Source organism: Bacillus rossius, chromosome 7 (genome assembly GCF_032445375.1).
Source record: "Bacillus rossius redtenbacheri isolate Brsri chromosome 7, Brsri_v3, whole genome shotgun sequence".
NCBI lineage: Eukaryota > Metazoa > Arthropoda > Insecta > Phasmatodea > Bacillidae > Bacillus > Bacillus rossius.
This window is the reverse complement of record NC_086335.1, coordinates 60,169,657-60,410,893: the sequence shown is the minus strand read 5'-3', so window position 1 is coordinate 60,410,893 and position 241,237 is coordinate 60,169,657. Positions and strand designations below refer to the sequence as shown.

The 241,237-nt window shown below is 39.8% G+C and overlaps 4 protein-coding genes and 1 pseudogene across 7 annotated transcripts; 2 read left to right on the top strand and 3 right to left on the bottom strand.

Annotated features, from left to right (window-relative positions):
* The first annotated feature begins 9,671 nt into the window (after positions 1–9,671).
* On the top strand, positions 9,672–168,808 carry LOC134534147 (death-associated protein kinase related-like). The gene is made up of 8 exons (XM_063372261.1): positions 9,672–9,762; positions 30,006–30,212; positions 144,481–144,693; positions 148,953–149,091; positions 162,612–162,738; positions 163,182–163,230; positions 164,040–164,219; positions 165,559–168,808. The coding sequence occupies exons 2-8, from the start codon at positions 30,007–30,009 to the stop codon at positions 167,750–167,752; spliced, it is 3,108 nt and encodes a 1,035-aa protein (XP_063228331.1). The 5' UTR covers positions 9,672–9,762; position 30,006; the 3' UTR covers positions 167,753–168,808.
* Positions 135,145–135,308, bottom strand: LOC134534636 (U2 spliceosomal RNA; annotated as a pseudogene).
* A 1,058-nt stretch (positions 168,809–169,866) lies between the features above and the next one.
* On the bottom strand, positions 169,867–201,117 carry LOC134534142 (RISC-loading complex subunit tarbp2). 4 transcript variants are annotated; one of them, XM_063372252.1, is made up of 8 exons: positions 200,881–201,115; positions 196,491–196,641; positions 190,601–190,718; positions 183,100–183,281; positions 182,596–182,717; positions 180,484–180,633; positions 175,561–175,672; positions 169,867–174,052 (listed from the first exon to the last, which is right to left on the bottom strand). In XM_063372252.1, exons 2-8 carry the CDS (start codon positions 196,633–196,635, stop codon positions 173,916–173,918), a joined length of 966 nt encoding a protein of 321 aa, XP_063228322.1. In that variant the 5' UTR covers positions 196,636–196,641; positions 200,881–201,115; the 3' UTR covers positions 169,867–173,915. The 4 variants fall into 4 exon arrangements, with proteins under 4 accessions (XP_063228322.1, XP_063228323.1, XP_063228324.1 ...); XM_063372253.1 differs by having other exon boundaries at positions 200,967–201,115; XM_063372254.1 differs by having other exon boundaries at positions 200,621–200,889.
* Positions 184,427–188,848, bottom strand: LOC134534141 (uncharacterized). The gene is made up of 2 exons (XM_063372250.1): positions 188,139–188,848; positions 184,427–187,248 (listed from the first exon to the last, which is right to left on the bottom strand). The coding sequence occupies exon 2, from the start codon at positions 187,219–187,221 to the stop codon at positions 184,888–184,890; it is 2,334 nt and encodes a 777-aa protein (XP_063228320.1). The 5' UTR covers positions 187,222–187,248; positions 188,139–188,848; the 3' UTR covers positions 184,427–184,887.
* Positions 201,118–206,455: 5,338 nt separating the features above from the next.
* On the top strand, positions 206,456–212,506 carry LOC134534140 (uncharacterized). The gene is made up of 2 exons (XM_063372249.1): positions 206,456–206,517; positions 211,689–212,506. The coding sequence occupies exon 2, from the start codon at positions 211,724–211,726 to the stop codon at positions 212,066–212,068; it is 345 nt and encodes a 114-aa protein (XP_063228319.1). The 5' UTR covers positions 206,456–206,517; positions 211,689–211,723; the 3' UTR covers positions 212,069–212,506.
* The last annotated feature ends 28,731 nt before the right edge of the window (positions 212,507–241,237 follow it).

The window sequence follows — 241,237 nt, the reverse complement described above, 5'->3', positions numbered from 1 at the left end:
GATCATTGTCCCGTTGCGATCATTGTCCCGTTACGCTCATTGTACGCTTGCGCCGCATCTATCTCTCTTCCACTCGATTGGAAACAACCATCGATTTGACTTTTTCGAGGCACATTAAACTTGAAACACTCCCATTCGTTTCCTATTTTTCCTATCATCATCCTATCCTTAACAGAATAACACAGATTGGAAGAAGTTAAATAGCAAACATGTACAAAAGTTATAGTTAAAATAATCTCTTCGTTAAAGTAATAAACATATTTGAATTAATGAGTGCAAATAAAAGTAAATGTATCAATTAAATTGTAGATTTCATTTCACTTCTTCTTTGTATCCATACAAAATAGTGATAATTCAATAAAAATGATTAAATTTTATTCATAAAAGTATGCAATCATTTCATCAATGTTTTGTTATGACATTGTCACGTTAAACTATCGTCCGTAAACTGACTTTACAGACAACCAATATTTTTTTTTTTTACATTGTGACATGTTGTGATGCGGGTATTTTCGTCGGCCGATGCAACCGTACGGTTTGTTCCTTTCCTGAAACTGTTTATAGACGCTGTTGAACAAACGCGAGGTGACTTGAGGCGCGGCAGCTATGGTCTGCAAGGACAACTGGAGCGTTCCGAACACAGGCGACGCGCGTTCCAGAACTTCTGTCTTTACGTCTTCGAGTCTCGAGCCGAGGGTTTCCGGCATGTGCACGCGCCCGGCAGCTGTCCCTACAAGGCGCAGGCACTTCCACGCCGTGCACCGGGGCTCTTGTTTGTTCGCCGCTTCGTTTGAACGAGGCCGCCGACAATATTTTATTTATACCTCGCGGCAGACCTTCCACTAGCCGCGCGCCTAGCGCGTCAGAGGCGTTGTGACCCTCGGTCCGACGGAATGAACCGCGGGCATGGTCCCCACATTCGATTACGGGCGCTGGACCCACGATCGGAGACGCGCCCCCCTCCCCCCCCCCCCCCCATTTTACAGTCGCGGGCTACATTATAATTTGCATGACTTGATGTAAGCTTTCGGACATACGCCATTGCTAAGCCCCTTTTTCTGTAGAAGAAAACCAAAAAAATACCCAAAAGACAAAAAACACAAATTAAGCAAAAAAATTTGCTGTTGTCAACCGGATATAAACACCGCATAATATTCCATAACAGGAATATGGTCAACAAACAAAAAAGAAAAACATCAAACATCAAGTCATGCACTCCCATTGCACGAATATTTCAAAGATAATATAATTGCATGGTTATTTCTTACCACGGTCTAAGAAGGGGAGGTCTGGACACTCGCCAGATAAAAGTGACCACTTACTGTCTCCATAGTTCGTTCGACGTCCGCTATTCAACTCTAGCGCTAGGTGTCTTGCGGTGGAAATATATCATTAGGCGTTATGATGATTTTGTCAATTCTCGTGAAAAACAAACAAGAGGTAAATAATATACGATACAACGATAGTTTAAAATCATCGCCGGAGGACGCACAGTAACGTGATAATCGGGCATAGGGCCACATTTCCGCAACCTAATTTGTTAATGTCTATAAAACTTTAAAAAATACACTCGTTAAAAAAGGTAATTTTTATGCAAATTACTGGAAATATCGCAATGCCGTTTTGCAGAATGATCAGGAATCATGTAAGGAAGTAAAATAAGTTTTGTTTTTACTTTTTTTATTTCCATGGTGGCCCTATACTCCATAATTACAAACGTAGAGAGTTACGACAGTATTTGATGCACTGCAATGAATTTTAATATAATTACACTATATTTTAACATTTAAAATTAAAGGCTGAATCAAATTACATAACTTGGCTGATTTACGTATTTGAATAACAATACCAAACCTGCATTTACAATACATTATTTGCTACACAAATAAGTGCCATCGTCAATGTTTCGTGTCTCATGTCAAGTGTTGACGCTTCAGCTTGGGTGCATAGTAGGGACGTATTTTTTTAATTTTTTTTATTTACATTGCTTTACAATATCCAAATAAAAAATATATATACGTTTTTATAAGTTGTCGAAAACAAACAAGACGCACAAACACAGCAAGCAAAAATAATTTTGATAGCCGCATGAATGCACAGGTATTGTAATGTAAATTACAAACTGCTATTACTCCTAAACGAGTTTGAATTCCGTATCTGCGCCTTTTAAGATAACAAAGGAAAGTTTAAAGCACTGAATAAAAGTATTTTGGGATTTTTATAATTTTTTTAAGGAAGAGATCGCACTCGTTTTGCAAATTTTGTATTTTAATAAAAAATGGTGTATTGTCAAACTACTTACAAACAGGTATTATCAGGGTTGTGCTGGTCATTAATAAAATTCGACATCATACATTCCATTTTTAAAAAAGTTGGGCCTATACAAAAATAAGTAATCTTTAGACTACATTCATACAAATAATAAAAATTAACTTACTATTCCAATGACGTTTCCGAACTGATCTTTGTGTTCCTTTTTTTGTGAGAATGTCGTCTTCCACAAAATGTTTTTCGCATACATAATGGGATCTTTTAAGTACAAACTTGTCTCATGGAATTGCTTTCTGCCACAATTGCCTAACATTGTCATCATTGGGAACTCGGAATATTGCAACTTTCTCGTCCGACTTTGCCTGATAATTTGTTTTGCACCCAGGTGCAACACAAAGGTTAGGCATTTTCACAATTAAAATAATATACGCTTATTCTCTTTACTAACAATCAATGCTCCTTGCTCACAATGAAGTTCCCGCCAATGCCAATGTGGAAACTATACTTCGTAACCTAATTGACCTAATTTATGAAATAATTCCCAAACTTATAAAAAATAAACACATCCAATTTAATACTGTATCGATATCTGGAGATTAATGCATTTTTAACATTTAAATGAAAATTTAAATGATTATTATGTTGAGTTGTTCATAACAACAAAGCTTAAAATACCACCGCAGAACAACCAGCGCTACACGTCAGATGGTGGAGCGGAGCGGAACTACGGAGACATTAGGTGTGCCACTTTTGCATGCTGGCCAGGTTGGGGAGTGTCCAGACCTCCCCTTCTTAGACCGTGTTTCTTACATACACTCTTTATTGAATGTTATTTAACCTGAAAATACAGGATATAATTATGGTCACTATTTTATAAATCCAAACTAAGATTTTTTTATAAAATTATTTTACTTTAAAATAACCACAGCGAGTATGTATATTTATTTCACACACTGAGATAAAAAAAATGAAAATAGTTACAGAAAAAATAAAATTAGGAATTATGTAAATCATAAACACTGGCTACAAAATGAGACTGGCTACATTACTTAATAACAGTTTTTCGAGCTTTCTTCTGACTAAAATAATCAATTACGTCGGTAAATTCAAGATTCTTGGCACACAACACACGCAATGACAATAACTACCAGAACCAATTTTATTAAACGTTTATCATTAATATCTATTTTTAATTTTAACATATAATTATCTGTAGGTGTGGAATCTTCTAAAATTTCATTGGAAAAAAATAAAATTCATTATGTTTTATTTTTTTAGTTTGTAAAAAATTATAATAGTTAAACATTTAAAAATAAACAGGGGTTGGCCCGGGGGTCCACCCAGCCACCCTTGTGGGGGCCATGGCCGCGGGTCTCTCACGGCTGAAGCGACGGCCGATGCGAGAGTTCTCGTTGTTTGGTGCTATCCTGTCCAAGACTTAATTCGCGCGTCACGTCATATCGTGAGATCCACGCCCAAAGACATAGACTAAAAATTTAAAGAACGCAACAAAAAAAGTGTAATAATTGGTTAATACTTTCATTTCTGTTTCATAGTGTCATTAATTGCCTCTTTTTTATTTATTAAAATATGTGCGTTACTTATTGATAAGCTCTCATATTTATCATGAAAACAGAAGAAATTGTAAATAATTTGTTTTAAAAGTGCCAATTCCTTTCACTGAGCGGAAATATAATAAATTAAACTTGGTCTATACAACAAAGAGAACAAAATGTCCTTATATGCAAATAACATATACTTTTAAAAAAATAATTTTAAAAAAGTCTTCAAATATGGACGTCGAAAACTCAAACCAAAACCGCAAATTAGTTGAAAGTTGGCCAATGCTTACGTTGCGGTTTTTTTTTTTTTTGCGTCCTGCGTAATTTAGAAATCAGTATTGGATCGCGAGTTTTCGAACTTTTTTGCGTCCTGTGTTTCTTGCGCAGTTTATAAACCCGGCCTTAGACAAGTTACGTCGTGTACAGTGAAACACAGTTAAATACTATACCGACTATTGGAATGCGCTGCTTCGGTACTTCGCCGAAACAAGTCCGTATTAAGCTTGAGCTACGTTCCTAGGAAAGAGAATCTCCGCGCCCCTCTATAAAATGGTCGAGATCATGTCACACTGTCAAATATTTGTCTCCAGCTATGTTTGACTGTAGAGTTGGAGGGATATCATTGGATGGAAAATGGCTTCCAATTTTCTTCATCAAACGAATTTGGACAGATAAATTCAAATTTGTTTTAAATTATGTCACACTGTCAAAAATTACTTTTGTTCCAAGCTATCTCAGACTTTTCAAATTTAATCTTATTAAATTAAATAATGCACCACAGTAATGGATGGAAGTTTTAAACTTGTTGAGCTATCTGTGCTTTTTTTTAAAATTTTTAAACATGCATTATAGCTCACGATAATATTAGTTTCATAATAAAATAAAGGTTTTGTGATTTTTTTGCGTTAAAGAAACATAAATTCCATCTTACACTTAAATTATTATTTCCCATACAACATTCATATCAAAATTATTTTAGTTATTTCTCAAATTATAACATCTTTAATCGCCCATTTCAAATATTCGTTGTGACAAAACGGTTGTAATTTCCGTTTTTGCTAGGCACGATTTTGTTTGGCTGATTACATTCAACATAAAACATATTTTGGAACCATTCCTAAATGCAAAATATTCGATGGACACTCAAGTCTTCCAACTAGTCTGATTTATTTAAATGATTCATGCGTTGGGAAATTCTAATTTAATGCAATTTCTTGTACGTACGACATTGAAATTTTACACTGTTCGTTATGGGAAAAATTCATAAATGAAATCAGTCTGTTTGCGACTGATGACGGTTACAGATTCCAGTTCCCGAAACGTCGCAACTGTTTTGTCACAGGGAACCTACTTTGTTCGTCGGTATTGTCATCGTTGTGTTGTCCATAATATCTGTTTATCTTCATCGTTGTGTTCTTATATCTGCTGCGTTGTCCAGGTTTTGTCGTCTGTCCGCATTTACTGTTATCGTTGGAACTGTCTCGTCGTTTATTATATTTTTTTTCATGACTAAATTCCTACCACGGAGTTCTTGTGCTGTATAATATTTAAGTTTGAATGTGTTAGTCTGTGCTGTCGTCGTTGTGTTGTCTATAATACCTGTTTAGGTGCATTGTGGGGGGTTTATCTGTTTGACATAGGCTAATTTAAACTTGTTTTATGTGGTTACGTAATTTTTTTTCCAATATTTATTTATTATTTTGCATTAATGAATTTTTCCCGTGACAGACAGTGCAAAACTACAATGGCGTATGTCCAAAAAAATGGTATTAAAACATGGCTTCGCTGGTGACGCTTCCGGCGACTTTACAAACCTCCCACTGCAATTGACACAAAGTACTGGAAAGCTTTAAGAGCAAGTTTGACAGCGTGACAGGGCCTTTATTCAACGGAAGGAAATACAGTCGAGTAAATTGAAAAACTCCGCACATTCCGAAGACAGGGGATCGTTCAACACATTTCCCGGAACTCTCGCAGCGGCCAAACGGACCGTCGGTCGCATCTCGGCTGATCAGGTCCGGGTAGGGATGGGTCGGTGGGGGAGGGGGGTGGATCTTTATGTAGTGAAGAGTTGAACACGTGCATTGAAGCTTTCTTCAACTACAGCAATTACATGCGTGAGGTTTGCGTGTGGAGAATGCAAAAGGAAGAAACTCAAATCTGAGAAAATGGCATCTAGGTCGAAACGGTTGAAACCTTGTATTAAAATGATAATAATAATAATAATAATAATTATTATTATAATAACGCCGGTAGAGTTTTATCTGAACAGTTGATCTATGACGGAATTTTCCGGGTGACTAATGACTTTTTTTTTTTTTTTTTTTTTTAACGCTTGTTCCAAACAAGTCATATGCCACTTACTTGTTAAAAAAAAAAGGACCTGGAAGGACGGTTCACTCTCACCCTTCACATAGTTGAAATTAGGATTTTGCAAATAAAGATAAAGTTTACTGAAATACTTTACGTACATTCAGAGGCAGGATTTTATGGTTTCATATTTTAATAAATTTCTTTTAAAAAATTTAATATTATTTTTTTAAATCTCAATATGAATTTTATGAACGTTGTACATCATGTCACTTATATCGTGCATAAATATGTAAAAATACTTAAATTTGGCACGTACCACATTTTATGTATCAAAACATCATTACTCCATGCAATCGCTCTACTAACAAACCTTACATAACTTTTTTTTTAGCAGTGGCCCAATGAGGGAAAAATAATATAGAATAATCGCGTGGCTTTGATTTCCTCTGGTGCTGAACTAGTTTTAAATTTTAATGTTACAATATATTTTTTCAATGTTTCATAATTACAATAATATAAGAATAAATAAACATTCGCAGCGTTTAAAGCAGTTGTTCTGTCACCAATTTCTTCAACGGACGTTCACTAAGTGTAATTATAATGGGCGAAAAAAAAGTCACGCAAGTGATGATAATAATAATGAACACTTATGCGACTAGCGCGTTATATGACACCTAGTGAATATATTTTGAAAATATTGGTGACAAAACAAGTGCAAGAGAGAGCTAGTGTTAAAATTAGGTTAATATCCCCTAACAAATATAAATGACGATAAAATGAAAAAAAAAGGGGGGGATGGCAGGTCTCGCCTAGTACGTGTGTCAGTGAGGCAGGGTGATAAGGGCGACGCTCAATGGTGCTTCTATCGCGGTGTCGACTCTGGAACTGTTGCGCAGTCTTCTCGTGCGCAGGCCAACTGTTCAGATCTGTGTCATAAAAGCTGGAGTGGTTTGCAACCTTGTAAACGTTGCCACTGCATCGCCAGCCGGACAAGGACAATGAGCGCACTTGTGCTCTGCCGTCGCGGTGAGGGGGCACATCCCCCCCCCCCCTGTGTCCCCCCTCCACGACCACCCTCCATTTTGACCTTGTCGCTCTCGCTCTGACAGCTCGAACAGCGCCTGCCCGCCTGCAACCTACACAGACAACAATTTCATGCACTTCTACAAAAGATTCCTCTGGAAACCATCTGCCAAGAAAGATATTTTAACCCTGTACAACACATGGCTATGGTTATTATTTTTGACGTGACGTCTAATAAATCGATGAACGCCGGCTGCACAAACGAAAAAGTGTCCCGTAACGCACATTGTTCCGTTACGCTGTGTCCCGTTACGCTCATTGTACGCTTGCGCCGCATCTATCTCTCTTCTACTCGATTGGAACAACCATCGATTTGACTTTTTCGAGGCACATTAAACTTGAAACATTCCCATTCGTTTCCTACTTTTCCTATCATCGTCCTATCCTTTACAGAATAACACAGATTGGAAGAAGTTAAATAGCAAAAATGTATAAAAGTTATAGTTAAAATAATCTCTTCGTTAAAGTATAAACATATTTGAATTAATGAGTGCAAATAAAAGTAAATTTATCAATTAAATTGTAGATTTCATTTCACTCCTTCTTTGTATCCATACAAAATAGTGATAATTCAATAAAAATGATTCAATTTTATTCATAAAAGTATGCAATCATTTCATCAATGTTTTGTTATGACGTTGTCACGTTAAACTATCGTCCGTAAACCGACTTTACAGACAACCAATTTTTTTTAACGCTTGTTCCAAACAGATCTGAAAACATTCATATGCCACTTGTAAAAAAAAAAAGGACCTGGCTCTATAAAAGTGAGTTACTGTTGTAGTGCAAAGACATGAAACACACAGGAAACAAGACAAAATCAGTCGATGTAATAGGTGTGTCGCTGTGTTAATCGTCGTTTTTGTCTGTACGACTGTACACATGGTCCTTGGAACTGTCACTGTCGTCGTTAGCCAACTGCTGATTATGTCTAGTTTTCTGTTCGCCTGTGTATTCATCTCTTTGTCGATTCTTCAAGTTTCTCTCTACCACGCACAGTGTAAAGCATAAAAAAATGGCGCATGCAAAAAAAATCTATACATATACCCCGTTTCCTTCCTGACCCGAGATAGAATAAACCTTAACCTCGTCGAGGCGGCGACATTCATCTGTTTGTTTCCGCGGCGCGCAGCACTCACTTGTCACGTGCCGCTTCAACGGCCGAGGGCCTAATGCGGCGGACAGCCCCTCTTATCGCCGGGATCTATGCCCAGTCGTAAACAAAGCCCGCAAGGACAGCTGCCGGCTGGCAACATGGCGGCTGTGGGAGTGGCGAGGAGAGAGACGTTGTTGACACTGAACCTGCCGGCTGGATCGGAAGGGAATATGTTTTAAGTTGTGTTCACTATATATTTAGTTCTTAAAGTATTTTCCCGTTTACACATTTATTTTTACCAATTCTGAGGGCCATAATCTATAGGCAAAAAACCTAAAAACCAATAGGAAAACCAAAAATTATGATGACTCACTACACTCGTAGTTTATAATGCGTAGTTGCTGTAAACACAAGCGATGCTTATTCTTTGAGAACACTAAAAAAAAATTACGTTTATTTTCGTATTTGACTACCAATGTTAATTTTATAATAAATAATATATATATTTTTGTAAAAGGCAGATTTAATGGCGTATAAGTCGCTATAAGTGCCAACATGGAAAAAAATATATGTATATATATAACATGTTAGCAAGTCTTCCATCACTCACCAGAGATGTGTTTAAACATCTAACCTCGGTCACTAGCAAATTCCCGTGTTCACGTGTTGGTGTTGCAAACACACGTCTTACGAAACTCGGACACTAAATTTAACGCGGAATTCTTTAAAAAATGATGCGACCGGCGGCTCCAGGAAGACTTCTCGGGAGGGGCTGTCGCATAAAAGAAAGGCTCAGTTGCAAAAAACCGACATTTACGGCCCCTCTTCTAAATATGTCAAAAAATATAGGCTTGGAATATTTACAAATGTGTGGTCTCGAACAACTTTTGGAGATAAAAATAAAATGTTTTTAACACATTAATTAAAGTTATTAAGTGAAAATGTATGTAACCTATAAAATTCAATTTAAAAAAAAAGAAAAGAAATTTGGGCTCGGGAGGGGAGTGTCTCGCCCCTTGAAGATTTCTCTCTCTCCCCCCCCCCCCCCCCCCCAAGTTTCCACCTGATGATGCCCCGGGTCCGTGAGGGATCAATTCAATTCAATTCAATAGGTTTTTATTGACACACATTTTTACACTTTACAGATCTTGTTATTGCAACATGGCATTCCAGCACTCAGTGCTCTTACGTTGAATTACGTTCGTTAGCCGACTTACGCTGCGGACCGCGAGTGAGTGTTAGGGGGGGAAGGAGGGGCGGGCGATGCCGGGTGGAGGGGATGGGAGGGGAAGGCGCGCGGCCTGGTCCAGCCGGGCTCGAGAGCTTCCAGCCAGTCGCCGCTGGAGAAGCGCCGTGTGAGGTCGCTCGTGGACCAGTCGCAGGCGTGCCGGAGACTTGGGGATCCCGCTCATCGGCACTTCCCCTCTAGCTTGACAGGTGAGCCGCGTGCGTCTCTCTTGTTTGTCGATGCGCTCCCGCCTCACGGGGGGCGAAACGACAGTTTATGATTCCTGCAGATTCACAAGAAGTACTTGCTATTTACTGTAAAGCGTTTTAAGAGACCATTACTTGCTTGATGATTTTTACTATCCATTTAATAAAAAAATTATGAATGCGTACACTTTCAAAAACAATTGGTATAAATCTATGATTGTTCATTAAAATTGCATACTTAGGTTATGCACTGTTTTTTCAGCTTTCTCTTTTAAAATTCGGCCATTTGTGGGTATTCCATTACCTCAAATATTTGTTGTTGGTTAAAACCCTCGCATTAATTTTAAATTTTTATTATTGAATTAAGTAATTAATCAAAATATTGAATTAACTTTTAAGTTGCCACGAAAACCATACAGAGGCCCTGGTGCAACCTATACAGTGTTTGCCTCTCTAATTTTATTTTTTTATTGGTAGTAGATACCTGTACGAAGGTCCATAGGTTTCATGGGCATACGCCATGCCTTGTTCCCCGTGCGTTTGTGTGTTCGTCAGAGTTGTCTGTTCTGGAGGGTTTTTCTAAGACAGACCAGTGTAAACAAGCAACAACGGCTTATGTCAATGAAATATTTTAATCAAAAATCATTATTTAATTAATACTTTTTGTCGTCTCTATTGGTTCCGCAGTTAAGATTATGCATATTTTCTTACTATTTGCCACTATGAATAATAATAATAATAAAAAGACAATACGTTTGAGAAAAATCTAAAAGCTAACTAAATTTTCAAAGATTAAGAGTTAGCATTTACAAAGGAAAAATCCACGCGATTTGAAAACTGCCTTAGATATTCCAAGTGGGGTCTGTTTAAGAAAAGTATTAAGAACACGCAGGGTGTTTCCGTATTTCGCTTTTAAACTCTGGTTTTAGAATAGCGAAAATGGCTAAAACGCGTGTTTTTCAGAATTATATTTTTATTTTTTAATGTGTACCGATTCTTGAAAACACTCAAGGGACTTGCTATACACCTTTATATTAATTTCTACGCCATCTAATGTTATAGTTACCGCTCAAATCTCATTGTGGCCCTATGCACGACGAGAAGACTGCGCGCCAGTTCAGATCCATCGCGCTTAGGGGCGATATCGCGCTAGAAGCGCCAGCTAATGTCGCATTTACATCCCGCCTCACTAAAGCTACGGCCACACAGGGCGCTATGCTCGCTATGTTCGTTATTTTCGCTACGTTGGCGACTCCGCCCGGTGTTTGGTTCTCTTCTTTTTTTTTTTTTTTTTTTTTCTAAAACGTCACTGACTTCGCGCATGCGCAGATAAAAAAAACATCGGTTTTCACGCGGAATTGTGCTGTACTTTTGCGTTTGCTTTTAATGAAATTTAATTTCTCTCAGTATTGTGCTTTAAATCGTAAAGTCAACGGAAAAATTAATTCAAAGATTACGAAAATATCCATGTTTATGGAATGAATCGATGGAAGAATATAGAAGGCAGGATATGCAGGACAATCAAGGTAATGCTATCAAACCGAGTTAAAATTATCTTGAAATAATCCAAAAAAAGTTGGTTTCGTCTTCACAAGCAACTGCTTCATCAGATGATGAAATTCTTCAAACTCTTTGTTTTTATATTAAATTCATGAACCCATTTCTCTTTACGTTTACAAACTGTAAGAGCCAGCAGAATATTATCATCGTAAAAATCATCACTCGAGTCTCACGGCATGCGTCTCACAGTACTGTTCGTCTCCCAAACACTACAGTCGATAGCACTAAGTCAGTGCGCGTGGTCGAATTGGTGATATACTTGGGAACAAAAAAGGTTTGGGAGAAAACATTTTTGTAGCACTTAGATACGGGTTGGAAAGGTGTAAGTAAGTAAGTGTATGTTTAAGTCTCTGGTATAACTTTAATTTTTTAGTGGCGTCATCATGAAAAGAATACCCTGAATATCTAAAAAAAAAAAAATTCCCTGACATTTCCCTGACTTACCTGTTTCTATCCACTCTGTAATTTGTATAAGTATAAAAATAAACCCGGGGAACGCTCAAGTCAGAAGCTAAAATCACCAATAAAAACTGTTCTAGATACCTAGGTATTCATTGAGCGCGGTGACTTAGTAATGAATTGTGCTCGTATACAAGAGGACCCGTATTTGGATCCCGTTGCGTTATTTCAATTTTTATGTTATCCGAGGTTTCTTCCAAGACATTCCAGGTTTATTCCCACGAGCCATCGCTGCGTCATTTTCCAATCCCTATTCCACCAGTTGTGTTGTGGTTGTTGTCGTGGTGGTGGTTGTTGTGGTTGATGTTTGTATCAATGTCGAATAACCTTACTAACGGAACGTACATCTAAAATAAATAAATAATGTAAGGGCCGCTCCCCATTGCTTAATGCAAAACTTAACAAACCCTTCCTCTACTAAACAAAAAAATAAAATAAATAACCTCAAGACTGCAATTTCTACCGTAAATAAAACGTCATCTGCACTTATTGCATAACTTGGTAGGTTTGTAATTAACTCTATTACAGTTGATTAGTGATTTTTAGGGTTTTCAGGGTAAACTCACGTATTATAAAAATAAAAAACACCTGAACGAGTATTTCAGTACTCGCCAGTGATGTGTACCATATAACCTCAGGAACGAGCAAATTAATGTGTTCTCATGTTGCAATAAACTTAAAATACGCAACTCAAACATAAAATTTAATGTAGAATTACTTAAAATGCCGAGCGTGATAAATATATACGCAAATTGTGTTTTCAACTATGAACATTTTTAATGGCCAAAATACCTTTATCACACATGCACTAACGGCGTAAGATCAGGTCCTGTCGCTAGAATACGCTGCATAAAGCGTCTCTCGTTTTTTTACTACCTTGCTTTATTGTTCTACTATGTGCAATATTTTCTAACAGTCCAGCTATTCTCCTTCCGGATTTCTACCAACAAAACGAAAGAACTTGAATACAAACGGTGAGTAAAGTGGTTAATTCCCCACTTTTTTTTTCTGAAATGAAATCTACTTACGCTCATGTTTCTAGGAATAGCGGCAGGAAATACCTGTGGTTCATTGACGACCTCGTTCTCAACTATACGAAAAAAAACTAAATAAATTAGAAACAAATTTTAAATTACAGGGAGCTATCTCTAACAACATTCACGTGGCACAGTGTACCGTTGATTGCTTTGATTGGTCCTCACTTGAAGAAAGGTTATACAGTCCCTTCTTGAGATAAAATCTTGTGATTTTATCTCGTAATTAGAGAACTGAAAAATTCGTGGATTCATTTCTTGTTATGCTAAAATTCAAATAATTATACCTTAGTGTTGCTTCTGTCATTGGTTCACTGTTAATCTGGAGGACTGAGGGCCAATTAGAGACCCTCACTCATAGAAGTGTCGAATCACAGGCCACCCAGTCGAGACGACTCGCAAGTCAGCAGCCAATGAACAGTTGGCATTTGCCCGAGTGTGTAGAGGATATTGGAGTCTATCCTGGAGGTCATTGAACCCGCGAATTTTTCCGGTCTCTACTCGTAATTCATTGAGTACTACTGAAGAAACGGATACAATACTTTTTTCCCCCGTTGAAGATTAAATATGGTATTTCTTAACTACCTTTATAATATTACACTATAATTTTTTTTACTAAAACGATGCTAATATTTTTAATTTACGAAAACGCTCAACTTTGCGCATGATTTACAAACAGCTACTTCAAAAGAAAACTAAATATCAGGCCATAGTTTTCTGAACTAAAACATAAAATCACAAAATCACCAATAGTACAGCGGGGTCTTAATTATTTTTCTAAATAATCACCAAAACAATTGAGGCATTTTTCATATCGTAACACAAGCATCTCGGGGCCTTTTTCAAAGTAGTTAGCCGTCAGTGAGGACAGATACAGGGCCAGCGCCTGGATCTCCCTCTCCCTCACGACACCGCTGTGAGGCGGGTGGACTAACAGTGCGGCGCACTCTGCCAAACAATAACTCAATGATAAGGTGATATTTGCAGAACTATAAAATCAGTCTATGAAAAATGCTCGATCACATCTAACCTATACATAATGAAAATTGATTCAAATTAATTTTTTTTTAATTTTGATCATAGCTTTTATATTTACTGGAAAATTTACTTTATGGTTTGAGTGTATTTCAACAGCGAGTAATATTTATTAATCATTATTGATTGATTAATAATTGATATCCTGAGCAATCATTTTGAAATGAGTAATAATTTTGTTAAATCATGTTTGTTTAGAAATATTGTCTTTTTATCGCTGCCGTTTTACCCCTTACGATATACTTAAAAGAGTCGGGGTTTGAATTGGAAAAGGAGTTTCACTTCTACCGCATGTACCGAGTTACTCGCGCTGTTTACTCGTAGGTTTTAGCGGACCCAGATCCCTCTCCTGGTCCAACACAATCCGGGCGCATGCGTGGGGAGACCCGCCGATGAATGTTTCCCTTACCGTGACCAAGTAGGGCGCTGCCACTTCCACGCGCCTGTTAGCAGTGGGTGGGCGTGAGGAATTGTTTAGATTTATGTCTTTACATTCATTTTGCGCGATTTATTATTATTATTATTATTGCTAAATCAACCAGCTGCAAACCACACTCGGGAGATTTTAAATCATTTTAATGTATGAGTCCACACTGTTCTGGTCCGGCGGTTCTGCAAAATTCAATGGTTAGTTTCGCGCATGACTCCATATAATTTAAACCGTTATTTATTGTCAGTCTGAAGAAATTCTCGTGTTTGTGATGCAATGAACTGTTTCATAATTTTGTGGTTCTCAAAGTTGGTTTTTCCCAGCAGCTTTATTTTGATTTTACTTAGCTGCCTATTAGAGGCTTACGTAAGTTATTCGTGAAAGTAGCCATTATGTTAATTAAATTAATTTTGCATAGCTGAAAATTGTATTGTAGCCAAAGTGTTGGTTGTTTTATTTCTCGTGGATGCCCAAAACAGTTAAAAATAATTCAAAATCATGAATAAAGTTAGGCAATCACATTTTTTTGAACTCCTATTCTCTTAATACCATTAGATAAAAAGAACTAAACAGCAAGAACATGTTGGTGATGTTCCTTTAACAATTGCAAATGCAGTACATTTTATTTGTTCGTATTCTATGCGTGCACGCATCGTTCATCCGATTGAGTTGCAAATTTGCACACTTGACCTTCGAAACGAGGGGAAAATCACTGTCTAGGTGAGATTTCAAATAAAACAAAACCTTAAAGCATAATTTAATCATTCTTGGTGAAATCTAGCCATTCCATCGTCGTAACCAAGAAAGAATGCGGGCTATTAGGTGTAGTCCACTCAGCACGAGACAGCGTGCGCGTTGCATGTAATCGGCGAGCTATTTATATCGATATTTTACTCTATACAGTAATCAACTTCACCAAATATAAATGCGTTACAGATAAAGATTAATAAGTTTGAAAACGTCTTTGAAAGAAACTTTACGCATCAGCAACTTCCTATTTCTGATAATAAATTAAGTAACCGGTAATATCCTAACAAAAAATAGTTTTAAACTTTAAAATACGTATGTTTTATATGGGAAAGGAATTTTATGGGCAACATCTTAAACTGAAAAAATAAATAAAAATTAAAATAACGTATAGCCTATCTTATTATTGGCGGGAGCGAAACATTTCATCGTATTGAACGGGAAATCGCTGTAATGGTAATTACTGTTTGTCTAGGTGAGATTCTGATAAAACCAATCCTTAAAGCAGAATTGATTTATTATTGATAAAATTTCGTCATTACATTGATAACTGATCGTTCATCCGAATTCTATGAAATTTTGCTGATACGTTATAAATTTGTTTAATAGCTTGAAAATAACTCGCTAGGAAGAATCGTAAATGCCATCATGTAGTGAATATTGCTAACGAAACATTATACCAAGAAATTTGGGTTGAACTTCATTATAACAAAAAATTGTTTTGCTATGCAGAAGCAAAAAAAGAGGGTTAGAGGTCGTTCTCATTTTGACTTCAAGTATTAAAATGGCGAAGACTGTATACACCAACTCCCTTACTTCTTACCTCCATGTTTAAAACACGGGGAATGTCACTGTTCAGATGAGATTTCGATAATACCAACCCCAGAAGCAAAAAATTAAGGTGGCGCTCGAGTAGTATCAGATAATTACCAGTAAGTACTTTATGGCAGTTCCTCTTTTCTATGGTCCGAATAATAATGGTGGCGTACGAGTCAAGAGAGAGATAGCGAGAGATAAATATAGAGAAAGCGAGAGAGAGGAAGAGAGTGATAGAGTGAGATAGAGAGGGATAGAAATAGAGATTGTGTGTTAGAGAAATACAGAGTGATGAAGAGATATATAGATATACATCTAGGTATAGAGCTAGAGAGATATATCGATATATAGACTAAGAGAATTATAAATATATACAAAGAGGAGATAGATATATAAAGAGATAAAAATAAAGGGTTAGATATATATAGATTTATACAGCTATATTTATAAAGATACAGATATATAGAGGTATAGGAAGATAATATAGAGATAGACAGATATGGATATGCGTGTTGAGATATAGAGATACATATTGATAGAGATAGAAAGATCGAGAGATATGGAGTGATATGGAGATATTAAGATATTAAGAGATATATAGAGTTACAGAGGGATCGAGAGAGATGCTTTGTATGTGTGTACAAACTTTTAAAAAAAATTACAAAGAGACGCTGCAACGCATGCCGGTTATTGGCTAGTTATTAAATATTTGCCAGATACTTGAGTTGATGAATAGTTTTTTAATGTTGTCACACATTTGTATTTTGGCACTTAGTTCATTTTGCACCGGTACGCTTCAATTTTATATGTAAGTAACTTCCATTACACGTGCAGGAACGCCGCAAAAGAATTCTTGGAGCGTAGATAGGGCTGTGGCTTTTGTGAGTTATGCTTACTTAGGCTAACATTATATTTAATCACGCTCTTTCCCGTCACATTTAACATTCATACTTGGTGATTGGAAGATAAATGAGTTGCTATAACTTAAGTATTGTAAAACACGTCTATAATTTACCTCGAAACAGACCTTTGCTACACCGAAATTATAAATTCTTGGCAAATGTTTCATCGCCCGATTTGTTTGATTCTTCCAGATCGTTTTAAAAAAAAGTGTCTTTTAAGGCACGGGTGTACGAAATTAACGATTAAAGGATTAATATATTGTGTAAACATTTACAAAGGTGACGCTTTTCCTATGTTAGGTTGTATTATTTAAATTAAGTTTAATTATTTTTGTAGGCTACATCATCGAGTACGCTAATAGCTAATAGCTGTTAAAAAGTATAGAAAACATTTTCCCCCCTGTAAAGCAGGTATTGGAAGAGGTTTTAGGCAACTCTGGCAGGCGTACTTAAATTTTACTTACACAGTTCCATTACATTAATCTCCCAGTGTTTTAGCAGCAGAGACTGGAAAGCAAACATTAGGACGACATTTTTTGCATATTTCATGAGCCTATAATAATTTATAAGTTTGCACGAGTCCTTATTTACATTCGTCCGTTTATGGAAACGTGGTGGATTTAATCGTCCGCGTCGAGCTGTTTTCGCGTTTGCCGCTCGAGAGAGTTTGATCTTGCTTCTCGGCTGACGACGAGAAATAGTTCAAATGAACCCCGGAAAATCGAAGATTTTTCAAAACCTCCCTCAAATATTAAGTTTTTTTTCTTATTGTTTTGGGGAGAACTCCCATCAGTAATAATGCAGTAACAGTAGATTACTTAGTCGGTCAAGTCAGAGGTCCTTTAAGGGCTCGGTCTCGTACGAAAAGTTGATATTTTAATTAGTTTTAATTTAGTTTTAATTAATCTTAATATTAATGGCTAATTCTCACAGTATTAACACTTAACTCTCTTGCATTATTTTCCCTATTTTCAACGGATGTAATGTAGATGTGGTGATGCGTAAAAATTGCATTCATATTATCACTCTCGCGACTTTTTACATTTATTATAGGTACAGCCCTGAAAAATTCGCGGATTCATTTCGTGTTATGCTAAAATTCAAATAATTATACCTTAGTGCTGCTTCTGCCATTGGTTCACTGTTAATCTGGAGGACTGAGGGCCAATTAGTGACCCTCACTCATAGAAGTGCCGAATCACAGGCCACCCAGTCGAGACGACTCACAAGTCAGCAGCCAATGTACAGGTGGCATTTGCCCGAGTGTGCAGAGGATATTGGAGTCTATCCTGAAGGTCACTGAACCCGCAAATTTTTCCGGTATCTAATTATAGGTTATTATGTGTAGTAAACCGAAACTTCCAATTAAACTTTTTTTTCACGAGTTTATTATTTTTAGTGACCAAACGTTACTCATTTTCCGGACAGGCCTCGTAGTTGGCAATTTTTTTTGGGGAAATAATTTAGAGGATACAAATTCACACCCGTGCCTTACGCTGAACACGCACACACATCCATTTGCGCCGCGTAGGTAGGCATCCCACATGTCGAGATCTCAATATTGTTTGATCGCATCTTTGGGTCATCTCTAACGATCTAACGGTTCTCGATAAGATTGCTGACAAAAAAAAACACATACGTAAGTACAAAGAGAAAAGTTAATTAATAGGCGCTGAAGTATTTTAATGTAAATGTACAAATGTTAGTAAAGTTAAAATGTTTTTTTGTAAATCTAGTGTTAAATTTCCGTAATAGAAATTAACTATTACCAAAAAAAAAAAAGTTTCAAACCCGAATTTCTTAGTTCTACGTTGACTTAAAAAAATTTATTCTTGGCAAATGGTTTCAAACAGTTTTTTTGTAACGTTTTATTTTTATTTTTCTGTGTAGTGTACAAACATGAAAAAAAAAAAAATTGAAAAGCCGTGTATGGTAGGCGTCGTGTTAGTGGAAATTTGTGCCCAACATCCAGAATGTACAAAGGCACTGAAACATTTGGTTTGGTGGCCACTGTAATCTTGGCGAGGTCACGTGATCTCATGTCTTGCTCTGTTATCTAACCGCGTGCCGCACAAACGTGATGCCAACACATCGCCGGCAAACGTTAGTAGGTCCGCGTAAAAACGTGAAATGTTTTTTTTTTTTTTCGTTTAATATGCAATTTTTTTGCTCTACAAAATTACACTTCGCAATCAAGACTTGGTGGAAGGCTGTAGTTAATTTAAAAAAAAATTCGTCTAGTGTATTTTTTTTCCAGCACGTGCGAACGAAGTGGAGCGGCAATGTAAGGGGAAAGAAACAACATTGCCCCTCTCACGCGGTGTTTCCGTGTGGGAGGCGAAGCGCTCGGCTCGTCGCTGACCCGAAAGGTCAAGGCGTGGCCTTCGCAGGTCGGGGAGTGGCCTTAATGGCCGCGCTTCCCGCTCGCAGGGCCTACGACAAGCCCGCCATCTTTAGGGAACCCGCCCCGCCGGCCGCACGAGAGCGCTGCATGTATGTCCTCGGCCGGGTCACGGGCTCACTCTGGGTTTCCAAAGGACGCGTGGCGCTTACAGTGCTCACTGTAGTGCTGGACAGTGGGGATGCACCACAACGCCGAAATACCACAACGCCGAAATGCCAAATTGACAACAACGCCAACAGTAGACAACTGCTGTGTACCACAACGCCGAATTACCACAACGCCGAAATACACTAACGCCGAAAAATGTCATTGCAGGACTGCCACAAAGGTTAGGTTAGGTTAGACTAGGTTAGGTTAGACTAGGTTAGGTTAGACTAGGTTAGGTTGGACTAGGTTAGGCTAGGATAGGCTAGGTTAAGTTAGGTTAGGTTATATTACGCTAGGTTAGGTTATGTTAGGTAAGGTTAGGTTTGATTGTGGTATTTCGGCGTTAAGGTACATTTAAGAAACACACACAAATTCATTCAGTTATTTCGGCGTTGTGGTACACGTCAGTTTTCTAGCTGTCGGAGTTGTGGTCAATTTTGACATTCGGCGTTATGGTATTTCGGCGTTGTGGTAACGACCCCTAGACAGTGAGTTGCTGTTGGTTGCCGGTCGGGCTAGGGGTGTAGCAGCGGTGTCGATGCTGTGATGGGTTCCCTCAGCCTCCCGCCAAAAAAACCTCTGAACCACGCTGAATTAGGCTCATCCACCACGCCAAAACCAGTAGGCCTACTGGGCAGGCCACGACTGACCATTAAAATAAAACATGTAATATGTATCTGGTTTCCGGGCTACCGGGTCATCCCGCCGTCGAATACACAAGCGAGTACGCGTGCTACGGCGCCGCACGTATGTACGCCTGGTTCTAGCTGACATTCTCTTGAACCCTGCCCGACGCGACGTCTGCTTCGGTATCCTTCCGCGCCGCAGTGGGCCTAGTGACCAGTCTGCGCGCGCCGAGATAGGCGTAACGGCCACTTTGTTGGAACCATTAAAATAAAATAAAAGTTTCCATCACGCTATATCTTGTTCTGAACGAATATAAAAATAAGTTTAGTTAAAAATAATTTCATGGACATACGCCATTTCTGATTAACGATGGTAGTGGAAAAAAAAACAACCTTGAGAATGAACACGCATAGGAGAGCCAATAGCTAGAGACCGGAAAAATTCGCGGGTTCAATGACCTCCAGGATAGACTCCAATATCCTCTACACACTCGGGCAAATGCCAACTGTTCATTGGCTGCTGACTTGTGAGTCGTCTCGACTGGTTGGCCTGTGATTCGACACTTCTATGAGTGAGGGTCTCTAATTGGCCCTCAGTCCTCCAGATTAACAGTGAACCAATGACAGAAGCAGCACTAAGGTATAATTATTTGAATTTTAGCATAACACGAAATGAACCCGCGAATTTTTCAGGTCTCTACCAATAGGCAATAGCGGATGATGTCATATGTTACTTGCCTAGACAGCACAGATTATTCCCGTGGAATGAATGAAGCCAGAAAAATTACATCATAAGACAATTACAGTGGGCTGAAAAAAACAAGAGACCGTTGCAACAAGAACAGGGCGTATATGCTGGTCATGCGAGGGATTTTCTTTTAGTGCGTAATAAATTTATGCATAGATAAGTGATAACATGTACGCGTTTTTCACACAGCCTGATACACGAAGTGTTATCGCCACTCAACAGGGATTGATCCTCGCATCTTCTGGACCGATATATGTCGCACAAATGTGGGTTCTGTAGAAGACGTAATGGCTCCTTAAACAAATAAGTAGTTAAAATGTTTTAGCTTTACTCTTTCTACGTCATAATGTCTGCAATACTCAAATGCTACACAAATGTCACAAAAAAATTAAAGTGTTTTCATTTATGCAGACGATACATTTGATCTTACTGTGAAAGATTTGTGCTGATAAAATTTTTAAAATTTTCAGCTACTTGCATTAGCCTTAAAGAAGAATATTGCCAATCTGTCTTGCATTTCATACGTTACATGCGATTTTAAATTCTATTTACTATAACCGGTTTGTCGGTGAGGCGATAAATTTTCCGAACAACCAACTGCAGAATGTTCCAGGACCGAGCGCAATTCGTATTTAGGTGTTTAACGATTTCTTATCTCAACCATAACTTTGGTAACGATGCGGTTCAATTTTTTGCAATTCCTTATAAGGAAAACATGCTTCTCTCGTCCTCTTAGTAAACAGATGAGGCAAAAATTCGCTATAAATTTTCCTGCACCACTTTTGAAATTCTTCAGCTCTACACTGCTTTTAACTGCACCTTAACGTGGTCAAATGTATACTCATTAATAAAGCGGTTTCCGAATTGTAAGGATGTTTCCTTAACCGATACAGCATTCACCAAATAATCCATTAATTTCAAGGCTGGATTCAATGGAAAAAACTAGTCATGAGGATATCCAATTTTTTTGCCATGCAAATACAACCTGGAGTATCAACAACGAAATAATTTCCTGCAATAATAATTTATTGTTACGTTTAAAAATTTTTCACACACTAATATTATTTTTTGACGTGACAACGTCTAATAAATCGATGAACGCCGGCTGCACGCACGAAAAAGCATGACTCATTGTCCCGTTACGCACATTGTCCCGTTAAGCTGTGTCCCGTTACGCTCATTGTACGCTTACGCCACATCTATCTCTCTTCCACTCGATTGGAACAACCATCGATTTGACTTTTTCGAGGCACATTGAACTTGAAACACTCCCATTCGTTTCCTACTTTTCCTATCATCGTCCTATCCTTAACAGAATAACACAGATTGGAAGAAGTTAAATAGCAAACATGTATAAAAGTTATAGTTAAAATAATCTGTTCGTTAAAGTAATAAACATATTTGAATTAATGAGTGCAAATAAAAGTAAATGTATCAATTAAATTGTAGATTTCATTTCACTCCTTCTTTGTATCCATACAAAATAGTGATAATTCAATAAAAATGATTAAATTTTATTCATAAAAGTATGCAATCATTTCATCAATTTTTTTATGACGTTGTCACGTTAAACTGTCGTCCGTAAACCCACTTTACAGACAACTTTTTTTTTTTGTATTTTGACTTCAGTTTGGCGCTGTTAACACGTGTGGGCATTCCCTTGCCTTGAACTATGAGACATAAGCAACGTATGATAGGTTATATATGGAAATTAAACATACTAACAAATTACAGCAAATACTGATGAATCGTCCACCAATTTTGTATCTAAGTTTAGTACTAATATAAACCATATTACATGATGTATTAAATATAAAAAAATTACAATGTAATCTAATACAAAAATTATATTATATAAATTATGTTTTTAGTAAAAAATATTTTAAAAAACCCTAAAACATATTATGGTTATAAGTCGAAAAAAAAATTTAAAAAAAAAATTAAAATTCGCGGCACCTCCTGCGAACTGGCGCGCAGTCTTCTCGTCGTAAGTCAGATATGAGATTAGATCAGTAATCATAATAATATACTGAGGAGAAATGAAGATAAAAGTTATTTTTTTTCAAAGACCATTTTTCATGCCTAAAGATTATTCTGAAAACACCCGTTTTAGCCATTTCTCACACTTATAGAAATATAGTTTAACAACTAAATCCGGAAATAGTACAACTCATCTAAATACTTTTCTTAAATACTTTTCGTGATAATCTGAAGCTCCACACACCGTATGTCTGCCCGAGTAGGGAATTAAGCCGTTCGACGCTACACTAATTTTTTTTTGTAAATTGCACAAATACCCATGTAAAGTTACAGATATTTGTACATACATAGTTTTCGCAGTATTACTGGGTGTTGTCCTTGTATCTCCAATAAGTGAAGTTATTTGTAAACCGTTTACCTGAAAAGCTTTCCAGTATTAACTGAGAAAATAATAAGCACGGTAAAAAAAAGCCTAATTGCTGAATACTATGCTTGAATGAAACATAAATTAAAATATAATATAATGCGCCAATTATCGTAAAAATACTAAAAATATCATCTCGAAAAAACTATTTCATATATATAAAAATAATCATAGCAGGGCCGTAACCAGGATTTTGAGGAGGGGACCCAGTACATCCATTATATAATTTCTTGTGATTAGAGTTTCTTTATTATTGTGTTATAAAATAACATTTCGCACTAAAACCTGGAGGGAACAGTAGACTGCTAGAAGTCCAGCGTTACATAGAAATGTATGTAATTCATTTGTTTTGAGAAATGAAAACCAAACATTTTATATTTTGGTATTTTATTTAATTGTTTTTAATACTTTTTTTCTTAAGTTCATTTTTTGCGTTTTCATTTAAACCAGTCAGATTTATATATATATATATATATATATATATATATATATATATATATATATAAATCTGACTGGTTTAAATGAAAACGCAAAAAATGAATATATATATATATACGCAAAAAAAATATATGTTTCGTGTATTGAATAACTTTTTTATTATACATATATTGTTTATAAAAGTTATTCGTTAGCGAGGTTAGATGTTACTGCACGTACTGCACGTGGAATAACATCATGTCAGTGTTAAGAAGACTGCAAGTATCCGCTCTACCACTCTGGTTCTGGGGTAGAGCGCCTGCCTTGTGACTTGTAGGACCCGGGTTCGCGCCCCGGCTCCTCCAAGGCGGATTGCCCAGACGAAATGGTGGCATTTTTCTGGTAGGAATACAATCCCTTGTAACAAGTCAGGCTACCAAAGAAACGGTGGGTGGAACAGAAAAAAACCTACCAGGTGGCTTCCAAATGGGGAGCCCGTTTCTTTTCTTGGGCTCCCCATGCGGTGGCCATTCCGGGGGTTTCTCCGGGGGAACGGAGTTTTGCAGAAATATTTTTGTTTTGTTTTTTAGCGTTTTAGTTTTTAGTAACTGTAGCATTATCATTCCAACATGTTATAAATAAAGTTCAAACATTTATAAACATTTTGCTTTTGTACATGAAATATTTGAATTAAGTGTGTATCAGTCAGTGAGTGGTTGTATACCGATTTTGTGTTTTCAACCATTTATCGGTATACTTATATTTTCTTGAAGTTTTTTCAACAGTTGAATTTTAGTCACAAACCTTTGTTATGTAGTATTTTAGAAGTTCTTTATGAAAAAAGTATTTATAGGTACATGAATTTTATTCCTAAAAATATTATTACTGAAAAGCCACATAGCTTTCAATCAGGAAGATCATTTTTAACACACAATTATTATATATATGTGAGTGTGTGTACCAGTATAAAACCCGATTTAAATAAAATATTCTATTTATTTCAACATGTGCCTTTGAAACTTTGCCACAAAATCTTATGATTAAAAAATTATCAATTTTAGGCCTCGTCAAGCAATGCGTGGTATATATACGTATTAATTATCCTACAAATAAACGCTTTTCAGTCAAATTTGCAAATGAAATTTCATGTTATTAGGTGTTCCGCAAAGTAGTAGTTTATCTCAACTACTCTTTAATATTTAATAAATGATATTCCAATTGTAATCAGAATTGATCAAGAAGAGATGCTGATGGAAAAAAAAAATTGGGAAATATGTTTGTGAAACTATTCAGCAAGATATTTCAGCTATCCAGATCTGATTTTCAAGTTAAAAAAGTCTCTAAAATACGATAGCATTTATTGTATAGCCTCTAGTAAAAAAAATAATTCAATTAATAAGAATTATAACATAGTAAGTAATGACATTAAACGCGGTTTCAATTTTTAAGACCTTCGAGTTAATATTGACAGCCAAGCTTTTTTTCCACTAACATGTAAATAATAAATACTATTAGCAACACATGGAGATCTTTAAGTCTTATTAAATTTATAACTTTTTCTGCATCAACTAATTTTAATTAGAATATAATTGAAGGTATGCAGAAAAAGGTTCTTAAATTAATATTTCAGGCATTTAAATTATTTTGAATATGCTATATTTCTATATAAACTATTCACATTTTCTATAGTTTTTTAAATATACATTTTATTACATTTTTTGTTGGTTCAGACATAATATCTCGGTTTTGATTAGGAATTAGTGACACTTTTAAAATCATTAGTAACTATAAACCGTGTAAAAAATTATAACTCTTGTTGAATAATGTAAAAACATCCATTGGCAAAGCCTGTCATTATGGTAAATTTCCAGTACGGCAGTCATCCGCGCCCCCCTTTGTACGAGGCATGTTGGGCTGGATGTGGGAGGAAATATATTGATTGTTGGACACTCTTAAGGATTACAATAATCCTTCCAAATAAAGCTCTCTGTAGCTAAGTCGCTGTTATTTTCTTATAATGTCTTCTTTAAATTTTGGTTTTCCATTTAAATCCCGGAACAGAAGGGACTCCACGGAACCCCCCCCCCCCCCTCCCTCCCTCATTCTCATTGTGTATGTGCCTGAACGTAGCCACGTGTTTATCTTTCTTGTAGTCTGGTTTCCGAAGGAATCTTTTGTAACCGCACAGAAAATGTAATTTTTTTTTTTTCGTAAGTGTGTGTAACCGGCCGCCGCCTCGATGCCCTCCGTGCAGCAGGAGTTGTGTTCCTCGCGGTATAATAACGGCCGTGTAAGGAAGTGGAAGGTCGCGGCGGCGCCAGCTTGATGTATGTGAAGGTTGCTGGGGCGCGTTCAGGAAACAAAACAAGCCCCGGTCTGGCCAGGGCTCGTGGCGCGGGGCAGACACTCCATACAAGGTTGAAATGTGCACTTGGGTCGCCGGCGAGGGACAGGTGCCAGAGAGAGCCGGGTAGTTTACGAACCCGGACACCCTTCGACGAAATAAAAAAAAAAAAAACATACTTCAATAATCCACTTCAACGATACAACTGAACGTCGAAGTACACAATGGGTGGTTCACAGTCGTAGCAAGCACGGCGACGGAAAACCATATCAAAGAATCGTACTTTATCCGTTATTTCACCTCCTCCTTTCCCTCCACAATCAACGGGTCTCCGTTCCTTGAGTGTTCTCCTTTTCGTTAAGCCCAGATGAGTCATCAATCTCTTTGACACAGTTTGCGTTTTCTATAATTCCCAGCACATTTACGAGTCATATGAGAGGACATATATAATTAGTTTGTAACAATCACACACGCTTGCGCCTACACGCAGGTAAAACAAATACTGCGCGACAAACACGTACATACATGATGTATCCGCTGTGGGCTCAACCACTGTCAACGCGTTGTTAGTAGGGACCGGAAAAATTCGCGGTTTCAATGACCTCTATTATAGACTCTACAGTCCTCTACATGCTTGAGCAAATTTCCCCTGCTCATTGGCTGCTGACTCGAGAGTTGTCTAGACTGGGTTACCCGTGATTAGACACTTCTTTGGCTTAGAGCCTCTCCCATTGGCCCAGAGTCCTCCAGGTGAACCGTGCGCCAACAGTAGGAGGATCGCAAACGTATAAGTGTTTGAATTTTAACCTGACGCGAAATGAACTTGCGAATTTTTCCGGTCTCTAGTTATTAGTCTCGTCTTTATTGGCGATTCGAATCCGACGGTGTTTCGTCGCACAAAGTTCGACCGACTATCGCTTTAACGAGAGGATAAACGTTTTCAACTCAAAATGTTTCACTGAAAAAAAAAAGAAGCAAAAATCAACTGTCGTTCGTGCGACCAGGTCTGTTTCTCGCATCGGCCGGTGTAACCATCCTTGCAGCCGTTGTTCTCGGCCGAGGTAATGACGCGGACGTTTAATACGTGTTTTGAAACCTCGCATCGTTTTATTGCTTGTCGACCTTTTTTTTTTCCCCCTGCACGGAGGCTCGCGAGCGAAGGTCACGCTGATTATTTACGACGTCTGGCGAACGGAATGACTTGCCGGCGTCTGCAGGTCGTTTCGTCTGGTGATTGCTTCGCGCCGTCTGCAGATTGTTCTAACTTCCTAGTTCACGTCGTGAGAATCTGGGGAAAAAAGAAACAACATCCCGCCATAACTTCAACGTCTTAAATAAGTTTATGGTAATCTAGGAAAACTAATATTTTGACGAAATTCTTTAAAACAATGAACAACAAGGGCCTCCAATTCTGTAATTTATGTCGCTTTCGTCGTCTTTCACCAATCCTTCCGTTACCATCATTCGCATGGCTATGTGTGGATGGAATACCTAGTATGTATCGTGCGACTAGTATCTACTAGTAATAACCATATTTTTAAAATGTGACTCGTAAAGCAACACACGATGTTAATTTAATTTCATTGTCAGCCATCAACAAACATCGTGTGTTGCAGAATCACCCTTTCACGGAAACCTTAACTGTGTAGCAGTTTCAACATGACTTCACAAGGTTAAAAATGTAATAAAAACCTGTCATAATAATGATCATTGGTTGCAGTCGGATTATTGTACAGCATAGATTGTCCATTATCTTTGATCTAATTGGTGGAATAAAGTTAACTAAAAATCATAAATCAATGAGTTTATGACCGTCTTCAAAAAGCATACAATAAAAATATAAATTAAGTACAGGTTAGCTTTTTATAATGGGCTGAGAACAGTGTTACAGAATGCTGCGCCTGTTGTTTTCAGGATGATTTCAGCCGGGTATGTGTATGTGTGTCAGCGCTACAGAACGCCTGTTTTTCACAGGAAGATCTCGGCCGGGTAGGTGTAGGTGTATCAGTAGGGGCAGGCATTTATCGCGAAAAGAACCGAACGCCTATTAGACTGCAACAATGTATACCCACACCTGTGGTTTCTTCCTCGTGATTGGCGGCCGTCTGCGAGAGACGTCGTTGCCTTATTCGACCGAGCCACTCAGGGCACGTATACTTCCGCACTGAATCACTGCGATTGGTGTTGTTACAGTCGATTTGTACCTCGGAGAAACTCACCCAATTGCGAGACACAGACTGTGCTACAGTGTTTTAACTTCCATCTAGTCTCGAAATCTTTTCGCGAAATCTGATGCCCCTATGTGCCAGCGCTACAGAACGCCGCGTGGTTGTTGGCAGGATGATCTCGGCTGGGTAGATAGGTGCTGGTGTGTCAGCGCTACAGAACGCCGCGTGGTTGTTGGCAGGATGATCTCGGCCGGGTAGATAGGTGCTGGTGTGTCAGCGCTACAGAACGACGCGTGGTTGTTGGCAGGATGATCTCGGCCGGGTAGATAGGTGCTGGTGTGTCAGCGCTACAGAACGCCGCGTGGTTGTTTGCAGGATGATCTCGGCCGGGTAGATAGGTGCGGGTGTGTCAGCGCTACGGAACGCCGCGTGGTTGTTGGAAGGATGATCTCGGCCGGGTAGATAGGTGCTGGTGTGTCAGCGCTACAGAACGCCACATGGTTGTTGGCAGGATGATCTCGGCCGGGTTGATAGGTGCTGGTGTGTCAGCGCTACAGAACGCCGCGTGGTTGTTGGCAGGATGATCTCGGCCGGGTAGATAGGTGCGGGTGTGTCAGCGCTACGGAACGCCGCGTGGTTGTTGGAAGGATGATCTCGGCCGGGTAGATAGGTGCTGGTGTGTCAGCGCTACAGAACGCCGCATGGTTGTTGGCAGGATGATCTCGGCCGGGTAGATAGGTGCTGGTGTACCAGCGCTACAGAACGCCGCGTGGTGTTGGCAGGATGATCTCGGCCGGGTAGATAGGTGCTGGTGTGTCAGCGCTACAGAACGCCGCGTGGTTGTTGGAAGGATGATCTCGGCCGGGTAGATAGATGCTGGTGTGTCAGCGCTACAGAACGCCGCATGGTTGTTGGCAGGATGATCTCGGCCGGGTAGATAGGTGCTGGTGTACCAGCGCTACAGAACGCCGCGTGGTGTTGGCAGGATGATCTCGGCCGGGTAGATAGGTGCTGGTGTGTCAGCGCTACAGAACGCCGCGTGGTTGTTGGCAGGATGATCTCGGCCGGGTAGATAGGTGCGGGTGTGTCAGCGCTACGGAATGCCGCGTGGTTGTTGGCAGGATGATCTCGGCCGGGTAGGTAGGTGCTGGTGTACCAGCGCTACAGAACGCCGCATGGTTGTTGGCAGGATGATCTCGGCCGGGTAGATAGGTGCGGGTGTGACAGCGCTACAGAACGCCGCATGGTTGTTGGCAGGATGATCTCGGCCGGGTAGATAGGCGCGGGTGTACCAGCTCTACAGAACGCCGCGTGGTTGTTGGCAGGATGATCTCGGCCGGGTAGATAGGCGCGGGTGTACCAGCTCTACAGAATGCCGCGAGGTTGTTGGCAGGATGATCTCGGCCGGGTAGATAGGCGCGGGTGTACCAGCTCTACAGAACGCCGCGTGGTTGTTGGAAGGATGATCTCGGCCGGGTAGATAGGCGCGGGTGTACCAGCTCTACAGAACGCCGCGTGGTTGTTGGCAGGATGATCTCGGCCGGGTAGATAGGTGCTGGTGTGTCAGCGCTACAGAACGCCACGTGGTTGTTGGCAGGATGATCTCGGCCGGGTAGGTAGGTGCTGGTGTACCAGCGCTACAGAACGCCGCATTGTTGTTGGCAGGATGATCTCGGCCGGGTAGATAGGCGCGGGTGTGACAGCGCTACAGAACGCCGCGTGGTTGTTGGCAGGATGATCTCGGCCGGGTAGATAGGTGCGGGTGTGTCAGCGCTACAGAACGCCGCGTGGTTGTTGGCAGGATGATCTCGGCCGGGTAGATAGGCGCGGGTGTACCAGCTCTACAGAACGCCGCGTGGTTGTTGGCAGGATGATCTCGGCCGGGTAGATAGGCGCGGGTGTGACAGCGCTACAGAACGCCGCGTGGTTGTTGGCAGGATGATCTCGGCCGGGTAGATAGGTGCGGGTGTACCAGCTCTACAGAACGCCGCGTGGTTGTTGGCAGGATGATCTACCCGGGCGGCGCGCGGCCCAGGGGCGCAGGCGGGCCCCGGGCGCGCGGCAAGCGCAGGCCGCAGCAGCCCGTGGTGCAGTGGAAGCAGCGCAACGTGCAGCAAGGCCTGGTGCTGGTCGACGAGGCGCAGCTGCGCAAGCTCATCAAGCGAGAGCCCTTGCAGCGCTTCTACGACCTGGACCCGGAGCCCTTCGCCACGTGAGTAGCCGCCCTGCGCCGCTCTCCGGCATAATCCCGAGAATAAAAAGTGGCCATTCAAAAACTATACCACTTTCTAAACCCAAAACAAAAATTTGCAAAAATGACTTAGCTTTCATAATACGACGGGAACATGAAATCTTTGTTCAAAATAAAAAGAAACAAACATGGTCATTTCTTTTTATCATGATTATCACCACCCACATCAAAGCTAATACTTTAATAAATGTGGTTTCTCCCTATAAAAATTTTCTTCCCACACAAGCATACATACACTCACACACATAAGTAAATTACAATCAAATGATATTTTGCAAAATTTTTTTAATTAGGCATGATCTGCAAAAGACTCTTTCCCGTACACTTTTTTTTTTAAATCTTCACCTTCAATACAAGATTTTTGGTTTTTTAAAATTCAGAGATTGTTAATGTACGTTTACTTGAGCTTACTTTTATTGAACACTAATTCTCAAGCATCACTAAGAATAATAACAGAAACTTAACGGACATTTAAGTATACAGAAGAAAAAAGCCTCTTCTTGAAAGGCCTTTAAATTATAGTTACTAATAAAAAAAAGCAAATCGAAAAGTGAGGTAGATTTCGAGTTGTAAGTTTTTTTAATTTTTATTTATAACTTCACTCTGCCTCAAATTATGAGATACTGTAACTAAAATGGTTTGCTGCGCATACTATTGACAGCAATTATAAATAAAACAAAAATGCTATTCTTTTGGCAGAAAAAATGCTACCTCAACTTATGCAGCAACAATTTTTAATAGAGTAAATGTGACTATTCACACTGTAAAAAAATTATTCAAGTCCCGAAGGAAAATACTCTAATAAAAAATATTTTGATCAAGAGTTATATATAATTATTATGCATGCTATCTTTGAAATCGCAGTTTTATGGCTAGTATACTAATAGATATATATTAGCTTGAATATAAAGAAGTTTAACATGTCCATTTGTTTCTAAGTTGCAGTCTTATGTTTATAAGCACTCGGGCAGTGTGCGGTGTGGCAACCTCCCCCATTTCGCAGATCTGGACTGGAAGACGCACAGTCTAATCCGCGTCACCGCGGTGAATTGAGACTAACTGGCGCGCTAGACACAAGACACGTAGTTTCTTACCTGTAAAAACGACAAGTTTTAAAATATTCATTAATTCATATCGATGAAACGACCGAAGTATTAAGCCATTTATAATTCACATTCCACGTTGATGTAAATATTAGGCTATCCAAAATTCATAATCTTTCTTTTATAACATTTCCCTCAAAAAAAAAAAGGTGACAGCAATTTACTAGAAACTCAAATATCGTGGCCTATAACAGTCTAGGGTTGAATCAGGCTGCTCGTAGGAAATATATATTGATTAGACCTTACCTTGATCTGCTGGAAAGGAATTCTTATCGTACATATTCGATGTAATATATTCATGACATTGTTTTTCTCGAAACAAGTTTTCTTCAGAGTGGCATCGAGTCACACCCAAAGCGCTCCTCAAACGGGTGGCAAGTTTTGGTAGACGATTATCCAATAATGTTTTACAGACTCGATACAAACATTAACGTTTTGGTTGAGTAAATGAAAATTTTCTAAATTGAGTTACATTGCCGCATGTAGATGGACTTCATTATCCGCACACACAATGTGGTTCCTGCTTTGCCAGTCGCACATTGAAGTTTTAATGTATTTTTTACAGCATGTTAAGTGGTGTAAAACTGGAACAAAGTAAGATGGATTGACTAGCTATTATACGTGCCCTGTCATGCCAAACAGTTTTAGGTTCCAGTGCTCAATGTGACCCAGCCAACACATCGCCCTGGTTGTTAATGTGTCACGTTGATAGCCGGACCATATTTGGTGTTGTAACCTTACATAAATAATTCGAAGCATAAATTACAGCAAAAATTGATGTATGATTTAAAAAAAAATGACAAGTGACAAAGGGGAGCCGAGATATTTGGGTTGCGACACCGAAGGGGAAAATACATTTTATACTTAGCATTGGATATCCTCCCTCCCCCTACTCATTTTTTTTTACTACTTGAAAATATCTGGTCAAGAACTGGATATGTATCTATCAAACAATTTTCGGATGAACCCAAACTTGTGGTTCTGTTAATTTGGCTTTGAAAAACCTTTAAATAACTATGCGTATTAGTTTTCACCCTTAATTGCAAGGATATTAGAAAAAATATATTATTTGTACCTGGTCAGTTCTTGCTCTATGTCATAGGTATTTTTTTTTTCATTTGGTTCAGGTTTTCTTCAAAACTAATAGTTTGTGTGTTGTATAATAATAACATTCCATACTAAAAAAAACTTTTGGTACAAATATTACAAAAAAATATTACAAAATTAGTAAAATTTAATAAAAATATTTTATGTGTGATTTTATTTTATGCCTACCAACCTCATTAGAAGAAAAGCCCAGTTCTTGGCTTGAGGTTGATTTTATTTCACACTTAAAACCAGTCAAAAATTTTTTGTACTTTGGTTACTTTGGCCTTCACTACGTCCATCCAATTGGTTGTGAAAACAGTACAGGTGGTCTTAACTGGACTTAACGCAGTTCATTACTGGCAAAAGGGGGTGGGGGGTAGGGGGTAAGAGTCGGGGCTCACAGATTCGGCTTGGAACTATGTGAGTGGAAGCAGGCAAGTGCTCCTTTCAACGTCTCAACATATCTCGGCTGTTGGCCCTAGAAAGAAAGATAAAGCTCGTTTAAAGATTTTAAAGTGGTGTTTGAGAAATTATTATTGACGTGACAACGTCTAATAAATCGGAGAAAGCCGGCTGCACGTACGAAAAAGTGTCCCGTTACTCACATTGTCCCATTAAGCGGTGTCCCGTTACGCTCAATATACGCTTGCGCCGCATCTATCTCTCTTCCACTCAATTGGAACAACCATCGATTTGACTTTTTCGAGGCACATTAAACTTGAAACACTCCCATTCGTTTCCTACTTTTCCTATCATCGTCCTATCCTTAACAGAATAACACAGATTGGAAGAAGTTAAATAGCAAACATGTATAAAAGTTATAGTTAAAATAATCTCTTCGTTAAAATAATAAACATATTTGAATTAATGAGTGCAAATAAAAGTAAATTTATCAATTAAATTGTAGATTTCATTTCACTCCTTTGTATCCATACAAAATAGTGATAATTCAATAAAAATGATTCAATTTTATTCATAAAAGTATGCAATCATTTCATCAATGTTTTGTTATGACGTTGTCACGTTAAACTATCGTCCGTAAACCGACTTTACAGACAACCAATTTTTTTCCCTTCAAGTGTCAAGTAAGTGTGTGGCGCAGTTCTGGCAGTCCGCGGGCTCGGGGTTCGGTACACACTCACAATATAAATCACACGTAGTTTCCGCACCCGCCGCCAGAATTCACTGCCGGAGCAGCTTCGCAAACTACCGAATAATTTTTTCAGCAGACCGATATTTCAAACTATTTAATTTAGACCTGATTTTCGACAAGTAATTCTATTAAAAGTACTGCCCATCTTTGTTAAACAAAAAAAAAATATATCACCTAACAGTAAAATAGTATAGTGTTATCCTTTTGGCTTTGCGAACCTTAGGTTCACGTAATCCGCCACAGATGGCAGCACCGTGGTTACACATTTCCGTTCCTCGCGTCTTCCGTTCCATTCACGAAATTACTCCTACCAAATACGGCATACCGAGAGCTAAGATGATACACGATACACATTAAAAAAAAAATTCAACTGCGCTACACCTTTGATTTAAAATCACTGGAAAAAAAAAATATATATATATATTTTTTTATATCCGTCACACACTACTTGAAAATCTTTAAAGAGCTTTATACATTCTTAGGGCGTTGAAAAGGGGGCAAACCTAACCTGCTTCTGCTGAACGCAGTTCCAAGCCAAATCGGTCGATCCCCGCGACTCTGGATATACGCTCCCCTCGTCAGTCCTGCTGGCATGGATCTGGACGACGTTAATAATCGCCATCAGCGAGTAAAGAACTTGCTAGACGTGCCCTCCCCCCCCCTCCCCTCTCTTCCAGGAACGACTCCAGGGCCCGCAGAAAGCAATCCATCTCTCTCTGTGTCGAGGCCGGGGCTAAGTCGGCTAATAGCGGCGCGGCCGGTCTCTCCGTCAGTCGGGCGCCTCTGTCCGGCGCCAGGCGACCTCTACAGTCCGTCTCAGCTTTGAATATATATACTGTATAGAAGTCGCCAGCCCAGGTTAAAATTTCTAATACGGTTTTGAGGTAGTTGGTTAATTCACCGCCGCAATCGCCACCATCTCTAGGGCATCGACTTGTGGTGGTCCCTAGCGGACAAGTGTCGAACTCTTCAAACACCCCTTCCCCCTCCTGTTGAACGACATTGAGCTGCAGTAAATGACAGCGGGTGACAGTGCTGCGCTCTACCGTTGAAATAACAACTAAGACGATACAGGGCGTTACGGCAGCGCACTGCAGCGGTGAAGTTCCCAAGCTGCTCATCATACGCTTCTGAAAAACGTAGAGTAAATCCTATCCACTCGCGACTTCTATACAGTATATATATTCAAAGGTCTCAGCGCGACAAGTCTTATCTTTAGAGACCACCACAATTCGCGGATTCATTCGGTGATAAGCTAGAATTCAAAAACACATATACCTCTTAGATAATTTTGCAATATTGGCTTACTGTTCATCTGGAAAGAATCTCAACCAGTTATAAACCCTCAACTAAAAGAAGGATCGAATCACAGACAAACCAGCTGAGACGACTTACAAGTCGGCAGCCAATGAACTTGCGTTATTTGCCCGAGTGTACAGGGGTATGTGCAGTCTATCCTGAAGGCCATCGAAACCGCGAATTTTGCAGGTCTCTACGTTATCATACAACACACGCAAAAAATTTGATCAAAAAACATTAACGTAAAAGAAAAAAATACCCATGTCATACGACAACAAATGATCATAGTACACACACACACATATATAATCAGACAATACTATGTTTTAGGCTTTGCACAAATAAGATTGTTTGAAAGCTTAATTAAAAAAAAAATTCTTGATCATACTCTAGGGCATCGGCCAAACCTTTGAATTAAATTTCGGTACTCCAGGTCTCCTTTTTGACGTGATAACGTCTTATAAATCGATGAACGCAGGCTGCATGCACGAAAAAAATTACTCATTGTCACGTTCCGCTTGAGCCGAGCGTGCAAGAACTGGCCAACCACCGTGCGAGAAAATCTTCTATAATATCAAACAGGTTAAGGCGGGCTTTTTAACTAATTGTTCGTGATTGTATTTAATCAAATTATTTAAGTTAAAATTGCAAAAACTGCAAATCCCTAATATTTGAAAAATTAAAAAGTATGCAATTTTTCATCAATGTTTTCTTATGACGTTATCACATAAAATTATCGTCCATAAACCGACTTTACAGATAACCTCCCCCCCCTTTTTTTAATTTTGAGATTTATTTATCGGTCAGTGAGTAGTATTTGTGTAGGCCTACCTATGTACAACCAGGAGGCAGCTAATATTGATCTCAAGTTGACAATCAGAACGGCCCAGTCCGGGAGCCGAAGGCAGCACCCCATTGGCTCTCGAGCTGCAACAGGTATGCTTCGAGGCCGATAGGCAAGCAAAAGGAGTCGCGAGGAAACTGTTGTAAGTGGTGTGTTCTGTGTAACCTTTCCCAGCGCGTGCTGGGCGATTGTGCCATGGCAAGAGAGAGAGAGTGACTCAGCTCTAGCCTAAATGGCGCGAGAACAGAAAAAGGTTGTGTTTGATCAGCAGCTTTGCGCCACCCTGCATTAAGGAAGGGGGGGGAGAGAGAGAGAGAGAGAGAGAGAGAGAGAGAGAGAGAGAGAGAGAGAGAGAGAGAGAGGTTGGGTGTAACGTTCGAGATGAAGTCGCACCAATGAGTCTGGTCAGTTTCGTGGGTCTCACGAAGCCAATTACTAGAGACCCGGAAAAATTCGCGAGTTCATTTCGCGATAGGCTAAAATATAAATAGTTATACCTCAGTGTTGCCTCTGCTATTGGCTCACAACTCACCTGGATGACGCTGGGCCAATGAGAAACACCCAACCAAAGCTTTATCGAATCACAGGCTGCTACGCTGGAACGTCTCACAAGACAGCAGCAGCCAATGAGTGGGTGGCATTTGACCAAGTGTACGTAGAACTATGGAGTTCATCCTACAGGTCATTGAACCCGCGAATTTTTCCAGTCCCTACCAATTACCAATTAATTATAGTACTGTATGTCCATAAAATAATGTCCCAGTTATTAATTTTGATAGTTTCAACTGTAACTGTTGTAGAGTTTTGGTTCAAGGTCACAACTAATGCGTAACTCAAAACAATTTTTTAGATGAGCGCATGCGGGAGTACTGCTTTGTTTTTTTCCCTCGCTTGCAGCGCCACCTTCGCAAAATGGCGACTCCTGAGTGTAAAGCAGTTTTGTGTTCTGCAATTTGCTAAGAGTGAATATGTCATTTCAGGATGGAGCCCCCCTCCCCATTGGAATCACTTTGTACGAGAGTGGTTGAACGTCGAAGTCCCTGGCCGTTGGATTGGTCGTGATGGTCGAGACGACAGAGCTCTTATTCTCTAGCCTCCACGTTCACCTGACATAACGCCATGCGATTTTTTTTTTTTTTTTTTTTCCTTTGGGGCTTCATAAGAGATCGTGTTTTCGTTCGGCCGCTACCTAATGTTTTGTCAGAGTTGAGACACAGAATCGAAGAAACTATTATTGCTTCCATTCTCCAGACATTTTTAACCAAAGTTTGGGTAGAATCGGACTTGGATGTGTGCCGTATAAGGTGAACATATTGAACATTTGTAAGAAAAACTAGACTAGTTTACGCTCAATTTGACTCGGCAGTGGATTTTTTTTTTTTTTAGTTTCAAATAGATGGATTTTACAAATGGTGATTTAAGCAAATATATATTAATGCATTTTATTTGTTTATCGAATTGCTATAGTATTATTTTATACGTGTTTATGTTAACATTGATAACTGAGTACTCATTTAATTAATTTATTGTTACAATAACTTCCGTAATAGTCCAGTGTCTTAAATAAAAAGAAGTTTAACTTCTTACGCGCGTACGTAAGTACACGGACTTTTTTTTTAACCTTGGCGGTTGGAATAGGTGTTTGTCCAGACAGGCGGTCGAGACAGCGAGTGCGTCTTTATTGAATTGCTATTGTATTATTTTATACACGTTTATATTAACATTGATTATTATTACTGAGTACTTATTTAATTAATTTTTGTTACATTAACTTTCGTAATAGTTTAGTGTCTTAAATAAAAAAAAAAGAAGTTTAACTTCTTACGCACGGACATTTTTTTTAAACCTTGGCGGTCGAGAGAGCTGGTGCGTCGGGGCGCGATGACGGACTTTCACGGACGAGTTACGGCTGCGTGGGCCGTCGTTCCACGAGGCGCGGTGTTGCGAAGTGTTTCGTAAGACCCCTGGCCCCGTCTGCGTCTGCGGCGTTTAACGCCTGCGCATTAACGATTGAGCTTATTGGAAAACTTAACACCTCCCCCTCCCCCCCCCCCCCCCCACCCGAGTCCATAATCACATAGCACTTCGGAGGGAGTGATTGCTAGAGATCAGAAAAATTCGCGGATTCATTTCGTGATATGCTGAAATTCAAACATGTGTACAATTCTGATGGTTCTGCTATATTGGCTCGCAGTTTAACTGGAGCTCTCTGGGCCAATGAGAGACTATCGACCAAAGAAGCGTCGAATCACAAGCTACCCAGTGGAGACGCCTCACAATTTAGTACCCAATGAACACGCGTGTTTACTTGAGAAATGCAGAGGATAATGGAGGCTAACCTAGAGGTCATTTAATCCGCGAATTTTTCCGGTCCCTAGTGATTGCCAAGAAGAAGAGATTTTTTCGTGGGTTACATTTGGCAGCAATGTAGATTTGAATCACATGTATATCTGCTTCACGTCTGTGATTGGACCACAGAGCTCTTGACGCACACTAGACGATCCTGGGGCAATTATAAACAAGGGGAAGTTCTTAGCCAATCCACTGAGGACTGGGGAAAAAAATGTCACTGATTCATTTACCTCCAGGATAGACTGCACAGTCCTTGACACGTTAAGGAAACAGCACTGGCTGCTGACTTGTGTGGAATCTCAACTGGTTTTCCCGTGATTCGCTGCATCTTTGATTGAGAGTTTCCTTTTGTTCCAGAATCCTCTAGGTGAACTGCGAGCCAATAGCAGAAGCGAAATGTAGGTCTAAGTCTTTGTATCCTATACCTTTCATTGGACTACAGAGCTCTAGACTTGCCCTTTGCGACCAGGATCCAGTTATAAACAAGAATATGCCACCGAATCACTAGTGACCGGAAATATTCCTGAATTCATTTCGCGATAGTTTGGAATTCAAATATTGTAATGCTTCTGCTATTGGCATATAGTTGGTCTGGAGAATTCTGTGCCAATTAGAAACGCTCAGCCAAAAGAAGTTCTAAATCACAAGCTACCCGGTTAAGACATCGTACAAGTCAACAGCCAATCAGCAGCCAATGAGCATGCAGAGGACTGTGGAGTAAACGAGACACTTGTATTTTTTTTAACTTAAAATTTGTAAACAATAAATAACTAATGTGACGTGATTCTGTCCTGATCTTTTTGTTTACATACGTCAGCAGATTGCCTTTCGATTATTTTTTAAATTATATGTATATATATATATGTACACACACACACACAAAATGAGTATTATTACGGTCAATAATAACGAGAAAATAAGAATCAATGCGGTTGATTCAACGAAACATAAAATACCTTAAAGAGGCGAGACAAGTAGCTTCGAGATTTGTGCAGAGACCAGAATAACCGATTTTAGATACATCATAAGATCGCGCCTATATAATTTCTGAGTTTATAAGATTGACTCAATCCTAAATTTGAAATGTGTGCATTATTGGACACGTTTGTAAGAATTATTTCCAGTGCTAAAAGAAAGTAAGACACATTCATAGTCTGCGTGTCTAGTTAAGGTGTATGTGTGTTAGTCAGGGCGGGATGATAAGCGCGACGCTCGCTGATATTTCAAGCGCGGTATAGCCTCTAAGCGCAAGGCTCTAAAATGGCGCAGAGTCTTCTCATCGTCCATAGAACAACTACTGTGAAATTTGAGCGGTGACCGTAGCATTTATTATAGAAGAGGAGAAATAAAGATTGAAGGTGTAATGCAAGTTCCTTAAGTGCTTTCAAGATTCTATACCGGTTGTGTTTTATGCCAAAAAAAAAAAAATTATTACTCTGAAGAAAAAAACGCCTTTTAGCCATTTTTAAATCTTCTGAAAATACAGTTTAAAATTTGGTTGTCTGTAAAGTCGGTTTACGGACGATAGTTTAACGTGACAACGTCATAACAAAACATTGATTAAATGATTGCATACTTTTATGAATACAATTTAATCATTTTTATTGAATTATCACTAATTTTTATGGATACAAAGAAGGAGTGAAATGAAATCTACAATTTATTGATCAATATACTTTTATTTGCACTCATTAATTCAAATATGTTTATTACTTTAACGAAGAGATTATTTTAACTATAACTTTTATACATGTTTGCTATTTAACTTCTTCCAATCTGTGTTATTCTGTTAAGGATAGGACGATGATAGGAAAAGTAGGAAACGAATGGGAGTGTTTCAAGTTTAATGTGCCTCGAAAAAGTCAAATAGATGGTTGTTCCAATCGAGTGGAAGAGAAATAGATGCGGCGCAAGCGTGTAATAAGCGTAACGGGACACAGCGTAACGGGACAATGAGTCATCCTTTTTCGTGCGTGCAGCCGGCGTTCATCGATTTATTAGACGTTGTCACGTCAAAAACTTAATCCGAAATCTAAAGTCCTTTTGGTCCCCTCAGCGAATTCTTAAGTGCTTTTCGTAAGCAGACCGCCACTCGGATAGGATCTCGAGTGGTTTTGAAATCGCGTTGTTTATCCCGGAGCTCTGAGCGCCGTGTTGCGTGCCAAGGTGGGCGCGGGGGGGGCCTTAAAAGAACGTAATGCGTATACGACGGGCGTGTCATTCCGACGGCTTCCAATCCGTGCTCGCTTTTTAGTGGCGCGTCGTGGCCTGTGTGACGGGCGGCGGGGAAAAAAGAAAAGAGAACCAACCATGCCTTGGCCCAGCGGTTGGGCGGACCTTGTGTGCCTAGCCGCCCGTCGTGTGCGGCTCGACAACGATAATGCGCTCCTTCCGTGTTCGGCTATCATCTGGGCGATCGGCGGGCGCTGCTTTTGTTCTCCACCCTCCCTCCTCCCTCCGCTCTAAACCCCTCACTATTTACACGCTGCTCGCTAACTAGTTTCGCGCGCGTATACGCTTAGCGGTGTTGTGTGACAGGCATCAGAGCAGTATTGGCTGGTTCGAGCCACAATGGTCTAAACCACGATTAAAAAAAAAAAAAAAACAATACAACAGATCCCAACAGAGTGACTTGCAGCAAAAATCCAACATAGACCAATTAAAAACACTGAAATACAACATACCTCAAAACAGTTCCTTGTCATTGAAACCAACAGAATACTATGAAAAACACTACAAAACAACACAATTTACAACAGAAAACAACAATAGCCAAGAAAATGCAATAAAAAAAAAAGACTGTAAAGAAATGGTTCTAATAAAATTTTTTTTTTAAAATAATGTATTTAAATATAATACGTACCTTAACTTTTTTAAAATTAAATGTCTGATTCCACTCAGCCGCAAAAGTTAGCTCTTTTTTTTTTGTGATTTACAGGAACAAATATTTATATAGTAGTTAAGAATTTATTATTTAAATTATCTTAATACGTTGTAAATTATACCCAGCTAAATACTCCAGTAAAATGTTAATTAATTAGTGTTTTTTAGACAGTGTAAAAGAGGAAATAAATAAATATATTAATAAAAAAGTATCCTATTCTGTGGAGAAAGTGTGGAAATACCCTTCCTGTAGTGAAGTCCCAGACTGATGTTTGCTGGTTCTTTGATGTTAACTTTTCTGGTTCAACATGAGTGGCAGAAAGTGGGATGTTGTATAGCTTTCATTTGAAAATTCTGAGAACCAAAATAACTGACGTAATAAAAATCCAGGCTGTTTGTTTTTTTAACTCGTTTTTTTCCCTAACCCTGCATCAAAGAGATATCTAACTATTCACTAACCCCTAGTCAGACACCCGAATAATTTGCCTTGTGTTAGTTAGGTCAGGTCTGTTACATAAACCAGTGTGTGGCCACGTCTGCATAATTAACGTGGTAACTGGGTGCAGTCTATTTTTTTTATTCAGGCGAGTTAAAAGAATCTTTAAGTGTCTGACATTTGTCAAGTTATCATTTACGTGTCCGGAATTACAATAGTCCGCCGCCGTCTGGCCGGCATGCGTTCGCCAGTCAACCGCCAAGCGATTTTCAACATTCCGCTCATTGGTCACAATAATTTTTATTTCCATTCAAAAGCTGCCAACTGTTGAGAAAAAAAATATTTTTTTTGACGTGACTACGTCTAATTAATCGATGAACGCCGGCTGCACGCACGAAAAAGTGTCTCGTTACGCACATTGTTCCGTTACGCTGTGTCCCGTTACTCACATTGTTCCGTTACGCTGTGTCCCGTTACGCTCATTGTACGCTTGCGCCGCATCTATCTCTCTTCCACTCGACTGTTTATAAAGTGAAGTGAAAATTTAATGAGGTTTTTATTGCTTATTACAACAAAAATTTTGGCAATAAAGGTTAATTATTCTTGCATTTTAAAAATCTGATTACTAGTATAATTTCAAGTATTTATTCTTTTATTATTAAAATAAAAATGATTAAATTTTATTCATAAAGTATGCAATCATTTCATCAATGTTTTGTTATGACGTCACGTTAAATTATCGTCCGTAAACGGACGTTTTTGGAAAAAAAAAGTTTTTCGTATACTTACATTAGTTATATAATCATATACTTAAGCTAAGCACATATATTTTTAAACAATGTTTTTTTTATCCTGTCTATATTTAAACATGTTCATAGTTACCATACGATTTTTGTTAGAAAAAAATCTTTAACGTGTATTCAAATGTAAGTAAAAAAAATTATCGAAGGGAGCAGCTAAACAATTAAACACATTTCAAAACCTTCTAATATAATAAGATTTGACACGTAAAAACCGTGCAGATGTTTGGCGGTTATAATTTCATCCGTCCGTTAAAGTTATGAAGTTACCAAACTTTGGACGGATGGATGGCGGATAAAATATTTCGGGCCATCGTATTGGCCGCAGGTCACGTGATTGAAAGGATGACGGATGGAAGGAGGCGACGGACTATTATAATTCCGGCTTAAAGTTATTACTTGTAGTCGTTAAATAAACAACTCTCTCCGTCACATGTTTTTTGCATAATTAGTAGGGGCAGGCATTTTTCGCGAATAAATCTGAACGCTTATTAGACTGCAACAAGTTATACTCACACCAGCGGTTTCTTCCTCGTGATCGACGGACGTCTACGAGAGAAGTCGTTGCCTTATTTGACCGAGCCGCTCAGGACGTGTTTGCTTCCGCACTGACTCACTGTGACTGGTTGTTGTAATAATCGGTATTGACCTGAAAGAAACTCACCCAATCACGAGACACACACGATGCTACAGTGTTTCAACTTTCAACTAGTCTCGGAATCTTTTCGCGAAATATGCATGCCCCTAATAATTAGCTATCGAGGGGACCCACTGGTTTCACCTGACGCGATCTCGGGCAAGAATTGAAAAAAACAGGAATTACACTGTTGGGAATTCCAGTAACGGTACGAACTTTTCAACAAATGATTTAACTCAAATAAACGAAGACTTCTTCGTAGTTTCAAAATAACTGAATATTCTTAGAAACTACACCGTATTTCGACTTCCTAGTTGTATGTTTCGTTCTAAACAAAGTTACACACACACTCACGTGGACAAAATAAGTGTGTTCTTGTGTTGACTTTGTTAGTTTTTGATGGTTTTACTAATACCTATACCAAGTATATTATTTTGGATTCATATTAAAAGTAATTGAACTCAAGTGTACGTAAATTTACGAAGATAACCACAAATTTACTTACATCCCTGCATAATTTATAACTAGCTTTCTTCGTAAATAATTGAATGTGAAAATTTTTAACTTAAGGACCGGGATTCGCAGCCGTGTCTACCGAAGAGCGAGCTCAGTGCGTTACCACTGCGTCGCCACACTTGGTAATACAGACGTCGAGGAAGACGAGAGATAAAAGAAAAGGTGCCGATAGTAACTTATTCCTTGTTTCTTATTCACTTTACGTCGCTGCTGACATCATTCAAAATAAACAGCGTGTTTTTTTTCCAATATTTTTTTTTTCAAGGAACAAATAAATCAAGAGTTGTATAGCTGGCGAAGGTTACCTTGCCGACGGCCACTTTATCACTTTCAGTTCGTGACCAGAACAGGGGACTTCAATAACGAGTATAATTTGTCATTATTATAATGTCCCCTCTGGAGCGAGCTTTCGCACTAGAGCGCCTCGCCAGAAACACGTACGAGGAAGCTACGCTGTTGGAAATTTCAGTGGCACCAACGTCAAGGACTTGACTAAAGTCACGATGATCCGTTGCATCAGTCCGTAAAATCACGTGACCTGCAGCGAATCGCATGGCCCGGAAAATCCCATCCGTCGGTGAGTCAAAATCTTATCAAGCTCTAGCTTTCGACGGGACGGGAGGTTGGAATTATAACCTCAAAATTGTCTGAAAGTAACTGCCTTTATTAAAAAAAAAAAGTTAGTTTGAACACGTTTAAGTTGGGTATTTGAAATAAAAATTTTAATTATACTCATAAATGTAATTAATAACGAACAGTGCTCAAAAATATATTTAAACAGTTATTTTAGAGCTAGTTTAATGATTTATAAGTGCTTAGCGTACATGATCGTTAAACTAGTAAAGCATTAAAAGATAGATTTTTCTTTCTAAATTTTAAGCCTTAAAGTAAATTGGCAGCAACCAAGTAGAAGAATATAAAGACGGACTGTGGATTATGTAAATCGCTGGGTTTGTTGATAGACGGGTGGATGGCCGACAGACAGGTGATAGACGGACACTGACGGACACTCCTTTAGATCGTACTTCCAATAAACTAAGTGTTCTTCGTATAGCTTCAGATAGCTTAGTCTTTGTGGATCCCGACTTACGTCCAGTGTTCCACTTTGGTCTTTGCCCTATATTTGACGAATTTTCAAAGATTTTGTTAAGATTCTGATATTCTTGATAATGTTCAGAGGAAATAAATTCAGTTTCCGTAAATTTAGGACGAAATCCGTAAATGTTCACGAATATCCTTGGATAATATGCACCCAGTCACCCAAGTAAATTCAGGGAGGATTTTTTTTACAGTGTAACAGTTTTTGCGCAGAAAGTTAATCCAAGGGAGTTCAGCTAATGCTCCTGCCCAATTATCCTTTCCGGCAAAAAAAAAAACATTGGAAAAACGCGACTGGCATCAGATGCAAGATGAAATATGTTATCACGAGTTTAACCAATTATGTTTCCAAGAATTTAATACCGTGTTGTATCGTAGTGATCAGAATTAATGATTGTTAGTTAAAATGTGAAAGATTGAAACATCTCACATGTGAAATTTATTTTACGTTACTATAGCTGATTGTGGGCTCAAACTCTGAGAAAAACTAGCAGATAAATGACAGCAGGACATTTTCGAATTTTTTTTACAATAAAACAGTTTCCAAGCGTCAGTATCTAGCAGAAAACTGAATACAAGCGTACAAGCGGAACCCATTTTCCAACTGTCATCCGCAAAGTAAGACGCGATGTTTGTTTAGACGAACACTGATGACCAAATGTAGTTTTTTACAATCACTACTGATAGAACTACGAAGGCAGGAACGTAGACCGTTGATAGATAGTACTTTTGAGAGGTCTCGTATGTAACGAGATAACTCGATAAAGTGATCTGTGACGATACTTTTGGCGCGCATCTTCCCAGCAACTGAGTAAAAAAAAGTTAAAAATTTTTCAGATAATATTTTTAATTATTTATTTTTCGTACCCGACACATTGAACGGTAAATTAGATATAATATGTATACAGGTAATGTAAATGAGAGTTTTCAAAGAGTAGGGTATGAAAAATGAAGAATTAAAAACAATATAAACTATATATTACCGTTATATAATATTATATAACCGTTTTCAAAGTTTCAGATTTGAAAAATCAAGAATTAAATATATAATCTGAAAAAAATTATAACTTATTTTGTACTAATTTGCTGGTAAGATGAGAGCTTAAAGTCTCGTTTTCAAAGATCACTTTTTTCCCAGTTATCTTGTTACATGCATAGGCTATGTCATGTAATTTGTCTAAAATTTGACAGTTCTCACATTAGTACCAACGGCATACGTCATATATATTTATATAGGCAATTTTCCGAAATAGTTTAAATAACACTAAAAAAACTGATCACTCAAGTCAGGTGTTTATATATTCCCCATGAAATAGGAAGAAGCAAACCCAATGGACGTATGCAGTTTTGAGTTAACTTTTGGAAGCCCTCCAGATAGTAGTATTAAGTACTCAACTTTGAAATCTATTTTCTCAACCGCGCGACATGAAACCTTTTGTCACTCCTGTGACTCAGGTCTGTCGAGCCGGGAAACAACTGAGTGAGGAGGATGTGTTTTAGCTCAGTATTTACAGTCTCTTTTTTTTAGTGAGAAAGCGAGCATTAATACACGATCAAGCTCGAAGCAGTCAGCTGCCCGGGTGGTGACGATGATTACACCAACAAACACCAAGGCCTTGCTAGCGCTGTACTCAAACCGGTTTCAAAGACCCGAGGAGAAAAATAAAAAGGAAGGGTGTTATGAAGTATTGACTACTTCTTGAACACGGCAAAGTAGGCCATCATTCTTCTAGTTGTTTCTTGCTGGTTAACAATCCTCTCCATTCCTCGTGTAACCAGCTTCAATAGATAGGCTGTCAAGGTCAATAAGCAGCAGTTATTTACAAAAGTGAGAAATCACACCAGTGGATTACTCAACATTCTGATTAACTATACCTAATTGAAATCTGTGGGGTAGGTGGCTGATGTATTGCAAAATATCTGTTTCTTTTTTTCTTAAAGGTCGATACTTGTTCGGAAAAAGTAAGAACAGGATTCTACGTCAATCACGCTGTTAGAAATTACAGTAACTTCACGGACATCCAAACGAAGCATTAACTTTGAATAAACGAAGATGTTCTTCGTAATATCAACTGTATCTTCGTAGGATCTACGCTGGGATCAACTTCAGGGTTATATTTTCCGTTTTTAAACAAGGGCAACACACGCTGTGGAACAAAAAAGGGTTTTGAGGTAGACCCAAAGAGTTTTTAAATATTTGGTTAGTATAGTAAAATTATTATTATTTATTCATGTTCAAAGTTTATCAACTCAACAGTTAACTTACGAAGATAACCGCAAATTAACGAAGACCCCCTGGATTTCTTCGTGACTATGAAGGTGAAAATTTCTAACACTGCAGCGCACCAATCAACAGCCATCCAGTGCAGAAGAAAACGCGTCCTGGATGACTCGTCCAAACAGGGTAGTGGCTTCTCTTGCCGCCAATCACAAGGGAACAATCGCTAGCGCGGGCAAAGTTTGTTGCAGTCTATTGAGCGGTCAGAGTATTGCGTGAAAAATGTATGCCCCTATCTCCTTACCTGTAATTCAAAACTAGAACCTAGTCAGGATGCTTATTTGTTGCTAGGATCCTGTCCATATTAGTTTTTATTACATCGTGTACGTAATTTGTTTTTAATTATATGAATTATACTTGCAATGGAGAGGTTTGATTAAAATTTATTTTTTACATAGGCCTACGCCATTGTCAGTTACACTTTTTGTCATAGATAAGCCTCTATAACGGTTGTCAGACCACTTATAAAATATTAGGTAAATTAAATTCTTAAAGAAATAATCTTATAACGGCGATATACATGTTGAATATAACCAAATTAAAAAAAGGGTAAAGTAGGACTATTGATTATTATGGGACAAATTCCTCTAAATAGACTAAAAAAAGTTCACTGTGTAAGTCTGTACTTTAAATAATGTTGTCTACGGAATTCAGCGTGCAGGCTATGCACATAATTTTTAACAAAGGCAGATATTTTTCTGGTTTTTGTGTGTACATATTTTTTTGGGGGTTCGTTATGAGGTTTGTCTGTGGCATACAGTTGGCAGCAGTTGCGTATGTCAAAAATGTTTTAGTAATTTTACGCACGCATTAATTAGTATATTTAATTGTAGGGTTATATTAAAAATATATACTTAATCTACGAATGAATAAACTGGCTTCGACATGTTTAGAGTGGATTGAATAAATTAATTGTTTCCTAAGTACAACATTCCCGCTAATTAAACACTTTATAAGCTCTCTTCTTGTACCGCGGAACCGCGTTTGAAAATAAAACAAAAAAAAAATGTCTACGGCCACAGCCGACAGCTGAAACACCAGCTATTCCATTCTGCGTAATGAACAATTACTCAGCCACGCCCGTCCGCTAAGTAAGCGCTCGAAACCGAAAGTGAAAAATAAAAGAAAAGGAAAAAAAGGGGGGGTTGGGTGTGGTGGGGGGAACACCTTTCCCGCACGATTGCGCAAATGAGTATCGCTGATGACCTCGTCAGCTGGGAGCGGCTCGGAAGGCAGGGTAATTGTATGTTCCTGATATCGTCGCGTGATGGGGGGTTACCCCTGATTGCAGGGGCCGGCCGGATAAGGTACCTGCATCACGGCGTCCGGACTCAAGTGAGCCGGCGTCTAACAGCGGCCGCTGTTCTTGGCTGGCGGTCACGCGGACGATTATTAAAAAAAAAAAATAATTAAATTATTATTCCAGAAGGATATTAACGTCCCAGCGGCCTTATTCCTAGGGAGCGACTCGGCCGAGAAACCTCAAAATAACCCCCGCGAGCACACCCATGCCCGCAATGGAGTCCCTGGTTCGAGAGATCTTCGAGATCAGAAGTCAAGGCGAGCTTTATCGTTGCCCGACCGAGGCCACCTGCTTTTGGAACTCCCTGTGTCGTCGTTTCTTTTCTTTCTCCCGTTCGCGAGTGTTTCTGCCGTTACGAGTCCACTTCCATCGCGTTACTTTCAATCATTGTCTCAGTGCCACTGGACCATTTAGGGAACATTTTCGCGCTTCAGTGATTGGGCAACAGTTTGCCTGAAGGACTTTAAGCTAATGGAAAACCCTAGCAAAATAAGCGTCTAATCACAAGTATGTATATACTAGAGGTCATTGAAACCGCGAAATTTCCCAGTACGTATTCGTGCTTGAAAGACTACAAGCACATTACAAATAAACAAAAGATCGTAATATATCTGACCGTAGTTGGCGTTGAAAGTTTTTCTTGATCATTTACACCATTAACACTCCAGATAAGAATACAATCAAAGTGTTTGTAGTTTCGTAGCTGTCGCGCAGACAAGGCTCAGCTGTGCTTGTTTGAAAACAGATTGAACCTGTGACATGCTTGTCAGATACACTACGCCCAAATTAATAGGGGGAAAAAATATTTTTTTTTTTAAATATTTGTTGCCGAAATATTTTATTGTACTGTAACAAGTAAAATTTTATTTGTTAACGTTTCCTTATCTATATTTCTGTGTGTATAGCCATTTTTTTTATATAATATTCATGACTGTAGTATTTGATTAACCAAACCAATAATTTGTTTTAAATGCTTCCGTGGTAATGTACTGTAAAGTTTACACTAATATGGATTTACAATGAAATATTATGGGTAGCGGGTTCCGGTGCAGCATAAAATGCCCCGATGGAAAAGTTAAGGCCCTCTCACACGATCTGTCCAACTGACATTTATCAGTCGGAACTGAAAAGTCTGAACTGATGGAACTGACGAACTGATGGGTTTCCATCAAGCTCTCATTCCGAACTGTCACGCGTCTCGCCAGTCCAAACTGTCAGTCCATCAGCTGAGAGACATGGCAGACATATTTGTTTACTTTATATATATATTTTCCTTTTTTTCTAATTAAAAGCGCAACTGTATTTGCAACATCCAAAGTTTCTTTCAAATGCTACATCCAAGAGCAACAGCAACCACAAGACTGATGTGTGTGTTTGGGGGGGGGGGGGGGGGGCGGGAGGGAGTTTCAGTCAAGTCCAAACTCAAACCATCTGTTCGGACATTTCGTTCCGAACTTAGCACCAGGGACTGATCGTGTGAGTGTACTGAGGGCCTCAGTTCAGTCCAAGCTGTCAGTCCGGGCTGAGCAGAGACCGAAATGGGAGCTGGACTGATCGTGAGGGAGGGGGGTTCATGGTTCATGGTTCATGGTTCCAGGACGCCAGACCATGACCCCCGCGAGCAGGACGCGTGACCATCGCCGGCGCCCACAGGCACGAACACAAGGCCCCCCCCCCTCTACCTGCTCCTTGAAAACAACTTCTTATCGCGCCCTGACAGGACAGAGCGGGGGTCACGCCCCTCCCCCTCCACGCGGCTGACTCGACATCTCAGTGTTCGCAACTTGCATTCCGTTACTTGAGGCTCGTGTGTCACAACCTCCCTTCCCCCCTCCCCCGTGGCGATGAATTAACTCATTATCATAACATCATTTATTTTTTTTTATCCGAAACAGTTTCTTCAGAAGTTCCATTATATTGACATTACATTTTGACGAGACAACGTCTAATTAATCGATGAACGCCGGCTGCACGCACGAAAAAGTGTCCCGTTACGCTGTGTCCCGTTACGTACATTGTACGCTTGCGTCACATCTATCTCTCTTCCACTCGATTGGAACAACCATTGGTTTGACTTTTTCGAGGCACATTAAACTTGAAACACTCCCATTCGCTTCCTACTTTTCCTATCATCGTCCCATCCTTAACAGAATAACACAGATTGGAAAAAGTTAAATAGCAAACATGTATACAAGTTATAGTTAAAATAATCTCTTCGTTAAAGTAATAAACGTATTTGAATTAATGAGTGCAAATAAAAGTAAATTTATCAATTAAATTGTAGATTTCATTTCACTCTTTCTTTGTATCCATACAAAATAGTGATAATTCAATAAAAATGATTCAATTTTATTCATAAAAGTATGCAATCATTTCATCAATGTTTTGTTATGACGTTGTCACGTTAAACTATCGTCCGTAAGCCGACTTTACAGACAACCAATTTTTTTTTAATGTGTAAACATCTCAGCTCTCGTTATACAGCAATGGGTAGGAGTAATTTCGTGAATGGAACGGAAACGTGTAACCACGGTGCTGCCATTTGTGGCGGATGACGTGAACCAGAGTTCATAAAGGCAATACTATAGTATTAACTGTTTTAAAAAAAATTGTAATAGGATAGCCCTGTAAATCAGAAAATCAGGTCCAAAGCCAGTATATATTTTTTTCCAAGTATTTTTTTGCTTATCTGAGCTAATTCATTGTATAGTTTAAAAATTCGCTCTGCAAATCAAATAATTCGATAGTCGACGTAGCTGCTATGGCAGCGAATTCTAGTGGCGAGTGCGGAAACTACTTGAAACGAAGTGCGAATAAATGTAGTTGAAAACACAATTTGCCTCTGTTAATCACGCTCCGCATTATTTGAAGGATTTTTAAGTTAATTTTCGTGCCAGAGTTTATTACTATAAGATAATTCGCAACGGGGGAACACATTAATTTGCTCGTTACTGAGGCTAGATGTTTATACAACACTGGCGAGTACTGAAATACTTGCTCACATAATTTTTTTTATCGAGTGTTATCGCCAGATACATGCTACTTGCTGTCTGCCATTTGTAAAACTCAATAAAATGCTTATAATTATAATTTTTGTTTAACTGTATCTTAATTACACATGAGAAGTTCATTTTCTGAGTTCCCACAACTTGTTTACAGATAATAGATTATTTATATAATCTAATTTTCGATACATTTCTTTATGGATCTCTAAACTGAGCGAAAAACCAACCATATTCAATATGGAGGGTAATGCTTAGCCTTAAGGCGCGGCCACCATGTTGCATTCGTGCTTTTTTTTTAATTTGCAGGTAACTGTGAAAAAAAAAATTTACGAAATGAAAATTCTTTCCAGCCGATAAGGAGAGAAGAGGGGATGACTTATCAGATCGTTTCGAAAAAAAGTGCAATGCCCAAAAGCGCGCTAAATTTCATAGGGGCGGGCATTTTTCACGAATAAATCTGAACGTCTGCTAGACTGCAACAAGGTATACCCACACCAGCGGTTTCTTCCTTGTGGTTGGCGGCCGTCTGCGAGAGAAGTCGTTGCCTTGTTTGACCGAGTCGCTCAGGACGCGTTTGCTTGCGCACGGAATTAATGATATTGGCGTTGTTTTACTTTCAGATGGTCTCGGAATCTTTTCGTGAAATCTGCATGCCCCTATCGACGTAGGAGAGGAGGGGAGTACTATCGAGTGCCCCAATCCTCTCTTTCTAGGAAAGCATTAGTGAAGCGACACTACGGAACTGCATTTTTGGTCGTTGCGCTGGAAACGAAAAAAAAAAAAATCTCGAGATTTTGAATGAAAACACGTTTACCCTTTTGATGCTTCTGTGATTGGACAAAAGTTTATCTGTATAACTCTTAGCCAATCAAAAACATAAAAAAATGTATCGAATCGCAGGCTCCCCATTTGACAGGTCTCACAAGTCAGTAGCCAATGAGCAGGTGGCATTTGCCCTTGTATGTAGAGGATAGGTTTGTGGAGTCTATCCTACAGGTCGTCAATATCGCGAATTTCTCCAGTCCCTGCTATTACTTAATATAAACTCAATTATAATTGTCTAAATATGTGTAGACACTTTCAATAGTGTTAGCGTACTTCTTAGCGTGTTTTTGTATGCTTAATAGTTAACGTGAAGAACTGAACTGTTAATTTTCAATTCCAATGTTAAGTGGTGGTCACGAACCCATTTTTTTTTTTATTAAATGTGAAAAAATAAAATCCGACCGCATACCTCATTTTTGTGGCCCTTTGCAGTAGGATTTTGGTTGTATCGAAAAATTATTTCAGACAAAATACATTTTCTGTGTTGTAATGGCTTTTAATAGTGTTCTCTCTTGGAAAAACGTATCCTTGGCATGTATGGTTATTCGTCCGCGGCCTCTCTCACACACACACACACACACACTCTCTCTCTCTCTCTCTCTCTCTCTCTCTCTCTCTCACGCCTACTCGCGTCGAGGCAGGAGTTACGGAACACTTCTAATTGGTGGGAGAGCTTGGCCTCAAAATCTTCTTCCGCGTCTAGAAAATAACACCATCATTTGTCAGCAAGCGATACGCGTTTCGATACACAAATAGAACGTCACACTTCCTATTTTTCATCGAATGCTGTACTGTATATACTTAAGACTGTTTAATATCACATCAGTTCGATGTTATTCTTACGCCATTACTGCTTCGAAAAAAGCGAGGAAATAATTCCTAGACATCTTTTGAAACGAAAACTATGATATGCGCCTGCAAAAGGATACTGCGATTTGGAAAAAAAGAAAAAAAATGTTCAAGGTTCTCATGGCCAAAAAAAAACAAAAACAAAAAACAAACATGATCACACAAAACCAGAAAAAAATCTTCCTATGTTAAAAATTATGTGATTAGCCTGCACGCTGAATTCCGTAGACAACTTTATTTAAAGTACAAACTTACACAGTGACAGTTTTTTAGTCTATTTAGAGGAATTTGTCCCATAATAATCAATAGTCCTCGTTTACTTTTTTTTTAAATTTGGTTATATTCAACATGTATATCGCCGTTATAAGATTATTTTTTTAAGAATTTAATTTATCTAATATTTTATAAGTGGTCTGACAACCGTTATAGAGGCCTTTGTAGTTAGGACCACATAATTGTTGCGAAAAGGTTTCCAGGCCAGCTGCGTGTTAAAACTCTGTAGCATTGTCTGTGTTTCTTGGTTGGCTAGGTTTATAGGTTTATTATTCCAGGTACACTTCTACTGTTGGCACACCAACCACAGCCATCCAGTGCGGAAACAAACGCGTCCTGAATGGCCCGGTCAAACAAGGCAATGGCTTCTTTCAAGGGAACTAGTGCATGTATACCTTATCGCAGTCTAATAAGCAATCAGATTTTTTTTTGCGCGAAAAATAATGTCAGGTGCGCAAATGTGTTTGAATCTCAAGGGGTGGGAGGGGCGTAAATTCTTGGTGGGGGGTGGGGGTGGTCCTAACCGACAGAAGTCATCTCTGAATAGGGTGCTTGCATATGGTATACTGCCCATATTTTGGCCTGTATACACACAATAAGGAGAATTCCATAAAACATTGTTTTTGATTTTTAAGTTTTATCAGCCCGTTTTCAAAGTAGTCACGATTTTGCAAGCGCGCGGGGGGGTGGGGGAACAACCCCCCCCCCCCCCCTGCTTTTTTAATTCCAGGAGGGGCCCGGAACCCTCTGACCTTCCCTCTGGGGAGCTACGCCCATGCCCCCCAGTTACGACCTTTGTGGTGATGGTTCACGTTGATTTGGCCCCTTCCATGCCCAAATTCTTGGCCATACGCCGCTGACCTTTAGACACCTCTGAAGTGTATATGGCCTTGCCATCGGAGCCCACGTGTTGTCAGGTTACTCCCATCCCTTTTTTATTATTATTATTCTCCTGTTCCTCGACCTCTTTTCCCCGCCCGTGACTTGACAAAAGCGCCAACGCGATAGCTGGTCGGGTGACAGCGGCGAGCCGCCCGGGAACAACACGGTGGCCGCAGCTGACCTTGAAAGTTCGCCGACGGACGTTTTAAATCGCAGTTAACGGCGCTCGGTCCCACCCACCATTTTGCTTTTGTTTTTTGTCATTTTTAAATATTCATGAAGAACCTTTTTTTAATGAGGCTTTAGATGCTTTATTTAAATTATTCACGCAATGTGAAATTTTGATTTGATACAATGTTTTGGGAAATACGCCATTGCAGTTTTGCACTGTTTGTCACGGAAGAAACTCAAGAATGTTAAATAATAAAATAAAAATGAAAAAATAAATTCACAAATTACAAGCCTAAATCAGCTGATGTCGATCAAATTTCCATTAAAAACAGTGCAAAATTGCAATGGCGCACGTCGAAAAAATTGTATTGAAATTATGTTATGTATTAAAATATGTTGTTTTGTATACGTCACGGAACTGTGAGAATCCAGATAATGAACTTCTACAGAGTTAAAGATTTTCACTTAAATTTACGAAGAACGCTCGTTTACAAATTATCCAGGGATCTTCGTAAAATTAAGATTCATCTTCGAAAATTTACGGTTCTGATGTAAAATATTTTGAACATGAATGAACAATAATAATATCATTATATTAACAAAACATTCCGAATATTTGTTGAATATACAGCAAAAACATTCTTGTGTTTACGCTGTTAACAACGGAACACTCAACTGAAAGTCTGGATCAAGCATAGTTTCTACAAAGATTCACTTATCTGAAGACACGAATAACACTTTGTTTACTTCAGGTTATGTCTTAGTTGAAAAATACGTAAATTTACTGTAATTTCTAAGAGTGCAGGAAGAGACAATGACACTATTAGCCCAACAAAAAACGTTAAAAATTACAAGCGTTTTGCTGATAAAATTCATTTGAATCTTTACAAATTTTGCGATATGGTCAGATCAGATTTTATTTATAGTTTTAGCCACAGTAAAATTTGAAGTCTTTTGAAGGGGTGGAAAATTTTGACAACCCTGCACACATGGTGAAAAAATTAGCAACAAATAATAATTTAATGATTACACAGTACAATATTCATAGAAATTGTTGTTTTTTTTACAGCCGTGCAAATGCAATCACAAAATTCATTCAATTAAACAAAATCCATCGTTACAAAACTTGCAGCTGAAGTTTCTCTTTCGAGTTCAGACCCATTATGTATAGCTACCTGAAGACCGATGATTTAGAAAAAAAAGACCGGAACGTTTCGAAATAGGCAAGGTTCCAAACTCGTCCACCTTCACGCTGATTCAGTGATTGGACCACAGATTACCTCAAGGACTCTTGAGCCAATGAAAAACCCTCAAAGAAAGAAGTGTCTAATCACGAGCATCCCAGGTTGACAGGTGTGAGTCGCTAGCCAATGAGGAGGATTAGTTGGTCCAAGTACGTAAGAGGATGGCGGAGACTACACCAGAGGTCACTGAAACCGCGAATTTTTTTCCCATTCCGTGCCGTTAGAGATGTGAGTCAGGTAGAGACCTGTAAAATTCGCGGATTCATTTCGCGATAGGATAGAGTCCAAATAATTTTGACATTATTTTGCTTCGGTGATTGGGCCACAGTTTATCTGAAGGACTCTGGGCCAATGAAAAATCTTGTAACAGAAGAATCAGCGAATCACGATCATTCCAGTCAACAGGTGTTACGAGTCTGTATAACCAATCGGCGGATGTAATTTGCACGAGTGCATAGACGATCATGGAGTCTATCCTTTAGGGATTTGAAATCGAGAACTTTACAGGTCTCTAGGGTCAGGGGATCCGAGGGGAAATTCAGGGAACTTGATCGAAGCACGAGTGGTAACCCTGCCGGAAGAGGTGTCGGGACGGACGTACCTCGGGTCTCGGAGACCTTTTGTCGGGCGGGGAGGAGAGGATCTGGGGTGACGGGGTGGAGGCGACGACGGGGGCGGACGATGAACGCGCGGGAAGTATTCGTGTCGGGACTCGCCCCTCGGGCGCCGCGCGCGGGGCCATGGCCGACATAACGCAGGCCGCGGCGGCCCGTTCCCGAAGGCGTCTGGTGATTCACTGCCGTCACGGGCTCCATGTCTCACCTCCCCCCTCCCTCCCCACGTCCAGGACAGCGAGACCGCCCACGTGGTCCTCGTGTGTCTCCGGCGGCGCTCTCCCGTCCATCGGCCAAGACTCAGCCCGCAGACAGTGGAAGCATTGGTGGTTTCAATCGCCTGTAGGTAGAGACCTGAAAAATTCGTGGGTTCATTTCGTGTTATGCCAAAATTCAAATAGTTATACCTTAGTGCTGCTTCTGCCATTGGCTCACTGTTAATCTGGAGGACTGAGGGCCAATTAGAGACCCTCACTCATAGAAGTGTCGAATCACAGGCCACCCAGTCGAGACGACTCGCAAGTCAGCAGCCAATGGACAGTTGGCATTTGCCCGGGTGTGTAGAGGATATTGGAGTCTACCCTGAAGGTCATTGAACCCGCGAATTTTTCCGGTCTCTATCGATTGTAAACAACACCAGTCACAGTGAGTCAGTGCGGAAGCAAACACGTCCTGAGCGGCTCGGTCAAATAAGGCAACGACTTCCCTCGTAGACGTCCGTCAATCACAAGGAAGAAACCGCTGGTGTGAGTATAACTTGTTTCAGTCTAATGAGCGTTCAGATTTATTCGCGAAAAATGCCTGCCCCTACTGGATGGCCGTGATTCGTGCGCCGACAGTGAATATTCAAACAATCGCAAATCACGGTAAATGCTAACGTGATTTCAGCACTCGGCTAAGTTATCTTCGATCGTGATGAACCTGTGGTAGTCGTTTATCGGTCGAACTCGAGACTCATCGTGCGACGCCTTGTTCGGGGCGCGGCCGCCAGATAGCGCGCCGGCCGCTGTGCGCGTCATGTCCGGGTGAATCAGGATCGGCAGTGCTGGACTCTCCGTCCAACACGTCCGTCGGCGCGCGTGCGCTATCTCCCGCTCAGGCGGCGTCACGTGACTCCCCTCCCCCCCCCTCCCAACGTGACTGTGCGCGGTGAGCACCAGCGGTTTCTTCCTTTTTGATTGGCGCCCGTCTGCGAGTGAAGTCGTGGCCTTGTTTGACCTAGTCACCCGGGACGCGTTTTGCTTCCGCACCGAATCACTGTGACTGGTAACAGGAACAGTAGACATGTACCTGAAAGAAACTTGCCCAATCACAAAACGCAGACGATGCTACAGTGTTTTAACTTTCAGCTAGTCTCGGAATATTTTCACGAGATGTACATGCTCCTACCTACACATAACCGAAACCTTGTGTTCACTGGCCGAAACCAAGTTATGGGTGAATACCGGAAAAATTCACAGATTCACTTTGTGATTTGCTAGAATTCAAATAATTATATATTTGTGCTGCTTCTGCTGTTGGTTCACTTTTGAAATGAAGAACTCTGGTCCAATGAGATATCCTCAATCAAAGAAATATAAAATCACAAACTATCCAATTGAGACGCATCACGTGCCAGCAGAAAATTAGTAGGTGACTTTTGCCAAGTGTGGAAAGAATCCGTAGAGTCTATTGAAGCTGCGAAGTTTTTACTGTCCCAAGCTATGGGGTCTTTCGCATTTTGACCTGAGTGCCACATTATTGAATCGCACCGCTTATCCTTGTATGCCACTGGCTCAGGATCGCCCACGGCACTGACTAATGTCTGGTCATATAATTAAAGCGGATTTTCAGTGACTGGAAAAAAAAATTCGCAGGATGAATTCCAAAGTCCTCTCCACATCCACACAGCTATCACACGGTCATTGTCTGTTCACGTGTGAGAACGTATCAACTGAGTAGCCTTGTGATTGGTCAGTACATTTGACCAGAGTTTCTGATTTGACCTAGATATCTCTAGATGAACTATGAGCCAAAATTCTGGAAACAGCACTTTATTTCCACGATAGGCTAGAAATAAAAACTTTTCCACATTCATGCCGCTTCAGTGATTGGACCACAGTGTACCTTCAGTACCCTGAGCCAATGAAAAACCCTCATCAAAAGAAGCATTCCAGATGTCAGGTTTCATGAGTAAGTCCAAATTGTGTAGATGATCGTGGAGTCTAGCGTATGATTTTTCTAGTCCCGAGATATAAGCAACATGGTGAAACTGTTTTCCGTCCCGAATGTTGGCTCACTCTCCTCCTACCCTCCCAAATCTGCGCCCTTTTAGGGTAGATCCGGAGTCAGCTCACAGTTGTGAATAGATCCAGAGCCCATCATCTGGACCTAGCAGGCTTGTCAACTCACGGAATCGCCCACAGCCTGCGCGAGTCACTGACAGAGCTTCACGGGAAGTCAGAAGGTTTCGACCACTGGATGGCACAGACCCTTCCAGAATGTACACACTGGACACCCGGAATTTGCGATGTCCCACCTTCGGAATCTGGAGACCACCGCGATCTCACCACCAGTTCAGTCTTCCACCAACCAACCTAGTTCACCAGACTGAGCAACATGGCGAGTGAGCCAAGAGAGGGGCCCGCATCGTCAGGGGTGTATCTGTGTCGGCGAGGCGGGATGATGAGCGCGACGCTCGCTGGTGCTTCTAGCGCGGTGTCTCCTCTGGACTGGCGCGCGGTCTTCGCGTCGTCACATGATCAATTTGAGCGGTGACCGTAACACTATTTTGTGGAGGAATGATAAAGGTGTAGTGCAAGTCCCTTAAGTGCTTTCAAGAATCTGTAATGGTTGTTTTACGCCTGAAAATTACTCTGAAAACAGGCGTTTTAGCTATTTTAACGCCTCTAAAAACACTCGGGCAAATGCCATCCGCTCATTGGCTACTGACTCGTGACACCTGTCAACGGGGACGCTTGCGAGACGATACTATTTTGGTTGAAGGTTTTTCATTGGCTAAAAGTCCTTCAGATAAACTGTGAGACAATCAGAGGAGCAAAATAAAGGTACAGTTGTTTGTATTATATCATATCGTTAAATAAATACGCGAATTTTTCCGGTAGTTTTGAAATCGCGTTGTTTTTCGTGAAGCTCTGCGCACCTAATGTGTGTCCGGGTAGGCGGGGGCCTTAAGGAGGGGCGCTTTCCCGCTGCTAGCTGGCGGGTCCCTCCCACAGCCGTACCGTGACGGGACGCGGGGCCGTGTCGCGAATCGCGAACCAGTGCGCGCGCAACCAGCTGTCGGGCGGCGACCCCCACGCGCATGCAAATCCAGCCGCGACGCCCGCGCTCTAAAACCACATTCAAATGGACGGGGGATCATTTGCGGCCGTTTAGGCGCCGCGCCGCCGCGAATCCTAATCCGCTCCGATATTCAATTCAGATTCGAGCGTGGAGCAGCCGTCTGTAGGTAACCTACACTCGTTGCGGGACTTGTACAGGTACAGTCACTCCCGGGGAGAAATGTTCAGCGGTGAGTTATGTGTAGAGACCTGAAAAATTCACGGGTTCATTTCGTGTTATGCTAAGATTCAAATAATTATACCTTAGTGCTGCTTCTGTCATTGGTTCACTGTTAATCTGGAGGACTGAGGGCCAATTAGAGACCCTCACTCATAGAAGTGTCGAATCGCAGGCCACCCAGTCGAGACGACTCACAAGTCAGCAGCCAATGAACAGTTGGCATTTGCCCGAGTGTGTAGAGGATATTGGAGTCTATCCTGGAGGTCATTGAACCCGCGAATTTTTCCGTTCTCTAATTATGTGTAAGGAAAGGAACATGTATAGGAGGATGCATATCTCGCGAAAATATTCCGAGACTAGCTGAAAGTTAAAACACTGTTCCATCGTCTGCGTCTCGTGATCGGGGAGATTATCTTTCAGGTCAATATCGATTGTTAACAACACCAATCACAGTGAGTCAGTGCGGAAACTAACACGTCCTGAGCGGCTCGGTCAAATAGGGCAACGACTTCCCTCGTAGACGTCCGTCAATCACAAGGAAGAAACCGCTGGTGTGAGTATAACTTGTTGCAGTATAATAAGCTTTCAGATTTATTCGCGAAAAATGCCTGGCCCTAACCATGTATTTTTCACGATAATATATATATATACATAAATACATATATATATACATATATATACACACACACACACACACACATATATATATATATATATTTGTTTGCTCATTAGACTGCAACAAGATATACTCGCGCTAGCGTTTGTTCCCTTGTGATTGGCGGCCGTCTTCAAGAGAAGCCATCGCCCTGTTTGGTCGGGCCATTCAGGACGCGTTTGCTTCAGAACGGAATGGCTGTGATTGGTTCGCTAACAGACATGCACCTGAAATATACCCAACATATCACGAAACACCATTGGCTCAATCTACTACATGAACTATGACCCAGTAGCAGACGCAGTCAAAAAAGCATAGGCATTTATTTGTATTTGAACCTATCGTAAAATTAAAAAGCGAAATATTCCGGGTCCTAGGTAGGCCTATGGCATCGTAAGGAACTAGAATCCAAACCCGTCCACCTTCAAGTTGCTTCAGCGTCTGGGCCACAGTTAACCTGAAGGAGTTTGAGCCAGTGAAAAACCCTCAACATATAGTATCGAATCATAAACATCCCAGTTGGACATATCTCACGAGTAGAGCACAGAAAAATTCGTGGATTCATTTCGAGATGGACCGAAGTTAAAATAAGTTCCACCCCAGTGTCGCCTCTACTATTGGCACACAGCGCATCTGGAGGACTCTGGAGCCAATGAGTCACTCAGACCATTGCGGTAGAAGGTCTCACGAGGCAGCAACCAAACGAGTGGGTGAGATCTGCCTGAAATGTGGAGTCTATCCTGGAGGACATTGAACCCCCGACATTTTTTTTCCCAGTCCCTAGGCATGAAGAGGTTGAAATCGCCAAGATTAACCGTTACAGCCCATTATTCCGTTTGTTGAGCTGAACACGCCCGTGCGCGCGCAGCTGTTTTCGGCGAGCGGGGGCGTGCTGCTCCCAGCCGCGACTCGCTCTCTCCCCTTGCCGGCGGGGCCGCGGGGGGGGGGGGGGGGTCGCTCCGGGGAGTTCGCCCGTTTCGGCGCCGCGCGCCCTCCGCGGCGTCTCGGCCGAGGCTTGCGACACGCGTCTGCGCCCGGCGGTGCCGGCTCAACAGCGCTCAGGGTGGGCGCGTTCTGGAAGGACAGGGAAGTTGACATTGGTCAGGGAAGTACAGGGAGGTGAAATTGGTCAGCGGAGGACAGGTGAAGTTGAAATTGGTCAGAGAAGGACAGCGAAGTTGAAATTGGTCAGGGCAGGATAGGGAAGTTGAAGTTGGTCAGGGAAGATGAAAGTGGTCAGGGATGGACAGGGCAGTTGAAATTGGTCAGGCGAGGACAGGGAAGTTGAAAGTGGTCAGGGAAGGACAGGGAGGTTGAAATTGGTCAGCGGAGGACACGGAAATTGAAATGGGTCAGGGATGGACAGGGAAATTGAAATTGGTCAGGGATGGACAGGGCAGTTGAAATTGGTCAGGCGAGGACAGGGAAATTGAAATTGGTCAGGATGGTCAGGGCATTTGAAATTGGTCAGGGAAGTACAGGGAAGTTGAAATTGGTCAGGGAAGTACAGGAAAGTTTAAATTGGTCAGGGAAGTACAGTGAATTAATTCACTTTGAAACCTGGGAAAGCCAGGTAAATTACTCAGTTTTAGACATCAGATGAGGAATAGTCACACAGACTATGAAAAAAAAACATAATATACACGCTTTTTTATATAGAGAACCAAAGGACCAGCATCGCAATTAAAGCACAAAATGGCGGCGGCCACGTCAATTAACCGGTTTTGTAATTTAAAAAATAAACAGTATTTTTTTTTCAGAAACCAGCAGGAATTAATGAAAGCTGTTTTCAGGGTAAAACGAGGAACGTCTGTAGTGCTGAAAAACACCAATTTCGGAATGTTATTATTTTATTTACGGAAAAGCAGTGACGCAAGAAGATCACCAATTAATGAAATTAACTCTAGGGATAACTGCTTTGTTTGGATGACCAAGCCATTACCCAGACTTTGAACACATAATTTTTTTTCGGGTGGTGTTTTAGTGCATAGTCATACAGGTTTGAAAGGTTCTGTTTGAACGTTTTATTACTATAGGGATTGTGGAAGCCGGATTATCTATATTTATTTTTAAAAATTTTGCAATTAGGTAAATGATTTTTTTTAACATCGTCAGGTAAATTTGTAATTTTGGTCATGGAAAGTCATGAAAACGTGAGGATGATTTTTTTTACAGATTTGTGTGGATATCCTGGTTCTGCTGCGTCGTTTTCGTCATTCGCGTTGTTTTGTTACCGTTGCACACTTGAACGGCATTTTCGTTGGGTAAACATCACAAAAAAAATTAACTACCAGATTTCACGCGAATCAAACATATTCTATCTAGACAGATGGTAGAATGTCGTGGTCGCCAATCAATCAACTACATTGTCTTGTTTGAATGTGAGTGGTACACTGTCTCTATATGCAAGATTCTAAGCGTTCGATTTGCAGCCCGAAAATTTTAAACTACATAATGAAAACGGCTCTGATAACAGCGAAAAAAATAATAATTTAAAAAAAATACCAAACACCCCGGCTTTGGACCTGATTTTCAAAAATGAACTTTATTAAAATACTGCCCTGTGAACTTTGATTCGCCCCATCCGCCACAGATGGCAGCACCGCGGTTACGTATTTTCCGTTCCATTCACGAGATTACTCCTGCCAAACGCCGTGAGTTAAAGACGTTCCACATAAAAAAAATCTAAAAAAATAACAACAAAGTGGATTGTGGACAAACCCCCCCCCCCCCCCCCCCCCCCCCGTCTTAAAGCGGTCACTTCATGTTTCCCTCGCGCGGGTGTTGCGACACGGAAGCGTACAAAAAAAACCCTTCTCTTGACGTCGCGTCGTCCGGCTGTTCGGGCGAGCACCGGGTTCGTTGTTCCCTTCATTGCTCCACGCGCGCTTTCCTCCACAGTTGCTTTTTTTTTCTTCCTTCTCTCTCCAGTAAATCGTAAACTCTTTCAGAAAAAAAGAAGGTTTGGGGGGGGGGGAGGATGGGGGGAACTGCGGAAGCAGAGAGTTGCGACGCGTCTTTGCGCAAGAGAGGGGAGGTAGAGGGGTGTCACAGTCTCCCGCGTTTGACGAGTGGTTATCGCCGCCGCCTGGCGGAGAAGAGACGGCGAAAGGCCTTTTTCGCGCCGGGGCCCACCCGCGGCGACCCAGTGGTTCCCGTCGAAGAACGCAACGACGCGACAACTCAACCAGTGAAAACAAAGAAGAGTCGTCGTAGGCCGGGGGGCGCACACGGGATCAGACGAGACGCTACGCGACGCCTCAAAAAATTGGTTGTCTGTAAAGCCGGTTTTACAGACGATAGTTCAACGTGACAACGTCATAAAAACAACATTGATAAGATGATTGCATACTTTTATGAATATAATTGATAAATTTTTATTGAATTATCACTATTTTGTATGGATACGAAGAAGGAGTGAAATGAAATCTACAATTTAATTGATAAATTTACTTTTATTTGCACTCATTAATTTAAATATGTTTATTACTTTAACGAAGGAGATTATTTTAACTATAACTGTTATACATGTTTGCTATTTAACTTCTTCCAATCTGTGTTATTCTGTTAAGGATAGGACGATTATTGGAAAAGTAGGAAACGAATGGGAGTGTTTCAAGTTTAATGTGTCTCGAAAAAGTCAAATCGATGGTTGTTCCAATCGAGTGGAATAGAGATAGATGCGGGGTTGTTCCAATCGAGTGGAAAAGAGATAGATGCGGCGCAAGCGTACAATGAGCGTAACGGGACAATGTGCGTTACGGGACACTTTTTCGTGCGTGCAGCCGGCGTTCATCGATTTATTAGACGTCACGTCAAAAAATGTTAGGAGATGTTTGACGAAACCAGGCGGATAACTGAAATGACGTACCTTTCCGTCTCGGCGAATCCTTAAAATGGCGAGAGAGAAAGTATCAAGGGCGATTTAAAATGTCATAGAAACAAAATAACGTATGTACATATATGAAGTATTTTATTCGATAAAAAAAAATGTGAATTATATTTCTACAACTTTTAAAGATAGCAAAACCTTAATTTTTTGTGCAGCGAGTAATAACGTAATTTAACTTTACATAATTATAATAAGTTAATGACTGCACAAAACTCAAAACTATTTCGGAATGTTTCATTACAGTGGTTTTAAAAAAAACTTTAAAATTAAAAACTTTGAGCCAGCACAGTTCATTGCTAAAGTTTGTTAGTGTGGCAGTATTGTAAAAAATGAAGCAACACCGTGGACTTCTATGCAGATAACGTCTGCGTCTTCAAACGTTTTCGGAACACTTCATTTCAAATCTAGAAGGCAGAACCGCAAGCCAAAACGCAAGAAGTTGAAAGTTGGCCGATGCTTTGCTGTTGCTGTTTTGCGTCTTCTTGCGCGGTGTAGAAACCTTCGTTTAGTAAACGTTTTGCGACATGTGTTTCTTGCGTTGTAAACCACTCGTATCCCCAACAGCGAAAGGCTGGCATTTTTCCCTTGAGTATGTGTGTATTATATATGTGTAGGTATATATAATCGGTGGTCTGTACGTCTAAACAGCTGCGCATATTAACGAGATACGCCTCACCGTGTAGACAAAGCAGCGTTTTGAACGCAGACGGTTCTGATTTCCGAGTTATAGTATGAGAAATTAATTGAGGCATTTCTATGGGGCAAGTATTTTTCGTGAGAAGTTTTCGAGACTCGTTACATATTTAAACACTGTAGCATTGTCTGTTCTTTGTGATACGTCAAGAGTTTCTTTAAGCCACACGTCTCTATAGGAGGAATTTTTTTTTGTTTCGCGAAAATATTTTGAGACTAGCTGTGTGTTGTGTAGTGATTGGCTGAGTTTGCTTTCAAGCACACACAATATGTTGTCGACACACGAATCGCATAAATTTAGTGCGGAAGCAAACTCGTTAACCTGAATGGCTTCTCTTGCTTATGGCTGCCAGCTAAGAAAAGGCTGGTTAAAAATATGGACAGAATACCACTCTCATACAGGCGTATTTTCCAGCAAAAAAAAAGTGTTAATTATTTGTAAATACCTGAAAATTTTGCGTTATTTTCTGATATCATGATTAACTCCACACACTTTTACACAAATAAGTCGTTGACACTCCATTGGCGTCCGTCACGTTATATCTTCCGTCCATATTTCATGTAATTGGGTCATTTGAATTTTTTGTACATAATGTTGGTTCTGTTTTCTTGACCTTCAGGGCGTGTCAAAACCAGAGGCGTATATCCCATCCAGGACATCAAAAAAAAAAAAAAAGGCATTCTCACCAACAAAGGAAACCAATTGTCCAATAAAATGGTTTAAATAAAATGGCATGCTTCTTGGGTCTTCTACAAAAAATATATATAACGCAAATTGTGCAATTTTGCAGGTCCAGGGTCATTTTTTGAACTTGGTAAAGCACGTTTATTTTTTTTTTTTTTTCATCCTGTGATTTCGAAAGTTGTGTCCGCGGGTTATTGATTCAAAGTCGGTTCCTTACTAGTCCATGGCCGCTACCGCAAGAGAGAGACAGGGCGGGCGCATCTTCGCGAAGAGAAGCAGGCGGGGGGGGGGGGGGGGGAAGGGACGTTTTGAGAAACTTCCCCCCCCCCTTTTTTTTCCACTCTTTTCAGTGTTGGCGTCATCGCAGGCCAAACAGCTTGTTCCGGGAGGGGATGGGAAGGGGAGCAGCAAATAAAAAACCACATCTCTTCTGCCCGGGAGAGTGCGATCGTAAATATCTCCGCGACGGGAATGTTCTCGAAACCAGTCGCGTCTCGATTATCCGAGCGGCCTTCCCGAGCCGATGGCCCGCCGCGCAAGGACAGCTCTTGCGCCTTAACGCCTTCGGCCTCGGTCTTGTGCATATTCTTCACATAATTCTTTTTTTTTTTTGGTTTAAGGGCAAATCGTGCCGATAATCCTCTGTTCCAAGTGAAACTTCTTTACGGCCGGTAGGATAATTAAAAGCGTTAACGTCATCAGTGCACAAAGAAAAAATGGAAAGTAAAAAAAAAAGAGGTAACGATCAGAGAGAATACCCTAAAAATCATGCATGTTTACAGTCGCTATGGTTTTTACAAATGCGAACCTCCATTATGTACTTACTTTATTTGTAAGGCCACGTATTTTTTCGCGAAATAAAAAAATATATCTGAACGCCCATTAGACTGCAATAAGGTATGACGACGCCAGCGGTTTCTTCCTTGTGACTGGTTACCGTCTGCAAAAGAAGCCATTGCCTTATTTGGCCCGGCACCGGATGGTCCGAGATTCGTGTGCCAACAGGAAACGCGTTCCTGAAAGAAACCCAACCAATCACGAAACACAGACGATGCTTACAGTGCAGGGGCGTAGCCAGGGGGGGGGGGGGGGTTAGGGGTTCAACCCCCCCCCCATTAGCACCAAATCTTTAATTAATTACTTATTCATCACTCAACAAATTTCATATTAAAATTATTAAAAATTTTTACCATTACAATATTTAAATTTAAGTACCGAAAACTGCTAAAATAGCACTATTTTACACCTTAAAATCCAAATTTTCCCGGGGGAGGACCCCCGGACCCCCTTTAATACGGGGGGGGGGGGGGGGGGGGGGGGCATGCTGCTTAGCACCCCCCATACACAAATCCTGGCTACGCCACTGTTACAGTGTTCTAACTCTCAGGTAGCCTCGATGTATTAAAACCATTAAATGAAAACAAGTATAAAATGTTCATTTTTCTTTTCTCAAGCAAAATAATTAATTAAGTTTCTATGAATAAAATTTGGACTTGTAAAAGTTTACTGTTCCCTTGAATTTTAATAGGACAATTTACTTTAAAAATTAATTTTATCCATGAAAAAGGGTGCGTGTACTTATGTACGCGCGGTAGAAGTTATACTTACTTGGTGTAATATAACTCTTAACTTTAGTTCAACATGCGAATAGTTAATATAAATAAAAATAATAAAACGACTGGAGTGATATTGTAACTACGTTTGGTGAAGTATTATGAATATCAAATAAACATTTTTAATAAACACTCAGTGAGTGTTCAATATTAATATAAACACGCGGCAAAACTAATTATTATTAAGTAGTAAAATAATCGAGATAAATTTTTAATCATTAAATATTATGAATGTTCATTCTAATTTAAAATTTTATTTATATATTAAATAATTTAATACTTTTTATATTATAAGACAAATAAATTACACATACGGGAACATAACTTCACTTATATAAATACAATTTAAAAAGTTTATAAGCGCAATTTCTATCAAAATAAATAACTTTTTAATTACATGGACCAGTATTCACATGATTCAATTTTTACATGTAAGAATATGTAGCCTTTTATTTGCATGCAGCTTTTTTTTTTTTTTTTTTTCATCCCGTTCGAATTTCGTTGCATGGTTGCGCGCGCATCGTGAAAGATGACTCGTTATTTTTTGTTCGTGACGAGCCCAAAGAATCATAACTAGAGACCTGAAAAATTCGCGGGTTCATTACGTGCTATGCTGAAATTCAAATAATTATACCTTAGTGCTGCTTCTGCCATTGGTCCACTGTTAATCTGGAGGACTGAGGGCCAATTAGAGACCCTCACTCATAGAAGTGTCGAATCACAGGGCCACCCAGTCGAGACGACTCACAAGTCAGCGGCCCAATGGACAGTTGGCATTTGCCCGAGTGCGTGGAGGATATTGGAGTCCATCCTGGAGGTCATTGAACCCGCGAATCTTTCCGGTCTCGATAGTCATAACTTGAGATATAGTTAATGGTTAACCTGGGCCCTCCCATACGGCGCCGGGGAGGTGTTGTTCATGGCCCGTGGGAGGCCTGGCCGGGACGGCGGTGACGTCAGCCCGCGAGCAAACACTCGCCGAAGAGGAGCGCGCATCGTCTCCCCGCATCGCGACGGCTAGGCCGCGCTCTTCGGCGACCCCCTGGAGGGTCGCGGCAGCAGCCCAGCCCATTAACCGCCCACTTGCCTGCCCGCGACGTGAGATATCCCCCCCCCCCCTTCCCCAATCAGCGCTGACGAGTCTATCCCGACGCCCGCGCGAGCGACTAACGAGCCGTCTCTCGTCCCGACGACTCCGCCCCCGTCAGGCCGGTGCGCCTCCCGTCAGCAGACAGCGTTACACACTTCATTCCCGACCGTCTCGCCTTTCGCCTTTACACAGAAGAAACAAAAAATTATGTCCTTTTTACTAAAAAAAATTACTTTCTGAACCAGTTTTCAATACTGCAAGAAGGATAGGTATTGTAAATTTGTACAACACACGGCCAGTACCCGGGGGAAAACGAACAAGTTGTTTGTTCTCCGCTAGAAGAGCCAGGAACTTCTTCAAAAGCACCGGGTTTAAATGTCTTCCACCGACGTAGCCTTTGCTGGTAGCTCATCTACGACCTGCGATGCAGAACTGTCTTAACAATTTGGTCTCGGAAGAATCCATGGATCCTCCTAAAGAATCTACCAAGGAACCAAAAAAAAAAAACTCTACAAATCAACCCGTATGCACAAATATTTATGTTCATTTTCAGTCAACAGTCATTCCTAGTGTTAAATTTGCAGCATCTTATTCGTAAAACGTTGCAACGGGTAAGATATAGCCACGGCGAATTCAAAATTGCTAAGATTAAAAAAATTTTTGAATGTAAACTGAACACAGTCTGAACTCTACAATTAAACTCTGATTAATCACACGAGTCACACTATTGGACCTTTAAAGAGATGACTGGCGTCTGAACCTCGGCCAGACGCTTATGGGATTAACTACCGCCTCATTGGCGCGTGTGATTACGAGCGCGATGAAGAGGAGAGGGAACAACCAGGATAGCTCTCCTCGCGTCCCGAGGTCTTAGTTAATGATCAGACGGCGTCGTCGTTAATAGGCAATTACCCACCGCGGCCGGGAGGCGTGATTGCGTGTTCGTGGGAGGGCTTGTATAGTGCGGGCAAAATATTTGGCGAGCCGTCAGTGCGGGCCAAACGTCTTGAATGTTTTTTGCGTCCAGACGGGTTCTTGGATAAGAGCAAGAAAACCTGATGGTCACACCCCTCATCCCCTCCTCCATTGCTTTGTGGCCATTCTAAAAACATTCGGCTATAAGTTTCGTCGAATAAGGTTCTCGCTAATGGGAGAGCGACTAATGTTAAACGTGAAAAAGATTCAGTATTAAAAAAAAAAAGAAAAACGGTAACATGGTACTTGTCAGCAATATTTAACCGCTGTAATTTCGAACGAACCGATTCACAACTACCAGTAGTAGTACGTCCTTGCGTATGGGAGAGAGGTCGTGCGTATAGCAAGAAAATTAATTTATTGATGTGTAAAAATATCTTAGCTCTCGGTATACGGCATTCGGGAAAAAAAAATATTTTGTAACAGACCTAACCTATCCTAACTTTCATTTTTATAACAAACAAAAAAAAGGGGGAGGGGTGTATCCAGTGAATATGCATTATTCGGGCGACTTGGCTCCTGACTCGGGTTCAGTGAATCCCAGGTCGATGAATCTGCCGCCTTTTCGGGAGTCCTTGGAGCAGAGCAAGGAAGGCGTACTTTCGTTAAATGTAGCGTGGCATGTCAGACGCGCATCCGTGAGGTCTTGGGTTCGACTCCCGGAGCCGCTGTAGTAGTATTTACCCCTCCACTATCCACCCCCCGGATTCTTTCCACAGCATTATCACCCTCTGCAAATGATGATTTTCCGTATCCATCCAAAGCCAATGTAAAATCACTCGTCGAGTTATACAACTTCCGAATTACCAAAAGTATCGCTTAGAATAATTTATCTAATAAATATGACATTGATTCTTGAAATATTTTGTTACTGCTTTTTATAAAGTCTAGATTAAGCTGTGATCAGTTTATATTCAAACCTGTTAACGAGAGAATGCCACACATACAACCCTAATAAGAGTATTAGACGATACTTTAATTGCATAAAATACAAATATAAGAAGTTATTCAGATGATTTTTTTTTCTATTTGTACTTTGTCCTGAGGAGAAAAAAATTTGGGGGGGGGGGTGTAAATCACTGTTATTTATACACAAATTAACTACATACGCTCAAAACAATATTGAAGGGTGCCACAACAAAAGATTTAAAACACAATTTTACAACTTTCACACGAGATTGTACACATTGGTATTTCATGTTTGATTGCCGTTTGTTTTGTTTACATGTCATATTTTTAAGTACCAGTTCAGAGTAAGCTTTAACTAATGACTAGAGACCTGCAAAATTCGCGGTTTCGATGGCCTTCAGGATAGACTGCACATACCCCTGTACATTCGGGCAAATAACGCAAGTTCATTGGCTGCCGACTTGTAAGTCGTCTCAGCTGGTTTGTCTGTGATTCGATCCTTCTTTGGTTGAGGGTTTATAACTGGTTGAGATTCGTCCAGATGAACAGTAAGCCAATAGCAAAATTATCTAAGAGGTATATGTGCTTGAATTCTAGCCTATCACCGAATGAATCCGCGATTTTCGCTGGTCTCTACTAATGACACGACGTGTTGATGTGGCACGCTTCAATGGTGAAAATTGGTAATATCTGCTCAATTAAACTTTGTGGGATTAAACTACCAATTTCAATTACAGTTATTGAATTTTACAGACCAAAGTGTAAGTTTACCCGATTCAAAGTGTATCACTACTTCCTGGTACTAGTTCCCAGCACATTTCACTGACTAACCCCACAGAGAAATGATTACAGAATATTTTGTAATGTGTTCAAAACTTAATATTGGCCAAATTTTATTAGGTGCAACATAATTATTACAATTTTGAGTGTTCAAATATAGTTTTATGGATATTACAAATCATTTTATTATTCATGTTTATTAACTTAGGTTTTATGGGTGTTCAATTACTTTGTTTCTATTGCTGTTCTTTTTTTTTCCTCAGCATGAATAGTTATTGCAGTGACATAATTTTAATTGATTAACATTTCGTTGTCTGAATAAATATCTATATAAGAATGTAACAAAGTTACATTATGAAGAACAATTAGTCATATATAACATGCTAATTGAACGACTCATTAAAATGACTTCCGAAGAAATTATTTAACTATAAGTAGGTATTACGAGACACATTTCGTAAATCTAACCCTGCATCGTCGCCAGGTTTATTTTGCCGCAATTTCACACACGCAAATCTTTTTTTTTTACTTACAGTCTTAAACAGACCGTAAAACTACGTCGCGGCTCGTTTCCCCCCGTAGTAATTATCGCGTCGAAATAAATTGTCGCCAGTGAGTGTCAAGCCACATTAGTCTGCCTCACCCCGCTTCCCTGTCGATAGTATCTGCTCAACTAATTTTTCCCGACTGTAATTACGCCGCGGAAGTCAATTATCTTCCCTTTTCATCTCCGCGGTCTCTGGCGGTCACGGACGAAGTAGACGTCGACTCGGCGTGCCGATGGAAATCGCTCAGCCTCCCGACGATGTTTCAATTAGCGACGTAATTGCGGAGCCGAGGTTACGGTCTTACTGGTTTATTGAAGTCTCCTCGAGAACAAAAGGGTTTGGTAATGGATATAAAAAATGTAGGGGGGGAGGAGCGTCTGGCACAGTGTAACCCCTGGTTACAAACAAATGGACTGATTGTATTTATTGGACAATTTTTAATATAAATTTTAAAAGGTGTTGTTTAACTTTTAAATTTTACTCTAATTTGTATAAGGCCGGCTAATTTTCCTGATGGTTATTACATTTAAAGTGGAAACGTTTCTTGAGAATTTCACTGCTACACCGATCACTACGTTTATATCTTTGTATGCTCGCCTGAAGTTCATTTTTAAAAGTTCTTATTATTTGTATGCATCCCGGTCGCAAAGAGAGCGGGCCTTGTAAAACTAGCTATGCATTTTTTTTAGTGCTTTTTTGCCTTTGGTATGTCCCCCCCCCCCCCCCCCCCCCCCAGAATTATTGATTTTTCGCGTGCGGTAGATGTTGCTCCCGGCGGGGTGCGGGGATTGTTACCAACATCACGGGACATGGGTAGGGGTGACGACAGTATAGCCTCAATTACGTTGGCCGAGTTTACCAGCTACTTGTCACTTGTCGGCGAGAAATTTCGTACAAGTATGAAAATGTTCCGTCACCAGCTCTGAGAATGTAAATCGCTCAATGCGAGTAAAGAGCACTTATTCACTGACAATGAATTTTCGTGGGCATTTTTTTTTGTTACGTGGCACTCTGGCTGTCATTTTTAATTATTAAATGGAACATTTTAAATGTTTTTTTGTAACAACTTCCTTTTGAAACTATGTATTTACGAAGATTGAAACTCACAATTAAAATACAGAGAAGGCCAGGAAGTAGCTAGAAGGTTAGCAGGAATTCAACTTCACTCGACGAGACAAGGCGAGCGGTGAAATTAACGAGTCAGCATGATTGTATGGCGCCAGTTAGTTCTCTAAGAGTGACGTTAGGTTGCCGCAAAATACAATTATGACCAAATGGAACAAACAGGTTTATTTTCGGGGGAAAAAAAATATATGCATAAAATTCGGTGAATTAATGTCAGTATTATTTGCAAAGTAATTACAATTGTTTAGTTAGCTATTATTCAGTTTGTTCAACAGTGTATTTTGACATGCAAAGAAATGAGTACAACGTTAATTAAAGCGCTAATACAAGATTATTTTTACATGTAAATTTTTGAAGGGGGGGGACGGACGGACATCTTTTCGAACTCATCCAAGAAACCTTTTAAACTTCTTAAAGTATATGATGTTAGAAGATGTACTTTAGAGATGCAATAACTAGCAATTCACCTTTAAACTAAAAAGGTGTATTTTACTGTCTTACTTTCAACTTATAAAGTAAATTGTAATTAGTGATTAAATTAAATGTTAGAGCTATAAATTTCAAATACACACTATGCTTGGGTTAGATATGCGTGCCAGAGATAATTCTAGACAATATGGTCTTACCTTTAAATAAATATAGTTTAAAAAACTAAAGAAACATGCTTTTAAAGATTATCAAACTAAAAAGTTAAAAATAATTTTAAAATTTAATTTATGACAATAGTATATAAGCAATACTAGTATAAATGAGAAAAAAGCTTGAGGCACTTTGTGCCATATTTTTTGTATATTAAGCGCCCCATGCTTTTTTCTCATTTATACTAGTATTGCTTATATACTATTGTCATTGATTAAATTTTAAAATTATTTTTAACTTTTTAGTTTGATAATCTTTAAAAGCATGTTTCTTTAGTTTTTTTTAACTATATTTATTTTTAACTTTTTAGTTTGATATTCTTTAAAAGCATGTTTTTTTAGTTTTTTAAACTATATTTATGTAAAATTATCATAGGGAAATGAGTTACCGACACTACCTATTACCATCTGAGATAACTATTTGGAGTTGCAACGTCACAAAGAAATGGTAAAGTCTCTCCGAATCATTTACAGTTAGATGTATGGATATAATCTTAGAATTTACCGGAAAAAAAAAGAACATTTTTTTTTCGGCGTGGCCGGGAGTAGAACCCACGATCACTGAATCCGAAAGCAGCAGTCGCGCGCCTTAGACCGCTCGGCTAACAAACGTAATGAAATTGGTGGGACATTATATAGTAATGAGTCACTCACTCTTAGTCCAAAAAGAGTTACAGACGGACAGACAAACAAACATACAAGTGAAGCTAATAAAAAGCATGTAAAATTGAACTAATCAACTAATTTATTTTTTGTGCACTAACTATGTAATATTGTTATAATGTTTAAGGCGACGAAGTAAAGAGATCCTTAAAAAACCCTTAGTTTCTGATTGCACAAGAGGGTGCAAACCATGATGAATAGGTACTTAAATACATGCAGGATTTACCTTGACTTGCTCGACTGTTGGTTACGTTTTCTCACATCTAGCATTTAAAATAATTAATTCAAGGATTATTTTCCCAGAATTTTAATAGAATGGCGCATAGAGTAAAATTAACACAAAGGCATGAAAGAAGATCAGCAGAACTCGCACACGAAAGCTAGCTTATGTTAGCGTTATTATTTATTGTGTATTTGCGTAAATTATGTAAGTGGAAGAAAGTGAAGGGGGAAAAAAAATTGGTTGTCTGTTAAGTCGGTTTACGGACGATAGTTTAACGTGACAACGTCATAACAAAACATTGATGAAATGATTGCATACTTTTATGAATAAAATTTAATCATTTTTATTGAATTATCACTATTTTCTATAGATACAAAGAAGGAGTGAAATGAAATCTACAATTTAATTGATAAATTTACTTTTATTTGCACTCATTAATTCAAATATGTTTATTACTTTAACGAACAGATTATTTTAACTATAACTTTTATACATGTTTGCTATTTAACTTCTTCCAATCTGTGTTATTCTGTTAAGGATAGGACGATGATAGGAAAAGTAGGAAACGAATGGAAGTGTCTCAAGTTTAATGTGCCTCGAAAAAGTCAAATCGATGGTTGTTCCAATCGAGTGGAAGAGAGATAGATGCGGCGCAAGCGTACAATGAGCGTAACGGGACACAGCGTAACGGGACACAGCGCAACGGGACAATGTGCGTAACGGGACACTTTTCGTGCGTGTAGCCGGCGTTCATCGATTTTTTAGATGTTGTCACGACAAAAATTAAATTACACGGGCGAAACGAAGGTTAGTGTCTTTCTCTTAAGTTGAAGTCTCCGCGCGAAACAGGGAGGCGTGAAGTGCAGCCTGCGCAGTTCGCGTTCTCCGCTGTCATTATCCCATTACACAGTATTTAGCATTGGAAAAATAAAATGACACGTCGACGGCACCACGAGCGCCCACGCAGCTGGTAGCACGTGACTCTGCTCGGTGGTTTGTCCTGGGGCGGCGGGACTTGAACGGTTCTCGAGGGGGAAAGCGGGGAGCGGCGCGCCGGCTCGTTAACTATTCATGAGGCGCGGCCAGGGGGCGGGCGGCGGGGGTCCAGCTGACGAGCGGCGTCGAGTACACACAGTTTCGCTTTAAGATTTTTTTTGCTTGGCATTGGCGTTGTGTCTACTGTAACTGCGATGAAGTTAGAAGAAAACAAGAGAACGGAGATATTTAGATTATCACGTATCGAAGATCACCGGCAAGGCCTTTGAAGGAGGAAGAAAAAAATTTTAAACGAAAAAGAAGAGTAATGAATAGGGGCAGGCATTTTTCGCGAAAAAAAATCTGAACGCCTATTAGACTGCAATGAAGTATACCCATATCAGCGGTTTCTTCCTTGTGATTGGTGGCCGTCTGCGAGAGAAGTCGTTGCCTTATTTCCCCGAGCCATTCAGGACGCGTTTGCCTCCGCGCTGATTTACTGTGATTGGCGTTGTGACAATCGTCACGCACCTGAAAGAAACTCACCCAATCGCGAAACACAGACGATACAGTTTTTTTTTTTTTTTTTAACTTTCAGCTAGTTTCGGAATCTTTTCGCGAAATATGCATGGACCTAGTAATGACTAATGAATAATAATATAGAACCTGGCTACCGATAAACGAGACAATTGATTGGAATAAATATTGACAACCTTGCAATGCTCCCGAATAACGAGTATACTCTCCAAGTTATTTTAGAGCAACTGCAGAATGTTTGATATAAATATATGTATGTATGTATGTATGTATGTATGTATGTATGTATGTATGTATGTGTCATTTCTTTCTAGTGTACCTCCATTGGGGATTGGATGTAGGAGCGAATAATGACGGTAATAAGCCGATTAAATTCGGAATAATATATAACTGCGATATCCTCTTGAGATTTGTCTGACGACGACACTCCTGATAAGCAAGTTTTCTGATCTAGAAAAAAAAACGGCACTGTGTTTGATTTCATCGTCCACAACAGCGCAGCGGTTTGCAATGACTTGGTATTAATACTGAGTATTTCTGACGAAATAAATTTGATGTTTTAATTGATGTTTCATTTAAGAATCATTATTTTTCAAACCGTGGAAAAGATAATCAAATATTCAACCATTTGTGATTTTATTTTGTTGTATCGTGCTTATTAATGTGCGTAGTTACTACTGGAAAGCTACTGGAAAACCGTTTACATACAAATAACTTAAAATATTGGAGGTACTGGGACAACACAAAGCATAAATGTCCGAGCAAGAATCCAAACCCAGAATTACTGCGAATACTATTCTGCAGTAATTTAACTTAAGCTGCCATAAATAGAGACCGGAAAAATTCGCGAATTCATTATACCTCAGTGCTGCCTCTGCTATTGGCTCACAACTCACCTGGATGAGTCTAGGCCAATGAGAAACGCCCAACCAAAGCTTTATCAAATCACAGGCTGCTACGTTGGGACGTCTCACAATACAGCAGCCAATGAGTGGATGACATTTGACCGAGTGTACGCAGAACTATGGAGTTCATCCTGCAGGTCATTGAACCCGCGAATTTTTCCGGTCCCTAGCCATAAAGCGTTGGGTCCCACCTCTATTACGTTCCTTAAATGATTCATGCACTGGGGAATTTTTGATACAACACAATTTCTTGGACACACGGCATTGCAGTTTTGCGCTGTTTGTCACTGTTTTCCAATGACCGATATCAGTCATTTAGTGTCTGATGATGGGAACAGATGCTTGTTTCCGAAACGTCGCAACTGTTGTGCCATAGGAAACATACTGTGTTCGTGTGTGTTTTCATCGTTGTGTTGTCCTATAATATCCGTTTAGGTTCATCGTTGGGTTTGTCTGTTTGGCATCAGCTGATTAAGGCTTTTTTTTTCCTGTGGGTTTATATTTTCATTTTTTTTTTAATTTCTTATTTTGCACTTATGAATATTTTTTTACCCCGTGACAAACGGATGTTTAAATTTGCAGTGGCGTATGTCCCAAGAGATTGTATTAAACCGCCTCTGTTAGTTCAGCAGGCTCGATAAAGCACCGTGAAATTGCACGTGTTGCAGTCCCTACTCCTCATGTGTGACGTAGCTCAAGCTCGGAGTTGTATTGCGCCTAGTGTAGAAGTCCCTGAACTAATTTCAGTTTAAGCGCAACGAACATTGTTTTGACCGATCTAGACTCTATAGTATTATTATAATGGATATCCTCTGTAAAGAAAACATTCTTAACTTGTTCATCTTTATATTTAGAATCAAATCCCGGAATCGCGATCCCGATCATGATAGTATGACTCAGTACAATGTCACTAAGAGGGTTTCCCCCCCCCCCCCCTTTTCTTTTTTGACCCAGCGCTCTTAGCCCTTAGGCCCTAACGCCCTGGGGCCCCCATGGGCATGGATGCGGATACGCCGCATACGCAACCGGGAAGAGCGTTAGAGCTTTTGGCTTATACACAGAGGCTGAGGCTACCCATCCCAGCTCATGCACCACCTCCGGCCCCCTACTCCACTCAGTTCACCAGCAAGTTGGATGCTCCCTTAGCCCTCTGGAGTTGTCATCACTTCTGGCGCCTACCCCAGTCTCCCGCCTCACACTGGGACTCCTCAATCACCCAGCGGACCCGCGGTCCGGTGGAGGCCTACCCAACCTCTTCCAGCTGTCCAGGCTGGTAACCGGAGCTGAGTATGACTCAGTACAGATGGAAATTGGTACCATAATAATGTGTTATACGTCATGGAAGTGACCGCGGACCGCTGTAAGCACGTCTGGAAGGACGGCTCTCTGTCCGCCCTCCTGGTGACAGTGGTCGAGGCCCATGTCCGCCCCTGCCGGACATGACACCACGACACCACGTCAGCTCGTCCGCGCGGAATGGATTCCCCTTCCCCACTCCCCAAACTTCTCTCTCGGTTGTCAGCTTCATTAATCTCGTCACACAAGCGTGTCTTTTGTCACGAGCCTTTCAACATGCTACGAGAATTTTTAACATTCAGCGAAGTGATAGATGTACTTATTTACGTGTCACGTCACTTCGCGGAACGTTGATCACACATCCTGTTTATGTCAACGAGAATTAAAAAAAAATCACTCAGATTGAAGTTTTCTGATGGGTTTAGCCGCTCAAGATTCAGTTTCGATTTTTCCACCATGAGATTAGTTTATTTGATATCTGCATGTTTTTTTTTTTTTTGCATTTGCATTGTGACAGTGAGGCATCGTGACCATGTTTTATTAAGTGAATATGGTTAAGCTATTGTGTCAAGTTTTGCTCAATCTGAAACGGTTTCGCGAGACCAAGTGGCGTATCGTTAAGCAAGGTTAAGCATTTTCAAACGATTCCATTTAAAATCAAGGAATTATATATATATATATATATATATATATATACATACATACACACACACACACACATATATATATATATATAAAATTCCTTACCTTGCGGCATCACATACCGGAAGGTAAACTGTGGCAGTAGCAAAAGAAGAATAGGCACCAATTTATGTGTACAAGTGTGTGGAGTTTATCCTGGTCTTAGAAAATAACGCGAATTTTTGCAGATTTCTACTCACCATGCTTGAATTTGGCCATTTTTCCTGAGTCCGTGTTTAATAGCTTTAGTAGTAGGTAATTGCTAGTGAGCTGCCAAATTCGTGTCATTATTTTGGGCAATGAAAGGAAGACTGCTGTTATACGATTGAAAGGCATTTTCATTGGGTAAAGAAAGGGTTATTTGACATGTCCCTTAAATAGAAGAAACAAAAATTTTAACAATACCAAAACATTTGTACGATTCAACAGTATGTAAAGACTGGAAAAAATATGCGCTGGTTCACTGATCTTCAGGATGTACTCCACGGTTCTCCACATGCTAAGGAAATACCACCTGTTCACTGGCTGCTAACTTGTGACGAGTCTCAGCTTGTTCACTCATGATTCGTTGTTTCTTTTATTGAAGGTTTCTCATAGTCTCAGACGACCTGTAAGCCAATAGCAGAAGCAACACAAAGTACAATTGTATTCTAACTTATCGTGGAATGAATCCGTGTTTTTTTTTTCGGTCTCTAACCATATATGCAGTCTGGACAGAACGTGGAATGTAGCAGCCAATGAAAAAAATGCGTTTACTTGTTTCTGTAAAAGTGTGTGGAATATAGCCTGACACCAGAAAATAACACGAAATTTCCAGATCTCAGGTTATCGATAGGAAGGGACTGGAAAAATTCGCGGTTTCTATTACCTCTAGGATAGACTCCGAGATCATCTTACGTACTTGGACCAATTAAACCTACTCATTGGCTACTGACTCGTGACACCTGTCAACTGGGACGCTTGTGATTCAATACTTCTTTTGTTTAGTGTTTCTCATTTTTAGAGACCGGAAAAATTCTGGGATTCTTTTCGTGGTGCGCTGGAATTCCAATAATTATGCCTTTAAGCTGATTTTGCTATTAGCCCAGTGTTCGCCTACACGGCTCTAGGCCAATAAGAAACCCTCAACCAAAGAAGTATCGAATCACATGCAAACTAGTAGAGACGTTTCGCAGGTCAGCAGCCAATGAACTGGCGTTATTTTCCTTAGTATATATAGAACTGTATAATCTATCCTGAAGGTCGTCGAAACCGCGAATTTTTCCGGTCCCTACTCATTATCTCTGAAGTCCTTCAGGTAAACTGTGGTCCAATCACTGTAAGCAGCGTGAATGTGGAAGAGTTTGGATTCTAGCCTATTGCGAAATGAACCCGCAAAATTTTCCTATCTCTGTGGATAGGTTGCGGTTTAAATACGGTTGTGCATCATATGCCACTGAAAGTCATAATTTCTCGAGCATGCTCTTTGTTGGTCGTTTTCGATGGTTCCAAGATACGTGTAGTCTACTTAGACCTAAATGCTCGTTAAGTTAGCTCCTGATCGATCGTGACGTGAGATGAGGTTTTTATCGACGATCGTAAGCATATGGTTTTAACCAGGTACGTGTATGCCTACCGCTCGAGGCCTCGAGACCACTTCTTCCTTGTTGGGGGGGGGGGGGGGGGGGGGGGGGCAGCCGGCTCGTGGCGCGCCGAGCGGCGCCAAACGGAACTATCTGCGATCTCGCGGGGCAGGAAATTACCGGCCGCGACATGAGATATCGCCCGCGCCATCCCGCCTATTCAGTTAAGGCTCGGTCCCACAAAGCATGTTGGTTTTACATTCTCTCTTGTCCCGTACTGTTTTTAAGGGCTCTTTCTGTAAATTTTTAACACTGTATCTCTGTTCACAAACGTTTTCAACGAATGTTAACAAAGTGTAATATAATTAGAGACCGGAAAAATTCGCGGGTTCAATGACCTTCAGGATAGACTCCAATATCCTCTACACACTCGGGCAAATGCCAGCTGTTCATTGGCTGCTGACTTGTGAGTCGTCTCGACTGGGTGGCCTGTGATACGACACGTCTATGAGTGAGGGTCTCTAATTGGCCCTCAGTCCTCCAGATTAACAGTGAACCAATGGCAGAAGCAGCTGTAAGGTATTATTATTTGAACTTTAGCATAACACGAAATGAATCCGCGAATTTTTCAGGTCTCTAATTATAATGGATGAAAAAAAAACGTGCAAGTGGTAATACTTACTAGGGTCATGCAATTTTTTTCCGCTGAAAAAAATATTCGCTTATTAGACCGCGTTAGCGATTGTTCCCTTTTGATTGGTGGCCGTCTGCAAGAGAAGCCATTGCCCTGTTTAGCCGGGCCGTTCGGGTAGTTTGCTTTTCGCACTGGATGGCTGTGATTGGTGAGCTGTCAGTAGACGTGTACCTGGGATAAAACCAGCCAACCACGAAATACACAAAGGTTAAACACACAGCTGGCTTGGAAAACTGTTTATCGAAAAATACCTGGCCCTAATAATAAGGAACGCTTGTGCGACTTTTTATACTATTACATTACACTTAGTGTCTTTTAAAGATACCTGTCACATAACAACAAATTAAAGATAGGTAAAGCTATAGTGTTGAAGTTAACAGAAATAGTCCTTAGAGAACACTACTGCCTAGAGAAATGAAACATTCGAGTTAATCTCTGGTAGGTAAAAGGAATGACTGGATCATTTGAATTTAGTAATGTTGTCCTTGGGGGCGGCTAAACACTACGGCATGTACTTTTCGCGAATATATTTTTCCAGACCAGCTATGTGGCAAGACTTTGTAGCATTGTCTGTGTTTCGCGGTTTGGTGGGTTCATGTCAGGCACGTGTCTACTGTCAACACACCAACGGTCGCGCAATTCAGTGCTGAAGCAAACGCGACTCTGAATGGCTTCTCTCGCAGGCGACCGTCAGTCTCAAGTGTGAGCATACATTATTGGAGTCTAATGAATAGAGACCTGTACAATTCGCGGATTCATTTCGCATTAGGATAGAGTCCAAATACTTTTGACATTATTTTGCTTCAGTGATTGGGCCACAGGTTATCTGAAGGACTCTGGGTCAATGAAAAATCTTTAACAGAAGAATTAGCGAATCACGATCATTCCAGTCAACAGATGTTACGAGTCGGTAACCAATCAGCAGATGTAATTTGCACGAGTGCATAGAGGATCAAGGAGTCTAGCCTTTAGGGATTTTAAATAGCGAATTTTACAGGTCTCTACTAATGAGCGATACATGCCCCTAAAACTGTGGTACGATGAGGACGCAGTTCAAGTGTATAAAAGCTACGTTGACCAGCCTCTCTACAAATAACGCTAGTGTTTAAGGTCTCTCCCAATGCCATGCGAGTGGAATAAACAACTCTACGTGCAAGAACGAGCCTTAACGGCCCAAGCTCGGAGCTTCGTGTGAGTCATCACCGCTGGGAATTACAGCTCCCCGCGGCCGCACATTAATTGCCGATCAATTATTTCTCCGGCAGGTGGTTCTGCAGCCTCTGTTCGGAAGCCGCTCGCTCTCTTGAGACGTCTCCCGCCGCTACTTGTTCAGGCGCTGCTGCGCTGACGTTCGTCGCTCAGTGTTCAGAGCCATACGCGCATTTCTAGCGGTATAATCTTAATGCTCATTGGACTGCAACATGGTTATGCCAGCGCCAGAGGTCTCTTCCTTTTGTGATTGGTAGAGACCGGAAAAATTCGCGGGTTCAATGACCTCCAGGATAGACTCCAATATCCTCTACACACTCGGGCAAATGCCAACTGTTCATTGGCTGCTGACTTGTGAGTCGTCACGACTGGGTAGCCTGTGATTCGACACTTCTATGAGTGAGGGTCTCTAATTGGCCCTCAGTCCTCCAGATTAACAGTGAACCAATGGCAGAATCAGCACTAAGGTATAATTATTTGAATTTTAGCATAACACGAAGTGAATCTGCGAAATTCACGGGTCTCTACTTATTAGACTGCAACACGGTATATCCGCACCTGTGGTTTCTTTCTTGTGATTGGCGGCCGTTTGCGAGAGAAGTCGTTGCCTGTTTGACCGGGCCACTCAGGACGCATTTACTTCCGCACTGACTCACTGTGATTGGTGTTGTTACAAACGATATGTACCTGGGAGAAACTCGCCCAATAACGAAAAGCAGACGATGCTATAGTGTTTTAACTTTCATCTAGTCTCAAAATCTTTGCGCGAAATCTGCATGCCCCTAATTATTACCAAACAGTTGGGCGAAAAATGCATGGCCACACCAGCAACTTTAAGAAAACATTGGTTTTTAAATGTGGGATGGTTGACATGGCATAGGTATGAAGAGGTATAGTATGATGAATACTGGAACGACATTCCCGACGACGTCCACTAAGCACTCGACCTTATGATTCGACGGCGCAGACCTAACGGGGAACGGTATTCAAAGAGAGTACGATTCCTTTTTATAACCTAGAAAATAATTTATAGGATATATATATATATATATATATATATATATATATATATATACATACATACACACACCATCGTAGCGTTAGCTAATTCTCTGCGTCTTACTATTTTATTTCTAATTCGAATGAGTGTTTGTGACAAAAAAAAGTCTAAAATGACTAATATAAACGATCGCGTTAGTCATTTAACATAATTTCAACTGTTATTTAGGGTGTAACATGCAAGTAAAACTGAAATTGATTTTAGATGCTATTAATATGAAGCCACGGTTTAAAAAATACTAAGAAGTTGCCGATACGGAAAACAAAACTTGTATGTGCTGAATCCCATGCGTGATTTTCCAGTCGACTATATTTTTATAGATACAGACCCCTTCGCCACCGAATTTCGTGAAAGCTTGGACGGAAAAATACTCTTAAAATATATTGCATTAAAGTGCATTTTCACTCCTCTTGTCAACGTTAAATTTCATAATTTTGTATGAAAGGTGTATTTGAGAACTGAAAACGTCTTACTCTCTCAAAAACAAGCTGAACTCAAAATATACTACATGCATAACTTAAACGAAAAAAAAAATCATCCAGAAAAAAATTGTTTAGTAAATATTTCCTTTAAAGCTCGGAAATTATTGAATTTACTCAATGTGTTATCTGAAAAAAATTTTTATTATGGACATAAGGTTCCCTCACAGTCAAGGTTTTCTAATGACCTGGATACCTACATCTCTCTCTCTTCATACAGACTCAGGCCTTAGATGGTCTACACAGAGGTACTACTACAAAGTTCATGTTAAACATATTATTTGTTGGCGATGAAGATCAACGTGTCTGATTACCGTTAAAGCAACAGGAATAGCTTTATAGACACTTCAAACACGTATTTTCGAAAACAAGCCTGATAATACAGACGTGAAGACGCCCCATGAATTGCTGAGCTAGCCGTATAAATATCGGTTTACAACCTATCATGTAGTCATTCGAGACATTTATAGTCGCGCCATGGTGGGAGGTGAACAAGTAGGCGGTTAGTCAGCTGTGTACATCCACGTATGTAAGAGTCAAGGTCTCTTAGTCGAGGACACGCCTGAAAGACGTTGTACATCCAAACAATTTTTAAGAAATAAAACCACATGTGAGGTTTTAGGCAGAGTCCTTGATTAGAAGTGATTGCTAAGGCTTCGCTCTCATACCACACTTCGGATATTTTTGTAAACATAACAGAAATATTAATTTAAAAATACATATACTATTATTTTTTAATTTGTACATTTACACGAAACAAACTGTATCGCTACAAAATAGTTCTCGCAGTAATAGTGGGTTCGGATTCATACCCGGGCGTTTTTCAACTCAAACTTCAAATACGTATAAGTACTAGCCTTGATAAGCACTTTGGATCATAAGTCGTATGGATGTTTTAACTCTAATTTTGTCTTGATGAACCTGCAGCCGAAATTTGTCGGTCAAATTCCAGTGCGATATGGTGCGAATGTAGAGATTAGAATAACGTTTTTACAGTCAGTTGCGTGCGTGTATGCGCGCGCGCGCGTGTGTATGTGTGTAGTGGTTACAGACCGCATGTCCACAACAAAGCGATGTTTTGCCGTCGCATCGCGTCTGTCGCACCGTTGTTACTACTACGCCACTGCGCTGACATCGCGTGGGCGACAGCCGGTTTACGCGCACTATCGCGCGGATGAAAGCCACTACTACAACCAGTTGTTTACCGAAATAGAAGTTTAGGTTAGGTTCGGTCATTGTAATAAATAATAGTTGTATTTCCCTCCCCCCCCCCCCCCCCACGGGAGGGAAGGTTAGGTAAGGTTTATCGTAATCATAATGAAAGGTTGGTTAGGTTATGGTTATTTAAAAAATTTTAATACTCTATGACTAGAGACCGGAAAAATTTCGCGGATTCATTTCGTGATAGGCTGAAAATCAAACTTTTGTACATTTCTGCTGGTTCTGTTATTGGCTCGCAGTTTAACTGGAGCTCTCTGGGCCAATGAGAGACTATCGACCAAAGAAGCGTCGAATCACAAGCTACCCAGTGGAGACGCCTCACAATTTAGTAGTACCCAATGAACACGCGTGTTTACTTGAGAAATGCAGAGGATAATGGAGGATATCCTAGAGGTCATTGAATCCGCGAATTTTTCCAGTCCCTATTTATGACCGTGGTGTTTTTTTTTTTTTTTTTTTTTTCGCCACGAGTGATCGGAACACTTCGGAGAACTTCGGAACTGTTCGGGCGTGGCTGTCATCGCTGTGAAGTGATGGCTTCCTCCTGTCGCTCAGCCTCTCTCCCCACGTGCACGTGAGTCGAAGAAGGCGTGGCCTGTAGTGTCTGTCTGTCGCGCGCCTTCCGACGCCGTACGTCAGACGTGCGTGTTCAGGAGCCGTTGTGCGTGTGTGTGTGTGGGGGGGGGGGGGGGGGGGGGGGGGTTGCGCACTCCCTACGAGCCGGGCGGGACCGCGGCTTGGCGGCAGGAACGACACCAGGGCCGCCATTTCACAACCGGTGCGCGGCGGGTCTTTGAAGTGCGAGGCGCCGCGGGAGACACGTGTGGAAAGAACCGAGTGATGGATAGAGACAAGGAAAATTTCCGCGGAATCATTTCCCTTCATGCTGCCTCGGTGATTCGGGCCACAGCTTACCTGAAGGACTTGAAGCCAATGTAAAAACTCTATAAACAAAATAAGTATCTAATGATAAGCATCCCGGTTGACAGGTTTCATGGGTAAGTAGCCAATGAGGAAGGATCGGAAAAAAAATACGTTTTCAGTGGCCCTTTACGCTAGACTCCACAGTTCTCTGTGCACCGGGGCAATTGTAAATTGTTCGTTGTCTGCCAACTGGTTAGGCGTCTAAACTTAGTAGCCTGTGATTCGGTTATTCTTTATTTGAGGGTTACTCATTGGTCCTATCATCTGTTTGCTGATAGCAACTTAGCGGTATACACATTTGTATTGTATCACTAGAGACCTGCACAATTCGCGGTTTCGATGGCCTTCAGGATAGACTGCACATACCCCTGTACACTCGGGCGAATAACGCAAGTTCATTGGCTGCCGACTTGTAAGTCGTCTCAGCTGGTTTGTCTGTGATTCGATCCTTCTTTGGTTGAGGGTTTATAACTGGTTGAGATACGTCCAGATGAACAGTAAGCCAATAGCAAAATTATCTAAGAGGTAGGCCTATATGTGTTTGAATTCTAGCCTATCATCAAATGAATCCGCGAATTTTGCAGGTCTATGTATCACGAAATGAATCTGCGAATGTTTCATGTTATTCCCCCCTTCCCCTTGGCTAACAATCCTCCGCGTAAACTACGGGCCAGTATCAGAAGCAGCACAAAGGCACAAGTATTTGGAGACTAGCCTACCGCCGAATGGACCCTGTAATTGCGCAGGCGCCCAGCACGCACGGGTCACGTCGGCCCACCTTCCTCGCTGCAGGAACGACCACACTCGAAGGAACCCGCGGAAAAAGACAATTTGTAGGTGTAATGGCTGTTGCTGGGCCCCGTCCCGACATCCATTAAACGCCGCCGTTAAAGAACGCCGGGAGTGTTATTATTGGAACCGAAATTTTCCCTCCCGCCCGACGAGTAATCTACGATAATGAGCACCGACGCTCATTACGCCAAGCTCCGGAACTTGTTCCCTCACGACCGCCTCGTCGTTCATTATTAATGAGCAATTAATACACGAGCCCTTTCGAGCGTATTATCAACTACGAGAACACTATCTCACCACAACACCGTGATGGTTTCTTTTCCTTACTTCTTTCTTTCATGAAAGTGCACTCCAATTTCCGGACGACAATAAAAAAAATTAAAAAAAGGCTTTATGGGCGACTGTTAAAAGAGCTCCCCTGCCCACGCGAGGCGCGCGTATACGGTGGCGGCACGGACGAGACATGGACATGGGGCATGGACACTCGCCCACCTGGACAGGTGGCCGGCAGCCACCAGGGTTACCGGTCGAGAGAGAGAGAGAACAAGATGGTGGCCGTGTCCTGACGGCGCAGCGAGAAGTCGCCCTTGCAGAACCTCGTCCCTTGGGGGGGGGGGGGGGGGGCGGGGGGGGGGGGGGGTTATCTGCTTCGCAAAGGTCTTGTTTACAACAACCGTACAAATAAAAATAAAGCTTCTGCAATCAAAAAAGTTGTTACGAACAGGCATTCCACATATAGATATTCGAAAGTTGTCACTTTAACAAGTAATGTTTCAGTTGTTTATAACTAGAGAGCGGAAAAAAAAATCGCTGATTCATAGAGACCTGCAAAATTCGCGGATTCATTTCGTGATATGATACAATTAAAATAATTATACCTTAGCGCTGCTTCTACCACTAATTCACTGTTAACCTGGAGTAATGAGGGCCAATTAGAGACCCTCACTCATAGAAGTGTCGAATCACAGGCCACCCAGTCGAGACGACTCACAAGTCAGCAGCCAATGAACAGGTGGCATTTGCCCGAGCGTGTAGAGTGTAGTAGAGTCTATCCTGGAGGTCACTGAATCCGCGAATTTTGCAGGTCTCTACAGTGATTCATTTTGTGAAAGGCTAGAATCCATATACGATTGCCTTTTTTGCTGCTTCAGTGATTGGGCCACAGTTGTTGTGAAGGACTCTTGGGCCAATCAAAAACCCTTTAACAAAAGAAGTATCCAGTCAGGAGCATCCCGGTTAACAGGTGTCATGAGCAAGTAGCCAATGACCAGATGTAATTCGCCCGAGTGCATAGAGGATCATTGAGTCTATCCTGCAGGTCATTGAAATCGCGAATTTGTCCGGTCTCTTAAGTATCGAATAACTAGGGACCGGAAAAATTCGCGTTTTCAATGACCTGCAGGATGAACTCCATAGTTCTGCGTACACTTGGTCAAATGTCACCCACTCATTGGCTGCTGTCTTGTGAGACGTCCCAACGTAGCAGCCTGTGATTCGATAAAGCTTTGGTCGGGTGTTTCTCATTGGCCCAGAGTCATCCAGGTGAGTTGTGAGCCAATAGCAGAGGCAGCACTGAGGTATAACTATTTGTATTTTAGCCTATCGCGAAATGAATTCACGAATTTTTCCGGTCTCTACGAATAACAGGCGACCTAGTTGAGACCCCTCTCTAATCAGCGACCAATAAGCATGTGGCATTTGCCCGAGCATGTTTTAGATTGTGCAGTCTATCCTGGAGGTCGATGTATCCGCGTATTTTCAAGTCCCTACCCATGACCAATAAAAATGCCATGCAAACTTATAATCGTGTATATTCCTGACTGTCTACAAATAACAACGTGAGATTTGCAGATTATAATAATAAATTATGATAATCGGTACTCATGCTTATGGTAAAGTTCCCACCAATGGTCCTATGATTTTTTTTTCCTGAGCTTATAGCACCAAGCTATTTTCATTTATCTTCCATTCTTGCCAAAAGTATTTACAAAGAGACCGAACGAAACTATTTCGCTTTTCATTGAGAAGAAACTCCAGAACTCTTTAGAGTGGATGCAGCCCTCACCTGTACAACGGAACAGTAGATAAAAGTTCTTAAATGAGTGTACTAAAACGCCCAGGTACAATCCCAGAAAGCAGTTAGAGTATTATTAAACTCAACTAATTAGAAAAAAAGACTGAAATACCTCCACGACATCTTCAACAGTCGCCAATCTTGCAATAATTTTATCTGGAGACAGGAAAAATTTGCGAATTCATCTAGTGATAGGCTAACATTCATGTACCTAAACATTACTGGTGCTACTTGCTGTCGACTCACAGGGGTTCACTGATCAGTAGAGCTCACAGGCTACCCAGTCGTGCAAGTCAACAACCAATGAACGTTTGCCCGAATAAGTTGAGGATTGTAGAGTCTGTTATTGTGGTGAATGTAACCACTAACATTTCCAGTTCCTTTATTTCAACCAACAAATATAAACCTGCAAAATTCACGTTATTCTTAGAAGACAAGCTAGAATTCAATCTAGACATAAAGTAAACTGTCGTAGCAGCCAACAAAAAAAATAAAAATTGACTCGTTTGTGTACACGAGTTTTGAAGTCTAGCCTGACACTAGATAATAACACAAACTTTTCTGGTATCTACGGAAATAAATATTATTCACTCCGGCCGATTCCATGTCTGTATATGATAAAGTAAGATTATGTTTTCAAACAATCTGTTCAGCTTATTGCTTATCACTTGACACAACCTTTTTTTATAATAATGTATGTGAATAATTTTCAAGGCTATTAATTGTTCGTTTATATAATATCAAGGTCAAAATGCGTCGTCTGAACTATGTGAACAGAAGCAAAATCAAAGATGCATACCAATTATACCACGCAACAGCAGTAACATTTTAGTGCAAAGATAAAATTTAAATCGATACAAAGCACACATTTTAACTTTTAACAGAGGACTTTGTGAAGCAATAAAGTATAGTTTTAATGGTAGGCTATACATAAAACCTTTTCACATTTATGGTACGGGTTTGATGTTTTTCAGGAGTTTCATTGATAGTTTGTTATTTGAGGGAATGTTTACCATCGATTAGTTCAGGTTTTCCTGCTGAAATTCTCTCATATTCTCGGTATTATAATTAAGTCGATTACTTCTTAAGTGTTCCGTTCTTTGTACTTCTTAATCGATTCGTTCTTTCTAGAGTTTTCAATTGCGTCTTCATCAGAAACCAAATTTTGGTATCATTTGTACCAAGTAGCTTACCCTTTCACGAATACAGTTTCAGCAAGTATTCATCAAGGTATGCACAATAAAAATAAAAATCCTCTGAATCCCAGTTCCTTAATGTCACATGACGTGAAAACGAGTTTGAAACTAGCCATTAGCGCACGAGACTTTACGTAAAAGGAAATTTGCCCAACAGTTAAAATATTTGTAGATGTCACTGCCATTTGCGGAGATATTTAAAATACTTCCGACGACTTTAACGTTCGTTTCGACCTTGGGATCCAAGTACAGTATAGGCTACCTATCATTACGGTGTTAAATTTAGCTGGACTGTATTTAGTTGGGACGCGTGTGGCTTAACGCGGTGGAGAAAATAACAGGTCTCTTCATTGCGTCAACAGTCTTCGGGTCGCCATGCGAGGCAACAACCTAGTCAGATCCTATATCTGTACCTCCGAACAAAATCGGGCCCCTTGAATGGAAAATGAAAAAAATAATAATAATTACTGTCTTAGCGATACTGAAATTTGTCATCAACCTCTATATGCGCGTGGCCGGCATGAAGTAACTTCATGATTGATTTCTACCAAATTGAGGAATTTTCCTTACAGCCACATAGAGAACATGTTTTCTTGTTCATGTTCCTGCAGCTACTGTCCAACGTCGTTGTCTGTCCATCCAAAGCGCGAGAGTTTTCGTGTCATTTTAGTTCTTCAACTAACCATCCAAATATTCTTACAGGAAGCCATCCTCATATTTCCCCTCTACACCTTTTTCCACATAAACTCTCGTCCTAGATCATAAGGAACATGGTGATTGGTAGGGACATGCTTAATTCGCTAAAGCTAAAACACTGTAGCAACATCTGTGTTTCGTGGTAGGGCGAGTTCATTTCAGTTCCCCGTAGATTGTTACAACCCCAATAACAGTAGTTGAGTGCGGAAGCAAAATGCGTTCTGAGTGGCCCGGTCAAATAAGACAACGACTTCTCTCGCAGACGGCCGCCAATCACAAGGAAGAAACCGCTGGTGCCGGTATACCTTGTTGCAGTATAACAGGCGTTCTGATTTATTCGCGAAAAATGCCTGCCTAAGTGATTTGACTCTCGTTTCTCTGGATCAACCAAAGCTTTGGCCTATTGTTTCTATAACTACCGCTAAACGTGATGGAAAACAAAGTTTAAGACATCATCAGCAATAAAACAAAAGATTAACCAAATTTGGACTTGGTCTCTCTGGCTCCTGGGTACAGGAATCTGTGTGAGAGAGACGAAGTGATATAATAAAACATCTGCGGCTATATGATATAAAATAAACGTTATTAATTTGTTTTCGTTCAAGTTTAAAGCTATGCAATTTACAATTTACGCGGTGTGATCAAAACACACGGTGAATTAATTTCAATAGTAGCAACTGCTGACGCTACATATATTTGAAGTAATAAGCAGAGACTGGAAAAATTCTCGTTTTCAATTACATCTAGGATAGACTCCGCGATCCTGTAAGTACTTGGGCTAATAACACCTGCGCATTGGTTACCTGTTAACAAATGCTCGTGATTCGATACTTCTGTTGAATGTTTTTTTTTCATTGGCCCAGAGTCCTTCGGGTGAATTCAGGTCAAATCACTAAAAAGCAGCAAGAACGTGAACGAGTTTGAATTCTAGCCTATCGCGAAACGAATTCACGGATTTTTTTCCCCGGCCTCTAGTAATAAGCCCGGATAGCCTGGTCCGTTGATAGTCAGTGCCAAGTTTGAACAAGTTGAGACTTAGTCAGTTTACAGAGGCGGAATAGTGAGGTCGTGTTCACCGTGTCTGCCTCGCGTCATGGGTGGAAACACGGAAAGTTCCCAGATTCGTCTGGCCTCAGGGTATAATTCAAAGTCGTAGGCGAGCTTGGGTTGACTTCTTAGCGAGAACTATTTTATCCTTGTTAATTGGCACTACCCGATTCACTCGCTTCTCTCCTAGCTGTTGGCTCGCGGTCGCAGAAGGGGCGTAACCAAACAACTAAGGTCCAATCTGGAACATTAAGAGAGAATTTTTTTCCTAGCCTATGTTAATCAAAGTGTGAAAGGTGGGGAGGGTCCAGGTTAGGGGAGGACCTAGGTGTGTCTCAGGCTGAAGCCTGTACACTCTACCATGCGGGGTATTAACCATGCAGAACAAGGGCGCGTGCATCGTGTGCTTATTTGGGGTTTATTGGCCAGCCATGGCTGCGATTGGCGCCATGACTGACGCCCCTTTGATTGCCTAGCCTAAAAGCTAACTAAAGTGACCCAGGTGAAACCTGCATAGTCACAGGGAAAACCCTGGGGCAGGTCATGCGGGGATCAATTATCATTAGAGACAGTAAACTGAATAGAGAGTTTCCCCTCCTTTTGGTTTGTTAACCCAGCGCTCTTAGCATACGCCTTACCGCCCTGGGGCCCCCACGGGCGTGGATGCGGATACGCCGCATACGCAACCAGGAAGAGCGTTAGAGCTTTTGGCTATGCAAAGGGACTGAGGCTACCCATCTCAGTTTATGCACCACCTCCGGCCCCCTACTCCACTCAGCTAACCAGCAAGTTGGATGCTCCCTTGCCCTCTGGAGTATCACTTCTGGCGCCTACCCCGGTCTCCCGCCTCACACTGGGACTCCTCAATCACCCAGCGAACCCGCGGTCCGGTGGAGGCCTACCCAACCTCTGCCAGCTGTCCAGGCTGGTTACCGGAGCTGTCCTCGTCGCTCACTACGTCGGTACTTCAATGGGCTAGGGAACCCTGATACCTGCCCCTAAAGCACTCGGGGCACCACTCCCAAGTACGAGTCCTACCTCACCAAGAATCCTGGGCCATAAGAAAACCTCAGCGGGGAACCATTCAAACATGATGGATTCTTCCCGTACTACGACCAACTTTTGGTCTCGTCGGCAGACTGTTCGCCGGTAGTTTGACCAGACCACCGCGCTTCAGAGTGCGGCCACGGGGTGTCCTCGTCGCCTCGGAAAACCCTCCGACCCGCCGTACCTCGGCCCGGCGGGTTTACAGCCGATTAAGGCCCGGATGTGACCACACTCGTCAGGCGACGACCGCCGTCAGCCCCAGCTGGAAAATGGCAACTACAGTGCCCGGGCAGGAGGCACCTGGGGGTTTCCTCGGTACCTCCACCGACTACAAGGCTAAAGGGGAAACCTCGCCGTGCAGTTTACAGCCCGTTTTTAGGCCCGGTCGCCCGACACCGCAACCACCATACCCAGTCGAACTCCTTTACCATGGGGCCTGATCCATTCACTATAGGGCCCTTTGGGACCGATGCACCGAGGCTCGGCCATCGAACCCCCCGGAAAGGTTTCTATCGCATCTGCTGTTGCCCGCAGATTCAGCCCTTTCACCATTTCCGGTCTCATACATGCAATTGAGGATGCACTGTGGCAGAGTTAGACCCGGCAGAGCCCTCTTTAGTTAGAGAGGTGCTATGACCAGAGGTTGGGGAAACCCTCCCAACATAGTCACCACGATCCTCCCCCAACAGCGGTGCCAACGTGGAGGCAGAGGGTTGCCACTTGGTGTGGAGAGGCTATATAATCGCATCACACACCCTTTCCGCGGACTTGGTGGTTCATGTCTCGGATACTAGAACCGGCAACAGTTCCGACACCTCAAACGACAATCACCTGCCTAGCGGTGTGTGGAAACCTCAGGCAGGCAGAGGAGACCTCGGGGTTGCCTGAATCTCCTCACCGACTGCAAGGCTAAAGGGGAAACCTCGCCGTGCAGTTTACAGCCCGTTTTTAGGCCCGGGTGCCTGCTCTCCAGCGCCACTGCCAGAGAGGCCAAGTCCACTCCAGGAAAAATTCGCGGGTTCAATGACCTTCAGGATTGACTCCAATATCCTCTACACAATCGGGCAAATGCCAACTGTCCATTGGCTGCTGACTTGTGAGTCGTCTCGACTGGGTGGCCTGTGATTCGACACTTCTATGAGTGAGGGTCTCTAATTGGCCCTCAGTGTTTCAGATTAACAGTGAACCAATGGCAGAAGCAGCACTAAGGTATAATTATTTGAATTTTAGCATAACACGAAATGAACCCGCGAATTTTACGGGTCTCTAATTATCATGCATTAAGCAAGCAAGAAACTACTGGACAAGAGGGAAAAGGTCCAGGTAATAATAGTTGGACGGGGCAGAAAGATTCAACCATGCAGGGGTTGGGCGCTTGATTATAAGAGAGTGTGACGGTTGTCGTTCTAACTTACATCTAAATGAATGCGCGCAATTGTTTTCCAGCCCATTGGCTGTTGCGTGCCCGTGGTGGGCGGGGCACTTAACTCCTGACCTGTAGCACTCGGGCGTCACGTGACTGACAGACCACGGGGCTCGCGACAGGCGGCTTGAACGCGGATGCAGCCCGCGAAGGAAACAGCAACGCCGCTCCCTTCTCTGCCACGAGTCCTCGCTCGTTCGTCAGCACGTCGCCTGATGCCCTTTCCTTTTCCAATCCAGACACGCGATTTGCGTGCAGCGGCATGTCAAATTGCTGTTCCGCGTAATTACTCAAGAGTTACTGTTCTCGATAATTCTCTCTTCGAAAGGCCCCGCTCTCTTGCACCACGTTCGCTATTTAACTTTCTTGTGGTTGCTTTATTAACATTCGCTATAGCTAGTTCTCTCGCATTGGTTTTTGGGTAACAAACCTTTTTTTTTTACGTAATATTTCCTGAACTTTATTTTCGAGATTTAAAATGTCATAATTAACGAACACCAGCGTGACGATTTAGCGCTATTAGATTAAATTTTTGTTGATGTTTTGAGAACTTTCGAGACGTAACGTAAAATTCAATCTAACTACCGTGACACAGATGACGTGTGAGAATGAGACTTGAAAATTCCTTATCTTTTGAACAATCATTTTCGATATTAGCCGTTAAAAAATAAAATTCAAACTTGAGAGGCGCGGTGGTCACGTGGTCAGAACACTCGCGACCGGGGTGCATCACAAGCGGGGAAACGAGGCGGACGTTGCCGTTGCCCGACACCAATCCATTCCGTCGCTGCTTCGATCCCCATCTCATCACACCTCACGCATCATGCAAGCTGGCCGGAACGACGTTAGGGTTAACCAGCCGGCTCCTGTTTCAGCCACATTTCATCCATGCGGACCCTGCCTCTGACGCGTAAACCGCGAGTCGACTTCCACTTGCGTCCACCACCTGCTGTACGAACCCTTGTCTTTTGGAAGTTTTGTTTTCTGTTGCTTTGCAACGTTGCACTTGTACTTCGCGGAACGCTGAAAGGCAGTAGCTTAGCTGCAGAATGATCGAATTAGGGCCTAACGCCTAGTCGGCATCGAGGTACCAACACAGACGGCGAGGGATGATGAGATGAAAAATTAAGAATGACGAAATTATTATTTTTTGAGTACCTTGAAATAGACCCACAGCCTCAGGTTAAGTATATACACCCCGACAATCTACAACTTACACTTGATTGTGTACAAGTACGTGGAATATAGCCAAACACCCGAAAACAAGTTGAATTTTGCAGTTGCCTAGTTAAGACACCGTGCCAAATACACTAGAGAGCATTTTCAGAGGGAAGACAGTCGACTGAAAAATGAACCACGAAGCGGAAGACCTTCCATCTTCAAGAACTTTTTGATAGCCTTGGAATCGTCCACAAACAGTTTGTGCCTCAAGGCAAGGCCAAACAGTCAATAATTACCGAGAGGTTCTTGAAACCCTTCGAAAAAGGGGTCATGCGTGTGAGACCAAACATCAAGAACAACTGGGTGTTGCATCACGACAATGTCCCTTGTCACACAACAATTTCAGCAAAAGAGTTTCTGGCCAGTAAAAACATTTCTGTAGATCACTTAGTCTCCTTTACTTGTTCTCTTGTGAAATATTACTAGAGACCGGAAAAATTCGAGGGTTCAATGACCTTCAGGATAGAATCCAATATACTCTACACACTCGGGCAAATGCCAACTGTCCATTGGCTGTTGACTTGTGAGTCGTCTCGACTGGGTGGCCTGTGATTCGACACTTATATGAGTGAGGGTCTCTAATTGGCCCTCAGTCCTCCAGATTAACAGTGAACCAATGGCAGAAGCATCATTAAGGTATAATTATTTGAATTTTAGTATAACACGAAATTAATCCGCGAATTTTTCAGGTCTCTACTTATTACTAGGGGCAGACATTTTTCGCGAATAAATTTGAACGTATATTAAACTGCAACAAGGTATACCCACAGTAACGGTTTCTTCCGTGTGATTGGCGGCCGTCTGTGAGAGAAGTCGTTGTCTTGTCTAACCGGGCCTCTCAGGACGCGTTTGTTTTCGCAATTAATTACTGTGATTGGTGTTGTAACAGTCGGCATGTACCTGGAAGAAATTCATCATATAACGAAACACAGGCGATTCTACAGTGTTTTAACTTTAACAACTATTCTCGAAATCTTTTCGCGAAATATGCATGGCCCTACTTATTACTCTTCCCAAGATTGAAAATTCACCTCAAGAGACGTCATTTTGGAACACTCGGTAACAGTCAAGCGGTTGTAACCGACCAGCTGAAGGCTATTTTTGGTATCGGATTTCCAGCGCTGCTGTGAGGATTGGAAAAACTGTCTCCAGCGCCGTGTGGCTTCTCAAATATGTTATTTTGAGTGAGACAATATAGAATTATAATTTTATTCGAAATAAAAAAAATTGAAAAAAAAAGAGTCATTACATAATTCACACACCTCGTATTAGAGACCGGAAAAATTCGCGGTTTCATTTCGCGATAGGCTAGAATCCAAATGTGTTTAACCTTTTGCTGCTTCAGTGATTGGACCACAGGTTGTCTGAAGGAATCAGAGCCAATGAATAAAATCCTCAACGAAAGATGTATCGTATCAAAAGCATTCTAGTTAATAGTTGTCACGAGTCAGTAGCCAATGAGCAGATGTAATTTGTCCGAGTGCATAGAGGATCTTGGAGTCCATCCTGTAGGTCGTTGAATCAGCGAATTTTTCCGGTCCCTACCTCGTATGTATCAAAACAGCTATAAATTTGTCATATCGGGCATACCGTTTGCCATCTATCGGACGGACGTGAAAACACAGAACAATCTTGCAAATGCCCGACACTAGTCTTTAATGTATTTTACTGTACTAAAATAGCAAGAAAAGCCAAAGGAACGTCTTTGCACGTAAAAACAAAAAAAAGTCTCCGTCATTAAAATGTCGAGGACGTAAACGGCTGAACGGTGATTCATTCCCCGTCACAGAGTGAACGAGTGCGTGGCGCGAGGCCTTGCGGTCAAAAAAAAAAAAGGACAGTAAAAATCCAACGTGTTAACGCCCACGACGGACAAGGTATCAGCGCACCCATCCCAAATAGGCGCGGCGAATGTTTTTTTTCCCCTTGTACTCGCCTCTCCCCCTCCCTCGACGTAACAACCGCGTCGGAGATCCGCGGACGAGCGTCCCGCAGGAGGGCAATAAAACGAGTGAATTGATTAAATCAATAAACACGCCGGACGAAAGGCTCCGAGAAACACGTTTAATCAAATCTCTCCCCCCGGACAGTCGCCTTCGCTGTCCTTTTTTTTTTTTAATGTCCTCTCCCCCCTCTCTCTCTGTCACCCTCGCCCGCCCTGCCGCAGGACAGCAGGAACCCGACACACCCGCCCGCCCACGTGGTCCACGCAGCGAAAGTGAATGGAGGCAGGGGCAGAGACGCCGGGCCATTTAGGACCGACCGCTGCGCCGCATGACGTCATCCCAGCATGCAGCCCTCCACGTGGCTCGCTTGCTCCGAGACACGTTCGTTTGAAATCGCAAATATTTGAACATTTTTTTGTACGTTTAACATGAAAACAACTGCATCACTACGAAATAGTGTTCGTGTGATACTGGGTTCGGATTCTTAACCCGGGAATTTATGCTTTGTGTGGTCCCTGTACATCCAATAGCTTTCCAGAATTAACTGCGCAAATTAATAAAAAAAGATAAAACAAAATAAAGTCCGTTAAAAAAAATATGCTTGAAATTAAACATCAATTAAAATGAAAAATGTTGCGCCAACTTTTGTAAGAAATACTCGGTATTATCTCTTGAAAACGTATTTTCATAAATGCAAAAATAACCATAGCCGAGTGTTGTGCAAAGTTGCAATTTATTTCTTGCGGTATTACAAACTATTTATTGGCAACTGGTTTCCAAAGAAATCTGTTATAGAAGTGCAAATTTTTTTCTTATGTACAAAACGAGTGGGGAGAGAGAGAGAGAGAGAGAGAGAGAATGATTTCGCCTGTTCGTTGACGACTCAATCGAGGTGCAATCGTTTGAAACTTCGAGAGTTTCTCATTGGTCCGGGTCTCTTCACAGGAACTATGAATAGAGACACAACTGTGACACGGGGATTATGAATGTGACAGTTGGAGCCAGTGATTTGTTTCGCGAGAAAAAAAATCTGATTGCTCACTAGACTGCAATAAATTTCTTCTGCCTTGTGATTGGCGGCCGTCCGCAAGAGCCAGCCAGGACGCGTTTGCTTCCGTAGTGGATACTTGTGTGCCGGCAGCGAGGTGTGCGCCTGAAATAAAACGTGACCAATCACGGTACACGGACAATGCTAACGTTGTTTCTAATTCGCGGGCCTTAAATCACGTCATCAAGCTGAGGGCTCGACAGACAGGACGCCCAGTGAAGAGTCGAGAACTCGACGAAGCCCCCGATTCTTCATCTTCCCTCTGTCAGGGACTGGGCCGAAAGTGGAACAACTACCAAGAGATTAGTAGTTGCCTTTAGTTACCGCCGAGTCGCAAGAGCGCGCTAAGTGATTTCCCGTGTGTTCCGAGTGATTCATTAAGGCCCTTGGGAAACAGGCGATAAGAATCAACCGAAGCGTTCGAGTCCACAGAGTTTCGAGTCATTACTTCGTCAACGCGACTCCTTTAGAGGTTATTATCCTATATTATTTCCCTACCAATTTCTCGGGTATTTCGTACATGACTTAAAATAAAAATAATTAATTTATAAAAGTTTTTTCCCCATCTAAACACATTTCTGAACTTAAAGGCAAATTTTTATGTCAGTCCTAGCATGTGGCACAAGAGTCTTGGATTGAACGTTCGTATCTAGGTAACATTTGCCTTAAAACTAATAATGTTTTTGGTATATCATTAAATTAAAAAAAAAATGTTTTTCACAAAACCATACATATAAATAATGAGTTTCCCGGGGTTTTCGGGGAAACTTAATTTTTATTGATTTATAAATGACATACTAAAAATAGTCAATACGAATGCTACATACTGCGGTCCAATCACGAACACAGTCCATTCTTACTTGCGGCTTAAATGAAATTTTCATATCTCTAATTACGACCCGCTTAAAATGCTATTCAAACGTTTAAATTGTATACATTATAAGCCTGGCTCGAAATAACAACGCGTTACCTCGCCGCTGTCAAATAATCGATCGACCATATCTCGCATTGCTTCACGATTCCTGCTCTCGAAACCTCCACATGTGATTAAGGGCGCGTTGTTTAACACCGCGAATGGCGATTCCCCGACCAGATAGACGCCGAAAACTAGATCAAGGTTCCTGAAAGCGGTTTTTCGAAAATCTGGCCCACTTGTCACAGTCATAATGATTCTGGTTGCGTGTGTTCCCATAGTGCTTGATAGAGGATCTAGGTTTCACCAGATCGGAGTTTTTTACACTGGGACGAATAAATTATGTTTAAATTCTCGTCATTAACGAAGGTATAGAGATAGGAACCGAAAGATACCATCTTGGGTTTCAACATTTTTTTTTTGCCAATGACAATTCTGTAACGCTTGGTTCTCTCAATGTGTGAAATAAATGGAGAACTTTATCATTTATATATCTTTTAGTAGTTTGGCGCTATTACCAGAGACAAAAGAATTTGCGGTTCAACGACATCTAGGATTGACTCCACAGTCCTGTAAATATTTGGAAAACTGTCACTTGTTCATTGGCTGCTGACTTGTGAAACATCTCAACTAGGTAACTAGTGGTTCCATACCTCTCTTTGGTTGAATATTTCTAATAGGCCCCGAGTCCTCCAGACTAGCTGTCAGCAAACAGCAGAAGCAGCACAGTAATGTGTAAATGGAGCTCCGAGCCCTGGCTTCAGCTGGTGATGCTGGTGCCGGGGTTCAGTCTGTGGGTCGTGACGTCACGGCGGACATTTTTAATGTCAAATTTCCTTAATATTTACTCAAAATTTCTCTATTTCGAGGGAAAAAAATTCCCGTTTTGAGGTAAAATTTCCCTTTTTAGTCCTCAAAAATACCAATGGCTTGAAAATGTACCCAAAAATGGCTTAAATTCCCCATGGGCAAGCCGCTCTGAGCCTCACCTTGTCAATTAGGATACCATGGCCGCAATCTTGTATTCTAGAACGTTGAAATTTTCATTACGGTCGCCATCTTGAAAATCCGCAATTATTATCAGATTTTAATGGAAAAAAAATAAAATTAATAAAAAATAATAATAAATCAAAATTTAATAAAATATATATATTTTTTTGCTGGTTTAGTGATGATCTTGATCCGTGGCCAATGGAAAAATGCCACAAAAGTGTGAATTTGTAATTTTCAACTCTCGGGAGAAAAAACAATTAAAAATCTTCTTGGTACGCGTGGGCTACGAAACACGGCGCGAGGAGGGCCTAGAAGACGCTACGACAATCTCCGGTCTCCGGCGGCTTCCAAGGACGCTGTCCTAATAAGGCTGCGCCTACTCGGTCTCTCGGACTACGCGAACATACCTGTGTTGGTATTTAGCGTTCGTAAACATTTTAACTTGGGAAATATTTACGTCCCTGCCTTAACGCGCGATACTTGCTGTGATAAGTATCTGCGGAAACTCGGCAGCAAATATGTTCACACGTGATAATATCACTGAGCTACTAGAATTTAATAAACACGTTTCAATGTTATAATTGAGAAAACACAACAGCGGAAAGCATCGAACGACAACCGTTACGCCATTACGAAGGGCTGTTTGCTCTCAAAACGTATCAGGTTTGAGTAACTTAACCAACAAAGAGACGGCGTTTTATCGCTTATCTCGACACAGTGATCAATTGCATTTCTTGAAAATTCGCAAGTGCTCATGATCAGACGTTTTATGTGTTTTTAAAACGCTAATTACCTTTGTTGAATGGAATATTTAGATTGTAATAATTTGCTTTTAATGATGTATGTAGGCCTAATGCCCAATTATACGTTTATTTTCGAGAAAATACTGAGTATTTATTACGAAATTGGCGCATAATTTTATATTTTAACTGATGTTTCATTCAAGTGGAAAATTGAATCGAATATTAGATAATTTGACTTTATTATGTTTTATTGTGCTTATAATGTGTGCAGTTAATACTGGAAAAGTATTCAGGGAAAGGTTTACAAAAAACTTCAACTATTGGAGGTACTGGGACAACACATAGCATAAATGCCCCGGGTAAGAATCCGAATCCGGTATTGCTGTGAACTCTATTTTTGTAGTGATACAGTTGTTTTCTTGTAAACGTACAGATATCTGTAATTTTAATTAAATATTTGTGTTCCATTTACAAAAAAAAATTACAGTGCACGCAGTGACGCAGAACATAACCTTAAAAGCGCGACAGAGGAAAAGTTAGGATGCCTGTCCAAGGTGAGCGCATTCGATGTAGTTACTCATCGCCGGTAGACCTATAAAGACACAAACGCCGGGGTTATTGGATACCAACGGAAGGAAGAAAAAAAAATATCTAAAAATAAGTCGGTTAACTTTCCAATGTTGGCAGTGGTTTTCCGGCTGTGTAACAGTCGCGGTAAAAGAAGGTAATTCGCTGACGCAGGGCGCTCACCAAAGAGATGTGAAGATATATATAACATTTTTTGTCCTCTCAGGCCGGCTGCATTCCTAAAGTCCCAGGTTCCCCCCCCCCCCCACCACTCGGTTGAATATGAATATTAATCGATGGGTCGCTAATGATTGGCTAGACGCCGCCGCGTCCCGCACAAGGGCGTCTGCTCCCAACATGGCGTCCGAACCTCTCGGTCGTCTCCGCGGCACACTGAACTACCTTCACCTTCCGCACCAGGCGTGCGCGCGCGCACAAATCACTCCGCCGGTGACCACCGAGCAAGCCTCGAGTATGGACTCCCCCCCCTCCCCTTACCCTTCCTCTTTTCCCCCCAAACATGGTAGATTTACGATGTTTTTGATAATTACACACATCTTTATGATGAATATTTAAATTATATTCGACTGACAACTTTGGCCGCAGGTTCGTCACAAAATAAGTTGAAAACGTCTAAAAAAAAAAAAAAACTTCCTAAGGTTTGGTATGCGTCTTTGAAGTTGGAACTTAAAAAATATTTTAATTGTAAATAATAAAGAGAAAAAAAATTGATTATGCTTAATTTAATGAAGTTAAAAAACCGGTGAGAATTTTGTGACTGCAGCAAAATTATTTCATTAAAATAACACGCCAATAAAATAATGTGGAAAATAAAGACGTTGCCCCTGTATTATTTCAATGAAATAATTTTGCCAGAGAGACAAAATTCGCTGTGGTTATGGAACTTGGTTCAGTTAAACACTATCCAGATGCCCAGTGTTCTGTTTTAAATACTTTATCTGTTATTTACGATAAAAATGTTCAGCTGCAACTTCAAAGATGTGGTCTTGGGAAGCACTTACGACTATAAGTCGTATAGATATTTTCAACTTATTTTACGGGCGAAAGTTTGTCGGTAGGATTCAGACTCATTCTGTGTATGAGTATGAAAGTAAGGTTGTATGAATTAAGGCCCGTCTGCAACACATGGGCGATCCGTGTCCTTAACCTAATGCGAATGCCGTTGCATTGTCGCGTGAAAATCTGCCCTGACTACGTTTGCGATGTCCGAATCTACTGATTTCCAAAGCAGTCGCCAGAACACAGTAAATGTTGAGCACCAAAATAAGTGTTTTCGATTATTTATTTGTTTATTTTTTCTTGAATTATTCATGTATTAATCAAAGATGGTCTTCTTGGCTTCCTACTACCACACCACCCATTACTTTATGTTTGATAGCGTTATTATTTCAAGGTAGGCAACAGTTTATAACCATAAACGGGTTTCCCTCGTCTGGTTTATTATTACTGAACGGTTCCAAAAATTAACTCATGTCAGAGTTTTCAGTTCAGAAGGAACATATATTTAAAAAAAAATATCGAACTTGTGGAATTCTGCTCACTTGAAAATTAGGTTAGGCTCGAATTATTAGCTGGGAGACCCGTGAATAATTATTTATTGCCGCAGACGAAACGAGCTCTTGGCAAACCAGTAGGAATTGTTTTCAGATAATTGAAACAAGTGCCAGCAGCATTTTGAGAACAAAATGTTTCAAGAGAGTCGAACGCCGCTCTTCGCGCCAATGAAATGGTGCGATTCGCCGTTATTAAAGGCTTCGGCTTGCTCGATAATCCCCTGCAGTACTTTCTTTTTGTTTACGCCATGCGTATTCACTTTATCAACGCTGTGTTTTTACCACCGGCATGTAGCTTGCCTTCAGAGCGGCTGAATTACAACCTGAGTATACGTCGTACACTCCTTCAGGTATGAAGCTATAGTCCAACAATATCATATTTTAAAAAAAAAGATTACATCGTTAAAAATACATACTTGTTTCCACTGAGACGCATGTTATAACTATATAGGGTTACAGAAAATGTTATGCTGGGAATAAATAAATCCTCCCATAAAAAAAACTCTTGTTTTGAAAGTGGAAAACAAGAGCTCACTGAAGATTTATCGCTCCTTAGAATGTAAAAATAATGCTCTAGTTAGTGTGATCGCCCTTTAGGTATGATTTACAGCTTCTAAACACGTAAAGGAAGCACAACTACTAGGGATTTTTATTCCATCCTTCCCACGTTTACTTTAGTGATGAATGAGCTTTGTCTTCACGTAGTATACAGTTTGAAATATTATTCTTTAGTAAAATATAATTTATAGTTGCCAGTAAGATACGTGACATAGGTTACTGCATTATACTTCTTTCTTCGAACCTAACTACTTTCATTGTAAATCATAGTTTAACAATATTATCATTAACTATGAATCAAGAAGCTGCTTTGGTATATTGTTCCAGATATTGTTTATTTGGTTGGTGATTTTTTTTTTTTTGTAACTTACCTGTGTCTCTCCCTGTTATTTATCTGATCTCCTTTATGCGATCGTTCACTGTAACAAAAGCTTCAAAGAGTAGTTATAGTTGTTTCCCAAGTGCCTTTTCCATACGATTGGCTGAAGAAAACCTAATTCCCACAATAATGGTTTTTCATTGGCTAAAAGCTCTCGAGTGAACTGTGGTCCTCTCACTGAAGCAGCGTGAGAGTGGGCGAGTTTGGATCCTTGCCCATCGCGAAAATGAATCTGCGATATTTCCCGGTGTTTAGCCACGGCTCTTAAGTGCTATTCGTAGTCGGACACTTTCAAGAAGTCTCGAGTGGTTCTGTAAATGGCGCGTCAACACTCGGAAGATATGCACAGCCATTGGCCAGAGCTGCGCAAATAAAGGTACGGAGGCGCCACACGAGTCCAGAAACGGGTGGCCGATGACATTGTCATTGTCTCTGATGACATTGTCACTCTCTTTGATGACGTTCTTTCGGAGATAGAAACACGTACCTATGTTTCAGGGGGACAAATCGGCCTTGGAAATGGTTGGATGAAGATCAATGCCGGCGCTGCTCTGAAGTAATTTTGGTGAAGCATAAACTGTTTGAAATTCATGTTGATTGAAGGTTCTTCTCAACGAATAGTGCACCTCCAATGAACCAAGTGTTCTTCGAATTTCCAGGTAACCAATCGCAAGCGAGCTAATAAAAACCCAAGCAAGGTCCGTGGACGTGAGCGCCGGACTCGCTCGACCACAGCTCAAACTCGTCGAGCGAGCTGTCCGAAACACGCGGCGAAGATGCCGTTACGTTACGTCGGGGTAATATATCCCATCGCTGGCCGTGACAACTCCCCCGCTGGGCTGCTAACAACATGCGCGATTGCCATCTGTTGGCGAGAAGAAACACTAGAAGTATGTTTCACTTAACGTGTGTGCGGTTCTTGGAACGTCGAAACACTCGCACGTAAAAAACAATAAATTTTTTAAGCTGCACCCTATTAAAAATCATGTGCAAATGCCCGGTTCTTTTGCAGCTTTAAACTAATTGTGAATGTGTTCAACCTGTATCGTTTCAAGATAACAAATTACGATCTTTGTTCCGAAACTCAACTCTTGAGATATGATGCTCACGTGAGGATATAAGGTGCAAATTTTTGTTTCTATTCAAAACCTTGACATGACCCTGGTCATTGGTTACTACGACAGTTTACCTTCGTGACTTCAGTATTTTATCATTGGTTTTTTTTTTCGGGCATGTCAAACTAACCATTACGTATAATGGTATAAAGTATAGTTTGCATACTTATAAATGACTTACATTTTGCAAGCTTCTTTCGATTGATAAAAACCTGCGGGAAAAAAATTCGAGGCTTCATCTCGAGATATGATAGTTTAAAAACACGTTTAACTTTTTGATGCTTCTGTGATTAGGTGATTACTAGAGACCTGCAAAATTCGCGGATTCATTCGGTGATAGGCTAGAATTCAAACACATATACCTATTAGATAATTTTGCTATTGGCTTACTGTTCATCTTGGCGTATCTCAACCAATTATAAACCCTCAAGCAAAGAAGGATTGAATCACAGACAAACCAGCTGAGACTACTTACAAGTCAACAACCATTGAACTTGCGTTATTTGCCCAGTGTACAGGAGAAAGTGCAGTCTATCCTGAAGGCCATCGAAACCGCGAATTTTTCAGGTCTCTAGTGATTACACAACAGTTTATCTGGAGAACTTTCAGTAAATGAAAAACGTCGTGGAAAAAAAAAAGAAAAGAAGTATCGAATCGCAGGTCTCAAAAGTCAGTAGCCAATGAGCAGGTGGCAGTGTGCCAGAGTATGTCGTTGAGTCCATCCTAGAGGTCGTCGAAAACGCGAATTTTTTTCCCCAGTCTCTGTAGATTAAACCTATTTCCGAGCTGAACAGCGCCAGCGCGATGGACGAATGAAGCCGTGAATTAACAATTATTGTAGAAACACATCGTTTAGTAATTCGTGGCGTTGTCAATAGTCACTAATAAGCGGCTGCGAGACGTAATCACGAGAATAGGACGTGAGTGGTAAACGTTGCAGAGAGAGCGCGTGTTAATCAGCTCCACGTTGTTCCGTCGTTAAACCAACAACACGCATGCTCCTGGCGTGTTCCATCGCGCGCCGGAGCTGCGGTCTCGCGGCCGGAAGGTGCTCATTACATTCCTTCCATTTCGGATTCATTAGCATGGGCCGCGCATTTCACCCCCCCCCCCCCCCCCAGGAACATTATCGCCCGCTTGCGGCGCGCGCCTGGCCGCCCAGTCATTTGCGCCGCTGATGTTGCCGGCCCGAGGCATCGGGGCTGAAGACGTTAAACGTTCCCCACGCCCCGGCGAACACGCTCCGAGCGGCTGCCGACTGCTGTTCTGGCGATGAAGTCGCCGAGCAAGCAAGGGATGGCTGCTCGGTATACTTATTAATAGAGACCTGAAAAATTCGCAGATTCATTTCGTGTTATGCTAAAAATTCAAATAATTATACCTTAGTGCTGCTTCTGCCATTGGTTCTCTGTTAATCTGGAGGACTGAGGGACAATTAGAGACCCTCACTCATAGAAGTGTCGAATCACAGGCCACCCAGTCGAGACGACTCACAAGTCAGCAGCCAATGGACAGTTGGCATTTGCCCGAGTGTGTAGAGGATATTGGATTCTATCATGAAGGTAATTGAACCCGCGAATTTTTTCCGGTCTCTACTTATTAATTTACTCGCTATCGACTTATTTTTATGTGTGCGAGGTTAAGGCGTGCCGCCTTGTCTGCCACTTAACCGCAGACATGTTATACAATTAATTGTAAAGCTTACCTAAAGCTGGCCTATCAACCAACCAGGAATAAAAACCGTAATAAACCACTTAAATTAAAATATTTAAAAATAGATACAAAAGCACCTTAAATATAAAAAAATTTAAATAGATACAAAAAGACCTTAAACTATTCTGTAACCAAAGAAATCAACACAAAAAAATTATGGCCGTCTTAAAAAAAACATATTTATGGCAAATAATGTGGCGGAAAGGACACAACTTGCAGCCAAATTGCGTCGTTCGAATTCACACCCGATCTGTATGTGTTTCGCAATGATTTGACACTAAATCGAGGTTTATATATTTATAGATTTTTCAGAAAAACGATAAAAAGAAGTGGTTGATGTTTATATTATTACATTTGTAATCATTTTATAATTGAAGGCATTATTAACCTGGATTTCTAAGAGATGAATTTATAGGGATAGGATTTCGTGTTTTCAGAGTGCAAACGTAGACTTCTAAGATTATAGCAGACTCGAAAAAAACTTTAAAAACCGACGTGGTTCTCACAAGTTTGAGGCATGGCGAAATGCCGGTCTAGTTTCGTGCAATTCCTCCAAGAGCCGCGGTGGAACAGCAGTTGGCTACGTGCGGTCAGCGCAATGTCGGCGTGTGCGCGGTGCTGAGTAGATGATCTGTCCGGACGAGCGGGCGGCCGGGTCCAGGAGAGCTGAGAGACCTCGGCGCCTTCCGATAAAAAAATAACCTCAAACACAGGCTCACAACAGACGCGGGCATGACGTCAAGACCTTGGAGGCGGCGCCGGCGCGGGCCGACCAAACAGCTCGGCGTGGCGTGGCGTGGCGTGGCGTAACATGACGTAACTCGATGTGGCGTGGCATGGCTCGATGTGGCGTGGCGTGGCTCGATGTGGCGTGGCGTGGCTCGATGTGGCGTGGCGTGGCTCGATGTGGCGTGGCGTGGCTCTGTGGCGTGGCGTGGCTCGATGTGACGTGGCGTGGCGTGGCTCTGTGGCGTGGCGTGGCTCTGTGGCGTGGCGTGGCTCGATGTGACGTGGCGTGGCTCGATGTGGCGTGGCTCGGCGTGGTGTGGGAAGGCACTGAGGCCTACTACAGTGTTGCCAGCCATAACACACAAAATTTTGGCACATTCACCTCCATATTCGGGTACTTTCGGGTATACTATACACTGTTGGGTTAAATCCCATAACAACATAAACTGTTATAGTTTTATGCGATATTTGGCTCTACTGCTAAGGCCCGTACGTCTGGCAACACTGCACCTAGACTTAGTAGTGCCCAGAGCCATTTGCTTCTGCGGCCGTTCTCTTTTGGAGAGGGGCCTTACTCGAGGAGGAGGGGTAAGGGGATCTCCCCGGAATATTTCTGTACCTCGGAGGTACAGAACACCAGGTCCCTTTATATTAAATATTTTATCTAATCATATTTTTATCTATTTTTTTACTTTGACATATGTGACATGAGTGTATAAAAACACGCACGTATACGAATACAACATTGTGTCAAAATTTCAAAGCACTCGGTGAAGAACTTTCGGAGATCAGCTATATTGTACAAACGAACATTTACATTATTATTTATGTAGATATTTGGCACCGCGTCCATAAATAAATTTTTCGCTCTATGCATTGGTATAGAACTCTCATACCATTATGTTTAAATTACAACTTTTATATACAAAGCCCTACAACACAAAACCTCCCATTAACACCCCCCCCCCCCAAAAAAAAATTAAAAAATGAAAACATCTAGCCATTATTATGATAATATTATTTTTGTGTGATAAATATTCCAAGAATAACGTGTTAAAGTTTTATGAAGCATTTCCTGTTACACGCGAAGATACCTAAAAATAACTAGTGTTTAAACAAACTGAAAGCTTGCTCTCCTCAAAAGGTAACTTTGTTTTTTAAGGACGGTGTCCTATTTTTTCCGGGGTACATATTTTAAAAACAAACTCCTTTCTTTAAAACAAATTTTTTAAACGTGAACCTGGAACTGAAATATTTGACCTTGGTTTTGACGTTCTTATTAAAATTCGAATAAATTACTTTTGAGTTATATATTGAAAACATGTACCACGTTTTAATAACAGGTGTGTTACGTCAGAGGCGCGTCTGTAACTGAAGGGTCGGCGCCGGTGCTCCGATGCCCGCGGGGATTGGACGGCTTCTGGAGTCGCCTCTGCCTATTGGCTTTGAATATATATACTGTATAGAAGTCGCGAGTGGATAGGATTTACTCTACGTTTTTCAGAAGCGTATGAAGAGCAGCTTGGGAACTTCGCCGCTGCAGTGCGCTGCCGTAACGCCCTGTATCGTCTTAGTTGTTGTGTACACGATAGAGCGCAGCACTGTCGCCCGCTGTCATTCCCCCGCACCCCCCAACCTATCATTCACTGCAGCTCAAGGTCGTTCAACGGGAGGGGGAAGGGGTGTTTGAAGAGTTCGACACTTGTTCGCCAGGGACCACCACAAGTCGATGCCCTAGAGATGGTGGCGATTGCGGCGGTGAATTAACCAACTACCTCAAAACCGTATTAGAAATTTTAACCTGGGCTGGCGACTTCTATACAGTATATATATTCAAAGCTATTGGTCGCTATCCGCGCTGCATCGCTCACGCCGGGAGATGTCTGCGCAGCTGAACGATTCCAGACGAAACGTCAGCTGTATCCAAACACACGTGGATGCGTCCGTAAGCACACACATCCCTACATCCCTTTAGCAGATGCAGCCACAATGTAGAGGACGCATCTACAATGGATGGATAGTATCAGAATACTTTAAACTGCTGGGACACCACCTGTCGACAGTTGGTCGTACTGAATGTGCACGTGGCCGTTTTAAGCCGCGATACCTGCGAACATTCAGCAAAACGTAAATGGCAACGACCAATTGAAATAATTTAATGTACCGCGGATGTTACAACCGTCAGCAAAAAATAAATAAATAAAAATTGTAAAAAAAACTTACATTGAGAATAAAATACCCCTGTAAGTTTAAGTTCGCGTTTCGGTAATTTTATTAACATGTTTATTTGAGTTATAAATTATTATTATAACTTTTTAACATGTCTTGTGTCAAAAATCTAAAAGTAATACTATACACAACAAAAATAGCACACGATTCCGAAGCCAATGGACGTAGGGAAGCATCAGTGGATGCGAGTGTCTCATCCCTATAAACCTCGAGTCAGTGGACTTGTGTAGGGATGCCGATGCATCCCTTGTGAGAATTTTGAAGCAACGAAAAGATAGCCGCGTCCACTACGATGCCCCTCTAGTGGATCCCTCAGCTAAGGGTAGTTAGTATTCGGTTGGAGCTATTGTGTGTTGACATTATCGTTAACATCACTTAGATGAAAAAAACTTTACATCAAACAAACACTGGAAGAGACTATTACGTCTGTCACCGCGTATTGTGTGTAAATTTTATGTAAAATATGCCATGAGTTACTGTTCTTGTAACAAACAGTGTATTTTGTCTATGTCAATAGAAATCCTTTTTAAACCAAACCAAACCAACCTAATTATATACTTTGCTTGTTTACACCCTTTTTCAACTGAGTAAGCTCTGCTATATGTGGCAGTAATGAATCAGAATATTAAATAGTAAGGGCACTTTTTAGGTATAATTTAGGAATTTTTTTTCACTGAACAAGAAACTAGGCAATTCTACGCATATGCAATGATATATTGTTTCTATGAGATATGAAGATACCAACAAAAAAAATCATAGTAAAAATATTAATCTCCTTTTAGTACCAAATTTATTTCATTAATTCATGAAACTAGTTTAAACGTGTAAGTATTTTTAACACACGAAGACGCATTATTGTCTAGATTAGTAACTTTAATTCTGCTTCTTACTGTTCACCTCATGCCAATCCGGTGTCGTTCATTCTGGGTAGAGAGGTCAGCTTTCCGAACACGTATTTTTCGGAAGATTCTCCAGTAATTTACCGGAGCTACCTCTTAAGTCTATACGTGTTTTTTTTTTTTTTTTTTTTTTTTTTACATTTTCAATCACACTACTCACATAAAAAATGAATGATACTTATAAAGTTAATTACACAAATCAGTAACTCTTGTCAATACAAATAAATAAACTGTAGATATTTTTAAAATAAAATAAAATAAATATGGTTGCGTCAATCGTCAGGCGTTACGAAAACTGAGGAGAAGACAGCGTTACGATAGAGTAGCAGCGTTACGATAATTCCGCAGCATCACTGCTGCGTCATTTCTATATCTCATTGTCATTGCGTCTCCTCTTCCGGCCGTTAAAACTAGCATATAGCATGCTAGTTACCTACTCCTTCCTTCTTGCCGTCTTCCCATTCGACCGCTAGCGCATGCGTTGGAGTGACACCGCTGACGCACCTTCCTGCTCTACCGGTTCCTCCACGCACCTGAACATTCCCCTCATGCGATCGGAATTTTCGTAACGCTCGAAAATTGTAGCCCCCTCAGCAAAGAATTTTCACTTGAAAATAAAAGTTTTCTAGAAAAAAAATATGGTTATGCTATTCCAGAAAATTTTCCGAACTAAAAAATTTCTTTCAAACATTTTCCTTCTCGCATATGTAAGTCTGGGTTACGTAACTTGTACCAACTTGAACAGTTCTCGAAAGTTTTACTCCATAGCCTAAATATTCTTCTTACTCTGTTGTTCTGTCCACAATGTTTCTAAAAACAACTTCACGTGATTCTTTGGAAATGTTTACCCCTAACACTAATTTTCGGAACTGTCAAATTTGAGCCAAGTTACGTGACACAAGAGTATCGGTTTATTGGCAGTTGATTTTTTTTTGTTGCAGGGGTGGCAACTTTCCTAAATTCTTTAATACAATTTAAATGTTTGCCTTTTTAGCTGGATCAATCATATAGAAACTTATTTTCCCGAGGACGCGTGGAGATAAAAAACGGTCTGTCAATGTGCAGAGGTTGTACAAGACTAGGACCCTACATTAAAACTCCCGGAAAATAACTGAAACCATACAGCTTCTTATGAACGTTGTCCTCGTTTAGCAACCAGAGTTTCCAGTTCAAACCAAAGCCCACGCTTAATATTCCAGTGTGTTAATGCTCCAATCATTGTATCACTCTTTTGAATCCTGCTTCTCTAATGCACTTCATTAAAATTCAAATATCGTTGAAAAGCTTGGGCTGAGTTGTTACTTGGAAAATACCACAGATTTTTTTTTATTCGATAGCACTTCAAACTTCAAGATGTAGGCCATTCGCGTCCCCATTACTTTAGCGCATAAAACAAGATGAAGTTGCTAATCCGGCTAGGACGTAAAGCAACCCAGTAGTAACCGGTTTAGCGTAACCAAGGCGATATATAATAATGTAAAAGACTTCAAAATTTTTTTATCAGTGTATTCACCTAATTACTACAACTTTACTTATTTTGGCCCTCGTATTAGGTAATATTTTAAGGCTCTCGTTTAAACTTTTAAGCCGAACTAACTGAAACTATTTAGTTTAAATGTAATTTATAGCATGTAAAATAAGTACGCACTAAGCACGCGAATAAAACGGGAAAGAATTAGATTGGGGCAGTTATTATTTTTTTTTGCGAAAATATTACGAAGGCTCATTAGATTGAAACAAGTAATGCCAGGGACAGTGACAGTGGTTTATCGGCCCTCAGCGAGTTTTTAAATGATTTTCATAAGCAGACCCCCACTCGGATCGCTTGAGTTGTTTTTTTCTGAAGCTCTGCGCACCGGGTGGGCGGGGACCTTAAGGCTCAGAACGTAAACAGACCCGGGGAGCTGGTGTTAGCGCGCCAGTTCCCCGCCTCGTCTGGAGGAAACTTTCCGCCGGCGGCCGTGACGCGCGGCCTAGGGCGCGGCCCGGAGCCGTCAGCCTTGCCCTTGCTGGGCGTCCTCCAGAGCCCCGACTCGCGCATGCGCAGAGCGCCGGACCAGCCCTGCCACGGTGCAGTTCGGCGCACTTGTAGCCACTTCTCTACCTCGCCACCGCCATATTGTTACGCCCAAAACTTTACGGGAATCGTGCTTGGGCGACGACCACCACGCGCATGCGCAGAGCGCCGTACCAGCCCTGCCACGCGCAGCTGGGGGCTGTCAGGAGACTGGCATGCCTCGGCGCGCTTGAAGCCACTTCTCTACCTCGCCACCGCCATATTGGTACGCCCAAAAGTTTACGGGAATCGTGCTTGGGCGACGACCACCACGCGCATGCGCAGAGCGCCGTACCAGCCCTGCCACGCGCAGCTGGGGGCTGTCAGGAGACTGGCATGCCTCGGCGCGCTTGAAGCCACTTCTCTACCTCGCCACCGCCATATTGTTACGCCCAAAACTTTACGGGAATCGTGCTTGGGCGACGACCACCACGCGCATGCGCAGAGCGCCGTACCAGCCCTGCCACGCGCAGCTGGGGGCTGTCAGGAGACTGGCATGCCTCGGCGCGCTTGAAGCCACTTCTCTACCTCGCCACCGCCATATTGTTACGCCCAAAACTTTACGGGAATCGTGCTTGGGCGACGACCACCGCGCGCATTCGCAGAGCACCGGACCAACCCTGCCACGCGCAGCAGGGAGCTGTCAGACGGCATGCTTTGGCGCACTTGAAGTCACTTCTCTACCTCTCCACCGCCATATTGTTACGCCCAAAACGTTACGAAAATTGTGCTCCATCGCAGGCATTTTTCGCTTTTTTTTTTTTTTTAAATATGAACGCCCATTAGACTTCAACAAGGTACGTCCGCACCTTTGTGATTGGTAGAGACCCGGAAAATTCGCGGGTTCAATGACCTCCAGGATAGACTCCAATATCCTCTACACACTCGGGCAAATGCCAACTGTTCATTGGCTGCTGACGTGAGTCGTCTCGACTGGGTGGCCTGTGATTCGACCCTTCTATGAGTGAGGGTCTCTAATTGGCCCTCAGTCCTCCAGATTAACAGTGAACCAATGGCAGAAGCAGCACTAAGGTATAATTATTTAAATTTTAGCATAACACGAAATGAACCCGCGAATTTTCCGGGTCTCTAGTGATTGGTGACCGTCTGGGAGACACATCGTTGCCTCGTTTTGAACGAGCCACTCAGGACGCGTTTGCTTCCGCTCTGAATCGTTGTAACAATCAACGTGTAACTGGAAGAATCTCAACCCCATCGCAAAACACAGACGACGCGACGGTGTTTTAACTCTCAGCTGGTGTCGTAACCTTTTCGCGAGATATGCATGCCCCTTTGATTTAGTTAGCAAGCGTTGAATTAGAATCTCGGGCGCCAAACATAGCCACGTAAAAATACAGCCTTCTAAAACACTACAACTCAGCAGCCGATATTTTGGGTGTCCAACCAACATGGCGAAGACCATTTATAAGTTTTTTATTGGTGAAATATCCATTAGGCTTCTAGAGGGAAAAATAGTTGTTTATAAATGTTGTCGCTAGTTGCAACGGAATCGTTTCAGTGACATTTGAAAAATTACGAAGCATATACGAGTGTATGTATATTTTGTGTTTAAGAATTTTCTTGTTTTGTGTGTTAAGACGCTGCGAGAGAGAGAGAGAGAGAGAGAGAGAGAGAGAGAGAAAGAGAGAGAGAAGGGGAAGGTACATTTACATGTATTCAGTTTGTTTGAGAAAGAGAGACAGGGAGAGAGAGAAACCTATAGATCGATGCAGCTTTAATTAATTTAACCTTTTCATCAGTAGGAGCAGATACTTTACGCGAAAAAATCACGAAGGCCTATTAGACTGCAATAAGGTGTGCCCACGCCCAGCTGTTTCTTCCTTGTTAACTGCTGACCGTCTGCAAGAAAAGCCATTGCCTTATTTGGCCGGACCATTCAGAACGCGTTTGCTTCCGCGCTGAAATTGTGATTGGTGTGCAGACAGTGGACATGCGCCTGAATAAAAAAAAACTCAACCAATCACGAAACTCAAGAGATCGCTACAGTGTTTTAACGCTCAACTGGTAACGAAACATACAAAACCCCTGTTCATCAGCTACTAGTCGGCGAAATAATTCGTACGAGGTTTTTTTCCCTTTAGCTCATCGAGTGTCAGTTCTCTATACCAGTTTTTTTTTTTTTTTTGGACTTTGATAGTTGATCGAAAATTTGACGAACAATCAGCAAATGGCGAGCAAGAAGCGAGGAAAGCGTACCTCGGCTTTTAACTTAACGCGCTCGGAGCAAAGAAAGCAGGGTTCTCCCATCAACTACGCTGAGCTATGTTTGTTCCCCCTCAGGTGAGTAGCCAGTGAATTCGCCCGACGTACTTCACGCATCTAGCCGTGCGTTAGGCCCCTGAACACGCTCGGTCCCGCGGCGGCGAGTCTGAGGTCGCGAGTTCGAACCCAGCTCCTGACAGCGGCAGTTGACCCGAGCATCCTTCAAGGAACTCGGTGTGTTCGTCTCCTGCTGAATCCCTGCCAATTCCATGTGCTGTCTAGGAATTTAACATTTTGACATCAGCTGAGCTCGTTCTGTTTGTTTTTACGTGTTCGTCTTTGTTGAACTTTCTTGAGGTTTCTCTGTGACATCCAGTTTAAAACCACCAATGGGTATAGGGACCGGAAAAATTCGCGGTTTCAATGACCCCTAGGATAGACTCTACAGTCCTCTACATGCTTGAGCAAATTTCCCCTGCTCATTGGCTGCTGATTCGAGAGTTGTCTAGACTGGGTTACCCGTGATCAGACACTCCTTTGGCTTGGAGCCTCTCTCATTGGCCCAGAGTCCTCCAGGTGAACCGTGCGCCAACAGTAGAAGGATCGCAAACGTATAAGTATTTGAAATTTAACCTATCACGAAATGAACTTGCTAATTTTTCCGGTCTCTACCAATGGGGAATGTATTGGTTACCCTGACGATGTCAACAGAAACGTTGTCGAACTATTCACTTTCGACGCGGCTGAAACCCACAACAACTGTTAAAAACTAACCTTAAATTTATTAAGAACGCTGGTTACAAATTATTCAAGGATCTTAATTTACAGTTATATTCGTAATTATACGTTTTTTTTCCAGATAACTCACTTTGAATATGAATCAATAATAACAATCGTATAACAGTAACAAACATTCAAAAAATTTGTTTGAAGTTAGACTTATTTAAGCACGTTATGAAAAAATTAGAGTGATTTTTACGATGCACACGCACCAAGCAACGGAATTTTCCCAGAATGAAAAAAAAGCTTCATACAAGTAAACATTATATTTATGTCCTTTTAAATATTATACTTAGGTGTCTGTAATTGAATAGTGGTCCATATATTTAAAAACATGTATTTATTGTGAATATTAGTGATATAAATATTGTGTTTATAAAACCTTTTTTTAAGTGTATTTATATAAATAAGGTAATTTTCCCGTTTGTATAATTTATTTGCATTATAAATTGTTACATTATTTAAAAAACAATAAAAATAATAAATTAGAGTAAAATTCAGCACATTTATATTTTCATATTTAATTTAGAGTTATCTCAATTATTCTACTAAATTCAATAATTAATTTTATACACATGTTTATATTAACATTGGATACTGCGTATTAAAAAAAATTGATTGAATTTATACTTTACCAACCGTGTAGGTATATATTATCACCCCAGTCCCTTTATTATCTTATTTCTATTAATCAATCATTTGCACGCAAAATTACAGATAGTTTATTTTATTACGCCAAGTAAGTAATAATAACTTCTAACGCGCGTACGTAAGTACACGCACCCATTTCTTTCTTTCTTTTTTCCCCTCCTGCGTGTTGTGTTTATCACGCAACACATAACTCGGCGTAGTTTGTACGAAGATCCAGTTATTTCAGATTACTAGGGACACCTGTATTTCGCGATTTCATTTCATGTCAAGGTATTGTAACACCCCTCGTGCCTCAAGATGGAATTATTTAGAATTAATTAAAAAAGAGCCTTGGAAACATGCTGGATAAAAAAAAACATAAGTTAAATAAATTGATTTACCAGAGGCGACACGAGGTGGGGAACAAACAAAATTTAGGAACTTCCTGTAACAAGCAAGGAGGAAGTTGTGGGATCGTTAAAATCGATAAATAAAAACTACACGATTAACTTGATCTATAGTTTCCCTGTTTTATTTGCCCTGATGAATTATCTTGTTTCCATTATTTTACATACAAAACAAGTTTCAAAGATTAACAAAAAGAAAAACGAACATGGGGGCCGGCCCGCGAATCTTTAAAACAATTTACATTCTTAGTTTGACATATAAACATTTGCATTATAAGTTTCACACTCAAAGTTGGATGGATCCGATGATTACATTGATAGTTATTTCTATTCGTTCTACATTTTCTTGAGAAAAACACTGGTCGCTGGTGGTTTGGTCATCCGCTTAAGATAGTTCGTAGCTAGGTGAAGGGGAAATTTTGAATTTACATTACCACCCGGGGTCTTCAAACGATCACGTCGGGTAGTCGAAACGTTTCTTCTAATGTGACCCACGGAACAGAAGGGGGGGGGGGGCACGAGATGGGAGCAATCAATCTCTCCCCGTCATCGACCCTGTCAAAACAGGGGAGTTGCTCAGCACGCTGTAGTCGTGGAGTCAGCCAGGATCTGGAGCTCGCGAATTGCGCGGCAGGACGCGGATGATTTCTTCATGATTAAATATAAAAGAGAAAAATTTCTAAGGCAAATAACTAAACTATGCAGACAGACTAATCTACTAGAATTGACTTGAGGGATAGCATCCCTTATACAAAGCGACTACATAGTCGTTAGCGGTCGGATGAAGTCTGCCGATTCGCCGATAATCGCTGGAGATCTGTCTGCAGGCGCGACGCGAGATGATCTGTGTCGCGGGAAACCGCGTCTCGTAATTAAAAGTAAAACTTGAATCAAAAGTGGAGGGGAGGACTGGGAGTCCGGACCGAAAGGTCCCGAAGTTCCCCGAGTGAGGGCCATAAAAAAAACTCTGATTGAAGTCTCGAAGCTGGTAGCATTGCGTCGACTTTAGCGCTACCTGTTGGGGGCTGTCTGAAATAAAAAAGAATCGACTCGCCCAAGGCGTCTGCTTAAACCAAGGGTTAAAGGGCGCAGTCTAGTGCTACACTCTGGCGGCCTACAGGGCAAGTTGGCTGGGTGGTTAGCGAGTTTGCCGCTAGGTGTCGCGGGGTGGTCCATCCTGGCACACACATTTTTTTATGCAAGGCATCCTGGGAGACGGTCGCTGTCTGCTGGGGTTTCTGACCTGTCATTGGCCTTAGGCGAATTCTTAGAACCGAAAGAGAGGGGGGGGGGGAAGTGCATCGACGCTGAGAACAAGCGTCCCTGACGTGCTTTTCGAGGAGAGAACCTAATACGTATTCGTGACCAGACTTACTTCTCTCAGCAGCTCTCTGAGAAGTAGCGGCTTGCAGCCCAGAAGCTGCTCTATGCAGTTAGGGTCACGAAGAGAAATGATATTACAGGCTTGAGGCGTGACTGAAGGCGGGGGAAACTGTAAGCTGTCTGCCAGTCAGAGATTAGGCCAGCAAAATATCCGATACGCCGATGGGAAAGGGGCTTCAGAGCACTGAGACAAAGTTTAACTCAGAGGAGTACACCAGACTAACAAATTAAAATTACACTATAGTAGAGCAAATAAAATTTCCACACAAAAATTTAAAATATATCGTGTCGAAATTACTAATTAACGGCACAGTATTTCACAAAACACTGTAGCTTTTTCTAAGACTCATGGCAAATTGTGAGGGGTGCAGCAGTACGGTTGACCACATTCTCATCGGCCCCGTCAAGAGCGGGACGACACCTCTCTCACCGACCTCAGCCAATAACCACAGGAGAAAAGCTACAGTATTTTGTGAAATACCTTGACACGAAATGTATTCGCGAAATACAGGTGTCTCTAGAGATTACTAACAACTTTTTGTTTTGTTTCGAACTACTTCTTATAAATTACAGTACATTTACGGATTTTTTTTTAAAAAAAAACTAACAGCGAAGCAAAAAAAGAAGGAAAGAAACCTGAGACAATGACCGAGGTCCTTGTGAAATGGCCTCGCCGCTGACGGAACGTCCACCATTCCGCATCGGAAACGACAAAACGTAGGCAGCGGGGAAACTGGGAAGCAGTTTTTTTAAGAGCGCGGAACCAGCAGGCCGGCTCCGGAGGCCTCCGGCTTCCCTTATACGGCGGGGCGCGCTATCTCGCCGGCCAATCACGGGCCGGCTAGCGACAGCCTTGACCAATGGGGCGGCCCCTTCTTGCCCGCGTGCCCACGGCTAACCACACGGCTCGGCGGAGGGATACAGACACACACACGCGCGCATGTGGAGAGACACGGCCGACGACGTAGTTTTTTTAAATATTTTTTTCCTTCCTTATTTCTTTTTTTCTTTTTTTATACTCAAGCCGCAAGGCCTCTCCTACGGAGCTGCAGTTAATAGCTGTCGATGCTGATGGTGATTGTTGTTATTATTTTTCTAGCAAGGCTAGAGCGAGGGGCGAGTTCTGTGTCAAGGCGAGAGTTTCCTTTCCGGCAGCGCGCAGCCCGCTTGCACACTTCATCTGAGACGTGCCTTGTTTTCGTTTCATTTGTTTTTTATTCAGAGCACAACGACAAGTACAACATTAAGGAGAGTGGGGCGATCGACGGCAGAGAGGTATAGAGGAGAGGAAATAACTGATAAATTAAAAGAGTCGGACAACTGTTCATGCTGTTTGTAGGTTTTTTGGTCGCCACGTTTGTCACAGTTGCAAATCTTCATTGTGTGCTTCATTGAAGGCGAAATCATGTATCAAATTACTTTCCGGAAACACAGACGGCAACATACTTGCATACTTGCGCACTAGCATTCTTGCTCATTCGCTTGATTCCACATTCGGATAAGTTTTACAGTACTTATTTTTTATTGTGTTGAAAATCTTAGCTCACGGTATAGGCCTACGGCATTTAGAACGAGTAATTTCGTGAACGAAGTCGCATGGAACGGAAATTTGTCACCACGGTGCTGCCATCTGTGGCGGATCGCGTGAACCAAAGTTCGCAAAGCCAAAGGCATTAACTGTTAAGTGAATTTTAACAATATGGGTTTTAATAAAATTCCTTGTTGAAAATCAGGTCCAAAGCCGGGTATAGTATTTTTTTGAAAGTCTTTTTGGCTTTTATCGAAGACTTTTCATTATATAGTTTTAAAGTTCGCTCTGCAAATCGGATGATTCGACAGTTGACATAGCTGCAAATTATAGCAGCGGGTGCGGAAAATACGTGTGATTTGCGTAAAAATATGTATTTGAAAAAAAATAAAAAAACAATTTGCTTATATTTATTACGCTCGGCATTATTTTAAAAAAAAAATCGATGTTAAATTACGTGTCTCATTTTAATGTTATAAATATATTTTCAACGGAAGAACATATTATGAGTTTGCTCGTTATGAAGGTTAGACGTTACCACACGTCACTTGCAAGTACTGAAAGATTCGCTCACATTTATTTATTTGTTTTTAGTTTCCGCACGTCACCACAAGAAAGTCCGTATTTGGACGATCTTTCAGCTAACGAACTTCCAAAGGCATGCGTGTGCTCCCGCTGACATTCCGGGTTCCATGACGTCGACCTCGGACATCCCCCCTCCCCCCCCCCCCCTCCACAATCCCCGCGGCACGTGCGGCACGTGCAACACGTGCTCGGGTTCGACAGGAAGCACGCGCTGGCCTGGCCCGTGCGTCGACGCTTCTCATTTGGTTACGGAACTTCGACATTTGCACGTTACGCATGACAAAACACCCCGCGTACATTTCAGCCTCGTTTATGGCGCAGTGTAGGCCTTGACAGTTGTCAGGGGACGACATTCTGCGACGTAGTAGAAGTCAACTTTTATTTTTTGGCGTGACGTCTAATAAATCGATGAACGCCGCCTGCACGCACGAAAAAGTGTCCCGTTACGCACATTGTTCCGTTACGTTGTGTCCCGTTACGCTCATTGTACGCTTGCGCCGCATATATCTCTCTTCCACTCGACTTTTTTATAAAGTGAAGTGAAAAGTTAATGTGGTTTTCATTGCTTATTACAACAACAATTTCGGCAATAAAGGTTAAAATATTCTTGCATTTTAAAAATATGATAACTAGTATAATTTCAAGTATTTATTCTTTTATTATTAAAATAAAAATGATTCAATTTTATTCATGAAGTATGCAATCATTATATCAATGTTTTGTTATGACGTTGTCACGTTAAACTATCGTCCGTAAACCGACTTTACAGACAACCAATTTTTCTGAAGTTATACTTCTTTAAGGCGCGTTATGAAACAAAAAAAAAAATCATGAGAATGAATTTTTACGATGCGCGCGAAGCATGCATAAGAAATCAACTGGACGAAAAAAAAAATGATACATACAAGTATAAATTAAAGTTGTTTTTTTTTTTTTTCATCACGCCAAGTAAGCATAACTTACAAATCGCGTACATAAGTACTCGCACACATCTTTGTTTTACCTCTCCATCGCCATATTGCATACGTCCAAAACATTGCCGAAATGGTGCTTGACCACGTCTGCAAGGTTTATGATTTCCGTCGTTAAATACAGTTACTTCCATAAAATGCAGTCATTTATAAGTTTCCACAATGCGAACCAAACATTACACATGATTGACAAAATAAAGTTTTTTTTACGTCAAAGGCTACACAGAAAACAATTAATTCCAAAATGTATAATAAATTATTTTATAGTCTCTATTTATGCTAGGGTTTAAGGTTCTCATAATTATAAAATAGCACTTATTGAATTGAATAAACCATTTATTAACTTCCAACTATAGTATTATTAATTTAGTTTTAATCATCTGTAAAAAAATATTGGTGCGAATTAATTCTCCCTTGAGACTATAACTAAAATAAGGGAGTTTTCTAATTCTTTAATAAAACACACGACGTGTAGTACCCTCTCTTGCATATTGAAAACCAGCATGAGTAGGTTTAAAGGCTTAAGTCAGAGATGCTCTTAAGATCCATACCCAACCTGGGCCCATCTTATACATCACTACACTTTAGATCAAACTTAGTCTAGGGGGAAAAAATTAACTTGGTGTGGACTTCAAAATACGCTTCAACTGCCTCTAAGGCCCGTTTTACAATGGCGCGTAAACGGAGACGTATCTTCCGGAACATTTCACTATTTGCGTCTCTGCTGCTTCCTCAATGCACGGAAGCCTAACGAATGGCAAACAATGAGAAATATTCTTTAGTTAAAAAAATAACTTTGAGACCATACATAACACGATCAGTATTTGCATATATAATTTAAAAAAAAACACAAATTCATAATTTAACATATAGATATTCTTGTACTTTCAACAATTTATAACGTATTTAGAACATAAACAAGCATTGTTACCACCGCTGCTAAATACTCTGCTTCTACTGGTCGCACTGAGTCATGTAAACGGAAAAGCTGAGCATTTGTCGAGCTAATTCGTACGGGTGCGTGTGCGCATGCGTGGCATTGTAGATATACTTCGTTCGGTGAGATCCGTCTCCGCCTCCGTGCCATTGTAGAACGGGCCTAAACACAATAATCTCTAACAAAAAAAGTTACAAAAACCGTTCACAGCGCTCGTTGCGAGAGAGAGCGCAGCATTACAGCGTCTCAGACGTCTCAGAACAACCCTTTAAACAACCCCCTTCCCTCTTTAGAATTCTTCAAGACTACGTTCTCGATTCCTCCTGCCGGGATAAACAAAATGGCCGACGCTCCCGGGAACATTCCTTTGTCCGCAGCCCGCGGTGATGCAGAACCTGTCACACCACCGCAAGGATGAACCTATTAGTCTAATGAGTAGGTCTGCTGGAGGCATATAGAGATAATAATAAAAAAGAAGGAGTGTTGGATTATTGATGGTTGTGCGTGTCTCGCTCGCCTAGTTGGTTATGTCATTTTCTCGTCATCACTATTATTCCAGGGCTCTTCGTGGAAAATTTATTCCCGCGGCCCTCTTGCATTTGTTGTTGGGTCATAAATTTCCCTCAACAAAACTTTAACCGCGTAAAATTTTACAGCTTGAAAAAATGATCATAAAAATAATGACTTGCGTGTCGTTTCACCAATATTAAATAATATTTAGTTAAATATATGTTGAAGAAACTCGAGGCGAAACACGAATTGGCAAAGGAGGAGCTGTCGTAATGAATTAAAAGAAACGGCCGTTCGTGACGGGACGGACAAAAGGAAAAAAACTGAATTGCCAAGTTGGCGCGTGAGACCGAGCTTTGAGGGTTATTAGGGCCGCGCCATCTTGGATTTCTCCGCTTGTTGCCGAGCGTGGCCGCTTGGAGCGCGACTGCCGCGTGACCTTCGACCCCGCGCCGCCCCTGGCCACGAGCGAGGCGGGCTGTTTCCTTGGGACAGCCGCGGCGACAGACCTGCAGCTGGTGGTCGGAGCGCGCACTAACGGTATCATGTAGTTCAGTGCTAGTGAGCCTCCCCCCCCCCTTAAATCCAAGTCGAATCGTTTCCTCAGCTAAAGTATTGCTGTCCGCACCGTATCATACCTACTCTTAATCTATACTAATATTATAAAGCTGAAGAGTTTGTTTGTTTGTTTGTTTGTTTGTTTTAACGCGCTAATCTCAGGAACCACTGGTCCGATTTGAAAAATTCTTTCAGTGTTGGATAGTACATTTATCGAGGAAGGCTATAGGCTATATTATATTATCAATAACATTAGGGATCCTTACTAAAAGTCCAATTTAGAATCAAATGCGTTGGAGGGGGTTAGATACAACATGCAGTACACGTACGAAGTGTGTGTTGACAATGCCGCAGGCGCTAGAAGTTTATTTCCTATTGCCTATTAACATTGTTGCCACGCACTAGATGCCTTATCATTCTTAATTTTCCCATACAAGTAATAAACACCTGTGTGATATTAACAACGAAGCAATCAGTACCCTCATAAGAGTTCAGTTAGTATTTAAATACTTTTTATCACTTTAAATCGCAAACCTAAACTATTGTTTTTTCCCTCTCTCTGTGTTTAATTTGTTTTATTATTGCCCTTTTTTTCAAGTATATATATTTTACAGACTTGAAACTTCACATTAATGTTCCTTATATTACGCAGGATGACATTTTCCGAAAATTAGATCCAATGGATGGTTAAAACCAGGCAAAGTGGGTACTTTGTCTGCATGAGAACAGGATTTTGCATTGTTCATGCCTTCTGCGTCTCCATGGCAACGGGCATCGCGCGGCAGTGGCGTACCCACAAGGAGGGGCATGTATAATGAGCGGCGCAAGAGTGATCTGCCTGTAGACTGCTGTAGCGAAGTACGGGTACATCAGTTGTACGTTGCGTGCACGAGTCGGGAAACCATCGGTACTATTCATTTTCTTTCCGGTACATTATACAGCATTGTAATAAATTTTCACTGAATTTTTTTTATTTACCATTGCTGTAAATGGGAGATGTGGCTTAATTTTTTTCCATTAGTATAGCCGTGCGAAGCCGGGTCGGGCAGCTAGTATCGCCATAAACATTACGACTGTTTTTTTCTTTGTAGTACGGTTTGCAATCTGACAAAAGAAAAAACATAAAACACTGATGTAAATGTGAGTAAAAATGTTTTAAATTACAATTTACTTTATCGTCGGCTTAACCAATACTTTTAAAAGTTTATAGAGTAGGTACCTATTTTTTTACGAAACTAAAAAATTAAAATTACAATATATTTTTAGGAAGGAAAAACTTATTTTATATTAGCTCGTTCTTTTGATGAATGGAACGAAATAAGACAATATTTCTTGCATTAGTTTTTAAAAAAAATGTATTCAGTAGACAGTGAGTAGTCACTAAAAGTGCCACCAGAGGTCTTTCTTAGACTGTTTGGACTCGTACTAAATAAAAATTTGCCAGGGGCCTAAAAAAAAATAGCCACCATTGACCAACGATTGTCCATGGAAAAACTATGAAAATCTGCTGACGAAAACATAACAATGCGCTTTTGTTTTCCAACTGTACTCAAATAGACATCTCATTTTGTTGAAATAATTATGAATTGTGAGTAGTTATTTTATGCAGAACAATATCGTGGAGCTATTTGGAAAAAGTTGGAAGGTCCGGTTTCTGAACTCCGGCGTTTTTAAATAACCAAGGTGAATACGGGGGCGAACACGAGGGTAAAGGAACTAAATACTTAATATCTAGATGCTATTTATAATAACTTAGTTAATATAGTAGATTCAGACTAAATTAATAATACCTAGGTATAATTTCCGTCTTTGATAAGTATTTAATTAATTAGCTCAAATTTTAAATTTAATTTTTAAATAGCTCAAGATGTACTTTATAAGACATATCTTATCTAAAATGGAGTCTTTTAACCTTCTTTTTACTTTTCATGCACCTTTCCCCCTCCCCGGCCTGCTTATCGAATGATTCGATAGTCGAAGTATCTGCTTCGGCAGAGAATTCTAGCGGCGGATGCGGTAACTACGTGTGATTCGCGTCCAGAAATGTAGTCGAAAACACAATTTGCGCGTATATAATTATCAAGCTCGGCATTATTTTAAAGAATTCTACGTTGAATTTCGTGTCAGAGTTTCGTTATATAAGCGTATTTCAAACACGAGAACAAATGAGTTTGCTCGTTACTGAGGTTAGATGTTACACATCTCTTAAAACTTATAGAAACTTATAGAAAAAAAATTCATTTTGCTAAAGTGCAAAGAAAAATAATTGATATGTAATGCAGTCAAAATCTGGGACATTTTTGTTACATAACACCGCCCAGGGCCCTAGTGGATCTAATGGCCAAGTTGTGGCCGTAATTATTTAAGATTGATGGTTTTAATCTCTGAGATGGAGCATCACACTTCGTCCCAAACTAGTTTCATAAACGTGTTTCGTCCAGGACTACAGTTGTTTACTTTTGGTTCTGCAGCCACCATATTTAAATTTTTTATGAAACGTTTAGAATCAACCATGAACACGCCATAACCTTGTTGTGTAACAAAGAGCTCAATTGTATTTTGATCAGGTAACTTACCGTTACACGCATAGCTTCTTGTCCTTGACTTCACCGCAGAATGCAGTGTGGTTTACATAACTCTTTTAATGCCCAACATACCTTGTGGGGGGGGGGGGAGGGGGGAGTATATTTACGAACATTTCAGGCATGCATGCACCTCAGATAGACTAAGGGTGTGCGGTTGTTTCATATAACTGGATCTTCGTATGAATTACGACCTTATCCCAACTTCTGAGTTTCTGTAAAATCAGGGTAAACAGGTGCGTGAATGTAAAATGAGTGGTTTTTGTTGTATGTAGACTCAACAAGTTAGGTTTCTGTTTATACTCCAAGACGATTCTAATGTCTTAACGTTCATAGGAATCCAGCTAAGTGCTAGTAAATTTACGATGACAAATGTAAATTCTCGATGGGCTATCGCTAGATTATATATAACCAGTGCTGTGAGGTTCTTTTCGTTCGCGACACCGTGCAGTCTTCAACGTTTTCCCATCTGTTACCAACATTTGGGAAACTGTTCTGACATGCTATCGAATATTTGGTTATAAGCGAGCGCGAACTGTGACCTAATTCCTAAATACAACCTGGCCTTTGTTTTTTTCTCCGTCGAGCCACTGGTAGCATTCGTTAACCAAGAAAAATAACTCGGGAGAAAAAAATTAACGATAAAATATGCGGAAAAAATAAAGGACCAAAAGGACCGTCGGGTACAGAAAATGTTATTCGTCTAATCAAAGTTATATAATTCAGGATGTATTTTTATTATTCTAAGTTATTCTGTAAATAAAATTTCTGGCAATAGAAAGTAATTTTTTTGTAATAAAAATATATAGAAGTTTAAAAACTAATTGTAGTTAAAAAATATATTATTTAGTTAACTATTATATATCGTTTAGTTTGGTGTTTAAATACCTCTCTCCCCTTCCCGAAAAAAAAATCATTAGCACAAAATATTTCTACCTGGCAAATTCATAAATTTCCCTTCACAAGTGAAGATAAGTTGAGAGATGCGGAACTCGGTCATAAAATATAAATACCTACACGTAACCGATTTTGAAAAGAATTCGAATAGTTGAGGATACGAAACACGGCTGCTACAACAAAATCTTCCTTTCATCGCAGACGCCTTCGTCGCGGCAGTTGGCATTCCTCGGACGTTTCTTCCCACGTACGTAGTGTCACAGGAAACTGCGTGTCTACGTGTCGTGTAGTCGTTGAATAACTCCCAGCGGCTGAGTTCAACCACACTCCCACGGGAAAGGAAATGTCGGTACTTCTTGGCGGTCAAGATCCGGCTGATAAAAAGTTTAATTTTTTTCTTCCTGCCGCACAAGAATGTCTTCTCAGGCACGTCGTTGCCATCCAACATTAGTATTGTCAAATTTTTGTAGTTCGAAAATGATTTAATTCGTAAAATTCATTTTCTTGGAGCCCTTTCACTCGGGCAACTGAGCTGGCGGCGGTCGGTGGTTCGCGAGTTGAGTTGCCGAGACAAGGCAACTGCAGTTGCCGCGTCGGAGACTTTCCAGCGCCAGTTTCCCGACTGCTAAGGAGATCCCAGGCGATATCACCCGGTGTTCAACTGTTCGCTGGAGTGAGCGCCGCCCTCTTGCGCAGTGGGCGTTAATTCCATTTTAATTGCGTTGATAATGGGCGAATGTGTCCATATGAAGAAAAAATTGGTTGTCTATAAAGTCGGTTTACGGACAATAGTTTAACGTGACAACGTCATAACAAAACATTGATGAAATGATTGCATACTTTTATGAATAAAATTGAATCATTTTTATTGAATTATCACTATTTTGTATGGATACAAAGAAGGAGTGAAATGAAATTTACAATTTAATTGATAAATTTACTTTTATTTGCACTCATTAATCCAAATATGCTTATTACTTTAACGAACAGATTATTTTAACTATAACTTTTATACATGTTTGCTATTTAACTTCTTCCAATCAGTGTTATTCTGTTAAGGATAGGGCGATGATAGGAAAAGTAGAAAACAAATGGGAGTGTTTCAAGTTTAATGTGCCTCGAAAAAGTCAAATCGATGGTTGTTCCAATCGAGTGGAAGAGAGATAGATGCAGCGCAAGCGTACAATGAGCGTAACGGGACAATGAGTCATCCCTTTTAGTGCGTGCAGCCGGCGTTCATCGATTTATTAAACGTTGTCACCTCAAAAAAATGTGGGCTAGTCTTTCGGAACTTCAAGAGATGTGCAACATCTAATCCATGTGTTCTCACGTTGTAAATGCACTTATAAAACGATACTCGGACACAAAATGCAACGTAGAATTCTAATGACGAGCGTGATAAATAAACGAAAATTGTGGTTTAAAATATATTTCTGGACGCGAATAATCACGCGTAGTTTTTCGCACCCGCCGCTAGAATTCGCTGCCGGAGCAACTACGTCGACTATCGAATAAATCGATTAGCAGAGTGAAAGGTTAAACTATGTAATGATTAAGGCGCTAAGTCCCGGAAAAATACAAAACCCTTTTTAGGACCTGCTTTTCGACAAGGAATATTATAAAATACTGCCTGTTTTGTTAAAAGCACTAATCAGTTGATACCAACAAGTTTCCCTTCGTCTCTATGAACTTCGGTTCAAGCCATCCGCCACAGATGGCAGCACTGTGGTTAAACATTCCCGTTCCATTACTCCTACCAAATGCCGTGTACCGAGAACTAAGATATTACACATCAAAAACTAATCAAGACCAAATAATTTATGGACGCATCCTATCAGTGCTGCCAGACGGAAAGAAATCAATTTTTATAACTTCTTTATAACGTCACCAGAAACGTTCAATGAAATGAGCCAAATTTTGAAACTGGTGTTGAAGTAGTGTCGATGTATACCTGTTGAGTCACAATCAGGTATAAACTGTATGAGTGGCATGACATAATAAAATGTCTGGACAAATGTGCAACACTTAATGAACAATAGTTCTTTAGAAAATAAAGTATTATCATGTATCAAGAATAATTTCTGATTATTGTGGATTTATAATAACGAATCAATACTAAGTTGATATTGCACTATGTTCTTAAATTACGTACCACATATTTTTGCCACAAGTTTACTAGCGTAATCAACATTAGATATTTCCCACAGGGCTGGCCACTCATGACCAACTCAATGAATGTCTCGATATCAGTTGAAACAACCATCTTTAACCAATTTTTTGTCTTGAAGTCAAAAGAAAATTACCACCCTCCCACCAACCCTCCTTTCCCATCTGGATAGCTAACTTATTTGTTTTTTACCATTATGATGTTTAAGAAAAATTCCTTGAAGATGTGTGGTTAAATCTTTGTTAAACAATACTCACTTCGTGATGACATTTCTACGAGTCTTCCTAGCGAGTTCTTTCCAAGCAAATGAACAAACATTTAGCATTAGCCTTTATGCGTCTACGATTTGTTTTGCTAACCAGTCTCTAACCAAAGTAACTACAACTTTAGTCGAACAGACATCCTCTCCATAGTTGTAGAATTATTTTTTAACTTAAAATAAGTCGTAGATAAATTGGTATCCTGACAAGTTGAGATGCCGGCGTATTCTGAACCCAAGCACATGAACTAAAATTAAAAAAAAAATCTATATTTATTTATGCTTGGCGATTCGGGATTAGTTTCTCCGTAATGGTCGCTGAAGTCTTAGGTAATTTAGTTTCAATGAGCTAGCGTGTTGGAGATAAAACATCCAGCCAACCATATCACAAGTATTATCTCTTGTTCAATCCGCAAGTTTCCTATCCTCTGTCGATCCAAGATTCTTAGTTAAGCTTGCAACTATCAAGTCCAAAGTCGGAACCCACAACAAATGGAGCTTGGAACCAAATTCGGCCCACCCGTTCGGCAGTTATCAAACAAGAAATCAAATGACTTCGTGGCATAATTACCACGCGTATTTCTTATTATGCTCGAAAGGAAACAACGTTGAAGTGTAATTAATGTGAGTGACCACCGTATCAGTTTATTTTATTTGTGATGGGAGCCATTAATCACTGTAGACTTATTATTATTATTTGTTGGCATGCTTCTTCAAGGTGACGTAATTTCATTCGTAGAAGGAAGTATTGTTATTAATGTTGCTGAGCAGCAAGTGAACAATAAATCAGCGGATTGAAAAAGAATGTAACAAACACTTTAATTTTATATTCACAAAATTTTTATAAAAAAATTTAATATTGTACAAATGAAAATTATTAATGATAGGCCTATATAATGATAAAAATATATTTGACAAAAATTATATGTATAAAGTGCATCTGCACTATTAACCGGTAATTTTAGCAACAATAAATTAAGTGACCACAAAAAAAATACTAATAAAAAATTTCAAAAGGGCATAACTACAAAACAGCAAAACTGCTTTAAAACACTTTCGGGAAAACATACACATATATATACACATAAAAAAACTATCAACGGATTTCTAATAACAAGATATAAGTATATTTAAAAAACAAAAACTTAAGATTTTCGAAAAGACATAAGTAAAAAATTCAAAATAACATCAAAATATTTCCATTGACTCAAACTTGGATTTCAAAAAAAAAATTCTACCATTTTTTGTTTAGATCTAAACTTTCTTAGATGTAAGCTTTTTTTTAGTAATTATAAGCATAGTTACGGCACTTAATGATGAATATAACAAACACTTTCATTTAAGAATTAATGCGTTTTCAACATACGTAGCTGTATTTCAAATGTTATTCCATTGTTACTCTTCCATTTTCTATTTTATACACATCTCTATGGAGTAGGCTAATATTTTTGTGCTTCATGATACACTTGTATCCACGGTATACACATCTCTTTGGCGCTATAGAGTCGGTTGTCGGTGAGTGAGTGATTGTGTAGGAGCTAATGCAGTTTGTAGAGAAGCGTGTTCCCGATGATGCTGGGAGCTGGTCGCTGACAGCTGCAGTTTCGAGCGACGAGCGGGCGCGAGATGTACGACTCCGCTAACCGTCGCGTGTGTACATGGTTGCCAGCGCGTAGCACAGGGATGTTAGACAGTGGCTCAACGAACCTGGTACAGATGTCACTAAAAGCTGGTATCTGAAGAAGAAAAACTGGTACACTCCAAGATCTTACACTGACAAAGATCCTGTAGATTTTTTTTTCATAGATTATATATATATATATATATATAAATGATATTTATATAAACTGCTTTAATACGATATATACTTTGGAAACATAAAAGGTTACACAATTGTCAACAAATAAAGTATGATAAGGTTGGTAACCTATTTTTTATTCAATCCGCACGCCATGACGGCAATACGGCATGGCGCTGTGATCAATTTCTACAGAACTAGCTTCTGAAATTATAAGATGGCCATAAAAACTTTAGCACCTAGTATGAATGGTTTCAATTAAATTAGCACTTAAAAATTTCTCTTAAAATGCAGTTTTATTGAACGTATACAGATGGAATTATTAAAACGCAACTATTCAAATTATTCGTCCACGCCTAATGTTAATTGGTAATGCATGGCGCATCGCGTATGGTCGATGTTCAAAGTTGGTATTTCTGCATACCAGCACAATTTATACTTGGTACATGGTACAAGACCCTGAAAAATGGTATGTGTACCAACAAGTTGGTACGTCTAACATCCCTGGCGTAGCAGAACAGGTTCCGCCGCCAAGTCGCGAGCCATCCGCAGACGTGTGCTGTCGCCGTCTGACGCTTAGCCGTCCACTCATATTTAGTCAACCACGAGTCATCATTAGAGCTCTTTCCTCTCCCCTCCACTCCTTCACCAACCTTGTATTGGTTGTCAGCCACAGACTGAGGCTTCGTCACCGTTGGGTAATCGTCGCTCGAAATGGCCGTTTCACAACCTGTTACTGCACTTAAACGTTATTTGTAACACGGCATATGCATATTTATTTCTCTTTTCTTTTTTACCGATAAACTGTTGAAAGCAGACCGCTGTCCGAAGGAAATACGGCTTAGCCTCAAGAAGTTCAGTGAATCACGTGTTGTTAAAACTGACATAAAAAATATATGCAGAAAAACCTTCTTAGCCACATTTTCAAGCTAAATATTTCTAATATAAATGAAGAATTGAACAGACTTTTTATTTGTTTTCAAAACTTCTACTTTTATACCTCTCGAGTATACCATATTTTAGTCGATGTCAGATTAATCCTAATTTTATGACGTTGACTGCATTAGTGTTTTCAAAACACAATCCTATTGAGTGATCAGACCAGTTGTATTTGCCTAGGCTCTACACACAATGTAAAAACAATTCCTAAAATCACGTATATACACATTTTTTTAAAATTTCATAATTTTGTCGTGTAGTTTTTAAAAACTTAAGTGTACCTATTTTAACACAAATTTTTGCTGAAAAATCAAATCATGCAACATGCCTAGGTTAAATTTCATGCATTAACGACTAAACTTACAACTAACGAGTTTAAGTGCACATTTGAATGTTCATGTTAAAACACTTACAATAGGTGTAAATTATTTTGTTATAATTTTGTATCACTACATCTTATTTTTTAAAAATACACTTGCGTCATTTTAAAAGTGCACAATATTCGTAAAAGTAAATCTACAACTACTAAGTTCATACAAAAATGCGTAATTAGCCAAATCTCGTTAAATTTACTTCGTGACGAAAGTGCTATACTTTTTTACTTCCTGTAATCAATTTGCACCATGGCCAAGAGATCAAAATTTCGAACAGCAATCGAAAGGGCATAGGTTCTAAAATCGGCCAGTTCACTTGATTTTTAAATAAGTTTAGTTGAGTCAAAATATTAGAGATAGAAAAAAAGTTAGTGTAAAGTACCTATACATTGTAGATAAATGTAACTTATATTATAAAAATTAACAATTTTTTTAAGAAGAATTTTACACGTGTTAGTTTGTGTAAATTTATTTTAATGTTGAAGTAAAAAAAATGGCATTATTTGTAAATTTATTTATGCAATGCATATGCAAATTTACATACAACTAAGTAAAAAACACCAACATCTATTGCAAATTTATCTAAGCATAGCAATTGTACTTTTACACTTTTGGTGGTATTTTTACGTGAATATAAGTTAGAATAACACAAAACTTTGTAAGTGTAATAATACAAACGTTCGTGAAACTGCCATATAAATTAGTCGTAAAATCACTAATGAAGACTTGATTTCTGCGCATGTCTGAACCAAACGATTACGTATTCAAATTTAATAACAATTTGTTTGTTTACATTCTTCGCGGAAGACTTTATGTAGAACACGCGTCTAAACACAGTAAATGTTAAACGGCTTGTTGGAAAATTCCGCGTCTAACCATCTCATTTATTTACAACATTTTTTATGTCTTTTAAATGATCGAAACGACAGTCTATTCCTATTATGGCGTTGATATTATCATAAAAAGTTGAACACTGGCGTATTTTAGCCGTGGGCTATAGCGTGTCTTCGTTGGGCATTCTCTCTCTCTCTCTCTCTCTCTCTCTTTCCAAAGCATGATTTATGCCATTAGCGCTGTTCTTGTTTCGGCGTGCTTTGTTGCCAGATCTACGCCACTGAGCAAAAAGGTGTAAGTCACAAGTTTGTAATGTAATGGAAAAAAAAATTAACGTATCTGAAACATTGTGTTTTGTAAAGTAAAATTTGGAATGAGAATTTCGAAAGTACATTTTCCTGTTGTATTTTATCAAGAGCATCATTTTAAAATATTCATTATTTCTAAGGAGTTGTGATTGACAGACGCCATCTTGGTTTCAACTGTTTTTGTCAACAAATGCCTTGTTATTAAATGCTACAAATAGTTATCCTGAAAAAAAAAAATCATTGGTGTTTAGCGTGGAATTATTCCCCCCCCCCCCCCCTCCTGTCAGAATGACTATAACTGTGATAATACTGCCAATAAACACTAATTTGTAGTCTTACTTGGTACTGCTATCTAAGCGTGAGACAGACTATAGAAGATAAAATTTTCACTGGATGCATCTCGCTAATCTCACGTGATAAATATCTTATGTCTCTCCCGGCTCTTCTTTTTTATTGTACTTTCGACGCAGCGGGGGAAAATAAATAATGCCGCAGCACGAGGAATTAATTATTAAATATGTTAACCAGATGCAGATTGTATCTTGTTTCGTATTTCACGTGATCGCGAGTTACGCCCCGTTCCGCGCGACAAGCCCGATAAATAATCACGAGAGAGATGCGATTGTGCGCCACGGGCCGCCGATCCATAAACAATACCGTCGCGGTCCGTTCGGCCCACTTTTATTTTTTTGTTGCGCGTCTTCGGCGCTCGATGGCGACATCCACGGGTTGTTTAATTGCCGGTTGCGGACTCAGGTTCGAGCCGGATGCCCCGGGACAGATGCCCACGCGCTGGAGACCAGGCATGTCTCCGCGCTGCGGGGCTGCATTCTTCCAGGTGCCTCTCGGAGGGCCCCCGCCTAGTCAGGGGCGTATCTGTGTCGGCGAGGCCGCCTCTAGCGCGGTGTCTCCCGAGCGCGGCTCCAGAAGGGCGATAGCCCCTCCCGAGACCAATTTTATTGATTAGTGTATATTTATGTTTATACAGGGCCGTATTTAGAGGTCTGGAGGCCTCGGGGCAACAGAGGAGCGGATGCCCCCTGGCCCCAAATTATTTTTCCAAATAAAATGAACAATTTTTTCAGTCGAGTTTTCCAATAAATAATTTATTGTGAAATCAAGTAGATTCTCTAAGTGTTTAAAAAACATACATAAATATAATCGGAGACACGAATTATATGAAATGAAATATGAAAATAAATCTCTATTGTGGGGGCCCTCCGTTTGTGGAAGCCCCGGGGTTTTCGCCCCGGTTGTCCTCCCCTAAATCCGGCCCTGTAGGTTTACTTAAATATTTAATTTCATTTGTTAAAATTTTATCTCATCGAAGGTTGCATGGAGCTACTAAGTTTCTGTATTTGAAACCTGTAATTTGTAAATAATATTCCAAGGCCAATATCTGACCACTTTCATTTTTTTTTTTGCAACTACCACCTTTCTTTGTGCTACAGCCCCTCCCGAAAAGTCATCCTGAAGCCGCCATTGTTGTCTCCTCTGGACTGGCGCGCGGTCCTCTCGTCGTGCGCTGGGCAACTACGCCCTTTGAGCGTTAACCATAGCAAATTACGGCTGAATAAGGAAAATAAAGGTGTAATTCAAGACCCTCTAGTGATTTGAGGGGTACGTACCGGATGTTTCATGCCTTAAAAATAATTCTGAAAACACGCGTTTCAGTCATTTTCACTCTCCCTAATAATTAAATTTGGAAGACGCGAAAAATCATAGAAAATTTGGGACTGCGGGTTACTACCCGAGAAGGAATTGTAATTAAAGCGTACACGAGGACTCTAATAATAAAATTATCTAATTTTATACGCATACAGTTGATAAATTCCATGTGCTGGGGTGCTATCGTAAAAAAAAACAGGGGAAGCAGCAATTGTGTCGGCCATTACCGTTCGTAAAAAAATTATAAATAAATACAATCAATAAATTATGCATTGCATAAACTAGCAACCGCTCCGGTTCAACTGTACAACATACAATCACTCTGCCGATTTTTGTGGTGAGTCAGCACCGACCCGCACAAGTGTCAGCAACACGGCGGCTAATACTAACTTAAAATTGATTACATTTCGAGCTGGCCCGATCCCGGTGGTACTGCAACACCGGGCCAACCCGCGGCGGAGGTGGGGCAAGCCCCTAGCACTCCGCCCTGTTCCAAAAACCAGTACAGTTTAGCCTTAATGTTTAACTTTTTTTTAATCCGAGGCTCATTTATAATATTACAAATAATTATAGGCGCACTTTATACAACAATCTGATAAATATTTTATGATAATAAAGTCAAAAATTACAGAAAAATAACATCATACAAAACAAAGTAAAATAAATAAATAAAAATTTATTCATACTTGTGTTATTGGGAAACACGAGGCTGTATAGTCGCTCAAATAACACACAATAATCATGTGTCAGCAAAAAAAGAGTGGTAAATACGTAATAAAATTTTATAATAGTGTAACTACATAAATTTTTATGTCTGGACACATTTCTCTGGAATACCACTGGGCTCACCCGGAATTATTCTCTCAGCGAGAAAACGTTTTGTTGTCTTTGATCAGGATTTATTTCTGTTCGATCACTATTAGAACTTTAATCTTATTAAAATTAACATTTTATATTTTATTATTTCTTACTTTTGCTATTTGTTATAAATATTGTAATTTTAGGAATTACAGTAAACGAAGAATCTAACTGAAACAACCGAAGAGTTCTTCATCATTAAAATAGCTGAATCTTCGAAATAACTGCACCGTATTTTGATATTCCCGGTATATATTTCGTTCTAAACAAACAAAAAGGTAAACACAAAAGTGGACACAATAAAAGTTTTCGAATGTTTTTTTCTAAAATGCCAAGCATATTATTTTGGATTGAAGTTCAGAGTAACTGAAGTCAGTGTTCCGCAACTGCGCGCACCATGCTTGCCGCCTCCCCCTCCCCCGCCCACTACATGCCTCGCAGGGCGGTCACGTGATCGAGAGAGCGCATAAATCCCCGCTCGAGCGACTGGGCAGGGTTCCAGCCCGTCTCTCCCCCCCCCCCCCTAACCGCGCTCACCCCAGGCATTGAATCACCGCCATTTGCATAAACACGGCGTGCTCCCTCCCCCTCCCCCTCCTCCTCCACGCCACACGAGTGATCAAGACGTGTATTCACAAGGCCGGTGCGTCCGCCACACGTCTGAAGGGTCACAGGTCGCCGCGAGTAGCACTTCCTGCTGCGGACGACAAGGAGAGAGAGAGAGACAGCTAATTCATTATGGCTGAATTTCAGGCTATAATTCAAAACTGGCTCATTTCTAAGCGTGGACCATTTTGTTATCATTGATAAGGCGCTCCCTGATTCGTTTTGCTTCTCTCCATAGACGGGCATCGTTCGTTCTCGGTCGCAGATGGGCGTGCCCGGTTGATTTCGATCCAATCATTGACACTGCGACCAAATGACCGAATTTCCGTGCCTCCAGCGATGACATAGCGCAGCTTAGCCGCACGAGATTGAGCAATAACAGGTCTGTGATGCCCTTAGATGTTCTGGGCCGCACGCGGGCTACTCTGAAGGAATCAGCGTGTCCTCCTAGCCCGAAAGGGCCGGGTAACCCGTTGAACCTCCTTCGTGCTAGGGATTGGGGCTTGCAATTGTTCCCCCATGAACGAAGAATTCCCAGTAAGCGCGAGTCATAAGCTCGCGTTGATTACGTCCCTGCCCTTTGTACACACCGCCCGTCGCTACTGCCGATTGAATGATTTAGTGAGGTCTTCAGACCGGTGCGCGACGGTTCCTCGCGAGCCGCTGATGTTGCTGGAAAGATGACCAAACTTGATCATTTAGAGGAAGTAAAAGTCGTAACAAGTCTGAAAAAGCTTCTCCGCTGCTTGCGAGGGTCGGGACTTCGATCCCGACAGCCCGGCGTGCCTCAGACCCGGGGACTTAGTTAGTGGTTCGGAACCCACCTACAATCTTGCGAGGTTCCGTCGCCTCTGGCCTCTCTGTGCGTGGCCGTGCGACGTAGCGCCCTGTCAGATCATATCACAATTACCTGACAAACTGATTAGGCATACCTTCTGCAAATATTCAAAAACGCGTGTACGCAGGTACGTGCGTTATCGGCGCGCGGTACGCCACGTACGGTACAACAATGGCGGATGCGCGGGAGTATTTCCTGAGAGAGTACCTACGTTTTACTAACCCCGAGTCAAGACTCCGTTGATACATAACATAATACATGTAAGTATACTTAGAGACCTGAAAAATTCATTCGCGGGTTCATTTCGTGTTATGCGAAAATTCAAATAATTATACCTTAGTGCTGCTTCTGCCATTGGTTCTCTGTTAATCTGGAGGACTGAGGGCCAATTAGAGACCCTCACTCATAGAAGTGTCGAATCACAGGCCACCCAGTCGAAACGACTCACAAGTCAGCGGCCAAGGGACAGTTGGCATTTGCCCGAGTGTGTAGAGGATATTGGAGTCTATCCTGAAGGTCATTGAACCCACGAATTTTTCCGGTCTCTATACATAACATAATACAAATAATTATAATACATCTAGTGTGTGGTGGCGAAATGAGGTGTTGTCGTGAAAGGTTTCGGTTTGGTTGGTTTGAGAAAAAAAAGGGGGTGCAGGAGATGAGTTCTTGACCCAGGTGGAAACTAGTCTAGTTAGGCCTCTGATAGCAAATCCTTTGTCAGAAACAGAATTTAGCAATGTGAGTGACGTCAGAAATGCCTCGAAGTTAGGCAGCTCCAGGTCTATTTCCTAGAAGGTAGGCAACCCTTCATGCTCTCTCTGAAGAGTCCGTTCATGTTTCCAGAGTTACTTGATGCTTGGTGAACTTTAGTTAGCGCCATCCGCCACAGATGGCAGCACCGTGCTTGCTACACATTTCTGTCGCATTCGCGAAATTACTGCCACCAAAAGCCCTACACCGAGAGCTAAGCTGTTACATATTGCTGTCTTAAATGTAAAATGTAGGCTAAATTAGGCGTGTTACATAAATTATATTCTCACATTAATTTTATCTTAATTTTATTTTTGCCGATAGGTTAGGTTTTTACGCACGTCTAGGGTATCGTAACTTAAATTTAAAAAAACTTTTTCCCTTAGATCATAAGATAAGTGGCATTAAAAATACTTAAACTTATGCAAATGAGTGTAGTAACTAAAGATGCTACACTTAGGAGGGCGCTCGATAGTAGAAAGAGGGAGGAGGGAATTACGAATAACGTAAATTCGGACAATTGCAAGACTCTCTGCAGGTGAAACTTATTGTTTAGTTTTATCGTATACGTTAATTATTGATAATTTTAATTTTTCAAGTGGTTTTCTGAAGTGTGAAGTTCCACTTCTAACGCGCTTAGTGGCCACGTATCCTTTCTATTTTTTTTTTATTTTTTTCCTAACCTAACTAAAACTAAGTGTATCTTGGAGGGGTCCGGGTTAGGGAGGGACCTAGGTGCGTCTCAGGCCGAAGCCTATAAGCCTAGTCATGCTGGGATTAGCCATGCAGGGAAAGGGTCGCATGCATCATGTGCTAGGAGGGGATCGGCCAGCCACGGCAGCGATTGGCGCCATGACTAACTCCCCTCACTCTTAAATCTGGACTATAACTAGAGATAGGTTGGGCCCAGGTAAAACCTGCATAGACACAGGGAAAACCCTGGGCACATTCATGCTGGACTTTATAAATTTTTTTTTTAATTTCCGATCGCGAAGTTTCACGAGCGAGCGGTGAACCTCGGACACGTTCGGGACCGATCGGAGGTCAATGCGTCGTAAGCTTCCCTTCCCCGTGGCTCGCGCGGGCGACATCGAGGCGACGAGCCTCCGTGATGGATGCCTGCCTCGCGCCCCAAGGGCGAGAGAGACTGCCCGGAGACTTGGGCGCACGAGTACAGCAGTAACCCGCCTTGTACGGCAGCCCCTCTTCTCCCCTGCCGCGGCGGCCTACACTGTTACAAGGTCCTGGTCACACCGTCAAATTTTTCGCTTCCAACACCACAACACAATATGTTGTCATAACCCTCCGACATTATTTAACACGTCACCGCGAACGTCACTATCGCAGCCATTTTTGTTTGACAAGTTGAATAACTTGAGTTTCCATCAAATACGTTGCATATAGGATAGGTTCTAAAATATTTTGGGTGTTGGGTGTAATCAGCCAATTAAAATCGTGCTCGTCGAAAACGTAAAATGGCATCCGTTTCCGTCCCAACGAATATTTAAAATTGCAAAGAACACACGGGCGATTAAAGAGGTTTTAAAAGTGAAATAACAAAAAATAACAATAACATGAATGTAGTAGGCGAAATATTTTTATGTGAAAAAAGGGGAATTATGTTTCTATAACTTAAAAAAATCACCGAACCTTTATTTTATTATGTATGTAACGAATATTATTGTGTGTTAAATTATATGTTTTAAAAATTTATAAATGCACAAATGGTATAACAGTTTAAAATATTCCATCCAGCACTGAGATGCATTATGTATTTAATTTTAAAATGAGATTTAAATTGAAACATTTGAGATAGTTCAGCCAAAGACGAGCGAAAAGATTTCCTCTCGAAAAAAAAAAAGAATAACGAATTTTTGCGAGAATCTTATTTATGTAACACACATAACATCAACCTAAATTTTACTTTTACAGCAGAAAAGAAGAGGGGGGGGGGGGGGGGAGGAACAGGAGATGGAGATAATTCGGGCGCCTAACTCGAGGTTAGTGAATATTATGTTTCTCCTCGCGTGTTGACTTTTTGATCTTGCAGTTACCGATCCATTTCCACTGGCCCGGGGGGGGAGAGGGGGGGATGTTGGCAACATGTTCGGTAGCTGTCTCTGGTTGCGCGTGCTGGTAGTTGCGTGTCTGCTCGTTGACAGGTTGTCATGTACGTCTTCGCCCGCCTCCTCCGCCGCACGTGTGCCAACACAACCAAGCCCTTCTCTTATCCGCGCATCTCCTCTTTACTGTTCCTTGTTCGAGACGAGCCGGCTCTTACACGCCCCCCGCCACATTGGCCACCTTCCGCCCATGTAGGCCCTGTCCAGCTGTCAAACATCCCAACAGTCACGTTGCCTTATTCTCCATCAAATAATTTGTACATAGCTCAGGTTGCAAATTATTTTGTTATGTTGTTTGACGGAATCGGCCAATTAGGATCGGGCTCCAGCCAGGGTCGAAATCAAAAAGGAAATGAGGGGGGGGGGGGGGAGTGTGAAATATACATAAACTCCCCCCCCCCCCCCCCCTTTTTCCGAAATCCTAATAAAATCTTTCAAATATTATTCACAGCAACGAAAAGAAACAAATTGAAAACAAAAGAGCGGGAAAAGTGGTCTCACCTCCCCGCTCCTGGCCCTAACGAAAGCGGCAACGGCTTGTGATTCCGGCCCTAACGAACATTTAAAATGATGGAAAACTTTTGAAATATTAAAAAGGTTGAAAAAATTTAAAAAAAGTTAAAGTGTGTTAATATTAATACCGCATACAAAGTATTTAAAACAGAAATTTTCGGTACGCTGTCACGGTTTTTTTTAAACGTGAATACGTCGCTCTAGGTCGTCGCCGAACACTGTCAGTGATGCCTGCACACGTGCTAGGCCGGTGGGACGTCCGCCATCTTGTCTCTCTCCCTCTCCCTGCAGAGTCTGGTCCGTTCGGTAGCGGTGAGTGGCGCCTTTCTGGCCTCAAGGTTTTTTTTTTCTCTCTTATAGCATACTTCGCCATACTATGTTCCCGACATTGCAATTTTTTTTTGTCGCGGTATTCTTCGAAATTGCGTCTCACATTTGTTAAATCGTTAGTTGTTTTTTTTAATTTTCAAACTCGGTTTAAAATTCCTCTTTTCCGCACAAAATAACTCTCATTTGATTCAAATTGGTGAAACTCTCGTGTCCAATATCTTCGAAGTAGATGAGTGAACATTTGAGAAACTTGCCTATTACTCGTCGTGACCTGTAAATATACAAAAATACTTTTAATGGTACATGCTTAAACCCTTATATATATATATATATATATATATATATATATATATATATATACGGGACTTGAATAAACTATGCTTGGTTTATATTTTACAAGGTTTTAAAAATCGATACTTTTTAAAGTTATACTTCTTCAGGCGCGTTATGAAAAAAAAATTGATGAGAATCAATGTTTACGATGCGCGCGCAACATGCAAAAAAAATGGGCAGGATGAAAAAACTTAAAAACATTTATTTATTGTGAATATTAGTGATAGAAATTGTTTTTGTAAACTTTTTTTGATTGAAGTTATGTTATAAATTATTAAATTATTATTTAGTAAATTAAAATGAGCATTCAGCATATTTATGATTTTTATTGTTAAAATATATTTAGATAATTTTACTAAATTAAATAATATATTTTATACACGTTTTTATATTAATATTGAGTGCTAAGTATTTTTTTTTATTTGATTGAATTAATACTCTACCAACCGTATTTGTAATTTCACCCTAGTCCTTTTATTATTTTATTTCTATAACTATGTGCACGCAAAATTAAAATTAAAATTAAAATTAGTTTTTTGTTAATAACGACAAGTAAGTGTCACTTCAAAAACGCGCGTACATAAGTACACGGGACCTTTTTTTTTTTTTTCCGTCACCCTCCACTTTTTGAAAAAAAAAAAAAAAAATGGCATCCCGATTTATAAGACGTATCCACGTCAACACGCAGACCTGACGTGCAATTGAGCCCGCAATCACTGTATACGTGTTCACTACAATCACGTGATAGACCCGCAGTTCGGGCCGGCGGGGACCGCGCGCAGAGCAGATGGCGGTCGGGACAAATGAAGAGATCTCGCGGTTGTCGGGTGACGTTGATCGCCCGTCGTCCCGTGGGAGGACGATGGAAGACCTTTCTGCCGGTATTGTCGACCCAAGGACGACGACTTTGAGGGCCGCGTCTCACTCGCCGCGTCGCTCGTTTCGTCATTACCATTGTTCGAGGGTTCCCCCCCCCCCCCCCCCCCCGCCTTTTAACTCCTCATCCCGACAGATCTCTCGCATTCTATTATGTTTATTCTCTTATTTTCCCAACATATATTTACTAATAGTTAGAGACCGGAAAAAATTCGCGGTTTCGATGGCCTTCAGGATAGACTGCACATACCCCTGTACACTCGGGCAAATAACGCAAGTAAATTGGCTGCCGACTTGTAAGTCGTCTCAGCTGGTTTGTGTGTGATTCGATCCTTCTTTGGTTGAGGGTTTATAACTGGTTGAGATGCGTCCAGATGAACAGTAAACCAATAGCAAAATTATCTAAGAGGTATATGTGTTTGAATTCTAGCCTATAACCGAATGAATCCGCAAATTTTTCAGGTCTCTACTATTAGTTAGAGACCGGAAAAATTCGCGAATTCATTTCGCGATAGGCTAATATATAAATAGTTATACCTCAGTGATGCCTCTGCTATTGGCTCACAACTCACCTGGATGGCTCTGGGCCAGTGAGAGACACCCAACCAAAGCTTTATCGAATCACAGGCTGCTAAGTATGGGACGTCTCACAAGACAGCAACCAATGAGTGGGTGGCATTTGACCGAGGGGAAGGTAGAACTATGGTGTTCGTCCTGCAGGTCACTGAACCCGCGAATTTTTCCGGTCCCTAATAGTCAGTAGTGGATACTGGTTTTTTTTTCCCTGGCCATGAGAAAAAAGGGGGAGGGGATGTTTGTCATGCTAATGTACAAATGTACTAATATCTGTGATTTCATACGAGTATTTCTGTTCCATTTGCGACCTTCCCCAGCTTGGCCTTGATCTGAGTTGCTGAGTCTATTCGTCTCTTGTTTCGCCGGTGATGGAGACGTCAGTGTTCGGATACAAAAAGAAAAAAAAAGAAAATAAACACGGGAGCGTGGGCCCCCACGCGTGTTGTTGAGTGGAGCTTCGCTAACAAGAGTTGTTGTGTGGAGCTTCGCTAACAAGAGTTGTTGTGTGGATGCGAGCGAGCGTGCAAGCAAACTATCTTTACGCTCCGACGACGTCACAGCCTCGCCTTAAACCTACTCGGGTTTTGAAGTAGTTTCTCGCGAAATACAGGTGTCTCCAGGTTCAAAGTATTTAAAAATACGTATGCTACCTTATTTATATATGTTTTTTTTTTTAATACTGTCTCACTCTTAGTTTGCAGCACAGAGTAAATGGTGAACACTGTTGCCAGATTGATTCTTCCTGGCTTATTAACATTAGTTTTTTTAAATTAATATATGTTTTATTATTTTTATATTGTACTATTTATTTTTATTTTTATACGATCATAAAATAGTGTATAGTGACAATTTTATTATAGTTGTAATTCTGAAGAAGAAAAAAAGAGTAATAATTAAATGCTGAACACCAGTAGACTAAGTCAGACTACCTGATGATGGCAGCTGCAATGTCTACCGAAACGTCGTAAGACAATTAATTACCTGACACGGCCTACACCCAGAAGCCAAGAAAATGCACGCTTAAAATTTGTTTGAAGTATAAGACTATCTAGTGTTCTATTATTACTTTGTCGTTTATTTGTGTTATAAAGTAGCTTGGCTTCTGGGCTGTAGCCGTGTCCTTGGAAAAAAATTCACCGACGTTTTGGTCGACATTGCAGTCGCCCATCATCAGGGAGAAGTTACCTACTGATGATGGCGACTGCAATGTCGACCGAAACGTCGGTGAATTATTCGCCAAGGACGCGGCTACAACCCAGAAGCAAAGCTACTTCAGACAAGCCTGCGAACATTATTTGTGTTATATCAGTACATTCTGCCCGTGCTACGATCTTCAAATGAAAGTAATACGTGGTAAGGTAGTGGCCGCGACAGGGAAGCCCGAGAGTGGGGGTGCTGTCACAACTTAGAAACACACAACTTAGAAACACACAACTTAGAAACACACAACTTATAAACACACAACTCAGAAATACAAAACTTAGAAACACACAACTTAGAAACACATAACTTAGAAACACACAAGATATAATCTTTTAAGTTGTGTTTCTAAGTTATGACGTTTCTAAGTTGTGTGGTTCTGCGTTGCGTGTTTCTAAGTTACGTGTTTCTAAATTATGACTGCTGTAATTTGTGAGTTTCTAAATTGTGATAGTTCTAAGTCATGACTTTCTAACGTGTTTCGAAGTTACGTGTTTCTAAGTTATGGCAGTTCTAAGTTGTGATGGTTCTAAGTTATGACAGTTCTAAGTTGTGATGGTTCTAAGTTATGACGTTTCTAAGTTGTGTGTTTCTAAGTTATGTGTTTCTAAGTTATGATCGTTCCAACTTATGACAGTTCTAAGTTACGCGGATGTTTTTCGAGGTTTCTAAGTTGCGTGTTTCTAAGTGATGTGTGGTTCCCCCGAGAGTGCACGGGACTGGGCCTCGCTGCGCAGGGGCCAGTTCGCGAGGCTGCGCCGCTGCCGGTCCCGGGACACGGGCCGCCTGTTCGCCGCCAAGTTCTCGAGCCGCGCGCGCTACGGCGAGGACTGCAGTGCCGAGATCCACCACGAGATCGCCCTGCTGTCGCTGTGCGCGCCGTCGTCGCGCGTGGTGCGCCTGCACGACGTGTTCGAGACGCCGTCCGAGATCATCATCGTGCTCGAGTAGTGAGTACCCACCTACCGCAGTGCGCGTCGTTACCACAACGCCGAATGTCAAAATTGACCACAACAACGCCGACAGCTAGAAAACTGCTGTGTACCACAACGGCGAAATAACAACTGAATGAATTTGTGTGTTCCTTAAATGTACCTTAACGCCGAAATACCACGATCAAACCTAACCTTACCTAACCTAACCTAGCGTAATATAACCTAACCTAACCTAACTTAACCTAGCCTATCCTAGCCTAGTCTAACCTAACCTAGTCTAACCTAACCTAGTCTAACCTAACCTATTCTAACCTAACCTATTCTAACCTAACATAACCTTTGTGACAGTCCTACAATGATATTTTTCGGTGTTAGTGTATTTCGGCGTTGTGGTAATTCGGCGTTGTGGTACACAGCAGTTTTCTGGCTGTCGGCGTTGTGGTCAATTTGGTATTTCGGCGTTGTGGTGCGTCCCCCCATAGTGCCTGTGTCTGCCTTCACACACACACACAAACAAACATGCGTGCCACGGTCGCCTCCGAGAAGCACGCATTTGTCTGATAGTACACGCTCATGCATCACATTGGCATGGTTACGTTAGTCTAATAGCTAGAGACCGGAAAAAATTCGCAAGTTCATTTCTCGATGGGTTAAAATTCAAATACTCATACGTTTGCGATCCTTCTACTGTTGGCGCACGGTTCACCTGGAGGACTCTGGGCCAATGAGAGAGGCTCTAAGCCAAAGAAGTGTCTAATCACGGGTAATCCAGTCTAGACAACTCTCGAGTCAGCAGCCAATGAGCAGGGGAAATTTGCTCAAGCATGTAGAGGACTGTAGAGTCTATCCTAGGGGTCATTGAAACCGCGAAATTTTCCGGTCCCTATACTAACAGCATACACATATGTAGAGATCGCAGAAATCGGCAGGTTCAATGACCTCCAGGACGAACTCCACAGATCTACGTATACTCGGGCAGGTGTCTACCCACTCATTAGCTGATTGCTGTCTCGTAAGACGTTACAACGTATAAGCCTGTGGTTTGATACATCAAATGAATGAATACCTCTAATTTCAAAGTTTCCTTTACAGAAGTACACTGTTTAATATACCGTTAAAAAAAATTATGCATTATAAAGTTGTGTCATAACATTTGCTCTCTATGGCGCTATCTGGTGACAGAGCACGCTGAAACAAGGACTAATAGCAGATATCGAGCACTGGAAGTGCACACTGCAAACTAAAGCTGGACTCACAATGATCCGTCTTGTCCGACACCCGTCCGTCCGTCCGTCCGTCAACGAGCCGAGCGACTCACAATGATCCGCGCGGCAGTCAAATATTTTTCAATTTTAATGCTGCCAACAGACTATAAATCTTAAATACTGGTAAATATATTGTATAGATATATTATACTGACGATCATGACCGTTAATCCCCTAATAAAACACTAAATTAATTTTTTTTCGCTCTGATATTTATTAAAATATTTTCAGTTGTTAAAAATGTTCAAACGTAAGTTGATAACATTTAATGGAAGCAGCTAAAAATATAAATATGTTTAAAAACCTTTTAAGATAGTAAAGGTTGCCGGCAATAGGTCTTCTTGCTATCATTTTGGAGGTTATTTCATCCGTCCAGCCGTCGGAAATTAAAGCTTGGTAAGGTTTTGACGGACGGGCGGACGGATGGATGGATGGTGGATGGAATTTTCCGGGCCATCTGATTGGCTGCAGGTGACGTGATTAATGGACGGACGGATGAGACGGATGATTGTGGGTACAGCTTAAGGATGAGACACGCTATAAGATGATAAACTAAGGATGAGACACGGTATAATGTCCCGGATGGCACCAGCGATGGTGTCTTTCTGTTCATATCTCTCTTCCCCTTCCCTCACCACTCGTCAGAGAAGCGGTTCTGGTCAAACTATCGTAACGGAGAATAAAAATTTTTTTTGGGAGTGAGAAAATAATGGGAGAAAACGAGCCGTACCTAATTCGCCATATGTATGCCAACAGCGCTGCCTATGTCAACCCGCGTTCGGTTCGACGCACTCGCGACCAGCCGCGAACAATGGAGCCATGCAAATACACAAAAATTAAGCAATTGCGCCATAGAAATCTGCATTTCATGAGCTTGTTTCATTGAGGATCACTGTTTTCACAACTGCTTTCCCCTCGCACCTTCATTATGCTGATAGGCTAACAGGCAGGCGGCTTGCTCACTGAACAAACCTCAACGGTGATTATGATCACGCCGCTACCGCAAACAATGTCGACTGAGATGGAAACCGCACACAGCCTCAGGTTAGCGTGGCGGTGGAAGTCTGCGGTGATTCGCCGTTTGCCTCGCGCATGTTACATCGAGGTCGTGAGGATAAATGAAATATGCCTGGTTTATAAATCAACGCTAGAAAAACAATAACGCAGAGTGTTCAATAACGACGTTTACAAATACTCGTTTGTAAACTGCGCCAAGTCGCAAAAAAACGCAACTTTCAACTTTTTTTGTTTTTGCGTTTCGGATGACGTTTGAAATATTTGAAATTAAGTGAAGTGTTCTGTTGCGTACATAGAAGGCAACGATTTTGTTTTTATTATATATCACTTTTATACACTTGTTAAACTATCGCACAGTGAAAGAAAATAACACTTTTAAATTAAATTATTATAAATTACATACATTCTCCTACTAAAAATGAATTATCAAAAGAAGCGCGGGGAAGACATTGGTTTGCTACTGTTTTACAATTTCAAATCGTACACTGTAATTTTTTTTTTCTAAATGAAACAGAATTATTCATGTAAAATTACAGATATGGGTAAATTTATACATTTTAATGAAAACAACTGTATCACTACAAATTAGTGTTTTTTAGTAATACTGGGTTCGGTTCTTACTCGTACATTTATGATTTGTCGTAGCACCTACATGAGTTAAGTTATTTGTAAATCGTTCCTAGAATAGCTTTCGATTATTAACTGCTTATATTAATAAGCACGGTAAAACAAAATAAAGTCAAATTGTTGAATAATCGATTATCATTTATATGATTCAAAAACAATTATGCCTGAGAAAAAGGTAATTCATATAAGCAAAAAAATAATAATAGACATGATTTGTAAGAAATCATAGTATCTTTCTTGTAGCATTACAAACTATTTTTTTTTAGAAACTGGTATCCAAGTGCAGACATTTTTTTCCCGTGTAGTTAAATTTTAACTAGAGGCAAGCAATTTTCGCGAGATAAAAAAAATCTGAATGCCTGTTAGACTGCGACAAGGTATACCCGCACCAGCGGTTTCTTCCTTGTGATTGGCGGCCGTTTGTGAGAGAAGTCGTAGCCTTTTTTTGACTGAGCCACTTGGGACGTGTTTGCTTCCGCACTGAATCACTGGGTTTGGTGTTGTAACAATCGACGTGTGCCTGAAAGAAACTCACCCGATCACGAAAACACAGACGACGCTACAGTGTTTTAACTTTCAACTGGTCTCGGAATCTTTTTCTCGAAATATGCATTCCCCTTGATTTTTAACTAGAGACCTGAAAAATTCGCGGGTCCATTTCGTGTTATGCTAAAATTCAAATAATTATACCTTAGTGCTGCTTCTGCCATTGGTTCACTGTTAATCTGGAGGACTGAGGGCCAATTAGAGACCCTCACTCATAGAAGTGTCGAATCACAGGCCACCTAGTCGAGACGACTTACAAGTCAGCAGCCAATGAACAGTTGGCATTTGCCCGAGTGTGTAGAGGATATTGGAGTCTATCCTGGAGCAGTGGCGTAGCCAGGATTTGTGTATGGGGGGTGTTAAGTAGCATGGCTCCCTTATTAAAGCGGGGGGTCCGGGGGTCCTCCCCCGGGAAAATTTGGATTTTAAGGTGTAAAATAGTGCTATTTTAGCAGTTTTCGGTACTTAAATTTAAATATTGTAATGGTAAAATTTTTATTCATTTTTAATATGAAATTTGTTTGAGTGATGAATAAGAAATTTAATTAAAGATTTGGTGCTAAGGGAGGGGGGGGTTGAACCCCTAACCCCCCCCCCCCCTGGCTACGCCCTGTCCTGGAGGTCATTGAACCCGCGAATTTTTCCGGTCTCTACCAATAACAAAATTATATAAGAGGTATATGTTGTTGAATTCTAGCCTATCACCGAATGAATCAGCGAATTTTGCAGGTCTCTATAGCATTCCCCTTGATTTTGAACACATCGCGAAGTGAATCCCCGAATGTTTGCGGTTGACGAGAGGGGCGGGCCGTGTTGCAGCGCTCCTGGCGGCGACCTGCAGAGTGTCATCGACGACAACCAGGTGCCCTTCGAGGCGGACGTGGTGAAGTTCGTGCGGCAGCTGGTGGAGGGACTCGTCTACCTGCACGACAGGAAGATCGCGCACCTCGACATCAAGGTACGCCGCCGCTCCTTCGCAACGGGGACGCACCACAACGCCGAAATGACAAATTGACCACAACGCCGACAGCTAGAAAACTGCTGTGTACCACAACGTCGAAAAATGTCATTGCAGGACTGCCACAAAGGTTAGGTTAGGTTAGGCTAGGTTAAGTTGTATTACGCTAGGTTATGTTAGGTTAGGTAAGGTTAGGTTTGATTGTGGTATTTCGGCGTTAAGGTACATTTAAGAAACACACACACAAATTCATTCAGTTGTTATTTCGGCGTTGTGGTACACATCAGTTTTCTAGCTGTCGGCGTTGTGGTCAATTTTGACATTCGGCGTTATGGTATTTCGGCGTTGAGGTAACGACCCCTTTACAACTACACGCCCGCTAAAGCTTTCTGCCATAAACATATAAATAAACCATCCCAATAAAAAAAATTGTTCATAACTCGCTCAAAAAATTATTATTTCAATACGTTATTCATTTCAGATTATCTCAACCTCAATTTTTTTCTTATTGCCACTTGTCAAATATTAATAATTTAATATCATTTCTGGGACATACGCCATTGCAGTTTTGCACTGTTTGTCATGGGAAAAGTTCTTAAATGCAAAATAGAGATAAAAAATGAAAATATAAATCTTTTTACAACACGATCTCTCTCTCTCCCCCCCCCCCACACACACACACATACACACACCATGGGTATGCTGCTGGTCAAATAATGACAAAATTTCAATTTCTTTTTTCAGCCTAAAATTAGTTCCTACTACGTAACATCCATTCCTTAAAAAATATTTTTATTCTTTTTTTTTTAAACAGGGATTGTATCTTTGTACATACCGGTGGAAAGTAAAAACACGAAAGTGTCAAAAAGAAGTATGCTTTTCAGTACCAGTATTTGATAACTTTTTTTTAGCCTTGTAACTTAGTTCAACAAGCAGTTATAATAATTACAAATAACACAACACTAATTTTTCTGACAGCTAATTGATTTCCCCAAAAACTCAACACCCACCTCATTTTTACTTATTACAATCCCAATGTAAAAGCAAATGATACGTGTTTTCGCGAGGGAAAAAAATAATAATAATGAAAAGAAGCATGTCGAAGAAAATGTTTTACAATTTTACTTTGTTGTTTTGTTGATATTGAAACTTACATGTTTTATAAACTACACTGTAATTTTTTTACAGAAATATTCGTATAGAATTACAGATATTTCTACATTCACACAAAAACAATTGTATCAGTAAAAAAAAAAATACTTCGCAATAATACTAGGCTCAGATTCTTACCCGTGAATTTATGCTGAGTGTGGTCCAGGATCATTCGATAATTGAAGTTATTTGCATAAACCTTTTCTTGAATAGCTTTCCAGTATTAAGCTAAATAAAACAAAATAAAGGTCAATAATTGAATATTCGATTATCCTCCCCTTGGTTTAAAAAAAAATCATGCTTGAATGAAACAACTATTAAAAATTTAAATTGTGCACCAATTATCGAAAGAAAAACATGTATTACATATGCCAAAATAACCATAGCCATGTATTGTACAAAAGTTACGATATCTTTCTTGGCAACTGGTTTTGTAAAACGTACCGCATGTTTTCCTGCGCTCGCTGGGTGCTACGTCCTTGCGCTCTTGCGTTTATTGCGTAGTTCACAAATCCGGCCTTAGCCTAAACCTCGAAAGTCTCCCGGCGACCTTGCTTGTTGTCCAGGATCGGCCGGGCCCCCGCACGAATAACGCATGTAAAAATATACGGATGATGGATCCGTGAGCTATGGCCACGCGCCTTTAAGTGAGGGGCTTTGTTCACCCACGCACCGGGGAGCGCGCCAATCAGGTCCTCTGCGACCCACGCGCGCCAATCACCGCCCGCGGCCAAGTTCACACAGCGGGAGGGGAGGGGGTGCTAGTAAGGCCGGGTTTACGAGTGAAAATTAAGAATTAGCCGTGTGCTTGGCATACTCCTCTATGTAGACTAGTGGAATGGTGTATGATTGCCGTGTAGGAATTTGGACGGGTCGTGTGCGCACCATATGATGACTTAAGACTTAGCAGAGATGGTTATATTTTATCTTTTTTCCTTAAAAATTAAGGGAAGCGCCAATCAGAGCACAGCAGAATGTGTTGTTGGCGTGAAATAATGTTTCCTTAAGAAATAATAAAATACTTAGAGCTTTTATTTTTTTATTTTCGTGCAATGTTCTTCCGATTGGAATATTTATTTTGTTTTATGATTCCGTAAATTAATTATTCTGATTGTTCAGGGTAATTTTTGCTATTATACGAGTATAATAATATGTTTTTACAATTCATGAATATATTTTCTTACTGTAAAGCCATTTTATGGTGGATTGGAATGGATGATATTAGCATTACATGACCTAGTATTTATAGTATCCTCGATTCTGAATTATGTATGGATTCTATCTGGGTTACAAGCTGAAATGTTGTAATTTTTAGGTTCAATAGTAACCAAGTGTCTGGTTTTTCAAGTAGGTACATAACCAATTTCACTATGGATAAAAAAAATGTTACGTAAACCAATTATTAATTGACAACGATTATAAACAGTAATCAATTTCAACAATGCGGACGATACCTACGAATACAAAAAATTCAACTTAAATAACGTGGCTGCTTTTCTCGCCCGTTTTTATTGGATGGAATTAACGACCACTAATTCAATCGTAAACCGGATATAAATTAACCATGTGCTCGTCAGTGTAAAAGTTAAGTTTATAATTCTTTAATTTTTCTGTCGTGAACCCGCCTTAACACGCGGCCAATAGCAGCAGCCGCGGATGCGTGAGCGTGTGTATCGCGCCGTTATTTCAGGAAGATTAAGTTGATTCAGTGTGTGTCAGACGCCTCCGCCGTTGTACCACCGACGGAAAACGTGGGACGTTAACTGCGTACTATACGATTCAGAGGTTGTTTGGCTTGTGGGTGCTAGCTATAGCTAGGGGCATGTATTGTTGACAGAAAAAAAAAGATCGCTCATTAGACTGCAAAAAGGTATGGCCACACTAACGTTTTTTTCCTTGTAGGCATTTCCCTATTCGTCCCGGCCATTCCGCACCGGATGGCTGTGATTGGTGTGCTGACAGTAGACATGTAGGACCTGAAATAAACTCAGCCAACCACTAAGCATAGACAATGCTACAAAGTTTTAGCACACCTTGTCTGGAAATCTTTTCGCAAAAGGGTTCACCGACGTTTCAGTGTTCATTCCTGAGGGTTTTTTTTCCCTATGACATTGGCTGGGCAACTGGCAATTTCTCGGATTGATTTTACGTCGGGCTATAAAATATGCAACAGTATGCACACTCTAACCAACATTTGATTTTCTATTGCTAGATTAGGTTTTTATTGCGTGCCCTCTCTTTCTTTTGATTGGGTCGCTCTCTCTACCGCCAGTTGGCAGTTCTGACCCACAGCTGAAGAGGGGAGGGACGAAGGAATCAAGGGTCAATCCACAAACCAGTGACAATCCATAGATGTTTTCAGTACACCTTGCGACCAGATGAATACGCGGGATTTACGGACCTATAACAATGTCTAAGTGCATGGTAAAAATCTAATCGCCTATTACATTGCAATATGGTTATGCCCGCGTAAGAGATTGTCCCCTTTTTAATTTGTGGCAGACTGCCAGAGAAGTCGTTGCCCTATTTGACAGGGCCATTCAGTACGCGTTTGGATGACTATGATTGGTGCGCTTACAGTAGACATGTACCTGAAACAAACCCAGCCACCCACGAAACACTGACAGTGCTACAAAATTTTGGTAAACAGATGGTCTGGAAATATATCAAAAAAGTACATGGCCCTAGCGATTGTAGTTCCTCACCATAGGACGCATCAAGCCCTCAAACATCCAGAACTTGTGGTGGCGTGAGTGTCTGCCTCTACACTGAATTTTTTATTTTATTTTGTAAATGGAACAGAAATTATTCATGTGAAATTACAGGTGTTTGTAAATTAGTACATTAAACTGAAAACAACTGTATTACCACACAATAGTCTGCAGTAATACTGGGTTCGGTTTCTTACCCGGTCATTTATGCTTTGTGATGTTGCAGTACCTCCAATATTTAAAATTATTTGTAAACCGTTCCTTGAATAGCCTTCCAGTATTAACTGCGCACATTAATAAGCGTAATAAAACAAAGTAAAAATATTGAATATTCGATTTATCTTTTCCGTCGTTAAAAAAATATATATGCTTGCATGAAGCATCAATTAAAACATAAAATTATACGCAATATTTCGTAAGAAATACTCAGTATTATCTCGAAAAAAAAATATTTAATATACGCAAAAATAACCATAGCCTGGTTTTGTTCAAATTTACAGTATCTATATTTATTTGTAGTATTACACACTATTTCTTAGCAACTTTTGTAAAAGTACATTTTTTTCCTGCGCTTTAAACTTCGCTGCCCTTTTGTCCCCCAAAAAGAGTCAGGCTAGAATGTCAAGTTTCCCAGGACTCCCAGAGTGGGGCCGCTGGCGACAGGAGAGAGGCCCTCGCTGTCAACACGGAAGCCGAGAGTAAACCTTCCGCCGACCAGCTGTGCCAACATAACCCCACCCCGTTCAACCCAGGTCACCGAGGGGCCTAATGTTTGCACGGCCAGTCAGCGTGGCCTAGTGGTGACGAAATACAGGGCGCGGGCCTAAGGTGCGTGTCGGTTTTGAAGGACTAATTCAAAAAAGAAACGGAGCAACTTACAGAAATGATATTTATTTTATTTGTAATCAGTACACATACTCATTTGTTTTTATCAAGTTCGGACACAATGCGAGCAACTCCTCCCCCATTCCCACTCTCTTTTACAGATTCCTATCCCTACCGTAGACGGAGCACTGGCCTTTCAAAAACCGATACACACATTTTACCCCTTTTGACGGCGCTGCAGCCCACACGGCTCAAGTTCCAATGGCTACACTTGGACAGGTGTTCCCTTCGCGCCTCGTGTCTCTGAGGTCACGTGGTATGTATGGCCTGCGCCTTCACCGCATTGGAGCTTTTGTGACTTCTTCCCGTGGGGTTACCGAAGGTTTTCAAACATCGTCCTCACACCTTGGAAGAATTGAAGACGCGAATTCGGGAGGAAATCACCGCTACACCCCTCTAAATGTGCCGAAAACCGGTCGGAGAGTTCCGAAATCGCCTTCGTCAATGAATCACTGCTGATAGCCGCCATCTTCCTCACATGATCTTCAGAACTTGTTAAAAAAAAAAAAATAATAATGGGGATGTATAACGATTTCAATAAAATAAACCTAATTTCTGTAAGTTGCTCTGTGTATTTAATAGCCCTTCAAAACCGATGAACACCTTTTTTTGCCCCATCCTATAAATTTTTCGCTGGCTGAACGACACACGGAGTTAGGAATCGTCAGGAGACGGCCTGCTGCGTCGTAGTTGAAGCCACTTTTTGACCTCGCCTTATTGTCCCGTCCAAAACATTGCGGAAATGGTGCTTTATAGCGTCTGATGATGGTTAATAAGTATTAGTTAAAATGTGGGTCGTTAAAAACAACTTTAAAAAAAAGTAAACTGTTTTAAAAATGCAAACACAACACTTAAGTCAATGTTTTGAGCGTCAAATCGATACGGCGCAACAATTAGCAGAAGAGGAAAAAACAAAAACTATTTCACACAATTACCTTGTGATGGTGCAGACGTGGCCACCCTCTAGAGTTCGAACCCGGCCTTCGACCTCCACGGACACGCGTCCCTGACCGCGGCCGACAAAAGCCGAGCGCGTCGCTCACGTGACGCGCCCACGCGCGCCAGGGGCGCTCCTCGTGGCCTCGGGCGGAACTAGGCCGCGCCCCAGTCGCGTCTACGGCCTGCACTCTGCGTGGCAGTTCCTTGTTGGCGGCGTGCTTTACTCCGCACACACACATACACACCTGCGAAACTCGTGTTTGTTTATAATTTGGAGACACCATTACATACTGCAGTGGCATTTTAAGTGAGTAATGCGTATTTTGACACGACGGGAAAAAAAATCTCACGTGGGCAGAGCAGTCTAGTTGGCGAGGTGGTTGAGTTAACACTTCTTTTCAAGTAGCTATGGGGTTTCCACCTCACCAGATGACCAGATACTTCTTTGGGTGTCGGGAGAGCTCACTTTTTGTCGAGACCACTGGTACCCAGTGGCGGATCCAGGATTTTGGTTTGGGAGGGGCTTGACCCAGCTGAGGCTAGGCTTTATCAAGGCAAACACTAAAACAATAGTGGACCCAGATGCTTTTGGAGGGGGCTTGAGCCCCTTAGCCCCCCCCCCCCCCCCCCTCTGGATCCGCTACTGCTGGTACCACGTGGAGTTAGTGAGTTTGCCTGGGCGCGGAGAGGCTATATATGTCCGCATCCATGCACCCATACCGTGTTCCTACCGGATCATGTCTCGGACACCAGCGCTGGCAACGGCTCCGACACCTCAAGCAACAATCACGGTCTCCTGGGGGAGGTTCCACGCTCCCAGTTCACACAAGGCCCTTTCGTAAATTAAGCTCTGTTCGGTCATTTAAACAAATTAACTCGCAAGAAAAAAAAAGTTTTTTTTATTGACAGTTTTACTTTACCTACTACATATCACACAATCGCCATTCAGTTCTGAACACTTTACGTAACGCTGCACCAGTTTCTTTAACCCCTCTGCATAGAAGTTCGCCTGTCGCCTGGGAATGGAACGGACGTCTTTGCTATAGGCATCATGGACTTTGAATAAGCAATGTATGTAGCTTAAGTACATGCGCTTAGTAAACATCTCCGTACTAGAATCGAAAAATTATGGCTACAGTTTTTTGGGAGGAAAAGGGCGTCATTTTGGTTGATTCAATGAAACGTGGGTCAACGATTACAGCAAAAATTGCAAAATTACGGCTGTAAACTGGTTTAATTTCCAAGCAGAGGAGTTGAAGAAACTGGTGCGGCGTTGCGAAAAGCGCTTTGAACTGAACAGCGACTATTAAAAAACATAAAGTAGATCTGTATAAACATTTTATCTTAAGTTTATTTTAATTATTACCAAATGGAGCTTACTTTACGAATAGCCCTCGTATGACTTAATTTGGGTTACGTAAAATTCTTTAGTTAACCATTTACACCTCGAAACATTTTTATTTGCATTAATTGCTAGTGGTTTTTATACGTGATAGCAAAAATTAAATTTTTAAAACAATAATTTAAACCCGATCATTGTAATATCTCGAAAATTTCTCGCTTGGTAAATACAAACAGATCTATAGTCCCGCCGAAATGGCATTATCATTGGCTGTTGCGCCTTATGTCCGTAACAGAAATAAAATTTACTCATTTGTAGGGGCATGCATATTTCGCGAAAAGATTCTGAGACTAGGTGAAAGTCAAAACAATGTATCATCGTTTGTGTGTCCTGATTGGGTGGGTTTCCTTTAGGCACCTGTCGATTGTTAAACCACCAATCAAAGCTTTTCAGCGCGGAAGCAGACGCGTCCTTAGTGGCTCGGCCAAACGAGGCAACGACTTCTCTCGCCGACGGCCGCCAATCACAATGAGTAAACAGCTGGTGTGTGGTATACCTTGTCGCAGTCTAAGAGGCGTTCAGATTTATTCGCGAATAATGCCTGCCCCTACTCATTTGTCATTTCCCTCGTATGCGCAGTTGTACATGTAATAATATGGAAGGGGGCCCGACGGGCTCTTAGTCCCTGCCGGGCAACAGCTAATGTCGTCGGTCTGAGCTGCCACCCGCCCCTGTGCTTGTTGGTAGACGTGGGCGAGGACCGCCTCTTATCGGCCCCGCAGGTGTCGAGACAAATGACGGCGGGCGTGTCGGCGTCAGGCGGCAGCGGCGGGGGGCAGGTCGACAAAGACGTACCGAGGGTTGACTGATGAGTTCGTCGGCCTCATCTCCGGGTCCTCCGGGGTCCGCCCGTCCCGGTGGTTGATGGATGGCGCGCCTCGCTGCTTCCTATATGTACTACTCTGGCTTCGTAGGGGAGGGGGGGATACTACGGTTCGTTAACCTTCAGATTTTCTTTAAGTGATTTTTTTTTTACAGCCGGTAGTATGTAGGTAACGGAGTTAACGTGTGTAACGTATTGAACGAATAACGCTCGATAGCGCGGTTAAAAAAAAAAAAAAAAAAAAAAAAAATTGGTTGTCTGTAAAGTCGGTTTACGGACGATAGTTTTAACGTGACAACGTCATAACAAAACATTGATGAAATGATTGCATACTTTTATGAATAAAATTTAATCATTTTTTTATTGAATTATCACTATTTTGTATGGATAAAAAGGAGGCGTGAAATGAAATCTACAATTTAATTGATAAATTTACTTTTATTTGCAGTCATTAATTCAAAAATGTTTATTACTTTATCGAAGAAGTTATTTTAACTATAACTTTTATACATGTTTGCTATTTAACTTCTTCCAACCTGTGTTATTCTTAGAGGTGTAAAAGTAATGAAAACATGTGTACCCGTATGTATTCGTTACTATAACAATCAGTACTCGTTACTTTCGTATCGTTACTCGTTACTTCTGATACCTCATAAGTCGTATTGCGTACGCGTACGGTATGACGTCGCGGCGTTGCCAAATTCGTCATTTGTAGAAAACATACTTATACATTACATAAGGTAAGGTGTATTTTTTTCACTTTTCCGTATTTTGAACCAGGCTAGTGTGTAAGTCATTGTAAATTTAATTATATTTAATAGGTAAAGTGTGAAACTACAAGTGAACTGTTGACAGAGTCTACTAAATTTGCAATGGATTTACTATTTGGAAAATTTTAACCGTGCTCATGTTTTATTTATTTATTTGTGTTATATCACAATAACATCGCAATCCATTATGCGTCGATTATAATGAAAAAGCAACAAATAGGTGTCGATAATTATTTGACAATAAAATATAAAAAAAACATTCTAACAATAAATGAACATAAAAATAGTTTTGCTTAGAATTAAATTAAACATAAAAATGAAATAAAACATGTTTCAAACAAAATTAAAACAACAAAATTATTTTGTTCTTAGAATGAAATTAAACATAATAATAAAATAAAAACATATTTCAAAAATAACTAAAACAACAAAGAAAATCTTTTTTATTAGCATGAAATTGAACCTAACCGCAATTGTTATGGGCAAGTGTTAACATTTAAAATCTGCAACTTGTTCGTCAAGCCATTTCAGTAAATAATAAAAATAAAGATTAAATAAAAACATTTTATGGCAGGAATCTCTGGTTCATATTTAAAAATAAAATCTTTTCCATTCGCTTAGGTTGAATAGAGCTGCGCCTCTCACTTAATATTTGGCCCGATTTGGAAAAAGTCCTTTCAGATGGTACCGAGGTAGCCATCACTGATAAATATTTTTCAGCCAAGTTTGAGAGTTCGGGGTATAGAATTGCCCGCGCCTGCCACCATTTCAAAGGACACTCGTTTCGAGGAATAATGCGTTCTTCTAGATATTGCCTCATGGTAATTATGCTGCTGCTAACTATAGAGTTCGAAGCAGACGCTGACGTTGCCAAAGTATCAAAATCTTTCCATATTGAGTCGTTATCAGCGTCGGTGTCGCCAGTAGATATAGCTAACGTCGATTCGTTCTCGTTAGGTTCTATTGACTGCTTATGGAAGTTAAACTTGTTTTGCAGCTCAGTTTTCAATGCATCTTTGGCAGACTCATAACTTGATTCATCAAACCTAAATGCCAGCTTCTTAAAACGCGGGTCTAACAGTGCTGCTTTAGATAACACTGGGTGTCTGTAACAATTCTTGAATCTACTTTTAAATTCCGTTATTATTTTATTTGCCAGTTTCTTTCCTGTATCTGTAATAATATTTGAATCTAAATTGTGAAAAATTCTAAGCATACTTTCTGTCAAAGCCAGGACCATTGAAACAGTCACTTTTTTTTCTGAAGACATTTCTTCAGTGAGTTGCTTGAATGGCTTCAGAATTTTTATTATTTCTGGCAGTGTCTGCCATTCGCCTTCCAATAGATTTTCTACCGGATTGTGTAGGATTCCAAGAGACGCTTCTAAAGGTTCTTGAAGTGAACAAATCCTCTCAATCATGTCCAGGGTACTGTTCCATCTGGTCACAACGTCCATTTTTAGCTTCAATGGTTTTTGATTAGGCCTCAGCTGCTCCTGCATTGCAATTAGTTTTTTGGTAGCTATTGGACTCTTGTGGAAATGTTCCACAATGGCTTTTATTTTTTTTATCAGCTCCCCGAGTCCACAGTCCTGGAGTCCTGCACGCACGACTAAATTAAGAGTGTGAGCGATACATGGCAAATGTTCATAATTTGTTAATCGTATAGCCGCCTTCATGTTCGCTGCGTTATCTGTAACGCAGACAAATATTTTATTTTGTATGTTCCAATGGAAGAGCAACCTATACAGCTCATTTTTAATATATTCGGCCGTGTGTCGCTCATGACATTCAAAACATCCTAATAAAGCAGACTTCAACTCCCAATTTAATAAATAATGGGCTGTTACAGCTTGGTAAGAAGTTGTTGCTCTTGAAGTCCAGCCATCGGTGGTGATCGATACATATTTTGCACTCTCCAATTCTTCTTTTAATTTTTTTTCGACTTCTGAGAATTTAGCATCCAATAAAGTATTGCTTAATATGTACCTTGAAGGCATTTTGTAACCGGGCTCTAAGTAATTAATAAGATCTTTAAAACCCGCATCTTCAACTACAGAAAAAGGCTGAAGGTCTTTAACTATCATTTTAAAAATTAAATCATTAATTTTCTTTTCTCTTACTACACATACTGGACGTTTAATAAAGGCACTTAACTTGGTCTGCTGCGAATTGGTTCCATTTGTTTTAATTACAGGATTAGTAGATTCTGTACTTGCTGATGTTGATGGTATAGGATCTTCCAGAACTGTTGCATCTGACACGGAGCATGGAATGATATTTTCATAGGTTGTTCTGTGTTTTTTAATGAGATGCTTTTTCAAATTTGTAGTAGAGCCGCCTTTCACTGAATACAACGAATTACAAAGATCACATTTTGCCTTATCATCTTTAGTCTGCGTAAAAAAGCCCCACAGTTTACTTCTTTTCTTATCCATTGTAGCAGGTAAGTTGAACTGTAAAATAAAAAGAAATAAGTGTAAATAATATTAAATCGAATATAAACAATTAACGATATTTGATCATTAACAGCTTTTGTTAACCAAGAAACAATTAAATCTCATTAGAGTGGCTTTATAATAATATCTCTTTTAAGATAAGAACAAAAAAAAAGTGAAAATACGCGATAATAAAAAAAAACATACATATTTCGAATTTGTAAAAAAAACTTTCTTAAGTACATCGTTTCTGTTCCAATCTCAAACTTTGTCTCCACACACATATATCTTTAATAAACAAACATCGTTCTTTGTAACTTACGTTTTTAAATTCACCGTGTATGTGTAAAACATACGATCAGCAAAGTTTCAAACACGCATCAACGTTACTTGCGTGAACTGAAACAGTGTAGGTACCGAACCGATACGAAAGATGCGAGTAACGAAATGCATTCGTATGTAACGTTTCGTTACTCGTTACTAGATGCCGCACCCGTTACTCAGTAACGAATACATACGGTTTGCTACAGCTCTAGTTATTCTGTTTAGGATAGGACGATGATAGGAAAAGTAGGAAACGAATGGGTGTTTTTCAAGTTTAATGTGCCTCTAAAAAGTCAAATCGAAGGTTGTTCCAATCGAGTGGAAGAGAGATAGATGCGGCGCAAGCGTAAAATGAGCGTAACGGGACACTTTTTCGTGCGTGCAGCCAGCGTTCATCGATTTATTAGACGTTGTCACGTCAAAAATCGAATTGAAACATATTTACAACCAGCGCATGATTATGCATAATTTATTACTTTCCAGTAGGTACTTTTGTAAATGTTGCTATCAAACTTTTGTAACTCAGAATTCACAACTCTAAAACTCTCAGCTCTTGAGGTTGGATCTCACATCAGCATTATAATTAATTGTGACAGTTTGCAGGGATTCTAATCTGAAGGATTCACAAGGGGGCCAAGATTTTACGCATGGGTTTTAATCAATAGAAGTCATCTCTGGATAGGGCGCTTGTATGTTGTATACATTGCCAATTTTTTGGCCTATATGCATGCAATAAATGGAAAACTATAACACAGGTACAGAAAGTTTTCCATGAACCATAGTTTTAACATTACATTTATCAATCCCGTTTCAAAGTCACGATTTTGCACACAAGTTGGCCCCCTCAGTCATAGGCGTGCGCACGGTAGGTGCCACAGGTGCCTTGGCACCACCATTAGGGTTAACGTTATTTTATTTTTTACAAGCAGAAATAATACATACTTACAAAAAAACCGTATTATTCCAAAAAAAATATGTTTTCCAATCGTGTCGAGTTACAGATATGTGCCCATAACGCTATCAGTATATCAATTATCAATCAAACCAACTATACACACGGAAACAAGCCAGGTGCGATTAAAACGTTCAAAGCCATAATTTGTCATAAAAAATGTTAAAATTTTTTCATCTGTGGATTTAATGTTTTTGTTCGGAAACACCTTAAATAGCACCATTTAGCGCTTTCAAATCCAAATTTTTCCGGGGGAGGACCCCCGGACCACCCGCTTTAGGCTCGGGTCCGTGAATGATAGGGCTGTTGTGTAATCTGGCACCACCAATACTGAAGTCCTGCGCACGCCTATGCCCTCAGTGAGGGGCTTAGGCCCGCATGGGATCTACAACCATGATAGTTTGTATTGACATTGCCAATATGGTCATGAGAACCTGTATTTCAGCTATTATAAACCCATTATTTCATTCTTAGATTCCATTGAAGACACGGTCAGACTATAGTAAATAAAGGACTCTTTTCAACTCATGATTACACATGTTTCAAATATCAAGGGTACCCTCAAAATTTCCTATCCCTATCTGCGAAGTTTCAACATTAATGTATGTAGTGTCCATGCACCCATTTCTTTAGGAGCTCTGCTATCAGTTTCAGTATCCCTCCACCAGATGGCAAATTCAGGTATTCATAGATAAAGTAGAAATGTCATATTGTACAATCATGTATGTTACTTTTACACTAAATACTATTCTTACATTTGTAAACTAAACTGATGATAATTCAGTGGCCAGCCATAATTTCACCATAGCACATTCAGTAAGACCTTAGTGTTATTTTTTTTTTAATAATGCCCAAGGTTTGTAAACAGTGTTTGTTGCTTCCATTCTTCCCAGACCTTATATTGTGATATACCACTGTTTAAGGTTTGGTTGTACCTACTACGAAAAAGTAGTTATTTTTTACCCTGCTTAATGCATACTTCCAGCTGACAGGAACAAAAATTTTATTTTTTTATTTCACCTTTAAAAGCCCTTACCGCATACAAACAAAGCTAAGTAACTTATACAAGTATTAAAAACAAATGTTCTGTACTTACAACCTGTGATTCCTCTCTTTTGTTTACAGCCGCAAAACTTGGTGATGATGGCAGACTTCCCAGAATGCGACATCAAAATATGTGACTTTGAAATTTCTAGAGTCATACTGGAAGGAACAGAGATAAGGGAGATTCTAGGAACACCAGATTATGTGGGTAAGTACAAAAGTGGAATATTTAAGCACTAAAAGAGGTAGTTGAAATATTCAAACATTAAATGAGGTACTTAGTGGTTCACAGCTATCACTTTGTATCATCCAAAGCAAATTTCAGACATGACATCCTATGCAAGTTATTATCCGGAACATCTTGGTTGATATACCACATTAACTTATAGCTCAGCCCAGATCTTAAACCCAAAAGCTTGTAATCAAAATGATCACTGACATCACCAAACACAGTTTACAAAAAAAAAATCTTAATGGCAAATCTTTTACCCACAGACTTAGATCTGTTATTTTAATTTTAATTGATGCCCTAACAAAACACCAAACACTTGATTTTGTATATTATAAATGTTAAAAATAATTTAATGCTACTGAAATTAAAGAGATAATTACAAAATGTGTTGATGATATTATGTATTATCTTTGTTTCAGCACCAGAGATACTACATTATGAACCAATTACTTTAGCAGCTGACATGTGGTATGTAAAATTAATAGACAAAAACTTACTTACTCAATATATGATTGGCTATTTATTTCAAACTTAAATTGAAACTTATTAAAAGTTTGTAAAGAATAATTTATGTATAAAAAAAAATTAAGTTATAATTACATCCCAGTGTGTTTGTGTCAGAAATCTGATACTGCATTTAATTCATAATTTTGAATCTCAGAACCCAAACAAGTTGTCACATTTGGGCAACAGAAAAAAAAAACACTTTTTTTTCCCCCAACCTCCATAAGCATGCATTCCAAATGGGATGACTTACCACCATCCACAGGTAGGCCTATGTAACATAACTGGACTTTGTAACTAAAGTTTTGTGCATCACAATTTTATGTTTTCATAGAAATGTTTCTTTCTTAACAGGTACACAATTTATAAAAAAAAACACCAAATTTAGTCTGGATAGTTGTAAAAAAATTAATTTTTTCAGTGGATAGTGTTAATTAATTATTGGGAGGGTGAACATAATAATCAAATAATTTTTAATAATAGTTCCTGTTAATTTATTACTGTACAGTCAATGTTCAACTGCCTTCTTTTTTTAACGTCATTTCCATTATGTACTCTTTTTTTTTACATGCAGTGGGAAAATAATTTTTGTGTACATATTATATATTTTTTTTATGTACAAATAGGAAAATTACTTAAAATTTAGATTTTAATCTCTTACGTTGGTCACTCCATAAATCTAGTGGGAAAAATATTATGATATATTAGAGGAGCGTTTGTGATCACACAGCTGCAGATTGGAGAGCACTGACGAACTGTTGCCGGCCACGCAGGTCCCTGGGCGTGACGGCGTACGTGCTGCTGACGGGCTTCTCGCCGTTCGGGGGAGAGACGGACCAGGAGACCTTCTGCAACATCTCCAAGGCCCAGCTGGACTTCCCGGAAGAGCTGTTCGAGGACGTGTCGGTCGCGGCGCAGGACTTCATCAGGCAGCTTCTCGTGAGGGACCCCAAGTGAGTGGCCCGCCCCGAGGCCGGGGCAAGGTGGTGCCATAGCTAGAGACCGGAAAAATTCGCGGATTCATTTCGTGATAGGCTGAAATTCACACATGTGTACAATTCTGCTGGTTCTGCTATTGGCTCACAGTTTAACTGGAGCTCTCCGGGCCAAAGAGAGACTATCGACCAAAGAAGCGTCATATCACAAGCTACCCAGTAGAGACTCCTCACAATTTAGTACCCAATGAACACGCGTGTTTACTTGAGAAATGCAGAGGATAATGGAGGCTATCCTAGATGTCATTGAATCCGCGAATTTTTCCGGTCCCTAGCCATAGCAATTCACCAGCGCTATCAGAGCTCCATTCCTGCACGGGTCAAAAACCCATATTTAGAGCCACGGAATTTTCGTGCATTCATTTAGTTGCAAGTTAGAATGAAAACGTCCACACTGTCGCACTGTGTTCATGATTGGACCGCAGTTATCTGAACACGCCCCTCTACGACCGCAAGCCAACGAAGCCCAGCTAGGAGAGAAGTAAGTGAATCAGGTAGTGCCAAATAACAAGGATAAAAATGTTCTCGCTAAGAAATCAACCAATGGGAAATTTAACATGGGTCGAGCACACCTATAACTTTGAATTCTATCCTGAGGCCAGAGGAATCCGCGAAATTTCCGGGACTCTACCCATATTCCTACATGAAGGGTTATACAGCGACAACGGCATGAATGAATGAATGTATTATGGGTTCATGCCTCATCCAACACGGGCCAATTAGACTTCACGCCACGTTACGCCTATTTCCACACTTTGGGAAGTATCTGAAACCAGGGATGCAAATTTGTAGGATTCACAAGGGGGCCTGTGCGGCCCGAGACATTTGCACGTGGGCTTTAAACGACAGTCATCATAGGGTGCTTGTATGTTGTATACTGCCAATATGTTGTCCTATATGCACGCAATAATCAGAAAATTTTAAAATGGACAGAAAGTTTTCCATAAAACATAGTTATGAAGTTAATGTTTTTATCAACCCTATTTCACAATCACAATTTTGTAAGCCCAGTGAAGTGCTTCTTAATTCCAACCCGCCCCCTTAAAAAGATCTACACCCATGTTTAAAACTGACCCGTAGGGAACTGAAACCCAGAGAAGAATGATGTGATCAATGAACATGAAACCCTGTGCCCCTGACATCACCACCCTTCAGGTGACCCAGCAACATAACCCCAAAGACTTATAGTTAAATTCAGAACACTTTCTCAAATTGTCGAGTGCCGGATACAAACATGTGTTAAGTCTGAATTTTTAGCTGTATGTTACACGTTAAGTTTATGTTGCTCTTTTTCCAGATCACGGCCTACAGCTAAGGAGTGCTTGCGCCATCCGTGGTTTGCCAATCAAGTTTCTGCGACACTTCCTCAATGTGTTTCCTCCCAAGCCAGCAACAAAAGTTCTCACAGTGCTGCCGCTCAGAAGAACTTGCGCAAGTACCTGTCAAAATCAAGGGAAGCTTTGTTCGAGCGAGTAGTCCAACAGCAACAGCAGCAGCAGCAGCAACAACAGCAGCAGCAGCAACAACAGAACCGAAACAGCCTAAGGAAAAATACACTGTTGTCTCAGTTGAACAAGACGAGGCTTTGCGAGAGTCAAGTTTCTCTTGTGTCCAAGTCCAGAGAGCGACTCTTCATGGCAGACCACCAACTGATGATGTCTCCTTCCTTCAGTCGTTCTCGGGAGAAACTCTACGGGCTACGCAGCTTGTCCAAGTCCCACGAAGTACTCGACTTCTGCAGGACTGCGATCGGTGGTGCTTCGCAACAGCCGCAGGATGCTGCAGGAATCATAAAGTCGATCACCAGAGCAACAACAACGGACCTCAGCACGATACCGATGATCAGGCAGAAGCAGCTCCACTCCTACGTCAGATCCTCCACAACATGTATACCCAGCAGTGTCACTAGTGAAGCGCTCACGTCTGAAGACAAAGCAGCAGAAAATGATGTTTCAGAAAACACTACATTCAAATCAACAACAGAAAACATAATGAAGGATCAAACTCACACCCCCGACGAGAAACACAAAAATTATTCTAACACTTCTGTTACTGAGATACCTATAGCAGCAGCACTGTTAAGTCCACAGCTACTAAAGGAAACTCTGAAAAATCAAACCCAGTGCATGCCTGAAAGCCAAATTAGTCAGACAACTATTCCCACCACTGAAAAAAGCCTAGTTCCAGATTCCAAAAGAATTCTCAATGGCCTCACCGAAGATACTAAAGCTCTACTAGGGGTCACAAATACAAGTGACAGTGATGGTGAAGCAACAAATAACATAAACAGGTTACATCCCAGAGTCAAGGACCACGTAAGCAAATTAAATCCTGCCGTGCAACAATACGAACAATCAGAAACAAATGAACAGTTTCACAGCTTAGAAACTGTGAACTCCGAAGACTACACAGTTACATCTGAATCCGGGTCGGAAATTGAAAAGAATGCAAATGAGACAAACAACAGAAGTACAACCGATACAGACAAGGAAAGTGAAGAGTCAGACGAACCCAGATTTACTGTCGCCCAACTAGTGTCTGCCTTCAATCGGCACCAAGAAGTCATAACTAAAACGTCGCTAGAAGTGACGATGACTGCAACGGATAAAGAAACGAAGATACCTCCCCCACTTGTAGAAGCTACGAACAGTAAATTCCCCACAGGTCCGAATGCTCTAAGACTGTTCATTCCTGGAATAGACATCACAGCACCCACTAAAAAGAAAGACAAGAGGAAAAGAACAGTGTCAACCAAGAGCTTGAAATCCCTTCAGCCTGATGAGCCCACACCTCAGTATGATACACAGTCTTCTCAAGAAAATGAACCGGCGTCTGAGAAAACAGAAGCTGGCACCCTAGTAGCCCTCCAAAATGAAGAAACAACGGAATCTCAGCCTGGTTACCAAGAAGCGACAGGTAACGAAAATTCCGACAGAACCAACAATAACTGCAAAAATGGGGACAACAGCATATGTAATCTTGTCATCGAGCCTCCATCCCACGAGAACTGTCAGGAAAGAAAAGACACCGCAGACAACTGCCACATCACCATCAGCAACACGCGGGAACCTGAAGAAGCTTCCTATTATTCTCGATCTGAATCTTTGTCGAGCGACACAAGCGAGTCCAAGACTCCCAGCGACTGCTACAGTTCCATGGACACGTGCTGGGACGAGCCGGCAACCGCCAACTGCAATCCGGGAGCTGCACCGGACACCCAGTCGAACAGATACACAGAGAATGACGGCTCAGCCGTCACGACGGAGATCGTGCAAGCTAACAACTCTTCGAGAGTACACACGTGGGGACGGCTCTGCACAGGATCTTACACTCGCGCAATGGAGAAGTTCGGGGATAAAGTACAAGATCCAGTTTCAGAAGCGAAGCCCAGGCCACTCCGGAAGTCGTTCATTCACGTGCCATCACCTCGTGATGACTCCAGTGACAGAGTGAGAAGGAAATCAAGTCCAGTAATAAAGCAGTATCTTTAGATGTTGCTTGCTCTGACATTTTTAGCAGGACAACTTGCTAGCCAAACAAATGTACATAGTTTTGAAAATCAGTACTACAGAAATAATTTTTGTATGATAATTAATGGTTACTTAATGTCATTGTTACATTTGATATTTAAATAAAATGTGTATTGTAAACGTTGGAACCTTATTCACATATATCTATAATTAAAAATTGTAATTATTTTGAGAAAAGTTGTTTGTAGGTCCATATTTCTGTGTAAAACGTCACCTTTGTTTATCCACAATAAATTCTGCAGGCTGTAATGGCTATTTTCTCAAACACTTGTTTTGTACTAGACAAGCCAGTACTTGGTATGTTACAGTAGCAGCTTCTATGGCCACCTTGGTAAAGAAAATGCACATTCGTAGTTGGACAATGTAGCAGGATGAAGCAGGAAACATTTGAAAAGAAATTATAATATAAAATAATAAGAATGGGAAAAAGAGGAAAGTGGGGAAAAAATTCTGAAGTACAGCAAAAAGTCTTCAATCCAACATTTTTGGGACTAGAGCCATGCTGGATTAGTAGGGACAAGATTTAATGGTTTTATTTATTTACATAATGTCTTTATTTATTTTAAAAAAAAGTGTATTATTCAACAAATTTGAAACTGAAATATTTCATAATACTTATTTCACCAAAATAGTCTCATTAAGATTGCCACCTGATGCACTTTACAGTAACATCATTAGTAACAAGTATGTCTAGAACAACTACTCAGAAAAATAAAAATAAATAGAAAATTTTTGTGTGTTTGAAATATGTGCCATCATAAGTGTAAAAACGTGTTACTAGTGTAAGACATGCAAGATTGAACAGTATAATATTAATATTTTTCCAATCCATTTAGGTACGTAATTCATTTTGGTACAAAATTCATGCTCAATAAATTACATTCAACGAGTTCACCAAATTTAATTTTTGTAATTTGAGTTAAGTTTTGTCAAATTACTGATTGATTTATTGTTTTTAATTAAATTTTGGTTCTAAATGGTGTATTAAATTGCATTCCGTTTTAAATTGAATGTTGTTTTGACATGCTTTGCGTTGTTATTTCTTTTTTATCGCAATTCACCGTATAATCTTGTCTCTATGTATTAAGTATTAGTGATTTTTCTGAATTATCAATACAGTTTAAACAAGAATACCAAATTTTTAAATATGAAATGTAACCAGCTATGAAAAAAGGAAAAAAAATTACTGAAATGAAAACCATAATCGATTAACTATAGAAGTGAACAAAAAGAGGCAATTTACTCTGGATAACAGAATGTGCCAAACCATAAAATACCTGTTTGAAGATCGTTCACTGTAGTGAATCTGAGAACCATAAATGTAGTAGTGCTGTATTTATTGTATTTCAATTACCCCATACTCAAAGAATGATCTTCAAAGAGTTAAAAAATTTTTTTAAGAAAAATAAAGGAAAAAAATAAAATTTATAATGTTGAGTGTGTAGCAGATGATGTAAAGATCATTCTTCTAAATGTTACATCAACACATACCGGGACTACAATATCTTAAATGTAATTGTCAAAACTAAACTTTATGTACCTATGTTATAGTTTTTAAGGAACTGTTTACTTCATCACCTCTTGCCACTCTCAAGAGGTAGAAAAACTATTGGTCATATCACAAAAATAACAATGTTGAATAGTTAATTTAAAAAAATATATATTTCTCTGGTTAGTTCAATTCTTACAGATAAGCCTCTATTGTCAAGAATTATCTCTGGAACACGTATTTAACCCAACCATATTGTCTATCTGAAATTTGTAGCCCTAATATATGTATTTAATCACTGATTACATTTACTTCATAAGTTCAAAGCAAGATAATAAAACACACCTTCTAAGTTTTTAAAATTCAAAATCAAAATACAAAAAAAAAAAAAGTTTTCTATATAAAATCTAATGTGGCTCAAAACTCATCATTTGTACTGCGCATGTGCAAAGACATGTTTGCTAACATGTCAGAAACAAACTATTTTTAAACTACCCACATTTATCTATTACTTGCACATTATCAGTCTTTTTTTCAGATTTTTTTTTAAAAAGGATATTAAAGAGGCATACAAATTACTACTAGATACCAGCAAAAAGTTTGAAAACTTTATTCAACTCAAAATACAGACATGTACAATAATCAGTGAATGCAACTATAAAAACTGATGGCACAGAATTCCATAACAGAATTTCAACATTTACAGAGTAACTGCAGTGATGTTATAGGGGAACCAATGTCTCTACCAAGCAGATTTTTTTAAAAATATCAAGCTAGAACTTACAGCAGGACATGTACTTATGTACGTACAATCTTTAGCCCAAAAGCCAATTTTTTTTCAAAATCAGCGTTTGGATTTGTCAGGGTTAAATCAAGTAACATGTGGCACCATCATGATGATGCCATTCGTCCAACCCACCACTGGGAATTTACACACCGAATCAGCCAATCTCTTCCCTCTCTGCAACACAAACCACTTGCACAACACATCCCAGATTACATTTCAGCTACCAACAGGAAAAAGCCATGGGAATCATTTTCGACACTTTTCAAAATCTATGTTCCCCACAAAGAACAAGTAAATGTGATTTCCCTCATGAAATATGTTATCTTTTCCTATAAGTTACAAGCTGCAACCTGTTAGTTAAAAACTAGACTTGAAAGATGTCAGACACCTACGAAAGCTAATATTTCATCTACATATAAAAACATTTCATTAGTTCGATTAGTAACAAAGTTATGATTGATTCATGCATACCACAAGATAACTGACTTGACAGTGAAATAAAGTACTGGTGCAAACTAGTTGTTACTAATAAAGCTTAAAACTTTGTAAATTCTAGTTTCTATAGTGCATTAAATAGTGGTACATTATTCCACAGAATAATACCAGAAAAATTGCTTGAAAATGCTCTACAAACATCATACATAATTCATTTGATCAAATGTACACATTCACACAATACCGAATGACGTTTATAACGCCAAAACAAAAAAGTTATTCCATTCCCAAAGCTTCAATCAGATTGTGACACCCATCACAATGGGAGTACCGAATTAACGTACCCAACTCGTGTACATTACCACGTCAACAACTTCCTCTGATTTCTCGTAGATTACAACCTCTATACTTTGCATCAAAATAATGCCTATTTTCCTAGAAGTTGTTCATATCAGGGGAGGCACGCTCTCCTGCCGGTGGCTACAAGGCCCACGGCCAACGCCACTATTATATAATCTACACACTGAAGACACACTACACTACAAACAAAACTCACGGACAGGAAACTCACCCACTTACATTGTGTTCAATACAAGAAACATTTGGGAAAAATTCCACTAATTCTATGCAAAGTATAGCTTGTACATATTGACACCATTTGTCTCAACAGAAAAGACAGCTTCTGCACATGGGCCGTCCTGCTCAGGAAACACATTCCCATTAGGAGACAAAACCAAATATCAAAAATATGTTCACAATGACACATTTTATGAAGCTCAGAAGTCTTTTATTACCTCAAAAAAAAAAATTGTTTTGAAATACTAAAACTAAAATATAAAGGAACGCATGTACTCCTCCTCCTAACAAATGTAGATGTCTGTCACTCAAGGTAGGTTAAGTGTATTAGGTAGGACATTCCCACATGCTGTGTATTCATTGGCTACAAGCATGTGACAACTGGAAGGGCTGGGACATTGGCAGGACTGGAAGTGAACGTACACCCATAACGTAACTCTCGTTTAACATAATTTTAAAACTAGTTTCATGTTAGGATAGCAAAACTATGGGACACTACAAACTGCAGCGCATAATAATTAAGAATTACATAACATGGTGGCTTCCTGCCTGCCAAACTGTTTGCAGAGCTTTACAAGAAAACAAGTCATTTAAACTTAAAAACATGAAACTAAAAAAAAAAGAGCCTTTCAATGCCTCTATATAAGTATTCATTTCAATTCATTTTTGACCTAAGAATAAATTGTGCTCTGCACATAAAGGTGACCCGGTACAGTAACTTGTGTGAGCCCTTCAGCTTCAGGAGTCTAGCTCTTTCAGACAGAACACTAAAAATATGGTTTTTAAGCCTGACAGCAATCATAATAAAGAAAAAATATCCTGAATTAGCCTAAGTTAAATAAATAATAAATACATAATAAAAATTTATAATGTGGCAACCACAAAAAAAATTCTTATATGGTTTGTTTTATATTTTATAATTCAGGTTTCATCATTTTATGAATACATATTTTGATAAAGCTAGAGCTGCTCATATCTTTGTTTTATGAAGATTTCGGAGACATTTGTATAAATAACATAAACTATAATTCCTAGTCTACACACACACGCCAGGTATTTCAATTACATAAAATAATTATCGTAAACATAAAAACCATGCCTAAGAAAAAAAATTGTTCTTTCAATATTATTAAATAATTTACTCTTAAGCTAGGTGATCCCTATTAGCAACTATTTCTTGTTTAAGTCCTACTAAGAAAGAAATTTCCTCAATGCTATTTATTACTTCGGTTACTGCTAATCAATCAAAGAAGTAAATTAAATTATTTCATTATTTATTAAATTCATATATAAATTAAATAATTCAATAAATCACTCATTTAATAATAAATAATACAAAGAAATTAATGTCATGAAAGTCTTATCTTTGCGGTTAAACACTTTCAATAAATGAATCAATATAACAATTCCATACCTAATACTCTAATAATACTGTCTTAAACTTGTACTTTGTAACATTTCTGAAATTTGGCTGGTAAGAATGCAATCGATAATGCTAGTGATGGGGTACGAACCCAAAAAAATATTTCGCCAGCCAGTTTGCAATGGGCAAAGATGAAACAGCACTGTGCGCAAGACTTTTCTTAAACGTAGTCCCAAAAGTTCATTTCACAAGTTTCGTTCGTAATCATTGCAAAACTGTTCAGAACAGACCCCAGCATTTTACTGGGATTAAAATGGTTTTTATCAATTACAGATAGGAATGCAAACTTCCAAATACCTTTGCATTTAGGAAAAATGTGATACCAAACACCAGTAGTTTTTTTTTATCCACAATTAGGTTTATAGTTAGATTGGTTATTCATATTAAACAAATCTAACAACTAAGATAATAAAGAATAAAAAATGGTGTATTGAACAAACTATCTTACGGAAATACGTTCGTTGCTGAACACTGAACATATTAACTACAAGCGAGAAGCTAGGCTAGCACATGTCAGCCAGTTGTAATGTTAATGATGGGAAAGGGGGGGAAAGGGGGGAAAAGGGGGGGGAGTACAGGAGTCGGGAAGAGACCCTCTTGTGTATTACTTATCTACAAATCAACATTAAATAATAACCAATGCAATTGTAGCCATCATTCAGCACATATTGTTCTCTACATATCTTATATCTTACTTTCGGTTCTAAATTGATCAAATTCAGCCAAACTTTGATTTTATAGACACCTATATGGCTCTCTAAAATCTGTCAGTACATCTTAGTTGTTTGAACTAATCAGTAAAACTTCTACTGTGGAGATTTGAGTGCCTGATATTTGATGTAATGACAGAGTTGCCTGTACAAAACAGGTGACGTATAATTGAAGTTTGACTGACCGCAGCAAAAAGAATGAGTGGATCGAATCACTACGTGGCTAACAGGAGTGTTTTCGAGATCGTGCCTAAGAGGCAGATAAAAAGATATTCAAGGAACATTGCTACGTCCAGGTGTAAAAAAAAAATGCAATTAAAGCAAACAATATTTTTGGAGGCTGTACTAGGAGTGGAAATGCATTTACTGGTCAGGACAGCCCGACCGGACTTTCAACCTTACGTAGCCATGCAAGGTATAGCATCATAACACGCAGGATGATTGCCAATCATATTTGACAGATCAGAAAAAATGGAACACTCAAAGAGAACAAGTATAAACTCTGCCATGGAGATTCAAAAATTCCACTAAAATGTCAAATGCAAAATTTACCACACAAAATAAACCCCATCTTCAGACTAAGGCTGAAGTGTTTTTGGAAAAGTACACCAAAGCAAACGTTCTGAAATTTGAATTAATTCCTTTTGGCAATATTCTCCACGACAAAACATACACGCTATTCTCCCCAACGGTTCCACGGGACCTTATTTCTTTGTCATTATCTTGAGGTACTCCAAGGCATTCTGGGCCGCAGCCGACTGGGCCTCCTTGGAGTTGCTACCGGTGCCGTAGCACACCGCCACTGGCAGGGTCGACAACTGCACCAGACACTGGGACTTCCCTGGCGACACCACAAATTACAATTTTTTTCATTCCTTACTTAAAGTCTTGTCAATGATGAGGTAATTAGAGGTGAAAACACAACCGCACAGAAAAAAGGATAATAGGAGAAGGAATGGGCCAACGCCGTCCCCAGCATTCGCCTGGAATAATTTCAGGAAACCGTGGAAAACCAAAACCAGAATGGCTGATACCTGGGACTTGAACCTGGGTCCAGTGGAATGTGAGGCCAGTGTGCAACCTCGCTTCATTTCAGGAATAACTTCAGACATTACAATAAAATACAATACAACAGAGTCGTGAGCCTCTTTCACAAAAACCAATAAAGCTCAGCATCACATGCCATATTTTTACTCCCAAACTTTTACAAATTCAAAAAAATATTTAAATTGTTCAAATATGGAAAATAAGTTGTATGCATTACCCAGTTGTAGAAAACAAAAATTAACTTTGAGTGAGTGACGATGCATCTAGTCCAAAATTTTACTTGTCCAACTTTTTACAAATAGCAGATAATTTGTAGCGTACATAAAAAAAATTCAGAACCAAACTCAATACATAGTAATGATCTGTGGATAAAAAATTACATCGTTAAATGCAATAATCTAACATTGCAATGAAGCTCAGACTTAAGAGGAAACTTTATACAATTTACTAACCAAATAAGATTTTGATATTTGAAAAATTAGATTGATTCATTGTATGTTACAGTGGCCTGTAATTTAATTTTGATTTATAGTTTTACTTTTAGTCCATTTTCATTTTTAAAACAGTGTTATTGTAATTATTTTTTTTTATAAATAATGTTAATATTTATAATGCAGGACAAAACTGGGTTCCTAAGGGATAGCCCTTATGAACCTGTTGCCAATTGTAGCTGTCAATGGAATTTGTTGCTATACCCCACATTTACATTTTATCAATGTAACAAGCGAGAAACAATTGATATTTTAAATGAGATCACCTACCTTATATTTTACGTAAAGTATGATAAGCCACAAAAACAAAATTTTTTCCTTACTAATTTGCACAATTTCTGCAACCAATTTTTTTTTAAGCTAATACTTTGTCAAAGCAGCACAAGTTATGAGGATAGTGGATGCGGGGCAAAAAGGCAGTCTAGCTTGACAACCAGCTTATAAGGCTGAATTAATATGCACAGCTCTAATGCATGCACAATAAAAAAAAATCAACTAAAACAGTTCAAGTAACTGATGCAGCAAAAAAATTAAGCTTACATAAATATATTTTTTTAGAGTTCAATAACATATGTGTTTTAGATCAACTATACAATTATTAATGCTAGCAAATTTCTTCACTTGGAAATTTCCGAACATTTACTGACTTAAGGTCAAAGTGAATACCCATCCAGTGTTCTTATCATTAAATCAACAGATACTGTTCACACACAAAACATTCTACCAACAAGTAAATACTGAAAAAATATTCAGTCTGTAAATACTGAAAGTCAACCATTTCAAACAAAGCTGAAGAAACAATAGTACTCACCTTTGATGGACTTCTCTTCTATATCCACGTAGGTCACTTCAAAATCTTGCTCAGTGGCTATCTCCTGTAGCAGCTGAACATAGTTGAACTCTACATTGTTCAAGGCAGTGGCCTGTAATGAAATGAACAGGTGCAATGATCAAATCAAAAGCAAAATGACCATATGTTAACAAAATAAAAATAAATTGTATGTATACATTCAATTTATACACTATGAGTTTTCAAGTTCTGTACACTTGGGAACAAAACCCTGTAAATACATGATGAATGTATTGAATTCAAACACTAAGTCTGGTAAACATTCCAACATCATGGGCTGCACACAGTACAAGAAAAATAAAATACCCAAAGCACAAAATTAACTGTCTAGTTAGTGATTAATTTTTTTAGGGTTAAGAAATGATATAAAAAGAGTTTTGGTAATATTATTTTCTTCTCTAAAGCCAGCTCAAAAGACTTGGAAATTTTGAACCATTTAAAGTAAATTCCCGGGGAATTACATGGTAGAAAATAATACAGTATATTTAATTTTAAGTGTAAGATTTTGTAAGTGAACTGTGAAACACAAACCTTAAAAAAAAATTAGGAAAAGGGGGGGGAGGAGAGAGAAAAAAAGTTTCTGGTAGAAGATTACATATAAATTAATAACAGATCAAAACACTTGTTGACCCACAGCAAGCAATGTTGGGCTGCAATGTCCATAACCATGAATGATAGAACACAAAACTGGTAGAGGGCATGAGCGGAGACCTGTGTAGAAAATTATTCCCTGTAAAAAATCAACGTGATTCGGAGTAAATGCATTCGGAAACTTCTAACACTGCCTGGTACGGCAGTATTCAAGTGTACACGACAGTGTAGCAGTAACGTATTTGTGCTACCATGTTGCGGCTTACCTCCTTTCCCCAGAACACAGTAACGGGAGCAACCGACTTCTCTACCAGCTGTCTACACTCGTAAGTCTTCATGCACGAGTGGTTTGGCTCTGACCAGTGTGACAAATGAAGCACTAATGAAATGAGTGTGCGGGGAAACCAGAGTACCCTCACCGTAACATTTGCCACGTTTCACGCTAGCTATAGGTCCCCGTTTACCCTGCCAGGAGTCTAACTCGGCCCGTGTGGGACGCGAGCGATCTGACCCCCGCGGCTCTTATATTACATATCAACATTCTACCATCACAGTTGCAAATAATACTGATGGGTTAAAACCTAATTTTCTCGAAACCAAATCCTAAATTTGCATCACAAAGAGTACCTTGAATCTACCCATCAAATGTAAATCCAACTCGGTCTTAAGGGTCAAAAATAAGATAATGTATGAGAAATGGCAATGAAAAACTTAACTGTTTAAATAGTCATTTCAAAATGTAAGTTTCCTCAATCAATACTTCATGTAATTTTATTTACAGGATTACATAATATAAGTACAAAATATTCTGGTCAACAATATCAGCTTTGTCATCTGTTGAATTTTTGAATTAACTACATATGTCTAAAAAAATTTCTGAATATTTTTCATGGAATATAAAATTTTGAATACTAAAAATTTGATGGTACTTGAGAATTTGATGGGCTCATCTCCACGAAAATAGTTATAGTTTTGTATCTATAATACAGTATTATTTACCAGACTGCATGGCAAGGGAAGTATCCCCTCTAATGCAAAACATTTGAATGATAGCATGATAACACTTAGTTTTGGCCATTTTATTTCCACTAAACTTTGCAAAAAGCTTTGATCAAGTATGCTCGAGAAAATGCTAGCTTTTCCATGAAGGACAAAAATACAGGAAAAGAATTAATATTGACAATGGAATCTCAATTCAAAGTAGTCATGGTGGTGATGTTTCATCAAAGAATTTAAAATTTTTAAATAATCAGAAACTACAATTATTCATTAACTACCTGGGCTTTACAATATTATCTTAATTGTTTAAAACCACACACAGTGATAATATTTTTTTGTTTCTTTTTACTTCTAAGGGGACAGTTAATTATGCAAAGTGCATGGAAGAGTGAAATCTGGACAAGTCAAATTGTACAAATGTATAGAAATTCAAATAAATTGAACCACTACACACATGAATTAAGTCTTAATACAAACCACTTATGTACAGTGTTTCCAAATATTGTGCTTATGTATTATACTGTATGAAATTTTGAACACAAAAAAAGATTAATTTCCCCACCTCCACAAAGTAAACATTCAGATCAAAATCTATACTGAAAATGGTATATTTTAAAACATTTGTGGAAAAAAGTTATTAGTAGTGAAAATATCAATATGGAAGCCACTTAAATTTGTACTCACCATGTAAGATTTCGACACCATTTGTGATAAGATTATTCTGAACTCAAATATTTTAGTTTCATGTTAACGATATTAAAATTACTAATGTCACTGAGAAATATAACATTATTAACCAATTTCAGTGATTTAATGTTGGCTACAAATAAACCGAATTAAAATCTGAATATTTTTGTACCATGATTGTGACATTTTGTTAGTTGTATGAAATCTGTTGGTTTTTGCCCAAAAATGTGTCACAGATAAAACAATTTATACAAAACCGTAGGAAGGTAAAATAATTCTACAAGCATCTTCGTGAATAATAGATATATTATATAGATTTCAGTGCACCTTGGCAAAACACAGAAAAATAATTCATATATGAAGACAACATCCATTTCCAAAAGTGCAATTTTGTACTGAAAAGTACAAAACCATTTCAAAACCTAAATTTTACAACATTTTATACTAAATAAGTTTTTTCTCTTACATGCATTTAACATTTCATAGACAGCTATTTCATTAGAGATGGTTACGTACAACTACCGGAAAAAATAAATATTGAAATCAGGAATTGGGCGTGGTCAATAGTTAGGATCAAGATTACGTGGTGTATTGCGATAAACTCTAAATAACAGAAAGCATGTCACTACACCATATAACACCATATAATAACCATATAACAAACCATAAAGCACCAAAATGCAACTAAAATTACGAAATTATTCTGCATTTTTAATCAATAAAATTACAAAAATGTATCTTTTAGTACACTAAATTCTATGAATATAATTTATTTACCATGAAGTTTTCACCAAAGTTTGGTACTAAATATATTGGGGAAAAAAAATTTTACTTTTTTGATCTCGTAAGTATTATTTCTAACTCATTTTAGGCCGATTTCGATAAAAGACTACCTATTGTAGCTGTTACCATGGTGCGACTTCCAGAAAAATCTTTATATAATTTGTTTGTTTAATGGTTTGACTCTGGAGACGAAAACAAGCGAAGAATCGGAGCAAAATAATGGGACAGAATGGCAAGAAACCACTACAGCTTGATTTGAAATCGAGTCCTTCAAAATAAGAGTGCGGACTCTCATAACTGCACCATCACTTAGGACTGTAGCCAGGACTTTAGGGCATCCAGTAACACCATTTTATAATTTTTTAAGTAACTTATAAGTTTTTTTATAATTTAATTTTAAAAGAAAATTGATTAGCACAATAAAATCTCAGGGAATATTAGGGACTATAAAATTTACACGTAGAACTTTATTATTTTATAATTTATAAAATTTATATTTTATAAATTATTTATATTTTAGGTCTCCAACATTTACACATCGGGATTGAATTAATTATTTAATTATCAATATTAATAATTTAATTAAATTAATAATTTTACTTGAAAAAAAAATGTCAAGTGTGTATGAAAGACATGCTTACATTAACATGTGCACAAACTGGCATTAAATATTAACTATGTAATTTTGGAAACACAATGACTGCTGTTTCTGTGTACGAGTCTTGTCGGACCATAACGGGGTCAAAATACATTAATGTAACACACTAAGTTAATAATTACAACATCCTTCAAATAAAAAAACTCTCTGTAACCTTATGCAGCTAAGTTGCTATAATTTTTTTAATTTTAATTCTGTCTTTGCTTGTTAATTTTCTTCTTTGAAAACCTGGAAGGAAGCGGTTCGGATCCCACAAACTACCCTCAGGCTACGTACCTATCTCACTCCATCATGATGATATTGTTACTATGTTCATTATCTGCATATTACACTTTTTCAACCATGTCTTAAAAATCTACCCATGCACAGCGAAATGAAAATGGACAAGCTCATTTGCATGGTGGAGTATAGATAGCATCACTATCACCTCCTCTTGTGCCAATGAATGTTAAACATTTAATATAGGAAACTATATAAACATTCATACAAATAGTGAACAAAACCAATCAAAATATGAGATCAAAATCACAAATAATAGGTATTTAATTATGTACCATGAAACATAGTTCCAACACAGTATTACGTTATCCACAAACCAAAATTTCCATGGCATGTGTAATCCTTGAACTACAAATTTGCAGGGTTAAGCAGAACATTGCAAGGACTCTGCGAATGGTTTGTAATAAGTTATTTTCCATGTTGTGAACATGAGCAAAGTAAATGGTCCTTTTTTAACGGTACTTATGTGATTTCCACTTTACTCATTCATTACCCGACTCTGTAAAACCATTTGAACTTATCACACAAAAACTTTAAGGGACTAGGAATTAAAATAAAAAGTGAGAGATGTAGAAACTGGGAAATTTTCTAATGTCAACATTTCATGGGAACAGATAAAGTGATGTAAAATGCAAGCAAGTTTAAAACAAGATGTTGCTAAAGGGGTTCCACAGCACACCAAGAATTTGAAAATTCTACTAAAATTTTAAAAAAAGTTACATGTACCACTAAGAAGACAAGCTCGCAAAACAGTCTATCGCGGCATGCTTGCTCAGGACTTGCATATCATTAGTATTGTTATATTCATCAGCAAATTAACATTTGGCTAACGAGGATGGTTACGACAGCCACCTCCACCACCCCTTCACCCTCCACCACCGCCTCACCTGCAACTCTGACAGTTTGGGCCCTGATGACATCTTCAGGTTCTTATGGAACTGCGACACTTTGTGACTTTGCGTTGACGTCATGGTCGAGATTTTACTGTCTTTTAAGTCAGCATAGCGGGAAACACCATTGGGCACACTATGGGCAATCTACAATTAAACAAATTAACTGGGTTACAAACAAACAAGTTTAAGTGTTGAGCAAGAGAAGAGAATCAAGAGAAGGAAACCCAAGTATGTAGTAATAATGGCTGGCATTTCCTTTCGGCCAGTACAACTTCCATTTTCTTTTTCACATTTGTACACTGGAAACTTGGTTGTTTTAATAAAGTTTTCTTTAATGCCCAACATTTCAATTCAAAGCTTTACGCTTGCATGAGGTGGGAAAAAGAAATAAAATTTTCTTCTTGACAGCCAATCAAAAAAAATCCAACCTTTCCTGGAACAATTGCTTATAGTGTGAAATTATTTATACACCAAATGTTATACAATACTATAAATGCTAGTTATCATCTACTTATATATTTACAAAATTTTACATACCTACTAAACAATTAACACTTTTTTTTTTTAAAATAGCTGACACAGTTACTATAAAATAAACTTGATCACTAGTAAATTATAGCACAATCATATGAAGAAAGTAAAGGTCGGTTGGATTATATTCAAGACTGCTTATTTTCTAAAACTGATTCTAAAATATAGAACAGACACTAGGAACATTCACTCCTTTTTATTAAAATGTATTGTTAGGATACTCGTAACTGTTTTTTTATTTTGTAGCCAAATGGCAACCTTACAGGGTTTGTTACAGTTTCCTTTACCATAATGAAAGGTTGACTGTATCAAAACACACTAGCATTTACTGCCAAAAAGATTGCAGAATGTTGCAAAATGTATCGAAGTATCATTCTCATTTGAAACAAATAAGATGGATAATAAAAAAACCAAAATTCCTTCGCATCAGTATGATATAAGATAAATTAATTTCAAATAGGCAAGTGGAGCATAAGGCAAGTTCAGAGCAACAAAAAATTATCTAAAAAAGGTTTAAGTTCAATAAATGTAAATTAATAAATCAATTTTGGATTAATGCTATGTCTGCAGTGTTTCTTCGAGACAGATGATCTGAGAACTGCACAGATGGGAGTAGCAACTGATACATTGGTGAAAAAACAAGAGTATCTGGAGAAAACTCACCGACTACCGGAATTACCTGTCGGTAGAGACAAGATTTTATGGTTTTATTTTTAAGGCCAATTATGTTTTTTAAAACAAGAGATTTCATTGTTATTGTTTTTATTTTTTATGAACTGTTTATTCATAAAGATAGCACCATTTTCAACAAATACGACCACTTATTTGTTCAATGATTCTTTCTTCACCAAAACAGTGTCATTTTGTTTCATACATGATGCACTTTAACAATATAATAATTAATTATAAGCATGTTTAACTACTAGGAACAGTAAAAATAAATCAGCAAGTGTATGTGCTTTTGTAAAATGTTTCAATAGTGCAATGTAAAAATTTGTTATTAATAACAGTTACAATATTAAAAAAAAAAACTATTTAGTACATACATTCTGGTGTTGGCTCCATGCTAAACAATTTACAATCTTTGAATGTCATACATTAAACGATAACATTTTTTTGTAATCCGAGTTGGGCTTTGATTAATTTCATGATAAGTTGCATTTTGGTGCTTTATGGTATATTAACTTACATTTTGGGGTTATATGGTGTAGTCACATACTACTCTGTTTTATTTCGTTATTGTCACGATTCACCGTATAATCTTGTCCCTACCCATCAGTTACTAAAAATAAGTATTTGACTTTGGTAAGGGGGTGCAGACGATTTGACCTCTCATGAGCTGTGGCATCTCATGTGCTCGCACACGCGAAGAGCCAACAAAACGTACGTGAAAACAAAGTGTCGACTAGGCAGGCAGCGTAGTATCTCATACTGTTAACTGCTGCTCATGATTCATGAAGCAGTGAGTGAGGAAGTAAAAAGGTAAGACTAAGACAAAAAAAAATCTTAGGGCGAGTTTGCTGGGTTCTCAAGGCCCTTAATCATCTGGAATAAAATAATGCTTAGAGACTTTACCTCATCGTCGTCATCGTCCAGACCTGGTGACATGGCCGACGGAACACTCTGGACATCTTGCAGTTTCTCCAGCATTTTATGAGCTGCCTGGCGTTTCGCCAGCTTCTTGGACTTCCCTGTTCCTGTTTCAGAGATGAAGTGTATGAAGCACTTATCTCGTGGTCGAGTAATACGTACGTATTAATAGGGGCAGGCATTTTTCGTGAAAAGATCTGCACACCTATTAGACTGCAACAATGTATACCCGCACCAGCTGTTTTTTCCTTGTGATTGGCGTCCGTCTGCGAGCCATTAAGACGCGTTTGCTTCCGCACTGAATTACTGTGATTGGTGTTGTTACAATTGACATGTACCTGGAAGAAACTCACCCAATCATGAAACACAGACATTGCTACAGTGTTTTAACTCTCAGCTGGTCTCAAAATCTTTTCGCGAAATCTGCATGGCCCTACGTATTAATTACTCCAAGTCAGTTAACTCTACACACCAACACGGAGACATTACCTAGCTCTCTCTGTTTGAAAACCGTGCAGGCAATGGTGAAAAGCCTTTCGTGAGGCAGGCCTTCTTCATTCACGAGCTCGTAGCTCGGCGGGGGCCAGCGACGTGACATGCACATTTCTTGCAAGTTCCCAATAGGATTCCCGGGAATCTTGTCGTCGTACGGGGAGACAATTTCATTCTTCCTGTACGTGAAACATAAACCTTTACATCATTTCACACAGCACTGCACACTGCTGGAAAATTAAATTTAAGATGAATAACAAGCGAATTGGGGTCGAAGTAATCTGGATAATGTTGCGAGATGATGTATAAATAAAATTTACAGCATTGATAGTACTGACTATTCAACATATTGAAGAAAATAATGTATCTACAACATTGTTTCAGAGGTAAAGATTATTAATTTGTGACAGTGATTTTAATTTGTCTATACAATTACATTCCTGTACGATTTAAAATAATTATGGGCCATATCTTACCTTTCTCGAATATGAATCCTGAATTCGAATCACAAAGAGTACTTTAAATACACCCCTAAAAACCAAATCTAGGTCTCAAGGGTCAAAAATAAAATAATGCACAAGAAATAAAAAAATTAACTATGGTGTTGAACCATTCAACCCTTTAAATGTTTGACACAGGGTATGTATGAAGGAAAAAACTGACCAACTAAACTTTGTCATGTTGCAAAACCCTACCTTCCCCAGCTTATAAGGGATTGTCCATTAATCATGTGAGGCTCGAAAAGGGGTTGGGGGGGGAGGGGTCGGGAAAAATCACGAAATATCACAAGGGGGGAGGGGGGTGTAGAGAGATATCACGTGTATTTTTTTTCCGTCCGATTTCTACTAAACCGAAAAGCGATGCGTGACCTGGACTCGCCATAGCCAGGCAACAATATCCCCGCCCGCCGCAACATGAACCACCAGTTGCTAGTAAGACTGTGATTTTGACGCCGAATACATGCATAAATCACATATAAGCCTTTCCTTTATTATTTTTATGCCAGTGAGAACAAACCTGCAACCTAAATGTGTGTCTGGACACTTTTATCACTGTGATTAATTTTCCAGAATTAAATTAGATTATACCTATATTTAAAGATAATACTCCGAAATTTTTAAAAATATTTTGCACCAAAAATACACGTGATTTGTTGGTGGGGGAGGGGGGGCGGGCGGGTGGGGGGGGGGGGGGGGGTGTGTCAGGGTGTCTACCAAACTGAGCTAGCAAAATTCCTGTACAATTTCTGTACATTCCTGTACACTTCTGAGAAAATTCCTGTACAAAAGTTTTGCACTTTACTAACATAACAGAAACTAAATTATAGTAATTTCTAAGTTTCAAAAATTTAATTTGCAAAGATATTCAGAAGATTTACAAAAATAAAGATGATTAAACAAAATTTACAAACATATGCAAGCATACATACACATGCCTGAACACTTGGTCTTAAAAGGTTTATTTGAAAACCTGTCCGTGGTAACAACCCTTTTAGTAACGTATCCTGATAAAGTTCAGCTGTATACCTTATAACACTTCTGCCTCAACACTGTGACATTTATACAAACAATATAAACACACTACACGACACTATTTTCAAAACAAATTATGATAAAAACATAAGTGACCTTGTAATATTTTATACATTACACCATTGATAACACAAAAATACAATTTTTATGAAAAGTTAAATTCTAGCCTTCAATTTTTTGTAAATGACTAAATTATTTCACAGGTCCACAATAGTCCGAAAACTCGATTTCAATTCTAAGTAAGTTATGGTACTTATTTCTGCAGCTCCTTAACACGTTCGTTGATGATGGACACTTCTCGTTCAGCATCCTCAATCAACTTCCTTTTCTTCTCCTTAAGCTCTCGAAGCTCAGCAGCAGCACGTTTATTTGCCTCCGAAAGTTTCATAGCATCTGCGTTCGCTTGTCGTTGTTCATTGAGTGCTTCTGTATACCTGCAATGCGCATTTCTTACTGAAAGAATCATGGGTTTTGTAATGTCAAGTTTCATCAATCCACCCTCATAGGTTACATGGTCATAAATACGACGCTGTGCAATGACAGACGTTTCTTTCATATTTTCTACTAAAATCTCTTTATTTACAGAAAATCCACGCTCTAAGGGTGCATTCCCATGTGATACGGTTAGGAGAAGTTTAACTACTGGAACGAGGTTTTCATACTCCTTTTTACCATCTATCAACTTCATCCAGAACGCGTCCAGTCGAGTCTCGGATCGTGAATATGTCTTCAGATCTTCCATTACAAGTGGTTGTGAACACAGAACCTTGTACTCACGGTCAGCCCTTTCTATTGTGGTAGCAGAAAAAAGATTTGCTTTAAGAACAATTTCAAGAGCAGATGTAAGTTGTTTGCAAGCATCAGCATTTGTAGACATGTGGCACGGGTTCAGACAATTTAATGCTTTGGTCAAAGGATATTTCAGAGGAGACTTTTGCATTAGTTTTACTACAAAATGCTGTAGAGCAGTGCGACAATCTTTACGAAAGAGTAAAATATCTTTTTCGGAGACGTTCTTGCACTTTCCCAAAGCTAACCTTGTCCCATAACCAAGGTCAACATTTTTAATGTCTTTAAGACAGATAAATGAATTGCTCTCATTTTGCTTCAAAACGTCTATTTTTTGAAGAGAAGTACTCTCAAGAACATTCTTCTTGACAATTTTCGTCATAGCATGCTTCACTAAAACTGTTAAAGCATCATAGAGGAATGGTGCCATTGGAGCATCACATTGGAATTCCTTTAAGAATTCCTCCACATTTTCAGCCAGTCCCTCAAAAAAAGCTATTTTAGCTGTAAGAAGATTATCTTTAATTGCCTTTGAAACTGTTGAAAAACTACGGCATGTTGGTTCCTTGGCTGTGCCTTTAACTGAACTTATGTATTTGTCAACATGTGGCAACATTTCCCTAGCTCTTTTTGCTACTCTTCCATTCTCAACCCAGCGGATTGAGCATACCTTCAGAGGAAACACATTAGATCCAGAGGCCTGTGTATAGTCGCCTCGTCGACCCGGAGCCTCTTTGAACAAATAGTATAAAGCTCTGAAGAACTCCATTATGTCCCAACAAGTCTTCTTGATACCAGTCTTAAATGCATTATGAACAGTGTGCAGTCCACAAGATCCAATGTCAAGAAATTGTGGAGCATCTGGAAAAGATCGGGTATCTTCAGCCAAAAGTTTCAATAATTTGAAATTTACATTAGGACCATCCATCGACAATTGAATGATCTTCAAAAAATCCAAATCTTCTAGGCCTGCTTTTATAGCTTTAAGAAGATCTTCAGCAGTGGTGTGATGCAGGAACACTGATGTTACATAACGAGAACATACTCTGTTTTGTGAAATGTCCCAGAATCTTGCAGACAAATCCATTTGTTGCTTTTGTGCTACTTTATTCATGCTTTCGTCAAAACCCAAGCTAAAAAAGTCACAACTGTTAATGCGAGTTTTAAGTTCACTATGGAAGTAAGGAGATAGACCATATACTATAACATAGGAAATCTTATCTTTTTGAAGTTGCATGCTGTTAGCAATATAATCGTCCGGAAACATTCTTTTGAAGAGGCTAACACTACTAGCAGCTCCTCTGAGGGAATCGTGGTTCATGACTGTTTGGAGGCACCACAATGTTTCAGCACGTGTGACTTCATCTCTTTTAAGATAACTACTTAAACCACGGTTGGTTGATACAGTATGCTGTTTTACTTGGTGCCCTACCTGTGAAACTTCACAACTGCTAGCAACAGTAGAGCCCAAACCTAATGAAGGGAGCTTCGATAGTGAAGACACAGAGGAAGCTTCAGCTACAGCATTTGCTACTGCAGTTGCCACATGAACTGAACCGGCTTTTGTAGTCCACGTGTCAAGAGAGGTGGACTTCTCAGAGCTACTTAATCTAAGTTTGTGTTTGTTACCACTTGAGTGACTGACAACAGCTGTTCTTCCCATGGACTCAACCGAGAAAATAGTTCTACAGACTGAACACCTGGCAGAATGATTGCTTCCATCGACTTCTTGCAGCCATGGAAATTCTTCCTTCCATTGTGGTTGAAATGAATTTCTTCCTCGAATACGCCTAGCCATTGAGGCAAGTATAAAGGAATCACGTATCTACAAAAACATAAAAATGAAAAAAGGGTAAATTTTGAAGACAGTTAACATTAGGAGTATTTATAAATGCAAGTAAAATAGGATATAAGAATTTATACAGGCCATATAATACTTTGTAAGACACTAATATTTAAAGTAGCTACACCCGCCCCTATAGTAATTTCATAATTGGTTAGTGAAAAACAGAGCGCTAGTCAAATATATTTTTTTTCCATAAGTGTGTTAGTCAATGAAAATAATTTGTTTTCCAATCATGCTTGCCTAACACCATTTTAATCAAGATACTATCGCGTATGTTATAATGGAGGAAATACATTTAACCTCCAGTATGCTTTAACAAAGCATAAACTAAACACTTTATATTATTATTTAGATTATTTAATCAGTTAACGTAATTCCCGACTGTTGTTTACTAGAACAATTTGTTTGTAACTAGCCACTAGAGAATCCTAATGACTGAAGTTAAACTAGCCCTGGAAGATTCTGGCTTTGCTCACCAGAGCAGCTGCTGACATGCCAAATGTAATACAAACAGTGGCTGAAAACTCGGTCATCGGAGATATTTCTACATAATGCAAACTATAGAAATATATCTGAAATATGCTTAAGACCATAAACTCTGAAAGACGCGAAAAGTTATTAAGGAAAGCAAAATAGCGTTTGTTTTTCATCACACTATTAATTCGTTGCATTGAATTAATCTTACGCGAATAACATTGCCATTAAACGGATACAATAAAATTTCACATAAATGAAAGAAGACAAAAGGGCGCTACTTCAAATTATGCTGTAAATAACAGACGTCGTTACTTAAAAACAGCAGAAATTGAACAACGTTACTCAAGGAGCGGGTGTAAACGAGATCAATAAATAATAATGATGGTACTCACGTTTCAAATCCGCTTCAAAAAACACGCAATATAAAACTAAGGCATCCTCAAAGAATAAAAAACGTACAATATTACGCAGTAAGCACTGATTAGGTAAACAACACACGCAACATAAAACTAAGGCATCCTTAAAGAGAAAAAAACGTAAATTATTACGTAGTAAGCACTGATTAGGTAAACACACGCAACATAAAACTAAGGCATCCTTAAAGAGAAAAAAAAGTAAATTATTACGCAGTAAGCCCTGATTAGGTAGGTAAACAACAAAGTGAATTACTAGAGACGTTGAAACTACTGACGAAATGAAAAACAGAGCGAGAGAAAATACAGTGTCGCCAGCAAATTCTTCTTAATATTCCCCTCACATCTCTGGACCGAAGTACGGATTGACGTGCATTAGAAGCTAAAGCAATTACGAGTCTCTAGTATGTTTTAGCTAAAATTATCAGTCCGTTCTTGGACTTCTGATCAAGCAACTGACATAAATCTTATTGGTCTGTGCGAAGGCTTCTGTATTGAGATATATTTAAAAGTGAAAACACTTTGAAAATTGCACGAGCAAAGAAAAAAAATTCCCGTACACTAAGCAAAAATCATGTACAATTCCCGTTTTTTTCCCGGGTTGTGAAACTCATGTACAATTCCCGAATTTCCCGAATTTCCCGGTCAGTAGACACCCTGTGTGTGTTTGTCTGAAACCTCACCACAAATCACTAGGGGGGAAGGGGGGTTAAAAATTTTCTAAAAAAACATCACGTGATTAATGGACGACCCCTAAGAGAATTTTTAAGGAAATAAATATTATGTGTTTTTTCATTCAGAGGAATCAGCTGATTATATAGTTTCAAGGTTATAGTGAACTAGTTTATTATACTTGTATTTTATTATTAATATTTTTGTAAATAATTTTTGCGTTAAAATGTTTTATTTAGAAAAGCAGTTTAACTCTTAATTTTACGGGTTATCATGATATTATATGAGTAAATGTATTTTTTTCAGTATGTTATTTACTTTGTTTAAATTATGTTTTAATGAATATATTTTATGTTTGAAGTTATTCAGAAGCTTTAATAATGATTCCAGAACATTTGGAATTCTTTGAGTAAAATATAAGAAGAGATAGGTGTGCGACTCGACAACGCCAAGGTTTTTTCAGACTTTTTTCAGTGCAGAGGCTTTCTGGAAATTTTCTGTATATATTCTCATGATGTGAAAGTAGAATTTGTGCGTTTCCCACAGCACTTATCGGATGAATAGAACGAGAGACCGTAAAGCCGGCATGGACTTCTGGTAAGATTTCCTGTAGTGAAATTTGTTGTGACTGGTTGCTTTGTGAGAGCTGTGATGTGATTGGTCGGGAAGGTGACGCACCTGCCTCGTTCTCTTCTTGATGTCGTCCGAATAATTCGTGTTTGGCAGTGGCTCCAGCCAAAATTAAATGATATGTGCTAAGTAACGAATTTCACGGATGTGGTCCAGGCTGCGCTGGTAGGTAACCTTGTTTCGGACATTTAAGTTAAATTTTCATCGACAACAATCGTCGGCACTCGGCCCATGAGGGGCTTAAGTGATATTTTGCTGCCCTCCCAAGGACACTTTTGTCCTTGGCTTGTACTGTCGACGCCAAGCTACTTCAGGACTTATCTGCAATAATTAAAGTGTGAGTGAGTATTAAGAACTTTTTTCCGGCAACATCAAAATTAATAAACATTCACGTTTTCGAACAGGGAAATTCTGTTCGTGTTGTTACGAGAACTGTGTGGATCTTTTATGAAAATATAATGGCAGACGGTGTGTTGTTTGTGCAGATATAAAAAATAAATCTAATTAAAAATTCTATTAATTCTTTTTCATCAGTAAAGAATGCCAAACTAAATTCATACTTAACCCAAAAATTAAAAACATCAACAGAATTTTTGGTGAACATCATAATTTATTATTTATGAAGTGTTTATGAATGTTCCACGTCAGGTTGTCTTAGCCACTCCGATCTCAGTTGTGACAACTTCAGATGTTATTAACATAATATATTTTAATTTATTTTATTTTCTCTGATATTTTTCTTCGAATTTTTTCCCTGAGATATTTAATTCTTCAAACAATAAGGATTTGATGGTATTTGAGGATTTTATTAGGCCACCTTCTGATTTCACCACGTTATACACCAATTAAACATATTTGTATTTTAACTACGATTTTAACATGCACAAGTTTGTAAAAAACTAATTTTTACTGAACCTACACTTAAAATGAGACCATAAAACAGCACACTGCAGTTTTTTTTTACTAAGAAGTTTCTAAGGAGAAGTACTAAAAATTTAAGTTTTCAAAAAAAACTTCTCTGGAGAAACAAACAACATAAACAGTGACAAAATTGAAGAAAGTAATGTAAATTAATTGCTAACTTCTAACTCTTCAAAGATTGCTTGATTATAAAAATTTAAAAAAAAATCTGTACATACATTTCTGGAATCAAGTTGTTCCCAATTCCATCTTCAGTACCTTCGACAACAATTTTGTCGAGAATTGCTTTTGCAGCTGCATGTTTTGCCTCTTTTTTTGATCTTCCGATTCCCATTGCTGAAAAAAAATTAGAGGAAATGAACAAAAATATTTTCTAACTCAAAATTGCACCACCTCTAACTAAGGGTAAGATATAGAAACATGGCAAAAACTTGACAAAAACTGTAAGTATAATTTTCAATGTCATCAGAAACATAACTTTCCCTCTACTCCCTAGAAACCTTAGTCTCTCAGATAAAAAAAAAATAAAAAAAAAAAAATTAGAAGTGCTGGTCAACAAAATTTAATACCAATAGCAATCAATAGCAAACAAATCAGTGGATAGTGAACTGGAAAAAAAAGAAGACAAAGCCACACAGACAGACACACAGTAACACACACAGGCACAGACACACAGGCACAGACACACACAGACACACACAAGGTTTTATAAGGTATAGGCCCAGGAAATATGGAGATGCAATACAATTAGATTGAAGTGAATTAACAAGTACAGCCCTGAACACAAAATCAGCATTCAACATTCACAACCATAACTATTAGATTAATGTTCCTGCTACTAAAAAATATTGGCAACAGTAAATTGACAAACATAATATTTATATAATTTATGTTCTGCAATACTGATAGGATATTGTTTAGCTTTTAATTTAAAGAAGGTAAAATTGAAAGACTACCAAATATTTCCATATCAGTCAAGTAATTTATTTTTGGCCTTAAGGTACGGCCTCACACACCATGTTCATTTTTTTATCACCATTTTTTTGTCAATACTTTTATTTAAGAACTATTTATAAAATTTTAACGTGATACACCCTTGTATTTGTTTATGTTAAAATATTTGTGACATTTAGTGCAAGATGGTAGGTGTAAAAGATTTGTAATTACGTATTATCACCTGCAAAACTCTTGAACACCATTATATTACACTACGTAAATATCTGTCAAAAATATTCTTAACAGAACAAATGAAAGGTAACTTTTGAATTAAAATTAACCAAAAAAGTCCTTATATAAAAGTGATAACAAAAAAATTAAAATCTACACGGTGTGCAACATCGAGTCTGTCAACAGCAAGGTCATAGGAGACAGTAAAAACACAACCCAGACTAAAAATAATGGGAAGGAATTTGGCCATGTGAACTATATCCCAGCATTCGACTGGAAAGATACTGGAACACCAAGAAAAATCAAAATCAGGATGGAAGGCAGACTGTGATTCGAACCACGGTTTTATTGAATGAGAGTCCAGTACCTAACCATCACTGCACTATATTGGTACATCTAGATTCCAGTACAGGGTAAATGGCGACCCCAGGTGCCACATTGGAACCACCAAGCTTGTTTGTTAACATTAAAAATCTTATTTTGTCTAGTATCTGTAATTATTATAATTTTTATATTAAAATTAAAAATGAATATCAGATTATTCTCTTATAACAGGAAAATGTATTTCCAAAATACTCATTAATTTTTTTTTTTACAAAATACAATGTTTCAGATACTTTCTAATAAATGGTTATAACCTCACAAAGTAGTGACTAATTAAACCCATTTATGCTCTCTGGTGTATAACTGGCAACAGAGCATACTGAAACAAGGATGGTGCTAATGAAAAAAATCATGCACTGGAAAGAGAAAGTAAATGCTCATTTAAATTTACACGAAATCTAAGGATGAGAAGCGCCATATAATGTAATAAGTCACAGGTAGAGACCAAATTTTACGGTTTTATTTGTAGCTCAATTTAGTTTTTAAAACAGAAGTATTCTGTGTTATTGTTTTTATTTTTATAAAATTTTGTAACACATATTCCACCAAAATGGTGGTAAAATTTATATTCTGAATTTTTTAAGACAAAATAATTTGTAATAAATTGGTCTAAAAAAACAGATTCCTGAACAATAAAAATAAATTAGCGAGTATTTTTGGTTTAAAAGTGATCCAATAAGAGATGCACAATAACACAAATTAAATTAATTTCTCTGATCCATGCACATCGGTACAAGTTTTTTTGTCAGGATTTGACATTCCTTGAATTTATGATTTAAATTAAATTTCATTAATTGCTACTAAATTCTATGACTATATGATGTATTAACTTGCATTTTTGTGTTATGCCATGCAGTGTTTTGACTTGCTCGGTGTTTTGGTTTTATCGCAATTCACCATATGATCTTGTCCCTGTTCATAACTCATAGTGATCTAAATAAGTGCAGAGAGCAAACAAATTACTAAATATATAAACATTAGATGCACACAGAGCAGCACTTTCACTTGTTTACCATCGCATGGCAGTATTTGTCCAACTGCCAACTGGCCACAGTCTTCAATTTCTGAAAGTACGTATTGCCACATCGGGAGGAGAAAAACAATGTGTCAGGACACAATGACAAATTGCTATCACATAGAAATTTGATTCGCGGCCTCAATGAGTCACTGCCTGCAATTTCCAGATACCGGAGATAATAGACATTCTATCAGCTCGAGGTAGTTCAGTTCTCAGATACTTTCACGTCCTGCATTCTTTTTTTAGCTCCTCATATTGCAAGTTGCATGCATTTCTGCAATGGTAACAGTTAAAAAAAAAAAAGTCTAAAAATGGGTTTGGTTATAAAAATATTCACTATCCGCCCATGCTGCACTGCTATTTAGCTTTGCACATATGTTAACTATGTTGATATTAGAAACTAAACAGAATTCTAATGACAGGCCCATCTTTGCTAGTACTAAATCAAGCACTGACACAGCCTTAAAACTCCAATGACACAGACACGAAGGAAATCCATCTTCACTCAAAATATTAAATGATGACCTAACATTTTCACCATGAAATAGAATATCCACACTTTTTGGTTTCTTTTAAGTTTCATTCTTGCTAAAAATGAGAAGGGCCTACATGATGAAAAAAAATCTGTACCTCAGTACCTACTAAGGGCCGGTATTATGACCTCCGGCTAAATCTTCAGGTTAGCTAGCCCTCAGGTTAGGCTAGCCTCCGGTTAACGAACGAGGGGTGTATTATGACCCATACTTAGCCTGCGGTTGGCTAACCGGAACCTGACGAAGCGTGTGGTGTAATAATGGGTGTGTTGGTAATGAAATAAACCAGAATTTGGTAACTTTTGTTGCAAGACAGTTTTTTTTTCTGGTAGAATGTTAGTCAGCTGTTTGTTTGTATTATGATTCGGAATGTTTACAGCTGCAGTAAAGAAATATGCCACGAACTTTATCTTGCAACAGATATAATTAAATTAACCAAAAACTACTTCGACGTCAAACCTGCTTTGTATTAAACCATAAAATTACAATTTACGATTCAAAACCGTGTGTTTTCAACTTTACTCTTGTATTGAAACTCATGATTTTGTTAGGTTATATATTAAGCCAAAACTAAAGAAGTAATTCTATACAAACAAATAAATACGGATGACATTTTGCTAGAGAACACTTATTTCTTTCATAAATTTCTTTCATAATCAAATAATATAGACCCTGTTTCGGGAAAATACTTGTCTACTTTCATTTCACTGGTGTAGGTTTCATTTTTGTACTAATAGTTTCGTATCACGTATCCAAATTTATCCGATCCTGATGGAATTAGTTTGTGGTATAGGATGCTTGCTGTTTTAATTTAGTAGGTCGAGAGATCCTAGACATATTCACTGGGGAAATAATATGATTGTAAAATGTATACGAAATAAATACATTTTTACAAGACCTGACATAATTTGTTTGTATCGTGATATGTTAGGTATTTTGAGTTATGTAGAGGATTTTTCAACATTCTAAATTAAAACAGCAAGTCTAATGTAAAACAAGAACAACATATAAAGGGTCATGCCGATAGGATCAAGGGATAAACTTGGATACGGGAAACAGAATAATTCCAGTGCTGTTTTCGTTTTGTAATTGCGTGACAGGTAGATAATAAGTACCTAAAGATTTGTAAGATAGGGAAGGGATAATTGGGTAACATTTATTTTCACATTCAATTGTATTCATTGAATTAGAACCACGTCTGAAGTTGTATGAAGTGCATTTCATTCCCGGCATATGTCCACTGTATTACGAATAAAAATTCACAGATACAACTTCCACGAAAACACGAATTTATAGGTAATAATAACCCTCGTTTTGGAATTATAAAATTCACTTATTTACACATATTCTTAAGCAGGAACATTTAAGTTTATATACATTACATACGTTTATGAACCTCGTGATCAATTAAAGTCAAATAATAATACACGACTCGACGAGAATAGAAAAGCGTGACTACACTTTCATGCCATATAATTTTTAATAAAACTTTGACGAATAAGGCGAAGCATTTTATATTTAGTAATAAATTATTCCATCGCATCCTGCAAATATTGAATAGAATTCCTCAAATAGTCATCATCACTATCAACAACTAACCTCGCCTGATACATCGCCATTTTATTTTCTGTCGCTTAGCCTCCGGTTAAGCAAATAGTGGCCGGTTCATCCACCCGCTAGGTTAGCCGGAACTTTAACTGGAAGGTAGACGTTAACAGGGAGTCATAAAACCGAAATAAGAGCTAGCCTGCGGTTAAATTTTAGCCGGAACTTTAGCCGGGGGTCATAAAACCGGCCCTAAATGAACCTCATTGAGCATTTTTAAAGGTGCATAAAGAAAATGTGTTTTTCATCAACCTCCATAAATACATATGTCGACAAGAAGGATCTTATGATTAATTTCTTCCAAATGAAAAAATTTTTCCAACAGCCACAGGTACATAACATTGTAACTGGACTTGCATTTATTTGATTTAACTAACACTTTGCACTTAAGATCTTATAATTCTAAATCCTTTAGAAATTATTTTAGTGATATGTAATGCTATGGTTTGATAGAATATAAACTCTTTTAAGACAAAATCTGCAACAAAACCAAAATCAACAACTTTGAACTCTAGCTCTGTGATACAGATATTTGTCCTTTACCTCTAGATGTATTTCAGTCTGTCTCTCAGGACTGAACTATCCAATGAGGAAATAACTTGGCACGTGCTATTGCGCTGTTACACAAACGTCTCAAAGATTTTCACCAGAATTTGCATGGAAAGGAGATGTAAAACAACTAGAAGAAACAAACCCATCTGCAGTGCAAACTGTTCTGGGTTGAACCTTTGACTTTCAACACATGGAAGTGTACCCACCGGGACTAACCAATTATCACAGTCTAATCTACACTAGACAGACAGTAGGCCTACTTACATGGTTGTCAAACTACATGTTGACTACATTAGGACTCTACAAATCCTTAGCACCAGGTCACCATGACGCCTAACTTTATCTTGACGGCAACTAACTTCTGCCAAGACGATACCAAGATATAACTTAACAGTGGTTTTGAAAACATCAGCAACTCTAATTACTGATATTAACAAGTTTCTATGTAGGTAAACATTTAATACTTTAGTGTTAAAATAAAATTAAAAAATATAGCCACTCACAAAAGTATATTTTTTTTAATGCTGGCTCCTAGATTTTATTACTGGCGCCAAAACTTTCAGAGATTTTGTATAAGCCTGTATTACATGATTACTATTTACTACATGATTGTCAAACTAATAAATTTTTAAAGATAAAGTTTTCCAAAAATCATCCCTTCTCAGTTGGCAGCACTGATTTAGAATATTACTATGACCACGGGTAGGTTATAAATTTAAATTAAGTAATCAACTGAATAATCTTACACGATCATGTACTTTTCCAGATTAAATTACTTTGAAGTTACTGGTAAAACTGTGAAAATCTAATACATCTCTATTCTAAAAAAAAAACACCAAGTTGACTCACCAACAATATCTGCAACGGTGACTCTGTATCGAAACGTCGGTTCATGAATGGCGCCCTCAATTTGCACCAGTTCATACTTAGGAGTGGTGCCCCGACGACTCAACAGCTCCTGCAGAACGGAAACGGGAGTTTTACCGACTGCCATTGTCACCTGAGGAAAAAATCAAGTTTACAAAGTTAAAAACCCCAGGTTCCAGTAGAGTACGAACATGTACAATGTTGCAAACCAAAACATTGGGTCATACATGTACAACAAAATACATTACTTAAACACTGGCTCTCTGGCCCAACAACTTGATACCTTCCGGTAAACATGTATGTTAAAATTTAGAGGATCTACATCAGTTTAGGTGAATAGTCTACTTGGGAATTTTATAATTAAGAATTTACCAAAACATATCTGTCTATACCAAAAAAATATTGTAAATATAGAATGAAAATTAAGTTATGTATTCTAAACTAACTCTGAAAAATGCAAAAGAAGAGATTTTATTTTTTCTTTACAAGTTTTATATGGAATATTATTAAAATACTAAGCATATGAATCTTAGTTGACGCATATTTAATTCTTAGGCAAATTTTCCTGAATGAGTGCAGTGGGCACAATTGTCTAACTTAAGAATTTTATTATTTTTTCCTTAAATAATTAACCAAACAATAAATGCAGCAGTTGGGCAGATTGACAGATATGCCCTCCTAGATTGTGTCACTCAAGCTCAGGAAGCCAATAGTGGAAAGGATTTGCGGTTTATTACAAAACAAATCAAAATTCAATTTAATGATTGCACATTTGCAATATTACCCGCCAAGAAAAATTGAACTAAAAAACCATAATTTTTTTTTGTTCAGTAAAGTCAAACTTAACATTTTCACCGTGTTTACATTTCATGTATTGATGACACATGATATTTTTCATACATTTCACTAATGTGTTACACATTGCTAGCACCTGGCTGGTAGGAAGAAACTTTAAGGGGTCTGCCTAGTCAAGGATGTATCTGCGTTCGTGAGGCACAATGATAAGTGCACTGCTCGCTGGTGCTTCTAGCTATGTATCGCCTCTGGGCGTAGGGCTTATAACTGGTGTGGTCTTCTCGTAGTGCATAGGGTGCCATGCAAGTCTCTTGAGTGTTGTCAATAAAATGTACCGCAGGTTTCATGCCAAAAAAAAAAGTAGTATTCTGAAAACACACGATTTAGACATTTTTACTTTTAAAAATTATTTGAAAACAAAAACTCATTCTGCCTCTCTGACCCCACTCGGATATTTTAAGCAGCAGGTTTTAAATAGTTTTTTCTGGAGCTCTGAACACTGTACCTGTACAAAGTTAAGCGAGTTCTTAAGAAGAGATCATAGGAAAAAATAATTTACATTAATAATGGTCACAAAACTGTGAGTGTGCTGATGGCATAACCACCCACAGGCAGCATTTTTATCTTCTGTATCTCTCTTTTGATAAATACATTATTTAAGGGCACAGCCTGCTCGACAAATAAGGTATGGAAGTGCGAAGCCCTGTAATTGGTACTTATTGCTTATCCAGTGTATATCAAAGTTTTATAATTCATATTTTCAAAATCAAATATATTTTGGTTATGGTACAGTTTCGCATCACAGACAGATTTAATTGATTAATTTATATAATTCACAAACACATTCAACAAATTACTTTATTTAAAGTTTTTACTTCAAAATACAATTTGATATGTTACACAGAACAATTGCTCCCAGGATCAATGTTATTTGAAGTTTCATACATATTTTCAAAATCAACTGTATTTTGGTAGTTCTATACCTTTGCATCACAAATACAACCAATTACTTTATTTTAATATTTTACTTTAAAATACAACTGGAAACACAATAAGGATTATTGTTTCATGTAGGTAGTTTATGGTTTTCCTAGTTGATTTGTAAATTCAAAATCAATGCATTTGAATCACAACAGTTATAGAGCCTTCAAAGTCAAAACGATACTGTTGTAGACATTATCAATATTTTTATCTTTTGATGATTGTAAGGTTGAGTACGCAGTGGTGTTTTTATTAATTCTGTAAATATGACAGATATTTGTAATTAATTTTAACTTTCCATCAATTTAATGATTCAACACCTTTTTGGCATATGTAGACATCATTGCATTAACGTTCTCTTAAAGGATGTGTTTTTGTGATGTTATCTCAAGGAAGCTAAGTGTTTGTTACGCAGTTTCGCACTGCGTAACTATACGACATCCAGGCAGCGCCCCTGGCTATCTGATGGATACCACCCGCAGCACAGGGGCGCGCAATGTTCGATTCCTGCGCGCCGGACGGCAATGCATCGGGGCCGCTCGGGCCGCTTCGACTCTGCCCGGCTTCGCGGGCTTCGTCCGGAACAACCAATGATGACGTACTTCCGCCCGCGGGTATCCAGACTGTTCCTCGGTCGGGCCCCGGCGGACTATATAAACCGGCCCAGCCAACGCTTCTGCAGGCAGTCTCCGACTGGCCCAGCAGCATGAACCTGCAGTGACTACCATCTACACCACCGGCCTCCTCCGTCACGCTGCCCGACGACGTGGCGACCGCTTCAGGAAGAAAACGGTAAGAGACGCCGTCAGAATCTAAGTCCGTAAGGGACTTTGAAAAATTTTCAACCCAGTAGAAATATTACAAGTCCACGAGGGACTTAGAATAAATTCAAGCCAAATTAGTTTGGACTTAGAATTTTCGCAGAATGAGGAAACAGAAAATTTGCCTCGTCTGTAGAATGAAGGGAACTGTCTCGTGAAGGTTACGGGATAAGTAAAGTAAATGTTTGACTGGTGTTGAAAGTAAAACGGCAGTGGGGCAGTGTGGCAAGAGACGGAGGAGAGGTCGAGTACCGCATAATGTAAAAGTGTACCAACTTGCAATACGTTGAGGCTTACTGTAACGTAACCAACGTAGTTTTACGTAACGGATTCGACTGAACTGTTTTAAGTTCCCGAACTACACGATCAATGTAAGAGCACTCCTGTGTGAACTTCAGTACGCAGCTACTTCGTAGAACGACTGACGAGGCGAGTAAAGATAAAGACTGCTCGCCGCAATATTGGCGGGGCACCACGGCATACCGCTGTCAGTAATCAGGAGACTTTTGAATACGACTCGCTGACTACAAGTGTGTGTAAGAACGTAAACATTTTAAGTGTCATAAATTTGGTATTGAGACTTACACCAGAAACACTGTTTAATAACTTTAAAGAATCAGACCACGATGAGAGAGAATGTATTTCAAGTTTAATCGATATTTCTTTATTATCTGGGTACACTAGTTACAGATAATATTTAACTGTACTAAAAGCGATTTCATGTCAGTTCTCCTTAATTATTTTCTTTTACCTTTCTTATTCTCTACTTGTAATTTGATATGTTTGGCAAAGTTAAATTCATGTTAGTACAGTTATTTAACATAATATTGAATGTGCCAAAAAACTAAATGATTTGATGTTCATATTTTCTGCTAATATAATTTGCTGTTTGCTTTATAATAAGGCGTTAATTTAATGTGTGTGAAATATAGATGTGATCCAATATTGTTAATTATATTTTTCTGTTCACAGACATCGTGGGCACTTGCTGTAATCGTCAAAATAAGAAATCAGAAGGTTGTCATATCTAAAAATGCGTGTATTGAAGGATGTGATGTTATTAAAAGTTTTGTTAATAAAAGCACTTTTGTTTCACGAACTTTAGAACCACTTTGAGATTCCACCCCTTGTCCTCCTGCCCTTCCGGACTGGAGGTAACATGTTTGCACTTCTATATAATCATAACTAGAATAAAAAGTTAGTTAGGTTAGTTAAATAAATATAAAATATTTGTAAGTTAGGTTGGTTAAATAAATATAAATTATTTGTAAAAGTACTAACGTTTAAAAAAAATTTGTGCTTTATTTTCTCTGGGAGGGGAGGTTTTTGCATGTCTAAGTAACCATACCTATAATGAAAGGTTGGTTAGGTTTCGGAAAGCAACATGGTAATTTTACAGCCATAGCTTGCGAGTAAAAAAATTTAATAAAATGCTTAATTTTTTAAAATGTCTTTTTATCCTAATGATTTTGAAAAAAATAAATATTATTGCGATATTACAATTTAACCACGTACCCAACACTTTCAAGAGCTATGTGGTGAAGTTATTTGAAAATTTTAAGAACAAACAAAATGGGACGTAAATAAGATAAACTACTACTGTAAAGTAATCAAACGTCAAATCCTCGTACTGCAATACCGGTACCAAGAAACGGTAATCGATTTTCGTAAAATTTAAACAACACATCAATGTAAATACTAAAAGTCGTGGTTTGCTCCTATGTAATTACAACCACAATACAAAACCCAAATTTTTATATGACGTTAATACAAACCCTTTACTCAAGAAGTCTTTACTTTACAAGTTTCAATACCGGTAACTCTAAAACAAAAAAAACAACTTAATTCACAGAAAACTCACACTCAAGAGCAAAGTGAAGATATACAGGTAGTTTTATTCACACTCTCTAATTTAACCTCGTTTACTCTCAAAACGCTATTTTACGTTGTAATTGCCAGAAACGGTTTGGGGAAGGTCGTTTTACTCGCCAGGTTAAGATGCACTATTATCGCGCACTAGACGCTATTTCTCTTAAGGAAGAGTTAGAAGGCCAAATGTTTCCATAGTATTTTGGTGCGATCGTCTGATATTGTGTTTTGTATCATTTTGAGCGTAGTTTCAATTTTTATGACAATGGACGCCTTAAAAAAATAATACAATCAAACATAATAATGTTTATGTATAAAATATTTTATGTAGAGTACTTAATTTTTATTTACATAAATATCTACAATTATAACATGTTATGTGAAAACTATAATTTCTTGAGATTTTTTTTGAGGTTTTATTAAACCTTTATCATTTTGTTTATTTTAGGTATTGCTAAAGCAGATTCACCTTCATACGAATATTAGTTTTTTATTGAATTTTTCTTTCTCTGCAATTTTTTTGCCATATGAAAAAAAGTGTCAATGCATTTTATTCACCTCTATGATTTCCATCACATGTATGAGTTTTACCCAACGACCTAGGTCGTTGGTTTTACCCAAGTTTTACCCAAGCCTAAGGTCAATAGATACCTTGAATTTTACCTACTCTTCCTGGCCTAGGTTCATTTGCTCAAAATTCTTAAAAATTCTAGAGACCAAAAGAGGCAACAAGTAAACACATCGGAAAGTGTGTGGCTTCGAAAATAATAATAATAATAATAATATTTAAAGCCAATCTTAGCAGATCCTTCAGACAGCTGGCATGCTGAATTACCAGTTAGCACCAAGAATAAACACCATGATAAGAACTACTTTTTAAATAGACAATTAAATGTTGCTTTGCCACCTCACTAGGGCATGTGTTACAGTGTGCGCGAACAAAGAGCATTCAAGGTGCAATGTAGTGCAGCCCAGTGCCACACCGCATACAAATGGCTACATTATCTTATCAATTAATGCCTGAGTGACAGTCGACTAGGTTTATTTTTATGAATTAAATTATGTAATATTATAATATCCATAATTATAAGACATTGTTTCATTGGCAACATTCATCAATTAATTATTAAGCAAAATAATTAAATTAGTACGATTTCACTAAAACATGGCCTTAACTTCTCAACAGTTTTAATGCACATTTTTGCAGGAAACTGGCTCATAGTGGCGCATGACTGACTATTCGGAGCTCGGTCGTATTTTAATCCATCACCATTGGGTCAAAACACGTGTATTGCACTGCCGAGCCTCTCAAAAAATGTTTTAACACATCTTTCCATAATCGCGTAAGTTTTTATTGATCCTTTATTCATCGGCTTCATGGCTAGACCCTCACAGCTGGCTTTAACTCACCAATTGCATAACCTAATTATTTGTGTTATCTTTAAAAGATTTGTGCAATGGGAGTGCATGACTTGATGTAAGTTTTTGGACATACGCCATTGCTAAGAACTTTTTCTGTTTGAAGAAAAACTAATAAATAAAATAAATAAATAAAAATACTCAAAAAAAGACAAAAACACACAAAATTAAGCAAACAATTGCTGTTGTCAACAAGGATATGAACACCACAAAATATTCCGAAACAGGAATATGCTGTGTTTCCGTACCATGTGCGTCTCTGCCTGAGGACGGGAGCAGATAACAGTTCCCGAAACGTCGCTTGTTTCTGTTTAGGTAAAACTATTGTATTTGTTTGTCTTTTCGTTTTGTCATGTTTTTTGTCTCGCTTCAACTGTTGTGCTGAATTATTTTGGGTTTCAATATTTTTGTGTTGTCATCATTTGTGGGGATTTTTTCGTTCTCTTAGTACATTTTTCTTTGTTTTTCTTTGTTTGTTTGCTGACCATATTCCTGTTTCGGAATATTTTGTGGTGTTCATATCCTTGTTGACAACAGCAATTGTTTGCTTAATTTTGTGTGTTTTTTGTCTTTTTTTGAGTATTTTTATTTATTTATTTTATTTATTAGTTTTTCTTCAAACAGAAAAAGTTCTTAGCAATGGCGTATGTCCAAAAACTTACATCAAGTCTAATTATTTGTGTTCGATGGAGGAACGGTTTTATATTTGACAATATCAATTGTTGTTTCATCTGCTCGCACAGATATTACAAAACGACGAATCAAGCGGTAAAATTCTCGAAAATACCTTGTCGCGCCCCTGCCTGTTCTCCATTGGAGGTTGAAGTCGCGGGTTTGAATCCCATGCGCCGACTGACTAATTCGTTGATCTCATGAGGGTCACATGGCTAAGAACAGGGGAGCAGTTGCAAAAAGGGTACCGCCTCCCACCCACCACCGAGCTGTTGACCACTCGAGATGCCATGATAAAGAACTGTAACATGACTTCTGAAATAATAAACAGGTATTATACTATGCCCACTACCGATGGGGTTCCCCACCCAGAAGTCTATCCTGGATCCGCCCCTAGGTGCTTGCGCCGAGGGCCCCTGTAGGCACACATATCCTGCATGGCCACCACATGGCTTGCATATTAGTCCTGGAATAAGTTAAAGTTGTTGTGAGCATTTACACCTTTAGTCCATAGGTGGTCCAGTGCAGACTAAGACCACAGTATCATGGTTGTGATATGACCAGCAGTTGTATTTCAATTTTTTTTTTTGGGGGGGGGGGGGGGGAATCATTTTCTATCAACCATTGTTGTTACCAGAGGCAACATGCAAATCAGTGAAATTGGTATGGTGGGCACAATAATTGGCAATTTAGTGATCATCCCATCCTATACATTATTCATAATCATACTGGTAGGCACCATGTCTTACTGCACTGTGCCTAGGGTATCCTTAGATTACCCTATGTTCCAATGGCCACATGCATTCGTCCAGGAGTACCACTCCAGAGATGCCGGGTTCCAGTCCTAGTGTGAGGACTCATGTCCTCCAGTGTTGACAAATGATCACTATTCCATGAGTTACTCCAGGGTTTTGTCTGTTGCAATCGCCTATAGATCCTACTACTCATCTATCATCTGTAATTATTTCAGCATGAGGCTATCACATTTGACACAGTCATCTTGGGAATATCCCCTGGGGCGATTCTAGGATACAGTGAAATTTTTCCAGTGACTAACTTCTCCACCGACGCCATGTGTTTCTGCATCTCACAATAAAAAATATGACTCTACAGAGTTTATCTACAACTGGCTACCAGCCAGTCGGTTCATATGTCAAGCATGTGATGGTCTGTGGATGTAAAAGTATTGTCCAAGCCACACAGGAGTCGATTTAAGTAGGTAGCCGATTCCAATACTTAATAATGCCTGGAAAAGTGGCACTCTTCAATGTTATCAGGGGCTAGTAAGAATGCTTAACCAGCCTGAAGTTAAACTCCTGAACCTTGGTGCACAAACTCTATGCCTTAGAGCAATATTTGTGTTTTTTATTGAACTTCATAAATGAATATCTGGTGTTATATTAATAGAGATAGGCCTACACTATGGTACCTACCTTTCATACCTTGTCATAGCACGATGTCCCTGGATGGTGAGAGGGGCACAGGCGCTCACTTGGGTTGGTCGTGTACTCAGTGAGCTGCTGGAGACAGACAGGAGCTGGATGCTGTGTTTGGAGGGAAAGCTGGCGAGCAAGCGTGCCTCGACCAGGCAGCTGCCAACCCGCGTGTGTGCGTGTGCGCATGTTCTTGTCTGTCACCACAAGAGGCTGACGTCGACCAGGGCTTCGACCCAAGAGCATGTTCAACTCTACTTCATTCCCGACACTTATCCATCGTACCCGACATCGCCGACATAGGTACGTGTGCGTGTATTTCAAACAGTGCACCACGACCACGGCCGACATCTGGTCTTACAGTGCGACATCCCCGGTGCTAGTCAAGTGTTATTATGTTGTCATTTGTAATTGCCAATAAAGTATGTGTTGTGGAATTCCATGCATTTCTTGGCCACATACTGATCATCTGAACTTGGTAGGCATGTGGGATGCCTTACGAGCCCAATGTGGCATACTATGTCTATAGCATTCCTGATGCTAAGAGCGGGCTAGGTCCTGGTCAGGTAGTTCAGATAAGGGGGGGTCGTATCTTGCTCCCACACAGGCGACGTCACACCCTGAGAGGAGTATTCGCCGGATCTGTGTGCCCCTAAACATACGGTGGCGCCCACTTAGAACTTGTCTAATCGAAACAACCTTCCGAGCTTACAATTGGCTTTCCTGCAGTGGGGCCTTTTGAATAACACTTGACTCTCCAAACGTGTGGCTTATTTACGACAATTGGCCGAGACCAGTCTTACAAGGCAAAAATGGTGTCTGTGCGACGTCCTCTAATATTTAACTTTTTTTTATTGATTTTATTATATGTTTTCACTTGGCCCCAAGTGTAAATGTTTTCAGGTATTTAATGATGGAGCAATGTCATGCGCAAGCCTTTCGGAACACACTACCATTCGAGCGATTTAGATTTGAACTGAGTACTAATCACGTAAATACTTGTTACTTAATTGAAAGAGGTTTTGCTATGTTACTATTATCCTGAGGTAATTCGAAAGCTTCCTGCGGCCATGACACCTTGACCCCTCCTCCGTCTCTCTCGACGAAGTAGGAAGTAACCATCGAATCTTGAGAACTTAAACATTTGTATTATTAATCAGTTGGCATCTTCTGCTTGTTTTTATTTCTTAAACATTTTATTTTCATCTTCGAGGCCTATTTCAAATAGTAGACTGTTTTACCCAATAATTTAAGTCTAGTAATGGACAATTTAAACGACACAAGGAATCTTAACTTCTAGACTAGGTCATGTGGTGCCCTCGTTTGCACCTAAGACGATTAATTGCAGTTGGCATTTTTACCTTATTATTGTGAGTAGAGATGTAGTTAATTTAATTTCTCGAGTGGAATACTGCGTAAATAGAAACTATTGACATCGTCCGGGCCTACGGCCCCCTGTAAGTCCGATATGCCACCGCCCAAACACCATCCACCCTCCATTCAAACCTCCCGCCTACCCGTGCGTACGTGTGCGTGCGTGTGTGCTCGCCCGGCAAGAGGGCGCTGTCGAGCCAGTGCGCCGTACCCCTAAAAATATAAGTATATGTAATTGTGTTGTTTGTTTTTATATCCCCTAAGTGCAACATGACGGCAGATCGGCCGGGAGGGTTTTATGTACTTTTAATTTTTAACTTATATAGTAAAATATCATAGCGTTTCCGGACATTCCCGAGGAAACCCGAAGCCAGACAATAATTAAATTTAAATCTACATAGTTATAATTTGTACAATCTTTTCAATTCATTCAAAAATTGTTACATAATTTTCAACGCTTTATTGTCATGTTAATTTAATTTCCCGTGGCACGAATTCGCTAATATCTTTTAACGGTAATTGTTTCGGCGGGAGGACGCCATGTTAGTCGAGCGAGCCATGACCTCAGCCCAGGCTACCACCATCAACGACCGAGAGCAGACGCATCAGCACTCCGGGGACCTCACCGCTTGTATTCTCTGCCAAGTAATTCTGTTAACTTTAATTTCATTTCAATCGCTTTCTTTTAGTCCTCGGAGCAGCCCTCGGTCGGGGGACTGCTTTATTAATTAATTTACGACCAGTCTCGGTCTTTTATCTTGTACTACGTAATTCAATATGTGACCACGTGGTGGCGCATCACCTATAAACCGATTCGTGCCGCGGGCGTTTTGATAGTTTCAACCGTGTACGTATGTGAGCTGAAGTAGCGGAATAAATCAGGTGTATGAATTTAACGTATTATTCTTTTATTTTCAATCTGTGTGTCCACGTGGAGAGTGACGGCGTGTGGGACGCCTGAGAGCCCACTTCGTAGGGAAAAGCGTGCCCGACGCTGAGAGCGGGCAGGAATTAGTGCTAGATGTTTTCAAGGGGGGGATATCACGTCTCACATGGGCGACGTCACGCCCTGAGTTAGGAGTCTCACCGGGTCCACGTGCCGTACCACGTGGTGGCGCCCACTAGCAATCCACCGTAAAGCCGACCGACCGACACCCCCCCCCCCCCCGTGACACTATCTTACCAGAAACTGTGAGTTCTTTGTCCACTCGACCACGTGTGCGCCTGTACAGGGACCAAGGTGTGTGGGACGCCTACAGAGCCCACTGATGACTACTGTTCAGTATCATAGCAGTGTGCCAGCCACTCAGAGCAAGCTGGTAGGGTGTATAAATAAGAACACAGGGGAAATTGAGTCCAGCACCCACATGGGCCACATGGTGTAGAGTCGTCATCCATTTAGTGGCACCCAAGTCCACGACTAGTAATTACTCTAGTTAAATACGTTTATTCCTCCAGCCCAGTCATCACTATTGAGAAAAATCTCAGTTTTATTTAAACTAACCTTTGTTTTTTTTTTTGTGTGGTTATTTTTGGGTAAGCATGCAGAAGTGTTGATTTGTTCATTTTTTCCAAATTCACACATTAATATTACTTACCCCGAGCCCCAATTACATAATTTTAATTTTTGTGTAATGATAATGTCATGTATATGATTATTTCTTAAAATACCTTTTGACATGAGAACAAGAATGGACTTCTTAGAGAGTAAACTGAAATTTCCACGGACTTTTTAGCCACTCACTGTTGATGAATAACATGAAATATTCCCTATAAGTTCAAAAACTCAATGTAGACTGTAACATGGTTTTAAGATTTTCAAGTTATTAATTTTATCTACATATTATAAACGTGAATTAAATTTCCAAACTCCAGGCAGCATATAAAGCTGCTGAAATTTTATTCAACTCATTCACAAGTTCACCAACATCTGGTAGAAAAATGTTTCTCTGATTCACACGAGAGTATGCTAAATTTTCTAATCTTGTACCAGTACAATGAAGTGTTAGTTTTCATCATTTTCATTCTTCTGACTTTTTAGGGACACACAAAGAAATAACTTATAGTGTTTAAATGCTCGAGACATGTGTAGTATGTGGGGCAGTAGGTTTAAATTTGTAATCCCTAAAGACTTAAAAATGCAGTTTCTGGGGAATATTGGTTATAAACCTTTCACAGCTTGAATACTCTTCAATGAATGTCAAAATTGCTTCAAGACATTTATTATGCAAACTCTTTTCCAAATAAATAAAAAATTTTGTTTTTACCCAAAATACACAACATTTGGCAAGGTAAAAGAGTATAAGGGCATTATCAATCGCCTCATTAAAATTCACCTTCCAGTTAAACTTGAACCACACCACAACTGCAGTCTTCCACACTTCATTGACAGCAGGAAGCAATGAGCTACCACACCCTTGTTTTGTTCAGGATTATGGATTTTGGACTGTTTCGCTATGATGCTGTAACAGTGGGGAGACTGGAGTACACTTCAGCAGTAGTGACACAAACATAATATTTACGGTAAACACGAACACATACAAGGTAATTGAACAATAGTGTAGGAAGTTAGTTTTGAACATCTATAGCCCTCACAAAAAAAATTCATACCATAAAACCATTTAAATAAAATTATATTCTGTTGAATAAGATGAGTTCTGATAAATGATCATCAATGTATGATAAAATTGTAAGGAGTTGGTTTAAAATATAAAATTAATGTACATTATCAACGCACACATTTACCAAACTTTTAATTTCTTTTTAAAAATTCAGTTATTTTCCTACCAGAAATACAGTCAAAATGCATTTATATGAAACTAAAATATCTTGCTATAGTATTTCATAGCATTAGATGAAGGCATAAAATCTATTTGGTAGTACAAGTATTTTAGCTAGAGTTCTACCAGGGAAACTCCATCAGCTAAAATTATGTTATTGATGTTTAATTCTCAGCATTTTAAAAGTTAGTTTGTTTTTATACAAATACCACCATTTCTAGAAAATACCTAGAAAATATTATCCTATTGAACACAATATTGAAAGAAATGGCTAGCATGTTTCTGTAAAATTTCTCAAGCAGCTTCTTACGTTACGCAGTCAACTACAGTACGGAACATTCCCACCTTACTTAATTCAGCTGCCACTACGACATGCTTGTAAAATAAGCTGAAGCCGGACTCAAGACTTCCTTATTGCACGTATCCATCTCAAGCCTTAAAATATATTTGATAAAAACTCTGCTGGGCCGGTAAATGCATTCCTTTTTGGCGTCTTGGCAGGCATTCTTTGGCTACGGGGAAACTGTTTCCTAACGTGGCTGGCGACAGTGCTTCACGCGCCAGCCACACGAACCTGGTTCCGCACTCGACCGCACAAAACGTCGCTCGCTTGTGATTGGTCCTTACGAGTTCAGCAGCCCACGACCGAGTGGCGACTGGTTCCTGACCTGTGTCGCAAGACTGTACACCGAGGAGAATGACCAAAGAAAGGACGATGCAACATTTTTTTTCTGTGGTCGGTTTAAAAATAAACTGTAACCAAAGATGATTACTTCAAACCATTACGTATATTTATGATGTAAAGGGTTGGTTTGATTTCAAATAGTGAAAGCCAATTGGCGTAGTCAGGATTTGTGAAAGAGGAAGCTATAAGAATATATTTTTGATAGCTGTTTTCGGGTGTCTATAGAGCATCCCACTCTTAGATTGCAGTGTGGAAGTAAATGGGCGCATTCTCTCTCTCTCTCTCTAACACACGCCGATTGCCGTTAGCACTGTCCTTGTTTCTTCGTACGTTGTTGCCAAATATCAAACGAAATTTAAAATTTAATTTAATTTTTGGACCAAGTTTTTTTTTCATATTGTATAGAATCAAAATACGCATCAGGAAATGCTTATTTTGAATACTTAACAATATTTTAAGTGTCCGAAAAAATTAAAAAACATAACTTATTCGCTGCGAACTGTTTTGAAGTATTCCGATATGTTTCACATCAAAAAAAGAAAACCTATTTGTGTATTTCATTCAGATTTTTTTATTAGTAAATTAATGCCTTAGGACGCCACCGAACAAATGTTAAGACAAAAACTGTACAGGTTTCACTTAAATAATTTTTTAATATATTGAAATGCATTTTCTCACAACCTGACACATCAAAAAGTTGATCCGCGGAAAACGTTTTTTCTGTTAAAGATAGATGGGGGACGAAAGCGAGAAAAATGTTCACAATGAATTGAATTAGTTTTTAAAAGCAGCCCCATCTCAATTGCTTCTACAGTTTCCGTGGAAATAGCTGTTAAAGATGTGTCTTATCAGTACAAGAGCGCGCGCTGCCGTCGTAAAAGGAAACAGGGTCGTGTGTTTAGATAAGTGGGGTTCTGTCCTACAAGCAATTTCAAATACATGGCTTCCTTAGTCAACAAAAAATATTATAATCGATTCTTGAACATAATATGTAAAATGTATGAAATAAATACGAAGGAATTCAATAGCGATCATGGTACAAAATGTTGAATTATTTTTCTATCCTCAACACCAAGCATCTTATCAAACATTGTTTTAGACAAAGTTTTGGAAAATAATTATGATATTATTACAAACAATTTAAACAGATTTGATAAGGTGTTTACTAAGGCAGTTACGTTTTTTTGTCCGGTGAAATTGTTGTTCGAACCCATGCAGTTATGGCTGGTCGTATCAAAAATGTATTTAGAAAACATTTTTCGGCATTAGGTAATCCGAGTTATCATACGTTAAAACGGATTCGATATTATTCATATTATGGGAGTTGTTGCGATTTTTCTGTTTTTCAAAAAATCTTCCCCATTTCGAACCAATTGTTCGGATTTTTCCCATAACTTACTCGACCGAGAATTTCCATTACCGTATTTTATTTATAATTTTGGACATGACTTGTCCAAAAATACGGCATTTATCGGGCCCATGAAAATGCGATATATATAAATATATATATATAATTATATATATATGGGATTTTTAGAACAGAAAAGAAAACTATAACAAATTTTCGTCTACAATAGGTAGTTTTTATTTAAAATTTACGTAAAAGTGGCATTATTACAAATTTATATGTGTAATAGTATAAAATATTATAAATTACGATATGATATCTTAAAATGCTTCTTGTTCGATCCAAATTACATAGACACGCATCTCCTGAAATTCGTAATGTGTTAGAGATTTGGCAACAGCGCGCGCCATAAGCCGTGTACTGCAATCTAAGAGTGGGACGGGCTATAGAAGGGGATTTAGAAATAAAAGGGGGAGAGGTTATCGGTTATGGAATATCTCCCAGATAAGCAGAGGGTCCTCTTCCAGAAATATTTTAAAAATATGATGCTTTAAAACACATTTTGAAGCTTTCTGAGGAATCTTAAGTGTTTTTTCAATATCTTTCAATCATGAATATTAAATGTCACTTAACGCATGTTTAAATTGAAGGATACTCTCTAATATAACATATTCATCTGCCATAAATAGAACAACCATACATTATAAATTTTAATCTGGTTGATGAGTTTCCTTATTATTGAAAGAAATAAAAGCACCACCACCCTGACTATGCCCTTGGCTTATTGAAGAGTAAATAAAAAAAATTAGCAGCCCGACTTGTAGCTTGAATGGTCTAGTTTTTTCTGTATCAACAAAAACACAAGCCTCTCCCCTCCTTCCTTGAATTATGACAGTTTCGTTTGTGTTGACACGTAATATGAAATGTAAAACATAACGTTATGTAGCAGTGAGAGAGTGGTTGCAGGTTGGGGACAGAACACGAGGCATTCTCCTGGGTGCAGAGTGGAAGCGCGCGGAGAGGCAGAGCTGTCAGTATATGTGCGGCGCGAGCTGCAGCCTCCACACGGACATGGGCCTCTTGAAGACCGTGACCTGCCCCTGCTCCTTGCCGCCCAGCACGAACACGCACAGGGCGACGGGCGACTCGACGGAGAAGCAGCTGACGCGCTGCTCCTCCGGGGAGCGCTCGGCGCGGCCGGCGCTGCTGGCGCGCGACTTCTTCCTGCGCTCCACGCCTCGCAGCTCCACCAGCTCGCGGCTGATGCTGCGGCCGCTGGCGTCCTCCAGCAGGCTGTCGGGCGGCGAGTTGAGCAGGCGGGCCGGAGCCACGTGCCACGAGCGCCGCTGGCCCAGGATCGTCTGGATGTCCGGGCCCAGGTAGTTGGGGTTGCAGAACCCCACCACGCCGTCCCTGCCCGGGGTCCGCGCCTGCGCCTCCCCGGGGCTCGCCCGGTTGTTGCACATGCTGTAGTTGCTGGCGGACGCTATGCTCGCGTAGTCCGACGTGGACGCCGCCTCGTCGGAGGCGTCGTCGGCGCCGTTGCGAGCGCGCGCCTTGTCGCCGGCGCTGATGAGGTGCGAGTTGTAGCTGTCGCTGCGGCGGCCGGGCTGGAAGCGCTGGTGCACGAAGGAGAACTCGACGTGGGGCTTCGCCGCCGGCGGCTCGGCCGACCCGAACACGTCGTTCTCCATCTCGTCGTCGGTGTCGAAGTAGACGAGCCGCGTGATCTCGACGGGCGTGAGCGCGGGCGGCGCCGCCAGCGCGCCGAGGTTGGGCACGGAGAACGGGTCCCGGGGGAGGGTGGCCGACGAGGCGGAGGACGAGTTGCTGTCGGCGTCGCTGCTCCTGGGCACGGGTAGGGAGGGCGGCGGAGGGCGCCTGCGCGCGATCACGCCGGCGCTGCGCGACTTGACCATCTTGTGGCTGGCGTCCTCGCTGGCCGTCGAGTGCTGCAGCAGCAGGCTCTCGGTGCTCTCGTCGTGGCTGCTGCTAGTCAGCACGCTGTAGCTGCACTTGTGGTGGCTGAGGCGCGACAGGTTGATCTGGCTCAGCTTGGAGATCTCGCGCAGGAAGCCGCCCCCGTTGGCGGACACGACGACGCCGCCGCCGCCGCCGCGGCGAGCCTCCGCGAAGCTGACGACGGAGGGCTGGCGGTCGTCGCAGGGCGACACGCGGTTGGAGGCGAAGGCGTGGCCGGTGCTGCGGTCGACGGAGCCGCCGCCGCGGGGGCGGTGCTGGCCGCGGAGGGCAGACTGTCCCGGGGGCGGACCGGCCAGCAGCAGCTCGGAGACGGCGAGCGCCACGCTCTCAGAGCGCGCCCTGGGTCGGGGGCCTGCCACCTGCACGCGCTCCCAGCTCTCCGTGCCTGCACACAGACCCGCACTCCCACTCTCCGTGCCTGCACACAGACCCGCATTCCCACTGTCCGTGCCTGCACACAGACCCGCATTCCCACTGTCCGTGCCTGCACACAGACCCGCACTCTCACTCTCCGTGCCTGCACACAGACCCTTGTGTCTTCAGCAAGCAAGCAACGGGGAGCGGCTCTTCGTCCACTTTATATCTCAAGATACATGGAGTCCAGCAAACCTTATATGTGTGGGTCAAGGTGTACTTACCTACATTCTAGGGGAAATAAATACATTTTAAGTTCTTTAAATAATTCATGCAATAGGGAATTTTGATATAATACAATTTCTTGGACATACAATGATGAACCTAAACAGGAAATATGGTCAACACAACGCTGACATCACAGACGAACACATTTCAACATAAATATCATACGGCACAAGAATTCCAGGGAAGGAATTTAGTTGTGACTAACAGTGCGAAACTTCAATGGTGTATGCCCAAGAAATTGTATTAAACTGATTAAATTTTATTCTACTTTTAGTAATTATTATAAAATAATTATTTATTAATAATATTAATTATATATTAATATTACATTCATAGCTCAAAATATTACTAAACAAAAAAATAAAAAAATGTTTAGTTACAATAAAAAAATCCCTTTCGGCACAGTCTACAGGCGTAGGTAAATTTTGAAGATCCTATTTATTCCGGAAATATTTTGGAAACTTTATAAACTTCTCGAACATTTTAAGAACTTAATGTACAAAAAATATATAATATGTTCTCCATTATTACAAGATGATCATTTAAATATTTGCTTATTTTCCATGCAGCGAACCTATTATGAATCTTTTTAACTCAATGTATCCAGCACTGAATAGGGTAGAACAAGTTTCATATTATAGACCAAATCAGGTAATTTATTTTTTGGCCTTCAAACACTATTTTTCATCCCTTGCACTAATAACATGGTCATATAAAAATTTGCTTTGCATCAAAGTTTAAGATTATATAAGGATAGTTTAAAATAAATATGAATTTGATACTAAGAAAGTTATTAATTATTTTTAAATTTAAACACATATTTTTACGGTAATAATACGTTAAATCAAAAATTGTTTCAGCCAAAGTTTTTGATGTAGTCTAGGATTTATACAATAAATTATAACCGATTTGATAGTATATCTATTTAAAAACTAATGTTTATTTTTTAATTTCAAACATTATTTCCACCTCCTGCAGTAATGGTTAGATAGATAAAAATTTATTTTAACAATAGTTTTAGACAATATTTAGAATGTTAAACATAAATAAGAATGGATTTGATAGGGTAAATTGTAGGGAAATTTTATTTATTTTCTTTTTTCAACCCATTGCAATAATGGTTTGTTTTATAAAACATTGTTACGGATAAAAGTTTTAGATAAAAATTATAAGATTTACAAACAATTTAAATGGATTTGATAGAGTGCTTACTAAGGGATTTACTAATTTTTTTTTTCATTTAACCCCTGTTTATTTCACCCCTTGCAGTCATGGTAGGTAGTATAAAAAATTATTTCAGACAAAATTTGTATATAGTAATATTAAATCAAGGTTTTACAGTAAATTAGAACAAATTTGTTTGTGTACATGGTACAGAAAATAGGATTTTTTTTATTATACTACCCTTAATTTTTTTCAATCTCCTGCATCAATGGCTGATATTATCAAAAATTGTTGCAAACAAACATTTTAGTTAAAAATTATAAGATTTACAAAAAATTTGAACAGATTTGATAGTGTAGCCTACCTACAAAGGGAGTAATGAATTATTTTAAAATTCTACTCATTATTTTTTAAACCCCTTGAAGCAATGGTTTTTCTAATAAAAAATTGTTTCAGCCAGAAGTTTTAGATAAAGTTATAATATTTGTAAACACTTTGAACAGATTTGATGGTGTACCTACTAAGGGAGTTATTAATTATTTTTTTTAAATTCTCCCTTAATGTTTTCAGCCCCTTGCAGCAATGGTTCATCTAAAACATTATCTGTACTTATTCGATGTTATGCCTATGAAGGAATTATTTTTTTTGTCCTCTAACCCTTGTTTTTTTACATGCTTTATATTAGCTTCACCTGTATGTTTGTTTGTCTGTCCGTCTGTAACTCTTTCGACTAAGAGTGAGTGTCATATCACTGTAAAATGTCCCACCAATTTCATTATGTTAGTTAGCCGAGCAGTCTAAGGCGTGCGACTTCTGTGAGGTCAGCTTTCAGGATCAGCGTTTCGTGGGTTCTACACCCGGCCATGCCAAAAAAAAAAAAAAAGGTTTTTTTTCCCGGTAAATTCTAAGATTATATCCATACATCTAACTGTAAATGATTCGGAGAGACTTTGTCAATTCTTTGTGACGTTGCAACTCCAAATAGTTATCTCAGATGGTAATAGGTAGTGTCGGTAACTCATTTCCCTATGATAATTATACATAAATATAGTTTAAAAAACTAAAAAAAACATGCTTTTAAAGAATATCAAACTAAAAAGTTAAAAATAAATATAGTTTAAAAAACTAAAAAAACATGCTTTTAAAGAATATCAAACTAAAAAGTTAAAAATAAATATAGTTTAAAAAACTAAAGAAGATGCTTTTAAAGATTATCAAACTAAAAAGTAAAAAATAATTCTAAAATTTAATTTATGACAATAGTATATAAGCAATACTAGTATAAATGAGAAAAAAGCATGGGGCGCTTAATATACAAAAAATATGGCACAAAGCGCCTCAAGCTTTTTTCTCATTTATACTAGTATTGCTTATATACTATTGTCATAAATTAAATTTTAAAATTATTTTTTACTTTTTAGTTTGATAATCTTTAAAAGCATGTTTCTTTAGTTTTTTAAACTATATTTTTCAACCATATGGTTGGTGATATCAAAAACTTTTTCAGACAAAATATTCTGGTATTAGGTACACCTACGAGTTATAATACGTTGAAACGGATGTGATACTTTCCTATTATATGAGAGTTACAACTATTTTTCCTGTTTTTTTTTTTTTTTCAAAAACCTTACCCCTTTTCTACTCCTTTTGTTGGATACTGCCCATTAACGAACTCAACAGAGATTTTCCACAAGTAGATTTTATCTATCAGTTTGGAAGTGATTTGTGAAAAAATTGCAACTGTTATCTTGCCTACAAAATTGTAACTATAAATATATAACTTTATGACTTGACGATACACGTGGCGGTGAGGCCTTACTTAAGGCGCTCGAGTTTAAAGTCGGAGATCGCAGAAGGGAGTACCAACTAAATGCAGTGAGAAGTACGGTCCCTAGGCAAAAAAGAATGACCTGGATAATAATTGAAAACATCACTGCCTGTTTACTATTTAATATTTCCGCTTGGCATCGGCTTGGTACATTGAAATACAGAACCATTAACACAAATCTGCAGAAGATCTAGATCTCGCATTAAAGAGAAGGACATCTAAAGTAATCACATATTATAAACACTATATTACGGGTAATTATACAAATATTTAGAAAGCATTAGTTTTTCCCTAACAGGTCCGTTGATTACAATCCTGGATGACGTAATTGTCTATAACTGTTGTTTAGGCACAATTCCCAATGTTTTGGTCAAACCGGACTCTCGTTTCGACGTAATTATGCGAGTCTCACATCCCGCACCACAGCAATGTGTTAAGTCTGGCTTGCAGTTTACGTAAATTCTCGCGTAGCGTAAAAAGGAGAAGTAGAGTTTATTTCGCCACATTACGATTCAAGAAACTAGCAAGATAATGAATTTGAGTTTATGATCAGTCAAGTCTCTCTGCTCATTGTTTTTCCTTGAAAAACCAACCCGGTGTCCGGCTGTTAATAGCGGTTGCGTCGAGGCTTACTTGTAGTTGCGCAGCATGGTGGACGATAACCCGGGCTGGGCACTCGTCGATGCGTAGGTGAATGGAACAGCCTTTCCATTTTAGCAGCGGCGCAACACGCCTGCACCCGCGAACCGAAGTCGACTCCACCAGCCGCCAGCACCGTCTCCCCGCTCGCCAGCCGCAGCCCGTCGCAGGTTAACGCGTCACCATGACGTCATAAGGCTCAGCGCGCCGCGCGGTGTTAGCTCGCGGAAACACACACAAGCGCAGCGCCGCGAATGTCCGTAATGCTTTGGTTTTAATCGATCTTCAAGACGAAATTGAACCAAGTGCCAAACAATCTATCATAACATATTATATAATTAATTACCAAATTAAAAGGACGTTAAAACAAACAAATAATAAAAGTAAAGTTAATGGAGGCGTGGCAAACGCCTCAGCGGCGTGCGGCTTTGGTTGAACCCCGTCATGCGCCGTTTGGAACCCGCCTGAGTCTGACGCCACCCCGACTTGGGCGGAGGGCAACACAGCAGGGTTCGAGCTTATTTTGAAGTAGTAATACTTTCGTTAATTCATGTTTGTTTAGAAAATTGTCTTATTTCAATCTTTATTATTTCTCTCTCTCACTTTCTCTCTCTGGGTGGACCCCTGGGTCCAGAGCCCGGGCCCAACCTAATTTCATTTTTCTGTAAAAATTTTCATTTTTACCTCAGTGTGTGAAATAAATGTACATACTCGCTGTGGTTATTTTAAAGTATAATAATTTTTTTTAATAAAGCTTATTTTGTACTTACAAAATAGTAACCGTAATTATACCGTGCATTAACGGGTTAAATAAAATTGTAAAAAGAGTGTAGGTGAGAAATAACCATGCAATTATAATGTAGCACGTGTCTAAAATTCTAGGGGGGGGGGGGCAAACCCGTGAAATAATTTTATGAATAAAGCTTATTTTGGACATACAAAATAGTAACCGTAATTATACCGTGTATTAACGGGTTGAATAACATTATAAAAAAAGAGTGTAGGTGAGAAATAACCATGCAATTATAATGTAGCACGTGTCTAAAATTCTAGGGGGGGGGGGGGGCAAACCCGTAAAATAATTTTATAAATAAAGCTTATTTTGGACATACAAAATAGTAACCGTAATTATACCGTGTATTAACGGGTTGAATAACATTATAAAAAAAGAGTGTAGGTGAGAAATAACCATGCAATGGTAATGTGTGTGTGGGGAGGGCCACGCACCGAAGTGGAACCTCCATAGCTCGGCGGTGGGCTGGCCGTCTCGCTCGCCGCCGAACAGCAGCATGGAGCTGGGCAGCTTGCAGACTGCGTGGCTGTGCAGCGGGCCCGGGCCCGGCTTGCTGCGCACGCAGCCCCACGACCTGGACACTGGCCAGCGCGCAGCCTGCGCTCTCACACTGCGACACAGACATTCTGCGTCTCCTTCCTTCCTTCCTCACCTCTCTGTCTCGCACACGCTGCCGCCCCCCGCGTGTTCCGGCCTACACGCGTGCACTTTAAACAACCTGTTCCGACTTTCTGTCAGGGGCGTAGGAACCGGGGGGACGTGTCCCCCTGAACTTTTTGGGTGGAGGGGACTCTCCCCCCAACTTTTTAGACCGTGATATTTTTATTTTATAATATTATTCTGCCCAACTTTATTTGTAATTTCTTCACTCATCAAATTTTATCTTAAGGAAACACTAATAATTTTAACATCCATGTATCCAATGGTTAGATACAAAAACTGTTTAAAAAGCGCTATTTTGCACTTTTAAAGTCAAAATTTTCCGGTGGAGGACCCCCGGACCCCCCGTCTTAGTAAGAGGGGAATGGGTTTACATGACATCAAAATCATTATTTGTTCCCCCCCCCCCCCCCAACTTTATGAACACAGCTACGCCAATGCTTTTTGTGTATATAGTTTGAGCATGTTTAGTGTAGCGTATAGACTTTGAACATTTTGAACTTCCCACCCCGCAGGGCATTGTATGGTTGGTCACACTCTGGAGTGGGCCAAGAAGTAGGTAGGTTGGTGCACCTGCGCACACAGGAAGAAGACAGTCTGATAATCAACACGTGGTGGTGAGCGGACGTTGGTTACTATTGAGAACTCGATTTCAATCGAACTATGGTTGCTTACAAATGTTGCATCCGCTAATTATTTCAGGCCACATCTCTTCGTGCAACACTACCTATATACGAGACAACTCTCCACGAGACAAAAGTTTCGACACCAACCCTTGTTTAAAGTGCAGGCAGGCACTTCTTGATTCCGCGCGGGGGGGAGGGGGGGGGGCTACCACGGGATCTATACGCCCATGATGGAAGTGTGCATTCACACCCTCCTCCCTTTCCGACAATGATAAACTAGCGCTGTGCTTTTGTTTCCCTGTGATCTCTTTGTTGCCTGATCTACTACTACACAAATGTTTAAGCAAAAAATGTTTCACGCACGACTTTATATTATTGTTATCAAGTATTTCGTAAAAATAAAAATTTTCATTGAGATTTTTTGGGGGATAGATTTTTATCTGTTGAGAAAATGCAAACGAATGATCGTGATGAATTAAAAAAAAAAAAAATTTTTTTGTACAATCATAAGAAAATGAAATGACTTAACTCGGCGGGCGAGACCCAGCTTTAAGTTCGGTTTATAAACTTAGAAATAACTCAAGATGGCACCAATGAGCAGCAACCAATGTTTTAGAATACCTGTTTGAAAACTACGCAAGGCGCAATAACGCAACGCAAGTATTGTTCAACTTCTTACATTCTTGGGTTTTCGACGGCCATATTGTATTTGAAAAGAAGTGTTCCAGAAATTTTTAGAGACGCAAAACTTTTTTTAAATTTTTTTTTAAATTTTATCAAATATAATTTTTAAACTTGCTACAATTCCAAATAATTAAAAAAAAAAAAAACACTATTCAATCAAAACTTTGAAAAATTATCTTTTTATCACGCGGTATAATTTTTTTCTGCCGTTTTACAATTTTATTTTTTTTTGCGGATTTCGTGCTTTATAAATAGAAACCAGAATATTTAAGGAATTAGGTTGGCGTCAGGCTAAAGTTCAAAGCCTTTATGTTGGCTCTACCGACGTTTGCTTCTCCATCGGCTGATTTATAAGCGCGAACCCTTTTTGTTCTCATTAATAAGGCACTTCCCGATTAGCTTACTTCTCACCTAGCTGGGCGTCGTTGGCTCACGGTCGCAGAGGGGCGTGTCCAAACAACTGCGTGTCCAATCACGAACCCAGTGCGGGAGTACCAAGGTTCGCATTCCAGCTGGCGACCAAATGAATACGAGAAATTTTTTCACTGTGATCTGCTTGCGTTGGTTGCGTGTTGCGTTGTCACGTCGTTGCGTTCGTTGCGTAGTTTACAAACCCAGCCTGAAGCCCGAGCAACGCCGGGCCTTTATGGGCGGATGTCCCGTTCCAGGTCATTATTTTATTTTTACGTTCATCTCGGTTAAACTTGTTGACTTTTTGAGTGACCGAACTTCAACAACAACAACAACAACAACAACAATAATATATATAGCACAATTAACTGGAAATTTTGAATTTTTAACGTTGTTGTGCAGTATGGATAAGGAGAATCAAATGGAATAGATAACTGAAAAAAAATGGTTGTCTGTAAGGTCGGTTTACGGACGATAGTTTAACGTGACGTCATAACAAAACATTGATGAAATGATTGCAAACTTTTATGAATAAAATTGAATCATTTTAATTTTAATAATAAAAGAATAAATATTTGAAATTATACTAGTAATCAGATTTTTAAAATGCAAGAATAATTAACCTTTATTGCTGAAACTGTCGTTATAAGCAATGAAAACCACATTAACATTTCACTTCACTTTATAACCAGTCGACAAAACAGTTCACGTGTAGTTGTAAGTTGTGTGCTGCCGCTGTCTTTCTTCTCCTCGGACGCATAGGCCAATCGAGTGGAAGAGAGATAGATGCGGCGCAAGCGTACAATGAGCGTAACGGGACACAGCGTAACGGGACACTTTTTCGTGCGTGCAGCCGGCGTTCATCGATTTATTAGACGTTGTCACCTCAAAAATTTAATTTAACTTGGCCTTTAAGAATCATGATTGATTTTAAACCTAAAAAGTTTCAGTTTTATATTCCATTTCATTCTCTTTATCCATACTGCAGGGGAAAAAAAAACCCGTTAAAAATGCAACTTTGCCAGCTACACACACGGGCCGCTCAGAGTGCAGGTGTAGCTGTGTACCGGTGTCCCAGCGCCAGAGGTCGGCGCGCTCCTGTAGGTCCGTCATGCCGCCGTACACCCACACAGTGTCGTCGTGCAGAACCGCCGAGTGCTTGTGGCGCGCCGGCGGGCAGTCGCCGCCGCGGCCGCACAGCAGGTGCCACGACTCCGTCTCTGCGACACCTCGCACCTCGCACCTCGCACCTCGCACCTCCTCACTCATTCCCCTTCTCTCTGACGGTTCACTCGTCCTTCTGGACATATCAGAATACTCGCGTTGGCAAGCCTTCTTTCAAACAGGCGAGAGAGGCCAAACCCGAAGTTCCCCGAAGTTCATGCTCGCATTTTTTTTTTTTCCCCCCGTACCACAACCGGTGTATTTATTTTGGGGGAAACCGTTTACATGATTTCACAGTATCTTTAATGTAGCTATCCTAACCAAATCAACCGTCCACAATGTTCTAAAGTATTTATAATGTAGCCAACCTAACCTAATTGACCATCAGTTATCATGAGTTGTATATTTATTACAATGAACAAAAAAAAAAAATTGTACAATCGGGCCTTTGGCTCTCTCGCCTGTTGAAAGAAGGCTTGCCAACGTGATTATTCGGGTATGCACAGAAGGACGAGTGAATCGTAGGCTTCCGGTACACACAGATCTCACTCCCAGGTTAGACATCATTCCCCTTCTCGCTGACACGGTCACTAACGATCCTGACACTACCAACCACACAGAATCAAAACAAAACAAAAACAATATTTAGGTTTGTCCCGGACGACGTCAGGATCTAGGTAGGGAATTAATCTTCGGGTCCAAGGGTCTAACAAAATATTTAGTTTTCTCCCGGACGCCGTCAGGATCTAGGTAACCAACGAATTCTTCGGGTCCAAGGATCTAACAAAATATTTAGTTTTCTCCCGGACGACGTCAGGATCTAGGTAACCAACGAATTCTTCGGGTCCAAGGATCTAACAAAATATTTAGTATTCTCCCGGACGACGTCAGGATCTAGGTAACCAACGAATCCTTCGGGTCCAAGGATCTAACAAAATATTTAGTATTCTCCCGGACGACGTCAGGATCTAGGTAACCAACGAATTCTTCGGGTCCAAGGATCTAACATCAAGTCCAAGGATCTAACAAAATATTTAGTATTCTCCCGGACGACGTCAGGATCTAGGTAACCAACGAATTCTTCGGGTCCAAGGATCTAACAAAATATTTAGTATTCTCCCGGACGACGTCAGGATCTAGGTAACCAACGAGTAGTATACGAATGGGGTTCCGGAAACAGGATGCAGGTAGTGGATTGATGATTGTCGTCCGCCATCTTGGATTGTGACGTCACGGTGGCCATCTTGGATTGTGAGTCACGACGGCCATCTTGGATAAGCGTAACGTGACACTTTTTCGTGCGTGCAGCCAGCGTAACGGGACACAGCGTAACGGGACACAGCGTAACGGGACATAATGTAACGGGACAAGTATATCACGGCGTCCATCTTGAATCCGCCATTTTGTATGACGTCATTGTGTGTTCTCGAAAATTCCGGTGATGTGTTTTCCGCCATTTTGAATTATGACGTCACCGTTGCAATTTTCGTTACGGCCGCCATCTTTAACTTTTTTATTTATTATCCGATTTTAAAGATTTTTTTTAATTTATAAAAAAATTCACTTAATATAAATTTAATAAATTATTTATAAAAAAATTACATAAACGACACGGAGTTCGGAGTCCTCGGTTCGAACCCGACAGAGGCAAAAAAAAATAAAAATGGCGACCGATCCAACCCACACAGTGGACGCAGGCAGACTGACCCCCACCACTTATGTCAATGCACATATACCATCAGGTAGTATGACATCATGTCCGCCATCTTGAAATTCGGACGCCATCTTGAAAATCTTTATTTATTATCCGATTTTAATGAAAAAAATTCCAAAATTCATCAAAAAATTAACGTATTTGAATTCTGTTTGATTATATCGATGCACGTCCTTGGTTCGATTCCCGACGAGAGTAAACAGTCGATCCTTCCTCCATGAAAGCTACCTAGACTGATCTACCACCACCAATACCAAAGTATATACCGTCAACTGGTATGACATCATGTCCGCCATCTTGTCTTCATCTGCTGGAGACCGCCATCTTGTTTTCGTATGCTAGAGTGTGCCGATACCATGTAGTATAATTATCTGGTCACCACACCTTTGACCTTGACCTTGAAATTTGACCTTGACCTTGAAATTTGACCTTGACCTTGAAATTTGACCTTGACCTTGAAATTTGACCTTGACCTTGAAATTTGACCTTGACCTTGAAATTTGACCTTGACCTTGAAATTTGACCTTCCCCTTGAAATTTGACCTTGACCTTTAAATTTGACTTTAACCTTGAAATTTTACTTTGTCCTTGTCGACCATCATGGACCCGGCATTTAATGTTCAGTACATGCTACCAGGAGCGACCAACTGCTGGAGTACGTCATCTTGTGTGTGTACTCATATTATAGAGTACATTTACATCTGGTTAATTTTATTTTAACCTGCTACAGTGCAGTAATCATTTATTACCGAGGTGCCCACCGCCATCTTGAAATTCGGACGCCATCTTGAAATCATGTAATAATGTAGCTAGAAAAGCGGGAAAAAAATCCAAAATTCATCAAAAAAATCACTCATTAACTTACAAATCGAATCGATGGATCCCTGTCCACGGTTCGATTCTTGACCAAAGACAGTTGTAACTAATTATTAAATAAATGTTAGGTTCTGTTTCCCATTACCTTTCGCGGAGTTTATTAATCATTCACTCTACGAAAATTAACTCAAGTCAATATACCGGACCAACGAATTAAATCAGTGCTGATTAGCTTATTATGAAAGTCTAATTTTTCATTAATCTGAATAACATATAAGCCGTTCATGTACAAAGCCACACATATAGATCAATTGCCTTCAGTCCATGAGACCGAGTCATGTCATTATCAGACGTATAGGCTAGTCATTTCAGGACCACATGACCTTCGTAATCCATCGTGACATTTTTATACATTCTAAAGGACCAAGTAACCTTGTAAAATATTTTAGTAACACCAAGAGGTGATAAACTAGTAAATATTCAATCACTACATTTTGTACTACGCGCAATCAACAAAAAAGGAAGCACCAACAACGAAAAGACAGAACCACCAACGAAAAGGCAACACATTTGGAAGCACCGACAACGAAAAGGCAGCACATTTGGAAGCACCGACAACGAAAAGGCAGCACCGACAACGAAAAGGCAGCACATTTGGAAGCACCGACAACGAAAAGGCAGCAGCGACAACGAAAAGGCAGCACATTTGGAAGCACCGACAACGAAAAGGCAGCACCGACAACGAAAAGGCAGCACATTTGGAAGCACCGACAACGAAAAGGCAGCACCGACAACGAAAAGGCAGCACATTTGGAAGCACCGACAAAGAAAAGGCAGCACCGCCAACGAAAAGGAAGCACATTTGGAAGCACCGACAAAGAAAAGGCAGCACCGCCAACGAAAAGGCAACACATTTGGAAGCACCGACAACGAAAAGGAAGCACCATCAACGAAAAGGCCGCACCGCCAACGAAAAGGAAGCACATTTGGAAGCACCGGCAAAGAAAAGGCAGCACCGCCCACGAAAAGGAAGCACATTTGGAAGCACCGATAAAGAAAAGGCAGCACCGCCAACGAAAAGGAAGCACATTTGGAAGCACCGACAACGAAAAGGCAGCACCATCGACGAAAAGGAAGCACATTAATTTGTCATTGGCTCCAATATTCAATGGCTCCAATATTCATTGACTCCAATATTCATTGGCTCCATCAGTCATTGACACCTACAGTCTTTTGGTTCCAAAAGTCTTTTGGCCCAAAATATATTAGGCTAGAATTCTTCGAGTCTAAGAGACTATGAGACCACATGGCTACGAGTCTAAAATGATCTAGCTGGTTACGAGTTATACATGGCTTGCGAGGCTACAGAGCTACGAAGTTTCTAGTACACAGGTTTACATGACTGCGAGGATACAGGACTACAAGTCTGCAAGAGTACTTGACTACGAAGGTACTCGTCTACATGACTCCAGTTACCGCATCTGTCTTCGACAGAATTTTCTCTTTAGCTCCAACTGCTCCATCAGCATTATGTTATAAGATTACAAGGCCTCTTGCTTACGTAGCTTCAAGTCTACGAGCCTCCAATGCATCATGACTACGAGACTACGAGCCATGAGGTTACGAGTCTATGCGATTGCGAGTCTTCTAGGTTACGTGATCGCGAGGCTTTAGGACTACGAAGCTTCCAGAACGCATGGTTACGAGACTGCGAGGCTACAATTCTACGAGGTCCCAAGACATCCTGGCTACGCGACTACGAGCCATGAGGTTACGAGACTACGTGACTACGAATCTTCAAGTTTACGAGACTGCGAGGCTACAGAGCTACGAAGCCTCTAGTACACAGGTTTACGTGACTGTGAGGATACAGGACTACCAGTCTGCATGAGTACTTGACTACGAAGCTACTCGTCTACAAGGCTACAATTACAGCATCTGTTTTCGTCAGAATTTTCTCTTTTGCTACATCTACGCCATCAGCATTATGTTATAAGATTACAAAGCTACTTGCTTACGTAGCTTCAAGTCTACGAGGCTCCAATACATCATGACTAAGAGACTACGAGCCATGAGGTTACGAGACTATGCGATTGCAAGTCTTCAAGGTTACGTCATCGCGAGGCTATAGGACTACGAAGCTTCCAGAACGCATGGTTACGAGAATGCATGACTAATTGGCCGCATGGCTACGAAACTTTATGTCTCTAACTGACTACAATAGCACTATTCAGTGGTGAGAGTTAATTTATTTCATGCAAAGGTACTTGCTGCAAGCAGTTCCGCTTTTCAACATCAGATGACGTCACGTTTTGCTTGCAGGTAAAATAATATTTATTTATTTTATGCGGGATGCGGGTTGTTCACTATCGATCGCATAAGAAGAATGGCATCGATAGTCTTCAAGGAGAAGGAAGTTCGTCCTTCCTGCTAGTGCTTCTCAGATTTCTCACGGTCCGCCATATTGGATTGCGACGTCACGGCTGCCATCTTGGATGGGTGTGACTTTGACCTTTGACCGAAACCGCAGGAATGATCGCAAGCACTCGGATTAATCATCAAAATATTGATAAGAATAATCAGGAGCACACGGAGAAAACCATCATAATATTGGCAAGAATAATCAGGAGCACACAGAGAAAAACGACACACGATTTCTTTGATATCATAAAATTACAGAAAAAAATATTTAAAAATAAAAATAAATTAATAAAAAATTTAAAATAAAAACAAAAAATACATAAACAGATTCTGCTAGCTTGTAAACTTATCATTGTTGAGCAAAGATAGAGTTCTAGTACAAGCCAGAATCTGTTTATGTATTTTTTGTTTTTATTTTAAATTTTTTATTAATTTATTTTTATTTTTAAATATTTTTTTCTGTAATTTTATGATATCAAAGAAATCGTGTGTCGTTTTTCTCTGTGTGCTCCTGATTATTCTTGCCAATATTATGATGGTTTTCTCCGTGTGCTCCTGATTATTCTTATCAATATTTTGATGATTAATCCGAGTGCTTGCGATCATTCCTGCGGTTTCGGTCAAAGGTCAAAGTCACACCCATCCAAGATGGCAGCCGTGACGTCGCAATCCAATATGGCGGACCGTGAGAAATCTGAGAAGCACTAGCAGGAAGGACGAACTTCCTTCTCCTTGAAGACTATCGATGCCATTCTTCTTATGCGATCGATAGTGAACAACCCGCATCCCGCATAAAATAAATAAATATTATTTTACCTGCAAGCAAAACGTGACGTCATCTGATGTTGAAAAGCGGAACTGCTTGCAGCAAGTACCTTTGCATGAAATAAATTAACTCTCACCACTGAATAGTGCTATTGTAGTCAGTTAGAGACATAAAGTTTCGTAGCCATGCGGCCAATTAGTCATGCATTCTCGTAACCATGCGTTCTGGAAGCTTCGTAGTCCTATAGCCTCGCGATGACGTAACCTTGAAGACTTGCAATCGCATAGTCTCGTAACCTCATGGCTCGTAGTCTCTTAGTCATGATGTATTGGAGCCTCGTAGACTTGAAGCTACGTAAGCAAGTAGCTTTGTAATCTTATAACATAATGCTGATGGCGTAGATGTAGCAAAAGAGAAAATTCTGACGAAAACAGATGCTGTAATTGTAGCCTTGTAGACGAGTAGCTTCGTAGTCAAGTACTCATGCAGACTGGTAGTCCTGTATCCTCACAGTCACGTAAACCTGTGTACTAGAGGCTTCGTAGCTCTGTAGCCTCGCAGTCTCGTAAACTTGAAGATTCGTAGTCACGTAGTCTCGTAACCTCATGGCTCGTAGTCGCGTAGCCAGGATGTCTTGGGACCTCGTAGAATTGTAGCCTCGCAGTCTCGTAACCATGCGTTCTGGAAGCTTCGTAGTCCTATAGCCTCGCGATCACGTAACCTAGAAGACTCGCAATCGCATAGACTCGTAACCTCATGGCTCGTAGTCTCGTAGTCATGATGCATTGGAGGCTCATAGACTTGAAGCTACGTAAGCAAGAGGCCTTGTAATCTTATAACATAATGCTGATGGAGCAGTTGGAGCAAAAGAGAAAATTCTGTCGAAGACAGATGCGGTAACTGGAGTCATGTAGACGAGTACCTTCGTAGTCAAGTACTCTTGCAGACTTGTAGTCCTGTATCCTCGCAGTCATGTAAACCTGTGTACTAGAAACTTCGTAGCTCTGTAGCCTCGCAAGCCATGTATAACTCGTAACCAGCTAGATCATTTTAGACTCGTAGCCATGTGGTCTCATAGTCTCTTAGACTCGAAGAATTCTAGCCTAATATATTTGGGGCCAAAAGACTTTTGGAACCAAAAGACTGTAGGTGTCAATGACTGATGGAGCCAATGAATATTGGAGTCAATGAATATTGGAGCCATTGAATATTGGAGCCAATGAATATTGGAGCCAATGAATATTGGAACCAATGAATATTGCAGTCAATGACAAATTAATGTGCTTCCTTTTCGTCGATGGTGCTGCCTTTTCGTTGTCGGTGCTTCCAAATGTGCTTCCTTTTCGTTGGCGGTGCTGCCTTTTCTTTATCGGTGCTTCCAAATGTGCTTCCTTTTCGTGGGCGGTGCTGCCTTTTCTTTGCCGGTGCTTCCAAATGGCTTCCTTTTCGTTGGCGGTGCGGCCTTTTCGTTGATGGTGCTTCCTTTTCGTTGTCGGTGCTTCCAAATGTGCTGTCTTTTCTTTGGCGGTGCTGCCTTTTCGTTGTCGGTGCTTCCAAATGTGCTTCCTTTTCGTTGGCGGTGCTGCCTTTTCTTTGTCGGTGCTTCCAAATGTGCTTCCTTTTCCTTTGCGGTGCTGCCTTTTCTTTGTCGGTGCTTCCAAATGTGCTGCCTTTTCGTTGTCGGTGCTTCCAAATGTGCTGCCTTTTCGTTGTCGGTGCTGCCTTTTCGTTGTCGGTGCTTCCAAATGTGCTGCCTTTTCGTTGTCGGTGCTGCCTTTTCGTTGTCGGTGCTTCCAAATGTGCTGCCTTTTCGTTGTCGGTGCTGCCTTTTCTTTGTCGGTGCTTCCAAATGTGCTTCCTTTTCCTTTGCGGTGCTGCCTTTTCTTTGTCGGTGCTTCCAAATGTGCTGCCTTTTCGTTGTCGGTGCTGCCTTTTCGTTGTCGGTGCTTCCAAATGTGCTGCCTTTTCGTTGTCGGTGCTGCCTTTTCGTTGTCGGTGCTTCCAAATGTGCTGCCTTTTCGTTGTCGGTGCTGCCTTTTCGTTGTCGGTGCTTCCAAATGTGCTGCCTTTTCGTTGTCGGTGCTGCCTTTTCGTTGTCGGTGCTTCCAAATGTGCTGCCTTTTCGTTGTCGGTGCTGCCTTTTCGTTGTCGGTGCTTCCAAATGTGTTGCCTTTTCGTTGGCGGTGCTGCCTTTTCTTTGTCGGTGCTTCCAAATGTGCTTCCTTTCGTTGGCGGTGCTGCCTTTTCTTTGTCGGTGCTTCCAAATGTGCTGCCTTTTCGTTGTCGGTGCTGCCTTTTCGTTGTCGGTGCTTCCAAATGTGCTGCCTTTTCGTTGTCGGTGCTGCCTTTTCGTTGTCGGTGCTTCCAAATGTGCTGCCTTTTCGTTGTCGCTGCTGCCTTTTCGTTGTCGGTGCTTCCAAATGTGCTGCCTTTTCGTTGTCGGTGCTGCCTTTTCGTTGTCGGTGCTGCCTTTTCGTTGTCGGTGCTTCCAAATGTGCTGCCTTTTCGTTGTCGGTGCTGCCTTTTCGTTGTCGGTGCTTCCAAATGTGTTGCCTTTTCGTTGGTGGTGCTTCCTTTTTTGTTGATTGCGCGTAGTACAAAATGTAGTGATTGAATATTTACTAGTTTATCACCTCTTGGTGTTACTAAAATATTTTACAAGGTTACTTGGTCCTTTAGAATGTATAAAAATGTCACGATGGATTACGAAGGTCATGTGGTCCTGAAATGACTAGCCTATACGTCTGATAATGACATGACTCGGTCTCATGGACTGAAGGCAATTGATCTATATGTGTGGCTTTGTACATGAACGGCTTATATGTTATTCAGATTAATGAAAAATTAGACTTTCATAATAGGCTAATCGGCACTGATTTAATTCGTTGGTCCGGTATATTGACTTGAGTTGATTTTCGTAGAGTGAATGATTAATAAACTCCGCGAAAGGTAATGGAAAACAGAACCTAACATTTATTTAATAATTAGTTACAACTGTCTCTGGTCAAGAATCGAACCGTGGACAGGGATCCATCGATTCGATTTGTAAGTTAATGAGTGATTTTTTTGATGAATTTTGGATTTTTTCCCGCTTTTCTAGCTACATTATTACATGATTTCAAGATGGCGTCCGAATTTCAAGATGGCGGTGGGCACCTCGGTAATAAATGATTACTGCACTGTAGCAGGTTAAAATAAAATTAACCAGATGTAAATGTACTCTATAATATGAGTACACACACAAGATGACGTACTCCAGCAGTTGGTCGCTCCTGGTAGCATGTACTGAACATTAAATGCCGGGTCCATGATGGTCGACAAGGACAAAGTAAAATTTCAAGGTTAAAGTCAAATTTAAAGGTCAAGGTCAAATTTCAAGGTCAAGGTCAAATTTCAAGGTCAAGGTCAAATTTCAAGGTCAAGGTCAAATTTCAAGGTCAAGGTCAAATTTCAAGGTCAAGGTCAAATTTCAAGGTCAAGGTCAAATTTCAAGGTCAAGGTCAAATTTCAAGGTCAAGGTCAAATTTCAAGGTCAAGGTCAAATTTCAAGGTCAAGGTCAAAGTCAAATTTCAAGGTCAAGGTCAAAGTCAAATTTCAAGGTCAAGGTCAAGGTCAAAGGTGTGGTGACCAGATAATTATACTACACGGTATCGGCACACTCTAGCATACGAAAACAAGATGGCGGTCTCCAGCAGATGAAGACAAGATGGCGGACATGATGTCATACCAGTTGACGGTATATACTTTGGTATTGGTGGTGGTAGATCAGTCTAGGTAGCTTTCATGGAGGAAGGATCGACTGTTTACTCTCGTCGGGAATCGAACCAAGGACGTGCATCGATATAATCAAACAGAATTCAAATACGTTAATTTTTTGATGAATTTTGGAATTTTTTTCATTAAAATCGGATAATAAATAAAGATTTTCAAGATGGCGTCCGAATTTCAAGATGGCGGACATGATGTCATACTACCTGATGGTATATGTGCATTGACATAAGTGGTGGGGGTCAGTCTGCCTGCGTCCACTGTGAGGGTTGGATCGGTCGCCATTTTTATTTTTTTTTGCCTCTGTCGGGTTCGAACCGAGGACTCCGAACTCCGTGTCGTTTATGTAATTTTTTTATAAATAATTTATTAAATTTATATTAAGTGAATTTTTTTATAAATTTAAAAAAAAATCTTTAAAATCGGATAATAAATAAAAAAGTTAAAGATGGCGGCCGTAACGAAAATTGCAACGGTGACGTCATAACTCAAAATGGCGGAAAACACATCACCGGAATTTTCGAGAACACACAATGACGTCATACAAAATGGCGGATTCAAGATGGACGCCGTGATATACTTGTCCCGTTACGTTATGTCCCGTTACGCTGTGTCCCGTTACGCTGTGTCCCGTTACGCTGTGTCCCGTTACGTTGGCTGCACGCACGAAAAAGTGTCACGTTACGCTTATCCAAGATGGCCGTCGTGACTCACAATCCAAGATGGCCACCGTGACGTCACAATCCAAGATGGCGGACGACAATCATCAATCCACTACCTGCATCCTGTTTCCGGAACCCCATTCGTATACTACTCCAACGAATTCTTCGGGTCCAAGGATCTAACAAAATATTTAGTATTCTCCCGGACGACGTCAGGATCTAGGTAACCAACGAATTCTTCGGGTCCAAGGATCTAACAAAATATTTAGTATTCTCCCGGACGACGTCAGGATCTAGGTAACCAACGAATCCTTCGGGTCCAAGGATCTAACAAAAGAAATCTTTTAATGTGTGATCTATTATCTATGTCCAAATCTAGGTCTCACAGACCAAGTTGATTTTATCCCCCGTTTTTTAACGTCATTCCTTTAATTCAAGGGCTATTTCTAACATTTTAACTAGATATCTACTTTTCATTTGCTGTTCTGCCAGCAAATATTTTCAACAGATATTCGCTTAGTGCAATATTACAGGAGTAAAACGTTGTACCGTTGATGATAGTTACGAAGACTTGCGCGCCATTTTATGCACGTGATATTACACGTGAACATTTGTTGAAAATATTTGTGGTAGAACAAAAAAATGGTAGGGAGTTATGGAGTTAAAATGTTATAAAAAGCATTTTTTTTAAAAAAAGTAATGCCAAAAAAACGAAAATAATAGGAATTTGGCATGTGAGACAGAGTCTTAGTAAGAGAAAATATTCAATAATTCAATATCAAACGATAAAAAAATTGTTTTGCCATAAAATGATTGAACCCAATATGGCGTATTTCGAATCCTGCAACCCCACTTTAACTGCAAAAAAGAAGCTGAAGTAAATAAAAATTAATTTAAAATTTAACTTTTGATTCAGGAAATGACACGAGGGTATTTTCAGGTGTCACACTTGAGTCCTCGTAACTGTGAAGTTTGGCGAGGGAAGCTCTAAAAGTGAAATGGTCAGGGACCAAAACAATTCGCGGTCTCAATGACCTCTAGGATGGACCCCGATATCCTCTACGTACCTGGGTCGCTCATTGGTTACTAACCAATGACTAGGACCATGTTTTTTTTTCTCGCGAAATAATCTTAACGCTTGTCAGGTATGCCTGCGCTGGAGATAGTTCCCTTGCGATTGGCGGCCGTCTGCAAGAGAAGCCGTCGCTCTGTTTGGCGTTTGCTTAAAAACCGGGTGGCTGTGATTGGTGCGCCGACGGTAGACATGCACCTGAGATGAACCCAGGCCAACCACGAAACACAAGACGATGCCAAAAAGTTTCAACATACAGATGGCCAGGAAAAATACACGGCCCTGCTCATGAACGCGTGTCAACAATGATGAATTGGCTGAGAGTGTTTCAAGGTTAACATCAGACGAGCCGACCGCTGAAAGCATATTATTCCGACCTTACGGCCTGCGTGCTCGCGTTCCCCTCCCACATATGCGCCCTGATAGGGTAGGGTGGGAGTAGCATTCCAGTTCTCTTTGATTAAACATTCCAGAGGTTTTAAATAAACAGAACTGTCAGGGATCAGTCTAGAGACCGGAAAAAATTCGCGGGCCAACGACGTCCAGGATATACTCCCAATATCCTCTACACACTCGGGCAAATGTCAACCGTTCATTGGCTGCTGACTTGTGAGTCGTCTCGACCTGTGGTGGCCTGTGATTCAACACTTCTACGAGTGAGGGTTTCTAATTGGTAGAGACCTCCAAAATTCGCGGTTTCGATGGCCTTCAGGATAGACTGCATATACCCCTGTACACTCGGGCCAAATAACGCAAGTTCATTGGCTGCCGACTTGTAAGAGTCGTCTCAGCTGGTTTGTCTGTGATTCGATCCTTCTTTGGTTGAGCGTTTATAACTGGTTGAGATTCGTCCAAATGAACAGTAAGCCAAATAGCAAAATTATCTAAGAGGTATATGTGTTTTAATTCTAGCCTATCACCGAATGAATCCGCGAATTTTGCATATCTCTTACTAATTGGCCCTCAGTCCTCCAGATTAACAGTGAAACCAATGGCGGAAGCAGCACTAAGGTATGATATATTTGAATTTCAGCATAACACGAAATGAACCCGCGAATGTCCCAGGTCTCTATAGGGATCGGGAGGGTGTCAGACCGGCGCACGGCGAGCCTCACCGAAGTGGAAGCCCCACAGCTCGCTGGAGGAGCCGCGCAGGTCCTGGTAGCCGCCGTACACCAGCATGGTGCCGCGGTGCACCAGCGCCGAGTGGCCGCGGCGACCCCTGGGCACGGCGACCCCCTTCTGGGAGCGCACCTTGCGCCAGCTGTTGGCCTGCGACAAAACAACCCCCTGGGTCACCGCGCCCTCGCCAGCTCCGCCCGTCAATACCTCCCCGTGCTAGTGCATCACGTACAATATAACTACATTATATACAATAATATATAACCTCTGCGTTAATGTATCACATATAATATAATAACATATATACATAGTATAGGCCTATAAGTTAGAAATACGTAATATAAATATATAAACCTTATATAGGTATAATATATAACCTCCATGCAAATGTATCATATAAAATATAATAACATATATCAACATAATATATAATATATCTGTGCTTGTTGCGTAGAAGGGGTTAAGTCACAAATGGTTTAAAAAAATCGAATTATTTACTTTTAAAAATTGATAAGGAAGATTAGAGACATAAATTTAAAACAATTAACGAGTTTCCAAAGTTCTAAAGCAGTTAAATAAACCTAAAAAAAAAAAACTGACTTCAAGAAACCTGATAATTTTCAATCGCGATTTTCTCAAAACTATGATTTTGGACTTAGCCCCTTTTACGAAACAAGCACAGATATATTAAACATAATATATCATATAATTATATACACATAATTTATATAACTTCCATGTAAATGAGCAACATAACCTATTGCCGGCAACCTTTACTTATTTAAAAAAAATGTTTTTTTAGTAGGCTTACGTTCATTTGTTTAGATGCTTCCATTAAATGTTTGTAGCCTACGTTTTTAAACAACTGAAAATATTTTAGTGAATATCAGAGTGATTTTTTTTTTTTTGGGGATTTTAAATGGTTCATTAAGTGCGTAACTTTCATGATTGCCAATCTGATGTACCTATAAACGTAGATTTTCACCACCAAGTGTCCGCAGCTTCAAAACGGGGGAAACAAAAAAGTATTTGAAGAACGCGCGGATCATCTGGTTGACGGACGGATGCCCCGGAACTGGCCCGGACAGCTAGGAGAGGGTGGATGGGTCTGCGGGTGGATCATGGTCTCTCTGGGTGCCCTCAGGAGTCCCAGGCGCCCACGGTGCTAGATGGAGGGTCTCAAGGTCCTGTCACACTGGGAGCGGCATTATTGGACGGAAAATGGCTTCCAATTTTCTCAAAAAAAAAAAAAAAATTTTTTTGACAGATAACCACATGAATGTTTCAAATCATCACACACATTATTTTTTGTTAAGTTACCTCAAACTTTAAATTTTGATATTTCGTAGTTTAATAATGCATCACAGTGCTGGATGGAGTTTTTGAACTTGTAATGCTTTTTTTTTGTGAATTTCTAAAAGTTCTTTACCTGCATGAATATAACTTACTATAATATTACTTACACAATAAAATAAATGATCGGTAATTTTTTTAAGTTAAAAAATAATTTTCTTTTTGTTATGGTAGATTACCCCTACCGCCCCTAAACGGCAGGACATCTGCGAAACGGTCAAGTCAAGAGGGTTGTATAACACTCAGGTATTGACAACTCGTATAGCTCGTATAGCTTGGCATCTCTTGAAGAGCTGCTACAGGAGAGATAACATTTTTTACACAAAATTATTTCGCACACGACATTCATATTAACATTCTTTCAGTAATTTAACTTTTATAGGCAACCTCTTTAACCACCCATGTGTTTACTTCTCCATTTTAAATATTCGTTGTGACGAAAACGGGTGGTGTCGTTTTCATTTTCGCTAGGTACCTACGATTTTGATTGGCTAATTGCAACCAACATTCAACATATTTTATAACCTTTCCTATATGAAAAATATTTGATAGAAACTCAATTAACTTCTAAGTTTTTTTTAACTGTACTGTAATATAACGGTAAGGTAAAATTTTAAGAGTGGTATAAAATGTTCGTAAAAGAGGATAAATACTAAATATACCTAATACAAGCGTACTGACTGCAGTGTAGAAAGATTGTACTATTATCTTAATATATCAAACTATTTTAAATTACACAAATATTGACAAGGAAAAATCTCTATTTATATATAATCTGTTAAAATTTTTCACCTTAAAATCACGACAGCCGTAAGGTAATTTAAAAAAATCAGTGTTTAGTTTTAACAATTTTGTCTTCGTTAAAGTATATTATATAAATTATTGTAATTCCTGAATTTGTTTACTGACTGGCTTAAAATAATTTCCCGTGTTAATTCACTAGCGTGAAATGGAAAAACTACAATTGTTACAATACTGTCAATGGACACCTTGTTATTATCTTTGAAAATCTCTTACTGTGTGATCTCTGCGCTGACGAAGGTAATAATTCCTATATTAAGAGTTAAAAACAATTGTTATTGCACGAAAGCTGTCTAAAGCAAGACAGCGACTTTGTATTGCTATCTCTCATCCTTAAGTAACCTTCACGCTCGAACAGGCACCGAAGTTGTTCCACTTCCGCGGTAACTTGGTTAGCTGCAAGCGAGACAGACGCCATCAGTCTGAGAGCCAATCAGGTGACCGCACGACGAGCCAGCGCACTTCCTCACAACCCGGCTTCACACATGAAAGTTGGGCGGTTTCGTTATTCGTGCGATTGGTTTCGTCTACGGACAACATCTACAATTGTTTCAATACACACACCCGGTATTTTTTTAAAAATTGAACAGAAATATTCACGTATAATTAAACATATTTGTAAATATGTACATTTCCATGAAAACCACTCATATCTCTACAAAATAGTGTTCGCAGTAATACTTGGTTCAGATTCTTACCCGGGCATTTATGCTTTGTGTTGTCCCAGTACCTACAATAGTTAAAGATATTTGCAAACAGTTAGTTCCCCGAATAGCTTTCGAGTATTAACCGCGCACATCAATAAGCATAATGAAACAAAATAAAGTCCAATTGTTGAATATATGATTATATTTTACATGTTTGAATATAACATTAATTAAAATATATAATATATGCGTAAATTTTCGTAAAAAAGACTTAGTATTACATCGAAAAACGTATTTCATATACGCAAAAATAACTATTGCTATGTGTTGTACAAAGTTAAAATATATTTCTTGTGGTTCTACAAAACTATCTCTTGGTGACTGGCTTCCAAAGGAATCTTTTGTAAAAGTACAGAAAATATTTTTCCGTGCACTGAAGTTTAGTCTTCGTTTCGTATTACGTCACCGTATACAGAGTTGTTTCGTGGTAGGTACAAACGGCGATAGAACGCAACTTGACAAGTACTAGTCACAACACAGTGTATGCTCGGCACTCAACCGGTAAAGCAATAAATGATGTGCAGTCCTTGTTTTTCCAGTAATTCAGACAACGAAAAATATATATAGCCATGTTAAATAATTTTTATGAGCAAGTAAAAAAATAAAACAAAAGACATGAACGAAGTGACAATTTACAGGCAAGCTCTGTGTTAAAATACTACTTACAGCACACACGACATCTTTTCCACTGAAATAAATCAAATCGTTTCGGAGGTTGTCATTTTGAGGCATATCTAGGGCCCACGCTAACGTAAAATATTTCAACTGAATAATTTAATTAAAAAATAATGTATTTTGATTTCCTTATTCGGAACAATTTTCTTAAAAAAAGGGAAGGGGGGGGGGGGGGTTGTCTGTAGAGTCGGTTTACGGACGATAATTTTACGTGATAACGTCATAAGAAAACATTGATGAAAATTTGCATACTTTTTAAATTTCAAATATAATCACGAACAATCAGTTAAAAAGCCCGCCTTAACCTGTTTGATATTATAGAAGATTTTCTCGCACGGTGGTCGGCCGGTTCTTGCACGCTCGGCTCAGGCGGAACGTGACAATTTTTCGTGCGTGCAGCCGGCGCTCATCGATTTATAAGACGTTATCACGTCAAAAAATATATATATTTATTTATTTATTTCAGATACCTACGAGGATGTCTTGTAGCAAGATTATAACAGTCAACATTTCCTTGTACAGGGTGGAGAGTTGCAGATATAAAAAAAAAATAACGGTTTATGGCAGCTCGTTCACATTATCGAATTCGTGAAACAATAATAAAAAAAAAACCAATGGAAACCCGTTTCCGGACGCAGCAGGTACTCGGCGAAGCAGTAGTTCTTCTCGGAGAGCGAGCGATACGGCTGCGATTGGAAAAGGGATTGCTCGAGGGTGAGGAGGGGAGAGGGGGGGGGATAGGGTGTCCGTAAGGGCGAAGGGAGACCGGCGCGACCTCCGGTAATGGATTTATAGTGGGCCCTGGGGACCGCTCGGGACAATGGCGCCGGGGGCGAAAGAGTCCCTTCCGGCGCCCCCTCGACTTCCCGTGAAGGAGCTCGGCGTCAAAAACAACCGGAAGAAAACATGCCCCTCCCCCCCCCCCCAATAAATCTATCTGGTCCAGCATTCCCCCCAAAGTTTATTCCCACAGCTACGGCCATCCACAAGATCCTTCATTATTTTTACTTTTTATACGCGTGGTTGATAGGCGCGGATAGTAGCTGGAAACTTCGTATGGCTTTCAAGGTTTCAACAATTGATACACATGTTTATTATTATTACTGTTTTAGGCCTCGCAATCTTGAAATTTCACGCATTTTAATACCGCTTGCAATAAAGCTTCCATACTAAATATTTGGGGACGACATGACATAGGACTTAGCTTTGGCTACTTGTTGAAGTCAAAACCTGTGAACTTGTCTGATCATCATGATAGTTGTAGTAGGCTGCATTAAGTTATTTGCTCGCGGCACTTACAGACTAGAGGCTGTTAGTAAATATGTGGCTGTAACAAGGTATAGAAGGTCTGGGAGGTATGATTTATGACTTCCCATGCCAAAATACTGGGATTATCAGTTCAAAATTAGAATTATAGCAAAAAGGTGTGAAAATCCAAGATGATGGAGCCTAATACCCTTTAAGGCGCAGATAACACAGTAATATTTGTTTTTTCACTGACCACAACATAATTGTCAATTGACAGTATTGTTTCAGCTGTAAACATTCCCAAAAATGAATTCAATAGTAAAAGCCAATTACTTCACAGGAGGAACTATTTGTAGCACTATTAACTTCAGGAATTCCACTAAATATACAATAAACAATGCTTAAACGAAGCTAAATTTTGAATATTAAAATATAGAAAATCGTAATCATCAAAAAAATGTTGAAACTAATATAGCATATTCCGGTTCGCACGCCTCTACCTTAAGTGATTAGGTCTTCGAATCGATACGCGAAAAATAATTTCAAGCAAACATTTTCACTGATAAATAGTGCAGAATAGACGTGTCCTTTCAGCATTCATGCTTATTGCTTACTTTATTACGCACGAAACTTCGAAAACTTTTTAAAATGACCTTTTGTTGAGTTGATCTTAAATAGCCCCCAGTTTATATACATATATTTTAAAAAATCCATACAACGCTTGTAACATTGATTCCTTTTTTTCCCTCGGAGAAAACAGGAACAGTATATGTATACCAAAGAACTTTTGTTTCTGTTGCGAACATTTTAATGGCCTTCAAATATAAAATTAAATATAAAAATATAAATATAAAAGATAGTTGAGAAATTAGAATAGCACCATTTAATTCGTGCGATGGTACTGCCATCTCTAGGATTTTTTTTTTGCCGTAACAATTGTATCGATGGTTGCCAAACGTCCGCTAGAATGCGTTAGAACCAGCTTCTAGCCTCGCGCAGGGGCACCGTTTATTAAAACGGTCGTCGACCTGTCACCTAACTGGTATTCTGTTTTGGACACGTTCTGGAATACGGCCTGCGAGTTGGGTTACGGCCATGGCCCCCCAAATTCGATTACGGGCCCTGGACCCGGGATCGGAGACGCCCCCCCCCCCTCTAACCCAGGATCGGGGATGGGGGGAGGGGGGCAATTTTACAGTCACGTGCTACATTATAATTGTAAGGTCATTTCTTACCTACACTCTTTTTTGGAATGTTATTTAACCTGAAAATAAAGGGTATGATTATGGTTACTATTTTATAAGTACAAACTAAGCTATATTTATAAAATTATTTTACTTTAAAATAACCACAGCGAGTATGCATATTTATTTCACACACTGAGATATAAATGTAAAAATAGTCACAGAAAAATAAAATTAGCTGTAGGTGCAGAATCTTCTAAAATTTCATTGGATTAAAAAAAAATATGTTCAATATGTTTTTTTCTAGTTAGTAAAAAATTATAATAGTTAAACATTTAAAAATAAACAGGACTGGGCCCGGGCCTGGAAGGGACCCAGGGGTCCACCCAGTCCCACCCCTTGTGGGGGCCATGGTTGCGGCTGTGTCAAAACACGGCAGTGCTTACTCGCTCCTTTAGCCGGAACGTCTGGGAATACTGGACGTTAAATCTCCGACGACGTCCCGGAGGAAGGAAGTGCCGGAGCAGGGGGGGGGGGGGAAGGAGAGATCCGTGCCCGACCCCGGACCGCGAGGGGCAGTAGAATCCATTTCCCGCGCGTGACGCGGAACAGCAGCGCTGTTCACCTGCCGCGTGAATAATAAATGCATCGGCGGAAAGTGGCGCAGGGAGTTGAGCGTGTTTCCGCTAGCTTCCTCCGGCTACACCGCGTGGTCGCTAGGTCGAGCCAAGGTCGCTCCCAGGGGGGAAGAGGGTGGGGGGGGGGGGAATTAATACACGGAGCTCAGATAATACTTACGCATAATAAAAAAAATTTCAAAGTAAGTCATGACGACTGCCGACAGGAGTGAAAACTTAAAACTATAAACAAACAGTTGTTATTTTTGGATATCGAAGTTAATTGTTTGATCTTAAACTAAAACTTGTAAATCAAAGTAACTATTATTAATATTAATAACTAAATTAAGAAAATATAAATGTAATTTGAAATAAGAAATACGAACTTTGTAAAATATAATTGTGTAACATAAGAAAATAATTTTTGATAAAAATCAGAGACTTTTTCGCAATTTTTACGAAATTTTTTTTATCACACAACAAATTTGTTTTATCACGTTAGTAAAATAACTCCTAAATTACTATAAAATACGCATTGCATAGTAATTTTAGGTATTAAAAAATAAATAGTGATGTTCTTAATTTTTAGGTTATATTGCTACAAAGACTCCATTTTCTTCGTTATTCAAACTATATATCTATATGAAAATATTAATATATTTTATACTAACTTTTTACTGCACAGTAATCGTATACTTAAGATTTAAAATAAAAATTTAACAAAAACACCATTTGAACACTAATAGGAACAGATATAGTGTTATCGTTAACACGTCACGTGACCATGTCGATGATGACTTACATGAATTTACTCCCTATCCAAACCTTCCCATAGAAGTTTTTACTTCAATAATGAACTGGGAGCAACAAGAAGTCTCGTCTCCGAAATAATTGGTGGTTCAAAAAATTAGTAAGTTTCTCTTAATGACTACTAGAGACTTGTGAAATTAGCGTTACTATTTGGACAGAGGCTACAATGCAAGCAATTGAACATGCGTTCTCATTGGATTACGGGCAGTTCTGAAACAAAA

Coding starts and splice junctions, on each gene's coding strand:
- LOC134534142 (XM_063372252.1), bottom strand. CDS start 196,635: ATGGCAGTCGGTAAAACTCCCGTTTCCGTTCTGCAGGAGCTGTTGAGT. Junction 183,282..190,600: donor AACAACTTGATTCCAGAAAT/GTATGTACAGAT, acceptor TTTCACGTACAG/GAAGAATGAAATTGTCTCCC. Junction 175,673..180,483: donor CCAAACTGTCAGAGTTGCAG/GTGAGGCGGTGG, acceptor ATTTCATTACAG/GCCACTGCCTTGAACAATGT.
- LOC134534141 (XM_063372250.1), bottom strand. CDS start 187,221: ATGGCTAGGCGTATTCGAGGAAGAAATTCATTTCAACCACAATGGAAG.
- LOC134534140 (XM_063372249.1), top strand. CDS start 211,724: ATGTGCGGCGCGAGCTGCAGCCTCCACACGGACATGGGCCTCTTGAAG.
- LOC134534147 (XM_063372261.1), top strand. CDS start 30,007: ATGATCTACCCGGGCGGCGCGCGGCCCAGGGGCGCAGGCGGGCCCCGG. Junction 162,739..163,181: donor AGGAACACCAGATTATGTGG/GTAAGTACAAAA, acceptor TCTTTGTTTCAG/CACCAGAGATACTACATTAT. Junction 164,220..165,558: donor CTTCTCGTGAGGGACCCCAA/GTGAGTGGCCCG, acceptor CTCTTTTTCCAG/ATCACGGCCTACAGCTAAGG.